Genomic DNA, 245,111 nt, shown 5'->3' on the forward strand with positions numbered 1-245,111 from the left:
TTTAAACAACCAGTGTCATTGTCATGGATAACGCCAGTTAACATAACGTCGGGAATTAGATACTGTCGCCCAAACCATGAGTAGTCTGAAGGCGACCATACAGGAATATATGACATTGTCGACTTCAGACCATATGAAACGAAAGTTCAACTCAAGGAGACAGTAAAGTACAAGGCATATGTGCTGGCGGCACAACACGGTTACGTTGTCTTACGTACGCCAGTCAGACATTGTGAGCTCAACCCTGTTGTGCCCATCTTGGCTAAGTGTAACGGGTTCGTAGCAAGACATAACACAACACTCAAAAGTACAGATTCATATACGTCATTGGCGGATATAAATACTACCTCAAGAAACCATCTGTAGAACAACGAATACTTCTGGATTCCAAAACCGCAACCTTCCAATACTCATCCCGTTTCATAGCTCTTAACTAGTCCATCATGTTTCCAAGCAAATATAATGCAGTACATATTCTAAATTGCTACCCCATCAACGCATGTCAATTATTTGTTTGTTTGTTTGTTGTTTAACGCCGCACTCAGCAATATTCCAGCTATATGACGGCGGTCTGTAAAATAATTCCATGTATCGACGTTGCACAGCAGTCATCGATGCACGTGGCAGACACACGAGAACCTGACTTGTGATGCCATTTTCTCAGAGACTAGTGTTGTGTTTCACTTTAAGAACATTTGACAGTTTAATTTCAACCTTGATGATCAGTTTTGCCAAGTTTCATCTTTTTAATGTCTCCAAGTATGTTTACAGTGTTTGGACAAATAAGGTTTCTCATATATCTATCCATGATGATGTGTCTTTTGCAGTTCGGTATATAATTGCTAGTGTTAATGTGGCGATAAAACCAATCTGATAAACTAGGTATGACGATCTGATAAATATGCAAATGAGGTCACCTGGCAGGAACCACTTTTACCAAGCATTACATTGATTCGATGCCTAATTACTCTGTTGTCATTGTTCCCATAATGTAGGTTTCTCGATGTGGGAGTATTCTCATAAACAAACGTAGTATAAATCATTTGGCACTATGTAATTAATAGATGGGGAAGTTCACTCAGGCATTGTATTCTTACCCATTTCTAAAGTTACTTTTGTGAATGAAAATATGGTTAAACTTCAATTATTTTAAGAAATATAAATTTATTGTACACTCGCTTAGATATATCCCTTCAGGAAACTTGCAGTTGTTTCATCTGCACAGGCTATAAATATTCCTGCCTGTAGAGTGAGTGAGTATGGTTTTACCCCGCTTTTAGCAATATTCCAGCAATATCATGGCGGGGGACACCAGAAATGGGCTTCACACATTGTACCCATGTCGGGAATCGAACCCGGGTCTTCGGGTGACGAGCGAATGCTTTAACCACTAGGCTACCAGACTGCCCCATCTGCCTGCACAAATGTTGTACCATGCAAAGTGTCCTCAGCCAATGGGCAACATTACAATATCGTTCTGAAACAGGGTAACCCTGAACCTGCTACACACCATGAAGTTCTCACAGCATGGCATCACCATCACACTTTACCTGTTCTCTCCACTACTCGCGTCAAAAAAATGACAGAGGTAGACTGACAATGAAAATAGTTTATTTTATTTTTCTGTAAAGAAACACTTCACACTGCTAGATCTGCCACAGGAAAGTGTAAGAAAGCAGATTGACGACTTGAGGATTGCACATCCTAGTGTTTTCATCTTGACAGCTCGTGTTCGTCATGGTTAATTTCATGACCATAATGCTTAAAAAATAAAAGAATTGGTTCTCAGGCAATGACTTTTGAAAATATAATGCAGGCAGGTGGTGATATTTCTTTTTTTTCTGGGAAAGGGCCTCCCTACATAAACAAGCATACAAACTCCTATTGCCGCATTACCATAACATGAGATGCGTAGTTAAGCAGTGGGCACGTAAAGGGAAGTTACTATGTGGTATATTGGATCGCATCGTTTTTAAGTATGAGAATTAAAAAAATAATTGAAAATGAAAATAAAAACGAAACATGAGGCAGACTTTATAATGATGCGGGCAGTGCCTGAGAACCAAGACTTATTTTTTTTAGCCTTCCTTTACTTTGTTCAGCACTTGTCATGAAATTATCCATTCTACCGATACCAGAAATAGCTGGTGTCAAGTGTGGCCTTACTGTAAACTGTAGAACTATGAACAGTCAAAGAGCATTTCATATTAAAAACCCTTCTAACATCAACACATTGTGAGATATTCTTCACAGCTCTGTTCTAGGTATGACATGAAGTACATTGTGTATTTCAGATTTTATTTACAAAATCAGATTAATAAGCTATTTACAAACATGATAACCTTCAACAAGAATGCGAATTATATTGTCACATAAATATATTGACTGAAAACCCCTCAAACACCAAATTGTTCCAACATCATAACAGTCTTATCCAGGATATTACTATGTACACATTCTGTCGCATTGATATTCAGTATTACCAGTGTTAAACCAACAATAGCCAATCAGTTTGGAAAATCAAATAAGAAGCTTTCTTTCAGCTGTGACTGCACAGGACTTTGTGGTGCAAACAGCAACAATTTACTAGAGCACGACAAAGACGTACAGGCAGTGTAAGATTATTAATTAGGTTCAAGGTGAGACCAATATTATTTCAAATTTTCAAATATATACTACTTAAAAAAAGTTTAGGACCAATGATTCCCTCCTATTACTATAGTTAATCTGTCATGCCATGCCATTACTGAGTAATATGAAAGAATCAGGGGGTCCCTAACTTTTTTTTAGTAGTACCGGTATACAACTTTCCCATGCCGATGTACTTATATTTCTCACAATCTTTGTTTGCAAACTGAACAGAAGGCATACAACATGAAAATGAAGTTGGTCCTGTCTGACTAGTTGTATGTAGTTAATGATGGGTCTTCCACATGTCATCATCCGAACATATTATTAAAGCACCTTATCCTAATGTCACAACTTGGAGAACATATAGAAACCTATGGCCAAGAACAGCGACCAGGCTTTAATAACTCCTTGAGCACTTGACTAGCATAGCTGTCAGAGTGGAATTAGGAAATATATCCTGAAAAAGATTAATTCTAAATACAAAATAGTCCATTACTATATATACAGGGATGAGAATGGCTGTTTTCCTTTTCAGCTGATACTTACAATGGAGCGTGGTCCATAATTTGGGGGTGTTATGGGGGAAACCATAAGATTTTAATGAACTTGGTCACTAAAATTCGCGGATCCACGGAAGATTCTCACCCCTGTATATAGAAACAAATGTTTAACATTGTCTTCAAGGAGGGCTCCACTCTGGCATTTCCAGCACGTTTTATTCCTGCCATTCAAAACGACAGTGTATGTCTGCTAATTCAAATTTTATTATACATAATAGCATTGAGATTACCATTATCACATGAAGACAATGTCTCGGCTTCATACACAACACAACTGCAACATCGAGAGCTAAACAGGAAATGGGGAAGAACCTATGGAGTTTAAGTAATAAGAATAAAAACTGTCAGCGATTCCTGGGACGGTTGTTTTGATTATTCATAGGAAGTTTCCCTGTCACCAACTATGAGTGAGTGAGTATGGTTTTACGCCGCTTTTAGCAATATTCCAGCAATATCACGGCGGGGGACACCAGAAATGGGCTTCACACATTGTGCCCATGTCGGGAATCGAACCCGGGTCTTCGGCGTGACGAGCGAACGCGTTAACCACTAGGCTACCCGACCGCCCCTCACCAACTATGAATGGTAGTCTATGATGAGAAATTTTGATGTTTGAAGATATATGTTCTGCTATACCATTATGACATCAGCCGAAAACACATACCACTCGAAAAAGAAGTTAATGAACATCTGATTCTTTCCTATTACTATAGTTAATCTATCATGCCACAACTGTAGTAATATGAAAGAATCGGGCGACCTTTAACTTCTTAGTTCTTTTCAGTAGTATACATGTTCAATCATGAGATAAGACCTTGTGTGATTTAAATTGCAGAGGCACAGTAATGAATATAATGCATAAATATAAAGAACAGCCATTTTATATCTCAAGCAAGCTCTTGCTTGATGAAGGTACCTGTATTGGTACCGAAACATTGCACTGAAAGAATAAAAGTTGAAATTCTTATCTTCTTTAAGAAGTTGACTAAAAAGTACAACTAAATCTAAATTGACATTTGATGGGAGAAGAGAATTGGCAGTAACCTGTTTGGGTTGACTAAAAAGTACAACTACCGTATTCAACGTAATAAGCGCCCCGCTCTACTAAGCGCCCACGGCGATATTTGCTAATATCTTGCATGGCTAGTGAACCATCCCAATTAGTACCCCTTCTGATTGATTAATGTACACAACATTATTTATTTGTGCATAATACCCACTCGTGTGTTACATGCACCCTTAATTATGGGGAATTAAGTTCTGGAAAAATATATCGGTCGTGTATAATACGCACAGACTCTTCTCTTGTATCATTCAGGCTGTTTGTTTTTTTCACCAAAACTTTTTTCTAATAAGAGCCCCCTATTTCTAATTTTGAGAGCGCCCTGGGCGCAAATAAGGTCGAATACGGTAAATCTAAATTGACATTTGATAAGAGAAGAGAATTGGCAGTTTTAGCCGCAGTAATCTGTTTGGCCCTTTTACTGATACACCTAAAACAGGGTCATATTCCATATAATCTGGTGTTTCCTCCATCTTGGATCTATTGACATAGGTCAAGGCTCTGTGCCAGCTCAATCTAGCAACTGTGTGGAACAGTGTAACATTCAACAGTCCCAGGAACCGTGCCTGGGTTAAGAGGTCCAGACATTATGGAGGGACCTTGTCTTCATATGCCGGGGCATCACTGTTACACATCACGATTTGGTTGCATTGTCCAATGAACAAAGTGATACAAACGATAAATGAATTAAAAAACAATGCCCGAAGATGTGAAAAGTTTATGCAGTAAAATGTTAAGCAGTAAATCTACAAAACTGATCGAAAACACAGCTTCAAAACATGGTCACATATTATTACAAAACAATGTGAACAAAACATCTATATAACATTCACCATCTTATTCAAACTCGACAGATCGTTCGATCTTATATATTATAAATATCATTCATTCTCAATCAGCAGCTATAATCAAGCGGACATCACAAGCACTTGCAGGTTCCCTTCTTACCCTGACACTGGTACACATGTAGGCTACGAGACCTGATCCTCAAGAACATAGGGACTGGTCACTTATCACAGGGAGAATACCAGTAAGGGGATGCTTAATTTGTATGCTTAAGCAGTAAAACAACCTGACCCAAAGTGCTTGTTTATTACTTTTGAGCTGCCTATAATGTAACATAACCAAAGTGATTTCAATATGAGAAACACATTTCAGACGGTTCATATCTAAAATAAAATGTCATTGTTTAAGTACCCTAATTCTGTCCTCCTCCACTGCTTCCATCCAGATGGCCGACCCTTTCACTAAATAACTGATCCCTTAATGTTCACTCAAGATGGCCGACCACTGCAATAATTGACTCATCCCTTAACGTTCAATCCAGATGGCCGACCCTTACACTAAATAACGGATCCCTTAATGTTCTGTGAAGGACAATATCTGATGCAATGTTTTACCTTGACACCCTCCTGGTTTGATAATATGTACTTTGTGGGTTGTTCCATCAGGGATTAGCTCTGTCAGGACTGGAGCAACTATTGCTGTCATCACTCTGACATCCATACACACCATCCATATACACATCTGTCCTCAGTGCTTGCCCACACATCACCCGGGGGACAGTCGCCACCAAGCTCGAATATAACAAGAACCCAATCATGGACCTCATTTGAACAACAATGCTGCACTAATCTCTCCCCGAACATACCACATAAGATAACAAGCTTGTACACTCACACTCTGTAACATTGGAATAGCCCGGTACTCCTTCCCCCCCCCCTCCACCCACGTCAACCTACCCCCTCCCCACCCACGTCAACCTACTCCCTCCCATAATTACTTATCCCTCCCACTTAATTATTATCCTACCCCCATATTCACCCATTCTCATCCGAATCTAATGAAATACATATATGCCTTACCCTCTTCTGCATTCCTCCCCTACTCCCTGCCTAAACACATCCCTCTTGGATAATATATCAATAACATTCTGTACAACCTCCCACCTGTCATCCTCCCCATCCCTCCTAATCGTCGTCATCCTCCTCGGAAGAGTAGTCGCTATCTTCCTCTGTATCTTCTCCCGCGCCATCCTCCTTCTCCGCCTCGTCGTCCGAGATGTCCCACTGCGGATGGTCGGACACGACCTTCGCCTCCTTCACGTCCAGCTGCAACAGGAGTGGTCAGTCTTATTCTTGTCTTAGGTCTTAGTCTTGTATTGTGAATGAGTGAGCGAGAGTATTGTTTTACGCCGCTTTTAGCAATATTCCAGCAATATCATGGCGGGGGACACCAGAAATGGGCTTCACACATTATACCCATGTGGGGAATCGAACCCGGGACTTCGGCATGACGAGCAAGTGCTTTAACCACTAGGCTGCAACATCTTGTATTTTGAAGGTTTATTGTATTTAATGATGCACTCAGTAAAATAATCAAATCTGGGCCCTTTCTGCAAAGTGATCTTTGTGCTATGACTATCATAAATCTATGTTAAAGGATGGGAGTTACGATCATCCTACCACAAAGATTGCTTTATGGGACACATGGACCAGACAAACCAGTGACTGAAAGCATGAACAACCATCTATGCCATCAGGGGTGTAATGACACACAATCATATCAGTCACTGAGTCTCACCAAATGATCCTCTTTCTTTGTTTTTTCAGACATCTGACACAGAGAAGTTATTCTTCTCTGAAAGAGTTCTTGATGCAGGGTTAAATGCTGCTCTTAAGAGTGTATGTGATTTCAATAACATTACACAAGGAAATACATTTTCTAAAAGTGATCGCATACCTTGATGTTGGATATTTTGTCAAAGTCGAGCAGGTATGAGTCTGAGCGCAGGATGACGGAGTACTGATACGAGCCAGGTTTGCGTGGGGCCGAGAACTTGAGCTGGACTTCCTCCTCCTTCTTCAGGCTGCAAATCTGTACGGGGGCGGTGATGAGATGGTGATGCTTCCTGTCCGCCACATACAACCACCACCATTCCTGCTTGTCCTGCAACAACAACATCAAGGAGTTATCTCCCTGTTCCGAATTCCCAACAACATCAAGCAGTTATCTCCCTGTTCAGAATTCCCAACAACATCAAGGAGTTATCTCCCTGTTCAGAATTCCCAACAACATCAAGGAGTTATCTCCCTGTTCAGAATTCCTAACAACATCAAGGAGTTATCTCCCTGTTCAGAATTCCCAACAACATCAAGGAGTTATCTCCCTGTTCAGAATTCCAAACAACATCAAGGAGCTATCTCCCTGTTCAGAATTCCCAACAACATCAAGGAGTTATCTCCCTGTTCAGAATTCCCAACAACATCAAGGAGCTATCTCCCTGTTCAGAATTCCCAACAACATCAAGGAGTTATCTCCCTGTTCAGAATTCCCAACAACATCAAGGAGTTATCTCCCTGTTCAGAATTCCCAACAACATCAAGGAGTTATCTCCCTGTTCAGAATTCCCAACAACATCAAGGAGCTATCTCCCTGTTCAGAATTCCCAACAACATCAAGGAGTTATCTCCCTGTTCAGAATTCCCAACAACATCAAGGAGTTATCTCCCTATTCAGTATCCCCCACCAACACTGTCAAGGAGTTATCTCACTGTTCAGAATTCCCAACAACATCAAGGAGTTATCTCCCTGTTCAGAATTCCCAACAACATCAAGGAGTTATCTCCCTGTTCAGAATTCCAAACAACAAGAAGGAGTTATCTCCCTGTTCAGTATTCCTATTCAGTATTAACTTCACACTCAGGTCCGTTATTCCGCAACCTACATAATACCTTGGGCAGCAACAGTTTCAGAATATGGGGGTGTTCATATTTTAAATCAATATTCCAGCTATATGACGGCGACCTCAGGACAAGACAGTTCAGTGATTGATATCATGAGTAACAAGTCAAGTCGCCGTGCCTAAAAAATCCCCTCATCTCTTATTCACATATCCTGCCTGAGAACCAACAATTTCTCATTCTTATCCTATTTGATTCATATTTGAAGAGGAAAACATAATTTTACAAACTGACATGTTTTAGGTTCACTGGACATGTCCACAGCTGGCAGAGCCTATGTTTCAAACCCTGATCCCTTCCCATAGCAAAAATCAATACTTCAAAGAATCATTTTCTGACTACTATTACAAGGGTGTTCAAGCATATTATACAACGTACTGTAGGGAAATACGGGCAGTGGACAATATGGCTCTCCTTGCTCTTGGTTTCTAGAGAGTTCTCTTTCCTCGATTCTTCTTGGAACTTGGACCAGTCCTCTTCCTCCTCCTCATCCTTCTCCTCTTCCTCCACTTTAGGAGGCTTCTTTGTCTCCTCCTGTTCCTCCTCTGACTCATTCCTCTCCTCCTCCTCAGAGTCCTCAGCATGCGAGTCTCGTGGCTTTTTCTCGGGCACATCTTCATGCTCATCATCATCTGCTGCGTCTGCTGTATCTGCGGCGTCTGCTGCTGCTGCTGCTTCTGCTGATTTAGCTGCTTTCTGTTCAATAAAAGCAAAAATAAGTTGCTTGCACAAGGTGGTTGTTCACACTGTTTTACACACCTACAGCTTTCTGACAACAAGCATAGGCACCACTATGAGTAAAGATGTACGCATGTGCAGATAAACCAGATATATAGAAACATTACCCGAAATGGCTGAGCTGCCAAACAGAAGCATAAGACCATTACCCGGCTCTGTTAAACAACAAGAATAGTATTGTTTCCTCATATGCATGCACTGCTAAACAATATACATAAGAACAATAACCCACACTGTTAATCAACTAGCAGAAAACTGTTACCTGTTGCTTAACAACAAGTACAGGTTTGTTACCCCAATCAGCTTGTGTGCTACTAAACAAGAAAAAAAACCCTGTTACACCATTAGCCAGTGTGCTACTAAACAAGGAAAAAACCTGTTACACCATTAGCCTGTGTGCTACTAAACAAGGAAAAAACCTGTTACACCATTAGCCTGTGTGCTACTAAACAAGGAAAAAACCTGTTACACCATTAGCCTGTGTGCTACTAAACAAGGAAAAAACCTGTTACACCATTAGCCTGTGTGCTACTAAACAAGGAAAAAGACTGTTACACCATTAGCCTGTGTGCTAAACAAGCAAAAAACTTTTACACCATTAGCCTGTATGCTACTAAACAAGAAAAATAGCTGTTACACCATTAGCCTGTGTGCTAAACAAGTAGAAAAAACTTTTACACCATTAGCCTGTGTGCTAAACAAGCAAAACAACTTTCACACCATTAGCCTGTGTGCTACTAAACAAGCAAAAAAAACCTGTTACACCATTAGCCTGTGTGCTAAACAAGCAAAACAACTTTCACACCATTAGCCTGTGTACTACTAAACAAGTAAAAAACAGTTACACCATTAGCCTGCGTGGTATACAACAAGTATAGGACCTTACCCCGTTCGTCTGTGCTGCTTCTGGTTTGGCTGGTGGAGCTGCAGCCTTCCATTGGTTGGCTTGCTTGGTCTTCTTCTTCTGCTTGGCTCCTCCCTTCTTGCCTTTCTTCTTCTGCTTCTCCCACACCTTGGGCTTGTTCTGGGGGGAGGCGTTTGTCTGGGGGAACAAGGAAGTCAAAGCAACATCTTAGAAAAACCCAGCACAATGTATTCATCAAGTTTAGTTGTTTATTGTTGAACATCACACTCAATATTTCAGCTGGGACAGCAGTCTGTAAATAATCAAGTCTAGACCTGACAATCTGAACAATATTGGGGCTCTTCTGTCAGAAATATGATGTCCAGTCACCCAACAGTTGTTGTTTTTTGTTTTTTAAGCTGCACTCAAGAATACTAGCTATATGATGGCAGTTTGTAAATAATTGAGTCTGGACCAGACATCATGAGCATCAATATATATGCAATTGGGATACGATGACATGCATCAACCAAGTCAGTGTGCCTGACCACCCGATCCTATTAGTCACCTCTTACAACAAGCATAGTTGCCTTTTACGGCAAGTATGGGTTGCTGAAACAGCTTTAACATTGTTGAATATGGCAAAAAACAACAACAAACATTATCCCTGTGTGAATGGAGTTTTACAAGCATAGTCGCCTTTTACAACAAGCATGGGTTGCTGAAGACCTTTTCTACCCTGGATCTTCACGGGTAAATTAGCCGAAGTGAAACAGCAGAGTCACAGCTTGTAATTAATTCAAATCTAGACCAAGCAAATCAGAGATTGAAAGCATTAGCATCTAGCCGTGCCAAACCACAGAGCCTGGTCACCCAATCACTGTCTCGGTCTTGGGACAAGCATGAGCAGCTGGGAATCTATTCTGACCTGGAATTACGACAGGACTGTATTATCTCACCTGTTTCTCTTCACCATCCTCAGCCTCTTCATCTCCATCGTTGTCTCCAACATCTTCAACACCTTCGGAGGCTGGCAACTCACGATTTAACTTCGAGCCCAGATCCTCGCGTGTCAGTCTCACCGTTACCGTGACAATTGATCCAGCAGTGATAGATTTGTCTTCATCATCAAGAACTGAGATTGGACAGGAAAGAAAAATGCATGTTTTGTATTTCATCTAAATCACACTTCACAAATACCCTTAATGTTTCTTTGTGTGAGTGAGTGAGTGAGTGAGTGAGTGAGTGAGTGAGTGATTGTGGTTTTACGACGCTTTAGCAATATTCCAGCAATATCACAGCGGGGGACACCAGAAATGGGCTTCACATATTGTACCCATGTCGGGAATCAAACCCGGGGCTTCGGCATGACAAGCGAATGCTTTAACCACTAGGCTACCCCAATGCCTGTATTTGCAAGTACATCCAAAAACAGAAGAAGCTGCCTTCACTCCATTTCTAGAAGTCCACAGAAATCTTTCCACCATCATGCAATAACAGTCTGTTACCATTACCTTCTGTTGGGGGAAATACGGAGATTGATGCAACTTGCTGGACACATTGAAGACCCTTAATGCATTTCTGCTCTGAGATATCACGTCCAGCATGTCCAGTGGAATGACATCATTATTCAATACAGTATAATTTAAAGCTAGAATGCATCTAGCTTCCTAAATTTTAAGAAGGTTCTTTGCATTTCAAGGTTTAATGTCATCATTTCAAGTTTTTCAAAAAACACTATTCTACTGCAAAGCTGCAAACAGAATGTTCTCTTATTTGAGCTAACTTTGTAACACACACTGTTGGATCTTTTCTGAACAAGGACAGCCCATGAATGCAGCAGCACTTCTATAAAACAGAAACCCCATGACCTTTCAAGTGACCTTGACCTTCAAAGACCCACCTAAAGACTTGCTTGTAAAGCACATAACTCAATATATACACAACGTGTGCATGAAGCACTGCATTATTATTACCCCGGTCAGTGGATCAGTGTGCACTCAATTTTTCATTATCAGCTCCCTGGGGAGTATACAACTCAAGCTGCCTGTTAGGCGCTAGAAGGTTAACAGTAACTCATTTGTGAGTGGGTTTGGATTAACACGGCTGTGGACAATTTCAGCAGTACTCTGTCAAATCATGAGTCAGCTGAAATAGGGAGAAAGTCCAAAGTGACCAGGGCAGCAAGGAACAGACCAAGAAATGAAATTTGGGCAATCCATGATCAGCAGATCCTGGCACAGTTAAGAGATGCAATGTTTCATAGATAATTGTGACATCTTACATCACTTGGTCACCTGCTCCTGCCCTTTCATTAGGTTGTTAATAGTGATGAGACATGTCCTCTGACGAGTTTCAGGACAAGCAAAGCTTACCCTCAGATGTGACTTCCATGATGACATTGGGCATGTGGGCACAAACGTTCATCACATCATTGTATTCACTGTCATTCAGACCACGCAGCATCGATCTCCGATCTTCCTCCTTCATGGACACCAAGTCACGAATGGCGCGAATGTTCCTCTGAAACAGGGCAAAGACTGTAGTGATAACAAGGTGAATATTACCAAGGAACATCCTCAATTTGCCAGATCACAGCTAAGTCTTTGTTGAAGCGTCCCAGCCACTGTGGTCATCTACTATTGTACTTGAAGAATTTGGTTTGGTTTGTTGTTTTACGCCGCACTCAGCAATATTCCAGCTATGTGACAACAGTCTGTAAATAATCAAGTCTGGACCAGACAATCCAGTGATTGATATCATGAGCATCAATTCACACAATTAGGATCGATGACCTGCATCAACCAAGTCAGGAAGACTGACCACCCGATCCCGTTAATTGCCTTTTACGACAAGCATAGTCGGCAAGCATGGGTTGGTGAAAACCTATCGTCATGGGTCGTACTTAAAGGAAAGCATAGGGAACCAAGGACATACTCTACACAAATAAACCTTCAAATTGACTGTGACCTCACCTTCTTGCCCACGAAGTGTCTCAGCATGTCCTGTGTGATGTGAGGCAGCTGCAGCAGTGAGCTGGCCTTCTCCTCCAGACCCTGGATGATCATCTGACTCAGCTTCATCAGGTTCTCCACCGTGTCCAGGCGGGGGCTCTGCTGCACTGTAACACAATGTTCTACATGCTTGACACACCCTTCATACCTGGTGACACAATGTTCTACATGCTTGACACACCCTTCATACCTGGTGACACAATGTTCTACATGCTTGACACACCCTTCATACATGGTGACACAATGTTCTACATGCTTGACACACCCTTCATACCTGGTGACACAATGTTCTACATGCTTGACACACCCTTCATACCTGGTGACACAATGTTCTACATGCTTGACACACCCTTCATACCTGGTGACACAATGTTCTACATGCTTGACACACCCTTCATACATGGTGACACAATGTTCTACATGCTTGACACACCCTTCATACCTGGTGACACAATGTTCTACATGCTTGACACACCCTTCATACCTGGTGACACAATGTTCTACATGCTTGACACACCCTTCATACATGGTGACACAATGTTCTACATGGTTGTCACACACTTCATACATGGTGACACAATGTTCTACATGCTTGACACACCCTTCATACATGGTGACACAATGTTCTACATGCTTGACACACACTTCATACATGGTGACAATGTTCTACATGCTTGACACACCCTTCATACCTGGTGACACAATGTTCTACATGCTTGACACACCCTTCATACATGGTGACACAATGTTCTACATGCTTGACACACCCTTCATACCTGGTGACACAATGTTCTACATGCTTGACACACCCTTCATACCTGGTGACACAATGTTCTACATGCTTGACACACCCTTCATACATGGTGACACAATGTTCTACATGCTTGACACACCCTTCATACATGGTGACACAATGTTCTACATGCTTGACACACACTTCATACATGGTGACAATGTTCTACATGCTTGACACACCCTTCATACATGGTGACACAATGTTCTACATGCTTGACACACCCTTCATACATGGTGACACAATGTTCTACATGCTTGACACACCCTTCATACTTGGTGACACAATGTTCTACATGCTTGACACACCCTTCATACCTGGTGACACAATGTTCTACATGCTTGACACACCCTTCATACATGGTGACACAATGTTCTACATGCTTGACACATGTCATACCTAATGATACAATGTTCTACATGCTTGACACACACTTCATACATGGTGACACTGTTCTGCATGCTTGACACTAGGAATGAAACGACCATCGAAACTAAGGTACACACAATATTTGAATCGTCAGTCAAATGTATGAAGAAAGATGTTTTAGAGCTGTATTTCAGTGGTTTCATAATTGTTTACTATTTGATGTGGTGTAACGTGATACCAGTAGTATTGTTAGTCCGTATCAAGATACGAATCGTATTGCAAATTACAAGGCAATACTCAGCTCTTCTTGACACACTTCATATAGGTGACACAGTTTTTTACACGAACACCCCATCAGGGTAGGATGCCATGATGACACGTTCTGATCGAACTTCAGTCACAGTTTTTGACAAGCAATAGCGTGCCATGTACATGCTTGACACACACTTATTTCAGGCATATAGTGACTCAAACAGTAATATAATACTAAGGATATCAATTATCATATGATGTGAGTTCATATCATTTTATACACACACTACTGATATACATCTGAGCTTCTGCGTTGAGTGTGTGGGTGATATAAACATGCTGAGAGGGGTCGTGAATTGGGTGGATGGGTTCATCGGGTGGGATGAAAGGAACTAGTGGACAGGTTGAGTGGGCAGGTCATTTAAACATGCTGAGAGGGGTCGTGGATTGGTTGGATGGGTTCATCGGGTGGGTTGAGAGGAATTAGTGGACAGGTTGAGTGGGTGGGTCATTTAAACATGCTGAGAGGGGTCGTGAATTGGGTGGATGGGTTCATCGGGTGGGTTGAGTGGGTGGGCACAGAATGACATCCTGGCAACACTTACATCTTCCTGCCATTGCCATGGCAACCTGCTGGGCACAAATGTTGATCATCTCATTCAGGAGGTATGGACATTTGTTCAGGATGTATTGTTTGTCTGAGGAACCAAAACAAAAAACACATGACAGTAAAACAATACAACAGAACACAGTTCCAAGAACAATTTACAATAAAAGGCATTTATCTAACTAAACTTTAAGATGCATCTTTTCAAGGATGATGAAAAAAGATAACATATTTTTTCACGAGGCTATGTGTTGAAACAGATGTATGTAAGTTGTAACTTACCAAGGTCAAGGCTGAGAGGGGGTAGGGGCATCCTCTGGCAGTGAGCCAGGATGAGGGCGCGGGCCTTGATGCTGTACGGGTAACACAGCGGCGGCTTCTTGTTCTCCTTCTGGATGTTCGGCAACAGCTTCATCAGCTGCAGCAGAGAACGCAACATCAGTCACAGGGAAACGCAACATGTAAACAGTCACACATGGAAACAACATATGCAATCAGTCACACGTTGGAACCCAACATATGTAAACAGTCACATATATAAACAGTCACACGTTGGAACCCAACATATGTAAACAGTCACATATATAAACAGTCACATGTGGGAACACAACATATGTAAACAGTCACATATATAAACAGTCACACGTTGGAACCCAACATATGTAAACAGTCACATATATAAACAGTCACATGTGGGAACAACATATGTAAACAGTCACACATGGAAACACAACATATGTAAACAGTCACACATGGGAACACAACATATGTAAACAGTCACAGATGAAAATACAAAACATCACCTGCAAACACAGTAAAATACGGAAACAAATAAAACATTCACACACTGAAGGTTGATCTGTCAAAAAAGTAAAAAAGAATCAAGACTAACTGTTGGAATTTCTTCATTGTCACTTGGTCTGTTTGCGATCTCAGCATTGTGAAAGCGGTCAAATTCAAATGATGCTCCCAGGATCATTACAGCACCTGGGGAAGAGAAGTGATGATAGAAAACAAATGAGCATCGTATTGTTAAAAATCACTGTCCATCTACAAACTGCAAAATAAGAAGTCATAGAAATTATCCAAATACATAAATTACAGACAAACTGTATTTCCCAACTCTCAAGGTAGAGATAGAAAACAGCATTAGCATTCCCAGCAGACTCACTCAAAGTGGACACAGACAGCTGCAGGCATATCCTACTTGGTACAGATACAGGTATTAATATTTCTGCAGTAAACTTGTGAACTCACGTTTGAGAATCATGTTTGGAGTTCGGCTTATGAAGTAGAAGTAGAGATGGGTGGTATCCAGCAGGATCTGATCTCCACTGAACTTGATTGACCGATACCACCACATGCCCTGGTGGAAGAAGATGTCATAATGCTGGTACAGACACACCGAACAGGAGATTTTATTACAACTTTTCAATCAATGAAAGTCACTGCATAATTCATTGAGTTCTTTTTCATACACGTCAGTGAGTGAGTATGGTTTTACGCGCTTTTAGCAATATTACAGCAATATCACAACGGGGACACCAGAAATGGGCTTCACACATTTTACCCATGTCGGGAATTGGACCCGGGTCTTCGGTGTAACGAGCGAACGCTTTAACCACTAGGCTACCCAACCGCCCCTCAAACACATCTTATGTATACACTGTTAATATGTTTCCACAGATCAGCAAGCAAACTATGGAAATGTACAGCGTGGAAGCAGAAGTAGACACACAAACTACAAACAAGACACATAATGGTTACATCGTATTGAATAAAACCCTCCCCATTTTCAAGGGAACCAAACACAGTAAATCATCACACGTACTCGGTTAGTTGGTCTCCATGGGAATTGTGGAGGATTAAACATTACAATGCACACTTTGGGGGGATTGTGTCTTGTTTGTAATTTGTGCGGCTACTTCTATTCAAAGTGAGAACATACAGTAAACTACGTTTATAACGAACATGCTTAAAACGAATTGACCGATATCACCAACTGATTTTTTTGACCCAGCCTTTTGTGTATATGCTGTATATATGGTAATAACGAACTACGGTTATTACAAACTAAAATTTAGTGGTCCCTTTGAGTTTGTCATAACCCTAGTTTACTGTATTCAATAGTGTAGTAGGACTCTGCTGGTTTTCTTTGGTTGGCTTGTGAGATGAAGGCTCAATACGATTATGGTAATGTAAATGCTACCTTTACATGGTGATATGTCAAAATAATAAAAGTTAAACATCCATATCAAAACAATTGACAATGACTCTCAACATATTGTTGTGACATGTTGCTACAAATGTATTTTTGTGGTAAATCAGACTGGGAGCTATCCTGCTGGGTGCCCCAGGGCCTACACATTTCGTTAGGCCCGGCAAGTTGGAGGTTGTTTCACTTACCACTATGATCGGCATTAGGATCATGAACACCAGGAGATAGGCAGCAAGCACCTGCAACACACACCACATGCTTACCTCACATACACCAGGAAACAGGGCATTACATAGCCTTTGAGAAAATGATGACTCAGCACATATTTTTGAGAGTGGGGACTTTTTCTAGATTTGAGAGTTATGACTTTCTTTACACTAATACAGTTGAGTTTACACTAATACACTATTTTATATCAGTTATCTATGCAACAAGTGTCATTTTAGAAATTACTAAGAATACATTAGAATACATAGTCCATCCTTTATCTAGAGGAGGTTCAGGTCAGAAGATCAACATTAAAACTGTAGTCAGTAATGTATTGTGTCAGTTATGACTTGTTTAAAAAAGTTTTGAGAATATTTCAGGAAATTATTGTGTCAAATATATGCAGGAAACGCCCTATACGCTGCTGCTCCTGCTTGCTAATCAGGGGCTACTTACCCACATGGAGTTTTCTCTCTCTACAATCCACTTGGGCAGAGCAATACCAAACCTGGTAGCTGAAACCAATGTCATGCAGAACATGTGACATAAAGAGTCATCAGATATGGACAGATAAAGGACCGCAACCATACTCAAGATTAGTACACTGACTTTTCAATCGCACACAAAGTAAAAAGTACTGATTCTTACCTTAAGTGTATTCTTTAATTAATGTTACACCAAACACTAATTTCTAGTGAAAATGAGTAGAGAAAACATAAATATTTTCATCCATTGCGCCATACTAACACTGCCAACAGTAAATCGTTAGTGTGCCAGATATATGGCCATCCTACGCACCACAGATAAGAGTGAGACAGTGAGTTGGGTTTAACGCCGCTTTTAGCATTATTCCAGTTATATCACGGCGTGTCAGCTTAAAGTGAGAGGAAAGCCTGAAGTGATGCAGGTCTTGGACGTTTACCACTTCGGTGAAACTCACGAGCACGGGTATGGTGCTGACAAACCTAGAAACATAATTGGGGCAAACCGGGATTTGAAACCGAAAATCATAGGTTTCTGGCATGCCCAAGGGACGCAACTCTGCACAGCGAATCACGGCGCCTTAGTATCGTGATATGTATTAGGTCGTGAGCAAGGTATCATGTGTTAAACAGGAAACCACTTTTACACATTATAAACTTAAAAAAGTAACCTTGACTTATCAGTACATTCTGCCAAAATTGCAACCCAAACATTTGTTGTCAGTGGGATACGTCAAGGGGTAACCATGCACTTGGAAATCTTCGTATCCAAATATTGATAACACCTAATTTGAATCTGAACAGGACTTGACATGCTACTTGCCATCTGTCAAGTCACAGTATCTATAACATAGGGTAAACAGCCTTGAAGTCTAGCACTTAGTTGGTACTGGATACCTAGTGGATCATGGATAATCATCACAATAGAAAAATCACTAATTCTAGTTTCGATCCATTAATTTACTGAGTTGTGTCCCTTAGGTGTTCCAGGACCCTATGATCAAGTGTTCAAAATTTGGTTTGGCCTAATTACATTTCCATGTCTGTGAGCATCTGTGCTGGTGGTTAAACATCCAAGACCTGCATCACTTTGTGTGTCCTCTCCCAACAAGCTGACACACCGGGACAAAATGTGCTGAAATACTGTTCTAAGTGGTGTTGAACCCAACTCAATCACTCTATCCTGTCTTCTACAATTCAGAAGACTGCACCGTGTTCACAGCTCTTACCTCCAGGACCGTCAGGGTTTCCATACTCTTCCCAGTTCTTGCGAGACTCTTCATCTGTCAGTCTGTTTAATGAAGAAATATCAGAAATTCAGTTCAAAATTATAACTAAGCTATCTTGGAAAACCCAAACCTAAAAATTCTTTAGATGTACAGTATACTATCGAACTATAACGAACATGCTTATAATACACTTACGGATATGATGAAATGTGTTTTGATCCAGTCCATTTGCTGTATATTTGCTGTATATATGCTTATAACAAACAATGGTTATAATGAACTAAAATTAGTGGTCCTTTTGAGTTCGTTATAACCGCAGTTTATTGTATACATGATATATATTGCACTTAGCATGCTTAGGACATAAACCGAATGGGTTTTCATTTTAGCATGTTTAGATGTGTCAAACATACGTTTTGATACATGTTAAGTTCATTTGCAACCGAACACTAAACTTATTAAAGTTAATGTACTCACGCAGCAAAAGCTTTGGCTATTCTCATAAATTTCTTGGGGTCTCCAGTTTGCTTGTCGGGATGGTAAATCAAACTAAGCTTCCTGTAGGCCTTCTTGATCTCTCCCGGGCTGGCACCCTGTAGACATAGTTGGTAAACGTTAATTGTCAATACTCCATGGGTTTATATACACACGTTCCTTCCATCACCCATGAATACATGTGGCCCCTTTGTGGTGTAACAGTGACAAGAGCAGAGTTTGTTTGTTTGTTGTTTAATGGCGCACTCAGCAATATTCCAGCTATTTGATGGGTCTGTAAATAATCGAGTCTGGACCAGACAATCCAGTGATTGATGTCACGAGCATCGATCCAAATGCGGTCCCTAAGCGGGTTAATATCGATGCTTGTCTAATTTCAGTCAGGCAATGATATAAGGCCGTGTATAATTCATGGAAGTCAAATGACCCCTCCTCCATGCAGCATCAACTATGTGGGAGCCCTACCACTGCATGACATTGAAGCAAGATTACAGAACATTTAATGAAATTTGCCGATTTCATCACAACACACATTGGTCTGAACACTTGCTGTTATTCCCCTCGCTTGAACCACTATTGATCGTGGTAATATTGCTTGACTGATCATTTCTGCAAATTCCCCACTATAAGTTGATTTTGTATATCTTGTTCAGAAATCAATGTTTCCTTTCTGAACAAAAATAAGCAGGACTGAAAAATGAAAGTTGATCATGCTGTATACCTGGTTATGGCCATAGCTACACCATAACTGGACCTCAGCAACGACACAGCACCAAACTATAGTTTCCCCAATTAGTTCGGTCATCATACTGATCATATGGCCAACATGTATTGTTTTTGTTTTGTTGAAAAGCAGTTTGGCACACTATCATCCAAATACTCACTCTGTCAACTTCAAGTTCCTGGAAAGGGTCGTATTCCACATAGTCCATCTGTATTTTTGACACTTTGTAGGCCAACAGGAAAAAGATCAGCCAGCCAATTATCAAACCAATTTTCCTGAAACAAAAAAAAACAAGGAAATATAATTTCACACGGAGATGCAGAACGGCGTCTATTGACATGACTGATGAAAGCAACCAACATAAACCATGCCAATTTTACTAAGTATCATTTTGAATTACAGATTAGCCATTTACCATTTTAAGTTAAACCTTTTACAAAAACTAACACACTATTATCATGGTAATGAACTTCATTCACCATCACCTTCCTTCTAATATCTATGCACAAACTAATATAAGGGAAGATGACAAACTTGATCACATCGCCATGAAAGACATTAAAATGCAAAGGGAAGATGACAGACTTGATCACATATATGTGCAAGACATTAGAATGCTAAGGGAACATGACTAACTTGATCACATCCATGTGCAAGATATTAAAATGCTAAGGGAACATGACAAACTTGATCACATCGCCATGCAAGACATTAAAATGCTAAGGGAAGATGACAAACTTGATCAAATCGACATGCAAGACATTAAAATGCTAAGGGAACATGACAAACTTGATCACATCGCCATGCAAGACATTAAAATGCTATGGGAACATGACAAACTTGATCACATCCAAGTGCAAGAGATTAAAATGCTAAGGGAACATGACAAACTTGATCACATCGCCATGCAAGACATTAAAATGCTAAGGGAACATGACAAACTTGATCAAATCGACATGCAAGACATTAAAATGCTAAGGGGAACATGACAAACTTGATCACATCGCCATGCAAGACATTAAAATGCTAGGGGAACATGACTAACTTGATCACATCCAAGTGCAAGACATTAAAATGCTAAGGGAACATGACAAACTTGATCACATCGACGTGCAAGACATTAAAATGCTAAGGGAACATAACAAACTTGATCACATCGCCATGCAAGACATTAAAATGCTAAGGGAAGATGACAAACTTGATCACATCCATGTGCAAGACATTAAAATGCTAAGGGAACATGACAAACTTGATCAAATCGCCATGCAAGACATTAAAATGCTGAGGGAACATGACAAACTTGATCACATCTATATGCAAGACATTAAAATGCTAAGAGAAGATGACAAACTTGATCACATCCATGTGCAAGACATTAAAATGCTAAGGGAAGATGACAAACTTGATCACATCGACGTGCAAGACATTAAAATGCTAAGGGAACATAACAAACTTGATCACATCGCCATGCAAGACATTAAAATGCTAAGGGAAGATGACAAACTGGATCAAATCGCCATGCAAGACATTACCACGCTAAGGGAAGATGACAAACTTGATCACATCCATGGGCAAGACATTACCACACTAAAGGAAGATGACAAACTTGATCACATCGCCATGCAAGACATTACCGCACTAAAGGAAGATGACCAACTTGATCACATCTATATGCAAGACATTACCACACTAAAGGAAGATGACAAACTTGATCACATCTATATGCAAGACATTACCACACTAAAGGAAGATGACAAACTTGATCACATCTACATGCAAGACATTACCACGCTAAGGGAAGATGACAACGGTTGAGTCTACTCACAGGGATTTGTCCTTTGCATGGAACCAGGAGTCCTTGGACTTGAGCAGAGTCTTCTTCAGCTGACACGGCTCACAGCTACACTGGACCCGCGACTGTTGTATTTCATCTGGAAGTAAGTGGAACTTGTTAACAAACGTCTGGGGACATTAACATGAAAACAAAAAACACTTGTTTGTTCGTTGCATAACACAACACTCAGCAATGTTCCAGCGATGTGTTGGCAGCCTGTTAACAATTGAGTCCAAACCAGACAATCTAGTGATTGATATTATGAGCAACAATCAATATCATCTGGGTAGATATCAACCGAGCCTGATCGCCAAATCCATAAGGTTTAACTTTCACCCAGCCTAGGTTCCTGTGACCAATTCTAACTCAGAGGCAGAACACCACCAGGAGCAGTCAGCATACATTCTGCAAAATTAGTTCCTTGAGCATGCAGCGTTAGAAATTGGCACTAGTCCTGTAGTCTTTGCCAAACTGCCCAATAGTTAAGGTATCAAAAGGACTAGTAGAAATTGGCCCATTTTAAGGGTTTTGCTATATGTTATCATTATAAGGACTAGTGGACTAAACATGCTAGTTTCTACCCCTGGCATGTGTTGGGTGTTGAAAAAAAAAAAAAAAAGGCAAAAAGTGAGCACGACTCACTAATACCCCTGACTTTGACTCCAACATATTTCTAATTTCGAAACATGAAAAAGGGATATTTTCTCTGATAATTCAATGCAACTCTCCTATTGGTATAGATACTGTACCCCAACTTGGAAAAGAATTCATGCAGTAGTTCCCATGTTATAGGTCTTACAAAAGTTGAAGCCAAAAAAAACCATTCCAAGTTCAAAACATGAAGAAAGCAATATTTTCTCAGATAATCCACTCATCAAAATTAAACTTCTCACTGTACCTCTTCTTTTAGTATGGAAACTGTTCACTAAATTTTAAAAGAATCCAGGCACTAGTTTCAAGTTATAGGTCGCACAAATGGTAAAGTAAAACAATTCTAAGATAAAAATAAACAAGTATTTGTCACAGAGTGACGAAATATCCCCCGCCTGTACACTATAGTACCAAATATGAAGACAATCCAGCGATTAGTTCTTGAGATATTGTGGCAACACCGTTTTCCAACTCCAAAAACAGATTTGCCTGCTGTGACCTTGAAAATGGGGTCAAGGTCACCAAATCTGACAGGTGTATGCGGTGTCTGTATATACACTATAGTTCCAAATATGAAGACAATCCAGCGATTAGTTCTTGAGATATCGCGGCAACACCGTTTTCTAACTCCAAAAGCAGATTTACCTGCTGTGACCTTGAAAATGGGGTCAAGGTCACCAAAACCGACTGGTGTCTGCGGTGTCTGTATATACACCATAGTTCCAAATATGAAGACAATCCAGTGTTTAGTTCTTGAGATATCGCGGCAACACCGTTTTCCAACTCCAAAAGCAGATTTGCCTGCTGTGACCTTGAAAATGGGATCAAGGTCACCAAAACCGACTGGTGTCTGCGGAGTCTGTATATACACCATAGTTCCAAATATGAAGACAATCCAGTGTTTAGTTCTTGAGATATCGCGGCAACAAACAGGTGGGACGTACGGACGGACGTACGGACGTACGGACGTACGGACGTACGGACGTACGTACGGACGGTCGTGAATACTATATCCCCCGCTTCGCGCTTTCGCGCGGCGGGGGATAAAAATAGCTGTATGTTTTCAGAAAATTCAAATATTGAAATCAAACTTCACACTGCACCCCTCCTATTGGTATAGAAAGTGTTCAGTAAGTTTGAAAAGAATCTACAAAGTAGTTTTCAAGTTATAGGTCGCACACAAAAATGTCCTCAGAAGGACAAACGGACAGACGGAATTCCGTGGCATAACTATATACCTCGCCCTTTTAGGTCGGGGTATGATAAATAACCTTGACAATGGGAAGTCTGAAGCATACTAAAAGGAGCTTATTGAAACCGAACACAAGTTAAATTTGTTGATGAAACGGGAAAAAAAAAGAAATACAATTTTATCATAAACAGTTACACTAAACTTCTACACTGCTGTTTTGCTGTCAATAATCTGCACTAGACACAGGGCAATATGGACTGTCTTACTAGGGGCACTTGCTTGGGCTGTGGATTAGATAATGTATTATGATGTATTGTGATATATCGGGAGCCAAAGTGTTTGTGGGTGACTGTACACGCAGGTCGTATTTTCTACATACTGAAGTAAATACTACTCAGCATGGTCAGTCACCACTATTTCATAATCATGGATACAGGGGAGATAACTACCAGTACAGGAGAGACAAATCACATCAGCATTTCCACCATTTTGTCAATCAATTTTGAAGGATTTCTGTGTAGATTTTACTAAATTATCCTTCTTTCTTTTATTTTCAGTCAGTGGTATATTTTGACAGTACCAGTAATGGTTGATATTTGGAATATCTGTACAAATGTAATTACAAGCCAAAAATGTAAATAAACCATCTTCTACTCATTTCTGTTTTAATGATGTGAGACTATGAACTATGTAGAGACGGATCTATGATTCCACACAAAGCAAATTGACACAATTTTATTTTCTACAAAACTGGGATTTTCTTAAATTCGGAAGTATGGTAAATTTGCATTCAGTGCAATAATGTCAAAACTAAGCATTAAAGCCCCTTCATCACTGGACGTGATAACAGAGAAAAACAAGAATAGCCATAACATCAGCAATCTCATAAAAATCAGAGCTAAATTCTCGCTGCCATTAAACAAAGATCTGAGGACATCCCATTACGAGTCATGTCATGTCAGAATGACCTTTCGCGAACTTTGATTGACCACTGAAACGACTAACAAGAAGTAGACATCAGCCTATAAGAAAGCAGCTTTCTCGAGCTTTCCGACACTCATTTCAACCTGGCAACTTCCATTTCAGACTACAGTTGAAAAATATGTACAAGCGAACATTCCGGAATGTCTAATTTTTGGTTAAGCTTGTATGGCAGCGCTTCCCACGTACTGTGCAACGCCTTCTCCTTTCAAATGTTTATCGCATGGAAGCGAGAGATATACGATAATTTTTACGGAATAAGTTGTACGGGACGTAGCCGTAGTTCGGAAGACCCAGTGTTAATGTTTTTGAGGTTGCATGATTAGAAAACACTTTCTGACTGTCACTTTCATGATCCGGTAAGCGACACTTTGGATGAAAGGTTGTCTTGACTTGACCCGTAATGGGATGTCCTCAGATCTTTGCTTAGCGATAGCAAGAACTAAGATCTGATTTTAATGAGATTGTAACATCAGAGGATCAGTCATGCATATTATTACATGAAGAGGGGGAGATTTAACAACAAATTGGTAGCCAGCAGAGCTTTCTCCTTTTCGAAAGTGTCTGGCCATTCATCAAACGAACTGACCAACTAATGATGGAGTCCCTGAACTTGCCAAACTCGAGGTCTTTTAGCAAGCTTAGCGACTGAGTTACCTTGAGGGGCTCAAGAAATTTGAGAAATCCTGCTGTTGTAAACAACATTACAAAACGGCAGCCAGTAGTCATTTTATTGAGATGATCGACATGCATTTTTCTTTGACTTAACCACGGCCTCATCGTCCTAAATATTTACTCATCAAAATTACATGATTCACAAGTTGTATCCAGTTAAACAAAACTAAATATACACAGAGAAGTGGTGAAATTTTGACTAGCCAGGTGGGCCACCTACTTTACGTTTCAGTAAGCCCTTTGCAAATTTAACTGGCCCCGGGCCAAAGGGCCACCAGTTATATCGACCCCTGCATGAAATGGGAGATTCCTAATTCCCACTTTGGAAGTTTTACAGACATTTACTGCAGACTTGCAGTGGAGTGCCTTATCATGGAACTGTTCTGGGTGAACAATACCTTCCAAATGACGTGCTGGTTTTCTTGGGGAATTAGTCAGCAAAGAGACGGAGTCACAGGAGACTAATCACAATTTTATTTACAAGAACAATTAACAATTTACAATTTATACTTAGATAATAACTGAGGGTGCCACAGAGAGTCGGTACACACTCTGGGCTGTGGGAGAGAGGTCTGCTTGGTAAGAGAGTCAAACCCCTTCTCTTCCTCTCCTCTCAATCATTCTGGACCAAGGCTTATATAGCCAAGGTCACCTGACATTTAGTAAGTAATAAATATAAATGTAAACAGTAAATCATCAGTGACATACTTGCACATCCTGTTCAGGATTTCAGACGGTCGATGTACACAAAAATGGGGATTAACAATTAGGATTAGCATCTTATAAATAACAGCAATTAAATGTTTCAAGGCATATAGATGTCATGGCTCCAGGGTAATGAGCCTTTGCAATTAAATGTTCTTCAGACAATGGGTGTCGTAAATCAGTCGCCATGACAGCCTCATCAGGTTTAAATAAGTCCCTCATATGACAAAAATAGATGCAACTCATATTACAATGATTTCATGGGCATGATAATTATTTAGTTCTGAGTAATAGTAAGAAAATGGTACGAGTCACAGTCACGGGCAACAATGAACGAAGTAATGTTGCACATGAGATAATGCATCAGGTGATAGACCACGCTCAGTGTAGAGACAATGGAGGTCCAGGTCCAGGGAACAGACAGGGGCATGTTCACACACGAGATTATTGTTATGTCATGTATGGCCTGGCATGGCTGCCATGAGTGCAGGCATGTTTATTTGACTGTAGCTATGTAAATTAAGTTTTAATGTAAACAATATTTCACAACTCTATTAGAGTGCATGTGACATGCCGGCAGTTCCCTACATCATGCAAACAGTTTATCCACGGAATAAGACAAATGCTTAGTCTCTGAAAACATATCATTTTGATGGAAACAAACAACTCCCTTTAAATTAAAAAGGAACCTCAGTGAGATGGGATATTCTGAACCTGCGGCAAATCTATACTTGCATCTTTTTGGGCAATATCATCATAAGGGCTGGACTGTAGGAAAATGATATGGTTCAGGGACTGTGGTTCAGACAGACTAAGGAGCACTTAGCCATGGTAAACAAATGAAAATTAATTCACTGAAAACTCTTGTCAAGGTTTTTCAGAATTGTTTGCAGATTAAAGACAAAATAAATAATATTCATGCTTATGCAACATGAGCCCATTTCAACTGGGCTATATGACAGGTAACAAGTTATATCTGTTATGTAATCATATATCATATTGTCATATCATATCTATTTCATCTGGTTTGCAGAACATTCATTGATTTTGGGGAACATGTGGACAGTACTATGCAAATATTGATTACAAAGTCACTGTGATCCGACACAGGTAGTAAGTGGTGTGTTACAGAGGTAGTAATAATTTACATGTCTGGAATAGCTGAATATATAAAAAAAAGAAGAAGGAAGAAACATGACACTGTAACAAGAGACAGCTGTCCAAAGTAGGGTTAGAAATTGGCACTAGTCCTGTAGTCCTTGCCAAACTGCAAGTAGTAGAAATATGCCATTTTTTAGTGTTTTGCTATTTGTTATCATTATAAGGACTAGTGGACTAAAAGTGTTAGTTTCTACCGCTGCAAAGGTCAATAAATCATTAAATGTCAACATGCTAGTGTCATTTTGTTAGTGTGCCATACAACATGACACAAGTGCTGACCCCATTATATGATGACACAAGACCTTTAAACACGGGAAACAGAAAGCAAAAAACATTAAACTGTCATTTCAGTTTTCTCATCCATCACAAAATGATAAATTAAGCTAACATTTAACAGCTGTTGTGAATTGCATCAGACAAATGGAAGGCATTTTCTGGAAACTTACACTTGAATTCAACAATTTTCCTTTTTTCTAAGTCCAAAAGAACCCCCATGTTTGTGATTTTTAGTGATGTGGAATGTCTATCATGTTTAATACTATTTTTTTATGACCAATATTGGTTGAAAAAAACCAAGATGATATTATTTCAATGGCATGCCAGATAACTTCCTTAACAGCAGGTACAGAGTTTTTTCCTATCTATCCTGGCTAGCATACCTGTCATTGTTAACATCTCACTACAACCCAACAATGGGGGTGGCTGGGTAGCCTAGTGGTTAATGTGTTCGCTTGTCATGCTGAAGACCCGGGTTTGATTCCCGACAGGGGTACAATGTGTGAAGCCCATTTCTGGTGTCACTCGCCGTGATATTGCTAAAAGTGGCTTAAAACTCACTCACCTCAAACATGACTTGCTATGCATCCGCTCACTTTCATTACAACATGTGACAACAGAGACACAATATGAAGAGGAAAATAGACCTCAGTAAAGAATAGGGCTACCCACAGGACTACCTGGACCGTGGTTAGTCACATGATATATTGTTTAATGACAACAACAATACAACTCCATGGTTACACTACAAGTCGCTAATGTTCGTATTTCTTTCTGAATATGCATTCATTTCTTCCTGTTTATATGTTTGAGTAAAGATAAAGCTGCAATCAACTTCAATGTATGTATGATCAAATCATTTTTTACACCTAAATATGTATTGCCAGGGCTCCAATGAAGAAACCTGAAGAGACCTGAAGCAGGTACCAGGATAGTAAATTTGGACCCATCCCAGTCACTGGGAAATATGAAATTTAAAACAAAGAGCTTAAACATAGACCAGATAACCTCTTTCAGAACAGAGTGAGTGAGTGAGTATGGTTTTACGCCGCTTTTAGCAATATTCCAGCAATATCACGGCGGGGGACACCAGAAATGGGCTTCACACATTTTACCCATGTCGGGATTCGAACCCGGGTCTTCGGCGTGATGAGCGAACGCTTTAACCACTAGGCTACCCGACCGCCCCCTTTCAGAACAGAGGTCATGTAAACATAAACATGATAAATACAACATGGACATCCAGTACAGTCATTAACTTCTTTGAGATGCATTTAGAAGTCGTTGGTTGGTTTGTTTGTTTAACGCCGCACTCAGCAATGTTCCAGCAATATGACGGCAGTCTGTAAATAATCGAGTCTGGACCAGACAATCCAGTGATTAATATCATGAGCATGGATCCACGCAATTGGGATAGATGACATGCATCAACCAAGTCAGCGAGCCTGACCACCCGATCCCGTTAGTCGCCTCCTCTACCCCGGATCTTCTATTACAAATAGGAGCGATATTTCAGTGTAGGTTCTAACACTGTTATCAAGCCCTTGCTTGATAACAGTTTGAGAATCTACTCTGAAATGTTGCTCCAAAATGTAATAAGGAAGTTTGTCATCCATATATCTTATCCTTACTTACTTCAGTCATTGTTTACAATCAGTTCCATCATTATTTTTCAAAAATATGATTTCACAACCAAATTTAGCTCTTTTTAAATGTTTTTAATGAGCCCAACATATCAATTGCATTTTGGAAACATTTCTGAAGTTGATCCATCAGTGATTTAGAGGGTTTTTTCTTTATATTTATCTTTTGTGACCCGGTCACTTATTATTACTAGATGAGCGAGTATGGTTTTCATATATTGTAATTTAAGCAAATGGGCGAATGGCTTCACACTCTTTTCGAACTCCTAAACAACATGTGACCAGTTGCATAATGACGAAATCTAGGTAGACGTTTCAAAGCCCACTGAAGACATCAAAGTGTTCGCCACCTGCCGCTGAATTTATGTTACGAATTAAGCTACATGAGGTGAGATATTCAATAAGTATGATAATGAAAACATACCTCAAAACTTACTTTTCACAAATGCACATTTGATCAAATTTGATCTGATGACAAATTTGCATGCAGTTGCAAACAATTGTATGCACCGATGATGTATCAGCTGCTGGTTGTAAACTTTCTGCCTGTTATGTCATGTGACTGATCATGTTGTTCATTGAAAAATAAATCTAAATCCTCCACAAGGCATTACCACTTTAAAATTAACAAGACATGGTCCTTTGACCATCCAAGTGTTAACGGACATAAATGTTCTCAAAGGTAAAATTTTATTTTAGTGTATTGAGATTGTTATTAGGCATGTAATGGGAAACACTTCTTAGGGGCTCGAAAACACAGTATGCTAGGATACACAAGGGGCAATCTAACCTGGGCCTTCAGCATGACAAGTGAACGTTCTAACCACTAGGCTACCCCACCACCCCTATTACTGGATGAAAGTTTCACTTGAGCCAATAGAACTTTTGAGAAATTATTTATGCCTACAAAACATATGATAGCGATGTTAACCACCTGCCAACCGATGAGTGTACAATCTACAAATTGACATAAAGACTATTTTCATAAGTCTGATTATTAAATTATTCAAGGTGTCATGTAAATGCTAACAATGCTAGTATTAGGTTTTTATACTATAATTGATGTATTACGTATATGCCAATCTGCGGTTTTCCCTTTCCTGGCTGTTTGGGACAAGACATATGTGTGAATTGAAACATTAAAATAACAAATACATAACCATTTATTGAATGCCTGAATCCCAAGCCTTAGAGTACACGTCAGAGTTTTAAATTACAAAAAGAAGTCTAGCCTGAAACAGTCTGATACTGAGACAGTATTGGATATCCATGTTTTTATTTATTTGGACTTTGTAAGGGTGTAGCAGATTTATTTATCCCATCAAAATACGAAATTCAAAATGGATGTCAAAGTCCTACCTTTTGCTTTGGCACGTGGCCATAGATAATATGTAGCCGGTATGAGGACTAAACCCCAAAAGGAGAGGAGGAAATAGTAGAAAGTTCCCCCCTCCTCATCATACTCAAACTGCATGCCAGGCATCTTGACTCTGTTTACGTCGCTTCCGTCTTCATAAAGGAAGTCGGTTGTGTCCCTTTATATAACCTACGTAAATGACTCGTCAGCATTCGGGTCATTCCGTAACCTTTTCACAACAGCAGTTATGTCCCTTTGATAAACGACGAAACACGCACTTGTTTCTACACTTATTCAAGTTCTTAGTTTACAGAGGGCGCTTTTAAACGCGTGCTTTTCTAAACGAGATTTTGTGGTGATCGTGTTGTATAATCGCATAAAGGTAATGAGTGAGTGTGTAAATATTTGTTGCCATATGCATTTGGTCAGCCTTTAGAATTGTTCCGTGTTTGTTCACACAAGTTTGAGTTCACAGGCAGTATGAATGTATTTAATTGTATTTCATATTTCATTATGCCTAAATACATGTCACTTTTTTGTATGATCTTTAGCAACTCCTTATATTTTATAAGTGTCATGTATTTCTGTTCTTCCAACTTCTAAATGTCTACCAAAGTTTTCATCATGCCTAGTCTGTCATCATGGTCATACTCACCCTGAAACAATTATATATCCAATACAGCCCTGCATTGCGCTTTTAGTTTAGTTTCTTGAAATTATTATTGTCTCTGGGCTCCTTTAAATTGTATTATTAGAGATTTTTCTATCAGAAAACTAGATGTTATGGTCAACATAGGCCATAGTCTACCCCCTTATCCGTTTTTCATATAATGATCAGTTTTTCTATACCGTAATTGATGTAAAAAACGCCTTGTGCGCTCTCAAAATTAGAAAAAGGGGGCTCTTATTAGAATATAGTTTTGGTAAGAAAAAAAAAACAGAGTTGAAAGATCGTTAATATTGTGGACTATGCTGACAGCCTAATATGATACAAAAGAAGTCTGTGCGTATTATACACGATAGATATATTTTCCAGAATTTAAATGCCCATATTTAATGGTGCATATAACATATAGTTCACAACCTGTGCTGAGCCATTCATAAACGCATTTGTCGCTTTTATTGATAGTGTAAGGGCGTATAGTCACATTGATCAACAAACTGAAATAAAGTTTAGTCTTGAAAATAATAATGGAATGTAGGTATCTTTGCATACATGGCATAGGTAATGGTGACAAAGTTTTGAAAAGTCACTTGCTTGGTTTTGTGCGATTTTCCTTTACACTTTTTTTACTTGCAACACAAAGAAAATATTTCACCTGAGCATTGCTTTATTTATCGTGTGTATATTTTATAGTCGTTCTGACGTGACCCGTAATGGGATGTCCTCAGATCTTTGGTTAGCGGTAACGAAAACTAAGATCTGATTTGAATGAGATTGGTTGGACTTAGGTTCTATAAGGGTGGTGTTCGTTTCCGGAGCGTAACTGTTAAATACTTTCTTACAAAATTTGCATGTCTACCAGGCACATACTGAACTGGTGCCTTTTGCTATTTAGGAATTTTATGAATTGTATTTTTTACGTTTCCATGGCAACAAGTTGGATTTTAGTTTTAATATAGGGTGGGTTCACTTATGGAGTATAACAAATAAACTTAAATATTACCTTGCCAAACATTGCATGTCTATATATAAAGCACATACTGAACTGGTGCCATTAGATATTAAGGAGTTTTAGAAATGTATATTTTAGAATTTCCATTGCAGCTATTTTGACATGGACTAAGAGAAATGTTGGGTCAGTTACCTGGTTTGGGACCATAACGTGTTAAAATGGGCGGGGGATATAGCTGACTTCGTTGATTATACGCTTGTTTAGTTATTGTTTCTTGTAATTTGGCATTTGTTTGCATAAAAAACAACACAGAAACACACTGGTTTTACTTTCCATTTCATATGGATGCGACCATGGTGGATCTTTTGTGGGTAAACAATGTATGCTTCTTCATTCAACTCTTGCCTCATTAAATACAGGATTGCACATTTACTTGTGGTTACTTTACAGACAGCTGCTGGGGGGATATGTCATCTTTCTGATGATTCTTGTTTCATGGGTAACCTGTGGTATATTGGTATATGTTAGCTACCGTATTCGACCCAATAAGCACCTATGTCCCAATAAGCGCTCCCCCTTTTCCCCGGATGCCCGAGTAAGATTTACTTACCTGTTTTTTATATACGGTCAAGAATCTTTGTTGTCGGTTAATAAGGAGATGTTCACCAGTAAAACGTGAGTAACAGTTTATCTCTAGCCCCCCAGCGACAGAAGAATATCCATGAATTTAAGCCAATTTGACTCTGAATTGGTCCCAATAAGCGCCCACCCCTTCTGTCTTTATTTTAAGTGCCCTGGGCGCTCAATGGGTCGAATACGGTATGCATAATTCATTGCCATTCTTTTGATCATGTGTCTTATATGATATAGCTTCTAAATTCCCTGGTGGGTATTGCAACACACAGCCTTCATGTTGGGAGCCATATCATGTCTGCAGTATTGATCATCATAGTGTCATGTTTTGAGGGGCATTTGCAATCCATGCTGATTGGACCCGTGAAGATCCGGGGTAAAACAGGTCTTCAGCAACCCATGCTTGCCATAAAAGTCAACTATGCTTGTCGTAAGAGGCGTAGTCAGGATTGCTGACTTGGTTGAAGCATGTCATCGATCCCAATTGCATGGATTGATGCTTATGATATCAATCACTGGATTGTCTGGTCCAGACTCGATTATTTACATTATTTATTATTGCCGTCATATAGCTGGAATATTGCTGAGTGTGGATTTAAACAACAAAGCAAACCAAAACCATGCTGATTGGAATCAGGAACCAAAAGCAAAGCCAGTTTCTTTTGAACACAACCCTTTCACCACAGTCAGTAGCCAGCAACCCGTGAAGATCCAGGGTAGAATAGGTCTTCAGCAACCCATGCTTGCCGTAAAAGGCGGCTATGCTTGTTGTAAGAGGGGACTAACGGGATCGGGTGGTCAGGCTCTCTGACTTGGTTGATGATGTCATTGTATCCCAATTGCTTAGATGAATGCTTACGATGTCAATCACTCGATTGTCTGATCCATTTACAGACTGCCATCATATACCTCTAATATTGCTGAGTGTGGTGTTAAACAACAAACAAACTACTTTTAAGTTTCTATGCCATTGTTGTTTGTTTTAGGGGTAGTTTATTACACTATTTCTTTTAAGAGTTCGCTCGTCATGCCGAAGGCTGGGTTTGAAGGCAGCCTATTTCCAGTGTCCCCTTCCGTGACAAAGCATCACTCTTACATTATTTTTGTTTCAGATGTTGAAACGGAAAGCACCAACAGTTGAATCCGAAACTGCAAAGATTCCTAAAAAAACAGGGTCTGTTAAGAAAACAGGTAAAGTACCAAAGAAACGTGAAGTGAAAGAAAAGATTACTACAGTTGCAGAAAAAGAAGGAGGGAAGAAGACCCCGTACCCCAAGCTGATAGATGAGGAAACAAACATAGAGGTAATTAATACTCAAATAGCAGTGGATTTTGGGGCAAAGATGTAACCATGGTAACAGCAGTGTTTGAACTTTAATTTGGTATGAGTTTTGTACTTTTACTTTTTAGCTCACCTGACTGTCTTTAACTCTTGCATTTTTGAAACTACAAGCCCTATGCAGATGAATTTAGTATGAAGGATACCAGCTGTGGTGTCTCTAAAAAATGCTCACAGAATTCTAATCCAACTTTAAACACAGCCGCCACAGTGGCCATATTGAAAATGTCATTTTTGGCCATAACTCAACCATGTCTGCAGGTATTATTATAAAATCTGATATGCAGCAAGTGGTTGTTTTTTTTTGTTTGTTTTTTATTATGATTTTGACTTTTGATCCAGTTATAACCACTCTAAGGTTACTGCATTTTTACACATTTCCTCTGAAACTACTACAAGGCCTATGGATTTGAACTTGAAATGATCCCGGTTAAGGTGTCTCTAAACTTGCCCACAGAATTTCAGATCAAATTCTAAACATGGCCGCCACAGTGCTGACGTTGAACATGTCATGTTTCCAGTGTCACTGCATTTTGAAATCTCGTCTGAAACTGTAAGGCCTGAGGAGCTGAAATTTTGTTGAGTGATCCCAAGGCAGGACATGCTTACCCTTTCAGTGAACACCGGGTGTCATAACGGAATTCATATAATTTTCACTTTATTTAGCCTTTTGCGCGCAATGGAATCGGTTTCGGTGGATAATAAAGGCGGGTTGTTTTCTGATATTGACGTTTCATATTTACTTTCAAAGTGAGCCAAATGAAAAGGAGTATTTTCAATCTCAATGAAAAAGATCAAACTTTGAAAACTCCATAGAGGATATTATTGGAGTGTTCAGTGTCTAAATTCTGGTATTCCTGAGCGTGTGTCGAACAATCATATAATTTTCTATTTAAAACCGAAGAAGATGTCTACATAGGAACAAAGTTGCAACAGCAGCGGAACCACAATTTGTCGAATGACAAAACAACAATCTTCAGCTATGACATTCGTTTCTAGTGTGACATCATTCCAACCCCACGTCACAATAAGTTTCGAATGACGTCCACAATGTCGTCGGGATGGCGGAAACAATACACTGTTGTCACGTGACGTGATATGACCCTAAGGCATATATGATTTTTATGAACCCCGATATGTTTGCCCTCATAGGTAATAATGCTGCTTATTCTCTATAATTGTTGAAATCACATTCAATTTCAGTGATAAATCAAAACTCTTCTTCTAGTTGGCACACTTCAATTCAAAAGGGCACGCCTATGTTTACGAGTGCCCCGTGGCACGTGCACGGTTCAGGTGTATAGATCCTGTCTTCTGCTGCTCTCTGTGTGAGACCTCAATGGGGAAGTACTGGTGTCTGGGAGGGGATCAGCTGCTGCCTGGGGCTAGCTGTGAAGCAACTACACACTGTCTTTCCCTATCAATCTCACTGAGATAATGATAGCCTAAAGACATATCATGTGTGCAACTCTATTGTCCTTGCCTTCCTGAATATGAACAAAAGTAGAATAGTATGTACTGATTTGGATTAGTAAAGTAGAAGAGTGACGTTTGTCACTGTGTTCCTGTCCTTTTCTGGTATTGTAAGCCAAATATCCTTCTTGTCTGTTCCAACAAGAAATTAGGACAGGTTTCTGCCTGTTCTTGTTCAACCCGATGTATTTTTTTTTTAAAGTGTTATATTCAGTAATATTCCAATTATATCAGGCTAAATGAAATAAAAGAAATGGTTCTCAGGCAATGTTTTTTGAAAATATAGTGCGGGCGGTGTTTTTTTTAAGGTTTTTTGTTCAAATTAGTATGTAACCAAATAAACAGTTGTGAAACCAAATAAACAATTGTGTACAATAAACCTGAGAAAGAGCCTCCCTACCTAAATGTATTCCTTGATGAGTAAAATACTAGAATACTGTAGTTGACTACTATTAGACTTGTTATATTTAAGGATGTTTTTGGTTTGATGTGAGTGGTGCCTGAGAATTAAGACCAAGTCAAAAGTGCAATATGCTTGTGCTTTAGGAATACTTTTTGTGTTGATGTTATTTTATGTGTCATATTTTCCAATATTCACTACTGTTTAGAGTATTTCATGTGTTATTGTGTATATATTTTTTATTCCTTTTTTGAGTAAAATTTGTGCCAATTTCAATGTGCAGTGTTACCCCTGGAATCAGAGGCCCTTGTTACCATCACCGTGTCCTTAGTTCTCAATATGGATGAAAGTACAAATATGCAAAGTTTGAGGAAATTAGCCTTTCACTGTTTCTTATCACATCTTGTGTTCAGTGTTTACAAGATTAACACAGTCATTAACTTCAGGAGCTGTGTTGTGGTCACCATACTTACACTTCATAGCATTGTTTGTGAAAAATGAACTGAACTGGGATAGGGCATTAACATGCAGGAAGAGGCCATAACACCTATGTACAAGCTGTTTTTTGATTGGCCAATATTGACTACTTGTTAATCTTTTCATTGGTCGGTCAAAGTTTGCGAAAGGTTGTTCTAACGTGATCTGTAATGGGAAGTCCTCCGATCTTTGTTTAGCGTCATGTTTATTTCCATGTGATCTGATTACACATTTTCTAGTTGCGAATAGCCGCAAGATTACTGATTGTGGCGTTAAGCAATAATTACTCTCTCACTCACTCAGATCTTTCTTTAGCTGTTGCAAGAACAAACTTTTGGCTAATCTTCAGAAAAAGTTAGATAGGGGTTTCCCCGATGTGTGATGATTCTGAAGATAAACACCTGCAAATCATTTGGCACTACATGATAAATAGAGTGCTTCACTGAAATACAGTTTCTAAAGTTGCCCCATTGAGTGCAAATGACATATCAGTAAAAGATAATTACCATTAAGTGTTTCTGTATTGTAAATACCATATACATGTATTAGCAATAAGGCTCTGTAGCTCACCTGAATTATGAAGAAACAATGGTGGCTATGTTTGAATTTTGTTTATTAAATTCAGTGACCACACTCTAAAAGACTCCATAGCTGGGATCGTTCATACTTGAAGAAATGGTTGGTTGGTTGGTTTATTGTTTAACGCCGCACTCAGCAATATTCCAGCTATATGACAGCGGTCTGTTAATAATCGAGTATGGACCAGACAATCCAGTGATTGACATCATGAGCATCGATCCACGCAATTGGGATCGATGACATGCATCAACCAAGTCAGACCACCTGATCCCGTTAGTCGCCTCCTACGACAAGCATAGTCGCCTTTTACGGCAAGCATGGGTTGCTGAAGACCTATTCTACCCCGGATCTTCACAGATAAGCAAGGGCCAAAAGTGACATTTTCAGTACGGCTGCATATGGTGACAAAAGTATGCAATAAAAGTGACAGTGTACCACTTTAAATCCTACATTGTGTCCAGTATAGCCAATGCTTTGCGTGGAACAGTGTAGAAACTCACATACCATATTTCTTCTATCACACGTCTGGGCATCTTTTCATTTCTTGCAAGGTGACCTCATAGAAAGTAACATGGCTGTGATATTCCTTTGATGTGAGAATATGAATAGAAAACTATGCTTCCATACTGCAAAATGCTTAATGAATTTTAGTTTAGATCACAAATTTATCGTGACCTTTTTCTATATTCTCTGGAATTTTCTCCACAGTTTGTGTTGCATGTTATCTTTTAACAGAGCGATGAAAAGATTGAGTTCACAGCTAGTCTGCCAACACGTAACAACAAAGGGGAAATGGTATTTGCTGGCATTCCAGAGTTCCGACCAAATATGACGCCAAAAGAAGTTATGCAAGCTGGCAGTTTTGGAGGAACCTATTTTCGACCAATCAAATCTGGTGCTACAAGTAAGATTCAAACTTGTTTGTTTCATATATGATTTAGTAAGGTGGTGAGTATAGTTTTACGGTGCTTGTAGCTATGTACCAGCCCTAAGAGAGCTTGGGGTTGGGGAGTAACACGACACCAGAAAAGTGATGCAGGTCAAATTAGATATTCACCACCGCTGACAAACCTTGACACATCATCGGGGTAAATCTGGGTAAGATCAGAGGGCTCTGGCAAGTCTAAGGGATGCAACTCTGCTTAGCAAATTGCCGTTTAAGAAGACTGGGCCACCATGTCACACTGATCCCACCCATGTATTACTCATCAAGGTCTTTGTTTGAGGATTAAGACTTCATTTCTAGATAAATAAATTGCAAGTGATTCCATGGCATTCGCAATTGTGTTTTTGGCTGTATGTTTCATTTGTGTTATTGATTACATAAACAGCCTGAGAAGTTATTATTGTGGACTTCAACAGCCGGTATTATTACTATTTGATAATGATTCATACATGCTCATGATGTTGTCAGAATCGTACAATCAACTCTGCTTTATGCAGAGATTTGTATTGGAAATGGAAAGGGTTTTGTCGCTTTATATAATTATCTATGTTTAAGAAATTACTTCATAAATCTGCAACGTTGATTTACAGTATGCACACCAGTTTTCACATTGATACCTCCATAAGCTCATAAATATGGAAGTCCATTCTTACATGCTTGTTTGTTGCAGAGAAGAGCTATTCTGGTGTATGGAAGGAGCTGCCCAAGGACTGGCTGCAAGGTCTCAATATAGGAAAACAGGTGCGGGAATCTGGCTGTGTGTTTCTCATTTCACTGTTGATACGGACCCGTGAAGATCCCGGGTAGAATTGGTCTTCAGCAATCCATGCTTGCTGTAAAAGGTGACTATGCTTGTCATAAAAAGCGACTATGCTTGTCGTAAAAAGCGACTATGCTTGTCGTAGGAGGTGCCTAATGGGATCAGGAGGGCAGGCTCGCTGATTAGGTTGAAGCATGTCATCAATGCCAATTGCGTGGATTGATGTCAATCACTGGATTGTCTGGTCCAGACTCGAATATTTACAGACTGCTGTCATATAGCTGGAGGGGGCACGGGTGGCCCAGTCGTCTAAGGCGCCGTGATTTGCTATGCAGAGTTGCATCCCTTGGGCACGCCAGAAACCTATGATTGTGGGTTCGAATCCCGGTTCGCCCCGATTATGTTTCTAGGTTTGTCAGCACCATACCTGTGCTCGTGGGTTTCACCGAAGTGGTAAACGTCTGAGACCTGCATCACTTCGGGCTTTCCTCCCATATTAAGCTGACACGCCGTGATATGACTGGAATACTGTTAAAAGTGGCGTTAAACCCAACTCACTCACTCACTCATATAGCTGGAATATTGCTGAGTGTGGCATTAAACAACAAACAAACAAACACTGTTGCTACGAGTATGAAACAGTATTTAGGATCATTTTCAGAGATTTTGCTTGACTCATTTTGAGCCTTAAGTCACAGACTGTGCTCAATTAGGTAGCCAGGAATCCTACCATGTCCCGTTCACATGTTCATAGCTACAGAGGTCACTGTAGTGTCAGGATTTACATTGATTTTTTTTAAACAAGTGCTGTTTCTAGCCATGTTTTAACCATTGTTCAGCATAAATGAGCAAGGAAGGGTACATTTTGGATTCCAGTGTTGTGTACACCAGACAACAAAAGTACATTGAAAATGCCTCTAAGGTTGTGAACTGCTGTAAAGGGTGCCAATTTAATCTGGCTGTTTTGTTGATGTGTGTGATGCTCTGAAGCTAGATGCAAGACTGGCTCCTTTTTGGTCTTGGATCGGAGGAGAAGCCTTGTTGTTGTAGTGTTCACTCATCTTAGCAAAGTCCCAGGTTTGCTTCCACGCTGAAGTGGGGGCATGGGTGGCCCACTCGTCTAAGGCGCCGCAATTCGCTGTGCAGAAACCTATGAGAGTGGGTTTGAATCCCGGTTTGCCCCGATAATGTTTCTAGGTTTGTCAGCACCATACCCGTGCTCGTGGGTTTCACCGAAATGGTAAACGTCTAAGACCTGCATCACCTCGGGCTTTCCTCCCACATTAAGCTGACAGGCCGTGATATAACTGGAATACTGTTAAAAGCAGCGTTAAACCCAACTCACTCACTCACTCCACACTGGAGTACAATGTGAAGCCAATTATTGGTCTCCCCGCAGGGTAATACTCACTCCTGGTCCAATGTGGGCGTCTTGTCTTCCTCACAGGTGTCAGCATCAACATATGACGAGACGGTCAACACATACAAGGCAAAATGTGGCGGCAGCCTGGACATGTGGGAGTCAAGTGGCTGGATTCATAAACAAGACCCTTATGGCTGGTTCCAGTGGTACTGCAGGTGAGTGTAGGGTCAACACCTGACTGTGTCAGTGGCACTGGCTGTGAGCATATTACCAGGGGCAAGGCAACGGCAATGGCGTTAACTGACTATGAAAGGGAATTTTTGGGCTCGATCATAGCGCCACCAGTGGCTATTACGAGTTATGTCCCTCCTTTGTCTTTCCTATTGATCAATCAGATCAAAATGGCGGCACCCAGTCAAGACAATGTGATCGATAATCAAGATCTATATGGTGATAAGACCAGTCTTACACCATGAAGTGCATCAAATTATTTGAGCACCTTGATTAAAAACATGAAACAATTTGTAAAAATATCAACGCCCAGTTGGCGGTACACATGTTTTGCAAATCCTGCAATCATCCAAAATCTGCATGTTGAATTCCATGTTGTTAACGAACCGTATGTCTTGTTCGTTACGCAATTTATATTGGACTATGCATAGACTCGTTAGTTAATCCAAAATGTAACTGTAGGGTTCCAGGGAAGTTCAACAAGGGTGAAAACTGGACTTTTATAGTCAGTTAACTCCTTTGCCTCGGGAATATGGCATATTACCACATATGGCTGGTGGTTGCAGTAATGTAGATATGATACCAGGGTGCCATTGTACAACCCTAGGGCTACGACTGTGGTAAGTCTGTGTTACGGTATGGGAGTTATGATCACCTTAGTGCTCGGATTGCTTTGTACAACAGCACCCTGGACCCACACAACCCTACAGTGTTCAGGTAACAATTGGTACCCAGCCTGTTGTATGAGGCAACTCAATGGTTGTCAGGTGGCAGCATGAAGGACTTGGTTGATTACATGCCATTAAACCCCAACAATGTAGATTGTTGCTCATTTATCAATCATTGGATTGTCTGGTCCTGACTCCATTATTTCCAACTGCTGTCTTAGTGCTGAAATATTGTTAACAACAAACTGAATTTTTGGCTGAGAGCTATTGTAAGTAAAGATACATGCAGTGCATCTTCCTGAGGCAAGCGTGTCCACTAGTCTATATCAAAGCCTAGTTTCTACATCTTCCTGAGGCAAGCGTGTCCACCAGCCTATATCAAAGCCTAGTTTCTACATCTTCCTGAGGCAAGCGTGTCCACCAGCCTATATCAAAGCCTAGTTTCTACATCTTCCTGAGGCAAGCGTGTCCACCAGCCTATATCAAAGCCTAGTTTCTACATCTTCCTGAGGCAAGCGTGTCCACCAGCCTATATCAAAGCCTAGTTTCTACATCTTCCTGAGGCAAGCGTGTCCACCAGCCTATATCAAAGCCTAGTTTCTACATCTTCCTGAGGCAAGCGTGTCCACCAGCCTATATCAAAGCCTAGTTTCTACATCTCCCTGAGGCAAGCGTGTCCACTAGCCTATATCAAAGCCTAGTTTCTACATCTTCCTGAGGCAAGCGTGTCCACTAGCCTATATCAAAGCCTAGTTTCTACATCTTCCTGAGGCAAGCGTGTCCACCAGCCTATATCAAAGCCTAGTTTCTACATCTTCCTGAGGCAAGCGTGTCCACCAGCCTATATCAAAGCCTAGTTTCTACATCTTCCTGAGGCAAGCGTGTCCACCAGCCTATATCAAAGCCTAGTTTCTACATCTTCCTGAGGCAAGCGTGTCCACCAGCCTATATCAAAGCCTAGTTTCTACATCTTCCTGAGGCAAGCGTGTCCACCAGCCTATATCAAAGCCTAGTTTCTACATCTTCCTGAGGCAAGCGTGTCCACCAGCCTATATCAAAGCCTAGTTTCTACATCTTCCCGAGGCAAGCGTGTCCACCAGCCTATATCAAAGCCTAGTTTCTACATCTTCCCGAGGCAAGCGTGTCCACTAGCCTATATCAAAGCCTAGTTTCTACATCTTCCCGAGGCAAGCGTGTCCACCAGCCTATATCAAAGCCTAGTTTCTACATCTTCCTGAGGCAAGCGTGTCCACCAGCCTATATCAAAGCCTAGTTTCTACCATCTTCCCGAGGCAAGCGTGTCCACTAGCCTATATCAAAGCCTAGTTTCTACATCTTCCCGAGGCAAGCGTGTCCACCAGCCTATATCAAAGCCTAGTTTCTACATCTTCCTGAGGCAAGCGTGTCCACCAGCCTATATCAAAGCCTAGTTTCTACATCTTCCTGAGGCAAGCGTGTCCACCAGCCTATATCAAAGCCTAGTTTCTACATCTTCCCGAGGCAAGCGTGTCCACCAGCCTATATCAAAGCCTAGTTTCTACATCTTCCTGAGGCAAGCGTGTCCACCAGCCTATATCAAAGCCTAGTTTCTACCATCTTCCCGAGGCAAGCGTGTCCACTAGCCTATATCAAAGCCTAGTTTCTACATCTTCCCGAGGCAAGCGTGTCCACCAGCCTATATCAAAGCCTAGTTTCTACATCTTCCTGAGGCAAGCGTGTCCACCAGCCTATATCAAAGCCTAGTTTCTACCATCTTCCCGAGGCAAGCGTGTCCACTAGCCTATATCAAAGCCTAGTTTCTACATCTTCCCGAGGCAAGCGTGTCCACCAGCCTATATCAAAGCCTAGTTTCTACATCTTCCTGAGGCAAGCGTGTCCACCAGCCTATATCAAAGCCTAGTTTCTACATCTTCCTGAGGCAAGCGTGTCCACCAGCCTATATCAAAGCCTAGTTTCTACATCTTCCTGAGGCAAGCGTGTCCACCAGCCTATATCAAAGCCTAGTTTCTACATCTTCCTGAGGCAAGCGTGTCCACCAGCCTATATCAAAGCCTAGTTTCTACATCTTCCCGAGGCAAGCGTGTCCACCAGCCTATATCAAAGCCTAGTTTCTACATCTTCCCGAGGCAAGCGTGTCCACCAGCCTATATCAAAGCCTAGTTTCTACATCTTCCCAAGGCAAGCGTATCCACCAGCCTATATCAAAGCCTAGTTTCTACATCTTCCTGAGGCAAGCGTGTCCACCAGCCTATATCAAAGCCTAGTTTCTACCATCTTCCCGAGGCAAGCGTGTCCACTAGCCTATATCAAAGCCTAGTTTCTACATCTTCCCGAGGCAAGCGTGTCCACCAGCCTATATCAAAGCCTAGTTTCTACATCTTCCTGAGGCAAGCGTGTCCACCAGTCTATATCAAAGCCTAGTTTCTACATCTTCCTGAGGCAAGCGTGTCCACCAGCCTATATCAAAGCCTAGTTTCTACATCTTCCCGAGGCAAGCGTGTCCACCAGCCTATATCAAAGCCTAGTTTCTACATCTTCCCGAGGCAAGCGTGTCCACCAGCCTATATCAAAGCCTAGTTTCTACATCTTCCTGAGGCAAGCGTGTCCACCAGCCTATATCAAAGCCTAGTTTCTACATCTTCCCGAGGCAAGCGTGTCCACCAGCCTATATCAAAGCCTAGTTTCTACATCTTCCTGAGGCAAGCGTGTCCACCAGCCTATATCAAAGCCTAGTTTCTACCCTTGCCACATCAAGGCTACTCTTCTTTGCTTGACCCTGGCACCACCTCGCGTAGATCACGAGTTGTAGCCCTTGTAATGAAAAAGTCGATATCTAATCAGATCGCAGTTTTTATCTCCGCTTCACAAAAAATGGCAGCAACCATTGGTGATGACTTCGTTGAACAGATAACTTGAGACTCAGGTGAGATTCTGTATGAATCTAGGGACCCTTTTATCTGTAACTTTTAACATTAGGGTTATGACAAGGACCACTTTATGTCTATGCTTAGTTTAAACCACTGATATGTTTCAGGTTTTATCAAGGGCGTCGGACAGAGGATGATAGACGTCAGATTGGGCGGTGGTTGAGGTGTGCAGGCAAGACGGGACGGTGGCGGAACAATCTCATCTCTAAGTGTGTGAAGAGTGGGTGTGGCTACGACAACCATGGCATCTCGCCAGTGGTGCGACAGACGTTACAGCACTGGGGGTACAAACTTAACAAGGAGGATTTTGATGTGTATGCAAAACAAAAACGTCTTTTGTGAGATGAAATGTGAAGAAAACCTTCCGCCTCCATCTTTGACTGGACTTACGGAAAATAAGAGGGGCACTCCACCCTCGGCGCATGCAGAATCTGCTAAAAATACTCAAATGTTGATATCAACACTCAGGAAATATATATGTTTCTTTTCTGTGATGAGAGTTAGCTCCCCTTGGCATGTGTGCAATTACAGATTCCTGATGCACTGGATGTGAAAAAGTGAGGGTTGCAACTTCAACGATGAAGCAAATAGTTTTTCTTGTTAAAGGGCAGGGAAAATGCGAACCTTACACGACTTATTTTTGTATTTTGGAAACCTGATTCTCCCACGAGCTTGCCTCAGATGTTCCTTCACAGAACAGTTCCACAAATGTTTAAAGATGTCTTCTTGTACCATGTATGAAGGAGAGACTGGTGCCTTACTGGAGGTTTAAGCTATATAACGACATTTTTAGGAGTTCTTTTTTATTTATGTACCGAAATTCGGGTCAATCAATTCTAATGAATTTATGGTTTACATGCTGCTTTTGCAGTGGATGTCAGTAACTAACATGGTGTGTTTGTTAGTACTACAGATTCTGTCTGTACACTGTCAGATTTGTGAACTTTTTAGTTGAAAGAGGGGTACATACTGGAATTGTTCTTCAAAATTGTCATTCTCAAACACATGTCAGCTTGGCTGTGACTATTTTAAATCCTTTATGATATTGGGTTTCTTGTTTCAATCCTCTGATAGGTGTTGCTTCGTCCAGCGCAGTGAAAATAGTGCCGAACATGAGTCAAACCAGTCTAATCATAAGAAGCAAGTTTTTTATTAATCCGCGGAGAAGCAGCCCTTCTATATTTCAATACTTTCAAAGTTGGTGTGTTGTTTCCCTTTAATGTCCTGGAACTCTGGTAGAGAGTTCATGCCAACACAAGTGGATAGGCAGTCAATGGTGGACCTGACAGGAGCTGCTCCATGTAAATGAGTTACTGTATCAGATCAAGTAAAAGGATTAACAATATATGAACCTTTTGATGTCATAATTTCAGTCTCTATTTTCAATCTCCATACTCTAGACATTAAAGGTAGTGTTCAAATGATGGAGGAAAATGGAGTGTTTGCTTCTCTCACTGGTCCTTACGTTACATAATCAGCTATTAGTTATTGGTGTGGATGAGGTACCATTCTACAATAGTGTGTGGACGAGGCATCATAATACAAAACAAAGTTAAGAAACGTACACTTCTTTACAAGAAATCATTTGTCCAAGAAATTAATATGGCCTGTTTCATAAGCGTTCATTGACAGTGTTTCAATGTGTATTTGTGGCACATCTACTTCTGGCACCATGCAACATGATTAGAATGTCTGACTAAACATGTCCGTCATTTCTTCCTGTTCAATAACAGTGCACCACTTATGGCATAATAAAAGATATTTATCATATTATGGGTAGGGTTCTCTGCAGGATAAAGCCAACGGATAAAAACGATATCCATTGGGGTCATATGCGGATAGAGATGCAGATATCAAAGGTCAAATAGGGACTACTTTCACTTTTTACAGACATGGCGTCGCCCTTGTCATTCGGCGATTGAGGATTAACCATCAGGAGTCTGGAGAAACTACTGGGATAATTGATATCATTAACAAAAGAACAGTCTAATATATCAAAAGTCAGTGTCTAACTGTGACGTAGCTAAGGCATTTTACAAGTTTGGGCAACTTTGGAGACAAATTGCGAAACAATTTTGCGAGGGCACTAGATCTAGCCAAGCGGGATCAGTAGCCATATCTGTGCTTGTAGACCTCTGCGGCTTGGAAACTTTTCCACAAATTAAAATAGTTGTATTTGGCCAAAATATGTTTGAATTGTTACCTTGTTTCGTTTTGTCGCTGTGTGTACATCTGACTGCACTTCAGAACGTTAGGACAGGACAGGCTGACTGTCAACAACGTCTGAACGTGGCTGTGACGTCTCATAGATTAGGGTTAGACTAGCTTCCCTTTGACAAAGGGCAGTTACTCTAGCGGACAGACCGATGGATTGCCGCGAGAGGCAAGTAAAAACAATTGTTGTTTTGTGTATATGTTGCTTTGCCACTGTATAAGAAACATATTTCGGTTGGAACTATATTGGAACTGTCACTGTCCGACTGACTCATCACTTACCCTGTGACGTAATAAATATTAATGCGTGCATGTTTAGGTAATGTTTGTGAGAGAGGGAAAGCGATTTTCAAGCACAGAATTATAGAATGACATTATATGATAAAGAGGTTATCATGCTTGTGTGTTTGGGGATGCTAAATATCCTGTATTAGGAATAAATGTATTAGTGTTTTCATCACTCATATAGGTCCAAATTATGACAAAAATTTAAGCCAGATTTACAAAATAATCGTCAGATATGATGTATAGAATGTTGAAGAAGGCAATCCAAGCAAAAAGATTTGTTAAAAAAAGTTAATTTTGAACGGATGGCTTAGATTATGAGAACAGAAAAAAAAGTTGTCTTGCATTAGACATGCGTTTTGAGAATTGGAACATGTATTGTAATCATCTTTATTACCCTATTTACAGAGTATTTTATACAAATAAAATCATGGCATTGTATTTGTTTCTTGGTATTTTAACTCACCTGAAAGTCAAGTGAGCTCGTCTTACAGCATCCAAAGACATGGTTCTCCTTCCACCCTGAAGCTTGGAATAGGTCTTCAGGAACTAACGGGATCGGGTGGTCAGGCTCGCTAAATAAATTGGTTGATACATGTCATTGTATCCTAATTGTGTTGGTCAATGCTCATGATGTCAATCACTGGATTGTCAAGACTAGATTTTTTACAGACAGCTACTGAACGTCTATGTGACGTGTATATGTTGTATCAACAAGGTGACAGTTGACAGTTTGTGACTGCCGTCATATTGCTGGGATATTAATGAGTGTGACTGGAATGGCTTATAGATGGCCTAGATTGGATGGATATAATCATAAACCCCGTAACTGTCGTTTGGAATACCCCGTGTAAAATATTTCGTGGTTGCATGGTTAGAAAACACATTCCGACAGTCACTTTCATGATCTGGTAAGCGACGCTCCGATTGGTTGGATGAAAGGTCGTTGTGACCTCAGATCTTTGTTTAGCGATAGCGAGAACTAAGATCTGATTTTAATGAGATTGAGTACATTCAGATCTTCATATGATTGACAAATATCAGTTTTAAGTCCTAATTTCACAAAGTCACTCATCACATCACCTTGACCTTGACTGGGAATGTGCCCATTGCGGAGTCCCATTTACTCTGTGACCTTGATCTTCATTGTCAGCTAATGATATGCCAGCAAAGTTTCTTAGGATGAAGCCCATTATGCGTAGTCATATGTAGAATGTAAGGTTATTGCAGCTACATACATATGCAGCCCATTTAACTTGGGACTTGACTACATGCTCAGTACATCTGATGTCACACTTGACATGAAGACAAATAAATAAATCCCAACATATCCGTTTGAAAGTGTTTACTTCAAAAGGCATACATATTAATATATACACAGGTAAAAATACATTTTTACATTGAAAATTCTTCACAAATATACGAGAAGAAATAACGAAATAAGCAGTTATTACTTTCATAAATAGCTTATTAAAGGCTACAACTGGTCAACTGATTATTTGGGCCAAAATGCACAATGGTGTTGAATAAAATTGTTTGCTCATATGTATTCATGGTATTAAAATATTCCCACATTCAAATCCTGGTGACCATGGAATCACAGATTGTCATCGTAGCCGAGGTACTGTACTATTTCTAATTCTCAAAAGCTTTGGAATTTTTATTCTGTATTATGTTTAATTATGAAAGAAACCATACCCTCCTATTCTAATGCTATGCTACTGACCAAACATGCCAGATCAATAAATATGATCAAATCACACATAATAACAATGTCTCTTTAACAAGCAGGCATGACAGTACTGACAAACACCTAATATCAACCTTTGTACATTAACATTACATGTAAGCATTACACTTTATCAACTGATCATTTCATGTGAGCTCATACAGACTAACACGAGCTTTCTTCAATACTCATTGGCACAGGTCCCATGTATATGGAACAGAATTAACATGTCATCACTGGAAAATTAATTAAACCTATACATAATTGCTAAACCCCTAGGATGGATAACAGCCACTAATCAGACAAAAACTCAATTATGCACAGAGTAACTTAAAAGACGAAAAATGAAGGACTTTGGAACGAAACTCGATCATAAAGTGGAGAAACAGTTTTTATAAGCCCCAATGAATCTTACACATTTTGAATGATCTTATATTAAGCTAACTGACAATGTTATAACGTGTAAACTGTTTTGTAGTGCTTCCCTCTGTGACGGCCACTTTCATGACTATGAAACAGACCATGCTCTTTTCCCGAACTGAACTGAAGATGTAGTTTTTAATTAAACACTACAATATGCCAACACTGTGTGAGCAAGACCTTTATCTTGCCGATGACTTGTTTCCATGACAATCTACACTCAAGTTTGTCCTTGATCACATAGCAGCTGTCATCACCAAGATGTTGTCGACAGGGAGGTTGCTCTCAGGCAATATCACTCTTGTATCATTCCACAGATTCTGTAAGTCTTACTGTCTCTTCAGATTATTTAACCTTGCTTCAAGATCAGCATCTGCAGCACTGACATCAGCGGCGGCAGCAGCTTGGGGTTGTTTGGCGGCTCCGACAGTGAGAGTCTGGTTGGCAGTTGGCAGACCTACAGAACAAGAACAAATGATCCTCAAACATATATCAAACCATAGCTGCCAACTTTCCCAAATTACAATTAAGAATTGACTTTCACTTTGTGTGAGTTCATTAGAGTATGAATCTTCATAGAGTGAGGGTCAAGCTGTATGAACGGAGCTTGCGATCACATTCATACAATGTTTGGCTGTCATTCTACTCTGTTACCCAGAAGCAGAGCTTACTGGAAACCAGTTCAACCTCGGATCCCCAAAACGTCTCAGTGACTGGGGAACCATAAATGTCAAAGTTGTCTATCTATACATGCTATTCTTAGCATTTTCTGATGTTTAATTAAACCTTTGTAACTTTCAGGAAATTTTGATATTCTTACCTGATAATTCATCAGCCATTTGTAAGCCTAGTTCATCCAAAACTTGAGACACGATAGCATCACTACAATGAAACAATGTCACATGTGAAACAAATCAAGTTCAACAATAACCCAAAGTACAAATTAGCTGACATCACTAAAAGCATGGAGCTATATATCATATGTTATGTCTGGAATTACACTTTCTTAGTGTTAACCCAAACAGGATTCGAACCCACAGGTTAGGCACCTAATCTTCAGCACAAAAAGTCAGCAACCCAACCCACTCGGCCATGGAGGCTTCCAAATAAAATAGAAGTCCAACAACTGGTTGTCTAGAACATCAAGCTGGCTACTATTTCTCATCAGAAAGGAATCGGGTGGTGGGGTAGCCTAGTACTTAAAGCGTCTGCTCGTCACGCCGAAGACCCGGGTTGAATTCTCCACATCGGTACAATGTGTGAAGCCCATTTCTGGTGTCCCACGCCGTAGTATTGTTGAAATAATGCTAAAAGCGGCGTAAATCCATACTCACTCACTCAGAAAGGAGTCTTTTCAAATTTGAAAGCAATGTGGCAAGCAATTCTTTAATGAAATTTAAAGTTTCATCCACAATGGTGATAACTGACTAATTAACTACAACAGAGCAATTTTACCATAAATGCTTTAATCGTCTCAGAATTCACATCCCATAGAGACTCATGAAGATTCCGGGGTAGAATAGGTCTTCAGCAACCCACACTTGCTGTAAAAGGCGACTATGCTTGTCGTAAAAGGCGACTTACGGGATCGGGTGGTCAGGCTCACTGATTTGGTTGATACATGTCATCAATCCCAATTGCGTGGATCAATGCTCAGGATGTCAATCACTGGATTGTCTGGTCCAGACTTGATTATTTTACAGACCGCCGTCATATAGCTGGAATATTGCTGAGTGCGGCGTTAAACATCAAACAAACAAACAAACAAACATCCCATAGAATATATCACTATTGCCAACACAGCACTGATGACACTGTATACCTCACAGGATCAAACTCAGCACATTTTCAGCAGATACTACTTCAGCAAGTGGAAAGTCATAATTTTCAGGTTGGTCCCAATGGACTATAACTAAGGAGGATAGTAACCTACAAGTTTCTGGATAGAATTTGACTGTTACATTTTTGGTGTAGCCTCCCTTACCTCTCTTCTTCATCCTCCTCATCTCCGAGGGCATCATCAATAGCGTCGCTCATCATCTCTTCCTTCATGTCCATGATCTCGGACTGCTTTTCAAACTCCATCATAATCTTCTGAATCTGAGGCAGCTTCAGCTACAACCACAGCATAAATACTCATGAGAAGACTCGCTTTGTCTCAATGGTTGATACTTGAAAATGTGATAGATCCATTTACATATTTGTGAAAAGACTGGTAAATGTTGTGAACCAGTGGTAAAAATTGGCACCAGTCCTGTAGTCCTTGCCAAACTGCTGAATAGTCAAGGTATCATAAGGACAATAGAAATTTGCCCTTTTTAAGGGTTTTGCTATATGTAACATTAAAAGGACTAGTGGACTAAAACTGTTAGTTTCTAATGCTGTAAATTACTCAAAATATTTATTTACATTCACATGTTCACATGTCAACTGTCTGTCTCAGTTGCAAAGCTAACATCACTTTTTCAAATCAATAACACTTAGCCAAGAAAACCCCACGACCATGAACGTTCATACCATGTTACTATGCACATTACCATAAAAATATTCTTTTCATGCCACCCTGTGTCAGTTCATTATAATTAATATAATTTCACTGTTAATTTCACTTAAAACTATGCCTACTACTACTAACATACCTATAGATCTCCACAGCTGAAATACAGGGAGCAGAGCTCCAGATAACTTTTTGAGAAATTGAGTTTTTACTCCAGGGTTTCTATTTTAATTGGGTTACTACATTTTTCATTGGGCAACGAATATTTTTTCACTCATCTATTCATCACTCTATTGGGCTTTTCCCAAAATTAGTGAACATTTAAAGATTAAAAAAAAATGAAATAATGTTTTAGATGTATATAACTGTTCTAAATATATAGGCTTGACTCGGAAAGTAAATTAGCTCGTAATTGTGTTTCGGAAATTAGCTCCTTTGAACGCAAGCTGAAAAAGGTTCATTGGGTATTTACTTGAGCTGTTTTTATAATTTGAGTTTTCCATTTAATGCATGGGTTTCTGTATGCAAGTTAATTGAAAGTAATTGGGTTTTAAATATTTTTTGGGGTATTTTAAGCAAATACGCTGCTTATCTGTAGCTCTGAGGGAGCATTTCGTACATGATCATTTCAGTGACTCTGACGTACACATAGTTGGAGGTAAAACGTCAGTCTCCACACCTACAACTGAATTGGGTTGTCCTTGTTGTTGCAGCAGGTTGATCATGACAAAATACTAAAACATACTAATGTCAAGATGACCCACAAGTACCTGTTTGTTCATGGTTGCCATGGCTTTTGTAACGCCCTTCATAGCTTGTGCCATTGCATTGTTAGACTTCAGTGTTTGAATTTTTAGTGACACTGCCTGGATGTTTGCTCTCATCGTGATGAACTTCTTCACATAGCGCCGAGTACGGACAAGGTCTTTTGCCATCACTTTCACAGCATCCTGTAACATAACACATTATTATGTCAAAAATGGCCATCATCATTGCTATAAATGTCCTGTTAATATTCAACCATACTTTGCAAAAGGCATACATCATGATGGTTTTCAACTTCCCAAGGCAAGGGAGTTAACTGGCTATATAAGTCCTTGACGAACTAGGCTGCAATTATGGAGCTATATTTTGGCTGGACGAACGAGTCTTTGCATAGTCCAATCCAAATCGCGTAACAAGATCGACATTTGGTTCGTAAACAATATGGCGACAACCGTGCAGATTTCGGTCGATTGCAGCATTTGCAGAGCAAGCGTACCGTCAACTGGGCGTCAACAGATATTTTCCAAATCTTTTCATGTTTCTAATCAAGGTGCTCAAGTACTTTGATGCACTTCGCAAGATAAGACCCTCTTTATTACAATATAGATCTTGATTATCGATCAGATCATTTTCACTGGCGCCACTATTTTGTTTGAAGCAAATGCAAGTGATATGAGAGCTGGAATCAGATTAGTCAATAGGAGGGACATAGATGGGACATAACTCTCGAGCCCATAAATTCCAGCCTTGTTCGGCAAGGGTGGAAACTGGACTTTTACAGAGAGTTAGTTCCCTTTCCCCGGGAAGATGGATGGTGTTATGATCTTCTTAAATGAAAACAACACTTCATTCACTAAGCTAATGATTACTACTTGTGTAGAAAAGGTCTGTGTGATATTGAAGATATCGAGGCAAACTGTTCATTGTGTAATGTCACCAAAGATAAAGGACATTATTTTTTATTCTCCATGACATGAAGACTTACAAATTCCTGAACTACATGTTTGGAAATATCTATATAATGTCTTCAAATTTTGAGGTGATATGATGTAAATGCGATGTAACAAAATTGTACTGTTATGATTGTATGAATTATGGGTCATTTGGACTTACAAATAAACAATAAACATTGATTTGATTGATTGATTGACTCATTGATTGTGTACCAGAGATGATGGCTAATTGTTTCTTAAAAGGAAATCGCATAATATATTCTGCTGTTGCCATCAACATCATCTGTCATCTTCCAATATCAGTCAGTTAACCTCAAACAATCCTCAAAATATGTTTTAACAGGAAAACGCTCATTCAACTAATCATAATTAAAGGTTGGACATAAATTCAACCTGCAATGATAATCACGCTAATCATATCTGTGTAATAATGAATGCATCATCTTACCATTTGACCCTGCTTGGCCATCTTTTTGATGTCGGCAATGACCTTCTTCTCTTGTTGCTCCATCTTTGACCTCTCTCTGTCCAGATCTCTCATGGCTTTATTGAGAGCTCTCTGGTTCTGGCGCAATAATTCCTCTGGCGTCTTTTTACGCCCAAATAACCACTCGAGAGGCATAATGAATAGTTTATGAAATAACCTGGAAACAAAGTGTGAAATATTGCTTAAACGTAGCCCACTGTCCACACTCAAATCATGCAAATGAAACTGCCAATGCTACCCTAAACAGAATTTTAAAAAGCCCCTGAACACACTGGTATGTCTAAGAGGGCAGACCGCCTCCGTGGTCCTGTGGTAGAGCGTCCGCCGGGAGAGCGGAAGGTCCGGGGTTCGATCCCCGGCCGCGTCATACCAAAAGACATTAAAAGATGGTACTTGTTGTTACCTTGTCTGGCGCTCGGCATTAAGGGGCTAAAACAAGGACTGGTCGGCTCGGAGTCAGTATACTGTGTCTGAGTGGGGTATTCATGTTAAACTGCGGCATGGTATCTCAGTGAGCTAGCACTATCAATCGGCATCAGTCCAGACTAGTACAAGCAGCCACACAAACACATACTCGTACATGCACGTTGCTATATAAGTGCAATAATCTTGGACGCGACATTAAACCCAATTTCACCTCACCTCTAAGAGGGCAAGGGATCAAGTTTAGGCCATAGTAATAGCTTCCCAGTCTCAATGTAATTTGGGTTACCAATAAGCATGGTACTGCTAGTTGTTTAAATGGATGTTAGCATGGTTAGGTAACATGAAATTGCATCAAAACTTTTTAACTGTATAAAAATGCTCAATATGTCATTCGACCCGTGAAGATCTGGGACAGAATAGGTCTTCAGCAACCCATGCTAGCCGTAAAGTTGACTACTGTATTTTCTTGAGTATGCTAATTGTCATAAGAGGCGACTAACGGGATCAGGTGGTCAGGCTCGCTGACTTGGTTGATGCATGTCATCGTATCCTAATTGCGTTGATCAATGCCCATGATGTCAATCACTGGATTTTCTGGTCCAGACTCGATTATATACAGACCACCGTCATATAGCTGAAATATTGCTGAGTGCGGCGTTAAACAACAAACAAACAAATATCACATTCATCATTGTTCATGTGATTGCTTAGTATTTACATTAACATGTGTAAGCTTTCTACAATAAGTAATGAACTTATCACAGCTAGTCAAACATTAATCAAGATAATTATCTTAATAATCACCTCACTGACACAGGTAATTTATTCACCCATCCAATGGCCAAAATTAACATAAACAAAGAAAATCACTGTTACTGAAAGTTCAGTCTGAAGATCACTGAGATTTTTTAAATGTTCTTGCGTGCATAAATTTGAGAATAAAAATTATTGCATCAAGAGAGGAACAGGTATATTATTGTGTGGAGATGTCAAATATTGAGAAATGTAATACATCAATTCGAGAATGTTGTTATTAACCTCATAAGAATAATGAAACATAAGTCTAGATCTATAATTGGGTATAAATCTGAGAATATATGTTCTTGTGAAATAAATAAATGGTGAACAATGTTTTCCTTCAATTTCTTTCATTGTCTTGAAATAATTCTTATATTACACATCACATTTTTTGCCAGAAGTCACTGTTCTGTTTTTGCCAACCATTTAGACAGAGTGTCTATTGACCTGACATTGTTTACATGGCCCTATTCAAACTTTAATGTCACTTCAGTTTTAGCTTCAGTTACTACAGTGATCTCACTGGCTCACTGCACAGATCATACAGAGCTCCAGATAAGCTGCGTATCTGCGTAAAATACACATCAGAATAGCAGAAATATGCAGTCAAATAAAATCCAAGCGTATCAAATATGCAACGAACATTACAGATACGCTACAAAAATAAAACTTGTGCATATCATCAAAATATTGTGAAGTAACCCTGCGTATTCAATTAGCAAATCAGCAACTTATTTTGAAATTATTAACAGGCATTCCGTCAACCTTGCCAAACTCCACGATGACAGTTACATCATGATCATTTGCCATCACACTTTCTTGTGGAAGTATCGTGGTATTTTTGAGTCCTATAAAGCTCTCGAACCCACACGAAACCATTTTGCAGGGCCTAGATGAATAGTGTTTTTAAATATTTAAATTAAATACCCACATGTGTAAAAACTAGTGGGTAACAGAAATTTGAATACCCAGATAGAATTACTGATACCCAATGATTTTAAAATGCATGGGTAAAATACCCACAACACCAAAAGCTTATCTGGAGCTCTGTCATACTCCAATAATAGTCAGGCAAATTACAGGCCCATTGATAAAATTGGTCCAAACTCAATTACCTACAGGCTACTGTTTAATAGCTGGAATATCACTGAAGTCCTGCAGTGTTAAACAACATTCACTCACTGTGTCAAATATCAACATTCCAATACAACATCAAATTATTCCACCTCTTGTCTAGGCCTAACAGGTTGCACATTGGGGTCTAATTCACCATTTTCATTTGTTAATAATTCATATAATCCTATCATGATCATCCAACTGGTATGAGTGGTCAGTAAACGTGGTAAACTAACACAATATATAGCCTACTGTTGGTGGACTTAAAACCATGAACTTCTGATGTATTCATTATTTCTGATGGAAAACCTCCAACTACAACACCTACCTCGCACTGCTCCACCTAAACTGACACTTATGACGGATATTTTTTCAATCTGTCAATGAGTAATCGTCAGATGAAGCGGTGCGTTAGAAATCCCATGACTCTGACTCTAGACTAATATTGAGTGAAGATATATCTGTTTGCCAAATATAACTCTGCATTTGGTAAAGCTATGTGACATCTATACCCTTGACACACAAAATGAAGATTTAAGACGATGTCATAATAAAACGTTTTTGATGCTTCAGACTCACACGACTTAAAAGAATGTTGAGAAAGTAAACAATCAGTTCTTGTGAAAGACCTCTTCCGTCTTTCCCTGTTGTTGATGACGTCACGAATATCGTGATGTACTCTCTAATCTACATCACTTACTCGTATATATAAATGTAGTTTTCTTAGATACGGCAAATGTGTTTAATAGTTGGTTCTTTAATTATAAATGGAAAAATATGTCTCTCTGTGGTGACATTTGTTCCTTTATACTTTGTAAGGTTAGAGGGTACTGGTATCCTAAGATGGCGGCAATGATGCAGTGATGTGCTGAATTGGGGTGCGCAAAAAAATATAGAATGTGATATATGTGATTGTTTTGAGAGCTTTTAATTGATGCAAATAGACTCAAGAGTATCTTTTATCATTGATGTGCTAGTGAGGCGTCTTTTCTTACCTTTAGTTATCGAGCAGTGTCGTTCAAATACCAGCTGCGTCGAAGGCCATTCTTTTGCGCAAGATATTTGGACAAATGCCAAACTCAGCAAATTTTGTTCAGCTACTTTGCTGTTTTAAAATGGTTTGCATACATTTTGGATAACTGTATTTTACAACTTTGAAACATTGGCCACTATTTTGCATATTCAAAGTGTTGATTTACACAGTGCACAAAAACAAAACATGTAGGATGCCTAGGCCTAAACATCTGTGAAACAACAACCCCCCCTTCACTTCCATGTCAGTACCATTAGTAGATGATCATGTGACCTCCCTACCTATGTGCAGTTTAGGCAGCTAGTTTGAAGTCTTTTCTTTTCTGCACACTTATCATACTTTTAAAGTTTTCAAAATTAAGGTTCCTTAAGTTTTAGCTTGGTCTTTTTGGTTTGAGGTCCCTCTAGCTATGACCGTGATGACATGACCCCAGTGTTAGAAATTATTGGGAATTGGGGGCAGGACCCAGTATACTTGATGTTTTTGATAATGATTTTATATTCTGAGGCTTTCCTGAATCATATCACATGCTAGATGAAAAACTGGTAAAAAAAATACCTAGTATTTAGTTTTGGTTATTTGGGTACAAATTTGCCCATATGGCAAATGCTAGTCCTTTAGTCCGTGATAAAATTGTCTACTGGCCCAAAGGTAAGTTTTGGCATCATTTTAAGTACACTTCAGTGGTCATATGTGGACTTATTATTATCCAAGAATACTTGACAGAAATAAATTTGACTAAATATGGATTGTGGACATGTGGCTGAAGACAGACTGCTCTGGCAGTGATACCAAGTTGCAACCCTGATCTGTGCTACTGCTAGACACCTATGATTGTGGGGTAGAATCCCAAGTTTGTCTCAATTAGGATCTTGGGTTGTCACATCTTGTCAGCACCATAACAGTGTTCCTAAGTTGTTTTAACTTGGACTTTCAGTCGTTATTACTGAAGTACTGTTCAAAGCGGTGTTGAACCAAACTCACCCAGTCACTCTAATGAAGTGAAGCCATGGTATCATTTGGACAGCACTGCCCCAATGTTTAATTAGCAAATTTCATTCATGTTCATGTGATGATATTTGGGGAAGAAGAGGTTGACATTGCTCCGTGTAGTTGTGAGAGCAGATTCGCATGGATTAGGTGCTAAAATGTGACCTAGATGATTGTGTCTTTGTACCCGATGACATGGATTGATGTTCATATTGTCAACCACTGGTTTGCCAGGCCCAAGACATGGATTTGCTTGTTTCTGTGAGATGACTGGAATATTGCTTTTTGGCATTAAAAAGCATTTTCGCACTCGCATTTCATGTTCGTGTACCTTTGTAAACGAAACTGTATATGTAAAATATGAATCCTAATGTGTTTCTTTTGTTTTTCCAGCACTCCTTTTTGAAAAAGGGGAAGATAAAACGTTGAGTTTAACCAAGATAACGAAAACTACGGAAAACCTTTTGATACCTAAGCAAACGAACCAGGTGCCCAATCCGTCAAAAACTAGCACACACTGCACATCTGAGGTACTATAGAGGGACAACAGCAGGACAACAAGTGACACAGAGCATCAACACAAGAATCTTCAAACAAACTTCTCGTCCAATGTCTGTCAGAAAGATGAATAGTCCTCAGTGGAAGGTACAGTTAGGTTTAACTTAACCATATTAAACAGTTGTTTTTTTCCATTACATTTATCCTGTATTAGGGGTGACTATTGGTCTTGAAATCACTATTGCGATAACTATTGATATTGAAAGAATTGCAAGCAACTATTGCGATAACTATTAATATTGCAAGCAACTATAACGATAAATATAGATAGTTTTCAGTGTATCATTATAGATGGATTTTAGAGTTGAATTTAACTTTGGAACTGAAGTTTCCTTTAAACATGTTAAATGTGATAACCATAACAACAAATAAAAAGTAAAGTTTGAGATATGACTGATTTGTTTTTTCTTTTCCCTAATAATTTAAGAAAAAGAAACTGCCACATTACCATGTGTAAATTACTACCACTCATGATCAAAAGAAAAACAAATTTGAACAGCATTGCATGTATTTTATTGAAACTGTAAAACTACAGTAAATACAATCGAAACTACCAATGTTCCTAACTGAAATCAATACTATTGATCTGAAACTGATTTAACAATCGATTTATTGACTCTTAAGTGGTTAGCAATAGCAATATATCGATATTTCGATTTATTGTGACACCCCTATCCTGTATAATTACTGACTGTCACATAAGGTGTGAAAGGTGACATAGCTATGGTTATGTGGCAGTACTGTGTCTGTTATCTTTAACCTTTGACCTGATTATGATCCTTGGTTTATCAGCACCATACCCATGTCTTTGGACTTCACCAAACTATAAAAATATCAATGACCTATTACTTCGTGCTTTCCTTCCACGTTAGACCACCTCTGTGGTCTTGTGGTAGAGAGTTGCTATATATGTGCAAAAATCTCTCTTCCCCATTAAGCTGGAATGCAATTTTAAATAACTGAAATACAATGTACTGTACTGGAATATTGCTAAAAGCGGCATAAAACATTTCTCTTTCACTTGGAAGACTCCAACATTAAGCTGACATGCCATGATATGACTGGAATACTGTTCAAAGTGGCATTAAACACAACTCACTAATTCATTCAGTTACTTGGTAAGCTATCATTATGGTTCTTATTTGTGCTGATGTTTATTTTCTTCTTTTTTTGCATGTCAGTTTGCTACCACTGTTTTCTGTTTCTCATGACTATTAGAAATTCCAGCCGCCAGCCCAAGATCCCGCCATCATGTCTTTCCATCAGGGTCCCAACATAGTTTCATCTTACAATAATATTCCAACATCAGGCAACAATGGTCTTAGGGAAACAGGGATAATTGACAAACTTCAGGTAAGTAACCAGCTATAGATAGAAACTAACACTAGTTGTAACAGACTGAAATATAATGAAAGATTTTTGTTTGTTGTTTAGCGCCTCTATCAGCATTATCTCAGTTGTTTGACACTGGTCTGTGAATAATCCAGTCTGGACCAGACAATCCATGCAATTGAGATATGATGACATGCATCAACCAAGTCAGTGAGCCTGACAACCCGATCCTGTTAGTCACCTCTTACATAAAGCATTGTTGATGGTTAAGGCATATTCCATGATGCATGATATGAACTGATTATGTATGATGTATATACATTATACAGGCTGTGTATTGGCAAAAGTTAGAGTTGTGAAGCTAGTTCTAATAAAACAGTAAGTCCTATGCATACCTCAAATATTGGACATATTTGAAAGGCTATAGCATTAGCATGATTAGTACTGATTTGTATGTCTGACAACTGTTGTTGCATATTAAATTGTGTTTATTTTATAGTTGTAAAGAATCTGTTTGATAAGATATGTCCAACATGACATTTTGCCCTTTTGATCATGTTGATCCTAGTTTTAAGACATTTGAAGTAAGAAGCAATGTTGCACAAAGAATAACATATCTTGGTAATTAAGTGATGGTTATAGCATTGATGCCGTTATGACTTATTTCACGATAGTTGGGAGATGTAACAATGGAAGTATGTGTGATATTACCACGTCTGAAGATATGCATTGTTTGTTCCAGCATTCCTATGGATTTATTCAGTGCTGTGATAGAGAAGCCAGGCTCTTTTTCCACTTCAGTGAATATAGTGGTGATATAGACACCATGAAAATAGGAGGTACCTACATTTTCTTTATGAAACATTAGAATGTCATTAATCTTTCGTTGTACAAATTTTGTTGGTCAGTGTTCAGGGCGACTTTGAATCTTGATAGTGCTAATCAATTTTTCTGGAAGCCTATCCATCACACCTGATGATTTCAATATTTGTTTTCTTTTGTGTTGAAGATGCTGTGGAATTCCAAATGTCTTACGACAGGAGGACGGGGAAGCCTATAGCAGTGACTGTGGTGAAGGTGGACAACAGCATGGTGACCACAGAGATTCTCAGTGATGAGCGCTTTGTCGGCAGCATTGTTCAGGTGGCCAAACCATCGCATGCAAAAAATGTAAGATAAATTATGTCTAAGGATGTGAATTAGTTGCATTGTGCCTGACATTTTCATGGCAGTGGGTCTTTGGAAACAAGATGCTGGTCATGCAAAAGGATTGGTCAATTATCCTCATCACTTTAGTTACATTACTATAATTATAAAAAAAATGACTCCCATATCTGAAGGTCCAAGTAGATATTTTCCCATTTGCAAACATTTTTTGTAACCAGCCACTGGTAACTGTAACAATAGTAATAATTTTTAATATTACGAAAATGCAATAGAGAAACAACAAAGATGAACAAAGATGGTCTGAGGCTGTGGCTTATCATTGCACAGGGAACAGTTGTTAACACTCAGGATGGGCTTGGTCGAGTCACCTATGAACATAATGGAGAGTGCTTCTTCCTGCCCTATGGTCTGGAGGATTTGTCGGACAGTGGCGTGAAACTCAAACCAGGAGACCAGGTCATGTTTCACATAGCCACAGATAAAAGGTAACGCTCCCAAATATACCTGAATTTAACTTGTTAACTGGGCAGAAAAGGGATGAAGTCAAAAAGCTTTTCTCATCTTCAGATTGTTAAGGGGAGGTGTAGCACAGTGCATTACCTTATGGAGATGACACTAGTTTGATTCCCAACATGGATACATTGTGTAGAGCTGTTGCTGGTGTTCACTGCCATGATATTGCTGGAATATTTGTTACCACTAAAAATGTTGTAAAAACCATGCTATATAATGTTCAAAGAACCCACTGACTATCCCCATGTTATGATTCATAACTCGCCTTTCATTGCTCCTTGATACAGGAATGGTAACATACGTGCAAGGCAGATCGAGATGCTGCAGCCTCCGAGTCAGCAGAGGTTCCAGGGAGTTGTGTGTTCCATGAAAGAGACGTTCGGCTTCATTGAGAGAGCTGATGTAGTGAGGGAGATTTTCTTTCACTACAGTGAATTCAAGGATAACATCAATGAGCTAATACTCGGGGATGATGTGGAATTTAGTGTTCAGAATAGAAATGTAAGTGATAAGCAATGATTGTGATAAAAACTTAGGGCTGTATCCTCCATGCATTTTAAATACAAAATATGTCAAGGCATCATCTGTTGTCTATTAGATCATGGGTGATGCCTTTCATTTTGCCTCCAACTATGATAAGATAACTAATTTACGATTTTCCTCTTTATCTACTGCTCTCACATTAGGAAAATATAGTCACAGCTAACAGCGTTAGTAATTGGCACTAGTCCTATAGTCCTTGCCAAACTGCCCAGTGGTAAAAAGCATCATAAGGACTAGTAGAAATTTGTCCTTTTAAGATTTTGCTATGTGTTTTCGTTAGGACTAGTGGACTAAACATGCTAAAGCTGTTAGTTTCTAACACTGGATAATACACTGATGTTGTATGTTTATTGGGTCCAAATTGTTTCCTGGTTAGTTCCAAACGCTCTTGCTTGTCACAGTTTGATTAGGGGATCAGACTCAGTTACTTGGTTGCTTGACTGTCATCGTACCCCAAGAGTGTGGGATGTTTCTCATAGTATCATCCATTGGTTTGTCTATCCAAGACTTGATTATTATCCCCCCGGCATATTATAACTCAAATATTTTTCAGCAAAAATTAGCAGATAATCGGGCCCTGAAGTGGCGCCTTTTGCTATTTACAGATTTGACATTTTACTTTTTCTCGATTTCCATGGAAACAATTTGGACTTAGTCTTATAAGGGGATGGATTTCGTTTCCAGAGCACAACAGAAAAAACGTTCAATACCTTTCCACAAGCCTTGGGAGATACATGTATATCAAACAGATCCTCAAGTGGTGCCTTTTGATATTTGCAGATTTTTGGCTTTTTTATTTTTCTATGGAAACAATTTGGACTCAAATTGCTGGGGTAGGTGTCGTTTCTGTGAAAGACTTTTCACCGACAGATTAAAAATTGATATGGAAATTCTCTGATGAGTCTGATGATTTGTTGGGGACCGGTGGGATTTGTCATCTTCTGATGACTCTTATTACAGGTGGCTGTGATATAGCACAACTTGTCGTGATTCTGCGATGCTGAGGTCATTTGAAGCAGAAACATTTTTTGCATTATCAGATTGGACCATTTGTGACTTTCAGTCAAATGAAAGGTGCTAATAGTAAATTGAGACGCATGAGGAAACGAAAATCATGACATTTACATTCAATAATTGAAGCAGTTGTCCTGTGATGTAAACAGTTTTGGGGACATTAAGTGACTCCCATCATTATATAAAATAAACTCATCTACATGAATGCACCCCTTGTCCCACTGAGAGTACATATGATGCGCCAATCGATGAAATATTGCGAGAATCCCACGCTGTGCTACCTCGGCAGAACATTGTGATTGAGATTGTGTGTATGATGCATGTGACATTTCCTTGCAGGGCAAAGAAGTTGCTGTAGATATATCTCGCTTACCAGAAGGAACTGTGATATTTGAGGATATTGGTCTGGATATGATACAAGGAAAAGTGCTAAAAACTTTAAAGAATGGCAACAATCGTCGACAGAGTGATCCTCTTGGTGGGAGAATTATATATGAAACACCTAAAGGGTATGTGTCCATTGTACTGTCTGTTGAAATCTTGTCTGTTTATGAATTGTAGCAGGGAGTCTTCATATGGGAGATGACACTCCACTGAGTCATGCAGCTCTGTAGGGGTCTCATTGTCAAAACTTAATACATTTTGTGATTATTATTAAAGGAAGAATTTAGTTTACTTGACATCCTTGAGAAATTACACGATGAAGTTGATACCTGAAAAAGATGTTGAAAATAAGGCCTGTACGAGTGACTGTAAATTTGTAGTTGTGCAGGATAAGTATACAGATGAAAAAAATAATTAGATTTTACTAAATCAACAGCTAAGCACAACCTACCCCTGAGGCTGAAGTCGGGTACCTCTGCGGGAACATAGTGGGATAATGTTGGAAACTCCCCAACTCTTCATATCATATCTGACTACAATGTCTCCATGTCCATTGCCATGCTTCACTACAGTTTACAGTGTGTTCAGTTCATTGTTGCTCTTCAAAAAAGATTTGCTGTGCATCTTTTTCTGTCATTCGTCTATATCACTGAAGACTGTACTTTGGACATGAAAATATGCTTCCAATGGGATGGGTATTTGAGTTTTATAGTGTATCACAATATTTTACAATGTGCAAGGCCGCAATTGCGATACTTCTCATGATATATTGCATAATTCTAAATTTTGAATTCAGAAGCAATTTGAAACATCAGTTTATGAATTGAAGTTCATAAATGGAACAAAACAAGATGATGGTACAACATAATGTTTACTCATTCAATGAATAGGCATGGATGCACGCTCTGGATTCACGCTTTGGGTATTTGGCCAGTGTTTAACATTGAACACATGATAAAAATTGCCATTTGAAATCACCCGATATATTGAGCATAAGAATGATGTTGTGATACGTATCGGGGAGAGAGTGAACCTCACTATACTGGTATACTAGTAATACCGCACACCCTTAGCTTCCAATGTCATGAGTTTAGTAGCCCTGTGGGTATTCGGGTTAGAAATGGTCCTATGCTGGTTGTAAGAGACGACTAAATGGGGTGGGTGGTCAGGATCGTTGACTTGATGATTGTGTGTCATCATACCCAGATGGCGTGGATCAGTGCTGACATTATCAATCAATGGATTGTCTGGTCCAGACTTCATTATTTGCAGGCTGTCATCATATAGCTGAAATATTGCTGAATGCTGCAATAAACACACACAATTAGTAGGAAATTAATTTCTAGGTTGTGATTTTAACATGTTTAACTGTGTTAGCTATTTTGAAACAATGACTGTTGTATGAGCAGCATTGTCAGTGAAGTGTGTTGTCATAGTTGTTGTGGATTCAACTGTCCCGTTCTCTTCCAGTACAATGGATATTCCATTTGGTGATAAAGACCAGAAGGGTGATTATACTCTCCAGCAAGGTGACACTGTGGAGTTCAACATTGCAACTGACCGTCGTGATAAACTCCAGCGGGCAACCAACATACAGCTGACGGAGGAAACATTTGATACTGTTGGGGAAGTCCGAGAAACGGTGTGTGCAATAACTTGTTAGATTGTTAGATTTACCTGTTAACATGTCATTGAAACAAAACACTACACATTTGTATGATAGTTCTTTGGATACCCTTGTACAAGAAAAACATAAACCATAAAGTATATAGATTAACCTTTTGTGGCCTGCCTAAAAATGTACTATATTTCCATTTTTCTATCTTCAGGGATTAGTTGTGAGCTTGAAAGAAGGCTATGGGTTTATCCAGTGTGCTGACCGAGAAGCTAGAATGTTCTTCCACTTTAGTGAACTGCTTGATCCAACATTTGCAGTGAACGTACAGGATGATCTTGAGTTTACTGTTGCACAGGTAACATTATACAGAATCCACACAGTAGTGTGATGCATTATTGGATTTTTGACAAATAAAATTAGCTGTTATACTGTCTTAGTTATGTAACCGGAGTGGTTTTGGTGAATGAATCACGCAAACGCAGGTTGATTTACAGATGCCAGTTGTTTAATACATTAGATTAAATGAGCGGAGGCCCAAGTGTATGGCACTGGGCCCTAGCATGTCACAACATCATATACATCATTTGATTTGTCAGACACACTTGTGATAATTGACTACATTGTTTCAGCAATGAACTGAGAACTTGCTTCAATGCAGAGTCGAATACAAGTGTAAATTCAAACTGACCAGTGCCATAATGCACCATCACTGAAAGTAAGGGGCTGGGGCTGGGGCTGGGGCTGGGGCTGGGGCTAGACAATAGAGACCAGAGAAACAATAGAGAAGGCAAGCCCAAGGCTGGGGCTGGGGCTGGGGCTGGGGCTGGGGCTGGGGCGGGGCTGGGGCTAGACAATAGAGACCAGAGAAACAATAGAGAAGGCAAGCCCAAGGGTGACTGCTATTGTAATAGTGAAGCAGGTTAGATTGGGTGGTTGAGCAAGGACTAAGACTTGGTATTAAAAAAAGAGCTGACTTTAAAATACACTTGATATATGCATAATTTCATACTACTTGTTATTTCCAAAAATGACCTGCAGAAAATGAACTTATTATGTATATTTGTGTTGTTGCCCTCCACTAAGGGAAGAGGAGGTTGGGTTGCATTGAACTGAAGGTCATATGAATTAGGAATCAAAAAGGATATGTAGAAAATATATTATGAAATATGACTTAAATTTTATGAAACTTTATATTATTCATGAAAACTTCTTGCAGTTTCTAATCAGATACGATACTCTGTGTAATGAAATCAACTCCTTTCATGTACCATGAATGTGTCAAATGTCATGGTCACTTTGAAGGTAATTCACTCATGACATGACTAGTACCGGTATATAGTTTAGTTCAGAAAGTATTGTAAGGTTATTATTGAGACTTCTTATTTGTATACCACCTAAGTTTGCAACGAGTAATGTTTGCACATGTGATTGGATTGTGTTGAAGGTCAAGGTCACTCAATGAAAAAGGTTTGGAAACTTGGTATACATGACCTCTGTGGTGGGGTCTTGATTGATCAACTTTTGGGTGACATCAGTGTAAGGTCAAGGGCACTGTCACATTATGAAAAATAGCTCAGATTTGATGTAATATTGAGGAAATATAAAACATGTTTCAATGATGTATACAGACACTTTCTTCTGGACTTGCCATGTGTCAAGGTTTTTAAGATGAATGTTCTTTCAGTTTTAATTATGGTATTTTGATTAATATGTTTATATTGATGGAGATGGTAAAAGAGGTTTTATTTATTTCTTGTCAGCAGAAAGAGGAAACCCGCTGTTTTTCATATTCTTACATTTTTCCCTATTTCTGCTTTTTTAAGTACGCAGATTTTGTAAACAAAGTTTGGCCTTTTGAGTTAATAGCATGTTTTGTATTTCAGGATCCCTCTGCCTCCAATCGTCAGATTGCCATTCGTATCAAGCATCTTCCTAAAGGTTCTGTGTCTTTCCTGACCATTCATAACGAAAAATATATTGGAACAGTAGATAGAGAGCCTGCAACTCATAAAACACAAGGTATTCTTTGTCTTGAGTTCTGTCTGTTTTTAACTTATGCAGTTTCTCTTATACAGCTCCTCTTAAAAGATAAGCTTTATATGGATCCAAGCTTGGGTCTGTTATGCTCACAGAATTCTGATCCCATTTTTAAAATCACAGTCATAGTTAATGAACATTCTCTAAGTTTGTTCTTTGTGTACAAGATACAACATGTAAAATATTTCACCTGTGAATTTTCCGTTTCTGTTTCAGCCAAGAACAAAGAACAAGAGGGTGGTAACGTTGTCTTTGACTATGAAGGCACCATCCAATCTATAACGTATTTTACTAAAGACCTTGTGGAGATGAAACAGGCTCCCCGCTATGGTGACAAGGTATGATCAATATTAGATTCACTGCTTGTTACTATTAATGTGGCGGACACAGGTGGCCAAGTCGTCTAAGATGCTGCGATTCGCTGTGCAGAGTTGCGTCCCTTGGGCACGCCAGAAACCTATGATTGTGGGCTCGAATCCTGGTTCACCCCATACCCGTGCTCGTGGGTTTCACCGAAGTGGTAAACATCTGAGACCTGAATCACTTCGGGTCTTTCCACCCACATTAAGCTGACACGCCGTGATGTAACTGGAATACTGTTAAAAGCAGCGTTAAACCCAACTCACTCACTCACTCACTCACTCACTCACTCACTCACTCACTCACTCACTCACTCACTCACTATTAATGTGATAAAATGTCTGGGTATTGTTGCAAATTAATGTCAACTTTTGATGGACAGGTCAAAGTGTCTGTTGTTCCACTTAACTTTCCGGGCAAGAGCTCCAAGAAATGTCATCATCAGTTCAATCCCTAAAGCATTATCAGATAACAAAGTTTGGGTAGCATACACCCAGGACACTTCACAAACCAATCATTATGGTGTGACATGTCCATCAATAGTTAAATGTAGGCACTGCAAATAGTGAGGAACTAAAATCACTAATGAAATTACTTGGGGTCAAGGACTGGTCATTAATCATTTATTACAGAGTGGGGGTGGGGGTGGGGGTGGGAGGTGAGATTGACCTTAGGACTGTATTATATTTATATATTTTGCTCACATTTTTGCACTGCGCCTGTGGAGATGATTTTAAATAGTACTGCTATTCGTGTTCTTGAAATGGGTGTGGTGTCAATTTGTTATGTATTATATTTTTCAGGTTGAATTTTCGATAGGGGAACAAAAGTCCAATAACAAGCGCCAAGCTGTGAATGTTCGAGTGGTTTTGAGGAACATCACTGGTCGCTGTCAGGGCTTTATTGCAACACTGAAAGATAATTATGGCTTCATAGAGAATGCAGAACATGACAAGGAAGTCTTCTTCCACTATAGGTATTCCATGATTTTCACTCTTTAGATACCCATGCTTGTCATAAGAAGTGACTGAAGTGATTGGATGGTCTGACTTGCTGACTTGGTTGATAGTGTGTCACCCCGTGAAGATCCGGGTTACAATTAGTCTTCAGAAACCCGTGCATGTCATAAAGAGGCAACCAACAGGATTGGGTGGTCAAGCTCACTGATTTTTTTTACGCATTCAGTGTATCCCAATTGCATAGATCAAAGCTCATGATGTCAATCACTGGGTTGTCTTACTCCATTATATACAGACTTGCATCATATGGCTGGAATAGTGCTGAGTTTAGCAACATACAAACACTCAAAGATGCTTGTATTGTAATAGAATTATGGATGATGTGAATCAAATAGAAATTTACCATGTTATATGGTAATGGCACTTGTAACATTGGTGGAGTTTACTGTAAGGCCTGGGTTATTGGTATCCGAGTTTGTTGTATTTGAAATGATGATGTTGCATGAGATTCACATGTTCATTATCTTGCAGTTCGTTCGACAAGGATGCCAATGATCTGGAACTAGGAGATGAAGTAGAGTATATCCTTGCTCGAAAAAGCAGCAAATTAAGTGCCGAAAATATCCGCAAGTTGCCAAAAGGAACTGTTGCACCAGAGGTATGTTTGTGTGGAGTTTGCTGGATTGATAATGATGTACTGTTTTCATCCATAACAGACCGCCTCTGTGGTCTTGTGGTAGAGCGTCCTCCCGGAGAGCGGAAGGTCCGGGGTTCGATCCCCGGCTGCATCATACAAAAAGACTTTAAAAAATTGTACTTGTTGTTACCCTGTCTGGCGCTCGGAATAGGGGCTAAAACAAGGACTGGTCGGCTCGGAGTCAGTATACTGTGTCTGAGTGGGGTATTCATGTTAAACTGCGGCATGGTATCTCAGTGAGCTAGCACTATAAATCCGCATCAGTCTGGACTAGTAAAAGCAGCCACACATACACGTGCATGCACGTTGCTATATAAGTGCAATAATCTTGGATGCGACGTTAAACCCTATTTCACCTAACCTCATCCATAACAAACAAATATAGATTAAAGTAAGAATCTTGTTCTGCAGGTATTATTGGTAAGCCAAACACAATTGAAAAATGTAAAATACACCAAATAATAGAAGCTCATCTGTGGAATTGAGAGCATAAACAAGGACCTGTTTTGCTTTATGTTTGCAGGAAATGATGCGAGATCAGGGTATCCTGCAGGGAAAGATTATCCGTCCAATGAGGATCGTCAACCCTGAGCAGGATGAATACTGTGGTCTGGTGCAGGTGAGGGAGGAGGACGACCCAAGCATGGTCACCTATCCATATGGAATCACAAGTCTAGCAGACAAGCGTGATTTCCTTCAGAAAGGGGACATTGTCAAGTTCAATGTTGCTATTGTGAAGTCCTCTGGGTCTCACCGAGCTGTCAACATAGCAGCACTGCGGAAGTATGTTCGAGCCAGGGTGGATTCTGTCAAGGGACAGGTACAGTATAACATTGTTTCAGATATTTTTTTGTGTTTCTTGAATAAAAACCGCCAAATGTTGACTGTTTGAAAAGATCTCTGGTTTATTTTGGCATGGAAAGCAAGAAAATGTTGAATGGAAGTTCACAATAGTTGTCAATATGAATATTACTTGAATTGGCCATGTTGAAAAACGGCTCAGTTTGGAGCCTCTCAATTTATTGGCCTCAGGTTCCAGATGGTTTCACTTTGTTTGTTAGGATAGCTGGAATCTTAGAATTGCAGGCCATGAACTTACAATTAGCATATCATGGGTTTTTATATAAAACAGCACAGATTTGTCAGTAAGATTTAATTCTTATGGCAGTCTTATGTTTTGAAGTTTTATCAGATTTTTAAACTTATGCTATCTCACATAATGTATCTCTCTTCCTTCTTTGATCCTGGTGTGGAGACGCCTCAGAACAAAGATTCCACCTTCAAAAACCACCTCACCCCGGCACATCCCTATACATCACCATGGTCAATCTTGTCCATCTGGGTCACGCACCAATCAATCCCGTGCAACCCAACCTCAGCTTACAAGACCACTTAGTATACCAAGCCAAGCCATTCTCTTTCTCATCAAGACAGGCCTTCAAGAATTGAAGATTTTTGGCTGTTTTTTGCTTTGATTTACCTACGAACATTGGCCATCATGTTCTCATTCTTTATGGAGAAACGCCCGTATTGCAAGTTATCAAACATACTTTTTCGTCATCTGATCCACACAATGTGTGCTTTGACTCTCATGTAAGGACAATGATCTCTGTTCTCAGTGTAGAGAACTTTCTGAGGAGGAATTTTGTGTTTATTTATGTAACCAGCGTAATTTGGATCGCCGTTCCAAATCTGCGTCCAAAGACTGGGAGCACAGATCATCGAGTGTAAAGAAAGCCAAACGTGTCACGTTAATAGAAGTGAGATCAGCCATGGTCGCTGTTTCATCTATGCTGGGTCATTATTAGAGTGAGTGAGTGAGTTAATATTTAAAGTCACAGCGGCAATATTTCAGCCATATAGTGACTAAATCAAGTTATATATTAATACATATAGACATTAAAATCTGTCGACGAAGGACAGTAAAAACACTAGACTATCACAGATGTAGATTTAAAACTAGCGTATCATAATAAAATTCATTACAATTCAGAACAGTACACAATAAAAATGGGCTATTGATCACCAATAACCAAAGGTAGGTCACCATACTAGGTACCATGGGGACTTACGATACTTCTGCTACCTACATGGTAACCTAGCAGGATTTACGCACCCCTCTGGCTACTGGTGATTGTCGGTAAGTTTAAGCCAACACATTAAAAAACAACAAGAATCCTACGATTAAAAACATGGAAAATGAAAAATACTTTGAATGAAATGGGACTTACATACCTTCTCAGGGGGACAATTATTTTACGTTACTTCAACCCCCTTTGAAGGTACAGCCACCAACAATCTCAGTTATAGTGAGTGAGTTAATATTTAAAGTCACATCGGCAGTATTTCAGCCATATCGTGACTTGAACAAGTTAGGCATTGATATTATATATTAAAAGCTGTCATCGAAGGACAGTACAACAACCAGCAATATATCACAGATTATAATTTTAAAACTAGTTTTAGAGCAATAAAATAATCAGATACAATTCAAACAATACAATATAAAAACGGGCTGTAGATCGCCAGCAAACAAAGTTAGGCCACCATACTAGGGACCATGGGGACTTACGGTACTTCTGCTACCTACATGGTACCCCAGCAGGATTTACACCATCCCTCTGGGCACTGGCGATTATCAGACAGATTAGCCAAAGAGTTAAAATCAACAAAAATACTACGATTAAAATCACAGAGAAAGGAAATGATACCTTGAATGATACTGGACTTACGTACCTTCCCAGGTGGTCATTATTAGAAGATCTAGGATCACACATCTGCTTACTGATGAAATTCTCGTCAAAACGAGCATGCCCGGGTTTTGATATGGCTGATCGACACAGAGTGATCTCAGCTGATCTCTCACCTACATCAAACACCACGAGCTGACTAGAGGAACCAAGGAGGATTATGTGGTGATTTCCTCGGAGCATAATTCACAGTCTGATCAACAGCGCGTGGATGAACCTCAGCAATCAAATGACATAGATCGGCAGAACAGTTTGGGTCGCCTGGAGTGATGGCGATCTCGTGAATCCAGTTGACATTCTCCTATACCCTTGTCAGATCGGCAGGGAATTCAGGCATCCTACTGACCCAGATCAACTTCGTCTTTCAGGGTCACCTTGCCCCAGCAGATAGTACTCAACAATCGGCAGATCACAGTTGACTCTCAGATCATTGTCATTCTAGATCACCTATCTCAATTTGCTTTTCTCACTCGGATAGACAATCAGCAGATCACAATCTGCTATTGGATCGACCTTCCTCTGCAGATCGCAATCAATTCTTGGATCAATATTGTTCCAGATCACCTTTCACGGATAACTATCTGAGTTCGGATTTATCTTTGAAGGATTGCGCAATCGGATTTTGGATCTTCATTCTAGATAACCTGTCCAAGATTGCCATCAATGCCCAGCAGATCAACATCAAACTTCGGATCAGCTTTCTCCAACTATCGGATTGTCAGCATGACACAAAATACCAGTCATGTGACACAAGTCGACAGCACATTTCAGAACGTCGTCGACGCCCACCTAGTTGGAATGACAGCGACAACAGTCAGCTACTGATCATCACCAACAGGTGGACTCTGCCTTGGTGAAACTACACACTACGACCCAATCTACCCGTAACGATCAGCGTAGAGATCAACAGCACTCTGCCTCTCTTACTCATCATCTACAGGATATTGCATCTGTGGATCGTCATCAAAATAGCATCTATCATAGCAGATCACCATGGAGTGTGTCGTCGCCACAACATACTCATGTGCAGGATTGGCTGTCCAGAAAGGATATGACTGCTACTAAAACAATCCCTACATCTTGGGATCATCAACAGCAGTCAGTCGCCTACTACAAGCGATGTCATGGATCATCGGATTGACCGTGGTGATGAATATGGATGTGTTTGGATGCGGTGTTTTGTTTAAGTTGGAAATTTTGTTCTGAGGCCATTCCACAACAGGATCAAAGTAGGAAGTGAGATAGGATAAGCATATTAATGTACAATTTTTAAAACTTCCAATTTTCAAGAAGGTAAATTTTTCTGTATGACTTACGAATCTGAAAAGGTGATTGATGTTAACATGTGTTTTCCAGTTTGGGTTTATCCAGTATGAGGTAGAAGAAGGCAAGAAGCTGTTCTTCCACATGACAGAAGTCCATGATGGAGCTGAAATTCAGCCAGGGGATGAAGTGGAGTTTGTCGTTGTCCAAAACCAAAGAAACGGAAAATACTCAGCCTGCAGTCTCAGGAAAATCACGTAAGCTTATCTGAACATGCTTGCTCTCTAATTGAAACTGTCCAACAGCTTAAAAAGTAAACATTGGTAGCACCCAAGGTGGTTAACCATATCAGAATCAGTTATTTGGATAAAGTTTACCACAGATACTGTTTTAATTTACAAGTATTGATCATGCTAGGGCTAGGACGAGTCCAATTTTAATACCTGGGTTCCAATACTCCTATTACCCGACCCTACCTGGGTACCCGCTGTTGGTGTCAAGAGTTAGGTACAAAATGTCCGATTGGGAATAGTTTGACAGTAGCCCTGGCAGAATGTATTTAGATACACATATAAAATGAGGTGGTCATGCATACACTGAAGTTGACTGACGTTATAACTTTGTTCAAACTTGTATAAGGGAAGAAGGAACGTGTTCATAGACATGAAGAAATGCAAACATTAGAGAGTTAAAATTGTCGTGTAACCATGTAGTTATATTGTGAATTTTTGTCATGAAACAATATATCACGTGACTAACCACGGGTCCGGGTAGTCCTGTGGGTACCAGGGTCCTACTAAGTACCTACCCGACCCGAGTACCTGAGTACCTGAGTTACCCGTCCTAGCCCTAGATCATACCATCACATAACAACACCATTGTACAGGTCATTCATATTGCCAGAGGGTTAGTGGGTAAAGCTGTTGCTTGCCACTTCAGACCTGGGGGATTCCTGTGAGAGGTGAAATGTGTGAAGCCAGTTCTTCAGCATTATTCCTTCTGTAATATTGCTGGAATAGTGTGAAAAGTGTCAAGCGACCTTCCTCACTCACACACTGATACCATACTAATACAAGGTTAGTGTAGATTCAGTGCCTGTAACTCAAGGCATTCTGATTATCAAGGAAGCAGGGATACAAGCACAGGAGACTGGGTTGAAAAGAGAATATGTATATTGTTGGGATTACAAGTTCCTACAAACTTAAGTGCCAGATTGAAATGGTTCTACTAGATCCACCAGTAATTCTTTCATAATGTCTTTTCTTTTCCCCAGAGACCGTCAGCGCCCAGAACGCCTTATCAGTCGGCTGAAAAGTATGTCGGACGAGGTTGGGCAGCGCATGATGATCATCAGAGCACCCAAAGGCCCCGATAACACAAAAGGCTTTATACAGCCCCGACTACCATGGACGCCAACTGTTTGAGTTACAAGCTAAAGTCGATGTCAGTTTTTGCCGTCTTATGCAGATGAACAAAAAAAATCTAAGTTATAAAAAAAAAATAGTCACTAATTGTCAAAGTGTCTTTCATTTCTACATTTTTGTGCCTCAAAATGCCTATCCTATGTCTTTGATTCCTCTATGGAGGCCGATGGCTCCCCTTTTTGTATGTATGTTTGTATGTATGTGTGTGTATGTCAGCTGCCCAAGTGAGAGAATTAAATCCTATGATGTAGTAGACAGAAATGAAATCCTTGTTTGGCTGTTGCTTGTGAACGTGACACAATTTTAAGAAAAAAGCCTCACCAAAAACCAAAAAAAATATTTAAAAAACTTCCCAGTTGTTAAATGTGTAAAAGATGTTTCTTGCCTGTAAAAGGCTTTAGCTACTTTTCCTTGTGTTTTGTTTTTCTTCTCAAAGTTTTATATCATTTACCCTGCCTTATAAGGCTAAAGTGGGCAATTTTCAGGTGGCGTTTTATCATGAAGTATTTTGACTTTGTGGAGTTGGTGAGCTGACTAAGGAATCACTAATTTCATGTTTGGTGCATCAGTTTTGACCAGATTTTTACCATCATTGTTGTGTACAGATTAACCATATTTTGCTGCAATGCTGAGACAGAACTGTGCATAATGTATAATGTGACAATAACAAATGTATGCTGATACCTATAATAACACATTAAAATCATGAGTATCATCCGTGTAAACAGTATTTTGTTAAGCAATTTATGATGGAGTTATGGACGATTTGTAACAATGCTTGCAGCTATATATCATCATGTAGAGGACACGTATCAGCATTGATAGATTGCTGACCACATGCTCACTAGCCTACTGACGGACTGTGTTCCTGTAGACTAAGTGCAGGCTTTGTGATATTGTTGTTAACTTGGGCCTGCTTATGATTAGATGTCCAAGAAACAAGTTCACAATGCTCATGAAGCCTCTGTTTTAACGTCCAAATTAACCGGACTAATACTGGTCTCGTAGGAAGCAAAACTGTTAAGGCTAAAAATGAAATTGGTTCTCATGCATTGGCTTTTGGAAAAATAGTGCGGACAGGAAGCCTTCTTTTGGTGTGTCCACACTAGTATGTTACAAAATAAGCAGTTGTGTTCAATCACGCTGAGAAAAGGCCTCCCAACAGTCTTTGAAGAGAATTTTTTTGATGAATTATCTCCTATTGTCAAATTTGAAGCAGTTTGTGGTCACCTTGGTAACTCTTCAAGGAGTGAAAACAAAACAAAAAGTCACACAATATTATATTCCGTTTACCATTCAATATTGTTTACATTAATTTCGGCAAACTTGTGTGTGAAAATGATCGGCTTATACACGTGTCAGACTTTATGAAGATGCGGCTGTGCCTGAGAACCAAGACTATTTTTTTAGCGTAATATGAAACTATTTATTGAAGCAACTCCTTTTATTTGTTATTCGTTGATTTGGCAATCTGAAACCTTTCCATACTTATTTTGTCTGTAATAACCATGAAACTATGTGCTCAATGGCTGAGATTACGTTGCCTCTTGAAGCAACTGCACCGAGCCATTCTGCTCAGGACTACTTAGGTCCTTGATGGAAAGACTGCGATACTTGTTACGTTTTCTTGTATGGCAACTAAATGCAACAAGATCATCCGCCAGGCTTGCCTGAGAAATAAAATAAATCAACCAAACAGGTGTTTGTGGTTAATTTCATGGCTGGATACATACCCAGTATGAGAGGAAAGCATCCCACACCGACACTCTTAACCCACCACTGGACAACAAGATGATTTACATATATCTATTATTGAGACCAGCAGGAGAAATCTGGTTCAGTAAACATAAGTACATAAATATACGAGCTGAAGCTTCCGACAATACTATTGGTACATGTATTATCACCTACCGGTACGTGTTAGTTGAAAAGGGGAAGGTTAACCAAGAAATTGGTATGTACAAACTAAATTGTGAAATCAGTAAATTACCACAGACAACCATTGAATAATTCACAAATTATATTGGAAGACAGGAGTAGGTAGGAATGGTAAACTGTGATGGAAGAAGGCAATAAGTCGATGTTTTCCGCAATAGGTATCACTTAGCAAGTCGGGTAATAGAAGGCCTCGAATTGCCCTTGTCTCGAACTTATAACGATACAGCCAGCCTTCAAGTGACGGCTACCTCGCTGAACATCTCAAACAATCAAGTTATTTCTGGAAGACTGTAAACTAAGGGAAGTAACTCTAAATAACGACCTTCTGTGGGCATGCTTATGATTTTCTATGAGTCTTTGATTTGCTGCCTCTAAAATCACCTGAAAAATAGTTACAATATATATGCTACCACATCATACTCCTTCTTTGATGATCGGTTGATGTATTATATATTTAATTTGAAATTGAAAGTTTATAGTAAATTATAAAATGTATATATTTTGAGAATTCCACAATTGCAAAATCAAACAAATTTTATGATGAAAAGATATCCTTTATACATAGAACAAACTGTGTAGATCACTTGTATACACATTGCCAGATGAGCATTCCTGAAAAAGTTGCCCAGTTCTTCTTTTTTAACGTTTCTATTTGAAATCCTGAGAACATTTGAACATGGGTTAAGTGAAAATATTTTACTATTCAAATTGACAGTACTATAGTTATGTCAAAGTGAAGAGTTGGAAACTGACACTAATGACCTTTATATACTACTCAAAAGAAGTTAATGAACCCCCGACAACATTCCAATTGTGGATGCTCTTTAACTATTTTGAGCTGTATACAGTCAAACAACATTGTGTCAAAGTTGAAGGGACCTACAGAAATACTTCAAGTAATCCGAGGTCTGACACAATCGAAAATGATGAATAAAGAATCAATACGAAGGGGCCAAAGTTTTACTTTGAGAAAAACATAAGTTTGGCACATCAAAGTTTGACACAACTGTGTTTGACTAGTTGGAAGCAATACTTGATGTGGTATAATGACACGTATCTCCTGGTGTCAACCATCAAGAGGCATGCGTACTATCAGCTGATCTCAAATCCAGTATTTGTTAAGTACAGGAGAAAACACCTCTGAGGTTTGAGTTGAAAATCTAAACAGGTGGGGGATTTCCCAACTCTCGAGTGTTTACATTTTCAACCCAAACCGAGGGGTAGTGTTTTCTCTGGCTTATAAACCGTCAAAAGAGTTCAATTGAAACAATATTCAATTTACATTTGGCATGTTATAACGAGACAATTGTAAAGCCTTTTCATAGGCCCGGAGGTCTTTTCCCAAGCTTGAGGTGTTACATTTTCAACCATAACCGAGAAGGAGTGGTTTATCAGACTTCTGAACCATCTAAATACAAGAAATTCCAGAAAAAAACATTGTGACATCTTATAATGAAACAATACGATGTGTAATTTGATTGAACTGTGTGAGAGAAAGACCACTTGCAGCATGCACACATTTGAAGTCATGACATGTAAAATTGGACAGAAATTATCACCTGCTCCGTTGGTTCAGTGGGAAAAACAGTGGGTTACAAAACTTTACACGTTATGTGAGGTTGCAGGTTTGATTCCCGTCGTCCATAATGAAAAAGTTTCATTTCTTGTTTTCGATTTTAGAACATTGGACGTTTGAAACACCAAGTCCAAATTTCATTTGCTACTCAGGTCTTACAAGGAAAAAGTAAAACCTCATACCCAGGAGGTTATTACGACATAGGAATATACCTACAATATAAAAGTCAAAAGTGGCAGTAGGCTTAAAAGCATTGATACAAATGACTTTCAGCCATTGGAGTGAGTGAATTGGGTTTAACACCGCTTTAAACAGTTTTCTAGTTATAAACCCACAAACAGATATGATGCTTACAAACCTATAAATAATCGGGGCATACCAGGATTCAAACCCACAATCACAGGTTTTTGGCGTGCCCAAGGATGCATACCTGCACAGCAACACCGCGGCAAATTCTGTGCCACCTCATCCAAGAGGAACAACATTAGAGATGTTCACATTGCCACAAATATGGGTATCAAGTTATGGCCACACATTTTCTAATTTACGTTTAACAGGTCCGCCGCCCCTACTGAAAAGCAGCTGGGGAAAAAGTAAAACAAACAAAAATATATATTTTTATTATGTCTCCCAGTAGTAATATACAATATAACATGTCATATTTAAGTTCCATGTCTACATCATTATCAGTGATTCAAGAAACCAGCTGCAGTTTTAACTCCATGGCAGAATGACTTTCATATAAATAAATAAATGATTGACATTATTTCAACCAACCTTGTGTGTTGTTTGTTTGTTTTTTAATGTCGCACTCAGCAATATTCCAGCTAAAGGATGGCGGTCTGTAAATAATGAAGTCTGGACCATACAATCCAGTGATTGACATCATGAACATCGATCCACGCAATTGGAATACGATGACATGCATTAACCAAGTCAGTGAACCTGACCACCCGATCCCGTTAGTTGCCTTTTACGACAAGCATGGGTTGCTGAAGACCTATTCTACCCCGGATCTTCACGGGTCCCAACCTTGTGTGGAAAAAGTAGAATAAATCCGTGAAACATAAAATAAAACAAAGTGTGGCCTAATTCAGTTAGAAGATTATAACAAGCTGTTAACTTAACTTTGTACATAGTACAGCCTCAGAATTGTTTAATAAAGTCTGAAGGACTAGTGTAAACTTTATTTCACTTGTTCTTATAGTTTGTAGCTATTCCTGCTTGAACATGACAATAATGTTTATGTTTACATTTTCTGTCAGTGTTAATAATTTCCAATTTGTAGCAAAATTGAAGCACTGAGAACTGGTTCAGAATTGTAGCGATTCACTGTGCAGAGTTGTGTCCCTTGGAAATGCCAGAAACCTTTGATTGTGGGTTTGAATCCTAGTTCACCTTGATAATGTTTCTAGGTTTGTCAGCACCATACCTGTGCCCATGGGTCTCACTGAAATCGGGCTTTCCACTCACATTAAGCTGACATGCCGTGATATAACTGGAATACTGTTAAAAGCTACTGTTTGTTCCTTAATTCTTCCACTTGCATAAAAATGTGTTCGCCTGATTTCATGGACATATTCTGGCTACAAGCCTGCAGACTGAATTTTCATTCAATCTGAGAAAAGTGTACATATTTGATTAATGAAGGTGGCAAGGGTAAAGTAGATTGACTATACATGTTCCTTGCCATGGCTTGGTTAATAACTGATCGACAAAATGACTTCAGATTAATTGGTTTTGGTACATTGCACGTAAATAATTGAGTGAATTCAGCTTGCTCTCGTTCCATTAACCAGAATGTCACTTTTGAATCACAGACAGAAAAGACTGGCACAAGCATTTCATGTTTTTTCAGTTGAAATGAGCTCAAGCTGAATTCTTCACTGCCTACGAGCTTCAAAGTTGTTGAATTAAAAAAATACACATTCAAGAATTTATTTGACATATTGTCTATTACTGTGCAAGAAATGAGAATGGTGTCTCCACTTCGACAGTATGTCATGGAACAATCTTGAAGGAAGAGGTATCTCAACTCTTCGTCCTCACTATCTGAATCAGAACCACTCTCCTTCTCCTGTTTTGTCAGATACAGCTTTCTGGAACATTGCAACACGTCTTTCCCAACTTGAAAATCGTGCATACTGAACTTACATTTGGAGCAGTAGCTATCCAGTAATACCGTCAGTAAATTGCAAGGGTGCTGAGGATCGAAACACATAAGCTGGAATTTTCGATCTCTGAAACTGCTTGGTGATGTTCCGATGACGGGATTTTGATGTCCTACAGGATCTTGTTCCTGTGCCTTCTTACAAATGAGAAGTTTTGACCATTTCTTTGGGCTGAGAATTGATTGAGGGAGTCGGAGCAGACACACCATCTTGTCTGGGCTGAGGAGGCATTCAAGAGGTGAAACTGTTGCAGAGTCGCGGTGAAAGAAATGATGGGTATCTTCGAATGCTGTCACGTGCTTGGAGCGTCGGTCTATCACAACAAATTTTACAAACCGTGCGTGTTTGTCGCTGGTGACGTACTGGGCAATGAAAATGTCACCAACACATCCTATGCAAGTCATTTGACCCATCATTCTCCCAATCTCAAATTCACTTGGCATTGAGAAATAATGACAATATTTAACAACCAAATGTTTCCGTGAAATTGTTGTTGACTCAAAATTGGGTATGGCCTCGAATTCCCTCAAAACGAACTTTCTCTCCGTAAAATAGGTGTGGATATTGATGAAACGCCCTTGAACATACTCAGGCTTTGTACCCATAAACACGAAATGATCACTGTCATGATTGTCTGGTTCTTCGACCGACATCATTTCGGCTGGAAGACAGATAACGTTTCTCGCCTCGACTCCTTCAGCCTTGACCTTAAAAACAAATTATGACCTTCACCTTGTCAACAACCATGGCTTCCGGTGGTAAGGGAACACGTGTGTCCAAATCAGTGCCAAATATTTACCGATGGCAGTGTTAATGATTCTTAATGACGTATTTTAGACAAGTTATGTTTACTCATGTATTACACGTCTGTGTTTGAGCAAGTAACACACACTACGCTTTTTGTAGATAGTAATATGGCTTGCTCTACATTGAGTGCCCGTTTGCTGTCACCCTCACAGCAAGGCAATGCTGTTCCCTGCGTCAAAATGCAATATACAGACAGACATGATTTGTTATGATTAAGCACGTTTACATCCTTCGTTATGTACACCAGGCGATTGTCTACAGAACCGGATCGTGCAAAAACCAGTCACGGTATACACCCTGAAGATCCGGGGTAGAATAAGTCTTCAGCAACCCATGCTTGCCGTAAAAGGTGCCTATGCTTGTCGTAAAAGGCGACTAACGGGATCGGGTGGTCAGGCTCGCAAACTTGGTTTATACATGTCATCGTATCCCAATTGCGTGGATCGATACTCATGTCATTAATCACTGGATTGTCTGGTCCAGGCTTGATTATTTACAGACCGCTGTCATATAGCAGGAATATTGCTGAATGATGCGTAAACAACCAACCAACCAACCAACTTGATATAGGCACTAGTGATACATTGTCGTTATGCCCTCACAGAAGACAGTTCACATGTATATCCTGGCTTTGACCATTAGGGTACAGGTGTACACTGAAGTCCTATTTATTGTCGTTTCCTTGATATGGCTTTAGACTCTGACCCAAAACATTGCTAACACAACATGCAGGAACTCGCATACTGCTTTGAGTCCATCACTGATCTTGGCCTTTGGGATTTTGTGTAGATTGTTTAAAAGTTTGTTAGTTCTTGATTACAAACCAGAGCAGAGGTCAGAGTGCTCGGTGTGAGACGAGAGATGTCAGAGAATCCTTATTCTATCCAAAATGTTGGCCCAAGAAGACAACGATCATTTCATATTTGCTAATGAAATCCAGTCTATTCCACCAAGGTTGATACAGGCTTGTCCCTCTTGAAAAACTTTGATTTTCAGCATGTTCAGTGTCAACCTTTGAAAGCCTTAATATTACCAAAATAATTTGAGGAGCCTTGAATTTGTTCAAAGTGACATGTACTTGTTAATAATAACAGTTATTTACCATGAATGTTTAAGTGTGATTTATCACAGTGATGGATTTTAGCCAAGGACCATGAAGAATTCATGTCAGCCATAATTTATTTTATTTGTTGGTTGTCAAAATAAATCGCATTTAAGGTCTTACAACTAATACGTAGTATGCTGGATTTAAAAGAACATATTGACAGACTTGGCTAATAACCCAACGAAAAGCTTGAATGTCAGTGTTCCATAACTGTATGAGCCTTATGTACACTCAGTAGTTAGCCAATCTCAGTTCTCATTATCATAAAATAAACAAAGCGTTTACTGTATGTCTTTATACTAACCTAGAAATGCTACTCGCTGGATTCTTTGGAAGAAGTGTGACTTTTTATGATATTGGTGCTGTGCCATTTCCCCCCTCTTATCCATCCACCAACAGAGTGAATTTTTAAGATGCCTTAAAACTGATTACCTCACCGAAAATTCGTAAAGATGGATTGTTTCAAGTGTTGACTAAATATCTACATACAGTATCTACAACCGACACACAATTAGTGAAACATATTTACAGATACTGAAAACACAATTGGGACCAGGTGTCCAGAGTCGGACGATGAAGAGGATGATGGCATGTGGGATGATGAAGAGGAAGAGGGAATGGAGATGCTGAATGGGCCAGTCAGGTGCTTGTTCTGTGATGGTATCCTCCAGAGTGTAGACGAGGCATTCCGTCACTGCCAGGACTCACACCAGTTGAATATCCTGCAGATTGCTCGACGCTTCAGCCTTGACTGTATTGGCTACATCAAGATGATCAACTATATCAGAAAACAGGTAAATGGTTTAGTGACTTTCTTGTGTTCCATCAAGATTAGGCCGTGATTAAGTATTTGCTGGATTATCATCCCTGCCCGTTCTCATGACTAAACCCCCCACAAATTTGCCTTTCAGTGTCAGAATAACATGATCATATATTTGAAATGATGTATTGATGTTGTGTTTTCAGAAGCCAAGTCCGTCGTCTCTAAGCAGTTTGACGTTACCAGTCCCCTGGGCCAGTGATGACTTCATGCAGCCATCAGACCATGACGATCTACTGTTACAGTACGGTAGGTAGTCCTGGATATGGGGAACGCCTACGTGCAGGAATTTGTCCAAGATTCTAAACTAAGTGCCCCTGGCATGCGAATTGGGGAAAATTGTTATTTTGTTCAAAATTGGAATTTTTTTAAAGTTTTTATTTTCTAAAAATCAGATGTATTTTAACATTGTATTTTGAGATTGAATTCAATACTATTACATAAGACTAATTATTTAAAACCTCTTTGTTATTTTTATTATTATTATTATTGTTGTTGTTATTTATTAACCTCATTTGGTCCTGTTATCAATAAAATACAGGTTATATCTACAAAGCCATAAAATAGGTTATTAGTTATATATGTTTTAACAAGAATGCGATCAATTTTTATCCGAGTTTGGAATTTCTTATTGACATTTACTGCAGACATGGGGCTGAATATCGTCCTCTAAGTGGGTCTGGATAAATCCCTGTTGTGTTTTGGTAGACACATGGTTTTCTAATAACAAGCAATTGTATCTATGACAACTTCTTTGTTTACATTGTTGTGATGCCTCTGAGCCAATTTATCAAAGCATTTGAGATGTGACCAGAAAGGAGACTATATGTATAGTCTGGAAGGTACTTTAAGGTACCGACGTTTACTACAATATCTGAAAAACTATCGGACCTACTCCAGTCAAAGTTGGTATGAGGTTATAAAACAGTCATACATAACTTGATATTACATTTAAAGATAATCGGTGCATGAATAAAAAATCTGTCTATTTAGCTATCACTATATTTCATCAAAAACCAGACCTGTTCGTCACAGGTGGAACGAGCATTCATTGAAACAGCCATCTGCATAATGCTACTACCCCTGCATCACAGGGCCATATGACACAGTTGAGCCAATCAACTCAACTCGAAAGGTGCACGGGAATCACACACGCACGAATACGGATTATAGCTTTGGGTGTCTCAACGTGCGTGATTTCCTTCCAGACTATACATGAGGTGAAAACATGTTTAACCTGGGTACAGAATTCTCAAACAAGTCTGTGCAATACCAAGATTTTGTTTTATATGGTTAAATTAATATAACATATTAAGCAACATTGACTGTGATGCATCAATGTATTGAGGACTAGTCTCACTGTTATTTACAGATATAGAGTCCGTGGAAACCAGTTCTATACAGCGGGATACAGATCAAAGGGAGACAACTTCAGCCACATGTGGCACCCCAGAGCTAGAACAGAGAGCTATGACAGCCGAGGTTCGGGCCAAGCAGGCCGAAGAAGAACTGAGAAGAGCAGTCGCAGACTTGGAGAAAGTTAGGTCAGTCGCATTGAAAGAAGTTGTGATTAATTTGTGATGTTAAGGATTCAAATAAAGAGGAATTGTTGAGTTCTTGGAGAATGTTCGCATCTGGATGTACCGTGTATGTCAAAGCGGGACTCCATTGCGACTTGGTCAGGACTGGGTGATTCATTGTCCCTTGAGGTTTCAGAAGTCATTGAGCTTGATACTTTGTCGTGAAATGATCTCACATGCAGTGTATATAACCATACTTTGAAAACACTTTGAAACTTAGATTAACTCAATCTCATTAAAATCAGATACAAGTTCTTGCTACCGCTGAGGACATCCAATTACTGGTCACGTCAGAACAACCTTTCGTAAACTTTGACTGACCAATGAAATGACTAACAGGAAGTCGACATTAGCCACTAAGAAAGCAGCTTTCTTAGCTCTGCGGGACTAGTTCCAAACTGGCGACATTCATTTAAAGTATTTTGAATATCAGTCATGCAGCCCGTAACAATGGTTTTGTGTTGAGCTTTAGAGGTTGCATGATTAGAAAACATATTCCGCAAACAATATAACAATTTTTATGACGTGTTTGTATCGTGATTTTTTTTGTAGTTGTCCAATTTTCGATCACAAATGTTGATACTACTTAATTTTGTTTATCCAACATACTCGTTAATCCGACATATCATATGCAACCAACCATGTCGGATTAGAGGGACTTGACTATTTATAACCATACTTTGAAAACACTTTGAAACTTGCTGATTATGAACCTTAAGAATACCTTACTCACAATATCAGTCAATGGATTGTCTGGTCCAGACTCGGTTATTGACAGACCCTTGTCAACAGCTGGAATATTGCTGAGTATGACTTTAAACAACACACATACCGTACACTTCAGAAAACATATTGTTTATACTTGGCGGGCCAAATTTTCAAACACATGAAGGATGAAGAAAGACATTTCTAACGAAGTATTTAGGGTCAAATGTTATGTTTTTGTGAAAATATAGGTTATCAGTAAAGTTGTCAAATCATCCCCGCTGCAATTCCGCTGTCGCAGAATATTTTGCAGAAATGCCCACTCGGTGCAGAATTGTGTCTATTTTGCAGAAAATAATATTTTGTACAGAACTCATGATGCAGAATTCGTGAAATACACTGAAGAATTTTAACATGAGAGTCGAAAGTGCATGTCTGTTTGTTTACACTAATCATCTCCAGGTTCACTTCAATAAGTTATTCTAGCTGTGGATAAGTTTATCATAAATATGCCTGTGACAAGTGAAACAGGCGCAAAACTACGATATTCGTGAAAACTAAGCTTAAAAGTTTGCAGAATTGTATGCAGAATTATCAACGTTTGGCTGCAGAATTTACAGAATTACCCGAGAATGTGTATTTTTTGGCTGTGGAATACAGCAGGGACTGTTTAATACGTCAGTCTGTTACTTCTTTGACTTCACGCATGTCACTCTGTCAGTTCTGTCGAAACTGGTGGATACAAGATTGTCTGTAAAAGGTAAGTACTGTTACTGTTTGATTACAAATACTTCACAAACTATTGCAGGTCATTTATGAAGACCTTAATGTCCACTGAACCAGAGGTGAAGGTCACACACTCGGCACCCTCTATACAGAGTCTGCAGGCTGATGAAGATGAGGCCTACTTCTCGTCGTACTCTCACTTCGGGATTCACCAGGAGATGTTGAAGGTTGGATGTGGGTTCAGGGCGGGGAGTTATTGTTTATCTTTAGTTTTTCATTAGTTGTACACGATTATATCACCTACATCTTTTTTAATGAGGCCAATTTTGCGGCCTAGTGGTTGTTAATGGGTTTGATCCTCCCTCCTGGGTAACATTTGTCCTCCATTGTGACATTCATTTGGTGCTGTTGATGGAGGCATGAAACTGCACTCGCTCGCTCATGCACGCACGCACGCACTATCCCAATTACATAGATCGATGCTCATGATATCTATCACTGGATTGTTTGATCCAGACTCATTTATTTACAGACCGCCATCGTATAGCTGGAATATTGCTGAGTGTGAGGCTTTAAACAACACTCACTCACTCACAAAGCACACAATGTGAAGATTAACTGTGCTAATACTGCTGCTGCTGCTGCTGCTGATGATGATGATGATTATGATGACTTTTATGTACAACAGATGGGCACTATTCCCTTGACAACAGAACAGATCAAACATCATGCTCCGCTCTCTGTGGAGTACCGAGTGTAAAATGTCACATTTGTTCTTCAGGACAAGGTACGTACTGAGAGCTACCGAGACCTGATGCTGAAGAACAAAGACTTGTTTGCTGACAAAGTTGTCCTGGACGTGGGCTGTGGGACAGGCATCTTGTCCATGTTCGCAGCACGGGCTGGCGCCAGACTTGTCATCGGGGTTGACCAGTCAGAAATCATTTATCAAGCTATGGACATAGTTAGGTATGGGTTGACGAAATTGAGCTCTCAATTGTCCTGCAAGATGGCCTCAGCATCATCAGAGTCATGGGGGCACGGGTGGCCCAGTCGTCTAAGGCACCGCGATTCGCTGTGCAGAGTTGCGTCCCTTGGGCATGACAGAAACCTATGATTGTGGGTTCGAATCCCGGTTCGCCCCGATTATGTTTCTAGGTTTGTCAGCACATACCTGTGCTCGTGGGTTTCACCGAAGTGGTAATCGTGTGCGACCTGCATCACTTCGGGCTTCACTCCCACATTAAGCTGACACGCCGTGACATGACTGGAATGATGTTAAAAGCGGCTTTAAACCCAACTCACTCACTCATTAGTGTCGTAATTGTGTTACATGAACCTAGATTTGATTGTGGAAATGACGACAAGGAATGTAAAATGTCATATTGATGCAAGGCTGTGTAGATTTAGTAGTATTTTACCGTAAGGCATGTATAGATGACTTATCACATTATGATCTCTTAAAATCCCCTGCTTCATTGTATTCTGTTTATGATTTGGATTTATGAGACTCAGTTTCAAGTAAACCAGTGCAAAAATGACCTATTTTGCTGTAGTGTTAACCTTGAAAATAAGGCTAAGGATGCTGATAGATGAAATGATATGGATGATTATCTCATTAATTGTTTAGCCTAAGGCTTAAATAAATAAGAACGTTAATTCTCAGGCATTTTCCTTTCACAGATTGGTAGGGGGAGTTACAACCGCAAGATGGCCTGATAACAAAGAATGTTTTTGTTTTGACTTAATATTCATATCAAATTATTTATACCAGCATATTCATTACATACCAATAGCATGATTTATCAAAAAACATTTTCTGCTTGTTAGGGAGAATGATCTCAGTGACAAGGTGACATTGTTGAAAGGCAGACTTGAAGATGTGAAGCTGCCCGTCGACAAGGTGAGTAGTACGCCATGATGGAAGACATCTTGGCTGGTGTGGAAGACATCTTGGCTGGTGTGGACGACATCTTGACTGGTGTTGAAAACATCTTGACTGGTGTGGACGACATCTTGACTGCTCTAGACGACATCTTGATTGGGGTGGAAGACATCTTAGCTGGTGTTGGTGACATCTTGACTGGTGTGGAAGACATCTTCACTGCTGTGGACGACATCTTGACTGGTGTTGAAAACATCTTGACTGGTGTGGATGACATCTTGACTGGTGTGGGCGACATCTTGACTGGTGTGGGTGACATCTTGACTGGGGTGGATGACATCTTGACTGGTGTGGATGACATCTTGACTGGTGTGGATGACATCTTGACTGGGGTGGAAGACATCTTGACTGGGGTGGATGACATCTTGACTGGGGTGGATGACATCTTGACTGGGGTGGATGACATCTTGACTGGTGTTGAAAACATCTTGACTGGTGTGGACGACATCTTGACTGCTGTGGAAGACAACTTGACTGCTCTAGACGACATCTTGATTGGGGTGGAAGACATCTTAGCTGGTGTTGGTGACATCTTGACTGGTGTGGAAGACATCTTCACTGCTGTGGACGACATCTTGACTGGTGTTGAAAACATCTTGACTGGTGTGGAAGACAACTTGACTGGTGTGGATGACATCTTGACTGGGGTGGATGACATCTTGACTGGGGTGGATGACATCTTGACTGGTGTGGATGACATCTTGACTGGTGTGGATGACATCTTGACTGGGGTGGATGACATCTTGACTGGTGTGGAAGACATCTTGACTGGGGTGGAAGACATCTTGACTGGGGTGGATGACATCTTGACTGGGGTGGATGACATCTTGACTGGGGTGGATGACATCTTGACTGGTGTTGAAAACATCTTGACTGGTGTGGACCACAACTTGACTGCTGTGGAAGACAACTTGACTTGTGTGGATGACATCTTGACTGGGGTGGAAGACATTTTGACTGGGGTGGATGACATCTTGACTGGTATGGATGACATCTTGACTGGTGTGGAAGACAACTTGACTGGTGTGGATGACATCTTGACTGGGGTGGATGACATCTTGACTGGGGTGGATGACATCTTGACTGGGGTGGATGACGTCTTGACTGGTGTGGAAGACATCTTGACTGGTGTTGACGACATCTTGACTTGGGTGGAAGACATCTTGACTGGTGTTGACGACATCTTGACTTGGGTGGAAGACATCTTGACTGGGGTGGATGACATCTTGACTGGTGTGGAAGACAACTTGACTGGGGTGGACGACATCTTGACTGGTGTGGAAGACATCAACTGGTGTGGAAGACAACTTGACTGGTGTGGAAGACATCTTGACTGGTGTGGACGAAATCTTGTCTGGTGTGGAAGACATCTTGACTGGTGTGGACGACATCTTGACTGGTGTGGAAGACATCTTGACTGGTGTGGACGACATCTTGACTGGTGTGGAAGACAACTTGACTGGTGTGGAAGACATCTTGACTGGTGTGGATGAAATCTTGTCTGGTGTGGAAGACATCTTGACTGGTGTGGATGACAACTTGACTGGTGTGGAGGACAACTTGACTGGTGTGGAAGATATCTTGACTGGTGTGGAAGACATCTTGACTGGTGTGGAAGACAACTTGACTGGTGTGGACGACATCTTGACTTGTGTGGAAGACATCTTGACTGTGGAAGCAGCTTGACTGTCTGGAAGCAGCTTGACTGTGTGGCAGCAGCTTGACTGTGTGGCAGCAGCTTGACTGTGTGGAAGCAGCTTGACTGTGTGGAAGCAGCTTGACTGTGTGGAAGCAGCTTGACTGGTGTGGAAGACATCTTGACTGTGGAAGCAGCTTGACTGTGTGGAAGCAGCTTGACTGTGTGGAAGCAGCTTGACTGTGTGGCAGCAGCTTGACTGTGTGGAAGCAGCTTGACTGTGTGGAAGCAGCTTGACTGTGTGGAAGCAGCTTGACTGTGTGGAAGCAGCTTGACTGGTGTGGATGAAATCTTGTCTGGTGTGGAAGACATCTTGACTGGTGTGGATGACAACTTGACTGGTGTGGAAGATATCTTGACTGGTGTGGAAGACATCTTGACTGGTGTGGAAGACAACTTAACTGGTGTGAAAGACATCTTGACTGGTGTGGAAGACAACTTGACTGTGGAAGCAGCTTGACTGTCTGGAAGCAGCTTGACTGTGTGGAAGCAGCTTGACTGTGTGGAAGCAGCTTGACTGTGTGGAAGCAGCTTGACTGTGTGGAAGCAGCTTGACTGTGTGGAAGCAGCTTGACTGTGTGGAAGCAGCTTGACTGTGTGGAAGCAGCTTGACTGGTGTGGATGAAATCTTGTCTGGTGTGGAAGATATCTTGACTGGTGTGGAAGACATCTTGACTGGTGTGGAAGACATCTTGACTGGTGTGGAAGACAACTTAACTGGTGTGAAAGACATCTTGACTGGTGTGGAAGACAACTTGACTGTGGAAGCAGCTTGACTGTCTGGAAGCAGCTTGACTGTGTGGCAGCAGCTTGACTGTGTGGCAGCAGCTTGACTGTGTGGAAGCAGCTTGACTGTGTGGCAGCAGCTTGACTGTGTGGAAGCAGCTTGACTGTGTGGCAGCAGCTTGACTGTGTGGAAGCAGCTTGACTGTGTGGCAGCAGCTTGACTGTGTGGAAGCAGCTTGACTGTGTGGAAGCAGCTTGACTGTGTGGAAGCAGCAGCTTGACTGTGTGGAAGCAGCTTGACTGTGTGGAAGCAGCTTGACTGTGTGGAAGCAGCTTTGACTGTGTGGAAGCAGCTTGACTGTGTGGAAGCAGCTTGACTGTGTGGAAGCAGCTTGACTGTGTGGCAGCAGCTTGACTGTGTGGAAGCAGCTTGACTGTGTGGAAGCAGCTTGACTGTGTGGCAGCAGCTTGACTGTGTGGAAGCAGCTTGACTGTGTGGAAGCAGCTTGACTGTGTGGAAGCAGCTTGACTGTGTGGCAGCAGCTTGACTGTGTGGAAGCAGCTTGACTGTGTGGCAGCAGCTTGACTGTGTGGCAGCAGCTTGACTGTGTGGCAGCAGCTTGACTGTGTAGAGGTGTCAGCTGGAAGCCTGGTTGTGTCCACAGTTTGGAGTTTGTCTGACACAAGAAACTGGAAACCATGGTTCTGTTTCACTTGTGAAAATGAGTATCTTGCCAAGCTGCTGAAGGAGTAAGAACATTTAGTCAAAATGTCACAGTAAAGGATAATCTATGTTTAGACTATTTAACCCTAATTGTGACCTGGTCCAGGACTACCTGACACTGACTTGAGTAATACTCTGTTGACAGGTGGATATCATTGTGTCGGAGTGGATGGGGTACTTCCTGCTGTTTGAGTCTATGCTGGACACAGTGCTGTATGCTAGAGACACCTATCTGAAGGAGGATGGAATAGGTAGCGCTTCTGGCTGTCTATGCTTGCATCGGCTGTTCTGCATCACACACAGACTGCAAGTTCATAGAAATTTGATCTCAGTGCGCTACCAATACACTACACATGAAGGTCCAGGGTAGGATAGGTCTTCAGCAACCCATGCTTGCCGTAAAAGGTGACTATGCTTTGTCGTAAGAGGTGACTAACGGGATCATGTGGTCAGACTTGCTGACTTGGTTGATGCATGTCATTGTATCCCAATTGCGTGGATCGATGCTCATGATGTCAATCACTGGATTGTCTGGTCCAGACATGATTATTTACAGACTCCACCACATAGCTGGAATATTGCTGAGAACGGCATTAAACAACAAATAAACAAAACAAAACATAAATATGAGCATGATGAGGACATCGCATTACAGTTCAAATCAGAATCACCTTTCATCCAACCAATCAGAGCATCGCTTATCAGAATGACGAAGTGAATGTCTGACTGTGTTTTTTTAAATAATAAAGCTTGAAAAGGTTAACATGAGCATTCCAAATGACAGCTAAGGGCGGCACAACCGATTCCTTCACAATCATCATCTATCTCTCGCTTCGATGGGATAAACATTGCAAACAGAAGAGACTTTCCACAGCCCATGGGGAGTACTGCCATACAATCTTATACATTCAAAAACTTTCTTTTGTTGAGTCTCCAGTTTTGAAACTATTGCCATAAAGCTCGAGAAAACTGCTTTCTGATTGGCTAATGTTGCTCATTGGTTGGTTCTATCTTACGTGATCTGTAGTGAGATCGTTGTGTGGCAGTAGCAATAGCAATAGCAATAGGGTGTGATTATCTCCCTTAGTAACGCTAAGGTGTGATTATCTCCCTTCCCATGTTACAGTGTTTCCTGACCGATGCACGCTATCCCTAGTAGGGTCAGGTGACCTTGACCTGCATGGTAAGCACATCAGTTTCTGGGATGATGTGTATGGTTTCAAGATGTCCTGTATGAAGGCGGAGGTGATACACGAGGCCATTGTGGAGCTGGTAGAGGATGGCGGAAGTATCACCCAGCCATGTGTTGTCAAGGTGAGGCTCAGAGAGTCCTGACAGCTGCCAGTACGAGCACTGTGGGCAACTAGCACTGTTTATTACCCACAGGGTTAGAAATAACCAAGTTCATAAATATTGTATGTGCACTAGTGTGAGTAGCATCTTGCCTACCAGTGTTTCTGTCATCCAGACGGCATCGTTGACGTCATTCAAATTTTGTGGTGACCAGGGATGAGAATCTTCTGGGGAACAGCAAATTTTAGTGAACACAAATTTGTTAAAATCTGATGGCTTCCCCCATAAACATCCCCAAATAATGGACCACGCTCCATTGCAAAGACGTTTCAGCTGAAAAGGAAAATATCTATTCTCATCCCTGTGTGACGTCACATTAGAAACATCATAGCTGAAGATTGTTTATGTCTTTCGGTAGTTGTGTTTTTTTAGGACAGTGATGGTGATCACTGCATTTTTTGTAAAGGGGGGCTCAAAGGATTAAGAAATAAAGGGTAATAAAGAAATTATTACACTCACATGTGTGTCATACAGATTTAACAAAACTTGTGTAAGAATTCATGTATTACCCGCATTCTCACTCGGGAAATACAAGAATTTTGACACTTGTTTCGTTAAACCAGTATGACACACATACTCGTATAATAATCTCTATTTATGATCACTGGCAGTGAATAGAGACTACAGTGTCTCTGAACAGTGATGAATGCTTCAACTGACTGGTTTAGTTTGTGGTCATATTACAGAAGCATTGAAAGATGTTCATGCACTTGACACTTTGATGGGGCATGTTTTGCCCATTCTATAAAAAGATTTTGGCAGAGTAACGTTCTTTAGGCTTGCCAGAAACAATGACCTCGGGGTCACTCCCTCTCTCACTCCCTCTGTAGTTGATTACTATGTATTTGATATTGTAAAGGAATCATTTGAACTAGATGCCAGATCAGATTCTCCAATTCTCTGCTTGCTTTAGGACTGTCGAGAATGGTGTCACATTGCATATTACAGCACCTGTGAAGATCTGGGGTAGAATAGGTCTTCAGCAACCCATGCTTGTTGTAACAGGCGACTATGCTTGTCGTAAGAGGCGAATAACAGGTATGGATGGTCAGGCTCGCTGACTTGGTTGATGCAGGTCATCGTATACCGATTGTGTGGATTGATGGTCATGATGTCAATCACTAGATTGTCTGGTCCAGACTTGATTATTTACAGACCGCCATCATATAGCTGGAATATTGCTGAGTGAGGCATCAAAACAACAAACAAATAAACAAACAAATAAACAAACATATTACACATCTATTGATGTGATGTAGCTGTACCAGTTAGTATCTATACGAAGTGTAATCATTGTTAAATATGACATAGGGGTGGTCGGGTAGCCTCGTGGTAAAAGCGTTTGCTCGTCTCACCGAAGACCAGGGTTCGATTCCCAATGTGTGAAGCCCATTTCTGGTTACCCCCAGTTTCGTATTGCCGGAATATGCTAAAAGTGGCTTAAAACCATACTCACTCACTAACTCTGACATATAATTACTTGCATAGGTCTATTGAAGAAACTTGGTGACCTAGTTTTCATCCTTTTACTGATACAGGAGTTGGATGCCTGTAGATGTCGCCTTGATGACCTTCAGTTTGAGTCGCCCTTTTGTCTGACCTGCACACATGATGGCTGCCTGTCAGCTATAGTGGGCTACTTCGACATCTTCTTTGAGAAGGGTTGTAATACAAAGGTGGGTGTGAGAGTAACACAATTCACTTTATCCTCAGTAAGATCCAGCAGACAGATGTGTTGTATCATGATAGTGTATAGGATATGAAGACTTGTCATTTGTGATATTATGATAAGTGGTCCTTTTTGACTCACGGCTTAAAAAAATTATCTTTACATTTCTTTGGCAAGATATATAGACACTGTACTTCATCTGGCTAGAATGAATAAAACTGGTTAACTAGTACATAGACTTATTAAATTATACTACTCAAATCTTTTTAGGAATATTCTGAATGTCAAGATTGGAGCTGAATGAAACGAATTGCTTGGATAAGTTCTTATGAAAATATTTCTCAATGGTTCCCGTGGAAATGGAGCATTTCTGCTATTGGTCAAGTTAAAGTGAACATAAGTAAACAAGTTTACATACTGAGTTTTGTAAAAATATGAAATGTCTCAATGTCCCTACCAGTAGTTGAGTAGTACATGTATATTATAGTAGATATGAAATTATTCAAGTTAATTTTTCTATGTACGAATTATTCAGATAGTTAGTTTGACATTGTTTTGGTCATTGTTAGTAGCGTTGTAGTTTGCCTGATTTCCTGAAGTTTGCTTGTTGTGACATGTTGCCAGGTGAGCTTCACGTTTGTTGTGATGTATTCCAGGTGAGCTTTTCTACATCGCCAGGGAGTCCGACCACACACTGGAAGCAGACCGTGTTTCTCCTGGACAAGCCCAGGACTGTCAGGAAAGGTGAGACTGAAGTCTGTGTGAACTCTCAACATCAACTGGGGGCACGGGTGGCCCAGTTGTCTAAGGCGTCGCGATTCGCTGTGCAGAGTTGCGTCCCTTGGGCACGCCAGAAACCTATGATTGTGGGTTCGATTCCCGGTTCGCCACGATTATGTTTCTAGGTTTGTCAGCACCATACCTGTGCTCGTGGGTTTCACCGAAGTGGTAAACATCTGAGACCTGCATCACTTCGGGCTTTCCTCCCACATTAAGCTGACATGCTGTGATATAACTGGAATACTGTTAAAGGCAGCGTTAAACCCAAATCACTCACTCACTCACTCAACATCAACTGCTACTTCATCCATAAATTGTGCAAGACAGAATTCTTTTTGGTCATCAGCACCTTTTTTTTTAAGGATAAGACCTATCCAAGAATTTTACAAGATTTATGTCCCCCATCAGACTCCAAGGAATAACACAGGGGTTAACTGTCAAGGTTTTTAAGCAAGGACAAGTATAACAAAGGCACACCTTCACTGACAGTTTATAAATCTGATAACGCACTGTTACTGTTATAAGGCTTAGAACCTCCTGTGTGGTTCAGGGGAAGAATAGATTAGGCTTAGTCCATGCTTGATGTAAGCACCTACTGATAAGGATGGTGTGGTAACAATGTGTCTCTTGAGTAGCATGCCCAGTAAACATACTCATGCTTTTCAACTACTGAGATTACCAACCCCTTTTTGGTACACAGGATTCGGGACTCCTTCACAAATTTAATTTTTTTCAATATTTTTTTCAGTTATTTTACCTTCAAATCGCACCCTTTTATGGCCTAGGAATGTGTTCTATGGTTTTTGTCTGATCGACTTCTTTGAATTCTGACATGTGCTCTTGAGATAGTAGGGGGCACCTGTGGCCCAGTCGTTTAAGGCGCCATGATTCGCTGTGCAGAGTTGCGTCCCTTGGGCACGCCAGAAACCTATGATTGTGGGTTCGATTCCCGGTTCGCCACGATTATGTTTCTAGGTTTGTCAGCACCATACCTGTGCTCGTGGGTTTCACCGAAGTGGTAAACATCTGAGACCTGCATCACTTCGGGCTTTCCTCCCACATTAAGCTGACATGCTGTGATATAACTGGAATACTGTTAAAGGCAGCGTTAAACCCAAATCACTCACTCACTCACTCAACATCAACTGCTACTTCATCCATAAATTGTGCAAGACAGAATTCTTTTTGGTCATCAGCACCTTTTTTTTTAAGGATAAGACCTATCCAAGAATTTTACAAGATTTATGTCCCCCATCAGACTCCAAGGAATAACACAGGGGTGATGGCCTTGGGTTAACTGTCAAGGTTTTTAAGCAAGGACAAGTATAACAAAGGCACACCTTCACTGACAGTTTATAAATCTGATAACGCACTGTTACTGTTATAAGGCTTAGAACCTCCTGTGTGGTTCAGGGGAAGAATAGATTAGGCTTAGTCCATGCTTGATGTAAGCACCTACTGATAAGGATGGTGTGGTAACAATGTGTCTCTTGAGTAGCATGCCCAGTAAACATACTCATGCTTTTCAACTACTGAGATTACCAACCCCTTTTTGGTACACAGGATTCGGGACTCCTTCACAAATTTAATTTTTTTCAATATTTTTTTCAGTTATTTTACCTTCAAATCGCACCCTTTTATGGCCTAGGAATGTGTTCTATGGTTTTTGTCTGATCGACTTCTTTGAATTCTGACATGTGCTCTTGAGATAGTAGGGGGCACCTGTGGCCCAGTCGTTTAAGGCGCCATGATTCGCTGTGCAGAGTTGCGTCCCTTGGGCACGCCAGAAACCTATGATTGTGGGTTTGAATCCCAGTTCGCCCCGATTATGTTTCTAGGTTTGTCAGCAGCTTACCCGTGCTCATGGGTTTCACCGAAGTGGTAAACGTCTGAAACCTGCATCACTTCGGGCTTTCCTCCCACATTAAGCTGACACGCCTTGAAATAACTGGAATACTGTTAAAAGTGGCGTTAAACCCAACTCACTCACTCACTCTGTTAAGTAGTAATCAAGATTCAGAGGTGAGCAAATGAGACTCAGTTAAAAATCATATTTGGGATTCAGGGGAAGGTGTGTGCGTGTATGCGTGCGTGCATGCACCCTCACTACCAGATTGCCTGGCACAGATTTGATTAGGCCCCCTTCATTTTGAAAGACATGAAACTTTTTATGGATGTGTATAATGTTTCAGGGCTGCATCTTGCCCATTCATCAGGTGAATGATCTTCATCAAAGACCTGACACCCATTTGTAATGCTGGAATTTTGCTGACTGCAGCTTGAACAACATTCACTCCCTCCCTTGCTAACAGCCTCACAGACTCACCCATTGTTGTTTGCAGCTTGAACAACATTCACTCCCTCCCTTGCTAACAGCCTCACCGACTCACCCGTTGTTGTCTGCAGCTTGAACAACATTCACTCCCTCCCTTGCTAACAGCCTCACCGACTCACCCGTTGTTGTCTGCAGCTTGAACAACATTCACTCCCTCCCTTGCTAACAGCCTCACCGACTCACCCGTTGTTGTCTGCAGCTTGAACAACATTCACTCCCTCCCTTGCTAACAGCCTCACCGACTCACCCATTGTTGTTTGCAGGAGAGAAGCTAGAGGGCAAGGTCGTCTGTAAGAAGAACCGAAAGGATCCCCGGAGTCTGGTCATTACGATCGATGTGGCTGGTGTCACACACAGATACATTATGGAATAAATCCTAAATCTTACCTACAGGAGTAGTGTTGTTATGTCATTGATGTCTCCAGGTGACACTTCACCTCAGTTGTACCTGGCCGGTTGTGTCAGCTTGGGGGAGCCAAGTGGTACAACTTGTCACTTTTGATCTGTGGAGATTCTGGGTAAGAATATAGGTCCCCAGCAATCCATGCTCTTGTAAGGGGTGACTAACGGGAGCGGGTGGTCAGGCTCGGTGGCTGATTGCATATCATCATATCTCAATTGTGTGGATAGATGCTCATTAATCACTGGATTGTTTGGTCCAAACTTGATATTTTACAGACTGTCTTCAAACAGCTGGAATATTGCTGAGTGCAGTATAAACAACAAACAAAACAGTCCATTTGGACAAGAAATACAGAACTCTGCTGTTTAGATCAGTATTTAATGAGAAATGAGTGAAAATTGTATAAGAGATTGCACCTAGTACATAATAAGAAACAAAAGTATTATTTATATTGTTTGCAATAAAACCCAACCATATATTTATATATGTTTATATACAAAGATAATATTTGAAATACATTGGCAAGTCGATTTGATCTGAAATTACAATAGCAAGGTAATCGTATATCGTAACATGAGTATTTCCATAGTGAATTGTTGCATACTTCATCATCTACTGACATGCCAGTATTTACACATGATTCACGATGGAGAAGCATCAAAGAGTCAAACACAGAATTTCTGCAACAGCTACTCAAAAAGTAGTCCAAACAAAAGTAGTTCCCAAGCAACAGACATGGACAGGATGAGCATCAGCCGGAGTTTGTCGGACCCAGGGTGATTGTCAAATAACTAAGGAAACTTTTCAATGTACATGGGATTTCATTGTATGATCTGCTCGCACAACTTGTACCAGTCTGAAAACAGATGAATATATTGCACAGTGATATACTAGTATATGAATTGGCCCGTCCCACAATGCATCTGTGGTGTTCTGACTGCCGTAAGTCTATGTTAAAGTATAGGAATTATGGACGTCGTTTAACGATGGCTTTGTGAAACAGACCCAGACATATATTAAAATAATTCACTGAAACAGCTTAGTTCTTCCTGCGTTTAATTTCTTGTTTTGTAGATTCTCTCTATGTTTGTGGCAGGAGGCAATAAACTGAAAATGTCTACATAGAAGATTTAACGTTCCATTCATAGATTGTAAATTAAATTGTATGCTCTTGAGAAATTAAACAGAAGATTTGACGTTCATCAGTGTACACTTCAGATCAAGTAGGTTTTATTTCTGGTTCTGCAAAAATCCAAAATTAATGGCCACTAATATGTCTCTACCCTACAGTAATAAACCATGTTTCGATGGTAAGAAATAGGACTCAAAACATCAATACTATAAATTGATTAAAGGGCAAGGTCACCAATATAAAAGACCAATCACTAGCACTGACAATAAGATAAATCGTCTACAAATGTATATCACAGTTAGGTTAATAGTCCCATTACCAGCTTCTGTATAGTTCAATAACAGATAGAGGACAAGGGACAAGTAGGAATATTTATCAAAGGCTCGGCAAATTCCGATTAACTAAGACTCGGTTGATATTTCCCATACTAAAAAACACTCGTGATGAATCCTCTATATATTATATTGTATATAGGATATCCCTAATATTGGATATTTACCATTCGGAAACACATGAGGGTATAAATCTCTATATCATATAATGTCAGTCTTTAATTACTCAACGTTTAAGATGTAATTTCGCTCGATGAAGTAGCTTTAGAAACCCTATATATTATGCAGTGCCAAATGATTTGCAGACACTTTTGTCTTCATAGTCATCCACACATCAGAAAATGTCTATTTAAACTTACTGGGAAAAGTCAATAGTTTACTTGGCAAGTAGACATGGAATTGATTTATGGAGATCAAAAGTAGTTCTTCCTTGGTGACCTCATTTGCATATTTATCAGATTGTGATAAGTTTATCTGATTGGTTTATTGATATAATAATCTATGATAATTATATGATCAGGTGCTTTATCAAGATATATAAGGTATGTTGCAAGAACAACATAAGGCAAAGCAGAGTCCTTTGTTCTTGCAACTGTTCCTTTTATCCTGATAAAGTACTGTCACAAGTCCTCTATCTCTCTTAGAGCACAGCCAAGTACTCGAGTTCCCCGAAATGATTATCTGTGTATACAGTGTACAGCTGGCGCAAACTGCACTTTCCACTCAAACCCACAGCCCAGAAGTCTGTGTCAATCTTGAGGTAGATTGAGCGTCACTGTTATATAAAGAGTATTGGTTGGACAACATTATTGGGATATGATTGTACTACACATGACCCCAATGATGAGTGCCTAATGGATCAGGGCCTCTAGCTGTGCTCTAACAATACATCAATCTCATTCAAATCAAATATTTTACTCCCAACACAATACCTCTCTGCATTAAGACTTGAGTGAGTATGGTTTTACGCAATATTCCAGCAATGGCACCAGAAATGGGTTTTACAATTGTACCCATGTGGGGAATCGATATCGGGTCCTCGGTGTGACGAGCAAACGCTTTAACCACTAGGCTACCCCATCGCCCCGCATGACGACTTGAGGACCCAGCAATCAGAGAAGCAAATTTGACTTTTGTTTAAAAATAAAAAAACAATAACCAAGGAAACCTGCATGCACACAAAAATATTGCCACACTGTTACATTGTTGTGGATATGTTACACGTCCTGGTGTTTGCGAGCGCCGCGGCATCTACACCCAAAAGGGTTACTCGGGAGAGGATATTTGAGTTCTGTAATGTTCTTCTTTGGCAGAGATAGAAATTTCTGAATAAAGACGGTAAACAAATGAAGAGATTGTTTTAGAAAGCTGACATCTGATTGGCCCAAGAACCCATGCATCCTTCATTTTGATTGGGTGGTCTAAGTTCGCTTAGTGGCCACCTGGCCTAACCGTCTGTGAAGGTGGCTTCAGATCCTGACGCTGAGAGGTATTGTGTTGGAGTAAGATCTGATTCTAACAAGACTGATGATATATTAACATTGTTGTATACAGTCAATATCCTTTAGATGGTGTGTTTGTTCCAAGAAGATACAGCAACAATGTAGAACATTGCCCATCTCACTATAGGATGTTATTACACACCATTCATTGCTACAGACAAGTCTCTGTGAAATGATTTTGTCAGTGGTATCTCCTGCTTGAAGAATTGGTATCATGACAAATGTGGATGCATAGAACCTAGATATGGATGACACAACAAAACAAATCTTATGACCCAAACTAATTCTGCAGTTAACTGACATATACATCTTGGTTCCAGCCAAGGATAACATATTGGAAAGGAAACAGATTTGTACAATATGTATAGAAAGACAAAATATATATTAAAAAAGGTATAAACTTCAACAAGTATAAACTGTACAGTAAGACAGATAGAAAGCTCTGGATGTGTGAAAATATAAAGACAGACATTAGGAGAATCTATATACAATTGTCATACACAGCGGCTTGGCTTGAGACATGCACACTTCCAACAACTCACAGGGACTTGACTTGGAACATGCACACTTCCAACGACTCACAGCCACTTGGTTTGAGACATGCATACTTCCAAAGACTAACAGAGGTTTGGTTTGGCACATGCACACTTCCAATGACTCACATCGGCTTGGCTTGAGACATGCACACTTCCAATGACTCACATCGGCTTGGCTTGAGACATGCACGCTTCAAATGACTCACATCGGATTGGCTTGAGACATGCACACTTCCAATGACTCACATCGGATTGGCTTGAGACATGCACACTTCCAACGACTCACATTGGCTTGGCTTGAGACATGCACGCTTCCAATGACTCACATCGGCTTGGCTTGAGACATGCACGCTTCCAATGACTCACATCGGCTTGGCTTGAGACATGCACACTTCCAACGACTCACATCGGCTTGGTTGAGACATGCACAGTTCATACAGTTCCAGTGAAGCAGTTGTTAGGCTTGAGACATGAATATCATACAATTCCACAGAGACACAGACTCACAGCAGCTCGACATACATTTCCCGTATCCTACAGTTGTTAGTCTTGAAATGTTTATATCCTACACTATCTGTCATGTCCTGGTACACATTGTAACACAACTGCCACATGAAGCAGGTGCCCCATGATTCAACTGTCATCTCATACAATTTCATATATTAGTAAACATATGTATATTTTCCAGAAAGGTTGAAGGAAATCTCTGAACGAGCACTACGCCGTTAATGTGTCTGTGTGCACTATCTTCCAAGGTATAACCAACATTAGTTCAAACACTGCAGTGCAAATGCACAGGTCCTTGATGCACAGGTCCTTGATGCACTGATGTAGAGTGAGCGAGTCCATGGATGCTACAGTCAGAAAGCCCAACAGCTACATGGCAGCTTTAGTAATCAAGTCTGGATCCAACTGACTGGAGGTCGACCATGTGACCAACGCCCCACACAGTGGATGGGAAAAGCGTTCTCTCAGGACCTGCTACAATATGAGCCCAGCTGAATCCTACCACACAAAGCAGAGCTCTAGGATTACCTTCAGTCCATCTGCCAGCTATGTATCTTCATGAATGACATCAATTATTTCTAAACCTAAACAAATTCTAGTTATTTCTAGCATTTTAGAGTGCTGCTAAACATCTTGTCCATGTCCACAAGCCACTGACAGACATCACAGCCATCTTCCAATACTGGTGTATTTGGGGAACTCGGGAAAGTTATAACTCTAACCTTCGTATGTTTCTTTATGGGTCAAAAGAAAGGAGCCTAAAGTCAACTACCCGAAATTAAATAAACATAAATAAAATTTACCAAATATTCATGGCCATCTGTTGAGTATAAAATACAATAAACAGGTTTTTAAAATGATTACGGTCAAATGTGTGGCAAAGATTCTGGCTACTGCAACACAAACAAACACTCCTCCGACTGACGTGAACATTTGTTACTGAATAGACATTACATAACCTCCATCTGGTCGGAATTGACCGTTTTCAGATATACAAATATATTGTTACACGTAATGGGCTCACACCACATTCATTAGCTTGTTACAAACTGTAAACCACAAAATATTATTTGTAGCATTTGTCTCTCATGTTCAGCGGCTGTCACTAGCACTTACATTGATATACTTTACTATAGAATAACATAGGACTGTAATATACACTACAAACAAAACAAATGTACCCAGGTCAATGTCTGATAGAGGACAGCCAAAAACATCAGGACCACCTCTTGCTCCTTGTCCTTGTTGGCAAACAAGCTCCAGCACACCTTCCCCTGTATCGGCTCCAGGCAAAGGACCTACGGTGCTGTCCATTCATCTCGTCCACAGACACACCGTGCATGCTATGTTTATAATGGATGCTTCTTTGGCTTGATTCCCCCATATAATAGAATGGACTGTTCCAAGGCTTGATTCCCCATGTGAACAGAATGGACTGTTCCATGGGTTGATTTCCCAATGTGAACAGAATGGACTGTTCCACAGCTTGATTTCCCCCAGGTGAACAGAATGGACTGTTCCACAGCTTGATTCCCCCACGTGAACAGAATGGTCTGTTGTATGGCCCTGAATATGAGGTCTGTGCAAGTCTTTTTATAACTAATGAAATGGTGAACTATTCTGATTTAGACTCCGATGGGAGTGAGTTGATCTAGTCTCGACTGTCTACAGAACTACAGTTTACAGCTGGTGTTGCCTACAACACAGACGCTAGGCTCACCCTGTCACAGGTAGAAATGACAGAAATCAAGGGCAGCCATGTCTAGCGTTGGCTTCATGATACAAGGCAGAACAAGGGCAAGGCCAAACGTCTCACAATAATCTGTCAAAACATCCATGTAAACAGCATACTTAAAGTACGTGACCAATCCATGTATTTACAGACACACCACTATGAATGATGTGATTAGCTAGGTCCACCAGGCGTTATTTGCGTATCTCACTCTTGCCCATGGTTGCCCGGAGACCGATGGTTCCATCATTCCAGCAGTTGGGTCGGTCGATTGAGGACTGCCATATAGCTATCTCTTCCCCTCGTGCGTCCATCCACTCCACAGTCTTGCCTGATGCTACCCCTGCAGACAGAAACATTGTTTTAGCTGGATTTGGAAAGGTTGTTTACCTAATGACTATCATTCATTGTGAAACTAATAAATATTCATCGAATATAACCTTTTTTCTGATCCTCAAAAATAAGATTTTAACAGTAAAAAGCCTTTTCAAGTCTATATTCTGAGTGAGTGAATGCATGATTAACGCCACATCAGCAATCTTACAGCTATTCGGTAATCTACCTTCCTGAGCGCATGTGTAGAGTCTACCTGGGGAACTATTAGATGCAACAAATTGGTCATACCTGTTCCTATGTTGAGTCTGACGCCGCCCAGGAAGTCGTTGCTGGTGATCTTGTCATAGTCCCAGACGGTCAGTTCCAGGCTGCGGTCCTTCATTTCCTCCAGACTGACGTCCTCGAACAGGAACACGTGGTTCCACGTGGGATTGCAATTCCGCTTCACCACCGCAGACTTCTGCTTGTTACTCTTGTTTTTCTCGGGCAGAAGGTAGCTGAACAACACACAACATTCAGTGAAGCCCTCATACCAACACAAAATATCTCCCAAACATCAATAACTAGTGACAACCATATCTTTAATCACTTTCTCATCTCTGTCAAACCCCCTGTTGAAAAATATGAAGTATTCTGGATTTGCTTTGCCAATGACTGATATTATCAAGAAAAAACCATTGACCTGATGTTATCTTGTATTAGTATTAGTTTCCTTTTTAGTGTGTGTGAAGTCCCCCGTCGTGATGTTGTGATGTCCCCATGCCGTGATAAAGTTGGAATATTGCTCAAAGCGGCATAAAACCATACTCACTCAATCCTTTTATAGTGTCTTTTCTATATTTAAACATAACTGATCAGCTGCTCCCTAGCAATTTAATGCACGAAATATTATTCGATTACACGCCTACCTAATATTGAGAAAACCATTGTGCATTAAGACGTCAAATTCTTGTTTTTCTGGCCTGCACAACCAGATGACAGAAAATTATATTCCAATTGTACGTACGCTTTGCAGAAGGGGTCTGAGGAGCCATTAGACCGCACGGCTGTCAGATTCTTGGCCTCCTTCACGAGCACCTGTAGTTCTCCTCGAGGTGGCGCCTTGCCCTTCTTAGACTTGCCCTTCCGAGAACCGTCGTTATCAAGGTTCTCGGCAGTGACAAACTTTACTGACAGGACAAGGTCACCCTTGTAGGACACTGGCTGGGCACCAGGAGCGTCCAACTGCAAAAACAAGGGGCATAACTCTGTCAGTTATATTTACTCACATATATATGAGTTACACTATTAGAATATCCCAACTCAGTAGGAGACATAAAGACTGCTCTCCTTGCACTATACTCAACTGAACCAGGTGATATGTGAACATGGCTACCCCACTGCCCCTCATAAATGAAAGTTGTATGGTGGACTAGCAGTATATGTACAGATTTTTGTTTTTGTTTGTTGTTTAACGCCTCACTTCCAGCAATATTCCAGCTATATGATGGCAGTCTGTAAATAATCGAGTCTGGATCCAACAATCCTGTGATTGACATCATGAGCATCGATCCACGCAATTTGGATATGATGACATGTATCAACCAAGTCAGCAAGCCTGACCACCTGACCCCGTTAGTCGCCTCTTATGACAAGCATAGGCTCCTTTTACAGCAAGCATGGGTTGTTGAAGATCTATCCTAACCCTGATCTTCACGGGTCTATTTGTACAGAATTTCTGCACTATTATGGAAGGTAGTATTCATTTTTCTTTTGTAAACCAAGTTCTTTATTTTACAAACAAACAATGCCCTACGACATATTGCCTAGTTTGTACAAGTAAGTTGATTTACCCTGTCCTGGAGGGGGTACCACTTGAGAGAGGCGTCGCCAAACTTGTAGCAGTCCATGGGGATCATCACTTCACCAAGGAAGTCGTTCCTGCCAAATCGGTCGTTGTGCCACACTGTTACCCACAATGCCCTGTTCTCTACTTCGCTCTTTGAGATGACATACTGTAACATAGCAACACATACTGTAAATCATTAAGAACGGAATATGTCTAACTGATGATTGTAGCACACAGTGAAACTTTCTTAATTTGAACTCCATTAACATGATGTATAAGTTTCTGGACGATGTTTATTCATGGTCTTGAATCTTCATTTGCACTGGGACTTTTAGTTAGTAGTTATTACGTTAATGAGATTATTTTGGGGGTCACTGCTTCAAGACCAACAGATTTTATTCAGGATATCCTTGGTCCACATGCACAAAGCTATCTTAGCACCACAATGATGGTCATTCCCATATTTCAACACATTCATGATAGTTGAAGTGCTAAGATCAGTTTTGCAAGTGGGCTCTGTATGCCTGCAAACAATATTTTGGGGAGGGGTAACATTATTTTTCAAACACTTTTTCTGAATAAAGTAAAAAAAATAAATCAATTCCTCAATCCCTAAGGACTCTAAGAAAACAAGTGGGTTTTTTTCAATTTGTGTTAATTATATCTTAATATTTTTATTTCTTACAACACGACAACATATAGAATGACAGTTTAGTCTCAATCTATATATTTGGAGATATATTTCAGCAGCTGATAGGCAAGGCAACCTACTCTCAACACTTCATCAAATGTGGGGCTGAGGGTGTGCTTCTTGATCTTTGTTTTCCTCTTCCCACTCCGCGTCTTGTCTGGCAGCAGGTAGGTCTTCACGTACCTACAACATGTCACCAGAGTTGTCTCCCCTTCATCACTGATAATCAACATCTGACCAGATAATGAAGTAGTTCCCAGATAGCATTCAGACACTGGCCCAACATTGGTAATGGTTGGCAGTGTCACAGTCAGTTTTCATATGTTGGCCCAACGTTGTTACTATGTCAGGTAGCATTTCAGAAATTATTTTCAAAGGACGCTACTCTAAATTGACAGCTTCTCATAGAGGGTGCTGTGGTTTTGTGCCTCTCTTCGAGCAGGCGATGTGACACAAGTACAAGCTCAGTCATCGGAGTACTGTTTTCATCGGACATATAGGGGTAAGTGTTTAATTAATGTCATATTACAATGTTCAAACAGTACCCCAGAAGAAAAGAACTATTGTTCATTCAGAAATACCAACACGAGTAATTATTTCCCAGAAATTGAAAACACCATGTTCACTAACTTCATGACCGAAGACGAAAAATATGCCGCTCTGATTGTGGGCAAAATATAGCATACTAGCATCCAAAAAAACCCGAGTCTAACGTTGGCTCAACGTCTGACTGCTATAAGGGTTGTCTCCCCCAAAGACACATATACGTCTTTGTCTTCCCTTTCCATGTGATTAAGGGAAATACCAAATATTTCTCACCCAAATCATATATAAGAATTCAGATTTTGCAGTTGCCATTTGAGTTTGAGTAGTGTATAAATCAAGATATTACTGAGTGGTAACTCACGGATCTGAACGATTCCTTTTCGTGTCGACAGGTGCGATATCCTTGCACTGCTTGATGTGGATTTCCAAGGCCCCAGTCTTGTAGTTGTAGTCCAGTCCGAAAAGTATCTCCCCGGTAGCAGGGATATTCCCGAAGTTGATCTCTCCAGCATCACTGTACACGCTGTACAGACTCTCTCGGCTGTCCTGTAGTACCCACAATACAACTGATGTACACACGCCAAAGATGTCTGACAATATCAGGCACCAGACCAGGGTCATGCAGAGTTTAAATTAGTAACATTCTGTAGGTAGATACAAATTACTCATCTTCCACAATACCAAAATTAAATTCTACTTTTTTATTGGTTTGAGAAATGTCCCAAAATTCCTTCAAAATATTGGTGATGGTGAATTATGTTGATAGGGATGAATATGTCCCTAAAAGCATTGCCAACCTTTGCTTCTGAATGTTTTCTTAACAATATATTATTATATCTGAATGAATAATTGAGTGGACCATCATATCTTCCCCAGAAAACCAGGACCCATTACAACCTGGACCTTCACACCTTCCCCAGAAAACCAGGACCCATTACAACCTGGACCATCATATCTTCCCCAGACAACCAGGACCCATTACAACCTGGACCATCATATCTTCCCCAGACAACCAGGACCCATTACAACCTGGACCTTCACACCTTCCCCAGACAACCAGGACCGATTACAACCTGGACCATCATATCTTCCCCAGACAACCTGGACCCATTACAACCTGGACCATCATATCTTCCCCAGACAACCAGGACCCATTACAACCTGGACCATCACACCTTCCCCAGACAACCAGGACCCATTACAACCTGGACCATCATATCCTCCCCAGACAACCTGGACCATCATATCTTCCCCAGACAACCAGGACCCATTACAACCTGGACCATCATATCTTCAGCCGGACCACCAGGACCCATTACAACCTGGACCATCACACCTTCCCCAGACAACCAGGACCCATTACAACCTGGACCATCATATCTTCCCCAGACAACCTGGACTATCACATTTTCCCCAGACAACCAGGACTATCACATTTTCCCCAGACAACCAGGACTATCACATTTTCCCCAGACAACCAGGACTATCACATTTTTTTATCACATTTTCCCCAGACAACCTATAAGTGTAAGAATGACCTATATCATGAGATGTTATACAAAATATCAGGAACAATTCCTTGAGCATGATATATTGTCAGGCTACGTGTCCACCATCCACCCTTGCCCTATTGGTGCTGATGGTTACAGTTTCAAACAAAGGAAGTGAAATAAATAGATGCAGCTTCTGAATATGACTGTTCGTAACCCTCTACCTCAATAAAGTCAAAAAGACAAAAACCAACAACCTAAAATATATATATGTTATTTTACACAAAAAAAGTCATATTGTTCTGGTAAAAACTAATCACCAGTAAACAACAAAAACAAGGAAAAATGACCTGTATAAAGAATTATAAACAACTTGAGAAGCTAAATGCCTGATTTCTGTAACCACAGTCAAAACCACATTTGAGAAGTTAGACTGAAAATGAATTGACATATATATATATATCCATGAAGCTGTTGTTATAATATCATCTTGATAAATCGTAAAACATGAGACATTGACAAGCAAACAGAGAAACACACTGTTGTGTAATATATAGTGTACACAAAAAGTTAGGAAGCTGCTGATACTAGCGTGAAGTGAATGCAAGGTACATGTGCACTACAGTGCAAGGAGCTCATGGTTGTGGGCGTGGCATGTTAGCAGTAATAACACACATGGTACCATTAAACAGACAACACTTGAGTAGTCATTATACAACACAATAAACAAATCTACTTTTGTTATCAAAATTATGGTTGTTATGAAAGAAAATTTGTTAGCATTGTTAGTTAACATTATTAATACATATTATCCTACATGTTGATATTATTAATACATATTATCCTGCATATTAATATTAATAAATACATATTATCCTACATGTTGATATTATTAATACATATTATCCTACATGTTGATATTATTAATACATATTATCCTGCATATTAATATTATTAATACATATTATCCTACATGTTGATATTATTAATACATATTATCCTACATGTTGATATTATTAATACATATTATCCTACATGTTGATATTATTAATACATATTATCCTGCATATTAATATTAATAAATACATATTATCCTACATGTTGATATTATTAATACATATTATCCTACATGTTGATATTATTAATACATATTATCCTGCATATTAATATTATTAATACATATTATCCTACATGTTGATATCATTAATACATATTATCCTACATGTTGATATTATTAATACATATTATCCTACATGTTGATATTATTAATACATATTATCCTACATGTTGATATTATTAATACATATTATCCTACATGTTGATATTATTAATACATATTATCCTACATGTTGATATTATTAATACATATTATCCTGCATATTAATATTAATAAATACATATTATCCTACATGTTGATATTATTAATACATATTATCCTACATGTTGATATTATTAATACATATTATCCTGCATATTAATATTATTAATACATATTATCCTACATGTTGATATTATTAATACATATTATCCTACATGTTGATATTATTAATACATATTATCCTACATGTTGATATTATTAATACATATTATCCTGCATATTAATATTATTAATACATATTATCCTACATGTTGATATTATTAATACATATTATCCTACATGTTGATATTATTAATACATATTATCCTACATGTTGATATTATTAATACATATTATCCTACATGTTGATATTATTAATACATATTATCCTACATGTTGATATTATTAATACATATTATCCTATATATCAAAATTAATGATACATATTATCCTACATATTAATATTATCAATACATATTATCCTACATATTAATATTAATAATACATATTATCATACATATTAATATTAATAATACATTATTGCTTATTGCTAGATTCATATCTGACTGGATTGAACAGGTCAGTTTTTCGATGATTAAAATTTACTCACACTGTCATCCCTGGTATAGGTGTGAAGAAAGTAGCGCAACTTGTTTGAAGATGCATCACAAAGAATATTCTACTAAACACTGCAGTATTCACTCACTCACTCACTGCAGGTTAATACTGTTTGTCAAGTATCAACAAGCCGTATTGTAATGCCAGTATTAGTTTTTCAGTCTTTAGTCTCCGAACTCAAAGCAAATGCCATTTAGTTTTAAGTCTTATTAGTTTGTTAAAATATGTCAACGTTGTGTGAAAATTCTGTGTGGATGTTAAATCGTAATTCCGATAACTAAAACGTTCTGGTGTTTAGTCATAACAACAAACTTCAATCTCAACAAAACTTACAGCATACTGTCCCATCATCTGAAAGTCATATTTCCTGATACCAGTAATTGTTTCTCACTGCTGATAATAAAAACAATCACCAAAAACAGTAAACATAAAAGTGTTGTCCAGTTAATATTTCCACTAGCCACTGTTTCTGTATGTGATATGAATAAAAGTAAGTAAATATTTAAAATAAGAAAATGAAACTTCTGCCAATGACCAAACACCTTGTACGTAGAATATTTCATTAAGAAGGCCTATCGGTGCCTTATTTGATCATGCAAAAATTCTAATGACTATTACCGAAGACAGTGTGCTTGAACGCTGAAAATGATAGTTATGTATAAACAAATATACCCCGTAATCAGTGCTACAAATAAACTAGACCTTAACTGTTTTAATTAATCTATTGCACTGTTTCAATTGTTTATTAGTAAGCATGTATGAATAATAAAAAAACATGTCTCACAAGTATCATTAGAATCAGAACACAGGCAACAGAGAACAGACTTTCTCATCCATAGAACTTATCAGTTTGTGAGACAGACTTACTGTAAGACTGGAATGAAGGTTGCCACGACTACCACGTAAACTGCCAATAGACTTGTGAGAGGCAACCAGGTCATCAATGTCATCTTCTTCTTCTCTGTCTTGCTGCTATGGGACCAGGGGAGACAACTCATTATCACACATCTCCAAGGGGAGACAACTCATTTTCACACATCTCCAAGAGGAGACAACTTACTTACACACATCTCCAAAGGGAGACAACCCATTTCAAAGGACTTCACACACATACATTCTGCCATGCTCAAGTACAGTCCTCAGAAAACCACCTTATACTTGACCCCACATCAGGTATGTGACCACCTGCATCAGTTTATTATATCCAAGAACAGTCCACAAGGCTATCACAGTGCTACACTTGCTGTCACAGCCACACATGTAGAAAGCAGTGATAGAAAGATTGTAGCATTTAGATTTCTTTGTGGAATGGAAGGCTGATCATCTCGATGATGAGGAATGTGTTCAAGTGTGGGAAATGCAAGACAACATTGACATCTGGCTAGTAACCAGTACACACAGGAAGCAAAGTGCTCATTGTGATGACATGGAGAAGTGACCATTGCTACACTGCAGTGGCATCGCGCACACACAGGCCACACAATACATAGACACACATACGGAAGGGATGGGCAACAGGAAAAGCTGCAGTGTGGTACATATTGCAAGTGATAGACTTTGACATCCTTACTACTGTCTGACCAAGGTGTACATATATTGAACAAAAAGAGTTATTATTATTAACTGAATTTTTGGATTATCTCCCCTGACGATTGCCTTGGTTTATATACTGAACAAAACAAGTTGGAATCATGAATATTTTTGGCGATTTTTTTTGGTGAAGACTGAACACAAGATTTTCTAGGTTCAACAAAAAATATCCCAAAAATATTCATGGTCCCTAACTTAATTTGTTCTGTATAAAAACCAAACCAAGGCGCTCAAACATCACTTCACTGCTAAGGGAGATAATCTCCAAACCACTGACATTCAGTGAATAGTTGACAATTGTTAAAGGTTTGAATATGAGATTCCTCTGCATAAGAATGTCAAAGTTTAACACCTTGTCCTAGTTTCAGTAAGTGTGGGTATAACTACATGATGTAATATTATCATATCAATGAATTTATACTTTCTCAACTCAAGTTTAAAACCTGTCGCTCGAAAATAGAAGATAATGTTATTGCTAGTCATATACTATTTAAACATTCATAGAATATTTAAAAGGATATGAATTAAGAGGTACTTGTTAAAAAAAAAGAGATTACTTTATCAAAATCAGCTCATTTAGCCTAGAGAGGTGTTCGTCAAAATGTGACTAATTAACATTTAATTTAAAAAAATTTAAATGAAATTAAATAACCTCTGTATTACATATACCACACAATTACTGAATGCAAGATATCTATCGATGGAGGCACTAGTGGAGAGCGACTATGACAACAATACCTCTTCCGCAGACGTTGACGTCAATACAAGAGACGGTATGGACAAATGGCTGTGATGTCGGGACTTGTGTTCAGGGGTGTTCTCCGCAGATGTCCCTGAAATATGTCCGCTGTCGCCTCCGTGACTCTCAGTCTCCGAAGTCCGATCGGACATCCCAGGAGGAATCACACCCACATCTGAAAATATGGCACACAAAATAACACATATACTTCAAATACTGTAAACAATGTGCATAGTGTCTCCTGGAGGTCACATGATCAGAGTACTATTAGTGGCTTCATCGATATTGGGTTAATTGTTACAGAATGTTAGATCCGCAATACGCCAAATGTTCAGGATTACACAGGTGGGATCCACTTGAAAGCAGCTGAATTTAGTGTCGACTTACACAAGGGAAAACATGGATCACTAGGATTCTAAATCTTTTTCTTTTCCTTATCTCAGCAAAAGAATGTACTGAAAGATTATTCACATGGATATCTTTTACCCCCAAACATAAATATGCAAAACACGTAACACCAGAAACTCACGATCCAATTCCATCTCACGCTCCGCCATATTTAATTGGTATTTAATCTTGCGCCAGCTCTTTTTTATCAATATCTACACTTTGACAACAATCTGAACTGCCCCTGCTGCTTCATCAAAGTTTGGTCATCAAAGTCCCAGTAAATATGTCATGTTTCAATACACAAACAATTCATTACGACAAACAAACACCACCGCCCTATATGGAACACCAGTTCCCAATGTACATGTAATTAGCATGCAATAATACATCTGTTAATTCATGCAATTAGTAAGTTATGTGATAATGGCACTTGGTTGGAATGGTAATATATGGTGGACCAATCCTAGACATACCCCAACGTTGAATACCAGGACAAGTGGCTCAACAAATACAGTGCCGTAATCATCCTATTTAGTGTCCACTCTTGCAGCCTCCAGGGAATACCTGGGTACAAGCTAGGCTCAACAAATACAGTGCCTTAGTCAACCTATTTAGTGTCCACTCTTGCAGCCTCCAGGGAATACCAGGACAAGCCAGGCTCAACAAACTACAGTACCGTAGTCATCCTATTTAGTGTCCACTCTTGCAGCCTCCAGGGAATACCAGGACAAGCCAGGCTCAACAAACTACAGTACCGTAGTCAACCTATTTAGTGTCCACTCTTGCAGCCTCCAGGGAATACCAGGACAAGCCAGGCTCAACAAACTACAGTACCGTAGTCATCCTATTTAGTGTCCACTCTTGCAGCCTCCAGGGAATACCAGGACAAGCTAGGCTCAACAAACTACAGTACCATAGTCATCCTATTTAGTGTCCACTCTTGCAGCCTCCAGGGAATACCAGGACAAGCCAGGCTCAACAAATACAGTACCGTAGTCATCCTATTTAGTGTCCCCTCTTTCAGCCTCCAGGGAATACCAGGACAAGCCAGGCTCAACAAATACAGTACCGTAGTCATCCTATTTAGTGTCCCCTCTTGCAGCCTCCAGGGAATACCAGGACAAGCCAGGCTCAACAAATACAGTGCCGTAGTCATCCTATTTAGTGTCCCCTCTTTCAGCCTCCAGGGAATACCAGGACAAGCCAGGTTCAACAAACTCCAGTACCATAGTCATCCTATTTAGTGTCCCCTCTTTCAGCCTCCAGGTAATACCAGGACAAGCCAGGCTCAACAAACTCCAGTACCGTAGTCATCCTATTTAGTGTCCCCTCTTTCAGCCTCCAGGGAATACCAGGACAAGCCAGGTTCAACAAACTCCAGTACCATAGTCATCCTATTTAGTGTCCCCTCTTTCAGCCTCCAGGGAATACCAGGACAAGCCAGGCTCAACAAACTACAGTACCGTAGTCATCCTATGTAGTGTCCCCTCTTTCAGCCTCCAGGGAATACCAGGACAAGTCAGGCTCAACAAACTCCAGTACCGTAGTCAACCTATTTAGTGTCCCCTCTTGCAGCCTCCAGGGAATACCAGGACAAGCTAGGCTCAACAAACTACAGTACCATAGTCATCCTATTTAGTGTCCTCTCTTGCAGCCTCAAGGTGCTTGTCATAAGAGGCGGCTAAAAATGCATTTTATATAAATAAATGATTTGAAATACTATGATAAAGACCTGTTGAAAACATCGAACTAACAGGATCGGGTGGTCAGGCTAGCTGACTTGGATGAAGCATGTCATTGTATCTCAATTGTGTAGATTGATGCTCATGATATCAATCACTGGACTGTCTGGTCCAGACTTGATTATTACAGACTGCCGTCACATAGCTGGAATATTACTGAGTGTAGCGTTAAACACCAAACAAAAACACATACCATCTACTATGGACCTTCACCTTATATATGTGCTTCATGATGACCATAATGTCTGTCAATGTGCTTACTTTGTTTATTTATTTGATGGTTGTTTAACGCCGCACTCAGCAACATTCCAGCTATATGACAGCTGTCTGTAAATAATGGAGTCAGGACCAGACAATCCAGTGATTGACATCTCAACACAACAGGGATATGATGACATGCATCAACTAAATCAACGAACCTGCTCCTGCTCCCTTCAATCGCCTCTTCTGATAAGCATGGGTTGGTGAAGACCATTCTAACCCAGACCTTCTCAGGGTCAATGTGCTTGCTACTCTCATGGAATCAAGCATGATAACGTGACTGTAACTACAGCATGTGACAAGGATGACATGAAACTGTTCCCAACATAAAACCCTCTGTCAAGCAACGGAACCCAGTAACCTAACTATCAACCGTATTGAAGCATTTACACCCTGGTAGCCATGAAGACTGATTGTAGGGGTCACCTTTTATCATGGTGAGGGAAACTGGCAAATGCATCTGAAGAGGATGATCTAGTGGTGTGCCCTTTGCCAACCTCTGCCGTGTGATCAGTTCTTGAACAGTGTGCGGGTGATTGATAATGATCTCTCAATCCTGGAAGGTGTAAACGAGAGAGTCCATCTCGGCAGGCCAGGCTCACAATGACGACTATAACCATTGATCGGAAAGACCCTTATCAAGATGCTATTTGGGATACTAGGGAACAAATTTTGTATGGTATTATGGTATTCAAGGTTTTAAGAAGTGATGTCTCTGTTTCAAAAGAACTCTGTAAAATGAAACTAATTATTAATACATACTTTGATACAAGTACTTTATTGAGAGTCCTGTACTGAGGATGACAGTAAAATGTTTGTGACCTACAGAACCACACATATTTATTCTGTTTCGACTTGTTATTTTCCTGTTCCAAATGCGTCCCTCCCTTGGCCCACGACTAATGGAATAAGAGGTTAAATCTGGCCAGATATCCCACAGGACTTCATCTGTCAGACTGTAGCATAGAGTAAATAGCATGATACAATCCATTATGAAAAATAAATACCCTGGTTATTGCCTTAAGCTAATGTATGCATCTAAGCAGCATCTGATGATCATCTGCAGTGGCTCAGAAGACTGCCGTAATCACCTAATGGTTTGGGATCAGGTTTGTACCGAGGGAGCGTACGCTAGGAGATGGGAAAACAGTCGTATAGTCTCCAGACAGACAAGCGGGGCTGTACTGCCACAGAAATATTGGCTGCATAGTTCCATCGGGTCAGTGGAACATGTGTACATTTTGATCAACCTCACAAATATTTAAGGTCTGGAAATGTTTTGCAAACAGTCAAAGAGCTTCTTTAACCTGATACACATGCTTAAAGCTTAAAAAGAAAAAAAAATAGATGAAAATATGTTCTGTGTTAACAAAATAAACAGGAAATATCAAGGAAAATATTTCATTATAATGTCTGCAAATACCTATCCAGCAACTACCCGGTACCTCTCTTTTCACCATTTCTTAATATGTTGGCTTCAAACTAAATTTAATCCTCTTGGTAATCAGTCCATTGCAATATTGATTTTCAAGGATTCAAAAATGAAGTTCTAAGAATCCTTACTTTTCGTCTAAAAAAAATTGTAATGAAAATGAATGACTGAATGACAGCACATAAATCTGAAATGAGATTTGAAAAAATTATGGTTTTAAATTGCCAATCTTCCCATCTGTCCCTATATTTTTTTAATATCTTTATGTCTGAGACACGTTTATTCCAAGATAATCTCTACTTGGGCATGATGCTCCACAACTACTGATTACTGTGATGTTCCTTCACAGTTTTAAAAACACTGCTTCACAAGAACTACAAATAGTTCACCAACACAACACTACAACAACACTACAACACACAACACTACAACACTACCCTCCCTGAAGATATACTTTTCCTCACAACTGTACTATTTTATCATCCAAAACTAGCTTCTTCAGGAGATATCCCTGGGTAAGACCAAGCCACATCTCCAAGGAGATATGCTGCAATAATTGAATTTTCCTTGTTCTTATTGAAATTCCTGCATGCTGATTAGCTGAATTGGTCACGTGTTATTGCATTCATTTCCCAACGAATGTAAAAAATTAAGACACGCCCACTTAAGTGGACGACTTTTATTACTACGGAATGTCGGGGAATCCCAATAATACAGTCGAGGGAATTCCCTTTCTGCTCACGTGTATCATCATGCACAGGACCTTTAGCGAAATCCATGCATATTCATTGTCCAAACAACCCTTTGAGACCCAAGCCTGAGAAGGAATGAAACAGCAAACGTGCAGGCTCGCTTGCCGTTTTTTCCCCTGCTCTCGTCAATCCCACAACTTTCATATCTTCGGGTTTTATTTCTAACAAGCATGTTTACAACTGTGTCTTCCCGTTCTCAGGGAACTAATACTTGAATCAGGCAGTAACTGACCATGTCTTTAGAAACAGCCGCCTTCTCCTGGACAGATTTGTTTGGGCCAGTGACAATCGGTTACACTGCTTCTCGCCTCTTGTCTTGATTGACAGGTCCTATGAACATTGTTTTGATCTTACACTCCATTCATTGGCTACTGACTTTGTAGGCCAAAGTATGTATTCCTACCCCGTATGTATTCCTACCCCGTATGTATTCCTACCCCGTATGTATTCCTACCCCGTATGTATTCCTAAACCGATGTGCAAACTTTTGTAAGAATCCGTTTTTTCGATGCATACCTCAATGAACTGAAAGATATACATAATCAATCCTTAAATGAAATCCATGACATCACAATCAAATGACATCACTAATCTTTCTGCCACTGACATCACAATCAAATGACATCACTCATCTCTCTGCCACTGACATCACAATCAAATGACATCACTAATCTCTCTGCCACTGAAGCTGGTTAGCTGTACTTCTTTCACTCAAGACAAGGTTGATAAACAGAATCTCACTCTCATATCTTTTGATATCAAATATATCAACACCCGTCAAAATTGGGTGCGTTGCAAAGCGCCAATCGCTTGTAAGCGATGTACAGCGATTCGCCTCACAACAGTGCGCTAACTTTCAGCCGCTTGCAAGCGAAACAATCGCTGGCTGAGGTCGCTTCGTTGTCAAACCAAAATGGCGGCTGACTTTGACAGCGGAAGAAGAAATTCTTGACTGGATCAACGAGGAAATGAGCAAAGGCAGCTGACACCCCATCATCCTCAGTCTGCTCCACATTTTCAAAGTAGTCATAAATTTCATCAGCTCGTCATCGAGCCTCTTCTATTATGATCTTCATAACGTCAAGGCAACCAAGCGGTAGTTGCGCCGCCATTTTGGAAGAGTGCGCAAGCGCTTCCAACTGTTGCAGACCCCGGGATGAGCGATTAATTTGCTTTATCTTAGCGATTCGTGGCTTGCAACGCGCCCCTAATCTTTCTGCCACTGACATCACAATCAAATGACATCACTCATCTCTCTGCCACTGACATCACAATCAAATGACATCACTAATCTCTCTGCCACTGAAGCTGGTTAGCTGTACTTCTTTCACTCAAGACAAGGTTGATAAACAGAATCTCACTCTCACATCTTTTGATATCAAATATATCAACACTCGTCAAAAGACATAAGGGTGAGATTGTGTATACAAATACTGTTTAGGTTAAAGAATAAAACAATTTTTAATAATTAGGCAAGATAATTGTAATTGTTTGTTTTTAAAGTTTTTCATGGCCACCATGACAATATGCATGAATGATACAATGGTGTCACGAGTGATTTTGAATTACTCAAAACAGTGTTTGAAACAAAACTTATAAACAATAATGTTCAAAATGCATGTATTTTCAATCAATAAATTCTATCTATTCTGGAGGAACATATTGGTTATTTAACCTGAGTAAAAAACACTTGATGCCATAACTACTTTCAGTCTGCTTCCATGACACTACATACTTCAGAGGAAGATCATGAAGTGAGTGAGTGAGTGAGTGAGTACGGTTTTATGCCTCTTTTAGCAATATTCCAGCAATATCACGGCGGGGGACACCAGAAATGGGCTTCACACATTGTACCCATGTCGGGAATCGAACCAAGATCTTCGGCGTGACGAGCGAACGCTTTAACCACTAGGCTACCTGTCTGCCCAAGATCATGAAGATTACCAAGAAAATACATAAGAAAATAGAACGTGTGTAGTTTGTTGTCAGACATGTATATCTCATCTCGTGGCCTGTGAAAGTTAACACTATCACTTGTGGCTGTGTGAACATATCAAGACTGCCAGGTCAAACGTGTTATCTGATACGAACATCCGAACACAGTATTCTCTATTTACCCACATTCAGGATCAGAGCCAATATGCAATTCTGCCAGTAACACAGTCTCCAGCAACATGTCATGGGGGTGAAGTTCAGTTAAAATTGGTTTCATGTACATGCCAAACAGTCAAGATAATAATGGTCTTCCTATAAGAGGATGCCAAATCTACAAGATCAGGCAATTTCACACAAACACTTGATTCTGGCAAAAACAACAGATATTGCTCCAAAGAACCGTCAGTGATGTGATCAGAGTTATGAATCTCATAAAAGGTTTATGAAAAAAGCGTTATTGAATGTCTAAACCAATATTTCTCATGCCATCCATTAGCTGTGATATATATCCCCGTCAATGATTTGTGGATGGAATAAGATACAGAGAATCTGACACGAGTGGCAACGTGAATTTATACACGATAAAACCGGAGAAATGATGAACGGTGTCTACACACTGTCCATCCACAAATCTTGCCTCCGTAGTAATCGGGTCAAGCTGATCCCAGAAACCATTAAAAGTTGCCTCTACTTTGAAAATAACTTTTCAGGAACCCATAAAATTCCTTTTATGGTAATGTTGAAACATGATGAAGATGAAGGCGCAGAACACTACAGACAAACAGGATTCTAAGAGGCCTGACTGTTCATGCTACTGAGAATCTGATCAAGCCCCTGGTAATTCCTCTCAGCCGGAATAATAAAACCAACATCTTGTTGCGGAGCCAGGGTAGGAAATGAGAGTGATATGGCATGGCATCCACTCTGGCTCATGTCTGTTATTACAGTGTGGAGAAGTAGTCATGCAACATAATGGAATGGCAGAAAATTGCTGCTTAAACCACAATTTGCCCTGCACAACGGGGTAATTGGGGTGTTTTTCAGAAATGTACTTTTACAAGTACAGTATCCAGTCACCCATGGATATACATGTATGTATGTCGTTTTACTCCATGTGATACTCAATATCAGTGTGTGTGATACACACCATATCAACCTATGTGATACACACCATATCAGCCTATGTGATACACGCCATATCAGCCTATGTGATACACGCCATATCAGCCTATGTGATACACACCATATCAGCCTATGTGATACACGCCATATCAGCCTATGTGATACACGCCATATCAGCCTATGTGATACATACTGTATCAGCCTATGTGATACATACCATATCAGCCTATGTGATACACACTGTATCAGCCTATGTGATACTCAATATCAGTGTGTGTGATACACACCATATCAACCTATGTGATACACACCATATCAGCCTATGTGATACACACCATATCAGCCTATGTGATACACACCATATCAGCCTATGTGATACACACTGTATCAGCCTATGTGATACACACCATATCAGCCTATGTGATACACACCGTATCAGCCTATGTGATACACACCATATCAGCCTATGTGATACACACCATATCAGCCTATGTGATACACACCATATCAGCCTATGTGATACACACCATATCAGCCTATGTGATACACACCATATCAGCCTATGTGATACACACTGTATCAGCCTATGTGATACACACCATATCAGCCTATGTGATACATACCATATCAGCCTATGTGATACATACCATATCAGCCTATGTGATACACACCATATCAGCCTATGTGATACACACCATATCAGCCTATGTGATACACACCATATCAGCCTATGTGATACACACCATATCAGCCTATGTGATACACACTGTATCCGCCTATGTGATACACACCATATCAGCCTATGTGATACATACCATATCAGCCTATGTGATACATACCATATCAGCCTATGTGATACAGACCATATCAACCTATGTGATACACACCATATCAGCCTATGTGATACATACCATACCAGGTCGGAACTGTATGCTCAAGATGACATAATAACATTAACTTTACTTAACACAGGTTCATTGACCAGTACAAGGAGGAGCTAGCCACAGTGCTGACAAACCTAGAGTGAGTGAGTTGGGTTTTAATGCCACTTGAACAGTATTCCAGTTATATCACATCATGTCAGCTTAATGTGGGCGGAAAGCCCGAAGTGAAACAGATCTTACATGTTAACCACTTTGGTGACACCCACGAGCACAAGCCATGGTGCTGAGAAACCTAGAAACATAATGATGGTGAATCTGAAATCGCAGGTTTCTGACACTTCAAAGGGAGACAACTCTGCCTGACAACTGGACCAACCAGGGCTCAGAGGCTTATTTTAGCCACTGCATGGTACTGTGACTCCTACACAGGATCCTAGAGGGACCTTCTGTATCACTGCAGCCCCATACCATTGGAAGCCTACAGCCACCTGTGAGGGTATTGCATGTTCACATTTTAGGATAGGTGAGTGAGTGAGTGGTTTTAAGCCGCTTTTAGCAATATTCCAGCAATATCACGGCAGGGGACACCTGAAATGGACTTCACACATTTTACCCATGTCGGGAATCGAACCCCGGTCTTTGGCGTGACGAGCGAACGCTTTAACCACTAGGCTACCCGACCGCCCCCGTGTTAGGATAGGACACATGTAGCTGGCCTTGAATTGTACATTTAGATGTTTGCACAGCTAGCTGACAATACTGCATCACAATGATTTTCTGTTATGTCCAATTTGCCATTATGCAGTTAAGTTTTATGTAAACATGAATCTATCCTAACATATATACCACTCAAAAGAGTTTCAAATCAATGGTAGCATTTGCCATTGGGATGTAACAGCAATACTTAAATCAGCCTATCAGATACAAAACTTATTCAGTGGAACTAATTTAGTGGAGGCAAATCATTCGTTCCCATCTGAATCCATGAAATAATTAATACAAGTAAGGAAACTACAAAAAGAATATTGCTGGCGATTATGGATTTTCTGTAATATCTTCAAGGATTTTCGCTTAATTTTCTCAGTCGTCTGGCCTGACCAACGTCAAGGTCACTACTGCCTCTCATGGCTCGATTTGATTGAATCTGTACGACTTACATTGGTCAGTGTGCCAGGCAGCGTGGATTTAAGTTTATAATGGCTGACGAGATCCAACCCAGCAGACGATATTGTCATCACCCTGGTCATCATCAATATGACTAAGTCAACCATGGAGGCAAACGAACCTTGTAGTGATTATCTCAGTGATGTATCTACCACTTGTGACCAGTAACTAGAGATTGATGGCATCACCCAGATTCCTTGTTTGAAGATGTCTAACATCTGTCAATGAAATCAGAAAGCCCCTATAGTTTACATTCAGAGTTGTATTAGATGTGATCAGAATATTGTCAAACCAACTAAATGCACTGTTATTACAATGTAAATGGATTTCTATTTTACGCTGCTTTTAGCAATATTCCAGCAATATCACGGCGGGGGACACCAGAAATGGGCTTCACACATTGTCCCCATGTCGGGAATCAAACCCGAGTCTTCGGCCGCCCATCTTAACGTTGAATTCAGTGCAATAAGAAAAATTAAACCACTTCCTCTCCATTGGTCCTGTTAACAATGAAATGCAAGTAAACAAGACCAAGACATCACATTAGTAATAACTATATGAACATTCATGGTGAATTTGTTATACCTCTTTAAAATAACAATAACAGGCTATTTATATTGCGCATATTTCCACACAAATGAGGGGCATACTGAAAGTGCTATTATTACCCCGGTCACTGGATCTTTGTGCACTCAAGAAGATCTTTGTGCACTCCCTGAGGAGTATACAGCCCAAACTGCCTGTTTGGTGCTAGAAGGTTAACAACCACATTACCATCTCATCCTACTGGGTACCCATTCACTGCTGGGTGAACAGAGGCAGATTCCGAACAAAGTCACTTGCCCAAGAAGCGCCACATGTGGTACATGTGCTTCAGTGTGGGGCAGGACCGAAGCCCTAGAAACTCTCAGGAGTCAAGTTGCCGAAGCGTGGTCACCTTTTCAAGGACATTCCGCGAATACTGGTCTACATTACACTACTAACGACATTTGTTAGTATTTTCCTTAGTTTCATATAAATCAGTTATTTAAATAATGGGGTTGCTTAGTGGTTGAAGCATGAAATAGCCACAGGCTGGGTTCCCTTACATGTGTAATGTGTAGCGCCGAGTCTTGGTGTCCCAAGGCACAATATGGCTGAATAGTGCTGAAAGTGGCGTTACAACCACTCACACCAGAAAGGCTTGTTGAGTTTTACACAAGCAGAGATTAACAGCGTGTTCCTTGAGTGTGAAATAACGTGACACTGGTTCACAGTGAACGACACAGAGCATGGTAAACGGCAGTAATTTGAAGGAACATAAAACCACGGACTGGCGTGTGGGAATCCTATGGATTGATCCGTCAGAGGGCCTAAGACTCTCTGATAACTAATGGCAGGAGAACAGGCGGGCAATTTGTTAGGAAAGTAGTATCTTGTTTGTCAAGGTCACATGGGGAAAATGGTGGAGTGCCAAATCTGTAACAGCACACATGAGGATGGGACCCCATTGCATTCATACCGTATTTACCATATTACTTGCCCTGCTTCTGTAATCATCCGACCAACTTCTGTATAAGACGGCAAATGTAAATGACAGTTCACATTTTTGTGTGAATATTACACACATCAGCATCACAGAAGGGGTATCTACTCGCCAAGTGACTGTTTCAGTTTCATCGACATTTGAAAGTTTGTTCACTACTGCTTGATCTCTGAAAACTAATTTAACTTGTTGTGTATGGTTTTATAAACTGCCACCTTTGCCAATTTTCTCAGCCCCATGGCACCTAATACTGCAAATATGGAATTTGAAAAGGGAATTGTCAAGAAATAAAACAGACAACTTATTTAAATTTTATGAGAAAACCATCCGTCAAACATGCCATTTACAAAGGCAGAGTGTTCTATGAATAATGACTGATGACACAAGAGGAAGAAACTGAGTAAAGCTGCTGATGCTTGCCTCTCAAGAATTTACAACTCTGTCCAAGTGGATATTATAGCTTATCAGTGCCTCAGCAAGGGCAGATCCAGCATCCAGGAACAGGGAGGGGTACAAAATATCAAAAACCTCTCTCAGATAACATACTATAGTCTGGAAGGTAATTTAAGGTACCGACGTTTACTACAATATCTGAAAAACTATCGGACCTACTCCAGTCAAAGTTGGTATGAGATTATTAAACAGTCATACATAACTGGATATTACATTTAAAGACAATCGGTGCATGAATAAAAAATCTGTCTATTTAGCTATCACTATATTTCATCAACAACCAGACCTGTTCGTCACGGGTGGAATGAGCATTCATTGAAACAGACATCTGCCATATGACACAGTTGAACCAATCAACTCAACTCGAACGGGTGCACGGGAATCACGCACGCACGAATACAGTGTTAGCATTGGGCGTCTCAATGTGCGTGTCCATTTCACACAAAGCATGGGCAACATCATCTAGGCTTATACTGAACACTTGACAACAGACCTTGGAACATTTACCAGCATCACCTTGGGCCGGACTGAATATATGCTACAGCCTGGTGTCATAGCTAGAATATCCCTTGAAGAGCCAGGTTATAATCTGAGTTCGGCAAGTAATCCATGCTTGTCGTAAGGCAAGTAACATGACTAGGTGGTCAGGCTCACTGACTTGGTTCATGCATGTCATCGTATCCCAATTGCTGAGATCGATGCTCATGATGTCAATCACTGGATTGTCTGGTCAAGACTCAGTTATTTACAGACCGCTGTCATATATCTGGAATATTACTGAGTGTTGTTTTAAACAACAACAAATATATATAACAAACAAACATAGGTAGAATATTACTGACTACAGCATAACATCTCATTTCCATACACTGCCTAAAACAACACATCACAGAATACCGAAGAAAACTGACAACAAATATCTTCACGTAGCAACCTACTGCCTGGATATTAACTGAAATACATTTTTGTCCACCTGAGTTAAGGATTCATTACATATCAGCATCAAGCCCGTATCACAATGCCTCCATAACTGTTGCTAGGCAACAGTTGAGTCCTGAAGATGATGTGGCTACAGACCTCTTTACCAATATCTGCCAGCATTACAGAACAAGTATCTAGTTGACAAACATGTCCGTATTTCAATCTCTCAAAATTAAATTTTAAATGTTTCATCAATAAATTTGATTAGAATCTTTCTTTCCGAGACACTGAAATTATTCCATATGGAAACTGGGCAGAATTCCAACAGATGAATGATCTTAAATTCTTCAAATGAAAATCAATCACTGAATTTTTCAAAAGATTATTCTTGTGTAGCTGAGACAGGCAATGTACAAGGTCTTGTTACCCTGCACACATTGGTGCCAAACCAGGATGCAGCTACCGTAAAACATCTAATAATAGAATAATCATTAAGAATTTACAATCTCCTTTTTCAAATAATTTGTTTACTGAAAATGGTTTTGGTGGAGTTATTATTTTAAAAGCAAAAATATATCTGAATGACTAATATCAATTCTAGATTATAGTGGACCAGAATAGTGTCACAACTAAAAAGGTTCTTTTCAAGAAGAACTACATTCTTCTGACATGCCTGATAATGTGTTTTAACCTATTCACCTATTCATAATACTATTTTGGGGTGAAATATATTTTTTAACCTGCTTTATTATTAATGCATATCCTTCAAGCCATCCATTAATAGTTTGTCTAACATAAACTGTGATGTTAAGAAGATGGTGTTATGGTAGATAGTATGGTAGACTTATTGTTTATTTTCAATCCTTTCAAATATTAACCCTATAAAGTGTATAAATATATGGACGAAAAACAACACTGACCTTAAGAACGTATCAGTTTTATCTTAGTGACTTTTCAACACTTTGGGGGAAAGCAAAGCAAAATCTTTAATCCAATGTCACAATCTTCCGATTGCATGACATGTGTAATGTGTCACTGTAAAAGGTGATCGCATTGTCTATACTCCCTGACTCTGAAGAGACCAGGAACTCAAAGAGCATATCATTGTCTCCCATATCCAATTACAGCCTTTACTCAATCCAATCACCCGTACCTCAACTCCATGTATGACTAAAGGAATCCCAGACGAGCGACACGAGCCACAAGGATTGTCCTTGACATTGCTCAGTCACTAATGAAGAAGTCTCCTGCCTCTGGTTGGAGACCTGGAAAATTGGGCTGATGCATACCAAGCTGCTGACAGTTCACCTCCCCATCGCTAAGTGGGATGAACTTGGAAAGACAAGATAAAACCAGGGATACAAAAAGGTTGCTACTTCTGGGAACCACTAATGCCTTTCCTGACGTCTCCCATCAATACTTGTAACCTTCTTACACTGATGTCATCCCATGGGGACTGAAGTAGGCCCCAGTGACCTTTATTTGTTGTGTTGCCGATAAGGTTGGCAGCAGGTGGAAAATCTTTACAACTTCTGGAAATATGTATTGTCATACTTATCTTTTCAATTTTTGAATGAGTACTCAAGCATCATTATTCATCTATTGGTGCATAGCTGATGATGGAAATGGTCCAAAGATATTGTTTCCACTGATATCATCTATATTGCTAATGACATACTGAGGTAGGTGGTCGTGGTCATGTGTAGTGGGCTGGCACATGGCCTTGTTGTACACACTTTCCTGTATAACGTGTTCTGTTTGCCATGGAGTTGCTGCTGCCTCAGGACAGGAACAGGACACTGAATACTGGCACAATGAACATGCATATAATCATCAAGGCATGCACGTGGAACACTGCACACACACACTGGAGGGCCATGACCCATTACACCCTAGAGTCAACTCAGGTCTAACTCAAGAAAGGCATTCACCCATCTCACCCTATCATAAATTCAGGTCTAACTCCAGAAAAACCATGACCCAAATCACCCTATAGTTAACTGTGGTATAACTCAAGAAAGGCATTGACCCACCTCACTCTGTGATAAAATCAGGTCTAACTACAGAAAAGCCTTGACCCACATCACCCTATAGTTAACTGTGGTATAACTCCAGAAAGGCCACGATCCATCTTACCCTTTGATAAATTCAGGTATAACTCCATGAGGCATTGACTCACCTCACCCTATAATGAACTATGGTATGAATCCAGAAAGGTCATATCAACATAATACATAGTCACATGATTCCACTATCTACCATCTTCACCATTCATCCACATTCTCTCAATTCATCCAATATCAAGTGTAACATTTCCATTGGTTTCACATGAATTAAAGACAAAATACAATTCTTTATCGTAAACGCATCTGTGACACCAGGATGGTATAAGCATCAGTTATAAACACATGAAGCACCAGTGCAGGGAATTACGGACCGAAACACAACACATACCCTGGTTAGTATAACAGTCAATACACAGACCATGAGCTTACCGTAACCCATGCACTACCAGCTTCTGAGACTATGTGTGAATATGAACAGAACAGGTTTTAGTATTTAGTTAAAATTGTGATGCTTTCTGGATGAGCTGTTAATATAATCTATTGTTAGATGCCATTACTATCTACTCCAACATTCATAGAAGCTCTGACCCAGACAACAGCTCTTTGTTATTCATTGTCCAACAAAGCAATGAAGAACTGCAATGAGTACAATGTGTAGAGACTTTTCTGTAAAAGTTCTATTTATTTGAAAAATTATTTGTAGGAGAATAACAATTGAGAAATATATATTGTATATAAGTAATGAGAAAGCAACAAAAGTGAAAAAACAACATAAATAGATACAAACATATCCAAATTATCTTGAAATATATAATTTATAATTTCTGAAAATAACTCAAAATTTGAATTAAAATTAATTAAGCCATAACAAAACCAGCTCGACTAAAGGGAGTTAATGCATAATGTGTGATAATAATTGTACCTGGTTGACACTCAGGAAGCGGGGATGAAGGTGAGGCAGCAGTTGGTGAGGTCAAGGTCACTGGTAGATCTTGAAGGTGAAGGTCGGGTGGGGAGGAAGTGTTTGAAATGGGATGAAGGGTTTCAGAAGGTACAGAAGTGGCATCAGGGTCATGCCCAGGCACTAAGGGGATGCTGGGGAAATCAGAATCAGACTGAGGAACATTTGCATTATTAATGTCATTCTCTATGCTAACTTGTTTGAGACAGTTAGAAATGTCTTTCTCATTAACCAATTTGTTTCCCTCCAGTGTTTCTTTGGAGTCCAAGTTGGTATCAGTTTCAGGAACATGAGGTTCGGGAGTTGTTCTGTCATCATCCACATTAGCAACATCATCCTGTGGAAGATCTTCATCACACAGAGTCTCAGTGCTAGCAGACATTGATGCATCTTGGGAACTAGAGTTCTTGGCAGTGGGAAGCTCTTTAACCGAATCGACAGACAGGGACATATCAAACCACGCTGAATCCTGCTCCTCACTGGTTGTATCGCTGCTGTTTGTGTCAGCGTTCCCCACAGCACCATCGTCTACCGAGACCAGGATGCTGCTTGTGGGTGTCTGTCTGTTGGAATGGTCCACAGAACTCATATCACTAAGGCAGGCAGATATGGTGTCAGAGGTTATAGACACTTTGTCCACCGACTCAGTATCACTCTCTTGTTCAGATGGTTCCTCTTTTGATTGAACAGGTTTGTCTGTAAACCCCTCCGATATCACCTGAAGTTGAAAGGATGTCGGGCTAGCAAGAACCTCTTCAATGTGCTTTTTCTGCTGTTCTCTCCTTGCCTTCCGAATGGCTGCAGCGGCAGAGCCAGAACTGAGATTGTCGCTGCTGCAGTAACTCTCAATACTTATGTTTGCTTGGTATATCTTTTCTATTTCCTTATCCAGGTCCTCATCCTCCATTGTGTCATCTAATGCTTCACTTAACTCCGATAATTCATCTTCTTCTGGTTCAGTCCTTTCTGTGATGACACTAAGGCAGTCGGATAGCTCATCTACTTCCTGTCGCAGGTAGCGCTGTAGAGCATCACTGATATCAACTGGTCCGGAAGCAAAGGGGTCACCTTCGTCATTGTCGGGTATGAGTCCAATGGTGGACAGATTAGTAACCGTGGCAGCTGATGAGGCAGCTGTTGAAGTCACAGCTGCAGATGGTGATGGTTTAACATGTTCTAGTTCACTGTCATCTTTAGACCTCCTAGTCTGTGAATGTTGTGACGGAGGACAAGTAACTTGAGGACGAGACATGGATACAAGCTGAAATAAGTGCTCGTCATCTATGGTTTCTTCTAAGTGATTGGGTGTAGATGTGGCATCCGGCACATGACCCTCAGTAATATGCTGACATGGATGTGATGGTTCTGATTTAGTCTCCATAACATCTTCATAGTCTGTTCCTTCGTTCAGACCATGTGCTCTTTTATCATCAGCCCCTTCAGTCTCCTTCATCCCAAAGTGATTCTCAGCCTCATTTAACTCCTCTGCTCCAGGAGATGAGGGCTCGCCAGACAACTGGTTCTCCTCTGTCCCTGACAGCTCCCCCGACAACGGCGCCTCCTGAGAGTGCCTGGGTGACATGTACAGAGGGAACTCTGCTACTTCCATCACATCACTGTCCGACCCACTGCATATGTCAGACTGAGGGGAGGAAGCTGAAGCAGAAGCAGCATCTCGGGGTACATTCATGGTGGAATCAAGTTGTGTTGCTTTATATGTCTCAATTGCTGGGGCACCTACACCCTCAGAGCTAACATTGGCTAAACATTCAGGTGTTAATGGTTCATTTTTATGGGCAAGTATGTCATCACTATCTGAATCTAAAGTCTGGAATGGACTCCAGTTTCTGGCCGATGTAAAGTTGTCAGAAGAGGAAACTGGACATTTATATTGTGCGTGAGCATCAGAGGCAAGGACAGAGGAAGTGGTGACTGTAGACAGAGGTGATATACTTGGGTCAGAGCTGTCGGACAACTTGTAGGAGTTAGTCAGATAAGAAACGTTTACATCAGAATCAAGTTGGTTATCAAGTGTGTGAGAAAGGTGCTTCTGTGAAGATGTAGAGGTTACAACAGTTAAGGTGTCTCTATCAAGGAGGTCAGAGTAACGCTCACTATCAAAACAGGCATTATCTACTGGGTTATTGCTGCTAAGTGTTAAAGGTCGTGCTTCAGCACCTTGATATCTGGCTGTTTCAATATGTGCACTATTCTCTCTACTGCTGGCTATCGTAGTTGATGGTACATCTACAACCTGGGGCACACATGCTATGTTGGTGTGCAACCGGGTCAGTGGTACTAGCAGGTGATTCAACACCATGCTGCCTTTGCCCTGAAACAGGTTCTGCAGGGGTATCAAAAAGTTGGCTGCTTTCCGGAACTCTACTGTCTGAAGGATTTACAAAACCACACTGAAAACTACTAATAGGTGTAGGATCACTTGTATTTAAGACAAATAGGTATTGGTTTTCTGACCCTGGAATGGAAAGATCCACAACATGGTGAGAACCATGGCCAGAACCTGCATCAGTGCCAGTGAAGTCAATAAGCTGATTATCAAAACCATCCTTCACATCAGAGAAAGGGTCAACCAGAGGACCATCTGTCTGAGTTGATTCATCCAGAGGACCATCTGTCTGAGCTGATTCAACCAGAACACCATCTGTCTGAGCTGATTCAACCAGAGGACCATCTGTCTGAGCTGATTCAACCAAAGGACCATCTGTCTGAGCTGATTCAACCGGAGGACCATCTGTCTGAGCTGATTCAACCAGAGGACCATCTGTCTGAGTTGATTCAACCAGAGGACCATCTGTCTGAGCTGATTCAACCAGAACACCATCTGTCTGAGCTGATTCAACCAGAGGACCATCTGTCTGAGCTGATTCAACCAAAGGACCATCTGTCTGAGCTGATTCAACCAAAGGACCATCTGTCTGAGCTGATTCAACCGGAGGACCATCTGTCTGAGCTGATTCAACCAGAGGACCATCTGTCTGAGCTAATTCAACCAGAGGACCATCTGTCTGAGCTGATTCAACCAGAAGAACATCTGTTTGAGCTGATTCAACCAGAGGACCATCTGTTTGAGCTGATTCAACCAGAGGACCATATGTCTGACCTGATTCAACCAGAGGACCATCTGTCTGAGCTGATTCAACCAGAGGACCATCTGTCTGAGCTGATTCAACCAGAGGACCATCTGTCTGAGCTGATTCAACCAGAGGACCATCTGTCTGAGCTGATTCAACCAGAGGACCATCTGTCTGAGCTGATTCAACCGGAGGACCATCTGTCTGAGTTGTATCAATACCTGGGCTACAACACTGACTGCTGAAAATGTCATCACTCTGCTGACTTGACACTGTGATACGTTGACAGTTCCCCAGACCAGATAATCTGAAGTCCATGTCTCTCAGATCTTCACCTTCTTCATCTTCAGGACAAGAATCTGATCCCATGGACTCCATGCACACCATCACAGCAAGCCGAGGATTAGGTTCCCCTAACACAAGTTCACTGGTTCCTATGTCAACAATCACTGGATCATAACCAGGACTCCCAGAATCACTTGATCCAGTAAAGGATTCCCAAGTCCTTTCTGAAGGACACACTTCTGAGGATTCAAGGGGATCAAATGAACACCTTGTGTCGACCTCCAGCTGAACAGCAGGTTGACTTGTTTCAGTCTTAGATCCAGTCTTGTGCACATGTTCCACAGATGTCCCTGAAACAGGCTCAACCAAATCAGAACCCTCTGGGATCTCAGAGTGTCCATATTGTTGAGACCTATAACCTACAGATGTCCCTGAAACAGGCTCAATCAAATCAGAACCTTCTTGGATCTCAGGGTGTGCATATTGTTGAGAACCTACGGATGTCCCTGAGACAGGTTCAATCAAATCAGAACCCTCTTGGATCTCAGAGTGTTGACACTGTTCAGACCAATAATCAGTCTTGTCCACATGTTCCACAGATGTCCCTGAAACAGGCTCAACCAAATCAGAACCCTCTTGGATCTCAGAGTGTCCATATTGTTGAGACCTATAACCTACAGATGTCCCTGAGACAGGTTCAATCAAATCAGAACCCTCTTGGATCTCAGAGTGTTGACACTGTTCAGACCAATAATCAGTCTTGTCCACATGTTCCACAGATGTCCCTGAAACAGGCTCAACCAAATCAGAACCCTCTGGGATCTCAGAGTGTTGACACTGAGGACCACGATGGTGTGGGTGGTTCTGGGGATCAGCTGCATGTGGAGTTACTGCAAACATGATCTCGGCATGTCTGGGTGATGAAGCTGCAATGGCAACATGAACATCAGAGTTAGCCTGGCTTACCACTGGACTGGGATGAAACCCAGTGACAGCAGGAACCATGGCTTCCTCTCGTGTCTTCTGGTCTACAACTGTACCATCACTGGTGTCCATCATGTTTTGTTTCTGTCGAATTGACATAGCAGCAATAGCACCAGTGGAGTATAAATCAGTAGTAAGGTTATCTGGGTCATGCGGTTCATCATAGGACCTGTCTGATTTATGACCCATGAACCCACTATGATTATTACCACTATCATTAACGTTTGAATCAATGCAGTCTGCATCAAGAAGCTTTTTATTACTCTGACTTGTTTGATCAGAAGTAGGACCAACAGTGTGATTTGACAATAAATCATCATGCATCAAGTGTTGCGAAAGAGTTATCTCCCTTGTGTTAGACTCAGAATTTGAAATATTAGATGGATTATTTATACCACAGAGAGAATTATCGTGCTCTGAAAGAGATGAGTAAAGGAGTGCAGGAGTAGCCTCCCTTGATTCAGTGGCGTCGGTGAAGTGATGTGGGCTTTCATGCATGAAATGGTGAGTTATTGGTAAAGTATTTGGAGGTAGAGTATGTGATGGTTTGCAAAATTCCTCCGTAGCATCAGCTGTGCACTGGGGCCCTCCACCCCCTGCATCTGCCCTCCACTCTACAGCACTACACATAGAAGACCCTTCACCAAACTCATCTGACAAATAAACAAACAGCAACTGAATGATAAATACAATTTGGATGAATCAAGATGCAGTGATCAAAACACAAACCAGAAAAACAACAAAGAAAATGACGCTATCATCAACTACAAAAATCCACCATTTATAATTACTCTCATACATATTTTATCTTATTTATAGCCTATTTATTCAAAAATTCTTTGAGATATTTCATCAAGACCATGAATAGCTGTAATAACTATGATGAGTCTTAAAGCAATATTTACTAACTCACTTCGAGATAATATACAAAGCTGATTGCAATGAAAACTCTTTGCAAGCTATTATAAAGCAAACAAGCTCAAATTAAAATAAAATGTTATTAAACATACGATGCAATAATCTGATGTAAGAAATATCCAAACAAAATATGTGCTTTAATACGTGCAAGTAGAAACTACAAATTGCACAAATGGATCCGATGACATTAATGCCAAAGCACCATCACTCAACACAACAGCTTGAGTTTTCCTGAACCCACATATAATGCAAAGGTCAGCTATCAGATAAGGATTGTGCTGCCATGACATGACATTCTCATATTTCCTTTCCCTATAGGATGTAACAGATACTTTGAAACAAACAGGAAGTCAGGTTAAGAAGAAAATCTTTCTGAAAGCAAAATATTATAAAACAACCTGACTCAGCTTAAAAGCTGAAAATAAATACTGAAGATTCAGCCGCAACTGATCAGACAAATACCTGCATGTCTATTATATGTAATCTTAACATCTCACTACCAGAAAATGGTATACATGTATGAAAACAAAAAACTGTGTAGACTGCCATCAGGATCCAGCATGTTAAATGGTATCTTGGGTATTCAAACAAACAAAATTGTAGACTAAATCAGGGTTCATCTGTTAAATTTTCATACAAAATGTGAAAACATATCTTAAGGTGATAAATATGATAACCACATGGCATGCATTATCAATCCTTTATTTCATCATGCACAAAGCGAACGGTAATGTTCCACATCAATATTCTCGGAATACGAAAATATACAATCAAAGGAATATTCTCTCATTGTTTTGAACAGGATATTATTGATATTTCTCATGCATTGCTTGTATTGAATAGTTTATAGATTTTATTCCATAATTCTTGTACACCTTTACTCAACACCTGCCAGAAACCCCTCCCCCAGGTCATGTTGTGACTGTGAAAACATGTGTGAACTCATCCTAGAAATATTTCTTGTTGCAAAAATCAAACATATTGATGTTAAATAAATGAAAATCCAATGAGGACTTTTTCTCAAGTTGTTACTTTTTAACTCTTTTGAAGTAGAAATGCAATTAAGTTTTTAAGATTTAATTTCTAAACCTTTTTTGTAGCAAACACTCATCCTAGAAATATTTCTTGTTGCCAAAATCAAACAAATTGATTTTAAATGACTGGAAATCCCATAAAGAATTTTTTTTTCAAATAGTTATTTTTTAATTCTATTGATGTGGAAAAGCAATTAAGTTCTTTAGTTTTAAGCTCTTAACCATTTTTGTAGTAAGAAATGAAAAAAAAGGTCTCTACTATTAACAAAGCATTCATGGTTGAAGTGTACAATGCAGAGACATAACTGGGATAATCATCACAAAGCAGGAACAACATGGACGTCACACTAACAGATCATGCGGCCGGGCTGCCATGCAGAGAGCATACACTGTACTCACGTCTCACTGGTGACGACGATCCACCTGTGGTCCGGCTTGGTTGGAGACGAAGACGGTTGACACCATTTGAAGGGGTATCCTCTGGTTTGTGTCTTGGGCTATCATGCCCTGACTCCTCCTGGTCGAAACTCTCCCGTTCTAGCGCACGTTTACTTGCCATGTCCAGGAGCCTCATTTTGGTGGCTGGGGAAGCTGTGCGGGCAGAGGACATGCTGGAAGTGTCGGACTTCTCAGAGGATGTTCTCCTGACGATGCTGGTTTTGTGGTCTGGGGAATGCGACATGTTACAAACTGGAGACACCGGGCTATTGGAAGAAGATGGCTGACTCACCATCAGCTGGTCTTGGGTGCCTGAGAACCGTTTCGAAAAAATCACAGCCTCTGTCGGGGTCATTTTACGTTTTTCAGGGGACACGGAGTTCCTGGAACGTTCTGTTGAAGCAGACTCTGCCCCTTCCACTGTCTCTCCACTGTTAGGTTGTGATTCTCCATTAGGCACTTTTCTCTCTGGAGACTCTTTTTGGTCTCGACGCAAGTCAGAGGCACTCTCTGTCTCAGACAGGTTTTGAGCCAAGATGGCTGCAGAAGTAGACGATACTTGATCCGAGGACTGAGTCTTGGAATCGGCAACATCCATCGGAGTTTCTCCATCGGATGATGACCCCGAATCTGAGTCTGAGACATTGTGCCGTCTACATGACACATGTTTTATGTCTTGTTCATCATTATCAGGTACATCTTTACTAGATTTAAAGGTTTCAAACAAGTTGGACAATCTCTTCTTGTCTGCATTTTTAGGATACCCGACTCGGTCAATGTCCTCTCGACTGGCAGAGTCTTGTCTGGTGACCCCTCGTTTAGTGTCTGGCACACCATCGCCACTGTCGCCATCACGAGTCTTGGAAACAGTGCCTGGAACAACATAGGTCAAACAATGAATTAAACTAAAAAAACTATCTCCTTTAAATGTAAAACATACAAAACTCTTTCTTTTAATATTTACATACATCAGACAATACTGAGTTACTGGATGTCTTTAACTTTCATCAGACAGTGAATTGGTTTATTGCCACTTGGAACATTATTCCAGTCATATCACGGCGTGTCAGCTCAATGTGGGAGGAAAGTCCAAAGACCTTTACCCCATTGGTGAAACCCACTAGCATGGGCATGGTGCTGTAAAACCTGCAAACACAACCAGGGTGAACCGGGATTGTAAACCCATGGTCATAGGTTTCTGACGCGCCCAAGGGACGCAACTCTGCCCAGCGAACTGCAGCGCCTTACACGACTGGGCCACTCATGCTCTCATCCTCTGGCATTGCTGTTTCTCACAACTATATTTATTAAAAGCAAACTTTAATCATTTTACTGAAGTCAAGAGTTATGATTACATAAAAACCAAGAATAATAAGTTATTTTCAGAATGTACTAGTAATATGATAGGAAGAACAAATCAGAATCTAGAATATGTATGTAATCAACACCGAACCAGATAATGCTATAGAGATATTAGGGAATAACACTCAATAATATAAATAATGGCATGAATAAAGGGACCAAATGGCATAAAAATAGATGATAAATGTAGAAAAGGTCCAACAACCAGCCTGATGTAATCAAATGCTTACAGCGTCCACTCTTAGTAAACAGAGCCATCATGGCTACAGATGAAGGTGAATCATGGTAATTCTATAGGCTGCAGTTTCTACAACCCTTTGTTCTCTGTTCAGAGCAAGTACTGAGAGGCAAGAAAACTTGTGACACTACTTCATGAAATCTGACAATATTTTATGGGAAAAACAGGATATATTTGATGCAATTTAACGACAATATTCTATGGGAAAAACAGGATATATTTGATGAAATGTAATGACAATATTTTATGGGGGAAAGGATATATTTGATGAAATGTAATGACAATATTTTATGGGGGAAAATGATATATTTGATGCAATGTAATGACAATATTTTATGGGGAAAAATGGATATATTTGATGAAATCTAATGACAATATTTTATGGGAAACAGGATATATTTGATGAAATCTAATGACAATATTTTATGGGAAAAAAGCATATATTTGATGCAATGTAATGACAATATTTTATGGGGAAAAATGGATATATTTGATGCAATCTACTGACAATATTTTATGGGAAACACAGGATATATTTGATGCAATCTAATGACAATATTTTATGGGGGAAAATGGATATATTTGATGCAGTGTAATGACAATATTTTATGGGGTGGGTGGGGAAGGGGTATATAGCCTACTGGGGTATTTCATGAAAATGTAATGAAAAAAAGGATATATTTTATATGCATACAATAATCTGGATATACGTTCTCAGCAGTATATACCAACAAAACAAGCATGTAAGCATATCAGGGCATGAAGTCTTTGGATGAACCCAGATCATCCGAAGCAAAACCCTTGTTCTCCACCATGTCCTTGAGGCTCATCTGTCCTTTTGAAGGAGAGACATCAAATATGATGAAAGGGTCTATTAAATATTGATGTCGAATGCTGAAAACTCTGAAACCTTGATACAAAACTATCTGTTGGTTTAAATCAATATATATATATGGAGACATGATGTCTATTTGTACTTGTTCCAGACTGAAACCTGAGGCTATCACTAAACAGATACATTTTGTTGTTTTATAATGATTAAATAACCCTTAGACAAAGGGATGGAAATAAACTCCCAGTGATTTGAAGGATGCCTTTGGCATTTCTTCTTCATATTGAAGTTTATTTCATTGTTTATAGCGCCAAATTGTGAATGTTTGTCCAGTATCCTCCAACAAATTGCTGGAAGATGAAGATCACTGATGTTCTGGAACCACAGATAACACATGGCCTTGGCAGCATCTCATGACATGGCAGGTATTGTTTAAATTTTTTTTGAAGCGGTATCTTTTTTGTGTACGGGCAAAAAGAATTAATTCCATTAATTCAATTTAGTTAACATTTTGAAAAAATGAAATAACAATTTCTTAATTTGAACTGGTACTTTGTTTTTAGATAGGCCAAAAAAAATATTTTTTATTTTTTTTATTCAAATGTTTGGGTCTTTGCTGCAGATGGTCAAGCCATAAACTGAAAACATTATAAAAACGTATTGCTTCACATTTGCAGTATTTACTATCAGGGTAATATTGGCTGTGGCCAAATCCATAACAGAGTTTATGCTGAGTCTAGACAGTTTCCACACACTGCCATGTGGGGTCATGAGCTCTCATGGTCCCATGGCCCTTAGAGCACGGGGCACAGCATGCTGGCAACAGAAGAGCAGCCGGATCAGCATCAAGAGTCTTCACATATGGACATAACAGTGATACTTCCAGCGGGACCGTTTCCATTTACGATATCAGGCTGAACATGAGCGATTACTCCCCAGCTCCAATGTTGAGTGTCATGGCAAAGGGTCATCCTACCCCAGAGACCCGCACGTATACTGTGTCAAACACTGTCTTATTACACAAGGGCATGGATTGAGGCAGGGATAGTCGGCCCATGCTACAGTACAATCTTGGTGCTACAGTCATACAATAGAGTCTGAATGGGAGTTCAGAAGTCTAAAAGCTTGGGACTTTCTACATCATGATCACTTGCCACGAACGTGCTCACAGGATGTCAATAAGTTTTGTTTGTTTGTTAAATGCAGCACTCAGCAATATTCCAGTTGTATGACGGCGGTCTGTAAATAGTAAGGAGGAGACAATCCAGTGATTAATATCATGAGCATCGATCCACGCAATTGGGATCGATGACATGCATCAACCAAGTCAGCGAGCCTGACCACCCGATCCCTTTAGTTGCCTTTTACGACAAACAGTCACCTTTTGATTTCTTTACTGATGACAGACTATTTTGTGATCTATTTACAAGTTAATGCTGTGAAACTTCAAATGCAGGTTTGATCCTTTTTCAGTGCAATCTTTCACACATAACTTGTCTTAAAATGTGTGATGGGTGAGTGAGTGAGTGAGTGAGTGAGTGAGTGAGTGAGTGTGTGTGGTTTTATACCACTTCTAGCAATATTCCACCAATATCACGGCAAGGGACATATTTTACATATTGCTTTTATTCATGCATCACTTCATTCATGCGTCACTTCATTCATCCATTTTCCATTCCCTCAGATATTGATACCTTCCTGCTCGTGTACTGAAGCGATAGCATGTGTAAGACATTCAATACAGCAAGGAATCTGACTCCCTGAATACCGTCTCTCCAGACTGCTGTTCATTGAGCGATGACTGAATATCCCTTTGTCTGTATGACATGTATTTCAATGATAAATGTAATTAGTGTGACATATTCAAACAGGTTAAACAATTTCCATGAGGAATCAATACTGACAGCCAGATTAAGCCACCCTCCAGCTCACCAACTGTATTAAGTCAAAGTTCTTCCAGTTTATCATCACGCAATCTTGGCAAGAAGACAAAATATTTTCCACAACATAAATAAGTGTTTTTTCGAGTGATACTATTGGCCTGCTCCAGTGTACGTGAGAGAGAGTGAGTGAGTTGGGTTTAAGCCGCTTTGGAAAGTATTCCGGTTATTTCACGCCGTGTCAGCTTAATGTGGGAAGAGTGAGTGAGTGAGTTTGATTTTACGCCGCTTTTAGCAATATTCCAGCAATATCACAGCGGGGGACACCAGAAATGGGCTTCACACATTGTACCCATGTCGGGAATCGAACCCGGGTGTTCGGCGTGACGAGCAAACGCTTTAACCACTAGGCTACCCGACCGCCCCTAATGTGGGAGGAAAGCCCGAAGTGATACAGGTCTTGGATGTTTACCACTTCGGTGAAACCCACGAGCACGGGTAATGTGCTGACAAACCTAGAAACATAATCGGGGCGAACCGGTATCAACAGTGATGTACACCACAGGTGTGGCCTGTAAAGGCATGTGGTCCTGTGCATAACACACAGGTCACAAATCAGGTCAAGCAAAGGTGGCGGTGGAGAGTAGGTGGATGGGTGACCACGCTCAGCAAGCTTGCCCTCTGAGGGTTTCTAGGGCTGAAGTTCCGCCCAGCAGTGAAACTTATATTACTTCACCCGTGGTGTGTCATCAGGCAACTGACTCTGTTCGACGCGTTCCTCTGTTCACCAGCCAGGAAATGGAAATGTGATAATGTGAATGGAAACACCTTACAGCGCGAAAAAGCAGATCAGACTATACTCCCCAGGGAGCTGAGAATGCACACTGATCCACTGACCAGGGTAATACAGTGAGCTACTTTGAGCAGACTGTGAAGTCTTGTGCTCGTCAACATCCAGGTGCTTCCTTTACCACAGGCCACGATCAGGAAATTCTAGACATTCCGCCTCCCGACCAACCACTGCGACACGCCCACACAGGAAGAATGGGATACATGTTTCCTTATGTGGCTAGTATCATAGATACAGCTGTCAGACGATTTCAGAGAAGTACTTCAATGAGTTGCATGTCGATTTAAAGACAATACAGGGCTAAATTCACATATCAATTTCACATACCATAAATAACTTACCGTATTCGACGTAATAAGCGCCCCGCTCTAATAAGCGCCCACAGCAATATTTACTAGTATATTGGCTAGTTAACAATCCCAATTAGCAACCCTTCTGATTGATCAATGTACACAAGACTTATTTTTGTATATAATACGCACCCTAATTATGAGCAATTAAATTCTCGAAAATATAATACGCACAGATTCTTCTTTTATATCATTTCAGGTTGTCAGCATAAACCACAAAATTTACAATCTTTCAACTCTGTTTTCAATGAGTTGCATGTCGATTTAAAGACAATACAGGGCTAAATTCACATATCAATTTCACATACCATAAATAACTTACCGTATTCGACGTAATAAGCGCCCCGCTCTAATAAGCGCCCACAGCAATATTTACTAGTATATTGGCTAGTTAACAATCCCAATTAGCAACCCTTCTGATTGATCAATGTACACAAGACTTATTTTTGTATATAATACGCACCCTAATTATGAGCAATTAAATTCTCGAAAATATAATACGCACAGATTCTTCTTTTATATCATTTCAGGTTGTCAGCATAAACCACAAAATTTACAATCTTTCAACTCTGTTTTTTATCTCACCAAAATTATATTCTAATAAGAGACCCCTATTTCTAATTTTGAGAGCACCCTGGGCGCTTATTACGTTGAATACAGTACGGATAAATTAGTTTCAACAGTGCTTACTAAACATTTCCAAATGATATAGAGACATCATATCTGAAACTATTTCTAGAGGGATATCTCTTATCTATTAAACAACATATCTATTGCAGTGAACACAGTTTCTGCACAACTTTCTTTCACAGCAAAAAATAAAATTGGCACCAAAACTCTGACAATGAATGAAGTGGTTTTCTTTTCTTCCTTGGCACGAGATACCTCACAGAAGGTGAGCCTTCAGATTAATACTTCTTATATGTTGTCCTGTCTAACCCTTAAAAGTGTGTGAAACATTTATAAATGAATCTTACTGTGCCATTACAACTCCATGCTTGAAAAACAACTTCGTTCGCTAAAATAAAATGAATGCACAATTAAATTTCTACTTTATCCCCACTTTCTATAATTTGAGAAGCGGATCTGAGATCCAAGTAAGAAAAATGTTACTTTTTGAGGTTTGACTTTCTGCTTGGAATCTTTTTTTTTAATAATATGGGAATTTAAGCCAATAAGAATTCTCCTGTTACTCATGAATGTTAGGTAAAAAATAGCAGTATTGTATACAACAAAATGTCTCTCAGCGCACATGACAAATGCAAACCTGTATGGTCATAAGGCATACCAACTGATGAGACAGGGCTGGAGCATGCACTAGATGGGAAAACAGCTCAACTGAATTAAAGGTTTTCATTAGTCAGGGTGGTTCGATGCAAATATTCCATTCTGGGTGCTGCAGGACTCCCTTAGAAGCCTTCCTGGTGGAGCACTATGGGTAATATACAGTCCTGGCAATACTTGGAGATGTCCCCCGGGATCAGTCCTGTAGCGTTTGACTTAAACGGCCAGTATGTCGTTGATTCTTGTGTGTTTAAATCATACATGAAATAATTTCTGAGTGTGATGTCACACCTTTAGTTCATGCACGATTCAATTCTCAAACCAAGAAAGATAGCTCCGCACAGCAAAGCCGACAATAACATCGTCACATCTTACACAATCCATTCAAGATATTGTTATTGATCCTAAAACCACTTTCCATTCCCTAGTACTTATCCTTTGTTTACATTGGTTGCACAGTTGTGGTGTCATGGAAGGCCTACAGATCATTTTATGTGGAAACCTCGGTGGCTGAGTGGGTTTGTGTGCTGGCGATTAGGTGCCTCACTCTGGCAGTGTGGGTTCATAGGGCACACAACCCCAAAAAGTACTAGAATCTGTACTTTACTAAGAAAGTGTTATCCCAAATATAACACTTGTTACATGGTCACTTTGATGTGTAAAGCTATATTGTCTAGTACCTCACTTTGTCACTGTCACTGTCACTGTCACAGTCGTAGTAGTATGTCTGTATAACTATGCAAAACAATATGCAAAGCACACTGAATGGTTTGCATCAGGTCTGTCGGGACATATTTCAGAATAAGTCTGTTGGTTTAGAAACAAGAGTAAAGTCCAGTCAAGTGATAAGCCTACACCTGTGGTGTGGTCACTGGAGCAGAAACATCTCTTGTGGCATAATCCGAGCAGAGCAGGGCAGATTCAGCTCTGAGGGTTGCCGGCTTTTGTTTGTAAACAATGCCCAGAATGGTGGACCTACTGGTCCTTAAAGGCTATAATTTGGGGATGGCTTTCTGCTTCTGTAGTGTGGTTTTGGGGGCATATCAGGTGTCAATAGGAATCACAGTTTTCTGGTAATATGATTTACAAATATAATGACTTGAGGAGGGAAGCAGCTCGCAATGCTTCCAAAGGTAGATTTGGTGACCTGGCTCAAGAAGGTGAGGTGAGGTGAAACGGGGTTTAACGTCGCGTCCAAGATTATTGCACTTATATAGCGACGTGCATGCACGTGTGTGTGGCTGCTTGTACTAGACCGGACTGATGCCGATTTAGAGTGCTAGCTCACTGAGATACCATGCCGCAGTTTAACATTAATACCCCACTCAGACACAGTATACTGACTCCGAGTCGACCAGTCCTTGTTTTAGCCCCTTAATGCCGCGCGCGAGACAGGGTAACAACAAGTACCATCTTTTAACGTCTTTTGGTATGACGCAGCCGGGGATCGAACCCAGACCTTCCGCTCTCCGGGCGGACGCTCTACCACTAGACCACGGAGGCGGTCGGCTCAAGAAGGTTTACCTTACAGTCATGGCAGTGTTTGCGTTAGTGATTAGCTGGTATGTGTAGGAATCAGTTGGGTAGATCCATCATTCATGTTCTACACATACAACAAGACTGGATGCTTACACTCGATAAAGAAGCAAAAAACAATGGCACAGACATGCAAGCCATATCATAGCAGAACTTCTATAAAAACAGACTCTCAGTTCAAGTGTTCAAACAACAGTATAAAACTTGTAGTCAACAATCAAATACTGGTATACAACAATCAAATACGAAAATGTGTATAAAACAGGCTCGTATCTGCATACACCAGTATCTGCCACCATTCACATGTTTTATACAACAATGTGGTACTTGTACACAACAGTCAAGTGATTGTACACAACAAATAAGCCTGCACAACACATTTGTTTCTAACTGACTATCATACAACATGACACATAGAGGAAGCAAGGGGTGTACGGCGGTGCATGGGAGCCAGGTTAGGTGCAGTGTTTTCAACTGTGCATCTACAGATTGCAAGGAGACAGAGGGAGAGAGTCTCCTAGGCTACAGATGTCTACACTACACGCAATCATCTACCACCATACAAGCACATAGTGTATAACGATGGATATCTACTGCCATGCATGGGCCTATACATATATTTCACACAGAGTGTAACATAAAATCTATCTAGCATAAATAAAACCTTCTACTACTACTTATGTGTAAAATGATATATCTACTACTACATGTATATAGATAAATATCTACTACATTGTACGACTATATATATATACAAATATCTACTACTACATGTATATAGACAAATATCTACTACTACAGTACATGTAGAGACAAATATCTACTACTACATGTATATAGACAAATATCTACTACTACATGTATATATACAAACATCTACTACTACATATATAGAGACAAAAGAAATTAGTTCAAGAGAAATTCATATAAAAAATGGAAAAGAACAAATTACAACATCAAAATATATTCATAAAAAAATTGTAAAATATCGTCAACCTTCCCAATACCATTTGATATTGAAGTAAACAACAATTGGAGAATAAATGGCTTGAACCAACCTGTGATTGTGTGGTGATGTAAGTCCTTCGTGTACACATCGGGAGCTGTCTGTATGTAATCGCGGCCTGTACACGGCAGCAAAATCCACACCATGTGTGAACAGTTTTCAAATGTGACTTTTCCATATTACCAATAAGTTTATGAATTTTAGATGAAGAAGTTTAACTATGTAACCTTTTTAAGTCTCATTAAGGCATTATATATTATGAAGGATTAACATGAAATATTCCAGTTTTCTTAAATGGATTTGTAAATTTTGCTCACATTTAAAAGACTACAAAAAAATTACAATAACATATCTTATATTCACCCAAAAGATGAGAAAATGTAAATTTTTTACCCCAAAAATGTTTTGGTAATAGATTTAAGTTAAGATTTAAGAAAATTAAGTTAAAACAATATCTGGCTTACCGGCACAGCAGAGTAAAGAGGCAAACATACTGCAGCCGTGAGACAGAACCCACTGGGTCAGTGAATGAATGCTGACTGTTGACTGCTATGCATCACTGCTATTCTAGAGGTCAAGGCCTGAGTGAGAGTACTGTAAAAAACCTCCCATTCAAACATTGTCCAGATCTTCACACTTCCAACAGTTTCATTGTAGTACGTGGGATCACAAATACCCAGGGGGCAGGTTTGTAGTAATCCTACAGGTCCAGCCAGTTACTGATGATACCTGGCTTGAGGGGATTTAAGCTTTTTCAATTGTTTTATCCCCAGACATGCTGTTTGTACAAGCATTTATAGAACAATGGCTTGATTGTTAGAAGTATGCCAGCTTTATCACATCGGCCACTCATTGATTTAATTAAGGCCAGACCAATTAAATGCTATTGTTTTTATCAGGTCTAAGGAAGCAGCAGCCAAGCTGACTACTTGTCAGATGTTTTAGAATTCACATAGTATTACTCCCTACATCCAAACCCTGACATTTAACCACACGGTCATGTTTTACTATTATCAGGTAAAAAGTAATTAAACAAACTCATTAACAGGTATGCTTAAATGTTCTTGTCAAGAGGCTTTTCTACTTTGTATTCAATATGTCATTTAATAATGAGATCCTAATGTCATTATTTACTTTAGCTGATTATTAAAAGTTTTTTTAAAATTCTTATGAACACTATAAACACAGTAATACCTCCTGATCAATAAATTTTGTACAAGAAAAATAGTGGGTGAGTGAGTTAATTTTAACACCGCTTTTAACAGTATTACAGCTATATTGCGGCGTGTCAGCTTAATGTTGGAGGAAAGCCCTAAGTGATGCAGGTTTCAGACGTTTACCACTTCGGTGAAACCCATGAGCACGGGTATGGTGCTAGAAACATAATCAGGGCGACTCGGGATTGAACCCACAATTATAGGTTTCTGGAGTGCCCAAGGGATGCAACTCTGCACAGCGAACAATGCAACAAGGATGCAACTCCTTAGACGACTGGGCCACCCGTGCCCCCACAAGAAAAATAAATAGGCCTTGTCTAACTATTAAATATCATAATTCCAAGGTCATAATGATAGTAATTATAATTAGTAACGGAATATGTTCCTCATTTGTGTATTTGGTTTAACATGCTATTGAAAAAGAATCAAATGATATTTACATTCAATTCTCTGACAAAATAATTGACTGGTCTGAAAGAACGCAACTGCAGTCATGTTGACATAATGTCTCACTTCAGTCAATAAGAACACACCAGTAAGTGTCACATATTGACTTTAGTTTGTTCACACGGTACATGCTGCATGCGTAGAGTATGTGGAATGACAATACAAACAAGGGACATGTGTTTGTAGCTGTTCACCAGAGTTAATGTTAACATAGACACATGGTGCAGTGCATCAATCAATAACCGAAGAAAACAACCAAAAAATAACAAAAACTGTGATGCATAATGTACATGCAATAGATGGCTTAGCAATACATGCGACATGACATTGTTACAACACAAACAATCAGACAGCCAGAACACTGTTATCTATCAGGAACAATGAGGCAGCAATAACACTGTATTATATCAGGAACAATGAGGAAGCTATAACACTGTTACACACCAGGAACAGTGAGACAGCTGTAACACTGTTATATATCAAGAACAACGAGGCAGATATAACTATTACACACCACAAACAACGAAGCAGCTATAACACTGTTATATATCAGGAACAATGAGGCAGTTATAACACTGTTATATATCAGGAACAATGAGGAAGCTTTAACACTGTTACACACCTGTTGTGTGTGTGTGGCTAGTATCCGATATCACAGTTACACCACATAGATTCATGTTGTGTTTGTGGCTAGCTGTCACAGGAGTCGAGGCGGGTGCGGAGGCCTGACATATTGGTTCCAGGCCGGTAGGTTTTACCTGCTATCACTCACCAGCTACACATCTTTACACACACACGGTACTAATTAGTGTACCTACAGGGCAGGGACATTTTCATTTCTGTATTCAATAACTAGGATGTATCTCCATCATCTCAAAACCTTATGGTAAACAGATACAGCAGCGGTCCTTCATACCTGGTGTGCCTTTATCAGGTTCCTAACCATCAGATAGCCTAAAACAACTCTGGAATGTAAATAGGCTGCAATACATTTGTTTGTTCCAACCACTACATTTATTTTGTGTTATGATTAATGACAAAATGCCATTGCCAACATTCCTAACACAAGGGTTCTATGTAACCTTGGATCAGCTTGAAAACTGCTGATTCAGCATAAAGCAATATTCACTCATTCACCTACACTAACAGTTATTCTCAGAAGCAAAGTTATCTTGTTTAAAAAAGTTTTCTTATCTAAAAATAAATATCTACAAAATATAAAATTAGATCCAATGGCGTAAAGAACAATGCTTAATTTCAGGCTAGACTTGAAGTGGATACTTTTTTTAAAGTTTATTTTCTAGGTTCTGGGAGACCATCATTCACCTACAGCACTTCAAAATTCCAAGCATGGGATGACTTAATTCGAGAATAAAATTTATAAAATTTTAATCTAAAGACACTGCAATAACCCAGCTACAAAGCAATGGGCTGTAAAGACTGAAATGATAATTATTGTTAGACATCATGTTATTAAGACCTGACCTATCCAACGTGATGTCCGTTGAAAGCTGTCAGCCCTAACATGAAGGCAATGAGACCAGATAGCAAGTTGGGTCCAGGGGCGCTAGGGTACCTAGGGATATGGGGTTATCCTAACAACTCTTTCCGCTCTTTCTGACAATATGTTAGACCCCAGGTGACATTTTTCAAATCATAAATGTTCAGATTGGAGTTAGGTCCTGAAAATCTTTTTGTACAAATTTGTTTTAAGGAGGCAAGATTTTATATCTGGAGCGTGGGAGCGTGTCTTCAAAAGAAACATGTCTCTCATGTCAAAAGCATGCGAGTGGGCAGGTGACGAACCTGTGGAGAGCTGGGTACCATATTCCTTCTGTCTGTGATAGCTGTCCCCTGCTGGGTCCGGATAATCAGATGCTACCTTGCCTGTTGACAAACAGCCACAGCCGCTAATCACCATTTCAATCCAATAATGTGCTTTCCTTGAGCAAACATGCAATTCCTTCTTAAATTCTGTTAATCAAGATAATTAACTTTCATCTTTCAGTTCTACATTTTAAAAAAATAAAATGATTTGAAATTAATTTCAATATACAAAATCAGTGTTATGGATGATTTATTATAGAGTGTGGTGTTTAAACAGAATTAGTTATCAGGCAAGTCCCATGTGGACACTCCAACATGATGATAATGGACTCGCAATTTAATCTGTCACATCAATTAGAATTGGGATTAAATTATAGATGCAGATATTTGTATTTTTGTTTACTTCAAACAACACAATTTCTTACTTCATAAAGAAAGCCCTACTTACCAGCACAGCACAACAGAGAGGCAAACATGATCACCCACGACACAAGTATCCAAATATATTGAAATTCAATAAATCACAGCTGACGAAGAACATTCCACGTACATCCAGAGACTATGTTATTTGCAATTTTATTTCCTATGAGAACGGAGAGGCCATTTGATCTTCTACAGAGCAGGAACTGTCAACGTAGAGGCATGAGGTGAAGCAACAAGTCAAGGCAGGACTACTCTCACTAATTGCGTTGGCTCTCATGACGTGAGGACTTGTACCACACAGGTGTGTTTGTCATCCTGCAGTTTCCACAGGTCATGTGACTGTGACAGCTGGCCACATCGCCCACCGACCAACGTAAAATGATTGACATGATTGATTTTAACACAGTACTTGCAGTATCTATGTCTTCATTAATTTGGGATCAGAATGAATATCAATCATAACCTAATCACAAGTTGGTATTGGGTGTGGAGTCAGTCACACTCACTAAAACGGACATCATGTTCTCCTAACCATTGGTTTCAATGGAGAGTCAGTCACGCTTACTAAAATGGACATCATGTTCTCCTAACAACCGGTTTCAATAAAGATTCTGTCACACTCACTAAAACAGACATCATGTTCTCCCAACAACTGGTTTCAATAAAGAGTCAGTCACACTCACTATAATGGACATTATGTTCTCCTAACAACTGGTTTCAATGAAGAGTCAGTCACACTCACTATAATGGACATTATGTTCTCCTGATAACTGGTTTCAGTGAAGAGTAAGTCACATTCACTATTATCGACATCATGTTCTCCCAACAACTGGTTTCAATGAAGAGTCAGTCACACTCACTATAATGGACATCATGTTCTCCTAACAACTGGTTTCAATGAAGAGTCAGTCACACTCACTATAATGGACATTATGTTCTCCTGATAACTGGTTTCAGTGAAGAGTAAGTCACATTCACTATTATCGACATCATGTTCTCCTAACAACTGGTTTCAGTGAAGAGTCAGTCACACTCAATAGGCCTGCATGTAGTGGGAGGGAGGCCCTAATACTGAGTCCGAAGCATCTCTTGCTTGAAGTTTCTCCATGGAACTGATAAATTCATGAAGAGCGACGACTTGAAATCAAGACATGCTGCATAAATCTGCATCTCTTGTTGCAGTCATCAAACGGCCATCCATCAACAGATGACAGTTCGATGCTTTCATGTTTTCCACTATAAAAACATCATCCTGTTCTTTAGGCTAAATATCACCATGACAACAAGTATCCCATGTGCACAACAACCGCAGCACTTGTCATAGCCTGTAGTAGCATGCAGAGACAATGACCATCAGCACCACCAAGCCTATGTATGGCAGTATACTGCGGACACGGCAAGTTGACAGCACATACTGCAGTCTTCACAACCAATAACTTCATTATTGATTCACTGAACTTATTGCTACGAAACCAAAAAGAAGGTTTGTCAACACAGCACACCATATCTCTGAACTTCAGATTCATGTCGAGGCTTATGGTTGCAGAGGCATGCCTGTGGAGAGTGAGTGAGTGAGTGAGTGAGTGAGTGAGTGAGTTTGATTTAATGGTTATATTACAGCATGTCAGCTTGATCTGGAAGGGAAGGCCTGAAGGGATGCAGGTTTTAGATGTTTATTATAACCAGGGTTTTTGGAAAAAGTTTTTTAAATATTAACTTAAAATGTAGTTTATTAAATCAGGCTTTAGGTTAAAATACAGATGGATATGAGAGAAGTGACTGTGCAGGGTGAGGGCATCACCCACAGGGCATGTAACACCCACCCACATGTAACCTTATCACTAGGAACTGTACCCACCAGCATGTGTACGGTTCTGACACACCTAGAAACATAACCAGGGCAAATCTGAGATTGCTGTCCATGTTCCGGTTCCTGGCACCCATAAGGGATGTTACTCTGCACAGCAAATTCTGACAAACCTAGAACCATAATAAGTCAATAATGCAAAATTATGTGTGATCTTCAACAATCTATTTTTAGCCAATAACAAGGTGGGGAGTGTCATTATCTTAGTACATTGAAAAGAATCAACTACATCATTAGTCAGTTATATACAGTCGGCTTTAGTCAGGTCGAGTTTCGGTTCGACCACAGAAGCTGTTGGGTCCTCGAGTCCCTGTCAAGAGTAATTTTTGGTTTTGTTCTACTGGAATTCACCTTAAATGTTATGAAGCCCTCAAACTGTAATCTGTTTCATTACAGTAACATGTGAACCGTCAAACGTTACTACCAGACGCCATCTTGTTTCCAGCAGAAAAGAGTCAATATTCATCACCTGACATGGCAATACTGATCATGTGACGAGTCAATATTCAAAGTTGAAGTGTCAGTCACATGATTTGAGGGTCTACATTGGACTGCACTTTTCATGACATGATACGGATTATACCACGGAAATGCAAGATTCTTAATTGTGGGAAAAAAATGACACATGAGACTCATCAAGCATGAGACTCATCAAGCAACATTATATCTCTGAATATCTCCAATAATGTCAGTCATATTCAATGCAATTGAGCAAAAAAATTAATCACCCTAGAAAAAGACATCCGAGGTGATCGCCACAACTAAATATCATGCCATACACGTGATGAATTCCATTGCTGTGCACACTGATCGATCCGTCTGCCCCAGGCTATCATCAATACAGGATCATCTGTACATAATCAACGGATGTTACAGCTCACTCGTCCAAACCCATAAGCTGTCTTTGTCAATGTTCCATTAACTATTCATCTAATTCTCCTGGATTATGTAACAAATGTTATATTTGGGATAACACTTTCTTAGTAAAGTACAGATTTTAGTACTTTTTTTGGGCCGAGTCCCATCTGGGATTCGAACCCACACTGCCAGAGTGAGGCACCTAATCGCCTGCACACAAAGTCAGTGATCCAACCCACTCAGCCCCTGAGGCTTCCATGCATATTATCCCAAATATAACATTTGTTACATCTGACCACTTTCTAAATGGCATTGTGTGTTCACACCTGGATTACGATGACATAACGTCCGTCTTAAGAGTCGTTTGTGAGTCACTAAACACACAAAAGACAGCAGTAGTGAGGTAAATATGACCCAGCACAGTCCTCAGGCTTCACGACTCCTGCTTAGGAGACTCAGGAGACTCAGGAGACTCAGAGTGAGTGAGTGAGTGAGTGAGTGAGTGAGTGAGTGAGTATGGTTTTATGCCGCTTTTAGCAATATTACAGCAATATCATGGCAGGGGACACCAGAAATGGGCTTTACACATTCTACCCATGTCGGGAATTGAACCCTGGTCTTTGGCATGACGAGCAAGTGCTTTAATCACTAGGCTACCCGACCGCCCCCCAGGAGACTTGGAAGACAGTGGTCTAGTGGATAGAGCGATTGCCCGGAGAGCAAAGGCCAGTGTTTCAATCCCCTTCCACATCACACCAAAAGGCCTCAAAGCTGGCACTTGTTGTAACCCTACATGACTCTCAGCAATAAAGGGATAAAAGGACTGGTCAGCTAGGAGTCAGTTCACCATGCCTAAGTCGGGTATCCATATTAAACTGCGACATGGTATCTCAATGGGCTAGCATAATAAAACTAAGACTAGTACAAGCAGCCATACACTCATGCATGCCTTTGCAATACAAGTGTCATAATCTTGAACGCAACATTAAACCTCACAGGAGTACTGTGGACCTCTTCTACCCAGGTCTCCCCATGAGGTGTCGACAGTATGTAGAAAAGAATGTGTGAAGCTGAGAAAACAGACTAGCATGGCCAGTGAAGGATAACAATGTTCAGCCTCGGAGTAGCAGTGAACATGTTCAGGCGTAAAGTATTTCAATTAATGCTTTACAAAACAAATCAATAAGACCAGCGTTGCACCTGAGGTATGAAAAATACACAGTGTGAGAAAACAAGATCTGATATTGATATTATTTGTATGATCTGATGAAATATTGATCTCAACACCCCGGGCTCGGGCAATACACAGTCTTCCTCTTTTCAGGTGTAGTGCTGAAGAAGCCACTTTAATTTCATCGTTAATTGCTTCCTGCATTTTACAGTGTTGCTGAATATTGCATATATATATTGAATAAATTGAATATATTGAATAAAGAAACTTTCTTACAAAAACTATTTCTGTCTTGCCAACAAATTAAGCTGTTTTGGCGCACACATACACTAGACATATGAGAAACTGAATTAACATGCAAAGAAACTGAAATCTCAACATCAGAGTAACATAGAGAGAGCATATACCTGGTAAAGTTGGTTATTTACCACTAAGGATAATATCTGTATACAAAATGTAGGCAACAAATTCAGTATGTGTTGTACATGTTGACAACAGATTCAGTCTAAGTTAAACATGTTGGCAACAGATTCAGTCTGTGTTTTACATGTTGGCAACAGATTCAGTCTGTGTTTTACATGTTGGCAACAGATTCAGTCTGTGTTAGACATGTTGGCAACAGATTCAGTCTGTGTTTTACATGTTGGCAACAGATTCAGTCTGAGTTTTACATGTTGGCAACAGATTCAGTCTGTGTTTTACATGTTGGCAACAGATTCAGTCTGTGTTTTACATGTTGGCAACAGATTCAGTCTGTGTTTTACATGTTGGCAACAGATTCAGTCTGTGTTAGACATGTTGGCAACAGATTCAGTCTGAGTTGTACATGTTGGCAACAGATTCAGTCCAGGTTAAACATGTTGGCAACAGATTCAGTCTGTGTTTTACATGTTGGCAACAGATTCAGTCTGTGTTTTACATGTTGACAACAGATTCAGTCTGTGTTTTACATGTTGGCAACAGATTCAGTCTGTGTTTTACATGTTGGCAACAGATTCAGTCTGTGTTTTACATGTTGGCAACAGATTCAGTCTGAGTTGTACATGTTGGCAACAGATTCAGTCTGAGTTGTACATGTTGGCAACAAATTCAGTCTGTGTTGTACATGTTGACAACAGATTCAGTCTTAGTTAAACATGTTGGCAACAGATTCAGTCTGTGTTTTACATGTTGGCAACAGATTCAGTCTGAGTTGTACATGTTGGCAACAGATTCAGTCCAGGTTAAACATGTTGGCAACAATTTCAGTCTGTGTTTTACATGTTGGCAACAGATTCAGTCTGTGTTGTACATGTTGGCAACAGATTCAGTTCATGTTGTACACGAAGGCAACATATTCAGTCCATGTTGTACATGTTGGCAACAGATTCAGTCTGTGTTGTACATGTTGGTAACAGATTTGGTCTATGTTGTACATGTTGGCAACAGATTCAGTCTGTGTTGTACATGTTGGCAACAGATTCAGTCTGTGTTGTACATGTTGGCAACAGATTCAGTCTAAGTTAAACATGTTGGCAACAGATTCAGTCTAAGTTAAACATGTTGGCAACAGATTCAGTCCATGTTGTACATGTTGGTAACAGATTCAGTCTGTGTTGTACATGTTGGCAACAGATTCAGTCTGTGTTGTACATGTTGGTAACAGATTTGGTCTATGTTGTACATGTTGGCAACAGATTCAGTCTGTGTTGTACAATGTTGGCAACAGATTCAGTCCATGTTGTACATGTTGGCAACAGATTCAGTCTAAGTTAAACATGTTGGCAACAGATTCAGTCTAAGTTAAACATGTTGGCAACAGATTCAGTCCATGTTGTACATGTTGGTAACAGATTCAGTCTGTGTTGTACATGTTGGCAACAGATTCAGTCTGTGTTGTACATGTTGGCAACAGATTCAGTCCATGTTGTACATGTTGGCAACAGATTCAGTCTAAGTTAAACATGTTGGCAACAGATTCAGTCCATGTTGTGCATGTTGGCAACAGATTCAGTCTGTGTTGTACATGTTGGCAACAGAGTCAATCTGTGTTTAATGTTGGCAACAGATTCAGTCAATGTTATACATGTTGGCAACAGATTCAGTCCATGTTGTACATGTTGGCAACAGATTTGGTCCATGTTGTACATGTTGGAAGTAGATTCAGTTCATGTTGTACATGTTGGCAACAGATATAACATATTCATGCTAAACATGTCGCTAACAGATTCATGTTATATGTCGATAACAGAGTTATGCATTACATACTCCTATTTGATATATTTCGTATCCCCCAGACACCAGTAACCCATGACCTCCAGCAGTCAATGTCATGCTGCATGTCATGATGGCCTGACTTGGCCGAGTCATCATTCACACACGTTCCAGACAGTAGTTAGGGTGTTTTAATCAATACAGCACAATTAGTCAATAGATGAAGATGCAGGCAGGACATGGCTGGATGCAAGAAGCTCATGTAACAGTAGAATAGGCACCACGAAATGAATAAATAGTTCTCTTTGTCTCTGTATTCTCTCTAAAAACTAGAGCGAAACACTGTTATGAAAATTCCTCTCAAGGAGGGTAGGGTATATCATTCATCATACGTTTCACCAGTCTGTTCTTTGCATCTGGACATCACTGTTTAACTGTAAACATCAAACAATAGATCATATGCAGCACTGGCAGATCCAGGGGGGTGCTACCGGTGCGTCCTCCATCTTTTTTCAGACGCCTTACATGTTCACTGCACCCTCGGCAACCAAAATCGTGGATCCGCCTCTGCGCAGCATGATGCAGCTGTTCATGTCAATCCTACCACCATCAGGTCTGAAGAGTTGCCATATTACGACAAGACAGACGAATGCCAAGCATCTCAATGAGAGGAATCAAACTCGACTGGTCAGCACAAAGAACAAAAGCAGCTACCAAGGGACTATCGGTCTGTCCTTAATTTAAACAAAACTTAACCATTTCAACAGAAAATGCCCTGCAGGGGAAGTAATCAATATGTTGACATCTATTGAAATAAAACACCTCAGCATCAGCAGAGAAGACACATGATTCTGTCTAACATGAAAGCCAATCAGAGTCAATTTCCAACAGCTTTTTTACAGCAAGCTCTGAAACAAAGCCAGCGTGATGAATCTGTAGGCAGTGTTGACAGAAACCTATATTCTGTGTGTCACATATTGATACACAAACAAAGATTTATCCGCCAACTTTCCAGGATGGTCAACTTCACCCTGCACAGAGTAACAGAAACACATCGCTCTGTCTCTCAAGTAATCAAATATTGATCTCAAAGTACCCATCAGGTAATAAATATGGAGAAACATCTCATTGAGAGACCCAGGCTCACACATCCTTTCACAAAAGGGGAAGATATGTGATCTTTGGAAATCCATTTCTCTGCGGTGAACAATTTGTTCTTTTCTCTTCAAAGCCTTCAATGGATTCAAACTAAGATACTTGGGAGTTAATGTGTTCCTGTGTTTAACCGTTCCACACAAATCAAACCCAGCTGGGAACGCATTTCCTGGGTTCCCTTGTCACTAAGAAATGACTTCCGATGCAGTTGACACTGTAGTAGCAGGCCATTCTGGTGGCGTTCCGTATCAGCGGGATACTTTCCTCGTCTATCCTTTTCAGCATGTGTCCTGTGTGTTGTGGCAGTGTCTACCAAAGGTCACTCTTAACATGAAAACAATCTCAATAGATGTGAATAAAGCTGGCTTGAGTAGTTATTATACACTACTCAACTAATGATAGGGATATTATAACAATAAGTGACATTTATAATGCAGCAAATTCCATATTCCGACTTTATGTCCATGGTGCTACAATATTATTACTTTCTTTCAAACCTGTGAAGATCCGGGTTAGAAGAGGTCTTCAGCAACATATATTTCCTGTAAAAGGCGACTATGCTTGTTGTAAGAGGTGACCAACGGGATCGGGTGGTCAGGCTCGCTGACATGGTTGATGCATAGCATTGTATCCCAATTTCGTGGATCGATGCTCATGATGTCAATCACTGGATTGTCTGGTCCAAGCTCGATTATCTATCAAAAAGCTGGAATAATGCTGAGTGCAGCGTTAAACAACATGAAACAAACAAACAAACAAACTTTCAATGGAACAGTGTGCACTCAATTTCTTTCTCAGCTCCCTGGGGAGTATACAACCGAAGGTAGCTGTGAGGTGCTAGAGTGAGTGAGTGAGTTGGGTTTAATGCCGCTTTTAACAGTATTCCAGTTATATCACGGGGTGTCAGCTTAATGTGGGAGGAAAGCCCGAAGTGATGCAGGTCTCAGACGTTTACCACTTCGGTGAAACCCACGAGCACAGGTATGGTGATGACAAACCTAGAAACATAATCGGGGCCAACCGGGAGTGAGGTGCTGGAAGGTTAACAGTCACATGACCATCTCATCCTACTGGGTACCCATTCACTGCTGGGTGAACGGAGGCAAGTTATGAACAAAGTCACTTGCCTGAGGAGATGCACCGCCGTGGGTATCAGTGTGGGGCAGGACCAAAGCCTTAGAAACTCTCAGGAATCAAGCATCCTAACACGGTCATCCATCTAGAGATTCCCCACAACATGTGCTTAACTTCACCCGATCTGGGACCTGTGCCACCACCAATATTCAGGCCGGGACTGAAAGTGACTGATCACTGGGAGAAGTTGTCATACATTTAACATTGCCCTGGACCTCATTTGCCGGAGTAGTGAAACAAATCAGCAACTTATTTAACATTCCCTAAACTTTTGTAACTGTCTGTAATATCTTCATATCCCTAGAAAAAGTTGAGTAGTACATATTAAAGAATATATAAATTTTGTCATATCGTAAAATTTCACTGGTATCTCTAGAGGGTAACTTACTTTCCATTTAAACAATATGATAAATATCTACTAATATTTATACTCGGATGACGTAATTGTTACAGTACAAAATATTCTTCTTGTTTAGCATAAATATGTGTTATCAGGATCAAAAGCAAGTTCTACTGCAAAACCACTTTTTCACTGCACACAAAGACTGACATAAGCCAAACATTTACACTGTTTACAGTGCAGCCTTTCTGATCATGTGTTTCATGGAGCAGTAATTCCCAAGCAGGGAATAAAACTAAATGTTCGGAGAATTCAAAGAACTCTACACAGTATGTTTCCTTCATCTTTAAAATCGTTATTTCCTCCTTCAAAGCAGATTGTTTTAGACCACTTAAAGATATTAAAAATAAGTCTTACAACTTTGTTTGAATTCCCTTTCAACCCTGGTCTATAGTTCTTCTGTAAACCAAACAAGAAAAAATATCTGATTTTCTTCTTCTCTGAGAGGCCGTTTAGGAATTGACAAGAATACAGCAGGATAAGCATGTACATGTACATTTGTACAGCACTACAGCCTTGGAGGGGATAGGTCTGGGTTCACACTGTCATGTAAACCAGAATTAATATGTCAATGTTTTGTTTATTTGTTTGTTTGTGTTTAATGCCACACTGGGCAACATTCATAAATTGTAAATAATCGAGTCTGGACCAGACAATCCAGTGATTGACATCGTGAGCATCAATCTTGGGTACTTTAGCACATGGTATCCTATGTAAGCACATCATGGCTCCTGTTGACATTCAGTACAAGGTGGTTTCACTAGATTAGTGTTATCCACTTGTGACAGTACACTAACTACAGCACTAAACACCACTAAATACAAAACAGACATAAACACAGCACTTAATAGAACACTGCAACATCATTAAATACATAACGAAACACAGTACAGATTTAAATCCAGCCCTAGACACTAAACACAGTACAAGACATCACCAAACACCTGACACTGACTACTAGTGGTGTAAAGATACATCGAACTATCGATTGATTGCGATTGCTTGTCTCATGATAGTACACTATCGATTGCAACTTGAAACAATCGATACTACTGGTGATAGTTTGTCTTACTATCGAGGTTTCGATAGTTAATTTGTTTGGTACATTTACTTTCTTAAAAAACATAGAAACAACTCCTATGATCATCTAATCTCTGTCGTGCTTTCGTTTGGATTGCACTACTTTGTCTGCTTGATTTAGAGTTACGTCCCTTAGCTACTCGTTGCTAGGCAACATTGACAAGATGGCAGACGCCACATGTCAGTTTGAAATTGTCGCCAATAAGGCAGGCAAATCATGGGTATGGGACCATTTTGGCAAAACGAGACAGACAAGCAAAAAGTAAGTTGTAGAATCTGTCGGATAATTCTAAAGTATTCAGGAAATACTACTAATCTGACCGACCACTTGACAAGACGGCACCCAGATATTCGTGCACGTGAAAAAGGGGGATCCCGGTCTTCAGTCAGTGGTAGTGCCAGTACCTTGACGCCTATGATGAGTCTGTCTACTTTTATGCAACTTTTGTCAACTTTGTTTCCTAATTGATATGTTGAATCGCATTTAGTCATTCAGTGAATGCCAATGTGACAATTAAAGAGTTTGACAGTTTGTATAGTCAAATACTAGTCATTCAATCACATTCATTCACATTGGTGCTAAAATACTGCAGTAACCTAAGACTTTACCAGTTACATGAAGTGAAATTTTGTATTAAAATGTTTTTGATAGGGTCAATTTGAACTTGTTTTCTTTTCATTTCTTGTTTTCCTTACAAATAGTATCAGAAAGTTATAATTATTTTGATGGTGTCAGTCAAAATGCTGAAATATATGCTGCTAAAGCCTGCTATAATTGCAAGTGAAAACTATTGCAATACTATCGCAATAGTAGGGCCACTATCACAATAGTATCGCAATAGTTGTTTTAACTATCGCAATAGTATTGCAATAGTCAAAAATGCCTCAATAGTCACCCCTACTGACTACATCATAGGTTGTCAATTCACTTGTTGAAAATGCCTCACATAATTCTCTGTAAAAGGTATCTGGGTCAAGAGACAATTCAGGAGACCATCCTAATGCATTTACTTAAATTCCACAAACCATATCCGTCACACTACGCTCCAATAAGCACTCACTGGCCAACATCTAGACCGGTCCATAAGTAATCTTTATAATCGCCTCTACAAAGACCTTAAATGTCCATGACATTTCTTGTCTACATAACAGATTTGTTTACAAAACTCCAGAGCAGAAGGGGTGTATAATTGCCATGTAACTATTATCGTAACGTCATGGTCTCGTCTGTTTGAACTAAGTGACTCGGTGTTAATGACTATAATAAGTACCCCCTTTGTCAATTGTACCAAAGTACAGAATGGTATATATAGGCCTAATAAGAATAATTCTGTTTTTAAAATAATGGTAATTACTGTCATTTTGAGAGTAAAGTAAAGAATGATCTCTCCTATTTTACATCAGATTCATATTCACAATAAGGTGAGGTGAAATTGGGTTTAACGTCGCGTCCAAGATTATTGCACTTAAATAGGGACGTGCATGCACGTGTGTGTGTGGGGGGGCTGCTTGTACTAGTCCGGACTGATGCCGATTTATAGTGCTAGCTCACTGAGATACATGAACATGAATACCCCACTCAGACACAGTACACTGACTCCGAGCCGACCAGTCCTCGTTTTAGCCCCTTAATGCCGAGCGCCAGACAGGGTAACAACAAGTACCATCTTTAAACGTCTTTTGGTATGACGCGGCCAAGGATCGAGCCTGGGACCTTCCCCTCTTTGGGCAGACGCTCTACCTCACAATAAGGGAAATGGACTCTGTCAATACTGATTTACAATTAAACTTTCCTCTGTACCTCAGAAATATATCCATCAATGGCCTAAACCTTATCCAGAAACATCCATGGCAATGTGCTCCATACAAAACTAATATCTTTATACAATCCGTCTGATTTGCTGTACACCTAATCTGACCCGAATGCCCTTCTTCATGACTGAGTCCTGTCACTCGTATTAGGTCAATAACATTTAAGCTATTGAGCCGAGTCACTGGGTGGACCAAAACCAGAAATCTTCCACCATTCTGGCAGTAATGGCCATGACCTTGGTACTATGGCAGAAATAATGAAGAAATCTCAAACAACAAAACTGTCATTGGTTCAGCCTGCCCGCTCTCCAACATCATTACAATCCCCTACAACTGATCACACAAACAAGCGAACAATTCAATTGCACTCTCTGGTCCAATAGAGACTTGCATCCGAAAACCATTACGGTCGAGAGAAGGAAAACGGTTGTTTCAGCTGACACGTAAAGTAGCTGTTTGCAGAGGGAGCCTTTAACTCATCTCAGGTTGGGTTTGTGGTAGTGTATTCTTTATTTCACAAAACAACTGCTCCTATTCCAGACTAATGAAATTATACTGATTAACTTGTTGAGGTTTTTAGGTTCTTTTTCAAATGTTTATTCAAATAAATTGGCAACGTTTCAAGAAAGACGAGCACATTCTCCCATTGATCCTTGGTATGATGTGGAATAACAACCAGACAGAATTTCAATCAGTCTGAAATGCTAGTCTGTCGTTTTGGTGAACACTCTTCTGCTCTAGTGAGAGTATGGTTTTACGCCGCTTTTAGCAATATTCCAGCAATATCACGGCAGGGGACACACATTGTACCCATGTCAGGAATTAAACCCGGGTCTTCGGCGTGACATGCGAACGCTTTAACCACAAGGCTACCCGACCGCCCCTCTCTTCTGCTCTAAGACGATCTATGACTTCATCTATAAAATCATAGATATACAATATTTAATTCAGCTTTTTAAATCAACATATCTGGAGCTTGGAGATATGGTTAATTATATTCATTATTTTAGGGTCAACAAAATGTTTCCAACTTAGCACCGATCTGATTCCAGCTTGTTCAAGTACTCTTCCTTCTCATTCATGGGTGAGTATGGTTTTACACCGCTTCTAGCAATATTCTAGCAATATCCCAGTTCGGGGACTCCAGAAATGGGCTTCACACATTGTAATTATGTGGGGAATCAGTCCCGGGTCCTCGCCATGATGAGCAAATACATTAACCACTAGGCTACCCTCTTCATTCATGAAAACATTTGTTCAAATGGATTGCAATATGAAAGATAGCAATGCTGAAAAACATATAAACAATGGAGTGATGTGATGCAAGAGAAATTTAGTTGACATTTATATTCATCGGTTTTATTTGAACTGGAAGCTAGTTTGATGGACCAGACACTGGGAATGCCGAGTAGTCCACTATTGGGCATCCACTAATCCTTGCAGGTTCATGGAAAAATAAACGCCAAAACAAACTGCTTGGTTAGCCCTTGAATCACTTGCAATTTACTTTTTCACAAATAAACTCATTTTACATTCTGTCATGAATGGTGTTACCAACATCCAATAAACAAACTACCGTATTCGACGTAATAAGCGCCCACAGCGATACTTGCTAATATATTGGCTAGTGAACACTCCCAATAAGCACCCCTTCCGATTGATCAATGTACACAAGACTTATCTATTCATGTATAATACGCATTCTTGTATTATATGCACCCTTACTTTTGGCAATTAGATTCTGGGAAATATATCTGTCATGTATAATATGCACATACTTTTCTTTTGTATCGTTTCAGTCTGTCAGCATAAACCACGAAATTTACGATGTTTCAACTCTGTTTTTTTCTCACCAAAATTATATTCTAATAAGAGCCCCCTATTCCCAATTTTGAGAGCGCCCCAGGTGCTTATTACCTCGAATACAGTAAACTACTTGAAAAGGATGTGGCCTTATTTCATAAACTTATTATAACGTGGGATATTCTTCTTGGTGCATTATCAACTTTCCAACTGCTGAAAGTCAATTTATAAAAATTATCAAAACATATTTTATATCCTCATTGAAATGAATACAAATGTCATAAACCTTCAGTCAAATTAATTTTACCGAACTCTTACGATAAATAATTTCTTTGTTATAAAAACTATTCCCTTCTATCAAAATCCTTTCAAATAAAAATAAATTAATAAATAAATTAAAGTAAATGTTCTATGTTATTGTTGAATAAATACGTAATCAAGGTAATATCCAGAAAGATAGCTGTCATTATTTATCAGGTACGTACATAGCATTAAGGACATTACAGAGATCATAAAGACATCACATGCCTCCTCCATGACAGGACAAAACACAACAGTGTCATAGATCAATACCGCTTCATAAAACTGAAATATCGTTAAACAAGACTATAATATCAACCGAGGCAGAATAAGTTGTCCTGAATCACCAATGCTTGATTTGACGTCAACTGAAGACACACGGTGATGATGTCAACTGCGGCAACAGGTGGCCGCCATCCCATCATCTCGCCACGTCTGTACGTCTACGTCAGTATGTACGCCTATGCTGATGTCATGTCAACTATAGCAATCAATTTTGCAAAATGACTGACCATAAATAGTCCTGTCAAGGCTTGAGTGATGGGTCGACTTTGTGATGTACATCAAGGAGACCCACAAAGGGGGAAATCTATATACAAGTGTGTTATCAATTGAACCAACCCCAAGCCAACAGGACGTAAAAATTCATAATTGATCACGGTTAATATCAGTCTTGATTAGTGATAAATTGTGTGTATATTTAACCATTAAAAAATTGAAATTGTTAATAAAAAGCTCCTGTGGTTAGATATTTTACATGACACTTATGACAAATCATGACTTTGTTATTGCCGATTAATCATTGAGCACAATGAGAAAATCACTACGAGGTGGTGTTCTAACAATCCATCAACCATTTATCACAAGACGTCAACACATTAGGGAAATGAAATCAGTTCAAACAAACCCCAGCTGGTTGTGTGCGCATTCAGCTGTAATAACAATGTTTCTGCTCATCTATCAATATGTTCCGCTTCCTGCAACTTGCCAATTTGGTCTTGAAATTCCATTCAGATCAAAACTACTCTTTCTTAAAGAAAAACCCCATAAAAACTGAATCAAAGTAGGAAACAGAAAAAGGAGACATGGTATTAACTTAGGTCAAATTAATCTGTCAGGTATTGAAATAAGAATTCATTTGAGAGATTTCAAAGATATCAATACTTCTATCAGCTGAAAGGCTTTCCTTTCCACACAAGTCAAAATGGTCAAAATGATAAGTAAAGTTCATTCACAATTACAATGTCAATGACACGTGTCTAAACAGTTATTAAGGGACTGGAAATTTATTATTGGGGTTGTGGGGAGATTATGGGGGGGGGTAGTCAGCAAAATATAATATTGTCCTCATCTCACCCCATCAGCCACCCACTCTAATAAATGACCAGTCCCTAAAACAAAAAATATTCATAATCTAACTAAAGCTAGATGAATCATCGTTACCATTGAATTAGCCCTTGCAAAGGGCCCTCCATCTTCCCGAGGCACAGGAGTTAACTGACTTTAAAAGTCCAGTTTCCACCCTTGCCGAACTAGGCTGGAATTACTGGGCTTGATCGTAGCGCCACCAGTGGCTATTACCAGTTATGTCCCTTCTAAGCCTCTCCTATGGACCAATCAGATTCCACTTCTTGTATCGCTTGTGTCTGCTTCACACAAAATGGCGGAGCCAAGTCAGGACGATCTGATCTATAATCGACGGGTCTTACAACGCGAAATGCATCAAATCGCGTGAGCACCTTGATTAAAAACATGAAAATAATAGGAAAATATCTGTTGACAACGAGTTGGCCGTGCACATGCTTTGCAAATCTGGCAATTGACCGAAATCAGCACGACAGTTTCCTAACCGGATTTCGATTTCGGTGCACAATTTTGATTGGACTATACATAGACTCATTAGTCCAGCCAAAATGTAACTCCATAATACCAGCCTAGTTCGGCAAGGATGGAAACTGGACTTTTATAGTCAGTTAACTCTCTTGCCTCGGGAAGCTGAGGGCCCTCTAATCATACATGTTATTTCCAAGATATTTGTGGTATGGGTCGTCCTTGCCGTGATGAAGCCTGCCTCAAAAAATACCCCTTGATGATGAGGGAATCAATAAACTAACCTCATCAACTAACATTTTACTATCCTTCCAACCAATTCATTTTTTGATCTAACACAAAAATAATCAGTCATATAGTTTCACGGACAATCTAACTGTCATTACGACTGTGTTCTGTTTGATATACGTTTTCGTGAATGTACACCATTAGCGAGGAAGCTTCCCCGATCAATGCAGCAGATTATTAGGATCTTCAGTTGGCTTGGTCCTGTGATGGACAGACTATTGATGAGGAGGCCATTGGTGTGCTTTTGATTAGAAAAATCTATTTCACCTTCAAAACAAATCATGAACTTCAGATAACCAAATAATATCTGACATAAACATGGAACCAGCACACAGATGATGATGATGATGATGATGATGATGATGAAGGTGACGATGATGATGATGGTGGTGACAACGATGATGACAATGACGACGATGATGATGATGGTGGTGATGGTTGTTATGATAACGATGACAACGACAATGATTGTATTGATTCAGATTCAGTGATGCTGTTGTCTGACAACTGTCAGTCTCAGTAATACTGTTTCTAGCCAGCCAGTTCAAGGAAAACTTTGCCCGACAACCGTCTCAATTATACTGTTTTCTGACAACTTTAACAATGATACTGTTTTCTGACAACTGTCTCAATGATACTGTTTCCTGACAACTGTTTCAATGATACTGTTATCTGACAACTTTAACAAAGACACTCAATGATACTGTTTTCTGACAACTGTCTCCATGATACTGTTTTCTGACAACTGTCTCAATGATACTGTTATCTGACAACTGTCAACTATCACATATACAAACTAAGTGAGACATCAGTGTGCCACTAATAATGTTATCTGGCATACAAAAACGTAATAACAGGGCTCCAGAAACATCTTCTGGCGAGATTACACGTCAATAGCTACAGTTTGTTTTCATTCCAAAGCTATTCATTACTTTTTCAGTACATAACACCATTTCAATTCCTCTTGTGTAAGTGATAGTGCTAAAAGAACGACTGATGTGATTTCAAGGCTACAGTGACGTCACTAGCGTATTGTCTCCTGCCAGAGTGCTTCATACGATGTCTGGCGCATTGCCAATGTGTGTAAAATTCTGTCTTGCATCATGTCTGATCCAGTCTCCTGCAGCAGGAGGCTGTATCAATGATTCAGAACACCAGTAAGACATGCGTCGCCTTCCATGTTAACTCCTTCAAGCGTAAACAAATGATGTCACACTTGACTCAGTGTTGTGAAACAGGTTGTTGCATAATGTACTTCTCAGTAGATGCATGTGTATACAACAGAAAAAAGAAAATATATATTTGATTAGTTAAATGAGGATCATATGGATGATTGATGGCTGAATGTGGATAATTTAAAAAAAATCTATTAAGTTATGACTGGATGATTTAACATGTCATACCATCTGTGTGATTGGGATCAATACTCATACAACTGGTAACCATTTCATGGTTACTGGTTGCTCGCTCATTCACTCACTCACTCACTGCTGTATTCAATCACTCACTCTCACTGTCTCGAATATCTCTCTCTCTCTCTGCCTACATGTATTGGTAACGATCAGCAAAACTAAACACACAAAGCATTATTTTAACCTGATATTGATTTTCCCACAAACACCTGTGTCACTCGTCTAAGTGTGTGAAAAAACACTTAAACAACCTCAAAATATCCCCAAAGCCTTTGCTCCCCTACTGTACGATGTTCTTGATGTAATGTTAGAACACAGACTGACATTCGGGAACCTCGCACCGAGTCGCACACATATGATATCGTGAGTTATGCATCAATACTCATACAACTGGTAACCGTTTCATTTGCTATTGGTTGCTCACTCACTCACTCACTCACTCACACACTCATTCTCACTTACTATGTCTCTTTGTTTCCTCACACAGTTTCTTTCTCTCTCTCTCTCTCTCTCTCTCTCTCTCTCTCTCTCTCTCTCTCTCTATGCACACACACAATATAAATTGTGTGAAAACACGGAAAACTGACACAAACCCATAACAGGAACAAATATACCTAACCCAAACAAAATCCTTTGACAAATTTTCCACAAAATCCCCACACAGTACACTGACTCCGAGCTGACCAGTCCTTATTTTATCCCTTTAATGTCGAGCGATGCAGCGTAACAACAAGTTAGTTAAATATAAGACTATTGTAGGTTTATTTTAAAGTATGGGAGTTGTGACAGTCGTAATGCTACGATCATTTTGATCATGATTGTTGAGTGCACACTGATCCAGTGACCGGGGTAATAATAGCACTTTGAGCATGCCCCTGAGTGGTGTGGAAATTTGCGCAATATATATATGACCTATTATTATCATTATTATTTGGGGAATAGGGCCCAGGGTCATTGGGCTTGGAATTAACAATTCCATTTGCAAAGGCCCTGAAGTCCAGGGCCCACTTGCACAAAGCGATCTTAGCGCTAAGTTGATTGTAACTCCCATACTTTAGCATAGGCTTACAATAGTCTTAGCGCTAAGATCGCTTTGTGCAAGTGGGCCCTGGTGTTGGTGCGGAGTAAGTCTTGGCCGGCGCACACCATATTGCTCAATGACAATCCCTGCAACTTGATGATAAAACAAGAGTGCAGTGTACACACACAGAGAGACTACAAATACGTCATCACTCAAACCATGACTTGAAATCAATATGGTGCTTTATAGTCACTGAAACATGCATTACGTCTTCAGTATTACTTTCAATAGACTGCCCCCTTGATACAACCTGGCCTACTGATCATTGTCACTAGACAATACAGTGTATTGAGAAACATCATTGCCTGCCAGCACTCATTCTGGCCTACATTATACAAAATACCCAATAAAACATGTCCGACCTAAGTGCTTAACAAGACATCACCTCAATGAGTTGCAAAATGTACTGGTATATTTGCTTGCTTTTTTTCTGCCACATTCCATTTTTCCTATGTTTCAAAGTGTAGCAACAAATCTGTGTAGAAATGATATTCATTATAGATGATGCTTCCGACAAAAGCAAGAACATTGGTCTTTCCTGTTGGTTTCACAATAGGATGAACAATCCTTTTTATTCTAATGGACTGTTGTCATCTTGATGTCATATTTCATTTTATGAATCTGGTAATATTGTGCACGGTGACCTATCATCCCACAGATTCGAACATTAAGATTTGTTGCCAGACAGGACCAAAGGCACAGTAACGTACTGCGCCTGTGGTAATCTAGTGGAATTTACCAAGAGACGGAAATACTGATTCAACTCTCCCAGACTGTATACAACACTATTAAACTTCCAGTCAACTGCATGAGTTTCTCAATCACAACGCATCAAGACAATCAAACCTGTGATGGAAAAGTTAGCTGTGTCGCTGCCTGCATGAACTAATTCATCCTTAAATATAATAGTCGAGGATAGATCCAGGTCTTCATTGCCAGACGCAATAATTTTGCCAACTAACAGTATTCCAGCCGTATCATGGTGTGTCAGCTTATATAGGTGGAGAGTCAGTCATGCAGAAGATTAGTGACACCGACAAGTAAAAGGTATTTGGAGCCTACATATCTCCTGTACATGGAGCCAGTTCTGCCTACATATCTCCAGTACATGGAGCCGGTTCTGCCTACATATCTCCTGTATTTGGAGCCTGTTCTGTCTACATATCTCCTGTACATGGAGCTAGTTCTGTCTACATATCTCCTGTATGTGGAACCGGTTCTGCCTACATATCTCCTGTATTTGGAGCCTGTTCTGTCTACACATCTCCAGTACATGGAGCCGGTTCTGCCTACATATCTCCTGTATTTGGAGCCTGTTCTGTCTACATATCTTCTGTACATGGAGCTAGTTCTGTCTACATATCTCCTGTATGTGGAACCGGTTCTGCCTACATATCTCCTGTATTTGGAGCCAGTTCTGTCTACATATCTCCTCCTGTACATGGAGCCAGTTCTTTCTACATATCTCCAGTACATGGAGCCAGTTCTGTCTACATATCTCCTCCTGTACATGGAGCCAGTTCTGTCTACATATCTCTTCCTATACATGGAGCCTGTTCTGTCTACATATCTCCCCCTGTACATGGAGCCTGTTCTGTCTACATATCTCCTGTACATGGAGCCAGTTCTTTCTACATATCTCCTGTACATGGAGCCAGTTCTGTCTACATATCTCCTCCTGTACATGGAGCCAGTTCTGTCTACATATCTCCTCCTATACATGGAGCCAGTTCTGTCTACATATCTCCTCCTATACATGGAGCCAGTTCTGTCTACATATCTCCTCCTATACATGGAGCCAGTTCCGTCTACATATCTCCTCCTATACATGGAGCCTGTTCTGTCTACATATCTCCTCCTATACATGGAGCCTGTTCTGTCTACATATCTCCTGTACATGGAGCCAGTTCTGTCTACATATCTCCTCCTGTACATGCAGCCAGTTCTGTCTACATATCTCCTCCTATACATGGAGCCTGTTCTGTCTACATATCTCCTCCTATACATGGAGCCAGTTCTGTCTACATATCTCCTCCTATACATGGAGCCAGTTCTGTCTACATATCTCCTCCTGTACATGGAGCCAGTTCTTTCTACATATCTCCTCCTGTACATGCAGCCAGTTCTGTCTACATATCTCCTCCTGTACATGGAGCCTGTTCTGTCTACATATCTCCTCCTATACATGGAGCCAGTTCTGTCTACATATCTCCTCCTGTACAGGGAGCCTGTTCTGTCTACATATCTCCTCCTATACATGGAGCCTGTTCTGTCTACATATCTCCTCCTGTACAGGGAGCCTGTTCTGTCTACATATCTCCTGTACATGGAGCCAGTTCTTTCTACATATCTCCTCCTGTACATGCAGCCAGTTCTGTCCTTATATCTCCTCCTGTACATGGAGCCTGTTCTGTCTACATATCTCCTCCTGTACATGGAGCCTGTTCTGTCTACATATCTCCTCCTATACATGGAGCCAGTTCTGTCTACATATCTCCTGTACAGGGAGCCTGTTCTGTCTACATATCTCCTGTACATGGAGCCAGTTCTGTCTACACATCTCCTCCTGTACAGGGAGCCTGTTCTGTCTACATATCTCCTGTACATGGAGCCTGTTCTGTCTACATATCTTCTGTACATGGAGCCAGTTCTGTCTACATATCTCCTCCTATACATGGAGCCAGTTCTGTCTACATATCTCCTCCTATGCCTACATATTTCCTGTACATGGAGCCAGTTCTGCCTACATATCTCCTGTACATGGAGCCTGTTCTGTCTACATATCTCCTGTACATGAAGCCAGTTCTGTCTACATATCTCCTCCTATGCCTACATATTTCCTGTACATGGAGCCAGTTCTGCCTACATATTTCCTGTACATGGAGCCAGTTCTGTCTACATATCTTCTGTACATGGAGCCAGTTCTGTCTACATATCTTCTGTACATGGAGCCTGTTCTGTCTACACATCTCCTGTACATGGAGCCAGCTCTGTCTACGTATCTCCTCCTGTACATGGAGCCAGTTCTGTCTACATATCTCCTGTACATGGAGCCAGTTCTGTCTACATATCTCCTCCTATACATGGAACTTATTCTGTCTACACATCTCCTCCTATACATGGAGCCTATTCTTTCTACACATCTCCTGTACATGAAGCCAGTTCTGTCTACATATTTCCTGTACATGGAGCCAGTTCTGTCTACATATCTCCTGTACATGGAGCCAGTTCTGTCTACATATCTCCTCCTATACATGGAGCCAGTTCTGTCTACATATCTCCTCCTGTACATGGAGCCTATTCTTTCTACACATCTCCTCCTATACATGGAGCCAGTTCTGTCTACATATCTCCTGTACATGGAGCCAGTTCTGTCTACATATCTCCTGTACATGGAGCCAGTTCTGTCTACATATCTCCTGTACATGGAGCCAGTTCTTTCTACATATCTCCTGTACATGGAGCCAGTTCTTTCTACATATCTCCTATGTGTTGAGCCTGTTCTCCTTACATATCTCCACCGGTACATGGAGCCAGTTCTGCCTACATAACTATTCCTGTTAATATGGTCAAATATTGTTTTTAGTGTTTGTCATTAATAAAAAGCCATCAGAAATTCAAGGTTAAAGATGCAATTGTCCCATATCTGATGAAAAGTAAACAATCATAATGGTTGCTATCCACTAAACATTTTTTAGCTGATCTGAATAAATACACACATCTTCATTCAATTCACAACCAGTTTGCCATTACTATTTCCCATGTGGCCATGGGTTTTTACGCTCCCCCTCCAAGCCTGCCCCTGCTAGAGCCTGTTGTAACTCTATATACCGGTACATTGCCTGGTCCCTACCTGTGGCTGTGGCAGCCTCAACAATCAGCATCCGGAAACGCTCAAGCATCATGGCAGCCGATCTGCCCCTTTGGAACTGCCATGAATTCACTGGTCCATCTTGTCACAAGTACTCACACATGGCGTACAGTTTGTTGTCACTGAGAACACCGACCACTTGCCATCACAGAGGAAGCAGGCCTGACCATAACCTAGATACATCCACACACCTGATTGGCTGATTGGTCTGTAAGGAAGCAGAAACTGTCGTCTGCTGGCTGCCCAACACTGAACATGGAATCAGGCTGTCCGCCCTGAGGGATGGACATCGGTTACATAACAAACAACAAGTCTTTGCCAGTGAGAAGAGAAACAGTAATCAATTAATCAGGACTACAATGGCTGATCCTCCGAGACACTCTCTGGCAGAGATGGAGCCAATGTCCTAGGATTCCGTCCTACTCTCCCCAAATCAATCAATATCGTTTTGTCAAATCAACACACAGGCACACGCACATGCGTCTGCTTCAGAAGGTGCCCACCGTCATATCTCGTTAGCTGATACCAGACGCCACTATTCATATATTCTTCCACTAATCTGATCAGGTCATATCCGACATGGTGGCCACTTGACTACATGTCAAAGGGCAGTCTTATCCATGTATGCAGGCGGCTTGGTAATTAATATCTTAATACCAATAAGAGGAAAAAACATAACATTAAGCTGAACATTACGCTTGTATATTCATGAAAGTAACTAGCTTAAGGATCAAGGTAATCAATAAACTGGCATTAAAACAGGATCTTAAAGAAATTATCAAGGATGTCTACGGAGGCCAGTCAATTATCGTTTGGCATTCCGTGAATTAAGACATTTGGAACTAATTCCATCAGGCATTTATCACGCTCTGGAGAATCAGTGTAATTTCATTATTACCCGAACAGGATGCTTTGATGGTATAGTTGTGAGAAAGTGCATGTTTGACTACAGTCAATCTGATCGATACAACTCGTAACACCGGAAACAGGCTTGAAGAATTGTCCACCTTGATTACAGAAATAAAAGGTCATCATTGTTTTTGTTCAGAGCTGCTGTTTATGAAAGTTCTATTTGTCATGTGTCACCAAGTCCCAGGCTGCAAAACTCTCTCTCACATGAGCAAACTCCATAAATAACAATCATCTTCAAACAGACGTCTATCTTGTCCCATATTGCTGATGAACAATTCTATGGCACAACGAGATATTAAACTTTAACAAGCTCCCAAGTGCTTAATAAGCCTACTGCATTGACAAATGTCTTCTTTCACAATGACCTGACTGAGTCATTCAAATAGAAAGTTGGTCGTTCTTCTCAACAAAAAAGGTTTTCTTCCCTTTAAGGAGCTTACTAATGGTAGGTGGATTCAGCTCAGTGAAGACATTAATAAGCTGTATTGACATGGGAATGTCTGCGTGATACACAGCGTATTCCATACTAACAAGCTGTATGTTTGACACCGTGGTGGAAAGTCCTATACATGGACCATAAAAACTTAGAAATATATATTGATCTTAATTAGTATTGAAAGGAAAACATTCTCTTTCTGTATCATGGTTCAATAATTGTAACTAATGTTGCCATGGAACACTGCTTTCCTCATCGATTATTACAATAATGTTATAGAAATCATTGTCAAATAATTGATACTTGTGAAATTATAATGGTAATTGTGTTAAATGTGTCAATACTGAGGTATACATTCATATAGTGTTTGTCTGTTTGTTGTTTAACGCTTCACTTAGCAATATTCTAGTTATATGACGGCGGTCTGTAAATAATCCAGTCTGGACCAGACAATCCAGTGACTGACATCATGAGCATCGATCCATGCATCAACCAAGCCAGTGAGCCTGACCACCCGATCCTGATAGTCACCTCTTACAAAAAGCATAGCTGCCTTTTACGGCAAGCATGGGTTGCTGAAGAACAATTCTACCCCGGATCTTCAGGGGTCTCATATAGTGAGTATAGTGAGGAATACATGCATGTGCACACCTCTAACTCTGGTCACTTGTGTCCACTGGTCACAGTGCACTCCACTATCGGCACATGAAATGCATAGGGTATAAATCTTTTCTAAATACATTAAAAAGTGTTCTATGAAATTACAATAAAAGAATAATCAGTTCATTGTGACCCTAATAAATAAATCGTAAGCGACTCCAAGCATTTGATTGGCAAACCATCAATTTCCTTTTTTGCGTTTGTTTCCATAAAAGAAAAAATATGAGGTCATGCAATAAACACACACACAAAAAAAGTCTATTCTTAATTGTCTTATTTCTATAAGTGCTTACTCATCAGCTTTACTCACAGCATTGACACACATCCTATGTCTTTCTTATGTCCCTTTGATTAATTGATAAAATCAACTAATTGCACAATGTAACTAGAAGTTAATGAATCATTAACAGTAACGCCTAAGATTGAAACCTGCTGCATCAGGGGAACCAACTGAGCACACAGGGAACAACTAATGTATCACACACACACAGCATCTGTCAGAGGGGGATAAATGATTCATGCAGTGACTGTCCGAGGCGATACGCTGCCATAATGTCGCGTCTATGCTTGTGTATCATGTATTATTACCTCATGGCATTAAGAGGAAGGTGATGATAAAAGTCATTTGAGGACTGAAAAAATATGATAAATGAATTTCAGAGAACAAAACATTCAGCAGGCCAGACCAACTGCATTGTTTTTTCCTGAATTTGTTTTAATTCTTTTTTATTTTGGTTAAACTGTTATCTGAAGATTTTCTTTAATAGAATCTGAATGTTTTGTATTTTGCCTTCTATCTCTTTCCATATTGACTAAAAAGGTAATAAAGTCTCATTATAAAAAGAAACATCATAAATGAAGATAATGTTCATGACTTTAAATATTTAGAAAACAGGATTTGTGTAGAAATTTGAGTTGATTTTTGGAAACAGTTACAATGATTATCTTACTGTGGATGATCCAGTGATTTGAGGTTGTTGATAACAATCATAATATGAGTTGGTACCCATCCTATAAGACAGTGTAGACACAGGCCAATTTGAAGTTTTAGGAAATTTCCTTCAAGTCATTTTAACCCATTTTGCTTGTTTACATACTCAAATAATAATGTACATAAATCTAACAGTTAAAGAGCATCCTACAGACTCAGAAACATCTCCGTTTCACACACATGTAATCAGTGTTCGAAAAACCTGCCTGCCCGACCGTCCGAGACGGGTTGATTTCAACTCGGGCTGCCAGTTTTTCCAATCCCCCTGCCCGACGGTCGGGTTATATTTCATATGTAAAAAGATTCTAAATATTTCCCGATGATAAGCATTATTTACGTGATGTATTCTAGGATATTAAATACAAATCTGACCTAAAAAGTGTTTGCTATTTCTTTTCTTGCATTACTTCATGTTCAATGAATTTGATTTAAAGTTTTAATTAAATTATCCTGAGAAACATGACTATAGTGGGCAGGCAGGTTTTGGTCAGGGCTGGCAAGTATTCAGCAAGCCAGTCCTGTGGTCTGGCTGAATTTTTTTATAGAGTTTCATACCCTGATGTAATTACAACACCTCAACCCAAAATGGGCGCCGGACCAGTGATGACACCCAGCATAAGAGAAAGAAAGAAACAAGAAAATAGGGTTGGGATGGGTAACTCGGGTACTCATACTGAGGTCGGATGGGTACTGAGTAGGACCCAGGTTCCCACAGAGCTACCCGGACCCGTGTTTAGTCACATTATATATTGTTTAATAAAATTATCTAAAACTCCCCGGCTACACCACATTGACACTATTGTTCACATATCTTTCTGACTATTAACGCATTCCTTCTGACTTTTATATGTTTGAATAAAGATAAAGCTTCAGTCAACTTCTTCAGTGGATGCATGGCCAGATCGTTTTATATGTGTATCTAAAAACATTTTGCCAAGGTTACTGTCAAACTATTCCCAATCAGATATTTTGTACCCATCTCTTGAGACCTACTGTGGATATCCGGGTAGGGTCAGGAAATAGGGGGTTGGGTACCCGGGTAGTAAATCTGGAGTCATCCCAGCATGACAAGACACCATGCAATGCAGAAATTCTGCTAATGGTGGCACCTACTACTGTTCTAGGTGCATCATAAATTGATCATTTTAAGACACTTCAGTAAAGTATTGATTGATCATGATGCTTCATATGTGATGTACTGTAAACACAGACGACTTGAAAGCAGGGAGGAGGCTGAGGGTAAGAATGCAAGATTTATCTCCCTTAGACAGGATAAATAACCTATTTCCCTGTGCCATGGGCGCTGACTTGATGTGAAATGGCATTTTCACTTATAGAGCCACACGCATGCACATGAATGTAGCTGCCTGTAAAAGCCCACACTATTGCAGGTTTTATAGTTCTAGCCCACTAAGATACCATGCTATAGTTTAACATGGATACCTCCTTGGCCGAACTTATCCATGTTACGCTCCTAGACCAGACGCATCCATGTTACGCTCCCAGACCAGACCTATCCATGTTACGCTCCCAGACCAGACCTATCCATGTTACGCTCCTAGACCAGACCTATCCATGTTATGCTCCCAGACCAGACCTATCCATGTTATGCTCCTAGACCAGACCTATCCATGTTACACTCCTAGACCAAACCTATCCATGTTACGCTCCTAGACCAAACCTATCCATGCTACGCTCCCAGACCAGACCTATCCATGCTACGCTCCTAGACCACACCTATCCATGTTACACTCCCAGACCAAACCTATCCATGTTACTCTCCCAGACCAAACCTATCCATGTTACGCTCCCAGACCAGACCTATCCATGTTACACTCCTAGACCAGACGTATCCATGTTACGCTTCTAGACCAGACCTATCCATGTTACACTCCTAGACCAGACCTATCCATGTTACACTCCTAGACCAGACCTATCCATGTTACGCTCCTAGACCAGACCTATCCATGTTACGCTCCTAGACCACACCTATCCATGTTACGCTCCTAGACCACACCTATCCATGTTATGCTCCTAGACCAGACATATCCATGTTACGCTCCTAGACCAAACCTATCCATGTTATGCTCCTAGACCAGACCTATCCATGTTACGCTCCTAGACCAGACCTATCCATGTTACGCTCCTAGACCAGACCTATCCATGTTACGCTCCTAGACCACACCTATCCATGTTACGCTCCTAGACCAGACCTATCCATGTTATGCTCCTAGACCAGACATATCCATGTTACGCTCCTAGACCAGACCTATCCATGTTACGCTCCTAGACCAAACCTATCCATGTTACGCTCCTAGACCAAACCTATCCATGTTACGCTCCTAGACCAGACCTATCCATGTTACGCTCCCAGACCAGACCTATCCATGTTACGCTCCTAGACCAGATCTATCCATGTTATGCTCCTAGACCAGACCAGACCTATCCATGTTACATTCCTAGACCAGACCTATCCATGTTACACTCTTAGACCAGAAGAATCCATGTTACGCACCTAGACCAGACCTATCCATGTTACACTCCGAGCCCAAACCTATCCATGTTGCGCTCCTAGACCAGACCTATCCATGTTACGCTCCTAGACCAAACCTATCCATGTTACACTCCTAGACCAGACCTATCCATGTTACGCTCCTAGACCAGACCTATCCATGTTACGCTCCTAGACCACACCTATCCATGTTACCCTCCTAGACCAGACCTATCCATGTTATGCTCCTAGACCAGACATATCCATGTTACGCTCCTAGACCAGACCTATCCATGTTACGCTCCTAGACCAAACCTATCCATGTTACGCTCCTAGACCAAACCTATCCATGTTATGCTCCTAGACCAGACCTATCCATGTTACGCTCCTAGACCAGACCTATCCATGTTACGCTCCTAGACCAGACCTATCCATGTTACGCTCCTAGACCACACCTATCCATGTTACGCTCCTAGACCAGACCTATCCATGTTATGCTCCTAGACCAGACCTATCCATGTTACGCTCCTAGACCAAACCTATCCATGTTACGCTCCTAGACCAAACCTATCCATGTTACGCTCCTAGACCAGACCTATCCATGTTACGCTCCCAGACCAGACCTATCCATGTTACGCTCCTAGACCAGATCTATCCATGTTATGCTCCTAGACCAGACCAGACCTATCCATGTTACATTCCTAGACCAAACCTGTCCATGTTACACTCTTAGACCAGACGAATCCATGTTACGCACCTAGACCAGACCTATCCATGTTACACTCTGAGCCCAAACCTATCCATGTTGCGCTCCTAGACCAGACCTATCCATGTTACGCTTCTAGACCAAACCTATCCATGTTACACTCCTAGACCAAACCTACCCATGTTACGCTCCTAGACCAGACCTATCCATGTTACGCTCCTAGCCCAAGGCTGGCAGTGTTTATCAGGGGTGACTTCTACCCTTTGATGCGATGAATGACCTTCAGAGACAAATGGTCACATGACTATTTCAGCTGTCATCTATTGACGCAGCTTCTTTGTCGACTTCATTATCTAATGAATTTTTTAATGAATCTTTCGGATGAACCTACTTTCGGATGAACCTACTTTGTTTAATGGGCAGACACCGAGACTTAATTGACGAAGATGAGCTCTTACAGTTTACTGTTAGAATCTTCAGTCAACTGTGAATGATTGCTGAGTCATGACTTTGGATGAAGATTAAATTTACAGGTGGTGTATTGACTTAGATGAAGTTTACACAGCAGATAGCTTGAAGTACTTGGTTACCTAAGTGATGAATTCACACGTGAGTGAGTGAGTGGGTGAGAGTGGGTGAGAGTGGGTGAGAGTGGGTGAGGTTTCACAACTTTTAGCAATATTCCAGCCATATCTGGGCAGGGGAAACACAAAAGACTTCACACACTGAACTCATGTGGGACATTGAACCCAGCCTTCGGTGTGACTACTAGGCTGCCACGCCCCCATTGTTTGTTTAAATGCATTCATTATGCAATAGTGCAAGTGCATAATAGGACGAGATAATCCAATATAATCCAGTAAGTACACATGACCTCCATACACAGTACATGGGTAGAGTGAGTGAGTGAGTGAGGTTTTACGCCGCTTTTAGCAATATTCCAGCAATATCACGGCGGGGGACACCAGAAATGGGCTTCACACATTGTACCCATGTCGGGAATCGAACCCGGGTCTTTGGTGTGACGAGCGAACGCTTTAACCACTAGGCCAACCGACCGCCCCATTACATGGGTAGAAGACACAGTACATTGATGTGTGTTTGTCAAGCAGTTGACCTGCAAATACTGATATCCTGTACGCCTCATGATGACCGACATTCCTAATGATAATTAGTCAGCTGATCACCATGTGATAAGTTCAAATATAAGTGGACTAATTAAGATAATTTGTGACATTGCCAGAAAAGGAAAAACATAATTCTGATAACTTATTAACTGAATTTACTGACAAACAGTATTCCAGAAGGCAGTTATTTCATTGTGGATGATACAATATACATTTCTTTTTCCTGAAAAGTCCCCTCAGCGTGACAAGCAGGTCCGGTAATCATAAGGCAACCCAAACACCTCTCATCTGAAGGAAGACAAGGCTATAGAACATTTCCACACTTGTCGAAAATGAATTCTAAATTATATGAACTGCATTGAAAACTCTATTCCAGTTAGGAATTCGAGAATATCATTGACTGTAATTATTAATAGTTCACACCAACATATGTTAATATCTTCATTGTGAAAGCTTTATTAGTAACTATTTCCTTTCCAAAAGATCTAATCAGCTGTGACATATACAGATTACATTGTAATAATATGCATTCAGATAAGTGCACCAGAAAGGCAATAATGTCACTACTCACACAATACAAACACTATCTTATTACACACACAGTCTAAATTCTGGAAATCATTACCGTACTTACATTATATAAAAAAAATATCTAGTTAAAAAATGAAATATAATGCACACTAAAAAAGAATTTGTTAAAAAATATTCACTTCCAAAATAATGAAAAGATTAATTTCAAGTGAATCAATACATGCTGAAACTGGTTTGTGGCAATACATAATGGCATATTCCATATCATGAGTATCTGCCAATCTGTTTCCAACCAACAAGTGCACACCCTGCCACGATTCCCTACATTGTATTTACATAAAAAAGCAAAGATTTAATAAATAATATGTACATAGATATTATTTCAAAGTTTGAATGCAACTCCTTATCCAATACAGTGAAACCTTGTTAATCCAGATAATCAGCTTCCTGTGAAACGGTCCAGATTAACAAGTGTCATGTGCTTCCAACTTCTAAGTGCCTTTCAAAGACTTTAACAAGTTGGTTGGTTGGTGAGTTTGTTGTTTTACGCCACACTCAGCATTATTCCACTATATAACGTAAATAATCGAGTCTGGACTAGACAATCCAGTGATTGACATCATGAGCATCGATCCATGCATCAACCAAGTCAGCGAGCCTGACCACCCGATCCCGTTTGTCGCCTTTTACGACAAGCATAATTACCTTTTACGGCAAGCATGGGTTGCTGAAGACCTATTCTACCCCGATCTTCACGGGCCACTATAACAAGTGTTCAGATTAACATGTGTCTAGATTTACCAATCCAGTGTCGGTAGAAATGTCCCATTAATTGGTGTAGATGTTCCCTGCTGTATTTGTTCAAGAAACAGGACTTATGGACGAACATGATCGCTAATAACCGGTCTTCACTACAATGGTCATTATAACTATATATAATAGAAGTTTACGCAGATGCCTGTTTATTCTCACAAAGGTTTTCGCACAGGCGGCTGGAAAGATGTGATGGCCACTTGGAAGGTGTGTTTTACTGCCAATACAGTAAACCACGTTTATAATGAACTGATGGATGTAACACACTGTTTTTTGGTCCTGACCATTTACTGTATATATGCCGTATATATGCTTATGACGAACTACGATTATTAAGAACTAAACTAAGTGGTCCTTTGAGTTTGTTATAACCGTAGTTTACTGTATCTTATTATTGAAGAATTAGGGAACAGTTATTGAGGAGAGCTGCTGGTTGGGATGTCTCCACTACGAACGATAGGTTGCCATCCCCTTCAATAATATCGGTACTCTAGGTAACGTGTTCAGGAACAGCTGTGCAGGACGAGCATCACCGAGCACGATATGCACATCCCTGTATCCAGGTTCAGTTGTGGTTAAAAACATTGAATCACAGTTGTAGTTGATGATATCATTTTAATAAACCTGGGGTGTTCTATGATAGCCCTGAAGTGATTCGGATATATATACCGGTAAGTATGTCCTGGAGTCGCATCTACTAACAACTAGTTGACAGGGCGTCAGTTTGTTGTGCAAAGGGTTAAACCTCGTTCAACAATAATTCAGTTATGTGGCTTATCAGCCTGTTATGTGAGATAGATAAAACACTAATAATAATGATAATAATGATGATGATGATGACGATGACAACAACAACAACAACAACAACATAAAGTGCCAAATTCCATTGACTAAATGGATACTCAAAGCGTTACATTATTATTACCCCGCTCAATGGATCAGTGTGCAATTGATTTTCATTCTCAGCTCCCTGGGGAGTATACAATGCCAGAGAATAACCACTCTTGATTATGAACCAAGAACAGACTCCATTGGGTGTAAAAGGCAAAATAGTGGTGAAAATTAAGAATAGATCTCTGAAAATCAGTGATAACACCAGGGGTTTGCAAAAAGGGCAAGCATGCTCTGCCCTGCTGGTAGGACACAGGTTGTAGCGATTTGTGGCTCCAACAAAAATTACAGATTACAAAACCAAATACAACATTAATTTTATGTGTCCGAGCTGTAAAATGTCCAAGAAACCGGAATAAAAACGTATCCACTGAGTTGAGTTGAAACAACCAAATCCCTGTTGACACTGTGTATACACACCAGCAGATGAACCAACGTTGCTTGTTCTGAGCTGGCTGGTATACTGTACACAGGGTTCACATGGATTTCACCCTTCATTCTTCCTTTGCACTGTTTGGTACAGTGCTAACACCTTTATCACTTGCTTGATAAAGCTATGTACAAGCACCTGTTTCAAAATGCTGCACTGGAGGAATAAAAAAGGTGACATCCCTATCTCATAAGATCTGATTATAATGAGATTGTTTTGGTACAGTGCTAGTACATTTATCACTTGCTTGAAAAAGGGACAAGCACCTTTATCAAACCTCCATGTCAGAAAGATGAGATCTGATTGGTCCTCGTGATCCTGATAAAATAATAGGTATCCCGCCTAGGGAGGGAATAAATTTTTCAGCGGGTGAATAAATGTCTCATACCCCGCCACGAGCAATACAGGCTCCATATATCTGGATATCTGGACAGAATAATTCCCTTACACCTCCCTTCAAAGCAAAAAAAGCTGTTTTCTATTAATTTTGAATTTGTTTTAATTCATTTACAATGTCAAATTAAAACATGTTGGTTAGATAAATTTGTTGTAGCAGGATCACTCGGGGTACATGGGGTTTTATGGTGAAACCCTGGAGCACTCCGCGTTAAACGCACATCATGTCACCGAGTACATGTTGTAGTGCCCAGTATAGGGTAATCAATGTATACTGTCATTTATGAAAATATTGGTTCACGCCGAAGTCTACAACAGGTGGTCGTCATGTCATACATATTTCATTGTGAAGCATGTGATCCTGTCTAGCCTCAGACATGAACATGTATCAATGACAGAAACTGCAACTAGACACCACATGACCACCATAACCATTATCAATTTCCATTTTCCCAGTCAAAAACATATGCATCCCAGTCAAAAACATATGCATCCTGTTAAAAAACATCTGTCAGCTTAATATATGTCTGTGAAAAAAATGCCTCCTACTCTATAACTGCCTGTTGGAACAATGCCTCCATTTGACATACACATTTCATTTAGACCAATGACTACAATTCGTAATATGGTTTTAGGTAATATATAGATGAAATAAATTATCAAAAAGCAAATCATTAAAGTGCAAGTAAACTCAACATAGCAACTTTGCAGATTTAATACTTCAGGGCATGCTCAATCACAAATACTTGACCAAAATCACAAATTTGCAAAACAGAAATAGTGTAAAACAGACAACAAATAATAATAACCTAAATCGTCATGCAAATGAAAAAAATCTGCCACTGGGGTCCAAACTGCTTCCCTGTGTTTGTCGCGCTGCGCAAATTCAATTATCCCGTCGGCACCCTGTCTGCTCACTTCCGCCTCAGATTTGCAAATATTAGCAGGCTAGGCACCGCTTCACCGGCAGCTGTGGACCACACCCCCATATAGGTTTGTTTGGGGAAGCTGATTACAGAGTGTGTGATTTCAGCACTTTCACATTTAAATACTTTATAAAAATTATAATTAAGAATGATATCAATTTTCACTCTCTCGGAAAATCAACAAAATCACAATCAATTTTTTCAGATTACAGTAGAACATGAATATAACGAACACGGATAGAGCGAATAAACGGATACAACAAACTGTTAAAAAATTCCCGATTTATCTCCTATATATTATCATATAAAATTTACGTACATAAACTCTCTACAGCGAACTAACGGATATAGCGAACTGATATCTGATCACCAACAAGCCCATCTACCACTAAATAGTGACGTGTATAGTGAACTCAGAAATCTCACTCAGTGTCAAGTGTCACTGACATTTGGCTGTATGAAATCAGAGGCGAATCAATACAATCGTGGCAAATCAACACAATCACTGGTGACAATTCAACATGTAGCGCGGGAAGTCCCTACGGTGACGGGTAAAATTGTTCCTTACGTACAAATATCCGGCAATAGCTATCACCTGTACCAAAGAGCTACGCTTATGGTTCTTATAATCTTAAATATATATATAGTGAAAGCTGTAACTAAAATAGCACGATATTGGAATATATTATTCTGACAAAATAATAATTTCAGATACAATTTCTTCCAACCATTGCATCAAAATGTTTTGAAATGTTTGGGGTACTTTTTAACTGAATCACTGGTAGATGCGGGAGGAAATGTGTATAAACATGTACGTGTATTGTGGACGTCGTCAATGATGCTTATCGAGGACGACAGAAATCTTAGTTAGATGCAATAATCAACAATTACTAATTGTAAATATTGTGAAAAACAATAACACTTGCCATTGTTGAATTGTCTTTATTTAAATACAACAACTGAAAACAGAAGTACTGCAAAAATTAGAGTCAGTCAGGCAACATGTATATTTATCTAAACCCAAGCTTAAAGATCACAACATCTCGGCTGATCACTAAATGATATCTGTCTAATAAGCTTTGGTATGAAATGTTACCAGAAGAACCGCTTCTTTATCTACAGCAATAGCTGTGTGATGAGTGATGAGCGATTGGCAGTGTATCAGGCGGGCTGAAAAACGAAGCATGTGTGCACAGGTGTATGCTGTAATGAAGCCATGTTGCATTGATGCCGCTATCATGCAGTGTGAGAAAGATGCAGTATGTGCAAGCTTGTGAGGTCCAGGGTACATGGTCCAGGGTACATGGTCCAGGGAACATGGTCCAGACAAAATATTCCAGTTAGTTTGTTCAGCTATCATGGTTAAGCTGCAATGGACTGTTAATGTGACCAAGCTTGTTCCTACACTAACTGCTAGGAGGCGCCACTTACCATTGGAGAGACTATGTCTGAGTGATGCCTTCACCAAGTCGATGCCACTCTGCGATTGTCTTCGCTTTTCATTATTGACGTTGTCTTGAATCCACTCCCCTGTTAAACCCTTGAGTTGCCTGGAAGAATATTTCATACCAAAATCATTTAATATATAGAGGTCATATTAAAAATAATTCCACAATTATTCCGAAGGGCGATATTGGATCCATGGTATATGAAATAGATACGACCCAAGTGATGTATCTGTGTTTTCCAAAGGGACGTTATATGGAATCGAATTTAGGCAATGTGTCATAAAATAGAAATTTTTTGTTGATGATTTCCCACAAGTAAAGCTATTTGGCGAATGAAAACAAAATGTCCCAATTTCAATATACTGAAAAAAAAAAGCTAAATTAAAGTATTGAATTTTGTAAAGAAAATTCAGCAGATGAGGACCATATCTCTCTTCGTCTCCAAATGGGGATTCCAGATCTGAATAGGTCCCCAGTACCCCAAGCTTGGCACCAAAGGATATTCTGGTTCAGAATTAGTCCCCAATCCCCTTATGCTTGTCTCCCAGGGGGAATTCTGGACCAGAATAGGTCCCCAGTACCCCATGCTTGTCTCCCAGTGGGGATTGAGGATCAGAATTAGTCCCCAGTCCCCTTATGCTTGTCTCCCAGGGGGAATTCTGGGACAGAATAGGTCCCCAGTACCTCATGCTTGTCTCCCAGTGGGGATTTAGGATCAGAATTGGTCCCCACTGTCCGGACAGAAAAATTTAAATGTCCGGTAAGCAATATTTTAAACCGGACATTTGAGATTCCCAATCGGACATGTCCGGCGCATATGACGGATTCAGGACCCCTGGTCCCCAGTACCCCATGCGTGTCTCCCAAAGGGGATTTAGGATCAGAATAGGTCTCCAGCACCCCATGCATGTCTCCCAAAGGGGATTTAGGATCAGAATAGGTCTCCAGCACCCCATGCATGTCTCCCAAAGGGGATTTAGGATCAGAATAGGTCTCCAGCACCCCATGCGTGTCTCCCAAAGGGGATTTAGGATCAGAATAGGTCTCCAGCACCCCATGCATGTCTCCCAAAGGGGATTTAGGATCAGAATAGGTCTCCAGCACCCCATGCATGTCTCCCAAAGGGGATTCTCGCTCAAAATTGGTCCCCAGTAACCATGCTTGTCATAAGAACTGAATAAACAGGATCAGGTGGTATGTGACTGCACCTAGAGTTTGCACAATGTCATCTTCATATCTCTGAGTGGGCGGTCAGGCTGTGACTTCGCTGACAGTGTATCATCATGCCCAACTTTATATTACACTTTCCCTAAATAAGCTGTGGACTATAGCTGTATTGAACTTTTGGTGTGTATCCCAGACATGTAAATTGCACACTCGTCACAGAATTAGCCATGTTCTACCATCATAGAGTACGACAGCTGTTAATCACTGCTAATTTATATACCCTGTCAATAAAGCAATCTGGAATGAAGAACATCACCAGCCCATACACAATCCCTACATCTGCAATAAAAATGTGTTTGTCTTCCGTTGCTTTTTAAACACTGTTTTTTTGGTATTTACTCTAGCACAGGCCGCCATTTTGTATGTTGACATGGTGCCAAATTATGATCACCAAATTGGTGGTCATAAACTGAATTCATTTCTGAAGTCAAAAAGTAAGTACCGTATTTGATGTAAAAAAATTAGAAATAGGGGGCTCTTATTGGAATATTATTTTGGTGAAAAAAACAGAGTTGAAAGTTCGTAAATTTCGTGGTTCATGCTGACAACCTGAAATGTTTATATACAACATATATTTTTCCAGGATTTAATTGCCCATAATTAAGGGTGCATATAACACACAAGTGCGTATTATACACGAATAAATAAGTCTTGTGTACATTGATCGGAATGGGTGCTAATTGAGATTGTTCACTAGCCAATATATTAGCAAATATCGGCATGGGCGCTTATTACGTCGAATATGGTAAGACAATGGGAATTTATTTCCTGTAATTTAATCACTAATTAACTATGTTTTAATTCACTAGGTTTAGTTTTGTTCAATTTCAGTGTGTTGATTCAACAATCTCTAATGCATGCCTTCTGACACCCTTGCTATCAACTGTAGAAACAAAGGGAAATTTAGTGTTGACTCAACTTTTCCAGTGATGAAATATTGTGAGCACCTAGAAACATTGTTTGCCACTTCCGTATGACAACAGTAACTGTCAGTTTACGTATTACATCCTGACTGGTACTTACACTTGCTTATAGCAGAGAGTGCAGAGCCATTTCCCTGTCAACAGACTCTCACGGCAGACGCCACACACTCGGAACTTGCACTGGGAGCAGACGTCACCTGTGTTGAAGATGAACCCGAATGGTTTGTGACATCGTGCACAGATCTTGTTGAGGTCATCGCCGTCACGGATCACACTCTGAAGTCTCAGGTTGTGTATCTCACTCCGTAGCTGACTGTGGAAGCAAAACATATTTCAAGTGAATAAGTGAGTGAGTTTGGTTTTACGCCGCTTTTAGCAATATTCCAGCAATATCACGGCGGGGGACACCAGAAATGGGCTTCACACATTGTACCCATGTCGGGAATCGAACCCGGGTCTTCGGCGTGACGAGCGAACGCTTTAACTACTAGGCTACCCGACCGCCCCACATATTTCAAGAGTATCTTATCAAGATAATGAATATGGCAAACTACAAATTACTCCAACAATTTTGCTGTAGTTCTGAAAAGAAAACATGGATTCAAAAATTAATGTTTGGCTGGTTGACAAATTTCTTTATGAATACTGGTATATTACCACCAATCATATACTGGTATATTACCACCAATCATATACAACTAGAGCCCCTGTATTACCTTACCCAAATAACAGCAACACAACCCTTTCCTTAGTCATCAGAAATCTCTGCTAAAAGAAGCATCCATTTTTAAATTCCGACTATATGTTGATCATGAGCATGTGTTTATGAATTGCTATCAAATTGTGATGATACCAGGTGTTCTCCAAAAGGTGAGCATATCCTGCACCACCTGTGGCACCCATCACAAACACATGCAAAGGCAACTACAAAAACATGGGGACATATGGTACAAGTCAAAATGTGGAATTGCATTTGCCATTCTTGTCACTGTTGTAACCCTGATCATGCAAGTTTTGAGTAATAAGTTGTCTGATGCTCTTTGAAATATTTTTGAGAAAGAGCATGCTCAATTGAACCTAGAACCTGTGAAATGTAGACACCAGAGGCTGGGACTGCTCTACATAAGGGGAAAGTTGACAATTGGATAGTTGAAGTCATATTTCTTGTTACATTCTTGTAGATATTTTTTTGTCAATCGGAATCTTCATGCATTGATCTGGATATGAGTGAGTGAGTGAGTATGGTTTTACGCCGCTTTTAGCAATATTCCAGCAATATCACGGCGGGGGACACCAGAAATGGGCTTCACACATTGTACCCATGTCGGGAATCGAACCCGTGTCTTCGGCGTGACGAGCGAACGCTTTAACCACTAGGCTACCCGACCGCCCCGATCTGGATATGAAACAAATGAGGCAGTTTCACTGGTCTCTTTTATTTCTAGTTCTGGTGGGTAAATAAGTCAAAAGGAATTGTCTAATTCACCATTATCATCATGTTTTGGGTGTTGTTTTTTTGTTTAACATCGCACTCAGCAATATTCCAGCTATATGACGGCCTATAAATAATCGAGTCTGGACCAGACAGTCCAGTGATTGATATCATGAGCATCAATCCACGCAATTGGGATCGATGACATGCATCAACCAAGTCAGCAAGCCTGACCACCCGATCCCGTTAGTCGCCTCTTACGACAAGCATAGTCGCCTTTTACGACAAGCATGGGTTGCTGAAGACCTATTCTACCCCAGAATGTTCATGGGTTCACCATTATTAGATGATATCAGATCACTGGTAGTATTGATACTTGGTTTGGGCAGATATTCTCTTCAGTTAACATACTGGCCTTATATGTAGCATTATTTGATATGTAACATATTACCAAGATCAAACAATTAATGTAGTCATGTTTACATAAAATAGTCATGTTATTTAAGGCCTTCACAGTGGGAATTAACAACTACGAACATTAAATGTAGGCCAGCCTGGTTTTGGACGACAGCTGGCTCAGACAGAATGGGTTTAATCCAATTCTGTTTCCTCGATCCTTTTCAGTGTGTGCATTCTACCAATGACATCATCACGCACTGACTTAACCCACTCTGAAGGACAACCAACATGTTCATCTTCTCTTCTGGTCCGGGGCGGTCAGGTAGCCTAGTGGTTAAAGCGTTCGCTCGTCACGCCGAAGACCCGGGTTCGATTCCCGACATGGGTACAATGTGTGAAGCCCATTTCTGGTGTCCCCCGCCGTGATGTTGCAGGAATATTGCTAAAAACGGCGTAAAACCATACTCACTCACTTCTCTTCTGGTCCATTTTTTGACATATGCATAGACAGCATCCACATTCTCAACAATATTTTTGTCCATCTCAGCATTAAACCAAAGAGATAATACACTTACAAGCAAGCTTTAAATATATTGAATGACTCTCACGGACTGTCATGTATAACATGGATGCAGATTTAATTACCTGGGATCAGTTGTGTTGGCTGATTATTGTGAAGAGTACCTACATGAATAGGAGGCCAACAGGAAGGAATGCATGGGCCCCGTTCCACAAAGCGATCGTAACGCTAAGACGATCGTATCTCCCATACTTTAACATAGACTCATGGCAGTCATGGCGTCAGATTGCTTTGTGGAATGGGTCTCTGGCTGATGGTGTTTGATGGGGGCGGTGGGGTAGCCTTGTGGTTAAAGTGTTCGCTCATCACACTGAAGACCCGGGTTCGATTCCCCACATGGGCACAATGTGTGAAGCCCTTTTCTGATTCCCCTCCCGTGATACTGCTGGAATCGTGCTAAAAGCGGCTTTAAACCATACTCACTCACACTAGTGATCAGTGCATTTCTTAATAATCTGAAATTTGTTTGTTTGTTGTTTAATGCCGCACTCAGCAATATCTCAGCTTCATGATGGTATTTTGAAATGTTTTCTCCTTCCAAGAATACAATACTATGGGTGAAATTGTTTTCAGTAAGCAGGGTCCTATTCCACAAAGTAAACTTGGTGCTACATCTGCGGTAAGTCTATGTTAACGTATCAGTTACAATTGTCCTAGTGCTAGGATCGCTTTGTAGAACTGGAATCTGGTTCACGGACACCTGGTCTGGCTGGGCTATGTCCTCTTTAACACATGTATCTTAACACTGAGGTTATCATGACTCCCAGCCTTGAATATTGATTACGATAGTTGTAGCATTTTGCTAATGGAACCCAGGTTGAAGCGTAACTCAGATATTGCTGATTCAAGCATAAGCACCTACTAACTCCTTCACTCGAAACCCTGTTTCACCATTTCACTCACCACTCACTCACACAACAAACCCCACCCCCACCAACTTGACACACCCATCACTCACTCAACCCCCCATCCATTCTCCCACCCACCCACTCACCTATCAATTCTCCGGCTCACTCACCCACAAAACCATCCATTCTCCCCCCACACACACACCCATCCATTCTCCCACCCACCCACTCACTTATCCATTCTCAAACTCACTCACCCACCCACCCATCCATTCTCCCACCCACACAACCCCCCATCCATTGTCCAACTCACTCACCGACCCCCCCATCCATTTTCCCACCCACACAACCCCCAATCCATTCTCCCACCCACCCACTCACCCATCCAGTCTCCCACCCACCCACTCACCTATCCATTCTCCAACTCACTCACCCACCCACCCATCCATTCTCCCACCCACACAACCCCCCATCCATTCTCCCACCCACCCACTCACCTATCCATTCTCCCACTCATCCACTCACTCCATCACCCATCCATTCTCCCACCCACCCACTCACCTATCCATTCTCCCACTCACCCACTCACTCCATCACCCACACATTCTCCCACTCATCCACTCACTCCATCACCCATCCATTCTCCCACTCACTCCATCACCTATCCATTATCCCACTCACTCACCCATCCACCCACCCATCCATTCTCCCACTCACTCGATCACCCATCAATTCTCCAACTCACCCCATCACCCATCCATTCTCCTACTCACTCCATCACCCATCCATTCTCCTACTCACTCCATCACCCATCCATTCTCCCATTTACTCCATCACCCATCCATTCTCCCACTCACTCCATCACCCATCCATTCTCCTACTCACTCCATCACCCATCCACTCTCCACTCACTCCATCACCCATCCATTCTCCTACTCACTCCATCACCCATCCATTCTCCCATTTACTCCATCACCCATCCATTCTCCCACTCACTCCATCCATTCTCCCATTTACTCCATCACCCATCCATTCTCCTACTCACTCCACCACCCATCCATTCACCTACTCACTCCATCACCCATCCATTCTCCTACTCACTCCATCACCCATCAATTCTCCCACTCACTCCATCACCCATCCATTCTCCAACTCACTCCATCACCCATCCATTCTTCCACTCACTCCATCACCCATCCATTCTCCCACTCACTCCATCACCCATCCATTCTCCCACTCACTCCATCACCTATCCATTCTCCCACTCACTCCATCACCCATCCATTCTCCCACTCACTCCATCACCCATCCATTCTTCCACTCACTCCATCACCCATCCATTCTTACACTCACTCCATCACCCATCCATTCTTCCACTCACTCACTCACTCACTCACTCACTGCCTCCTACCTGGCTCTCGTGTCCTGTTCTTTCCGTAGTTCCTCATCCCGTCGTATCACACTCAGTATGAGCGTCTTCTCCTCCTCCGTCAAACCCTCCATATCAATCATCTCCTCCATTGCTGTCTAACAGTGTGGAGGATATCCTGTATATTCCACTTCTACACACAAAATTCCTTTGTAGTAGTTCTGTTCACAACCATTGCTATCTGTCTACTCACAAAAAAAATCCATTTTGAAAAAGACAGCTGTCACACAAAAGGTCTTCTATCTTCGCTATCCAATTCCACAGATACAAACAAATCATATAATGTTGTTTTTTTCATATGGTAATTTTCACAATATACACAAAATGGAAGACTTCTAAAACAGGTACATTAACACAAAACAAAAACTGGCTTATTGCGTGCTGTAACTTGTAAATGTTTTAAAGATGTATCGGATATGACACTAAATGCGTGCACCAATCTCCAAGGCTGTGTGATGATCTGCGGTGGCACCAGTGCAAGGATGCTATGGAAGACTGGCAGACATAAGGCACAATGGTCAAGTCCAGGACACCAGGTCTACGTCATCTGCAACAACGATGAACACAGCATGACATTTCAAGCCTTGGAACATTTGCAAATACAATTCATTATTCTTCCAGTACACATCACTGTCACTCAGCCTGTGATAAATTAAATGTTTTTCACTTAATCAGCAAAAATCAATATGCACAAGGTTTATAATGTCACTAGTTTCATATGAGATTGTATCAGTGACCTTATAACCAAGTGACAGTGTAATATCAAGAATGATTGGCACAAATTCAGGAAATTAAATGTCATCGGGGAAATATCATCAATAACACCTCTTACAAGGCTATCATCAGTATTACCGGAATGTCATGTTTTGAAGTTGACATCTGATTCGGGGCATTTTTTATCACATTATCTATTAAAAGATCTTTCTTCTTTTGAGTTCTTGACTAAAACCACTTCCTCATAATTTTTTTTGAAAAACTTCATTGTGTGATAACGTTCACTCTTACGAAATCTATATCTGACAACAAAATGTCCTAAAATAATTTTCATTAGTACACTTTGTAAACAATATACCTATGTACAACAACGCCTTTTCTTTTTACAACAGTACTCATTTCTTTATCCATAAACATAACATACACCAGACTCATATACCAAAATAATATTCTTTAGTACACTTTTTGACCAATATTCCACAAAGCCTATCACTTTTACAACAAAACACATTTCATAATCAATCATATTCCATAAGTATAACCGCTGAGAAACTCAAATAATAAATCTGTCACAGAAAATATTTCCAGATAAACTTCCTACCATGAATATTCCCAGAGTGAGACAAACGAAGCTCCACACTGCTTAAACTATCCACAGTTGTGTTGCTAATTTCCTTTACCTCGCAATCTGCAGTCAGTGGACTGACACTGTGGCATTTACCATAATGCTTAGCGCTCCACCCACATCTCCTATACTGGTAATTGTACTTGATGGAGCAATGCTGGTTATACAGCAGGCAGGACAATATGGCTCGTAGCGCCCTACATGTACTGCCAGTGCAACAGTGCACTGCCAGAGTACAAAGAAGTTTGTTAGATTTGCCTCTGGCAACAGGTGCTCTCAACAACCGGCTTAATGTGACGACCACACATTCATTGGTAATAATATCATAAATATTTGCACCAACTCTGGCTGGGAATATTTAAGAGTTGATCGGAGGCTGAACTAATTATACGCCTCGGCTGGGAGCATCTTTAGGCTCTGAATGACAAATGTTGAACTCAAACAGCATATTTTCCCTGCAGCAGTGTGCAATTATACCATGTCCTGATGAATCAGTGGACAATGGTTGTGTGGTGTCGTGATACAGGGGATAATACAATAAATACCCAACATTCCTTCACTTTAGCTCTCAGGTTAGGTGTGTGTCATGACAAACTATATCACAGCATTTAAAGATTGAATACTGGACCATGCGTTATAGAAATTATAGTTGTTTACCTATTTATCTACTTGGTGTATACTCATCAGTATTTTTCAAACATACAGTCTGGCCCGGTCTTAGTCTGATAAACATGATAAAGTGACCTCGAAAATAAAAGCAGCAAACCCATTTCCCTAAAAGCAGAGTCTGTTGTACAATTCCAACTGTATCACAAACATGTGTTAACGTATTCAACGTAATAAGCGCCCACAGCGATATTTGCTAAACTGTTGGCTAGTGAACAAGACTTATTTATTCGCACTCGTGTATTATATGCACCCTTAATTATGGGCAATTAAATTCTTGAAAAATATATGTCGTATATAAATATTTCAGGTTGTCAGCATAAACCACGTTTTTTTTCACCAAAGTAATACTCAAATAAGAGCCCCTATTTCTAATTTTGAGATAGCCCTGGGCGCTTATAACGTCGAATACGGTAATGTATCATCATCAAATAATGATGATTCCAGATGTTCACAAAAGGTTCACGTATCCTGTTCCACTGATGGCACCTGTCACAAACACATGCAAAGGCAAGTCAACTGTCTACAATAACTGGAACGAATGGAACAAGTCAAAACAGGGAATTGAATCAGACATGAATTTTGTCACTCATGAGTCAAATTTGAAAATGTCCCCCACATGTCTGCCATGAAACATTTTGAAAGCTTCACGAAGACCGTGAATGTTGTAATCCTGATAAAAAAACTACTCTTTGAAATATTTGAAGAATGAGCATGCTCGGTTGTTGAATGTTGAAGTGATCCCTCTTGTGGATGGATACCTTATTGTCGCTCGGAATCATTATGCATTGATCTAAATATAAAACAGAGGAGGCGGTTTTGCTGGTCTCTTTAATTCCAGTTCAGATGGGAAAATCAGTGGAAGGGAATTGGTCTTTTTGAGCATAACTGAGCGATATCAGGAGCTTAAATTGGCCCTATTCCTGTGTTTAGAATTTGACAATCTGAGCAGAATTCCAAATTCATATGCATATTACCGGTAATCATTGAGACAGGGATTTGGTGGTACATGTTTTGGACCCTACAATGTATCTGTCTTCTTATGGGGCTTTGGAAATCCAGCATAAAAGGTAAATGGAGATATCTTCAGGTCAAGCAAAAAGTTGAAAGTGAGTGAGTATGGTTTTACGCCGCTTTTAGCAATATTCCAGCAATATCATGGTGGGGGACACCAGAAATTGGCTTCACACATTATACCCATGTGGAGAATCGAACCCGGGTTTTCGGCATGACGAGCAAATGCTTAAACCATTAGGCTACCCCACCGCCCAAAAAGTTGCAAGTACTGATGCCTGGTTTGGGCAGATTGTCACACAGGGGATGCCAACCCCTCCTCTTTGGGCATCCGGCATACCATTTAATTTGTCATGGCAACCAGTTTAAGAACTCTTAAGTCATAACAGTATACACAGCTGGTAAATTGGACTGGCATACCATTTAATTTGTCTTGGCAACCAGCTTAAGAACTCTTAAGTCATAACAGTATACACAGCTGGTAAATTGGACTGGCATACCATTTAATTTGTCTTGGCAACCTTAAGTCATAACAGTATACACAGCTGGTAAATTGGACTGGCATACCATTTAATTTGTCTTGGCAACCAGCTTAAGAACTCTTAAGTCATAACAGTATACACAGCTGGTAAATTGGACTGGCATACCATTTAATTTGTCTTGGCAACCTTAAGTCATAACAGTATACACAGCTGGTAAATTGGACTGGCATACCATTTAATTTGTCTTGGCAACCAGCTTAAGAACTCTTAAGTCATAACAGTATACACAGCTGGTAAATTGGACTGGCATACCATTTAATTTGTCATGGCAACCTTAAGTCATAACAGTATACACAGCTGGTAAATTGGACTGGCATACCATTTAATTTGTCTTGGCAACCTTAAGTCATAACAGTATACACAGCTGGTAAATTGGACTGGCATACCATTTAATTTGTCTTGGCAACCTTAAGTCATAACAGTATACACAGCTGGTAAATTGGACTGGCATACCATTTAATTTGTCTTGGCAACCTTAAGTCATAACAGTATACACAGCTGGTAAATTGGACTGGCATACCATTTAATTTGTCTTGGCAACCTTAAGTCATAACAGTATACACAGCTGGTAAATTGGACTGGCATACCATTTAATTTGTCATGGCAACCAGTTTAAGAACTCTTAAGTCATAACAGTATACACAGCTGGTAAATTCAACTGGGATTTCAACGAGAATGCATGACCTAAAGCTTAGGGCTAAATATTTTATTGATTTGTATCTCTGTGCCAGAAAGATAAGAGGAAAATTAAATTTCTACTTTGAAATATTGGTATCTGTGTTCAGATAAACAGTTCATGGCATCCAGTGTACGGCAGCATCTGGATCACCACCTGACAGGGCTTGACATCCGGTGCACCACAAGGGGTTGGCCACAATCCAGATAGCTGTCCGCAAAACGTTAAATTGGTTGGTTGGTTTGTTGTTTAACGCCGCACTCAGCAATATTCCAGCTATATGACAGCGATCTGTAAATAATCCAGTGATTAATATCATGAGCATCAATCCATGCATTTGGATCGATGACATGTATCAACCAAGTCAGCGAGCCTGACCACCCGATCCGTAAGTCGCCTTTTACGACAAGCATAGTGAGCTTTTACGGCAAGTACGGGTTGCTTAAGACCTATTCTACCCCGGTGTCGTCACGGGCCACAAAACGTTAAAAGCACTGATGCATGTTTTTTGCCGATTGGTTTTGGCCGACTGTGAGTGAGTGAGTGAGTGAGTATGGTTTTACGCCGCTTTTAGCAATATTCCACACTGTACCCATGTCGGGAATCGAACCCGGGTCTTCGGCGTGACGAGCAAACGCTTTAACCACTAGGCTACCCGACTGCCCCTGCCAACTGTGAGACATCCACAAGTCTGATAATTTTTCCCTCCCTAACTGGTGTACATTTTGGAGGACTGTCTGTTTGCCAGGTGCAACCACAATGACAGCTTAAGGAGCTGATGACATTCTCATAAAACGGACATACTCATTCACTTCACAAACACCAGATGTTATCATTAGAATGTCGTTTGATGTGTCATGATAATTGATTTTCTTCCCCTATTATGTGTTTGTGAAGGAGTAGAAAGTAATGCTATTCTACACATGAAGACTCTCACACAAAGCAGACACATGGTGATTCCTGGCAAACAGTTTTGTAAGTCAGCTTAACTGGGGACCAGACCCTACATTGGCAATTGAGTACTTGGATGGGTGAGAAACAGGAATGACCAACTCTCATCTGAAAGTGGATTCGTGAAGATCCGGGGTAGAATAGGTCTTCAGCAACCCATGCTTGCTGTAAAGGCAACTATTGGGATCGGGTGGTCAGGCTCGTGACTTGGTGGATGCTTGTCATCATATCCCTATTGCGTGGATTGATGCTCATGATATCAATTACTGGATTGTTTGGTCCAGACTCGATTATTTACAGATTGCCGTCCTATAGCTGGAATATTGCTGAATGCCGTGTTAAACAAACAAAATAAACGTCTGAAAGTGTCTCCCCACACTCCAACAGGTTGTTTCATCATTCACACTATTAACCTCCTCATGGTTTGTGTGAATTATACTCACTCACTTCTGCATGAGTGGAGCAGATGGCTACATCCTGAAGGATCAATAACTCCAATAAATCCATCTCACCTTTCAAGTCTATTCTATTTAACAGCAGTTCCCACACAAAGCCACAATCATTTGTCTCTCAAACACATCCGTTCAGATACCAGTAACCAAACAATTTTATGGGGCTAAAGCCTGTAAAAACATATCTGGCGGAAAATTGGCAAATTGGGATATCAATCTTTCCTGTAGTGTCAGTCATTATGCTGCATGACACACAACTGTTTTTAGTGTCAGCTATGTACACAGTGCAACAAACAAGCCCAGCAATCAATACACTCCCACAATCAGCAGAATACGATCCTGATCTTTATTTCTTACAGGAACACAGAACCTATGTAGTTTTTGTTTCATGCTTTGAAATATCTGAATAGGTATCGAACCTATTCAGATATTTCAAAGAATGAAACAAAAACTGTAATGGATCTGGAACGAACTTTGAACAGAGGTAACTATAGACACAGGTTGAGCAGAACAGTTTCAACGGGGAATTGGAAATGAATGAGATGAGTAGTTGCACAGACACCAGGCACATAATGAAGCCAGGCACATAATGACGCCTGGAACATAATGACGCCAGGCACATAATGACGCCAGGCACATAATGACGCCAGGCACATAGTGACACCAGGCACATAATGAGGCAAGGCACATAATGACGCCAGGCACATAGTGACACCAGGCACATAATGAGGCAAGGCACATAATGACGCCAGGCACATAATGAGGCAAGGCACATAATGACACCAGGCACATAATGACACCAGGCACATAATGACGCCAGGCACATAATGACGCCAGGCACATAATGACGCCAGGCACATAATGACACCAGGCACATAATGACGCCAGGCACATAATGACGCCAGGCACATATAATGATCACAACCGGTGGCAACATGCTCAAAACTTTTCGTTAAGGAGAAAACACGCCTCCAAGGTGTTGGTTGAAAGTGTTAACCCTGTGGGGGCAGGGAACATTCCTAACAAAACTGAAGAGAAATATTTTCTCCAACTTAAAAACTGTCAACAGAACATTTATTAATATTTGTTTAAGATTACTTGTATAAAAGTGTGTTACCACAGTCAAAAGAGAGCTTGTCAAATATATGTGACTAGGAAATATGTACGTATTATACGCTACACATGATACCTTCTAATGGACCATATCTTCAGCCAGCTCTGTGGTCTAATGGTTAGAGTGCCTGACTACTGATCAAGAGATTGTAGGTTCATTCACGTCATCCATAATGAAAGAAATTCAATTCTTGTTTTTTATTTTAGAACATTAGATGTCTGAAACACTCCAAATTTCATCTGCTAGTCAAATCATCAGGTCTCACGAGGATCAAGTAAAACCTCCTACCCAGTCTGACTAGGAACACGTAAAACTTCTTACCCAGTCTCACTAGGAACACGTAAAACTTCTTACCCAGTCTCGCTAGGAACACATAAAACCTTGTACCCAGTCTCACTAGGAACACGTAAAACCTTGTACCCAGTCTTACAAGGAAAAGTAAAACCTCCTACCCGGTCTTACAAGGAAAAGTAAAACCTCCTACCCGGTCTTACAATGAACAGGTAAAACCTCCTTAGAGGTTGTTATGAAGAAACCAGTATTCGTGATAGGGTTAAAAGGTGACAGTGTAACATCCTCACTTATCCAGGGTATCACATCATAATTGAGGATGACATGGAACCTACTTCTGCGTACAGTCTCACACTGCTGATACATTTATACTTGTTGTGTTTACATCATACTCTGTCAAACACTGTAAGAAATTCCACATTTACACTGCTGTGCAATGTCCTACCTATAAACCTTTTTCTACCTATGACCAAGCTATTCATTCACATTCACTGTGTTCCCAGCATATGTCTCATTAGTTTTAGGTACCTGAAGTATGAAAACCCTGAACACACAGTGAGTGAGTGAGCTTTTAACAGTATTCCAGTTATATCACAACATGTCATCTTTGTGTGGGAGGATAGCCCAAAGTGATGCAGGTCTCAGACGTTTTAAGATACTACTTTGCTGAAACCCATGAGCATGGATATGGTGCTGACAAACCTAGAAACAAAATTGTGGTGAACCAGGATTCCAACACACATTCATATAGGTTTTTAGGGTGCCCAAGGGACACAACTCTGCACAGAAAATTGCTGGGCCTCGGACAAATGGGCCACCTGGGCCCCTAAACACACACACAGTAGGTTTCTCTGCTTCGCATGCGGCACCTAGTAAGACCTTGACCTTGACGGGGACATGAGATCGAAGACAGTTCCTTCAGGCTTTGATGAAAAGAAATAATTTCTTGCAAACTATCGGCTAACCCCTTCTCAAGGGAAAAAGACCAAAATGAAAACACACAGTGTCGATAGAGTATTAGTTAGTGCGTGCAGATTAAGACAATATCTGTTTTGCAATCATCAGTTAATATGTTAATACATCTGACTAAGGGTGTGCCGTATTTCAGAAGAGGACACAATTTTTAAATGTTCAAATGTTTTGGCTAACTACTTTATTTTGAGGTCAAATTAAAAATAAGCATATAGTTTAAAAAAAATAATTTCAAATGGAATAAAAATGTTTGGGTAGGTTACTTAAGTGTGAAAAGATTTATGGTAATTCTCTGGACAATGTAGGATATATACTAATATTAAAGTAACATGTCAATCAGGGCTGGGACGGGTAACTCGGGTACTCAGGTCGAGTTTGTACTGAGTAGGACCTGGGTACCCACACGACTGCAAGGACCCGTGGTTAGGCACGTGATATATTGTGTAATGTCAAACATTCATAGTTACTCCATGGTCACACTACAAGGCACTAATGGTCGCATTTCTTTCTGACTATGCAAGCATTCGTTCTAACTTTCATATGATTGAATAAAGATAAAGCTTCAGTCAATTTCAGTGTATGCAGGACCAGATCGTTTCATATTGGTAAAACAGGCTCTGGTAAAACAATTCCCAAGCGGACATTTTGTACCCAACTCTTCAGGCCTACAGTGGGTACACGGGTAGGGTCAGATAATCGGGGGTTGGGTACCCAAGTAGGGTCGGGTAATTGAGGGGTAGGGTTGGGTACCCGGGTAAGGTAGGGTAATAGGGGCTCGGATACCCAGGTCGTAAATTTGGACTCGTCCCAGTTCCAATGTCCATGTATTTACATCTGGGAGAGGTGTCCTGTGTACTAAGTGTTTGAGGGGCGGTCAGGTAGCCTAGTGGTTAAAGCGTTCGCTCGTCCCGCCTAAGACGCGAGTTTGATTCCCGACATGTGTACAATGTGTGAAGCCCATTTCTGGTGTCCCCTGTGATATTGCTGGAATATTGCTAAAAGTGTCGTAAAACCATACTCGCCATACTAAGTGTTTGCAGTGACACTACATTTAAATCACATGATCAATTATTATTTGTTACTTCTTGTTCAACTTTTGTAGTTGCATACATATTCCTCACATCCATCACAGGTAGAATGGCAAATAGAAATATATTGATAGAAATAAATTTTAAAAATCCTTTCCACTTAATTATAATATCCTACTGTTAATAAACTTTTTAATTCTGCCGTATATCCCACACATCAGCTGTCGACATAAGGTAATTTTGTACAACAATTACACTCCTCCACGAATCAGTGCACCTGACACAATGCCTCACCTGGCCTACATCGTTACAGGTGTTAGAGAAGGTGTACAGGTATGTTATTGACTAGACAGCTGAGATACAGTTGATCCCAATATCCCAGGGCAAAACCAAGGCTATTATCTCATAACAGGAATATGTACATTTAATATCGACCTGCTTGGAGGTCTGTGCTCTGCTCTACTTATCATAACAATGTTTGTAGACAATGAATTGAACTGTATGTGCCCTTGATTATACAACACCTATGACACGCCCTCTGGATAACATTTAGCATGATTACTGAAGCAAAACAACATCATCACATTTTATTATCAGGATCAAGTTGACATCCCATTTGTATAAAACGTGATAAATATGTAATAAATCATGTGAATTAATATATTTTTTTCAATAGTGAGTGAATGAGTATGGTTTTACACTGGTTTTAGCAATATCCCAGCAATATCACGGCGGGGGACACCAGAAAATGGGCTTCACACAGTATACCCATGTCGGGAATTGAACCCGGGTCTTCAGCGTGACGAGAGAATGCTTTAACCACTAGGTTATCTGACCGCCCCTTTTTTTCAATAAATGAAATTCAGGACAATCTATTCATAATGATCATGATGACAGGAGAAAATAGTATACAGGAGCCAATTCTGCTTCACAAAAAAACCATACATTTTTTTATACATTATACTTGTTATTATCGACCAAATATAAAAAATTATAGACAAAATTATAACAAATAAATATAATTCTTCAAATACCTTCAACTTGTGAACGTCGTGATCAACATGTCGCCACAATGCTGTGTGAATATACGGTTGAATGACTAACATAACAAGGCAACAAACTGCTTGTGATTAGAACCATTATGGAAGCAAATTATTTTTAACATATTCTTATACAGAATTTGTTTTCGATAATAGCATCATTGGCATGATTAATACATATGAATTCTCATTACCATATAATTACAAAATTGCTTCCTAGGGCTTGTCACTATAATATCTATTAAAATGAGTGAGTGAGTGAGTGGGTGAGTGAAAATGGCATTACCTCCCTTGAGCATTCTTTCAACTATAGTGAGTGAGTTGGGTTTAACACCGCTTTTAACAGTATTCTAGTTATATCACGGCGTGTCAGCTTAATGTGGGAGGAAAGCCCAAAGTGATACAGGTCTCAGCTGTTTACCACTTCGGTGAAACCCACGAGCACGGGTATGGTGCTGACAAACCTAGAATTTGAACAGCGAACAGCTCCGCTGCCAATTAAATGTTTTCCTTGTGCATGTTGTGGGGATTCCTGGTTGGAATAGATCCCCAGTAACCTATGAGGTTGTACGAGATGACCAAATGGAAGACATTGCTTCCTTGGTTGATGGCGTGTCGTGCCGTCATTGTTGATCGCTGCTCACAATGTCAATCAATGGATTGTCTGGTCCAGACTTGATTATCTACAAGCAGCTGTCAAATAGCTGTAATATTGCTGAGTGAGGCATTAGAAAACAAACAAAATTAAATAATGAAGAACATACACATATTGGAAATGTAATTTAATATGAGTTTACTGGTAATGATTTTTATAGAGATTTATAGAGTTATAACAATATATCTTTTTAAGTGCGAAAAGCAATTTTGCCTTCTTTAATGTCAGAATGTTTGTGTTGTACAACCTGCATGTTATCAACATAATATACACACCACCAAAAGAAACGCCTACCATAGAACATATAGAGAAGTATGTATGCAAAGATGAGATGTTTCCAATGTGTACCACTTAATAAGAAAACCTTTCCCCTCACATCAAGTGTCGACAACTCACAGCTCACCATTCCCCACACATCAAGTGTCACCCGACTAACTCACACCTCACCATTCCCCTCATATCAAGTGTCACCCACTCACAGCTCACCATTCCCCTCATATCAAGTGTCACCAACTCACAGCTCACCATTCCCCTCATATCAAGTGTCACCAACTCACTCACACCTCACCATTCCCCTCACATCAAGTGTCACCAACTCACAGCTCACCATTCCCCTCACATCAAGTGTCACCCACTCACAGCTCACCATTCCCCACACATCAAGTGTCACCCGACTCACTCACACCTCACCATTCTCCTCACATCAAGTGTCACCCACTCACAGCTCACCATTCCCCTCATATCAAGTGTCACCCACTCACACCTCACCATTCCCCACACATCAAGTGTCACCAACTCACAGCTCACCATTCCCCTCATATCAAGTGTCACCCACTCACACCTCACCATTCCCCACACATCAAGTGTCACCCACTCACAGCTCACCATTCCCCTCATATCAAGTGTCACCCACTCACACCTCACCATTCCCCACACATCAAGTGTCACCCACTCACAGCTCACCATTCCCCTCATATCAAGTGTCACCCACTCACACCTCACCATTCCCCACACATCAAGTGTCACCCGACTAACTCACACCTCACCATTCCCCTCATATCAAGTGTCACCCACTCACAGCTCACCATTCCCCTCATATCAAGTGTCACCAACTCACAGCTCACCATTCCCCTCATATCAAGTGTCACCAACTCACTCACACCTCACCATTCCCCTCACATCAAGTGTCACCAACTCACAGCTCACCATTCCCCTCACATCAAGTGTCACCCACTCACAGCTCACCATTCCCCACACATCAAGTGTCACCCGACTCACTCACACCTCACCATTCTCCTCACATCAAGTGTCACCCACTCACAGCTCACCATTCCCCTCATATCAAGTGTCACCCACTCACACCTCACCATTCCCCACACATCAAGTGTCACCAACTCACAGCTCACCATTCCCCTCATATCAAGTGTCACCCACTCACACCTCACCATTCCCCACACATCAAGTGTCACCCACTCACAGCTCACCATTCCCCTCATATCAAGTGTCACCCACTCACACCTCACCATTCCCCACACATCAAGTGTCACCCACTCACAGCTCACCATTCCCCTCATATCAAGTGTCACCCACTCACACCTCACCATTCCCCACACATCAAGTGTCACCCAACCCACTCACACCTCACCATTCCCCTCATATCAAGTGTCACCCACTCACACCTCACCATTCCCCACACATCAAGTGTCACCCACTCACAGCTCACCATTCCCCTCATATCAAGTGTCACCCACTCACACCTCACCATTCCCCTCACATCAAGTGTCACCCAACCCACTCACAGCTCACCATTCCCCTCATATCAAGTGTCACCCAACCCACTCACAGCTCACCATTCCCCACACATCAAGTGTCACCCACTCACAGCTCACCATTCTCCTCACATCAAGTGTCACCCAACTCACAGCTCACCATTCCCCATACATCAAGTGTCACCCACTCACAGCTCACCATTCCCCTCACATCAAGTGTCACCCAACTCACACCTCACCATTCCCCTCACATCAAGTGTCACCCAACTCACACCTCACCAGTCCCCTTACATCAAGTGTCACCCAACTCACACCTCACCATTCCCTCACATCAAGTGTCACCCAACTCACACCTCACCATTCCCCTCACATCAAGTGTTACCCACTCACACCTCACCATTCCCCACACATCAAGTGTCACCAACTCACAGCTCACCATTCCCCTCACATCAAGTGTCACCCACTCACAGCTCACCATTCCCCTTACATCAAGTGTCACCCAACTCACATCTCACCATTCCCCACACATCAAGTGTCACCCACTCACAGCTCACCATTCCCCACACATCAAGTGTCACCCACTCACAGCTCACCATTCCCCTCACATCAAGTGTCACCCACTCACAACTCACCATTCCCCTTACATCAAGTGTCACCCAACCCACTCACAGCTCACCATTCCCCTCACATGAGAGTACAACCCAACCCATTCAAAGGAATGAAGCACCATATAAATTGAACACAAACATTCTCGTAACAGTTTTACAGTACTATGATTAATTGCCAATTAACAGTCAGTTAGTGTAACCAATCATTGTGGTGATGACACAGATGTTTGGCAATGAGCTTGAGGGATACACCCAGCCGATACATTCTTCATGAATGTCACTGGTGCGAACTCTGACACTCTTCATGACAACAGCTGTGACAGTGACAGTACATGTATTGATTTGTTTTCAGCTCAGTGACATTTGACAATTCACTTCATTTATGTCAGTGGAAATATTTCCATAGTAATATTTGAAATAGCACATTCCACAATGGGTAATAGTCGATGTTATCAACAAAACATCATAACAAATTTCATCATTGGTGAATACTGTATGAAATCCATCATCAGACACTAGGCTGCACTGATGGTTTGGGGCATTATGCTTGATACATGGGGCAAGGGCAAGGGGCGAGGGGCAAGGGGCAATGGGCGAGGGTCAAGGTGCAATGGGCGAGGGGTGAGGGTCAAGGTGCAATGGGCGAGGGGTGAGGGTCAAGGTGCAATGGGCGAGGGGTGAGGGTCAAGGTGCAATGGGCGAGGGGTGAGGGTCAAGGTGCAATGGGCGAGGGTCAAGGTGCAAGGGGCGAGGGGTGAGGGTCAAGGTGCAATGAGCGAGGGTCAAGGTGCAAGGGGCGAGGGGTGAGGGTCAAGGTGCAATGAGCGAGGTCAAAGTGTGAGGGGCGAGGGTCAAGGTGCAATGGGCGAGGGGTGAGGGTCAAGGTGCAATGGGCGAGAGTCAAGGTGCAAAGGGCGAGGGTCAAGGTGCAATGGGTGAGGGTCAAGTTGCAAGGGGTGAGGGTCAAGGTGCAAAGGGCGAGGGTCAAGGTGCAATGGGTGAGGGTCAAGTTGCAAGGGGTGAGGGTCAAGGTGCAAAGGGCGAGGGTCAAGTTGCAAGGGGTGGAGTCAAGGTGCAAAGGGCGAGGGTCAAGGTGCAATGGGTGAGGGTCAAGTTGCAAGGGGTGAGGGTCAAGGTGCAAAGGGCGAGGGTCAAGGTACAAGGGGTTTAGGGTCAAGGTACAATGGATGAGGGTCAAGGAGCAAGGGGGAGGGTCAAGGTGCAAAGGGCGAGGGTCAAGGTACAATGGATGAGGGTCAAGGAGCAAGGGGGGAGGGTCAAGGTGCAAAGGGCGAGGGTCAAGGTACAATGGATGAGGGTCAAGGAGCAAAGGGCGAGGGTCAATACAATGGATGAGGGTCAAGGAGCAAGGGGTGAGGGTCAAGGTGCAATGGGCAAGTCAAGGTGCAAGGGATGAGTGTCAAGGTACAATGGATGAGGGTCAAGGAGCAATGGGCGAGGGTCAAGGTACAATGGATGAGGGTCAAGGAGCAAAGGGCGAGGGTCAAGGTACAATGGATGAGGGTCAAGGAGCAAGGGGTGAGGGTCAAGGTGCAATGGGCAAGAGTCAAGGTGCAAGGGATGAGTGTCAAGGTACAATGGATGAGGGTCAAGGAGCAAGGGGTGAGGGTCAAGGTGCAATGGGCAAGAGTCAAGGTGCAAGGGATGAGTGTCAAGGTACAATGGATGAGGGTCAAGGAGCAAGGGGGGAGGGTCAAGGGATTAGTGGCAAGGGGCAAAGGTCAAGGCTCAAGGGTCAATGTGTGAAGAAAAGGGGTGATGTCAAGAGAAAAATAAATTCTACCTGTTGCATCTGTATCATGTATTCTAAGAAGCTTCGCTAAAAGATCAAAGGCAGCAAGTGTACTTTATCCTGCGATAAAGGACACTTTTTGAGTTATGTCATAATGGGCTGATGTCAGGACACTGTTCAAATTACCTCCATATGATCTACGTATCTTTGGTAATATCGTTCTCTCATTACTGTCAAGCAAGATGGCTCATCTATTATCGGTGAAATAGTTTCATTAAACTCGTCCAATATTTGAATAGTATTACCTGGGAAGAAATATGGCAAAATGGTGTGAACCATTCCTCATGCTGATGGGTCCCTTCCACGTGCGTTAACTATAATAATTCAGGGCAAAACTATACTTTATTACACTACACATAGGGGTAGAGCAAACTTTATTTCTTAAACAATGTTTACTGGTCCATGAGATATTTGATTATAGATGCAAGAGTGAATGTAAATGCATCATTCATCATACTTGTACTAGTGCTAGCTCTGACTGAGATACCATGCCACAGCTTAACATGAATACCCCACTCAGTATATACAGTATACTGACTCCGAGCCTACCAGTCCTTGTTTTAGCCCTTAATGCCAAGCGCCAGACAGGGTAACAACAAGTACCATCTTCTAACGTCTTTTGGTATGACACGGCAGGGGGTGAAACACCCGACCTTCCGCTCTCCGGATGGACGCTCTACCACTAGACCACAGAGGAGGTCAGTGGCAATATGCTGTGCAGAGTTGCGTGCCTTGGGCACAACAGAAACCTATGATCGTGAGTTCCATACAAACAATAGTGTTCAGAACCTCCTATTGATGATGATTCATGTGTAAAAGGTGCTCATGCTATTGGGTATGAAAATGAATTGAAATATACTATTTTCTCATGTATATGCAAGGGTGCAAGCTATAGTTAGTTTTGACAGAGAGACCTAGTTACCAGTATATAGAAGCTCATTCTAAATGAGCCAAAATACATGGCTTTAGGTGTTTAAGTGTCTCTATCATTTTTTTGTGTTAGAAAATCTCATGGACATGAACACTGAAATCACGTGGCCCAAAAATGAATAAGAAAGCTAAACATTACTTACAGGTAAAGAAATATCTGGCCTCCAGAGCCTGGAATGTTTTCAAACCACATCATGTAAACCACAGAAACTATAGTTACAATGTTAAAGTCCTTGACATCCGTTTACGAATGAAATCGTGGAAACAGATGAAGCAGATCAGTGGCTGCGTCCAGGGTGTGGATCTACATGTGTGTGTGTGTGTGTGTGTGTGAGGGTGTTACACATGGGCAGTCACACATGACAGAGACACATACAGGACGACTGACACACAATAGCCTAAACACAATACAGAACCTAGGAACACTGGCACAGGAATTCTTTATGCCGACTCTGACTCAGCAGGTCAGGTGATTTGGGAGGCCGGGGCATGGGGTGTACCATGAAAGCACTGTTCAAAATTCAGCCTGAAATTAATGGGGTCGTTGTCAGAATCCGAATATTAAAAGTTACAATATTAGAGGGTCTGTACATTTAAATACTGTTGAAGCACCCGTCTGAAAACAGTGTTTTTCCCAACTGATCTTTATCACATTGTATAATCCTGATCTATCTTAATGATCCGTAACACATTGTCGTCCTGTATTGTCAAATTGATTTTTAACAAATTGTTGTCCTGTATTGTCAAATTGATCTTTAACAAATTGTCGTCCTGTATTGTCAAATTGATTTTTAACACACTGTCGTCCAGTTTTGTCAAATTGATCTTCAACACATTGTTATCCTGTATTGTCAAATTGATCTTTAACAAATTGTCGTCCTGTATTGTCAAATTGATTTTTAACACATTGTCGTCCTGTATTGTCAAATTGATCTTTAACAAATTGTTATCCTGTATTGTCTAATTGATTTTTAACACATTGTCGTCCTGTTTTGTCTAATTGATCTTTAACACATTGTCATCCTGTATTGTCTAATTGATCTTTAACACATTGTCGTCCTGTTTTGTCAAATTGATCTTTAACACACTGTCGTCCTGTATTGTCAAATTGATCTTTTACAAATTGTCGTCCTGTATTGTCTAATTGATTTTTAACACACTGTCGTCCAGTTTTGTCAAATTGATCTTTAACACATTGTCATCCTGTATTGTCTAATTGATCTTTAACACATTGTCGTCCTGTTTTGTCAAATTGATTTTTAACACATTGTCGTCCTGTATTGTCAAATTGATCTTTAACAAATTGTTATCCTGTATTGTCTAATTGATTTTTAACACATTGTCGTCCTGTTTTGTCTAATTGATCTGTAACACATTGTCGTCCTGTTTTGTCAAATTGATCTTTAACACACTGTCGTCCTGTATTGTCAAATTGATCTTTAACAAATTGTCGTCCTGTATTGTCTAATTGATTTTTAACACACTGTCGTCCAGTTTTGTCAAATTGATCTTTAACACATTGTCATCCTGTATTGTCTAATTGATCTTTAACACATTGTCGTCCTGTATTGTCTAATTGATCTTTAACACATTGTTATCCTGTATTGTCTAATTGATCTTTAACACATTGTTATCCTGTATTGTCTAATTGATCTTTAACAAATTGTCGTCCTGTATTGTCTAATTGATCTTTAACACATTGTCATCCTGTATTGTCTAATTGATTTTTAACACATTGTCGTCCAGTTTTGTCAAATTGATCTTTAACACATTGTCATCCTGTATTGTCTAATTGATCTTTAACACACTGTCGTCCAGTTTTGTCAAATTGATCTTTAACACATTGTCATCCTGTATTGTCAAATTGATCTTTAACACACTGTCGTCCTGTTTTGTCAAATTGATTTTTAACACATTGTCGTCCTGTATTGTCAAATTGATCTTTAACAAATTGTCGTCCTGTATTGTCTAATTGATTTTTAACACACTGTCGTCCAGTTTTGTCAAATTGATCTTTAACACATTGTCATCCTGTATTGTCTAATTGATCTTTAACACACTGTCGTTCTGTTTTGTCAAATTGATTTTTAACACACTGTCGTCCAGTTTTGTCAAATTGATCTTTAACACATTGTTATCCTGTATTGTCAAGTTGATTTTTAACAAATTGTCGTCCTGTATTGTCAAATTGATTTTTAACACACTGTCGTCCAGTTTTGTCAAATTGATCTTTAACACATTGTTATCCTGTATTGTCTAATTGATTTTTAACAAATTGTCGTTCTGTTTGGCAAATTGATTTTTAACACACTGTCGTCCAGTTTTGTCAAATTGATCTTTAACACATTGTTATCCTGTATTGTCTAATTGATTTTTAACACACTGTCGTCCTGTATTGTCAAATTGATCTTTAACAAATTGTCGTTCTGTTTTGTCAAATTGATTTTTAACACACTGTCGTCCAGTTTTGTCAAATTGATCTTTAACACATTGTCGTCCTGTATTGTCAAATTGATCTTTAACAAATTGTCGTTCTGTTTTGTCAAATTGGTTTTTAACACACTGTCGTCCAGTTTTGTCAAATTGATCTTTAACACATTGTTATCCTGTATTGTCTAATTGATTTTTAACACACTGTCGTCCTGTTTTGTCAAATTGATCTTTAACACATTGTCGTCCTGTATTGTCAAATTGATCTTTAACACATTGTCGTCCTGTATTGTCTAATTGATCTTTAACAAATTGTCGTGCTGTTTTGTCAAATTGATTTTTAACACATTGTCGTCCTGTATTGTCTAATTGATCTTTAACACATTGTCGTCCTGTATTGTCTAATTGATCTTTAACACATTGTTATCCTGTATTGTCTAATTGATCTTTAACACATTGTCGTCCTGTATTGTCAAATTGATCTTTAACACATTGTCATCCTGTATTGTCTAATTGATCTTTAACACATTGTCATCCTGTATTGTCAAATTGATCTTTAACACATTGTCGTCCTGTATTGTCAAATTGATCTTTAACACATTGTCGTCCTGTATTGTCTAATTGATCTTTAACACATTGTCATCCTGTATTGTCTAATTGATCTTTAACACATTGTCGTCCTGTATTGTCAAATTGATCTTTAACACATTGTCATCCTGTATTGTCTAATTGATCTTTAACACATTGTCATCCTGTATTGTCTAATTGATCTTTAACACATTGTTATCCTGTATTGTCTAATTGATCTTTAACACATTGTTATCCTGTATTGTCTAATTGATCTTTAACAAATTGTCGTCCTGTATTGTCTAATTGATCTTTAACACATTGTCATCCTGTATTGTCTAATTGATCTTTAACACATTGTCGTCCTGTATTGTCAAATTGATCTTTAACACATTGTCATCCTGTATTGTCTAATTGATCTTTAACACATTGTCATCCTGTATTGTCTAATTGATCTTTAACACATTGTTATCCTGTATTGTCTAATTGATCTTTAACACATTGTTATCCTGTATTGTCTAATTGATCTTTAACAAATTGTCGTCCTGTATTGTCTAATTGATCTTTAACACATTGTCATCCTGTATTGTCTAATTGATCTTTAACACATTGTCGTCCTGTATTGTCAAATTGATCTTTAACACATTGTCGTCCTGTATTGTCTAATTGATCTTTAACACATTGTCGTCCTGTATTGTCTAATTGATCTTTAACACATTGTTATCCTGTATTGTCTAATTGATCTTTAACACATTGTTATCCTGTATTGTCTAATTGATCTTTAACACATTGTTATCCTGTATTGTCTAATTGATCTTTAACACACTGTCGTCCTGTATTGTCAAATTGATCTTTAACACATTGTCATCCTGTATTGTCTAATTGATCTTTAACACATTGTCGTCCAGTTTTGTCAAATTGATCTTTAACACACTGTCATCCTGTATTGTCTAATTGATCTTTAACACATTGTCGTCCTGTATTGTCAAATTGATCTTTAACACATTGTCATCCTGTATTGTCTAATTGATCTTTAACACATTGTCATCCTGTATTGTCTAATTGATCTTTAACACATTGTCGTCCTGTATTGTCAAATTGATTTTTAACACAATGTCATCCCATTTTGTCTAACTGAACTTTAACACAATATATCTTTCAAGTTTGTCTTACTGATCTTTAACTATCGATATCCTTATTCTGTGTCTCGATCCAACAATGTGTCAAATCCTTTTCTTTTCTATGACTTATGTTCTTTCTTGAAAAAGCTTTTCTTATTTTACTGATATAGGTCAAATTTCCAAGATTCTGGAGAATGAAGCAAAAAAATGTCTTGTATTGCCTAAGGCAGGTTCTGGTCAATCACAAGAAAAACACACACATTCAAGACATCAGTCTGAAATGACTTGATAATGGAGCCTTTGGTACTTTTCACCAACGTGGTCTAGACACAAACATAAACAGATGTCATTAGGAGTGAGTGAGTGAGTGAGTGAGTTTGGTTTTACGCCGCTTTTAGCAATATTCCAGCAATATCACGGCGGGGGACACCAGAAATGGGCTTCACACATTGTACCCATGTCGGGAATCGAACCCGGGTCTTCGGCATGACGAGCGAACGCTTTAACCACTAGGCTACCCGACCGCCCCTGATGTCATAAGGAAAGCTATGTATGCTTGGCCCGATCCACAAATTTTCACAGCCATACGAAAATATCAAGGTTTTTTAGGAATAAAAGTCAATGAATCAATGGGAATTAAGTGATACCATATTCTAGCAAACAAAATGGACAGTGTATTTCAGCATTAAACAAGTCCTTATGAATCTCAACAATTCTTAAACTGACAGGACATTGTTGTTGTTGTTGTTGTTGTTGTTGTTGCACCCTGCGTAAGTCACAGCATGAGTACAAGTAAACCACAATCCTGTGCATTCATAAAACCTACAACACAGTTGATGTATCCGAGATAAGTACACAGTGTCATTCAAATCCACTGACCCACATTATCCCATTTCGACAGCATCCCCCAAGAGCAATTGTATACTTAAATGATGTGATATCTATCAACTTACTGATAAATACAAAACTAATTTGAACTGACTGACACTTTCTCCGGTTTGGAGGCCCAGTCATGTATGAGGCAAGTTTTGATAATCAGTTGGACTTACATCCACGGTCGATTAGGCAGGGCACTGCTACCACCATCATATCCTATATACACAGTATGCACAGCAAGGTATTCATGAGGTTTACAAACTCTTCTTTCTTAAATACCAAACATACCCGTTGCAGAATGCTAAACTGCTTGGATGACAAATATGAGAGAGTGAGTATTGTCATACACCACTTTTGGCAATAGTCCATCAACATCACGACGGGAACACCAGAAATGGGCTTCACACAATTTACCCATATGGGGAATTGATCGGGGCCTTCAGCGTGACGGGTGAACGCTTTTATCACTAAACTTCCCCATCGGCCCTACAAACATGTTTGTTTGTTTGTTGTTTAAAGCAGCACTCAACAATATTCCAGATATATGATGGCGGTCTGTAAATAATCGAGTCTGGACCAGACAATCCAGTGATTGACATCATGAGCATTAATCCACGCAATTGGGATACGATGACATGCATCACAAGTCATCAACCCTTACCACCCAATCCCGTTAGTCGCCTCTTACGACAACCATGGTCACCTTTTACGGCAAGCATGGGTTGCAGAAGACCTATTCTACGCTGGATCTTCACAGGCACCCTAAAGGGTACCATAAGTAACCTTTTCACAAATGGCTTGAGTACAGGTTTGTGATGCAAAATCTACCACGATGCTTACTCAATTACCATATACAGGAAATACAATTTAATCAGTAAATCATCATGTCTAGTGATGTTTTATCTCAAATATCAAATTTGTATTGACCAAGTTTAATTGTTATGATCTGTTCGCTTCCCTGAATTTGCTGAAGGGATACGATGTAATTTCTTTCTGTGGAAGACAAACACGTTTTTATTGCAAATGTAGGGATTGTGTATGCACTGGTGATGTGCTTCATTCTGATTCGCTTTACAGACGGGGTATATATTTTAGCATTGATTTTGAAGGTTCGTACAGGGGGGTCGGGTTACACGTGGGGTCGCTTTATAGTTGGCAATATACAGTAATTGTTTGTTTTGTGATGTCAGATGTAGTACTGCTGATGTCCACAGGAAGAGAAATCCATTGTAAAGTATTTCAGTCTCTTTAAAATCAGGTTTTTTACTCTAATACCTCCCTGGGCAAAGATCTGAGGACACCTTTATAGAAGTACTTAGGCTATGTGCTACTTTCAGTCTTCCAGACTTTTAGTAAGGCTTGCTGATTATCTTTAACTATACAACTAGGATGCATTATGTCCCTTGACCCAGACACACGCAATGCCCCGAGGTTGATTCGGGTGAGAGGTGAGTGAGCCTAAGTTCCCGGTTTTGCATCGTCACTTAAAGCACACCGCCTTCAGGCCCACATGCTATAAGTCATTATACACAATATACATTCCAAGAATTCCTTGGTCCTTGTATCATTTGCTTTTTACCAAACATAAGTAAATAAGCCATTACAGAAGTAAAGGTTCACGTCATATAAACCGCTATAAACACGTGCATCAATCAAACATTTGATACCTTTACAGTTCAAAAGTAAAACCTCAGGTGTTACTTTAGAGAAGTAAAACCACAAAGCAGGTCTTACTTATGATTCAAAGTAAAATCTTAGGTCTTACTTGAGAGAAGTAAAACCTCAAAGCAGGTCTTACTTATGATTCAAGGTAAAATCTTAGATCTTACTTGAGAGAAGTAAAACCTCAAAGCAGGTCTTACTTATGATTCAAGGTAAAATCTTAGATCTTACTTGAGAGAAATAAAACCTCAAAGCAGGTCTTACTTATGATTCAAGGTAAAATCTTAGATCTTACTTGAGAGAAGTAAAACCACAAAGCAGGTCTTACTTATGATTCAAGGTAAAATCTTAGATCTTACTTGAGAGAAGTCAAACCACAAAGCAGGTCTTACTTATGATTCAAGGTAAAATCTTAGATCTTACTTGAGAGAAGTAAAACCTCAAAGCAGGACTTACTTATGATTCAAGGTAAAATCTTAGATCTTACTTGAGAGAAGTAAAACCTCAAAGCAGGACCTACTTATGATTCAAGGTAAAATCTTAGATCTTACTTGAGAGAAGTAAAACCACAAAGCACTGGTCTTACTTATGATTCAAGGTAAAATCTTAGATCTTACTTGAGAGAGGTAAAACCACAAAGCAGGTCTTACTTATGATTCAAGGTAAAATCTTAGATCCTACTTGAGAGAAGTAAAACCTCAAAGCAGGTCTTACTTATGATTCAAGGTAAAATTTTAGATCTTACTTGAGAGAAATAAAACTTTAAAGCAGGACTTACTTATGATTCAAGGTAAAATCTTAGATCTTACTTGAGAGAAATAAAACCTCAAAGCAGGTCTTACTTATGATTCAAGGTAAAATCTTAGATCCTACTTGAGAGAAGTAAAACCTCAAAGCAGGTCTTACTTATGATTCAAGGTAAAATCTTAGATCCTACTTGAGAGAAATAAAACCTCAAAGCAGGTCTTACTTATGATTCAAGGTAAAATCTTAGATCTAACTTGAGAGAAATAAAACCTCAAAGCAGGTCTTACTTATGATTCAAGGTAAAATCTTAGATCTTACTTGAGAGAAATAAAACCTCAAAGCAGGTCTTACTTATGATTCAAGGTAAAATCTTAGATCTTACTTGAGAGAAATAAAACCACAAAGCAGGTCTTACTTATGATTCAAGGTAAAATCTTAGATCTTACTTGAGAGAAGTCAAACCTCAAAGCAGGTCTTACTTATGATTCAAGGTAAAATCTTAGATCTTACTTGAGAGAAATAAAACCACAAAGCAGGTCTTACTTATGATTCAAGGTAAAATCTTAGATCTTACTTGAGAGAAGTAAAACCTCAAAGCAGGTCTTACTTATGATTCAAGGTAAAATCTTAGATCTTACTTGAGAGAAGTAAAACCTCAAAGCAGAATTTACTCGAAAGTAAAACCTCCCCATGTATATTAGGTCACTTCTGGCTTTCAACATGATTGAGTCCAAGTACTTGGTGAAAGGAGAAAAACCTGTATAGAACAATATGATGACATCACCAGAGGTTTATAACGTTTGTTGTCGTTACTAACTGACATTTGATAACCTCTATCACCCTCTGTCATTATACAGTCATGTTTCGTGTGAGGTTGATACCGGCAGCCTGTGTAATGTGATCGCCTTTGATATGAACCACGTGCTGATAAAACACACATCGATCTACAGCCACAGCACGAAACAAAAAAATGCATGCATTCCTGCATGGAAAAATGAGTTGATATTACAACACAAGCACATTCATCCCACAGGTACATCACTGTAAAAGAAACATACCATATGAACTGACTTAATCATCTGTTCTGTAACACAGCTGTAATCAGTAGAGGACGTAACGTGTACGTGAGACGGGTCTCCCATCTCTCGTACATGTGACCACCTGAGAGGGGTCACTTGTATGCGTGACAGTCTGTCAGTGGACCATGGTAATACTCCCAAATCATGCCTGAATATACACATTCACTTCATTACCCAAAATGTGTTTTGTTTGCTTTATAAGTAAGATAGCATGAGCTCAACTGGTTCATCTTGTCTACAAACTTAGCATTCCCTACGATACAAATGATTGATAGAAGAGACTCACACAAGAGGCAGGGTAAACATGAATGGAACTCTACAAACATGTTTGATTATAAAAAGAATGTGTTAAATACATAAACTGACGCAGAGACTGAATGTTATTAAAAGCATTGCTTGGTATCTTTAAGAATAGGAATTGTTTGTGTTGCAATACATTATATTGAAAGCCCAATAAAGATCACACTGTACATATTTTGTTGTAGTATTTCTTGGAAACACAAAATGTGATGACATGTGATATTGCTATTCATTTTAACAGAAAAAAAATAACCTAAAGCTTGGATTGTGCTGACATAATTGTACCAGAGATGATAGACTAATTATTCATCTCTAAAAACATATAATTACGATAGAAACAAGCAACTACATTTATACTGAAAAAAAGTCACGGTCAACATGTGGAAAATCTAGACTTGCTTCATTTAGAGATATAGTTTTCAGTAAGGCTGCTGGCAGTAAATAATATGGTTCAGGGGCTGTGAGACAGACAAAAGGCTTCATGTGTTCATGTTTGTTTTGTTGGGTTCATTGTTTGACGCAGCACTCAGCAATATTCCAGCTATATGACAGCGGTCTGTAAGTTATCGTGTCTGGAGCAGACAATCCAATGATTGACATAATGAGCATTGATCCACACAATTGGGATACGATGACATGCATCAACCAAGTCAGCGAGCCTGACCAACTGATCCTGCTAGTCGCCTCTTACGACAAGCATGCATAGTCGCCTTTTCGGCAAGTATGGGTTGCTAAAGACCTATTCTACCCGGGATCTTCACGGGCCTCATATGTTCATAGGGAATACCCTATTGCTAAGGAAGAATATATATGTACTGGACGGACCCATGTATGCAATGGCAATTGATCAATTAATTGTGTTGCAGCAGGAAGGCATATGAACTGTAAGGTTGTTTTTTTACCCTACTTGCTATAATGTTGGAAAGGGTAGTTATAGAGGGAAGGGCCACGAAAGTTGACATCGGCTTTGTCATTATGTTGTTATCTTTGTACATTATTCCTATCCCATTGGCTTCATCATTATGTTGTTATCTTTGTATATAAATCCTATCCCATTGGCTTCATCATTATGTTGTTATCTTTGTACATTAATCCTATCCCATTGGCTTCATCATTATGTTGTTATCTTTGTATATAAATCCTATCCCATTGGCTTCATCATTATGTTGTTATCTTTGTATATAAATCCTATCTCATTGGCTTCATCATTATGTTGTTATCTTTGTATATAAATCCTATCCCATTGGCTTCATCATTATGTTGTTATCTTTGTACATAAATCCTATCCCATTGGCTTCATCATTATGTTGTTATCTTTGTATATAAATCCTATCCCATTGGCTTCATCATTATGTTGTTATCTTTGTACATAAATCCTATCTCATTGGCTTCATCATTATGTTGTTATCTTTGTATATAAATCCTATCTCATTGGCTTCATCATTATGTTGTTATCTTTGTATATAAATCCTATCCCATTGGCTTCATCATTATGTTGTTATCTTTGTACATTAATCCTATCCCATTGGCTTCATCATTATGTTGTTATCTTTGTACATTATTCCTATCCCATTGGCTTCATCATTATGTTGTTATCTTTGTATATAAATCCTATCCCATTGGCTTTATCATTATGTTGTTATCTTTGTATATAAATCCTATCCCATTGGCTTCATCATTATGTTGTTATCTTTGTACATTAATCCTATCCCATTGGCTTCATCATTATGTTGTTATCTTTGTACATTATTCCTATCCCATTGGCTTCATCATTATGTTGTTATCTTTGTACATTAATCCTATCCCATTGGCTTCATCATTATGTTGTTATCTTTGTACATTATTCCTATCCCATTGGCTTCATCATTATGTTGTTATCTTTGTATATAAATCCTATCTCATTGGCTTCATCATTATGTTGTTATCTTTGTATATAAATCCTATCTCATTGGCTTCATCATTATGTTGTTATCTTTGTATATAAATCCTATCCCATTGGCTTCATCATTATGTTGTTATCTTTGTATATAAATCCTATCCCATTGGCTTCATCATTATGTTGTTATCTTTGTATATAAATCCTATCCCATTGGCTTCATCATTATGTTGTTATCTTTGTACATAAATCCTATCTCATTGGCTTCATCATTATGTTGTTATCTTTGTACATTAATCCTATCCCATTGGCTTCATCATTATGTTGTTATCTTTGTATATAAATCCTATCCCATTGGCTTCATCATTATGTTGTTATCTTTGTATATAAATCCTATCCCATTGGCTTCATCATTATGTTGTTATCTTTGTATATAAATCCTATCCCATCGGCTTCATCATTATGTTGTTATCTTTGTACATTATTCCTATCCCATTGGCTTCATCATTATGTTGTTATCTTTGTACATTAATCCTATCCCATTGGCTTCATCATTATGTTGTTATCTTTGTACATTAATCCTATCCCATTGGCTTCATCATTATGTTGTTATCTTTGTACATTATTCCTATCCCATTGGCTTCATCATTATGTTGTTATCTTTGTATATAAATCCTATCCCATTGGCTTCATCATTATGTTGTTATCTTTGTACATTATTCCTATCCCATTGGCTTCATCATTATGTTGTTATCTTTGTATATAAATCCTATCCCATTGGCTTCATCATTATGTTGTTATCTTTGTATATAAATCCTATCCCATTGGCTTCATCATTATGTTGTTATCTTTGTATATAAATCCTATCCCATTGGCTTCATCATTATGTTGTTATCTTTGTATATAAATCCTATCCCATTGGCTTCATCATTATGTTGTTATCTTTGTATATAAATCCTATCCCATTGGCTTCATCATTATGTTGTTATCTTTGTACATTATTCCTATCCCATTGGCTTCATCATTATGTTGTTATCTTTGTACATTATTCCTATCCCATTGGCTTCATCATTATGTTGTTATCTTTGTATATAAATCCTATCCCATTGGCTTCATCATTATGTTGTTATCTTTGTACATAAATCCTATCCCATTGGCTTCATCATTATGTTGTTATCTTTGTACATTATTCCTATCCCATTGGCTTCATCATTATGTTGTTATCTTTGTATATAAATCCTATCCCATTGGCTTCATCATTATGTTGTTATCTTTGTATATAAATCCTATCTCATTGGCTTCATCATTATGTTGTTATCTTTGTACATTATTCCTATCCCATTGGCTTCATCATTATGTTGTTATCTTTGTATATAAATCCTATCCCATTGGCTTCATCATTATGTTGTTATCTTTGTACATTATTCCTATCCCATTGGCTTCATCATTATGTTGTTATCTTTGTATATAAATCCTATCCCATTGGCTTCATCATTATGTTGTTATCTTTGTATATAAATCCTATCCCATTGGCTTCATCATTATGTTGTTATCTTTGTATATAAATCCTATCTCATTGGCTTCATCATTATGTTGTTATCTTTGTATATAAATCCTATCTCATTGGCTTCATCATTATGTTGTTATCTTTGTATATAAATCCTATCCCATTGGCTTCATCATTATGTTGTTATCTTTGTATATAAATCCTATCCCATTGGCTTCATCATTATGTTGTTATCTTTGTACATTATTCCTATCCCATTGGCTTCATCATTATGTTGTTATCTTTGTATATAAATCCTATCTCATTGGCTTCATCATTATGTTGTTATCTTTGTATATAAATCCTATCTCATTGGCTTTGTCCTACCGGGTACCCATTTACTGCTCACTCCATCAATTGAAACCCTAGAAACTCCCAGGAGTCAAGTCTATTGACAAAAGCCAAGTTGGGACATCTTAAGTAATACATCTACCGGGTACCCATTTACTGCAGGCAGTCAGACAACATGCAGTAACTGGGCGGTACAGTACTAGGAAGCCCTAGAACTCTCAGGAGTGGAGCCAATAGTTGTGAGGTGGCTGTCCTCCGCAGGAGTGAGTTGGGTTTAACGCCTCTTTTATTATTATTAATAGCATTCCAGTTATATCATGGCATGTCAGCTTAATGTGGGAGGCAAGCTAGAAGTGATGCAGGTCTCAGACGTTTATCATAAACCCATGAGCACAGGTGTGGAGTTGACAAACCTTGAGGTGAGGTGAGGTGAGGTGAGGTGAGGTGAGGTGAGGTGAGGTGAGGTGAGGTGAGGTGAAATGGGGTTTAACGTTGTGTCCATGATTACTGCACTTATATAGCAACGTGCATGCAGGTGTGCATGTGGCTGCATGCACTAGTCCGGACTGATGCTGATTTATAGTGCTAGCTCACTGAGATACCATGCCGCAGTTTAACATGAATACCCTACTCAGACACAGTTCACTGACTCTGAGCCGACCAGTCCTTGTTTTAGCCCCTTAATGCCTAGTGCCAGACAGGGTAACAACAAGTACCATCTTTAAACGTCTTTTGGTATGACACGTCCAGGGATCGAACCCTGGACCTTACCAACCAAACGTATTATCTGCTGAGATGCCCAAGGTTAACTTGCCTGATAACAATACTAAATAAACATTATTAAGCGTTGTGATTACTGGTTAAACTAAACATTGAAATTATTTATGCACCTGACCGTATCGCAATAAATTTTCACACACCTTAACAATTACACTTTGATAATCCACTTCTTGTTAATCCAAAACTTATAGATTGAAATCTGGCTATGACAGTAAAAGACGGACTCGCAAGGTGAACACGCCACTGAACGATCCCCTAAATAATAAAGACATCAACTTCTGGAAATGAAGAGTCGAAATAAAGAAACTCTGAATTTGTTGAACTCACGGCCGAATACACAAACTGTGACAGCAATTGAAGTACTGGTCTTTTTGCCATTTCCATGCAACCAGGCTTCTGATTAATAGGGCGGGGAAAACTGGGTCTCAGTTACAACGCAAATCAGACAATAATTTATCATTTCGGATTGTATGATCATGTGTTACCATCAGTTAATATTTCTAAAAACTCAGTTGTATTTCATGTGGGAAAACAAATCACAAACTATGACATATATTACCCTGCCACATGCATATAGATCTGAAACTATGCACCAGGAATTCCCAACAGAGTTGTCAGAAAAAATGATAAATGGACTATGTTCCAAACAGATGGCATTATGTAAAAAAGGGTACTTGTTGCGAATAAGGCGACACATTCATTTTTTTTGTTTCACGGGCGGCTGCCCCTACTGAAAAGCTGCTGGAAAAGAAATAAATAAAACATAAAAAGGTTTATTTTTATTGTCTCCCACTAGTTATATAGACCCTCTGATACATTATGTATAGGATAAAACATGTCCGAGGGTTGTTATGATATTTAAAACCTGCATCCCGAGGGAAAGGGTTTTAAAAATCATAACAACCCGAGGGGAAGTGTTTTATCTTACTTATAAACCAATTTTGAACCTTAAACTTATCCCCAAACTAAATTTCAACCCATTATAAGAGTACAATAAAGCACGTCCAAGCGTTCTTATCACATTTAAAACACGCCTCCCAAGGATAACAGTTTTAGATATCATAAAAACCGGAGTGGAAGTGTTTTATCTAACTTACGAACCGAAAAAAGAAACTTAAAACAACATTTATCAACATTTTTATGTTTCGAGGATACTTTCCATGAACCTTAGGAAACGGGCGTAAAATATCTGTTCCTGGATTACGGATCTTGAAAAGGACATTCTAAAAAGCAGTGCGGCTTATCAACACCTCTGTAGCCTTGTGGTACACTCACTGGGCTACAGATATGAAAGTTGCGAGTTCGATCCTCGGGAATATAAAGAAAACATTTGTCATTTGACTTTACATTTCATTACATGTTACAATCTGAACGGAAGTTATATTAATAAAAGACCCAGGACATTATATAAAATCCCTTGGATATTTTAACACATTATATAGCAAATATGACCTGAATATCCTATAAAATCCCAGGGACATTACAAAGTCCCTGTTTATGAGATTTAACCCGACTGGAGAACAATAGGATGACGTCGCCGGAGGTTTATAATAAATGTTCTATATAAATTCCATGTCTACATCACTATCAGTGATTCAAGAAGCCAGCTGTAGTTTTAATTCAACGGCAGAATGACTTTCATATAAATAAATAAATGATTGATATAGCTAATTGTTTTTAACTTGACCGACCTTGTGTGGAAAAGATGGAATAAATCAATGAAACATAAAATTAAAAAAGTGTCGTTTAATGAATATTAGTGATTGTACAGTCAATATTATTTCTGTTGACACTAAACGGAGGGATATCACTGGACCCTTTGCCCTCGATGCCCCCCAAACATCCAGGTATGATGTCACCTAATCATTGTTTCTTGCATGATGTTGACAATCCAGTGATTGACATCATGAGCATCAATCTACACAATTGGGTAATGATAACATTGCTCCAAGTCAGTGAGTCTGACCACCTGGTCCTGTTAGTTGCTTCTTCTGACAAGCATGGGTTGCTGAAGACCCATTTCGAAACTGGATCTTCATGGAGGAGACAAGCATGGGTTGCTGAAGACCATTTCCAAACTGGATCTTCACGGGGGAGACAAGCATGGGTTGCTGAAGACCATTTCCAAACTGGATCTTCACGGGGGAGACAAGAATGGGTTGCTGAAGACCAATTCCAAACTGGATCTTCATGGGGGAGACAAGCATGGGTTGGTGAAGACCATTTCCAAACTGGATCTTCATGGGGGAGACAAGCATGGGTTGGTGAAGACCATTTCCAAACTGGAACTTCATGGGGGAGACAAGCATGGGTTGCTGCAGACCAATTCTGACCTGGATCTTCATAGGGGAGACAGGCATGGGTTGCTGAAGACCAAGTCTGACCTGGATCTTCATAGGGGAGACAGGCATGGGTTGCTGAAGACCAATTCCAAACTGGATCTTCATGGGGGAGACAAGCATGGGTTGCTGAAGACCAATTCAAAACTGGATCTTCACGGGGGAGACAAGAATGGGTTGCTGAAGACCAAGTCTGACCTGGATCTTCATAGGGGAGACAGGCATGGGTTGCTGAAGACCAATTCCAAACTGGATCTTCATGGGGGAGACAAGCATGGGTTGCTTTGACCATTTCCAAACTGGATCTTCATGAGGGAGACAAGCATGGGTTGCTGCAGACCAATTCTGACCTGGATCTTCATAGGGGAGACAGGCATGGGTTGCTGAAGACCAAGTCTGACCTGGATCTTCATAGGGGAGACAGGCATGGGTTGCTGAAGACCATTTCCTAACTGGATCTTCATGGGGGAGACAAGCATGGGTTGCTGCAGACCAATTCCAAACTGGATCTTCATGGGGGAGACAAGCATGGGTTGCTGAAGACCATTTCCAAACTGGATCTTCACGGGGGAGACAAGCATGGGTTGCCGAAGACCATTTCCAAACTGGATCTTCACGGGGGAGACAAGCATGGGTTGCTGAAGACCATTTCCAAACTGGATCTTCACGGGGGAGACAAGTATGGGTTGCTGAAGACCATTTCCAAACTGGATCTTCATAGGGAAGACAAGCATGGGTTGCTGAAGACCATTTCCAAACTGGATCTTCACGGGGGAGACAAGCATGGGTTGCTGAAGACCAATTCCAAACTGGATCTTCACGGGGGAGACAAGAATGGGTTGCTGAAGACCATTTCAAAACTGGATCTTCACGGGGGAGACAAGCATGGGTTGCTGAAGACCATTTCAAAACTGGATCTTCACGGGGGAGACAAGAATGGGTTGCTGAAGACCATTTCAAAACTGGATCTTCATGGAGGAGACAAGCATGGGTTGCTGAAGACCATTTCCAAACTGGATCTTCATGGAGGAGACAAGCATGGGTTGCTGAAGACCATTTCCAAACTGGATCTTCATAGGGAAGACAAGCATGGGTTGCTGAAGACCATTTCCAAACTGGATCTTCACGGGGGAGACAAGAATGGGTTGCTGAAGACCATTTCAAAACTGGATCTTCATGGGGGAGACAAGCATGGGTTGCTGAAGACCATTTCCAAACTGGATCTTCACGGGGGAGACAAGCATGGGTTGCTGAAGACCAATTCCAAACTGGATCTTCACGGGGGAGACAAGCATGGGTTGCTGAAGACCATTTCCAAACTGGATCTTCACGGGGGAGACAAGAATGGGTTGCTGAAGACCATTTCAAAACTGGATCTTCATGGGGGAGACAAGCATGGGTTGCTGAAGACCATTTCCAAACTGGATCTTCACGGGGGAGACAAGCATGGGTTGCTGAAGACCAATTCCAAACTGGATCTTCACGGGGGAGACAAGCATGGGTTGCTGAAGACCATTTCCAAACTGGATCTTCATGGGGGAGACAAGCATGGGTTGCTGCAGACCAATTCTGACCTGGATCTTCATGGGGGAGACAAGCATGGGTTGCTGAAGACCAATTCCAAACTGGATCTTCACGGGGGAGACAAGAATGGGTTGCTGCAGACCAATTCTGACCTGGATCTTCACGGGACACACAATCAAACAAGTCAGCGACAAGCATGGGTTGCTGCAGACCAATTCTGACCTGGATCTTCACGGGGGAGACAATCAAATAAGTCAGTGAGGCTGACCTGAGCCATAAAGGAGTGCTTGGTCATTGGGGTGTGTCACATTACAATCTTGTTCCCAGGAGTGGATACCATTGCATTTTCTGGTCTTGAATTTAATAACTGACAGTTTCCTAATCACCAGAGATATTGTCCCATCACAATGATTTAAAAAATGCAGAATTTCTGCTCTTTACAAAACTGCTATTTTATTTCAAAGGAGATTTTTTTAAAACTTTTTTTATTAAACAGGATTTTTTCATATGTAGTTTACTTGGAAAATACTGTTTAAATTGAAGAATTTGAGTTAATATTTGAAATTTATCACATAATGTATCATGCCCTTAAAATGAGATCAAAGTCATGACAGAGTCTTGATCTTGTAGAAAATATGCCTCTACATGTGACATTGTGTAATGAACTTTTTCAAAAATGATTAATTTAGTTAAACAAAAATACTTATGCCTTGATATAATGTATCATAAAGGAAATATTTACAAGAAAACAGAACATGTGAAGCTCGGTTTCACAAAGCTAGGCTATTTTCATGTCAATACGAGTTCGGGTGGTAAGGCTCATTGACTTGGTTGATGCAAGTTAGCACATCCCGAATGCATAGAATGATGCTCATGGTGTCAATCACTGGATTATCTGGCCCAGACTCGATTATTTACAGACCACCATCATATAGCTGGAATATTGCTGAGTGAGGCATTAAACAACAAACAAACAAACCAAGTCAATTCATCTTACTTCTACAATTCATACATAGAAATTTTCCATAAAGTAAACTACGTTTATAACAAACATGCAAACTGACCGGTAAAACAAACTTATTTTTAGTACCGACCATTTGTTGTATATATGCTGTACATATGGTTATAACGAACTACGGTTATTGCGAACTAAAAATAGTGGTCCCTTTGAGTTCGTTATAACCCTAGTTTACTGTATATATATTCATTGATAATTCCCTCCAATGATATTCATACAATAGTATGCAGATTGCCTCGTGGTCACATGCACACAATGAAAAGAAATACCGCAAACAACAACTACTCCACTGTCTGTGGTATAAGCAGATTATAACACATTATCTTTCAAGTAATCTGCCACTCCCAAGAGCGACTTACCTGACAAATGCTTTTCCCTGCATTACGTATCCAAACACTGTTGACACTTCCTATGCTACATCCCGCCACATGAATGATAAATAGTGGTTATCGATCTACATGCATCACGGCATGTAGGCTATGTACACTGTTGTATATCTGTATCTACATCGTTGTGTGGGACAGTCACCTGTCGCCTGCTCCCTGAAGCAACAGGTGCGTGCCAGCTTGTTCATCGTGTGGTCGGCACGCGATCATGACTGGTCCGTTCGTATGAATATGGTCTCCTACTTACCATGTGTCTATGTATCCTGGCACAACTTCACCATACTGGATGACACCGTGTTTATACCCCCGTTAGGTGACTCTTTAGATGACCCCGAGGTCAATATCGGCTTCCGTTCCCGTTGACAAACCAGATACACCCGTATACATACAGGCTGTTATCGTCGGCTGGACAGCGTTGCGCAGCCAATCGCTGCGTCGCAAAGTTATTCACCCGGTTTATAAAGAAAGTTAGCCCACCCGTGTATTCCCCGGTGTAAATAGAGGTATGGCCTGAACAACAGTATGGATTTTCCCGTTGCATTAACTTTACATAACACTAAGAAAGATATGTCGGTTTAATTTCGTGTGATTGTTATTTTAATAGTTACAGTAATTATTAGGCTTACCTTGTCGTAAGAGGCGACTTAGGGGATCGGGTGGTCAGGCTCGCTGACTTGGTTGATGCATGTCATCGTATCCCAATTGCATGGATCGATGCTCGATCAGTATAGCTGTAGTGAACTGAAGAGACTTGTTCTTGCGATAGGGACATGACGATCCAAATAGAGATTCCTCGGTGGATCCCATGTCACTCCCGCGAGAAGGTAGTCACCGGGACAATCTGTACTGGATTATCTACTGATGAAGGAATAAGTATATACTCCAAATCTTTATGTTCCTCATAATATAGTTGACATCCCTAAATTCTCTTCCTTGCGTGTATCACTTCTAAATGCAATTCAAAGACTTGGATTATCTACAACAAAAGAACCAGTCGACCAGTCTAATCCATTAATCCGTAAAACAAACAACACAAGCAGCTTAACTCAACTTCCATTCGGTGGAGTTGGTCTTGTATCCAGTCGGTTGTGTTTAACGCCGAATTTAACAGTATTCCAGTTACATCACGGCGTGTGTCAGCTTAAGGTGGGAGGAAGGTCCGACGTGAGGCAGGTCTCAGACGTTTACCACCAAGATCTATACATAAAGATTCAAAGTGACAAAACAGTCTCTACAAGACTGTATGACAAGTGGGATGACTTCAACTTTCCCTTCATGTCGAGCAATATTCTAGCAGCTCCAGCCTCTACATTTCACAACTTTAGAGATACAATCGAGCATGCTCTTTCCACCAAGATTTCAAAGAGCGTCATACGACTCTTGCTCAGAAGTTGTGTGATCAAGGTCACAACATTCAAGGCCTCAGTAAAGCTTTCAAAAGGGTTATGGTAGACTTGTGGGGGACATTTCCAAATTTGACGCATCTGTGACAAGAATGATGTCCATTACAATTCCCTTTTTGACTTGTACCATATGTTCCCGTGTTTTCAGGTTAACTGGACTTGCCTTTTTGCCGGTTTGTGACGGGTAACACCGTTGGGGCAGGATACGCTCACCTTTTCACGAACACCTGGTATCATGATTATTTGAAAGTGATTGATAAACACATACTGATGATATCGTCGGAATCGTACAATCGACTATGCTTTCTGCAGAGATTTCGTTTGGATATGGAAAGGGTTTTGTCGCTTTATTAACACGTATTGCTGAATTAATTGGGTCATCAATTATGCGTATAGTGAAGCATCGCCCGCGAAAAGTCGCACATTACAAATCTATATCATCAACAACATCATTTATGTATACAAGAAATAATAACGGTCCCAACACCGATCCCCGAGGGACGCCTGCTATGGAGGGCATAAATTCCGAACTGTACCCGTTTAAAAATACTGCTTTAATTCTATTAATAAGATAACTTTCAAAATAATTCAGTAGATTGCCACTAACTCCACATGAGCGCAACTTGTTCAAAAGTCCTTTAGGCCATACTTTATCAAATGCCTTGCCAATGTGACAGAAAACTGCTCTAACCTCGTTGCCTCTATCTAAAGCGTAACAAATGTTATATTTGGGATACCACTTTCTTAGTAAAGCACATAATCTCTACTTTGTGTGTACTTAGTCCCATCCGACATTCAAACCCACACTGCCAGAGTGATGCACCCAATCGCCAGCACACAAAGTCACCCATCTAAACCACTCAGCCACCGAGGCTTCCACAAAAAACGAAAACTGGTAGTCTAGATCACGTACTTTGTGTACCCCTCTGACCAGTGAAAATTGGCAAGGTTCCCAATTATTATCTAAAGCGCTTGAAATATAATTATATAAAGTTATCAACTGGTACCCTGTCGAATCTCCCGGGGTATTTTATTAATTACATTGTTATCTTTAAAGAAGTTGAATACATACTTATGAACACATTTAAAAAAAAGTTTTAATGAACAACTTGAAAAGGCACCATGCCTATGATTAGTACATTAATTTATACACTGTCCTTTTTGTGTGTCACCGCCTCTGTGGTCTAGTGGTAGCGCGTCCGCCCGGAGAGCGGAAGGTCCGGGGTTCGATCCCCGGCCGCGTCATACCAATAGACGTTAAAAGATGGTACTTGTTGTTACCCTATCTAGCGCTCGGCATTAAGGGGCTGAAACAAGGACTGGTCGGCTCGGAGTCAGTATGCTGTGTCTGAGTGGGGTATTCATGTTAAACTGCGGCATGGTCTCTCAGTGAGCTAGCACTATAAATCGGCATCAGTCCGGACTAGTACAAGCAGCCACACAAACACACACACGTACATGCACGTCGCTATAAATGTTGCACGCGACGTTAAACCCCATTTCACCCATCACATCTTCCACATCGACGGAAATATCGGAGTTTGAAGTGACTGATTGACAATCTCTGCAAAGGGGATACGATATGACATTAGCCGTTAATTTATGGAAAGAATTGCCAATTCCATCTGGGCCACTATAGCTTTTCTTACATTAACTGTATGGTAGTATGGTAGTATGGGGCGTTAGCCTAGTAACCACAGCAACCGGAAGTGGTTCTGCATGAGGGCATGCTGAGTAATGCGTGCGCATCCAAGATAGCGGCACATCCGGTTCCGAGAGGCATGTGCATCCAAGATGGCGGGGAGGGTGGAATTCTTTTGGGGTTTGTTTTTTGCTCAGCATGTTTTAAGTTTTCTTTCGGGAGAGTTGGGTGGCCCTGAAAATGGCCGGTGGAAACAAACTGGAAATTGGGAAACTGTTCCAAACTGTTGGAAACTGGGAAACAAAGTTTAGCAGCATGCCATGACCTAGTCACTTTGCTCAGATGTGTCCATATCTTTTTCCGCCTCCTCCTTCGACTGATAACGTCGCCAGCACTTTGAAGGGGGCTTTCTTGGGGGGCTTCTGTTATGTTTTCTTTTGCCTAGGCGTAGTATGACGTCCGCATGGAGATGTATGATGTCATCTTGTAGGCCACAGACATAGTTATGCATGTCTTATATGACATGGAGCACTTGTGTCAGTTGTGTCGTCATTGACAGAGCGGCTGGAGTCTTCTTGCGGGGCTCTGGGCAATCTGCAGCGAAATGGCCAACGGCTTGACAGTAGGTTGTTGCATGGACCATATGCTTGACCTTGACTGCTTGTCTTCGTCTTCGAACAGACATAGCTGCGGTGACCTTGAGTGAGGCACGCGGTACTTCAGGCTAGTACAGGTAATTGTGACTGTTGGTCTGGTTGCAGAAACGTAAAGATACACTGACTAAAATTGTCAATCCATGTCTGCCTATGGATGAACGTCTTGGCTACCTGATGCAACGCAGTGGTAGTGGAACACTTGCAGGGGTCTTTACACACTTCTGTTGTAATGGCAAAATTATCTTCAAACACCACTCAAACAGGGTAACACCAGGCACCGCCGACCTAAAACAACTATTATTAAAGACAAAATGAAAGAAGAAAAAAACACCAAAAGTAAAGCCTCATGAACGTGCTGATGCTCTCATGCGGTTGGTGCAAGTGCGCACCAAAAGAAAGTCCAAGACAGATCAACAGTTGCAAATCCCTCCTGCCACTGCCTGATAAAAGTGAGATGCTGTAGATCAAGTGCCTCATACAGTCTGACACCTCCATGCAAGAACAATGTCTCAGTGCCTCAGGAAACAGAAACATGCTCTGTGCCATTTGTGTGTTGCCACTCCAGTGATACACAAAGCCATTCTCAAACATACTCCCACAGATCTCATCCGTGCCATTTGTGAATGTGTGGTGAACATGTATGCAGGCAATATTCCCATGACCATGACTCAAGGTCAAAACTTGTAATGGCATGGCAAAGTCTTGAATACACTCATCAAAAAACAAGTGCCACTAAGCAAGAAACGTAAAATTCTTCAACATGGAGGAGGATTTTTAGGAGGACTCATTCCTATTATTTGTTCTGCCCTTGCATCTTTATTTGGAGGAAAGTAACATATGTACTGACCGCAGGAAGGTTGGGATGAGTGTGTAGTGTGCCGCCATGAAGTACCCACACAAGATGGTGTTGGTTCCTGAAGAAACATGGCAAAGTCTACAGGCAACCAAACGTCATCGTCAGACACTTCACACCCCTCTCTTGGAAAAGAAACATCTCCAAAATTTGGAAGAGATGGACACTTTGATGCAGAGTACATGACAGTCTTTTCACATGCGGGAACAAGAATACAACCAACTGTTGCAACAAAATAATACTAGAGTTGCCGCGTTAACAGCAGAACAACAACCCAAAGTGACACCACCATCAACTACGGACACCACAGGTATACCTGCCCCACTAGATCTGGATTCAAACCCTTATCAACAACTGATAGACGGAGTGGCCATGAGTGTTCCTAAAACCATGAAAAGTAAAGCCATGATGACAAGGATTCAAAACAATCCCAACTTGAGTTGGACTCCAGAGAGAACACTGACAGTGGAAGGGAAACCTGTCCCTGGCACACACATGGTGGACTTGATCAATTATTTAGTTTGTCAACGGAAAACCAAAGAGGGGCCGGCAGGTTGGAACATTTTGAGTCAACATTTGGCCAACAGTCATGAAACGATTGGAAATCCTCAACGATGGCAATGGATACAGAAGCAACAACAACAGCACCACCAGACACCAAGTTCTCCCTCCCCATCCTCAAGTTCTCCCCACAAAGTAACAAAAAGAGAAGGAGGCAGCAGCAGATGGATCCACAAGCAGAAGAAGATGAGATGCCCAAACCACTGTTGATGACCCCACCTCCCTCTGATACCAAACAGGACAGATTCAGGCGAAGTTCATGGATACCCTATAAACACCACATACGAAAAAAATCTCTCCCTCTCTATAAAAGGCCATCCATGTACCGAGAGGCATCAGTCTGAGAGAAATGAAGCGACAGACCAAGACTTGACGCATTCCGTCTGCTGCAGGGAAACAAAACAAAGGACTTCCTACTTCCCTTTGGACTGCATGGTTGGAAAAAAAACATACTTAAATCCTGACATCCAGCAATTTTTGGCAGCTGGCGACCTTTGTGGAAAACAGCACGCATCCATGTTCAAGATGCAAGAACCAGTAAAAGCAAGAAGAAAACCAAGTCAAATCAAGCGTTGGTTGCAAACCCAAAGTACATACACCTTGCACAAACCAGCCAGGCGATCCTTTCAAAGAGGCCACTATCATGAGGGAGGCATCGATGAATTGTGGCAATTGTGACTTGAGTGACATGACTGCCTTTCAAGACAACAACAAAGGGTTCAAATACCAGCTGTGTGTGATTGGGATTTTCAAAGATAGCATGGGTGCAACCACTGAAGGCCAAGAGCAGTTCTGCTTTGACTGAAGGTTTTCAAACCTTGCTGATGCAACAAGCCAAAGGTTGACTACCTACTCAATTGCAAACAGACAAAGGCAGAGAATTTGTCAACCGACCTTTTGGGGATCTCATGACAAAGCACGGTATTCATTTCTACACCAGTCAAAGTCCTGAAACTAAAGCAGCAGTGGTGGAACGGTTTCAAAGGATTCTGAAAAATAAAATGCGGCGATACTCTTCTCAGCATGGGACAAGACACTATTTGAAAGTCTTACCCCAGTTGGTCAAGTCGTACAACCCTAGTGTGCATCGGACCAGGAAATCGAAAATGGTTGCCAAAAGGGCTTCACGAAGAATTGTCATGCTTCAGCAAAGTCATTGGAAACAGGATCCTTGACATGACAATTCTTCGTGCAGCTCTTTTGGCAACCATTTTCGATTTTCAAGGTCAAGGTAACCCTTTTTTACTTTTAAAAGTTGCTTGGTTGAATTTGTCATGTCAGAAAACATATTATTAGACACTAAAATCATGACTATCGGACAATGTTAACTGTGTTTGTGAATTTCACCGACTGCCAAAAGTGCGTTGACCTTTCAACGTTTTTGGCCATAGCTCCCCCATTTAAGGTCGGAAGTATAAAAAACTATATATTCCTAGGTTCCTTATGACTGGACGAATTTGATATGCATATCGACACAATTTTGAATTTTGACCCCTGTTTGACCTGTGTTGACCCTTCCCCAAAATGCCCGGGATTTTCAACCGGGCAGCCCAAGTCAAAATTGTTCAGTATACATCAGGAGACTCAAAAACACTTTCAAACCTTTGTTTCCATGATTTGGTCACGGGACCTACAGGTTGGTCTTCTAGTATTACAACATGGATACAATACGTTGTGTGGAGTGTACTGTCTCTACATGCTAACCTATCGAGTGCGTGGGTGTACTTTTAGTCAAGTTTTAGATTCTTTGGACTTTAATTACACAGTAAAGAATGATGCCACTGTATTAGAATACTAACGCGACTAACGGGATCGGGTGGTCAGGCTCGCTGACTTGGTTGATGCATGTCATCGATCCCAATTGCGTGGATCGATGCTCATGATATTAATCACTGGATTGTCTGGTCCAGACTCGATTATTTACAGACCGCCGTCATATAGCTTGAATATTGCTGAGTGTGGCGTTAAACAACAAACTAAAGCTAGCCTGTGGGTGAGATGCCTGCCCTTCGACTGAGTGCCAAGACGCGTACCCTACATCAAAAGAACCAACCTTTCTGCCCTTACTGACCTGACAATTGTTCACTGAACATACGTTCACCCTAGTTACAAAGTTACTGTTCGCTAGTTTTATGAGTGTACATACGTTCACCCTAGTTACAAAGTTCCTGTTCTCAAAAATCCCATGGACGCCCCTAATCCTGTGACCTTTGTTTGTTGGTTCATGTTAGCGGGGGAATTAAAAGTTGAAAAAAATGTTGCAAAAAAAATGTCTTGTGTTATCTTTGCCTCATGGTGAATATTGACGGAAGAGGTCGTGATGGGTTCATAGGCAGACTCTTTCAAAGATTATGTTTCAAAATGAATGACAGTTTTGAATGTATATCTTGAAGAAATCCTGATTAAATCTATGTAGGTTTCAGTGTACGTGCTCTGTCATTAGTGATAAAAACAACTTCGGGGTAATTGACATCGGATATTTTCAAAGGACAAAATGTGTAACATCGCTGAACAGCCTTAACAATACTCAAATTGACATCGCTCAATATCGGACATCATTATTATACTGAACAACAAAAGTTCCTTTGACATTGAATAAGATTTAATGCAAAGTTATGTTTTATACCAAATCTGAAACAATTTCGGTTTGCAGCAGATAAAAGACTTCTGTAAGTGTTCAAATGATTTAATTTGCCATAGTGACTTCAGAAATCGCGTGATTTCATTAAAAAAACATGAACATGCCAAAATGTCAATTTATACAAATCAATAGCGTGTGTGTCCACCTCTGGTTGCGATGCAAGCAACACATCTTCGTCTCATGTGCGTCACACAAAGTCCTGTGGGATATCTGTCCATATCTGCTGGAGCATGTTTCGAAGTTCCTGGAGTGTCTGTGGAACACGTGGTTGACGTCGAAGGCGCCGATCCATCTCATCCCACATGTGCTCGATTGGTGAGAGATCAGGGGAGCGAGCCGGCCAGGGGATGACATTCACGTTGTTTTGTTGAAGAGAATGCTCAACAAGTCGAGCAATATGAGGCCGGGCGTTGTCATGTTGAAAAGTAATGCCTGGGCCATGACGACGCAAAAACGGTAGAACAACAGGGCCGATGATCTCGTCGCGGTAGCGCTGTGTATTGAGATTTCCCTCTTCCACTATCAAACGGGTCCTCTTGCTGTTATCCCACCCCATACCATAACGCTGCCGCCCCCGAACCGATCTTCTTCCATGACACAATGATTGACGTAACGTTGTTGTTGAGTATATTTCTTAAATATTAACAAGATTAAACTAACGTACTGCCACCCAAGAGTAAGTATACGTACATTCAACCAAAATCTTTGAAACGTTTCCATTGGCAGCAAATCTATTCAACAAACCTATTTTCGATCACTCGGGCGCCACTTGTCATACAAGGATTGCTTAGTTGTGCAATCACACAGACCGCTTATTTATACTTCGAGTGTTTAAACCTAACTTATAAAAAGCTTGAAACGAGATGTAATTGGAAATTTTAACACTTGAATTTGACAGCTCAAGAACTGTAGATCAGTGGGCTATATATGTAATACGGATATAACGAACTGTTGTTGTTGTTGTTGATTTTTTGTCCAGGCCATTTGCTGTATATATGCTGTATGTATGCTTATAACTAACTACGTTTATAACAAACTACAAATAGTGGTCCCTTTGAGTTAGTTATAGCTGCAGTTTAGGAAATGATAACTTGCACAGGTGAAAGAAGGCAATATCATTGTTTTTACGGTACAATTATAAGTACTGTCTAGATTAAATGATGGAGAAAATTACGAAACATATGAATTAATTCGATTAAAGTAGTGTTCAATGTATATATACAGTTCATGTTCTCAAAACTCTGAACAAATTTGCTTCACTATGACAACTAGAAGACATACATCCTCGTCTCAGCTTATATTCGCACTTGGTTGCCTTTGATTAAAAGATACTTGTATGGCCAGTCCATGAAATGTATTTTTTACTTTCATATTGTGTTATAAATACGACTTTAGTGTTTTTACACCTAGGTATGCACATATATACATTCAAGGACATGAGTGATAGTTATTTCCAGTACAGTTCCCATTTCATCCGTTTCTACAACAGGAAAAGTTTGAAATTGATAATGATTGTAGGTCAATGAAAGTAATGGAATTATTTGTCATAAAAGGAAAAATATATTCTTGTTATCGAACTTCGAAGATATAACAAGCAAAATATTTATTATATATGGTTTTCAGTTATTATGTCTTTCCTTTTTTTCTTTTGGCCTAGCTAAACTACAGCTTCGAGGGAACATATACAATTAAAATTGTAAAAAAAGAACCACACTAAGGCATTCATTTTACTCTTAGACAAGATGGGTTTTTTTCAAAAATTCTATTTCGTACTTGGTACTAAGGATACAAAAGAAAGTAATTAATACTAAATGCCTATGTTACTAATCGAAGTATTTGATAATTTAGATAATGCACAGTGACAAAACACACAATAAAATCTATTTAAAACATCAAAATTATGAAAAATCACATTTACACTGAAAACGTTTTATCATCCTGAAATCGATTCTCTAAATATTATGTGTAGATCTAATTACTTAAATTACTGTTATAAATTTAGCCATACGAGATTCTAATATATGAGGCTAAAATATTAAAAAAGGTTGTTTATTATTCTACCATGACATTGATGAATGCTTGCTCGTTTCAAAAATATAATAATTATAATAAAGAGGTATCTATTCTACAGTGGGACTACATCAAATTTCAAAACACAGTAGGTTTATCTCCTAATTGGATCCATTTTTACAGCTTTATCACTGTAAAACATTCCATTCCACTACTCAACCATATGCACATTATTTTCTTGGAATATTAAGTCGTCAAACAGATATGACAAGCATATATGTCAACATACCAAAATTAGAAAAGTGCCCCAAATATTCTGACAGTGTTAGTCAAGTGATAAACGGTCTCATTCATTCGACGGTCGCAGTGGAAATCTTCCCAATCGTAATGTACTATATATCGTTCTTGTTCAGTCCAAGAGAATATTTTTATTTGAAAACTGAAAACACGTGTACCCATAAGACTACCACAATATCAGATCAGCTGACATTACGTCATCCACGTCACAACAAGCGAGGTAAATTCACGCGCACCTGTTCAGACGACAAATTCACAGCGGCGGGAAGTCACCGTCTACTAGCCCACAAAAATAAAATTGCAGATTGTAACGTCATTGAACGAAAAAATGAAAGGACAAACAAATCGATTTTAGAAGTTATCTTGACGTTTTTAGTAGTTGTATTATACTTGTATCTCGTGTACTATCGACAGAGCTACCATGTGAAACCGACCTTGACCTTTGTTTACAATATTGCGTCGACTCACGTTAGATGTCGTGGCCACACTTTTGAAATCTCCTTTTGCGACAAAATGCCAAACGGTTAGGGCAATTCATTCACGCGGTCAGGCAGTTCGAGCAATCACACATGACCCTTAGTCATTTCAGATGAAAAAAGCAGCAGTTATTTGTCGAAACGGGCGAGCATGGTAGACAAGAAATCGCGGCACTGCTTAATGCGAACGTAAATATACACTATACCACCTATAGCTATCTTTCCATCTCTTAGATTTGAATATTTTCTGTAAATCAGCATCATAAACAGAAAGACAATCTGCGCTGCCGTTTCGTCTCTATAGCGCCGTGCTAAATCGCCATGACACACGGTCAATAGAAATATGCAATACTTGAACAAAACACTTCCGTTAATTTTAGTAGTCTTACGCCAATAGCTGTGCAGCGGGGAAAAGTAAATATTTCTGACCCGTCTGATAGATTTCTTTTTTTTTCAAATTGGCTGTCTGATATCATAATAGTTACGTGAATGTGACATGGGTGCATAATATTCGCAACATGGCAGAAAAAAAGTCGAGAGGCGCGGTAACCACTTTAATATAGGCCTACTAATCTCGCCATATTTCGCAATCCGTAGCACTACATACACTGTGAGTTACACGATATTAATGCTGAGATGATAAGGGTGAAGATGGTTATAATTTCATTCAATTAACGTCATAAATGTAATGGAAATATACACTGTCGTTTTCTCATGTGTACCGACCATTCCGCCATTACCGATAGTCGATAAAAATATACAAAACGTGTAAATAAAGTTGTTCGTAAAGGAATGAACAGAATTGAATTGACGTGAATAAGTATACAGTTGTGAAAAATATGTCTTTCTGACCACTCAGGTCATATTATTTCTTATGAACAAGGATTTTGTCTGAAAATATTTACGTGTATGTGACATGGGTGCATAATCACAATTCGTCGTCATTCGCTTGGTGTTCAAACATGGCAGAGCCACTTTACTAATCTCGCCTTATTTCGCAATCCGTAGCATTGTATAAAGTATGAGTTACACGATGTTAAAGCTAAGATGATTGGGGTGACATACTGTCAAGCCCTCGATGTCTGAATGAGTGAGAAGCCAGGGTGCAGGGGCTTGCAAGCCCCGCTGGGTCCAGGGCTAAGCCCTGTTGGGGGGCGAAAACTGGTTTTGAATGATTTTAAGACCATATTAATGACCTTAGTGAGAATGTATTCTGAAAAATTATATTTTTATCTACATTTTATATGAATGCGTGAGAATCTCCCAACCTTGCGTGTGAGCGTGACATAGGCGATAAATGCGTGAGACAGTATGGACCCGGTAATGATGGTTATATTTTTGACTCAGTGTTTGATATAAAAATTCACAGTTTAAAAAGGGCATTTTCTCGGGACCATATATGGTCCTTTGGCACTAATACGGGTGTGAAAAGTGAGGGACCCGTGGCACCAAGAGGGTTAAGTGGATCGAAACGCGAAAAAAAACAGGATCGAAAATACACCAATCAGAAGACAGCATCCGAGTTGTGCTTTCTCTCCCATTGAAAATACATTTTACTATGGAAAAGAAACACAAGGCTCGAGTCAGTTTGGAAACCTGGGCTCAGACCAGGCACCAAAACGGACCAATCAGCGTTCAGAGTTATGGACCAATCAAAACATTAGGCGCCAAATCGGCGTGTGGCATTTCGATCCACTCCTCTCCTATATATAAAAAGATCGAAGCCACTAACACGAGCACAGTCCTAGCACTGATCGAATGAGATCAACAATGTCGTCTCGATACAGCTGGCTGAAGTGCCAGACCAACAGTCACAGTTGCAGCTGTCTGTACGAAGAGAGCAGTCAAGGTCAAGGTAAACCAAGGACAGCAGTCAAGGTCAAGTATATGGGCCATGCTACAACTGTCAAGCCGTTGGCCATTTCGCTGCAGATTGCCCGGAACCCCGCAAGAAGAACCCAGCAGCGCCGTCAATGACGACAGAACTGACACTAGTGCTCCATCTCATAGAAGACAGGCATAACGATGTCCGTGGCCCACATGAAGACATACAAACTCCATGCGGATGTCCTACCACGCCGAGGCAAAAGAAAACAACAGAAGTCCCTCAAGAAAGCCCCCTTCAAAGCGCCGGCGACGTCATCAGTCCGAGGAAGAGGAGGAAGAAGATATGTACATATCTGAGCAAAGTGACTGGCTCATGGCATGCTGCTAAACTTTGTTTTCAGTTTGTTTCCAACGGCTCTTTTCAGGGCCAAACACCTCTCCCGAAAGAAAACTTAAAACATGTTGACCAAAAAAACAAACCCCAAAAGAACCCCCACCCTCACCGCCACCTTGGATGCGCACGCCGTAACCGTAAGTGTCGACATCTTCGATGTGCACGCATTACCCAGCATGCCCTCTTCGCCCATGCGCAGAACCACTTCCGGTTACTCGTGTGACGCCCCTCCCCGCTTCGATAGTGGACTGGTTAAGGAAAAGGTCGTTTAAAACGTCAGTAACCGATAGTGGATCATCATGTACTTTATTTGGGGAAGTTATAGGTGGGAAGAATACAGTTTATATATGATATTCTCTTCAGGTGGGGGCACGGGTGGCCCAGTCGTCTAAGGCGCCGCGATTCGCTGTGCAGAGTTGCGTCCCTTGGGCACGCCAGAAACCTATGATTGTGGGTTCGAATACGGATTCGCCCCGATTGTGTTTCTAGGTTTGTCAGCACCATACCCGTGCTCGTGGGTTTCACCGAAGTGGTAAACGTCTGAGACCTGCATCATTTCGGGCTTTCTTCCCACATTACGCTGACACGCCGTGATATAACTGGTATACTGTTAAAAGTGGCGTTAAACCCAACTCACTCACTCACTCATTCTTCAGGTAAATCTTACTAACGTTACTAAATGCCACCATGTCATTCTACCACAAGTCTCATTAATCTTTGAATCAAGTTTAGAGTAATAAGTTTCTTTAGCTTTTTTTATAATAACAAATACAACTCCGTTTCTCTGTTTCTTGATCTTCTAAACACTTCCCAATCTGATGGTGTGTTTTTTCGCTGTGCAAGTTTATGTCAACGACTACGTTAACGAATTAAACTTCGAATTTCACAACACATCCCAAGCTTATCTTTGCCTCTAAATGTAGTAATCTTGTTGGGAATAAATATATAGGAATACGTAACTTACACGTTTATTACTAAATAGAGCCACAAAACCCTTTCCATAGTCATAAGAAATATCTGCCGAAAGCAGAGTCGATTGTACTATTCCGACTATATCATGAGCATGTGTTTATGAATCACTGTCAAATAGTGGGGGCGGTCGGGTAGCCTAGTGGTTAAAGCGTTCGCTCGTCACGCCGAAGACCCGGGTTCGATTCCCGACATGGGTACAATGTGTGAAGCCCATTTCTGGTGTCCCCCGTCGTGATATTGCTGGAATATTGCTAAAAGCGGCGTAAAACCATACTCAGTCAGTCAGTCAGTCAAATAGTGATGATACCAGGTGTTCTCGAAAAGGGGAGCGTATCCTGCACCACCGATGGCACCCGTCACAAACACATGCAAAGGCAAGTCAATTGCTCACCTGAAAAAGCACTGGAACATATTGGCTATTTGATGGTTATACAACGATATCAGATCATCGACATACCTGAAGCTAAAGTTTAATTTTTGGGCCGAATTACCTTGTTTTGACTTTCCCAATACTAGCAGAAATTCCGATTCATATGCACGAAGAATCAGAATCAGGGGAGCACATTTGGTGCCCATGGGGATACCTACGTCTTAACCTAAATGTCTTAGTCAATGTCAGATATATGTAAACGATAATCCCAGTTATACTGACATGAATATGACATAAATATTTCCTGATCATCAAAGAATAACATTATATCTTTCTTTTAAAACATGTGTTACCGGATCATATCTACTTTGACTAACATATACGGAACAATAGTCGCTACACACATAATAATTTGATGAACCCCATGACTTGCTTGCAAATATTCTAGTCGTTGTTTATGTTTGTTGTTTAACGCTGCACTCAGCAATATTCCAGCTGTATGGCGGCGATCTGCCAATAATCGAGTCTGGGCCACACAATCCAGTTATTGACATCATGAGCATCAATCCACGCAATTGGGATACGATGACATGCATCAACCAAGCCTGACCATCCGATCCCGTTAGTCGCCCCTTACGACAAGCATAGTCGCCTTTTATGGCAAGCATGGGTTGCCGAAGACCTATTTCACCCGGATTTTCAAGGGTCAGTTGTTCATGAATGCTTAGGTAATCAATACTAAAATCACCTGCTACTATGATATCGATATCTAGATCAACCGCGTTACCAACTGACATGTCAATCAAGGCCTGATATTGACTACTCTTATCAGCACGATAGAAAGTACCATTCAGAGCTGTAAACCCCTTGAGTGAGTGAGTTAGGTTTAACGCCGCTTTTAACGGTATTCCAGTTATATCGCGGCGTGTCAGCTTAATGTGGGAGGAAAGCCCGAAGTGATGCAGGTCTCAGACGTTTACCACTTCGGTGAAACCCACGAGCACGGGTATGGTGCTGACAAACCTAGAGACATAATCGGGGCGAACCGGGATTCGACCCACAACAATCGTAGATTTCTGGCGTGCCCAAGGGACGCAACTCTGCACAGCGAATCGCGGCGCCTTAGACGACTGGGCCACCCGTGCCCCCAAAACATGAAAGGAAAAGGAAAAGTTATCCCAACATCGATATCAGTTGGGAAAGGTAAGGGAAAATAGCATGTTGGGCCACGAAATGTGATAAATGTATTCTTAAAATAAGCACCCATTTATGTACAGAGAAAACCCAACATGAAACAAAACGTCCTGATGAGCACTGCAGGAAAGAGATACATGTAATTTTTAAGTTAATCTTAAACTTTAAGCCCTAATTCTCACATTGTGTTTACAATTACTATTAAACAGTTCCAATGTATATAAATTTCAGAATAGAACCAAATAAAAAAACCCACCTGCTATTCACCTGGAAGTGATATCAGATGTGTAATAAAAATAAATGCAAGAAATATATATACTCTTTAAAAAAAGAAACGCAAAACCAGATCTGTGTGAGGTAGGAACCGAACAAGGTATTGAGCCAAAATATTGTGGAGAGAACACTTCGTGATTGTAGTCATCTCAGTTTTTATCGGTACATAGGAAAAGTCCAAGGTGAAGGTCAGCTACCATCAATAACGCGTATGTCCCCCGTTGGAATCGATAGCAGTCATACATCTACTGCCCATGGAAGAGACGAGTATCCGTTGGCTGCAATTTGGAGGACGTGTGGTAGGAGAAGTTCGTTGATATATCGTTGAGCCTTACGATTGCCCGGATATGGACTAAACCTGTCCTGCCATGATGAGAGATATCCGCCCACATCATAACGCTACCCCCATCAAACCTCTCCAGATCCTGTACGCAGTTTCCGGCGTAACGTACTCCTCGACGTCTGTAGAGCCGTGCTATTCCATCCCCTCGACGGAGGAGAAATCTTGATTCGTCGTTGAATTAGACATCTTTCTATCGTAGTTGAGGCCATACCCTGTGTTGATGACACCAATGCAGTCGTTGTTGGCTCAATATGGACGTCCTGCTCGTAGACATGCTGCTCTTAAACGGTTTCGTACGGTCTGGTCGAAGATTCTGCACATTCCGGGTATTTGCGGTTGACTTGGCTGTGGTCGTCCTTTCACGTCCTTTCACTCCTCTTGTTGCACTTAAACATGACACCTTTAAGACAAAGGATGAGACCTGTGAACTTGTCATCTAACTGTGCGTTTGTCTTTTTGCAACAAGGTTACATGTTCCCGTCATTCATAGACGAACATTGAGCTAAACTCACTTAACTAAAGCTTATCTATTCCATGATGAACACACTGTGGTTAATGTAATCAACAGAACATATGAATAATCAATAATCGCTATGATAACTGTCAAGTTACATGAGGCCATATCAGACAAGCTCTGTCTGGCTGGGACACAGTGGGTTTAGGCCTCTTTTTCAGGTTGGGCGTTCTACCAATGACATCAGGCGCCGACTTAACCCACTCTGCAGGACATTCAACGGGTTCATCTTCTCCCTTTGCCAATGTTTTGACATACGCGTCGACAGCATCCACTAAGATCTTAGAGTTGTGATCCCAATTGTTAGCAGGGTGTTTACGATATTGGAATAACTGACGCATGTAGTCAATAAAACAATGTAGTCCGTGTTGTTATTTGTTATTTGTTGTTTAACGCCGCACTCAGCAATATTCCAGCTATATGACGGCAGTCTGGATTAAATCGAGTCTGGGCCAGACAATCCAGTGATTGACATCATGAGCATCGATCCGCGCAATTGAGATACGATAACATGCATTAACCAAGTCAGCGGGCCTGACCACCCGATCCCGTTAGTCGCCTCTTACGACAATCACGGTATTTTTTAACGGCAAGAATGGGTTCCACCCCGGATCTTCACGGGTCAATCAATTTCGTGATTATTGTTTCGAGGGAGTCTACGTGAGTTTGTTTGTTGTTAAATGCCGCACTCAGCAATATTCCAGCTATATGACGGCGTGATAAGACTGGTAAAGGTGAGGTGAAATGGGGTTCCACGTCGCGTCCAAGATTATTGCACTTATATAGCGACGTGCATGTACGTGTGTGTGTTTGTGTGGCTGCTTGTTCTAGTCCGGACTGATGCCGATTTATAGTGCTAGCTCACTGAGATACCTTGCCGCAGTTTAACATGAATACCCCACTCAGACACAGTATACTGACTCCGAGCCGACCAGTCCTTGTTTTAGCCCCTTAATGCCGAGCGCCAGACAGGGTAGCAACAAGTACCATCTTTTAACGTCTATTGGTAGGACGCGGCCGGGGATCGAACCCCGGACCTTCCGCTCTCCGGGCGGACGCTCTACCACTAGACCACGGAGGCGGTAAGACTGGTATAGACATCCCGTGGTAACCACGGAAGGACACCGGTTATTGCGTAGGAATAAAATCGGGTTTTTTAACTGCACAAACACAATCAGATGAGAATCTGTCGCTGGTATCGTGCCATGTAGAAACACGCCCCCAATAAACCTGTCACATATGGAATACTGTAAGGGACATTCTCGCGATCTCGCATTCTCGTGTTTTGGGCATATTTACCTCGTTTCCAAAGGTCGAGATCGCGAGAATGTCCCTTACAGTATTCCATAGTCACATCAGTGCTACATACACATCTGTTGGTTAATCGACGTGTTCATACTGACGTTCAAGTCGGGGAGTTGTGTACATAAGTAATTACCACCACTCGAAACATTGATCTGAAATTGAGAAACATTTTGAAATATATTGACCACGCTGTACTTGCCATGTTCTTCATACTGAACCAGATGAAGGCAGCCGATCTGACATTTTTGGTGAATTGAATCTAGATGAGTGTCGCATAGTAATTTGCTTTCCACTATGTATCATGGTCCAGTGATCTGAGTTTTAATACATATGATTCATTCGTATCGCGTCATCACTCCATCCTACCATCACATCTCTCCATTATTTCACCGCATCATTTTAAATCGTTCTCTGTTTCATCGCTCTGTATATATCGCCTTATACCTTACACATATTCGGGGCGGTCGAGTAGCCTAGTGGTTAAAGCGTTCGCTTGTCACGCCGAAGACCCGGGTTCGAATCCCGACATGGGTACGATGTGTGAAACCCATTTCTGGTGTCCCCGCCGTGATATTGCTGCAGTATTGTTAAAAGCAGCGTAAAACCATACTAACTCATTATACGTATCCGTTCATATCGTCCTATCAACATCTCCAATGACTAACGGGATCGGGATCGGGTGGTCAGGCTCGCTGACTTGGTTGATGCATGTCATTGATCCCAATTGCGTGGATCGATGTTCATGATGTAAATCACTGGATCGTCTGGTTCAGACTCGTGATATTTACAGACCGGCGTCATATAGCTTGAATATTGCTGCGTGCGGCGTAAAACAACAAACCAAACCAAAATGGATACGCCACGGTTTCTCATGCAGAGGTTCAAAATTGTTTATTGATGTTTTCGCAGTCTGTCACCAGTGTATCATTGTTATCGCCCACCTGAACATGCTGCTGCCCCCGTACAAACAATCTGCCCAGGGAGTAACGGGGATGAGTCACAACAAGTCATATATACTATTATTCACCTGAAAAAAATGTATCCCAGGCCACAACAGAGTATTTGTTCGTTGGAATCACTGTCGTCTTCTGATTTAAATTCGGCAATTCGTTTGCCTGCTCTGGAACATCCTACTACATTGGCCATTGGTGTACCTGCTCTGGAACAACCTGTGTACATTGGCCATTGGTGTACCTGCTCTGGAACCTGTGTACATTGGCCATTGGTGTACCTGCTCTGGAACATCCTGTGTACATTGGCCATTCATGTACCTGCTCTGGAACTTCCTGTGTACATTGGCCATTCATGTACCTGCTCTGGAACTTCCTGTTAACATTGGCAATTCGTTTGCCTGCTCTTGAACTTCCTGTTAACATTGGCAATTCGTTTGCCTGCTCTTGAACTTCCTGTCAACATTGGCCATTCGTTTGCCTGCCCTGGAACTTCCTGTGTACATTGGCCATTCATGTATCTGCTCTGGAACTTCCTGTTAACATTGGCAATTCGTTTGCCTGCTCTTGAACTTCCTGTTAACATTGGCAATTCGTTTGCCTGCTCTTGAACTTCCTGTCAACATTGGCCATTCGTTTGCCTGCCCTGGAACTTCCTGTGTACATTGGCCATTCATGTACCTGCTCTGGAACTTCCTGTTAACATTGGCAATTCGTTTGCCTGCTCTGGAACTTCCTGTTAACATTGGCAATTCGTTTGCCTGCTCTTGAACTTCCTGTCAACATTGGCCATTCGTTTGCCTGCCCTGGAACTTCCTGTGTGCATTGGCCATTCATGTACCTGCTCTGGAACTTCCTGTGTACATTGGCCATTCATGTACCTGCTCTGAAACTTCCTGTGTACATTGGCCATTCATGTACCTGCTCTGGAACTTCCTGTTAACATTGGCAATTCGTTTGCCTGCTCTTGAACTTCCTGTCAACATTGGCCATTCGTTTGCCTGCTCTGGCAATTCGTGAAGTGTTCTTGGCCATTTATCCAGATTGATATGCCTGATCCACCTGATCATGACTAGGTTCTAAGTTGTAGTTGTATATTGAATGTTCAAGAAATGACATGCATTCCTCCCTCAATGTTGTAAGTATGCAACCATGCATAACGTTGAGTGCCATCCCAATTTGTCATAAGAAGAATCTTCACCATGTTTATTGTAGCACAAGATCCAACCCATCTTTCCTCTCTCATGTCAGTTTTCAGTACAAGGAATTATTTCTTATAATACTTTCTTAGCTTCTGACTATTGTAAAATTTTCTAGGCCATGCCATAATATGTGCAGATAATCCTGATAACATGTAGACAATATCCGTCAAATGACTTACATACAATGTGTCAATAAACATGACAAATGAAAAGATCCGCCCTTGTGGTATGTACATAAAAGTTTATTGCCTTAACATACATATTTACCTCGTTTCCAAAGGTCGAGATCGCGAGAATGTCCCTTACAGTATTCCATAGTCACATCAGTGCTACATACACATCTGTTGGTTAATCGACGTGTTCATACTGACGTTCAAGTCGGGGAGTTGTGTACATAAGTAATTACCACCACTCGAAACATTGATCTGAAATTGAGAAACATTTTGAAATATATTGACCACGCTGTACTTGCCATGTTCTTCATACTGAACCAGATGAAGGCAGCCGATCCGACATTTTTGGTGAATTGAATCTAGATGAGTGACGCATAGTAATTTGCTTTCCACTATGTATCATGGTCCAGTGATCTGAGTTTTAATACATATGATTCATTCGTATCGCGTCATCACTCCATCCTACCATCACATCTCTCCATTATTTCACCGCATCATTTTAAATCGTTCTCTGTTTCATCGCTCTGTATATATCGCCTTATACCTTACACATATTCGGGGCGGTCGAGTAGCCTAGTGGTTAAAGCGTTCGCTTGTCACGCCGAAGACCCGGGTTCGAATCCCGACATGGGTACGATGTGTGAAACCCATTTCTGGTGTCCCCGCCGTGATATTGCTGCAGTATTGTTAAAAGCAGCGTAAAACCATACTAACTCATTATACGTATCCGTTCATATCGTCCTATCAACATCTCCAATGACTAACGGGATCGGGATCGGGTGGTCAGGCTCGCTGACTTGGTTGATGCATGTCATTGATCCCAATTGCGTGGATCGATGTTCATGATGTAAATCACTGGATTGTCTGGTCCAGACTCGTGATATTTACAGACCGGCGTCATATAGCTTGAATATTGCTGCGTGCGGCGTAAAACAACAAACCAAACCAAAATGGATACGCCACGGTTTCTCATGCAGAGGTTCAAAATTGTTTATTGATGTTTTCGCA

General features: G+C 40.3%; 6 protein-coding genes and 1 long non-coding RNA gene across 22 annotated transcripts; 4 read left to right on the forward strand and 3 right to left on the reverse strand.

Annotated features, from left to right (window-relative positions):
• Positions 1 to 6,020: 6,020 nt before the first annotated feature.
• LOC124116640 (translocation protein SEC63 homolog) lies at positions 6,021 to 30,623 on the reverse strand. The gene is made up of 18 exons (XM_046478059.2): positions 30,447 to 30,623; positions 21,795 to 21,900; positions 20,130 to 20,244; positions 19,228 to 19,343; positions 18,751 to 18,812; positions 17,496 to 17,554; positions 17,021 to 17,071; positions 15,872 to 15,980; positions 15,507 to 15,601; positions 14,897 to 15,032; positions 14,613 to 14,705; positions 12,555 to 12,700; positions 11,955 to 12,102; positions 10,539 to 10,714; positions 9,622 to 9,777; positions 8,376 to 8,693; positions 6,997 to 7,203; positions 6,021 to 6,365 (listed from the first exon to the last, which is right to left on the reverse strand). The coding sequence occupies exons 1-18, from the start codon at positions 30,568 to 30,570 to the stop codon at positions 6,225 to 6,227; spliced, it is 2,358 nt and encodes a 785-aa protein (XP_046334015.1). The 5' UTR covers positions 30,571 to 30,623; the 3' UTR covers positions 6,021 to 6,224.
• A 138-nt stretch (positions 30,624 to 30,761) lies between these two features.
• Positions 30,762 to 33,851, forward strand: LOC125371969. The gene is made up of 2 exons (XR_007217925.1): positions 30,762 to 30,826; positions 33,806 to 33,851. It is a non-coding gene; the product is annotated as an uncharacterized LOC125371969 (long non-coding RNA).
• Positions 33,852 to 33,853: 2 nt separating this feature from the next.
• On the forward strand, positions 33,854 to 45,919 carry LOC124116641 (the record flags this gene model as incomplete). The annotated part of the gene is made up of 5 exons (XM_046478060.2): positions 33,854 to 33,997; positions 37,697 to 37,865; positions 38,578 to 38,648; positions 40,115 to 40,245; positions 43,964 to 45,919. Coding segments are annotated over 5 exons (750 nt in total), but the record flags the coding sequence as incomplete, so codon positions are not given.
• Positions 45,920 to 47,685: 1,766 nt separating this feature from the next.
• LOC124116642 (charged multivesicular body protein 2a-like) lies at positions 47,686 to 56,226 on the reverse strand. Its single transcript, XM_046478061.2, has 6 exons — positions 56,126 to 56,226; positions 53,168 to 53,363; positions 51,772 to 51,951; positions 50,489 to 50,619; positions 49,325 to 49,386; positions 47,686 to 48,961 (listed from the first exon to the last, which is right to left on the reverse strand). Exons 2-6 carry the CDS (start codon positions 53,339 to 53,341, stop codon positions 48,834 to 48,836), a joined length of 675 nt encoding a protein of 224 aa, XP_046334017.1. The 5' UTR covers positions 53,342 to 53,363; positions 56,126 to 56,226; the 3' UTR covers positions 47,686 to 48,833.
• Positions 56,227 to 56,369: 143 nt separating this feature from the next.
• LOC124116643 (cold shock domain-containing protein E1-like) lies at positions 56,370 to 75,884 on the forward strand. The gene is made up of 17 exons (XM_046478063.2): positions 56,370 to 56,424; positions 57,963 to 58,214; positions 59,346 to 59,480; positions 60,202 to 60,298; positions 60,469 to 60,629; positions 60,954 to 61,111; positions 61,427 to 61,640; positions 63,036 to 63,205; positions 64,551 to 64,722; positions 64,910 to 65,053; positions 66,582 to 66,717; positions 66,952 to 67,073; positions 67,899 to 68,071; positions 68,586 to 68,712; positions 69,275 to 69,571; positions 72,858 to 73,021; positions 74,038 to 75,884. Exons 2-17 carry the CDS (start codon positions 58,179 to 58,181, stop codon positions 74,186 to 74,188), a joined length of 2,457 nt encoding a protein of 818 aa, XP_046334019.1. The 5' UTR covers positions 56,370 to 56,424; positions 57,963 to 58,178; the 3' UTR covers positions 74,189 to 75,884.
• Positions 75,885 to 80,585: 4,701 nt separating this feature from the next.
• Positions 80,586 to 97,236, forward strand: LOC124116644 (protein arginine N-methyltransferase 3-like). 3 transcript variants are annotated; one of them, XM_046478065.2, is made up of 12 exons: positions 80,586 to 80,631; positions 82,317 to 82,579; positions 82,752 to 82,854; positions 83,978 to 84,149; positions 85,699 to 85,843; positions 86,398 to 86,585; positions 87,447 to 87,519; positions 90,853 to 90,958; positions 91,834 to 92,021; positions 93,599 to 93,736; positions 94,386 to 94,473; positions 97,108 to 97,236. In XM_046478065.2, the coding sequence occupies exons 1-12, from the start codon at positions 80,595 to 80,597 to the stop codon at positions 97,215 to 97,217; spliced, it is 1,611 nt and encodes a 536-aa protein (XP_046334021.2). In that variant the 5' UTR covers positions 80,586 to 80,594; the 3' UTR covers positions 97,218 to 97,236. The 3 variants fall into 3 exon arrangements, with proteins under 3 accessions (XP_046334021.2, XP_048236675.1, XP_046334020.2); XM_048380718.1 differs by lacking the exon at positions 80,586 to 80,631 and adding an exon at positions 80,651 to 80,968; XM_046478064.2 differs by lacking the exon at positions 80,586 to 80,631 and adding an exon at positions 81,194 to 81,634.
• A 375-nt stretch (positions 97,237 to 97,611) lies between these two features.
• LOC124116645 (synaptotagmin-like protein 2) lies at positions 97,612 to 224,459 on the reverse strand. 14 transcript variants are annotated; one of them, XM_046478067.2, is made up of 15 exons: positions 224,295 to 224,459; positions 189,628 to 190,192; positions 185,058 to 185,270; positions 182,791 to 182,909; positions 134,504 to 135,415; positions 127,753 to 129,447; positions 112,183 to 112,358; positions 110,722 to 110,823; positions 110,473 to 110,493; positions 106,751 to 106,935; positions 105,924 to 106,026; positions 105,157 to 105,318; positions 104,331 to 104,548; positions 103,613 to 103,821; positions 97,612 to 103,331 (listed from the first exon to the last, which is right to left on the reverse strand). In XM_046478067.2, exons 2-15 carry the CDS (start codon positions 189,735 to 189,737, stop codon positions 103,183 to 103,185), a joined length of 4,374 nt encoding a protein of 1,457 aa, XP_046334023.2. In that variant the 5' UTR covers positions 189,738 to 190,192; positions 224,295 to 224,459; the 3' UTR covers positions 97,612 to 103,182. The 14 variants fall into 14 exon arrangements, with proteins under 14 accessions (XP_046334023.2, XP_046334027.2, XP_046334031.2 ...); XM_046478071.2 differs by having other exon boundaries at positions 110,722 to 110,826; XM_046478075.2 differs by lacking the exon at positions 224,295 to 224,459 and adding an exon at positions 224,021 to 224,274 and having other exon boundaries at positions 110,722 to 110,826.
• Positions 224,460 to 245,111: the final 20,652 nt, after the last annotated feature.

Source organism: Haliotis rufescens, unplaced genomic scaffold (assembly GCF_023055435.1).
Source record: "Haliotis rufescens isolate VD_foot unplaced genomic scaffold, xgHalRufe1.0.p SCAF_32, whole genome shotgun sequence".
Lineage (NCBI taxonomy): Eukaryota > Metazoa > Mollusca > Gastropoda > Lepetellida > Haliotidae > Haliotis > Haliotis rufescens.

Excerpts from the sequence above, each read along its gene's own strand:
- LOC124116644 (XM_048380718.1), top strand. The coding sequence starts at position 80,917 with ATGTACACCAGGCGATTGTCTACAGAACCGGATCGTGCAAAAACCAGT. Across the intron at positions 84,150-85,698 it reads GCAGACTTGGAGAAAGTTAG|GTCATTTATGAAGACCTTAA; the intron begins GTCAGTCGCATT and ends AAACTATTGCAG. Across the intron at positions 93,737-94,385 it reads AGAAGGGTTGTAATACAAAG|GTGAGCTTTTCTACATCGCC; the intron begins GTGGGTGTGAGA and ends GATGTATTCCAG.
- LOC124116643 (XM_046478063.2), top strand. The coding sequence starts at position 58,179 with ATGTCTGTCAGAAAGATGAATAGTCCTCAGTGGAAG. Across the intron at positions 60,299-60,468 it reads AGACACCATGAAAATAGGAG|ATGCTGTGGAATTCCAAATG; the intron begins GTACCTACATTT and ends TTTGTGTTGAAG. Across the intron at positions 67,074-67,898 it reads CTCCCCGCTATGGTGACAAG|GTTGAATTTTCGATAGGGGA; the intron begins GTATGATCAATA and ends TATATTTTTCAG.
- LOC124116642 (XM_046478061.2), bottom strand. The coding sequence starts at position 53,341 with ATGCCTCTCGAGTGGTTATTTGGGCGTAAAAAGACGCCAGAGGAATTA. Across the intron at positions 51,952-53,167 it reads TGGCCAAGCAGGGTCAAATG|GATGCTGTGAAAGTGATGGC; the intron begins GTAAGATGATGC and ends GTTATGTTACAG. Across the intron at positions 50,620-51,771 it reads TGGCAACCATGAACAAACAG|CTGAAGCTGCCTCAGATTCA; the intron begins GTACTTGTGGGT and ends CTGTGGTTGTAG.
- LOC124116640 (XM_046478059.2), bottom strand. The coding sequence starts at position 30,570 with ATGCCTGGCATGCAGTTTGAGTATGATGAGGAGGGGGGAACTTTCTAC. Across the intron at positions 17,555-18,750 it reads AAACCCTGACGGTCCTGGAG|CTACCAGGTTTGGTATTGCT; the intron begins GTAAGAGCTGTG and ends CATTGGTTTCAG. Across the intron at positions 6,366-6,996 it reads ACAAAATATCCAACATCAAG|CTGGACGTGAAGGAGGCGAA; the intron begins GTATGCGATCAC and ends CTCCTGTTGCAG.
- LOC124116645 (XM_046478071.2), bottom strand. The coding sequence starts at position 189,737 with ATGGAGGAGATGATTGATATGGAGGGTTTGACGGAGGAGGAGAAGACG. Across the intron at positions 135,416-182,790 it reads CAGACATAGTCTCTCCAATG|GCACTGTTTCCAAGACTCGT; the intron begins GTAAGTGGCGCC and ends ATGTTGTTCCAG. Across the intron at positions 103,332-103,612 it reads CAGACTCAACATAGGAACAG|GGGTAGCATCAGGCAAGACT; the intron begins GTATGACCAATT and ends TTCTGTCTGCAG.